General features: G+C 37.1%; 1 protein-coding gene across 5 annotated transcripts; it reads right to left on the reverse strand.

Moving 5' to 3' along the window:
• Nucleotides 1-37,375: 37,375 nt before the first annotated feature.
• Nucleotides 37,376-211,085, reverse strand: VRK1 (VRK serine/threonine kinase 1). 5 transcript variants are annotated; one of them, XM_078150422.1, is made up of 14 exons: nt 210,976-211,074; nt 199,539-199,626; nt 160,859-161,023; nt 157,470-157,525; nt 143,867-143,936; nt 143,320-143,407; nt 128,293-128,401; nt 128,100-128,192; nt 121,281-121,413; nt 120,542-120,662; nt 120,168-120,226; nt 116,129-116,307; nt 96,475-96,565; nt 37,376-37,725 (listed from the first exon to the last, which is right to left on the reverse strand). In XM_078150422.1, coding segments are annotated over exons 2-14 (1,239 nt in total). In that variant the 5' UTR covers nt 199,540-199,626; nt 210,976-211,074; the 3' UTR covers nt 37,376-37,651. The 5 variants fall into 5 exon arrangements, with proteins under 5 accessions (XP_078006548.1, XP_020863004.1, XP_020863003.1 ...); XM_021007345.2 differs by lacking the exon at nt 199,539-199,626 and having other exon boundaries at nt 210,976-211,085; XM_021007344.2 differs by lacking the exons at nt 199,539-199,626; nt 210,976-211,074 and adding an exon at nt 169,723-169,824.
• Nucleotides 211,086-288,358: the final 77,273 nt, after the last annotated feature.

Below are 288,358 nucleotides of genomic sequence, written 5' to 3' on the forward strand. Positions count from 1 at the left end.
GCCTTTGACATAATTAGATAAATTTGGAACAGGGGCATGTTTTAGAGAAAAGACAGATCCATTTTGGACATAACGAATTTAGGATGTCTCCAGGACACCCAGTTTCAAATGTCTAATAGGAAATTGATGTTTGACAGAGGCTCAGCAAAGGAAACTAAAAAGGAGGCATCAGAGAAGAGGACAAGTATGAAAACCCAGAGAGGAAAGAATATTCAAGAGAGGGTGCTCAATAGCATTAAATGCTGCACAGAGGTCAAGAAGTATGAGGACTGAGAAAACATATTAGGATTGGTCAATGTCCAGAGATCATGGTAACTTTGGAAAGAGCAGTTTCAGGAAGTGATGAGATCAGAAGCCAGATTACAAAATACCTACACTCCCTGTGAAACTCTGTGGCCTGGAGCAAGTCACTTCACCACTGTCTGACTCAGTTTCCTCAACTATAAAATCTCTATAAAATAGAGATATAGCACCTACCTCATAAAGTTGTTGTGAAGATCAAATGAGATACTTGTAAAGTGTTTAGCCCAGTGCTTGGCACAGGCATGGGGAATCTGCAGCCTCGAGGCCCCCGTGGCCTTCTAGGCCCTTGGGTGCGGCCGTTTGACTAACTCCATGTTTTACAAAAGAAATCCTTTTATTAAGGACATTTGCTCTGTGAAGTTTGGATTCTGTCAAAAGGCCACACTTGAGGACCTAGAAGGTCACATGTGGCGTCGAGGTCACAGGTTCCCCACCCCTGGCCTGGCACATAGTAAGTGCTTAATAAATGCTCTAGAGTCAATTGTTGAATTTTCAGTCTGAACATTTACACCTTGGAAATCATCAAATACTACAAATCAGGACTTACTCACTTGTTTTGTTGATCATCTAGACTTGAGAAAGTGATGAAGAAAATGTGCACATTAAATAATTAATAACGCAGATTTTACTTTAAAATGTGTTATGTATACTTTTTTTTCAGAAATCTAGTTGTTAAACATTTACTAGCACACTTCTGCGAGTGATCTACCCTCTGTCTTTCTTCTTGAGTACAAATAGTGTCAGGACTATCTGACTCAATTCCTAAGAGGAATAAATGGAGAGGATTGTTGTCCTTTCCCAGTGTCAAACTCTCAGCATATAGCAACAAAGGCATACCTGCTGGCTTTAGTTAATTTGATCCTGGGTCATGGGCCCCTTGCTGACTCTTCTGATTTATTTCTTTTCTGAATAATGGTGACTAAACAGCAATCCTCAGATAGCTATGTCCAACCTTGGAGAACACCTTCAGTTTGATGGGCCCAAGGTCCCACATCCTCAGTCAATGACAACTCAATTTCAGGAGGAGTGTCCTTATAGCTGCTACAGTGCTTCTTGAAGGAGATGACCAGTAACAAGCATATGGACACAACACCTGGACTTGAGTCACCAGAACATATGGTCCTGGTGGGAATTGTTCGGCCAGTGAAGAGCTTAAATGAAATGTAAAGTATCTATTGAGCAGTTCCACAAAATTTATCATGTCTTGATGTTTTAAGTGTTAACATCCTAGGAAAGTATAAAAAGAATTATGTTACTGCTGCTTATTTAAGTTTTTTTGATAATGTTAATCTAAGAATTTCTTTTATGTGAAGGAAATATATGTGTTCTAGAGGTATCTTGTAAAGGATGTCTGAAAAGTCTCACTGCAGTTTTCAGCTATTAAAGCTTATTAAAAGATTATTAAAGCTATTAAAGCTTAAAACTGCACTAAGACTTTGGGGACAAATTATAAATTCACACCTTTCTACTTCCTACCTCAAGAATAATAAATAATAATAATAATAATAATTAACATTTATGTGTTTGGCACTGTGCTAAGTGCTTTGCAATTATTTTCTCATTTGATCTTCATAGGAACCCTATGAGGTAGTGCTATTATTATCCCCATTTTATAGACGAGGAAACTGAGGCAAAAGAGGTTAAGTGACTTGCCCTGGACCACCAGGTAGTAAGTATCTTAGGCTGGATTTGAACTCAGGTCTTCCTGATTCCAGGTCCAGCACTCTGTCTACTGTACTACTTAGCTGTTCTCAGGGAGATTTTAGATATGAGTCAAAACTAACTTAAAGTAATTTTCCCCAAGGCTCTGGGGTAGCAGCATAGAGTCAAAAAGTGTAATAAAAAGAACTGGACCCTTCTTTTCAGTGTTCTGGCTTCCTTAGGACTAAACCCAGTACGCCATGCATGCAAAAGTCCAAAGACAAGAAGGGACTCTTAGTGGAGAGGATGAGGGCAATATCCCAGCCACACTGAGTTTAGAAACGGTTGTTTGTGTTGACAGAAATGGTGTGTGTGTGTGTGTGTGTGTGTGTGTGTGTGTGTGTGTGTGTGTATGAGAGACAGAGAAAGAGTATAGAGTTTATGTATACTTATTTTACTTGAGCACAAAAAAAAATCAATTTTGCCAGTATAAGATGGGGGAGACATGGATAGACAGCAGTTTCCTGAAAAGGATCTTGGGAGTTTTTAGTGGACTGAAAGTTTAATATGGATCAGCGGTGTGGAGTTAACAGCCAGAAAAACTAATGTGATCTTGGGCAATGTTATGAGGGGCATTGTTTCTCTGAACAAGGAAGAAATAGCCACACTGTCCTCTGCCCTCATCAGAACTCCTGTGGAATACTGGGCCATGTTCCATGTACCATGGCTGAAGAAGGACACTGGAGGATGTCCAGAGGAGGACCACCAGTATTGCAAAGGGTCTTGAAACCATGACATATGAGGAGGAACTGGGAATGTTCAACTTGGAAAAGAGAAGACTCCAGAGAGACCTGATTCAAACTCTGGAAGAGCCGTCCTGTGGCAAAAGAATTAGATGTGTTCTGTTTGGCCTCAAAAGGCATTACTAGCAGCTGTGTGTAGAAATTGCAGAGAGGCCTATTGGGGCTCAATTTCATAAAAAAAAAAAACTTCCTAACAATTAAATCTGTTCCAAAACAGAAGGGGCTGACTCAAGAGGAGGTAGGATTTCCTCTCAGAAACCTTCAGACAAAGGCTGGACTACAATTGTCAGGTATGTTATGGTGGGGATTCCTTTGGTGTATGAGTTGGACTAGGTCCTGAAACATACATGCATACACGCATACATATACACATACATACATACATACATACATACATACATACATACATACGTATAAGTATGTATGTCTAATACTGTGGAAATTTCCAGTTTTAGAAATTATTCTGATACTTTGGATGTTAGTATAAACTTCACTGGAAAAATCCATATTAGCCACAAGAACTCAAAAGAACCTTTAAGTGGTTATGGTAATATCAAATTCTGACCATACTAAAAGTTTAAAAGTAAGGAGCTACTACTAAAAGGAATATTTTTAAGATTATCTGGTTATATTATATACATAGTTAATGGATTTTTTTTTGTTTTGTTCTTTAATAAAGTCTCTTTTGCAAACAAGAAAATAAATTTAGCACAGTTATAATTTTGGATGTAAAAAATTTTTACAAGTGACTAGTAGTAGTTTGTTAAAAGGGGGAAAAAAAGTTAGAAAAAGCTACCTTTTGAAGTTTTGGGTTGCAGCATCTCCAGTGCAGAAGAGCCCTATGCATTTGAGATTATGAAATCTTGATGTCATGATAATCAAATCACTCTTTATAATTGTTCTGTTTTTGTGTGTGTGTGTGTGTGTGTGTGTGTGTGTGTGTGTGTGTGTGTATGTGTAAAAGAATGGATGTAAATACTGCATAGCATGCCAACAATACTAACCACATGAACATTTTCTGGAAAGATCAAACAAGCACAAATTACATTGGTCTCTGGTACAAATTATTGTATTTTCATTCCAGTTGAATATGTTTTATTAAGGTGAAGGGAAAAGACGGGAGAATAAAAATAAGCAAGAAAAAAACTATTATTTTCAGAAATTAAATAGGCCACAAAATAAAAGGTCAAGGGATGTCTATAAAATTTCTCCTCAATTTCCTCATTCTTTCTTTTTGTCTTCCATATGGTCTCTGTGGAATTGTTTGGCACCCAAGCAAGAAGTACTGATTTTCAACCCTAATTTGTTCCTTCTATATTTTGCGGCTTTGTCCCCCAAAGGATTCAATTAGACAGGATGGGCAATGTCACAATGGGACCATTTAATGAAATAGGAACGGCTAGAGAATGGGAAAGAATACAGCTGTCATTAATAATAGTTATTATTATAAATTGTAATTGTATTTTACAAATAATGAGAATGGGAGATAAAGCAACAACTTCAACGACGACGACGACGACGACGATGATGATGATGATGATGATGATGATGATGATGATGATGATGATAATAATAATAATAGTAATAATAATGATAATTCTGTCCTAGGGGATCCATGAGAAGCGTGGTAGCATAATAGGCCTGGTGTCAGAAAGACCTGAGTTCAAATCCGGGCTCAGACACTTACTAGCTATGTAACTCTGGGCAAATCGCTTAACCCTGTTTGCCTCAGTTTCCTCATCTGGAAAATGAGCTGGAGAAGGAAATGCAAATCATTCCAATATCTCTGCCAAGAAAACCCTAAATGGGGTCATGAAGAGTCAGACACAATTGAAACTACTGAACAGCAACAAAGGGGATCCATGACTTCACTGACGTAGATACTTTTTCAATAATGTAGACTGCTAGCCATATATGCCTTTTCTTCCTGTCAGTCAAGCAGCAACATTTGCTAAATGTCTATTCTTTTCCATGTCCTGCCTTAAACTCTCTATATGGTGTACTGGAAGTGGTGTATTATAAATACACGTAATATATTGGAGGCTTTCAAGATATTTTACAATTTTCAGGCTACCTGTCTCCTTTAGTCTTGCTACATGATAAGAAAAAGATTAGGGTTTCAGGACTTCATTTTCCAATCACACATGTACTGAATTTTATCTTTTATGCCATTTTTTACATGCAAGTCAAGCTACAGTCTACTTCTGCTCACTATATATTTTCCATTATCTATTCAAAAAGAATTTAGCCTAGTAGTCTACAGGGGAAAAACCAAATAGATAAAAACTACCTACCATCCAGACTATGATATGCAATTGGATGGACACATTGAGCTGTTATATACACATACACATATAAACACATATATGTATTGATACACATGTATATGTGTGCATATATGCACTACATATGTTGGGGGGGGAAAACAGATCCTGCTGATGGACAATAAGCAGGCTCCAGAACTTAATAGAAAAAAGAAATAGAAAGAAGAGAGCAAGCGGCTTGCTTCTGGCAAGTGCATCTCTTTGTGCATCACTTTGAATGATTCCAAGCTGCTCCCTCAAACAAAAACCTATCTTTTAACACAAAGAGTCTTCTGGTGTGGCTCTAATAGTTTCAAATCATGGTATGCCATTATCTGCAAATAATCAAAGGCCCAGAAAACAAGGTATTGTCAGGGAAAATTCTGTCTTAGGAAGATGACAGGGCGATAGTGGGGCATGAAGTAGGGTGGAATCAACACAGCCTCATTGTGCCATGATTATGTTCTATATATGGTTGTAGCTTCACAACAGGTTCAGATTTTCTCTAGCAACTCTGTGAGTATGACTGTAGAAGCTCTAGTTACTTGACTCTGGAGCCCCTCACCAATGACATTCCCCATCAGACCTCACATAGCACTTCATTTTGCAGCTCTCTGGTGAATTTATCACGTAATATTGCACATTATAGTTGTCTGTTTATGATTTATCCCCTTCCTAGACTGTAAACTCTATGAAAGCAGAGGCCACATCTTACCTAAACTTCATTTCTCCCTTAGAACCTAGCAAAAACTAAAATTCAGTAGTCTGAATGCTCTTAAAATTAAACAAACATTTATTAAATCTATATTGTGTTCCAAGTACTGTGTTGAGCACTGTATACAATTTAATAACAAATTCAACAATTCCACAAATTCCTTTTTTAAGTGCTAGGTGCTGCAGACACAAAGACAAAAAAAAATACTTCCTCTCCTCCAAGAATTTACAATCTGCTGTTTGTTCAGTAGTGACCAACTCTTTGTGACCCCGTAGGGGGTTTTCTTTGCAAAGATACTGGAGTGGTTTGCCATGCAAACAGAGGTTAAATGACCTGCCTTGGGTCACACAGCTAGGGAGTATCTGAGGCCAGATTAAACTTAGGCACTCTATCCCTGCCTCCTATAACATACTGAAGGAGGATACAAATGATGTAGAAAACACAGACTGTATGTGTTGTTGAGAGGCCTACAAGATATATCATATGAAATGGTGCATTATACAAAAATATGTACTTAACAAATCTTTAGAAAATGAATGAATGTATAGCAATGATCAGTGTATAGCAATAAATGCTACAGCAATTTAGACATTGGAAAGATGGAGTGGAAAAGTTAGGTCTTAAGTTGGATCTTCAGTCAATCAATAAGCATTTCTTAAGTGTTACTATGTGCCAGGTGTTGTGCTAAACACTGGGAATATAAACACAAGAGAAAGATAGTCCCTGCCCTAGAGGAGTTTACATTCCAATAAGGGAAGAAAATTTATAAAAGGAAACAGAATGGGAAGAGAGAGAGGATGATGAGATGGAAAGGGTGGAATAGAAAAAGTCCAGAATGAAATGAAGCCTAGAAAGGAATGAAGACCTCCTCCTAAAATGGAGGTGCAGGGAGGAACTATCCAATCAGAGGGAAAACCTGCAAGGACAGAGGTGGAGGCTACATTCAGTATGTGAATTTCAGAGCTAGAATGAGCTTCCAGAATAAAGAGGTCTCTGAGGCATGATGGAGGAATTTGGGAGGTCAGCCTGGAGAGGAATGGAGTATTTTAAGGAAAGTATAGGATTGGGATTATTGGCAATGCAAAAACATGAACATTTTGGGTGGGAGACTCAATGTGAAGATAAGCACACCAGAAGCCTGTTTATTTAGCTCAACTGCAAGTTTATGTCCTTAAGGAGGCATGTCCTGATTTCCCCCTCCCCTGTTGCTAATGCTTTTTTCATTCTGACCTCATGAGGCAGGTAGTGCAAACAGTACCATGCCCATTTTCAAAACAAGAAAATTGAGCCTCCCAGAGTCTTAATATTATCAATAAAACAATCAATCAATAAACATTTATTAAGCACCTACTATGTGCCAGGCACTGTGCTGAGTATGTGTCAAATGGAAAGAATCCTGGATTTGCAGTCAGTGGACCTAAATTTAAATCTTGCCTCTTCTACTTTCTAGCTAGCTATGTGACTTTTGACAAGCTTCTGCTCTCTGAACCTCAGTTTTTTCTTAGATAAGTGAAGACTTTAGACTAGAGCATCCCAAAGGTCCAAGTCCTGTGATGCTATGACTTCAAGTCCAGTAAGCTTTCTACCACAACATTGCACTTCTTTTTCATGAAAAAGTAATCAGCAGATAATTACTGACTTATACATAATTATTCTATACAAGGCCTTCTGAGGAATTCTGAGAGGTATATGACAGGCCCTGTCCTCAAAGGCTTACAGTCTAGTTGGGAAGACCAAGCTTATATACATGAACTTTCATACACTCCCTGTGAAGCTTTTTTCTAATAAGCAGAGAATTAGAGGACTGGGATCCCAATAAAATCACTAGAGTCATGTAATAAAGCCCAAATTCTTTAGTAAGAGGAACTTCAAAAAATCCTGGTGCTGGTAAAATTCCAGCTGAGAGAGGCTACCTAATTAATTTCTAGGACCTTGGGAAATCAGAGGAAATTTTCTGGGGACGTATCCCAAATCTCTAATTAAATGGACTCCCCCTCTCCTCTTCCAGCTCAATTATTTTTCCCTGATCCCCCCTTTTCATGTTCATCAATCCCATTCAGTGTTTCCCACCTTGCCAAGAGGGCAGTCTGTGTGGGTTCCACTTCTTGCCATCAGCCCATCCCTCACTGAATCCATTCCCTGCCAGGACCAACCCCTGGGCCTCCCAGCTCCCACTCAGGCACTAAAAAGTCATGGCTATTGGGCCTCCAAACAGCCCCCATGGCTAGAACTATAAACATTGGGCTCATTCTCTTCTCTCTATAACAAACGAGTTTTGTGAGTTCATAAATTTCAATTACTTGGTCGAGTTGATGCCTTTTGCATCCTATGTTGATTTTGCTATTTTGTGGAGCCATTGTCATTAGAACTGTGAATGGCCAATCCAAATACCTAGTGTGGCCTTTGCCAGAACAAGAGGTAATCACCAAACAGAGCCATTCACCATTTAATTTCAGCAATTCCACCAACAGAAGCCACCAAGTTATTTAGATTAGTGAATGAATAGCTAGCTGGTCATGTTGAAAAAGACAACTCCTTTTCCATGTCCAACCACACATGCGATAGGGAGACCTATTTTTACAGCTTGTCATTGGCCCCACCAAAATTAATAACACAATATAGATCATTTTCTCAGGGTTTCAGAACTTGGCCTATCTTTCATCTTTTTGTTTTGCTTATTGTTATTGTTAAATCTTTTTGATAACTCAGCCTCTTAGCTATCAGATACCCAGAGCCAGATTTTTAAGCTTAATCTTCATTCTTGCAAAAGTTATAATCACTTACACTGAAATAGACTGGCAAGTGGCCAGGCCTTGATTTTCCTGAAGAAGTGATAAAATGTAGTGGAAAGAGAACTCTAAGTTCGGGTGCCATATTTTTACTAGAATTCTAGTTTTGGTTCTGCCACCGATTTTCTGCATATTTGGGGCAAGTCATAAACCCTCTGGGCATCATCTAAACAATATCCTGCCCATTTAATACATGGTTGCTGATTTAAAGTGAATAGAAATAGAATACATGACCACCAATTAAGATCCTTTCCATATGTAAGGTCTTTCATACAGCCATCAGTATTACATTTGGAGTGGTAAGGTACTGTGGAAGAAACATAAATTTACAGTCAGAAGACCAAGGATGAACTCAAGGATCTAATACTTCCAACCTTTGTGACTTTGGGCAAGACTCAGTTTCCTCATCTGTTAAATGAGGATAGTGATTCCCCAGAAGCATTACACTGCAGGGGATAGAGAGTCAGCCTCAAAGTCAGGAAGATCTGGATTCTAGTCCTGCCTCTGATACATAATGACTGTATGACACTTGGGCAAGTCTCTTAACCTTTCAGTGAACTAGATAAGTTTTAGAGAAGGTGTTGGTAGAGGGAGTTTCCTTACCTGGGAGTTCCTTATACTAATGAAATCATAAAGATCTATGATTCTATACATCCTGGTCCCCCTGATGATACTTGTACTGCTTGTCTTCCAGAGTTATTGAGAAGAAAGTAGAATGATTTTTGTATCAATCAATAAACATTTGTTAACTCTGTATGGCACAGAGTAGGTGTCTAATAAATATTCAATTGACAGACTAGGTCCTTGGGTTACAGAGACAGTCCCCACCCGCCAAGAGCTTGCATTCTAAAGGGAGAGACAACAAACACATATATAGGTATAAATAAGACTCATACAAAATGGATACAAGGTACCTTGAGGGTGAAGCACTAGCAACTGGAGAACCAGGAAAATCCTGATGCAAAAGATGGTGCTTGAGTTGAGTCTTGAAGGAGACTATAGAGGTGAGGAGGGCATACATGTTCAGTTATGGGGAACAGTTTGTGAAAGTCTAGAGGTGAGATATGATAGAGTATGATGTGTGTGGAACAGCAAAATGACCAATTTGGCTGGACCATAGACTGTATGAAAGAGAATGACGTACTTTAAGACCAGAAACAGGATAGGGTCAGGTTGTGAAGAGCTTTAAATGCCAACTTCAGAAAATTATATGTGGTCCTAGGGAAGTATTGGAGCTAATTTAGTAGGGGAGTGACATGGTCAGACCTGTGCTGTAGAAAAATCACTTTGTCAGTTGTAAAGAGATTGGAAAGATTAGAGTGGTGAGAAAGTGGAGGAAGACTAATTAGTAGGTTATTACAGTAGCCTAGGAGAGAGGGAATGACAGCCTGAAATAGGCTGGTGACTGCAAGTGGATGAAAGGGGACTTGTGTGAGAGATGTGGAAATAGACACACAGGATTTGGCAACTGATTGGCTGTGTAGAGTAAGTAAAAGCAGAGTCATAAATGTCACCAAAGTTGTGAACCTTGGTGATTGGGAGGGTAGAGTTGCCCATAAGAGTACTGGGGAGTTTGGAAAAGAGTGTACATGGAACAAGTGATGAAAACACTTAGTGACTTTATCTGGAATTTGATTTGTTCAAATTTTCTGTATGCCAGGCATACAATATTTCCTTCAGGAACTTGTAGTCTGGTTGAGAAACATGAAATAACTAAAACATTGAATGTTTCGCCGATTCACATGGCTCACCTCTACATATGTCATGTTTGGTTACACAGTCTGGTCTTCTAGAAAGTTCATAGAACTGAGTCAGTCCCCTGGCAATTTCAGAATCCCCCATTCAGTTCTATGAGGCCTATTGCTTGGAGAACTGGAGAAGGTTCTAGTTGGGAATGGTGTGGGAAGGATACTGGAAGGTACTTGAGAGCTTGTGCAGGGAAGGAAGGAAAAAGGACTGGGAAGCGCTTTTTATTTGAGTCAGGGTAGGGCAAGGAACCCTGAAAAGAAGGCCTAAGTGCTGATAAATAACTTCTGAACTAGCCATTAAATGTTTCGATCAAATTTTGATCTTTCTTCACATAAAGATAAAATCTCAGGCAAACACAGCTATGAAAAGGCATCAGAATAGGCCTCATGAAGGGATTGTGAGGTTTTAGAACTATGGACAAAAAGTCAGGATGCCTGGGTTTTAGGCCTAAATTTTCTACTAATTTGCTTGGTGTCCTTATGTAACACTTCCTTTCTCTGGTACTAAGTTTCTTCACCTGAAAAATAAAGGTGTTGGATTATGATATCCAAGGTACTTTCCATGTCTAAAATTCAGTTATAGAACTAATGATAATGGAGATTAAGTCATCTCACAGACAAAGGACTTAAAACTGGAAAGAACATTAAAGATTGTTTAGTCTAACCCCTTCTTTTTTTACAGGTGAGGAAACTGAGGCTCAAGGCTATTAAATGACCCAAATATAAGTGCAGAGGAAAATTTGGGATTCAAAGTCCACTGATTCCAAATCTACTGCCATTTCCACTACATCACGCTATAAAACCAAGACACTGGGTAGTGTGTGTTTGGCAAGGGGGATTGCCCCCATACCAATAATGTAACATGATTTCTCCACCATTACAAGTCAAAACTTAAACTGATATCTCTCAGGAAGACTGTCCCCAAACCTCTCAACTTGGATAAAGAAAAAGAACTTCTCTTTAGGAGGGTAAACTGCCAGAGCTTTAATGTGTATGTCAGAATCGGAATTTTTTTGATAACAAGAGAAGATTTCTAACGTTCTTCTAATACAGAACATTTACCTTATTTGGCATGTGAAAAAGAAGGAAGAAAAGGAAGGAAGCATATAATGGGCCAGGCACTGTGCTAAGTGCTTTACAAATATTATGTCATTTGATCTTCACAGCAACCCTGGGAGGTGGGTGTTATTATACTCTCATTTTACGGTTGAGGAAATTGAAGCAGACAAGGGTTAAGTGATTTGCCCAGGGTCACATAGATAGTATCTGAAGCTGGATTTGAACTCCAAGAATTGCATTCCATCCACTGTACTACCTCGCTACATCTTACCATCATAATCATTATAATTAATTTGATTCCTAAAGGGGCATTTCATTTCTATTTCTCCAGTATTTATCTTAAGTTTGATGAACCCAGTGTCAGATTATTGATGTCTGCATTATCTGCACTATATGACCAATATGTTATCTTATTAGGTGGTCAGACCCCAATGAGGTGTCTGGTCAAGGGACCATGGAATATCAGAAATGGAAGAGAGTGCATAATCATAAAACACTATTATAGTTGGAAGAGAGTTTAGAATGTAAAAATATTATAACACAAAGGGACCTTAGAATATAGAATTCTATATGAAAGAAAATAAAACTCCAGAGTGAGAATCACCTTAGAATCACAGTGTATAGAGTTTCAGAACTAGCATAAACTCTCTAGATCAGGGATTCATAACCTTGCGTATCCTGAACCCCATCGACAATCTATGGACTCCTCAGTCTATGAACTTCTCAGAATAATTTTAAATGCATAAAATAAAATACGTAAGATTACAAAGAAAAGCAATTGCAATGATATATACTTACAAAAAAATTTAAAAGACAAATTCACGGACCCCAGTTCAAGAAGCTCCAATATACATAAACCTCCCTCATTTCAAAAATAAGAAAAGAGGCCCAGAAAGCTGAAGCAGCTTATCCAAGGTCTACAACAACCACAATAAATATTTATTGAGTGTCTAGAGTGTATGGGCATTTCATTTCTACTTCTCCAGCATTTATTCTCATCTTTATAAGCCCCATGTCAGATTATTGATGTCTGCATTATCTTCACTATATGGCCAATATGTTGTCTTATTAGGTGACCAAACCCCAATGAGATGACTCTTAAGAAGCACTGGAGCTTCAAGGTTTGTCTCTGCCATTTACTAGCTATGGCATCTTATATAAGTGACAACTTCTTTCAGTCTCTCCTCATTCGTAAAATAAAGGTTATAACAATGCTTGTACTACCTACTTTACAGGATTCTTTGGAGGAATAAGCTGTATAAGTCTTAAAGTGCTATGTAAAAATAAATTGTTGTCATTATTATATAAAAGATAAATAAGATATGGTCTCTGTCATTAAGGAAGTTTATAGGCCAGTAGGGAGGTTAGACAGTTCATGGAAGAGTCAGGACTAGAGCTCATGTGTCCCATCACAGTATTCTTTCCACTATACTATGCTCAAATCTTCAGTTACTCCTTCATTCTAACATGTATAGGGAAAATAAGAAATAATATAATCTTTATTCTTGTGCAGTCATTTCAGTTGTGTCTGACTCTCCGTGACCCCACTTGGGGTTTTCTTGGCAGAGATACTAGAGTGGTTTGCTATTTCTTTCTCCAGCTCATTTTACAGTTAAGGAATTGAGACAAACAGGGTTAAATGACTTGCCCAGGGTCACACAACTAGTAAGTGTTTGAGGCTGGATTTGCACTCATGAAGAACTTCCTGATTCCAAGCCCCATACTCAATCTATTGTTTCACCCAGCTGCTCAATATAATCCCAGATTTCATTAATAGAAACAATGAGTCTAGTGCTCCTCAGACCATATCTGGGATATAGATGGAGTTCTGGTGCCACATTTTAAGAGGAACATTCGTATTTAGAAGAAAGATAGTCCACATCCAGAGGAGAGTGTTCAGAATACTGAAGGAACTTTCTTCCCAGAATCGGTTAGATTTTTCAGCCTGGAGAAGAGATTTCACAGAAACTCTCAGGTCTGAACCTCAAAGGTCATAGAAGTTGAAGGATCATAGATTCAAAGCTGAAAAGGGAACTGAAAAAAAAATGCAATCTATCCCTCTTATTTTAAAGATGAAGAACTTGAAGATTTGCTAAGTTAAATGGCTTGCCCAAGGTCATACAGGAAGTAGCAGAGCTATGATTTAAACCCAGATCCTTTGAATCAGAATCCCCTTTACAACGTGATTAATAAGCCTTCACTCAGCCTCTGTTTGAAGACCTCCAGTGGAATGAAGACATTACTTCCCAAGACATCCCATCACTAGAAATCTTTTAGAGGAGGCAGGATGGCCATTTGTTAAGGTTTTTGTGGTTAGAATGCATAATTTGATTACCACCAGGCTAGATGATCTGCAAAACCTCTTCTAACCTAAGACTCTTTGATAGCAATTTTCAGCCTTAAGAAAAAATCATTCACCTTATACACTCAAGATGAATGTCCTTGTTCTAGTAAGTTGAGAAGACTGTAAATCTTATGCAGTATAACTTGCATTGGAAGAAAGTGGGCTAGTTGTTTTTTTTTTAATTGTACAGTCCAGTAAATGCTTTGTACTTATTTGCTAGTTTGGGCAACTGCATATTGCACAATGTAAAAACATTATAAATGACTAAGGTAATGTTTTCTCTTCACTTGAAATAAAAGAGAGACTGAACAGTAAAATAAAGACACTTCATGGAATTGATATTTGGAAGAGGTATGACAACAGGACAGGGGGGGAAAGGCTACCTAAGACTAAGAAAAGTGATGGAAGGATTCATGTGAAACCAGGGAGTTAAATTGAAAATATCAGGCCTTTGGAATAAGGTGATCAGTCAAACCTGAGCTTCTACAATTAAGGCATAGGAAAAAACAGGATAAGAAAGAGGTACAGTGATAACACTGGGCCAACTCACCTTTTCTTGAAGGTGTTTTATAAGGACTAGAACTTTGTCTTTCTCTATTCTGGCATCATGGCAACTATGCCCATATGGCTTCTGGGAAAGGGAACTTAACTAGATGATCTTGCATATGAGCCTTTGGCTGTTTTCTGCTTTCTGTCCCTTGGCTGTTTTCTGCTTTCTGTTCCCTTTTCTGACTATGTAGTAAAGATCAGTGTCAAGATAGACATGTCTAGGGGCAGCTATGTGTTGCGGTGGATAGAGCATTGGCCCAGGAGTCAGGAGGACCTGAGTTCAAATCCGGCCTCAGACACATAACACTAGCTGTGTGACCCTCAGCAAGTCACTTAACCCCATTGCCTACCAAAAAAAAAAAAGATAAACATGTCTGGTATTGGGGACTGAGTTTAAGAAGTCCATCAGGTCCATGCAGTGTAGTTAGCTAGTATCCAAAGGAGCTTCTTCATCAAAAAAGATGACCACTGGGATGATCATAACCAGGCATTGTTTGGACTGTTTCAAAATGAGGTAAAATGTGACTATGCCTATTCTGAGGTTTCACAAACTTCTTTAAGTTATGATGCATGAATAAATTGAAGAATGAATGAATTTTCTGCCCTACTGCCTGCTACCATGCCACCTGCCAGAGATTATTCCTGGGAGGAGTTAAGTGACTCATCTTAGCACACCTAGGTGCCACGTATCCTCCTAGGAATTCTCAACCACACCACCATTTGTGTGCTCTATCCACCCGATCCTTTTCTACTTCTTACTCTGAAAACTAGTGAAATCAACAATACAATTTTCAGCATGTCTCTTGGCTCTCCTATTTTCCCACTAAACATCTTTGTATTTCCCAGACCATAACTCCCTTCCCTGCTACCACTCCCCTATATTAGTTGTCTCCCCATTAAACTAGAAGCTTCTTGAGGGCAGAAACAGTCTTTCTTTTGTATTTGTGTCCCTGTCACTTAGCACAGTATTTGGCACATATTAAGTGCTTAAGAAATGTTTTTCATTCATTTATTTTACTCATGAAAACTGAAAATAACAATTTTTTCATGTTATGCAATTGCACTTTCATTTTGGAGCTATTTGGCTACAAATGCCAGTTCATAATAACTTAAGTGTGAAGGTGATTAAATCAAAAGACGTAGCTCCTCTGCTTACTGAATGGAGAGATTACCTTTATACCTGAAGTTTGTCTTGACCTAACACCTATCAAACAATGATAGTTTACCAACTATCCTTGGGTCAGTCCCACATAAGGTTTCAAAGGGATGACTAAATAATATCTAGTTTGGATAGATTATCATAAATAGCACTGAACGCATAAATATTGTTATCTGTTCTTACTTAAAGAACAATGAAAGTATTTATTCCATTTCCATCTATAACAGATGGGGAGATCGTGCCTTATTCCTCTCTCAACCATTCCATCTGGAAATTTTCCAGGCAGTACTATAAAGTGAGATGAGGCCAGTAGTAGTTCAAAACAAGTCAATCTACAGGGAGGATGAAGTCAATGAGACACTAGAGGCAGAGAATCTTAAGAGAATCATTTTAGAGGAAACTTACCCACTATCATCCTGAATGGTGAGAAATCAACTTAAATTTGTGAAACACTCAGATAATGGGCTTTAAACCCTTTCCTCCATCATGTTAAAATTGTCTGAGATAGAAGTCATAGAACCACAAACTTTTAGAATTTGAAGAGACTTTAAAATCATAGAACATAGAATGTTAGAACTGGGAAAAGCTTTAGAATCATTCATTATTGGAGCTAGAAATGAATCTAGAATCGTAGAATATTGAATGTAAGAGCTGGAAGGGACCTTGGAATCATAATACCATGGAATCCCAGAACTATATGAAGCCTTAGAACATCAAATGGTGGATCACAGTATCACAATTGGAGGGAACTTTGGAGAACACTGAGTCCCAACTCTCTCATTTTATAGATGAGAAACTAAGACTCAGAGAAGACTTGCTCAATGACATGCGACAAATTAATGGAAGAACCAACCCTAAACACAGGTTTTCTGACTCCCAGGGCAGTTCTTTTTCTAGTGGCTTTATTTAGAAGAAATAAAACTAAAAAAATCTGCATTTCATGGGATCAGTTTTAGCAAGACACATATGCACCTATAGCTGCAATGCTAAATGAAAGTTTTAAGGACAGTCAGCAGGCATAGAAAATCCTATGAAGGAATTTCCAGGCAATTTTTCAGGATGCCACAATGAAATTTTCTGAAGAAGAAATGTCATTGATATTTACTTCTTCACTTACAGAACTATCGATTGCAGCATAAGACAATGAACGTATGCACAAATGTACACCAAAGTTTTCTGGTGCTGTTATACTTTCTACCACACTGAACTATAGCTTAACATGCATTATAGTTTGTGTGTATGTCTTATTTCTGCATCATAAATTGTAAGTTTCTTGAGTGAATGAGTCCAAAAAAAAGTAGGATTTGCAATCTTAATGTCTGACAAAACAAAAACATTCAAAAAATAAAAGAGGATAAACAAGGAAACTATATTATGCTGAAAGGAACAGTAGATAATAATTAATATTAGTAATAAATTCATGTGCTCCAAATGCCTTAGCATCCAAATTCATAAAGTAAATATTAACCAAGCTACAAGAAGACATAAACAGTAATACAATGGTGACAAGAAACTTTAATATCCCCATCTCCATTTTGGATAAGTTTGACAGAAAGATAAATAAAAAGGAAAATATGGAACTGAAGAAATTGCTAGAAAAACTATAGTTCGAAGACCTGTGGTGTTTTCCAAAAGGGGTTTCAAAAGAATATACATTTTTCTCAACACTACTTGGAACTTTTACAAAAGTGATCATGCATTAGGGTACCGATGTTGCAAACAAATATTTTAAAAAGCAGAAATAGTTAATTCATCCTTTATAGACCATAACACAACAAAAGTAGTCATTGGTTCAGGGACTACAGACAAAAGACAGACTCAAATGAAGACATAATAACAAAATCCTAAATAACAAGTGAATCAAAGAGCAAACTATAGAAGCAGTTAATAGTTATGTAAAAGAAAATAATGATGATGAAACAACATGCCAAAATTTCTGGGATGGAGCTAAAGTAGTCCTCAGGAGGAAATCATATCCCTACAAATGCACATTAATAAAATAGAATATTCATTTTTTAAAAAGTAGAAAGCCAAGAAATAAACAAACTTAAAATAATCCCAAAAGAGGAGATACCAAAAATTAAAAGAGAAACAGAATAATCAGAAACAAAAACCCCATAAAATTTATAAGTAAAGCTAGCAGGTGACTCTTTGAAAAACTAAGAAAATTGAAAAACCTTTAGCTAACCTGATTAAAAAGAAAAAGGTAGAAAACAAAATCAATAAAAACAAGAGTGAGAAAAAATCATAACAAAACCAGAAGATGTAAAAAGAAAAATCAGAACATATTACATACAGTTGTGTGCTAAGAAAACCAGGAACGCAAAAGAAATAGAAGAATATTTCCAAAAGTATGAGACAACTAAACTATCAGAAGACCAGATAGAGAAATTAAATAACTCAATCTTGGAAAAGGAAATAGATCTTTAAAAGACCTACCAAACTAAAAACTCCTAATCCTGATGGATTCACAAGAGAATTCCATCAAACTGTTACAGAACAATTAGCTCCCATACTTCACAAATTATTCCCCAAAATTGAACGATAATGCATCCTACAAGAATCCTTTTATAAGACAAATATGGTCTTAATATCTTAACCAACAAAAGATAAAACACAGAAGGAAAACTATAGGTCAACATTATTAATGAATATTGACTCAAAATTTTCAACAAAATACTGTCAAACAGAGAGTGATTTATCCAAGAAATCATTCATTATGATCAAGTGGAATTTATATCGAGGATGCAAGGATGGTTCAACATTGGGGAAACAATCAACATAATTAATTACACTAAAAACTAAAACATTCAAAACCACATAATCATCTCGATAGACACAGAAAAAGCCTTTGACAGAGTACAGCACTCACATATGTTAAAAACCCTACAAAGTATAGATATAAAGAGACCTTTTTATATTATACAAAAGCATTTCTCTAAAATGAAAAGCAAACATCACATGCGATGGAGATAAATCGAACCATTTTCAGGAACATGGAAGTAAGCAAGCATGTCCACTCTCCCCACTATTATTTGATATAGTTCTGGAAATGTTAGCAATATCAATAAGATAAGAAAAAGAAATTAAATGCACAAAGATATGTAAAGAAAACATAAAACTATCCCTATTTACCACTGATATTATGGTATGCTTGGAAAATTGTAGAGAATCAGTAGAGATACTAAGACATTAGCTTCAGCAAAGTTGCAGGCTATAAAATGAACTCAAAAATGAGTAACATTTCTATATGATAAGAAAACCTAAGAAGCAAACATAGAATGGGAAATCCCATTCCAAATAACTTAACAAAATGCATTAAATATCTCATGGATCAACCTATCAAAGTACATAAAATACTTGTACAAATTCATTTACAAGGTGCTACTTAAAGAAATAAAGAACTTAAATAATTGGAGAAATACTCAGTGCCCATCGTAAGGCCATGCCAATATAATAAAAATGATAATACTACCAAAATTAATTTACAATTTCAATACCATACCAATCCCATTACCAAGAGGATACTTTATAAAACTTGATAAAATAATAACAAAATTTATTTGGAAAAAAAAAAAGATCTAGAATAGCGAGGGAGATGTTGAAAGGAAATAGCAATGAAGGGGGGAATAGCATTTCCAGACCTCAAACTGTATTATAAAGGAGGAGTTATCAAAATCAACTGGTACTGTTTTAAAAGTAGAGAGATAAATCAACAGAACAGACTAGACAAGAGAGAAGCAAAAACAACGGCACACAATAACCCAGTGTTTGATAAAATAGAAAATACAAATTACCTAGAAAAAATTCTCTTTTTGATAAAAAGTGCTAAAAAAAACTGGAAGGCATCTGGCAGTAATTAGGTTTAGATCAACACTTTTCACCATATTTCACAATGGTTGGTTGCTGTTCTTCATTCAAAGAGGACCAAGATGAAATCAGTATGTTAGAGTCAAGTTACAATGTGTCCAGCTGTGGCTGATCAGACCAATGAGAGCTCAGAATGCTCTCCCGCAGGTTGGGCACAAATAGTTCATGTGAACAGTTGGAGTGGGTTCTCTAGATTTGCACATCTCACATTTATTTTAAGCTATTTCAATTCTGCATTGCTCATAGAGCACAGCCCCTTCTCTGATGAGGGCATGCCATGCTGGGCAGTCCTGTGCCAGCATCTCCCATGTTACACAATAATTACAAAGTTCTTAAGAGAGACCTTGAGAGTGTCATATTGCTTCTTCTGCCCACCATATGAGTGCTTGCTTGCCCTGTGTGAGTTCTCCATTAAATAATCTTTTAGGCAAGTGTACATTTGGCATTCAAACAATGTGGCCGGCCCATCACAGTTGCACTCTCTGCAGTAGAGTTTGAATACTTGGCAGTTTAGTTGAAGAAAGGACCTCAGTGTCTGGTATCTTATCCTGCCAGATGATCTTCATAATATTCCTAAGACAAGTCAAATGGAAGTGATTCAGTTTCCTGGCATGGCGTTGGTACTGTCCATATTTCACAGGCTTACAACAACAAGGTCAGCACAAAAGCTCTGTAGACCTTCAGTTTGGTGGTCAGTCTAAAGCTGAGTTGCAACACAGTATCAAACATTTCTTTGTTGCTTGTGCTAATTTTGGCCTAACAATTAGCAGCAAGAAAACACAGGTACTCTATCAGCCAGCACCACACTACCCATATGTGAAATCATTGTTTCACTTACCTTGGCAGTATGTTTTCTAGGGATGTACGCATTGATAATGGTGTTTGGGAGTCTCTGAAGGAAAGTATGAGAGAGAAGAAGTGTTAGACTGACTACCAAACTGAAAGGTCTACAGAGCCATTTGGCTAATCTTGTATATTTCACAATACATTCTAAATGGATACATGTACTTAATATTAAAAATTATGCTAAAAAAATCAAGAGAGGAGCAGGTCATATACATTTCACACCTGTGCGTAGGAGATGTATTCTTAAACAAACAAGATATAGATGTAATTACAAAAGATAAAAAATAGATAGCTTTGATTACATGAAACTGAAAAGCTGCACAGACAAAATTAATGTACTTACTATAAGAGAAGTAGTCTAATGGGGAAAAAATCTTTGTATCAGATTTCTCTGATAAGGATTGGGTATACAGGATACTCTCTGTGTGTATGTGTGAGAGACAGAGACCATGACAAAGAGAGACAGAGAGACAGAGACAGAGAGAGACAGAGGCAGAGAGAAAGAGCAACAGAGATAGAGAGACAGAAAGAGAGACTAATAGCCACTCTACAATTGATAAGCAGTGAAAGGATATAAATAGTTCTCAAAAGAAAAATTACAAAGTATTTGCAGCTTCATTAAAGAATGCTCCAATCAACTAATAAGAGAAATGCAAATCAAAACAACCCTGAGTTTTTACCTCATACCCTGAAATTCACAAAGATGACCCCAAAAAATGGAAAATGATCTATGTTGGAGAGTTTGGGGAATGGTAGGCACACAAATACATTGTTGGTGGAGCTGTGAAGTGGTGCAACCATTTTGGAAAGTAATTTGAAATTATACAAATAAAATGACTGAAATGCCTATATTCTTTGAACCAGAGACTTCATTACTGGACTTATACTTTAAGGAAACCATTGATAAGAAGAAGGCCACATACTCACCACAATGTTTATAATAGCAATTTTTGTGACAGCAAAGAATTAGAAACAAAGTAGATGTCCATCAATTGGGAATGACTAAAGAAATTGTGGTACATGACTGTAATGAAACATTACTATGTTGTAATAAATTATATATGTGATGAATACAAGGAAGCGTGAAAAAATCTACATAAACTGATGCAGAGTTAAATTAGCAGAGCCAAGAAAATATATACAATAACTGCAAAAATGTAAATGGAAAGAACAATCACATATTAAAATACCGACAGTGATTTTAACAAAATTATGAAGATCAATCAGGACCAGAATGAAGAGACATAACACTCCTCAACCCACTCCTTTGCAGAGAAGGGAGATCCACAGATGTTACACATCATACCTGGTTTCAGACTTTTTCAATGTATCAATGAATTGTGCAGATTTTTCCCCTCTTTTTTTTTTTAGGCAACTGGGGTTAAGTGACTTGCCCAGGGTCACACAGCTAGTAAGTGTCAAGTGTTTGGTCTGAGGCCAGATTTTAACTCAGGTCCTCCTGATTTCAGGGCCGGTGCTCTATCCCCTGCTGGCGCCACATAGCTGCCCCTAAAATCCTACTTTTTTTTTTGAGGTAATTGGGGGTAAGTGACTTGCCCAGAGTTACACAGCTAGTAAGTGTCTGGTCTGAGATTGGATTTGAACTCAGGTCCTCCTGACTTCAGAGCCGGTGCTGTATCCATTGCGCCACATCGCTGCCCCTTTTTCCCCTCTTTAAAAATGCTATTTGTTACATGGAATGATTCTATGGGAGGGGACATAGAGAAATATTGAAGTTAACTATGATGGTGTAAAAAACAGAAGACATCAATGAAAACTTATTAAAAAATAAAAGGTATTTTAAAAGTAAAAGGAGATATTCCTTGAGACTTGGTTGGTTCAAGAGGACTAAGGACTGAGACTATTGATGTCCCTTCTCCACTGACAGAATTCAAAGCAGCCAGGAGGAGCTGGAAGCATTTTCAGATGCTTGGCTGATAGATCATCATAGGAGCTTCACTTGGGTAAATTGACTCAAGAGGTGCTCAATGTTTATCCTTGTTGACTATCCTCCTACAGTGGTCCATAGTCAGGAAGACCTAATCTCAAGCCCAGCCCTAGACATTTGCTAGTTGTATAATGCTGGGCAAGTCACTTATCTCTATTTGCTTCAGTTTCCTCAGCTGTAAAATGAGGATAATAATAGTACCTACCTTCTAGGGCTGCTGTGAGGTTGAAATGAGATAATATTTGTGAAGTGCTTAGCACAGTGCCTGGCCCATAGTAACCACTTAATAATGTTTGTTTCCTTCTTTCCTTAACTATGTGATGACTTGTAAGTGTCATCTTTTGTTTCAATAGCAAACCTAAACTACCAAGAGACAGGTCTGAGTTAAACCTAGCCCAGAACAGCTCGTCTATTTTAAAAAAAACACATTTAACCTGAGACCTGTTCTTCCCTTACCACAAGATGGCAAGACTGGGTCTTACACCCAATTTATTGAATAATTGATTTGATACTGAATTCCTTCAGCTTTTCTGTTCTTTTATGAGCAGATCTTGTCTATTTTCATATCTTGTATTTTTTTTCAAGGACCTCTAGATAATATGGGACTACTAAGGAAAGACGTATACCCAAATGATCAGCTTGTGTGCCCGCTAACTGATGCCACCATTACGAAAAGCAATTTGTAATTATGCTTTAAAAGAGTGAATACATGCCCATACTCTGATTCAGAGACCCCACTACTAGACATAGTCCACAGAAGGTCAGTGGTAAGTAGAAAATGCTCCATATATACCAAAATACTTATAGAGTACTTTTTTGGCAAAAGTAAAGAACTAAAAACAAAATTGATGCTTGTTGACTAGGGAATAGCTGAAACCAAATGTGGCACATGAATTTAGTAGGTTATCATGAACAAAACCATCAAAACCAAAAAAAACATTATCATGACCAAACTTGGTCCCAAGGAAGAAATACGCAAAGACATCATCCCAGTGTCTTTGTGGAGATGGGAAACTGTGGATATGGAATACCATATACATACATATATGTATACATATACACATATGTGTATATATGTGTATGTATATAAAATGCCAGACTTTTTTGATGGATGGTTAATTTTGATGAACTATTAATTTCTTTTATATTCTCTTATAATGAATGCCTCTCTGGAAACAAAAAGGGGGAGGTAAACATTGAGAAATATTTTACTAGAAACCTCCCCCAACTCCTCTTAATTCTAGTGCCTTTCCTCTGTTATTTCTTATGTATCCTGTATGTAGCTTGTTTTGCATGTTGTTTATGCCGTTAAATTGCAAATTCTTTGAGGGCAGAGACTGTCTTTTGCCTCTTTTTTTCCTAACACTTAGCACAGTGCCTGGCACATAATAGGTGCTTAATAAATGTCTAATGATTGATTGATTGAAATGTGGGTGCTTGTGCCTAGTACAGTGGCATATACCTATAGTCTATGTTGCTGGGAAGGATGAGTGTGCCAAATCACTTGAGTTCAGAAATTCTGAGCTGCAGTAGGACTAACCTCAATTTGAGTTCTGCAGTAAGTCCAACATTAACATAGTAAGCCCCCCCAAGTGGAAGACCACCAGGCTGCCTATGGAGGGGCAAAAGAGCCCAGATCAAAACAACAGAGCGAGTGAAAACTTTCATGCAAATCTTTACTGGCATTGGGCCTGTGAAGTAGTTACTGCACTTCTAGCTGGCAAAATAGGAAGACTCAATCTCAAAAAAAAAAGTTATTTCAAAACAAAAGATGTCAAAATTTATTTCAACATAAAAAAATATATATTCATGAGGAAATATAAAGCATTAGGATAAGAAGTAATAAAAAGAGAAGTAGAAGAGATATTGTGATATAAATACACTACAGACTGCCTAGTCTGAAGGAACTATAAATAATAATAATAGCTAGCTTTCATATAGCACCTGCTATGTGTCAGACACTGTGCTCAGCATTTTGCAAATATTATCTCATTTAATCTTAACAACAACCCTGAGAGGTAGGTACTATTATTATCTCCATTTTATAGATGAGGAAACTGAGGCAAACGGTGACTTGCCTATAGTCACACAGCTAGTAAGTGTCTGAGGCTGGATTTGAACTCAAATCCTGACTCTGGGCCCAGGGTTCATGGTTAATAAGTCCAGGACACAAGAAATCTGCCATAAAGGCAAAATATAGTAGTAATGATAGATTCTAATTATATGGACATCTATTCAAGCTTTGAATTAAGAGCAAAGATTTTGATCATTCCTGACTTGTCTTAATGATCATTTCATCTTTCAAAAGTTGGAGGAAGCAAAGTGAGTAACTGCTCTCCTGGCCCCAATTCTCACCATTAAGGAGAAACTAGATAAAAATGATCAGAACACTGAGTGGAAGTGGCTATTTCATGTTATACCTCATGATAGATAAGGAACGGAAAATTGAACATAGTCTGACATACACCCTCGGTTTTGGGAAAGGATATTCCAAAACTCTGCTCAAGTGCCACTTCTTATGAGATCTTTCCTGCTACCCTTAGTCGTTTGTACACTCCCTAACCAAAAAAAAAATGTTTTGCATTTATTTTGTTGATATTTTATAATTATTTATATATGCACATATTGTTTCTTCTAATAGAATATAAACTCCTTGAGGACAGAGACTTTTATTTTTTGTCTCTACCTCCCCCAGCAACTAACTCATTATAGACATTTCATAAATGTTCGTCGAATGAATAAATGAATTTCAATGAACAAGAGGTACCATGGCCTAGAATTCTGCTGGAGAAGTCAGTCCAGCAGGGATGATATGTGGCCAAAAATGAAATTCTGACAATGAAAAACAGAAATTATTCCAATGAAGAAGAAAAAAGGCAGTCATCTAAAGAAACCAAGATAAATGAAAGCTTAACTCATTAACCAAGCTATAATTTAAAAAGACATTTTAAAAGATAGAAGCAAGGGCAGTAACTGAATATAAAAACAATAGTGTGGCACAATCTTGCAAAAACTGTATAGCTCAGAAAAAAATTAGTTTCCAAGTTAATGAAAGGACATGATTACTGTACAATTGACAATGATCTTTTGAAAGAAAAAATTACAGCGAACTGAAGAAGCCCATGACTGGAGATGGCCAAATAGTGTCCTGATTTTTTTTTTTGGTGAGGCAATTGGGGTTAAGTGACTTGCCCAGGGTCACACAGCTAGTAAATGTTAAGTGTCTAAGGCTGGATTTGAACTCAGGTCCTCCTGACTCCAGTATCGGTGCTCTATCCACCGTGCCACCTAGCTGCCCCTATTGTCCTGATTTTTAAAAGATGAAAGAGAATTGAGTCGTCAAACTAAAGGTTACTGAGCATAATTTTAATTCCCAGACAATGTTGTTATTGTTTAGGAAATATTATTAAAGAATTGATAAGAAAATTCTCATTTATGTCAAAAGAGAAGAAGCAGAAGGAGAAAAACAGGAGGAAGAAATGGAGGGGGAGGAAAAAGAGGAAGAAAAAAGAAAAAAGAAAGAAAGAAAGAAAGAAAGAAAGAAAGAAAGAAAGAAAGAAAGAAAGAAAGAAAGAAAGAAAAAAGAAGAGAGAGAGAGATAAAGAAGGAAGGAAGGAAGGGAAGAAAGGAGGGAACGAAAGAGTAGAAGGAAGAAGAGGGACAAAAGGGGACAAAGAGGATGAAAAAGAAAAAAAAGACAGTATTTTTGTGGAAGCAAAAAACTGGAAACAAAGTAGATGCCCACCAACTTGGCAACGGCTAAACAATTTGTGGTATGTGGATGTAATAAAAATGAAAGAAATGAAAAATGTGGTGAATACAGAGAAGTATGCAAGTACTTGAACTAATGCAGAGGGAAGTAAGCAGAGCTAAGAAAACAATATACATAATGACTACAGTGTCAAGGGGAATAGCATACACACATACACACACATACACAATCATACAAAGTGTATGCTGTAAGATTAAAAGGAATAAGCATGGCCCCAAAGAAGTGATAAGAGAAGACTCCCACACTGCTTCTTTTCAGAGATGGGAGGTCTACATTTGTGGAACATTGTATATGTTTTTATACTTTTTTGATGTATTTAGTTTTTAAATTTCTTTTTTTCTTTAAAAAATTATTTGCTTTATAGGACATCTCTTAGGGAGGAGGTAGGAGAAGAATACTGGCAGAAACATTGGCGACATAAAAACAAAAGATATCAATAAAAATAGTTTTTTAAAGAAAATACTATTAAGAGATTGTACATGAGCATTTAACTAAAGAAACAGTAATCACTAAAAATTAGCTTGGCTTCAGATAATTAGAAATTATAGCCTCTTAGAAAAACATAATGAATAAAAAAACCTTAATGTCATATTTTAGAAAATCAAAAATATGCCTTACTATTGGCATGAAAGGTGAGAGTACAAATAAATAAAACCCACAGGTCAACACCAGAAAGGAATCTTGGACTTAACTTATTCAAAATCATTACTGCCAGACTCCAAAGCTTCCTTCTTTAAAAAAAAAAATACTCAATTGATCAATAGAAGACACATCACTTGCCAAGGAACTGCATTCAGTATTGTGGAAGACTACTCAGCACCAACCAGAAAGGAAAAGGAAGGAAAGAATATGATATGATATGATACGATACGATATGATACGATATGATATATTCATTTAATATAACATGATAATATGAAAGCTAAGAAAAAATACAGGAATAACATTATACAAATTTGAGCATAATTTTTCATGATGGGGGGTGAGCAGACAGGGGAGAATGAACTTTTAACAGAATTATTGACTTCTAGTCATTGTTTGGCAAGAAAACCAAAGATCAACACGGTAATTAAATATGAAAACATAATGGGCAATAGAAATTTAATTTTTTAATTATGAATTTGAATAGCTCAAAAAGGCATGATGATGATCTGATGCTTAAATTCTGAAAGTCAGAGAAAAAACTTTATTTCCTTAATAATTCCAACTGGCCTATGGGTTACTAAGACTAAAGAGAAATAAGATATGGGCTCTCAGACACCCTAGGAAAAGAAAGAAGGAAAGAACTTATCATTTCCTATAACTAGGATACTGCAGATAAAAGTAATTCAAATACTGAGGAAGAGAATAGAGTATAAAGAATAGAGTATAGAGGAACAGAGTCTCATTAAGAAACAAGGAAGCAAAAACCAATAAATAGCCTGAATGCTGCCTTGGTATATGTCTAACAACAAAAGATCAAGAGGAAGAACCTCAGTTTGTTGAGGAGTAGATACCCTGCCAAAGTTTGTAGGATATCAATAAGAATTACATGGGATAGGCAGCATGGATATATTATGATCTGCATCATTGGGCGGAATATTCACTTTGTAGGTCCCAAATCAAAATATTAATATATAGTTTATAAAGGATGTTTTTTTAATATTTTTATTCCTTAAAAATTTGTAAGTTCTTTATGCCCTTCATGTGACCAATTTTTGTGTGTTTTGATGCTGAAAAATAGATATACTCCTTAAGATTCTCATTTAATCATCACCAGAGTTCTATCATATGTAGTTTTTCTAACATTCTGTTCAGTTTCTTAATTTATTTCTTCTTTGTCTTTCTATTAGACTTATGTAAAAAAGCATTGTAAAAGTCACTAACAATTATTGTTTTATTATCCATTTCTTATATTTCAGTCAGATTTTCTTTTAAGTACTTTAATACTATGCCATTTGGTGGATATATGTTTAATAGTGATATTATTTCATTAGCTATGGTGCTTTAAAATATGCTATGGTTTCCTTCTTTATCTTGACCATGTATATTTTTACCATTTCTTTGTCTTAAATCATTGCCTTGAATCCTTTCTCAGATTCTGCTGAAGCATAATAAATTCTACTCTAGCCTCTCATTTTAACTTTACATGACTCTTAGTTTTAAGCACATTTCTTTTACATAGCAAATTGAGTGTGCATTCTAATCATTTTGCTACCCTCTTTTTTATTTTATGGATATATATCTTATTCACATTCATAACTATGATTGTTTGTTTTTCCTTCCATCAAATACCATGATACTATTGTTTTTCTTTTTAAATAATTTAAAGGAAATTTTACGAAAAAATCAACAATAGATATCTGCAATTTATGTTGCTTGGAATAATCCAAACCTAATCCCTTCCCTTTTCCCTTCTCACCTAGCCCAGACTCAAATCTCCCCAGTCCCAACCACTACCACCACCATTACCAATACCACCTTGAAAACAAAATCAGCTGTAGCACCCCAATTCCTGACCTTCCCTTTTGCTCAGGCCCTCTTCTTCCTCCTCCTCCTCTCCCTATCTCAGACCAGTACCTTGCTGCATTTATTCTACTTAGACTACTATGCCCTTCTATTAACCTTCCCTTGCCTTTCTGTGTCATTTTGCACATGTGACTTAAACTCTCTGAGCCTTACTTTGCTCATCTGTGAAAAAGGGCTAATAACATTTTGCTATCTACATCCCAGGTTTATCATTAAGAAAAAATTCTGTTTAAACCTTGAAGTGCTATAGAAATGTGGAGTGTAATTCTTGAAGAGGTCTAGAGGTTTGGGGTGCCCCTGGGAACCCCAAGATTACGATGCCAGGCCCTGCCTGAATGAATTCAACTCAAATCTTCTTCTAGCCAGAGGAAAAGTTTATAGTTACGCTTTTCAGCGGGCAAGGATTCTTAAGGATCCTGCGATCTTAAAGGGGTGCAGTTAAAGTTTATATAAGACAAAGTACAATAAAACATGTGCCAAATATGCTAACTAGGTGATTCAGGGTGGGATTACGGAGTGGTTAAGGAGTGGTCAATTCTTAAAAGAACCTGAACGTCTTATACCTACTTTGCAGACGTTTTACCTAGAGTTCACGAGGAAAGGCCCACAAGAGGGGCCACATGGAGGTGTGGTTTTAGGCCTGCTACATCACTAAGTTAACTAGAGTTCAGGGGTAACTGAGAGTTGTCCAGTCTGCCACCAATCAATGTTTTGTTTGACAAGATAGATGTAGGGAGTATACATATGTCTTTAGTCTAGAATACAGCTAATGAGGAGCCCAGGATGTAGATAATGAGGTAGGGCAGTAGTATAGATAGTCCAGTGGGTAAGAATGTCTTTATGACCCAGTACAAAACCAGTTTAAACTAATAATTCCTTCAGGTGCTATTTGTAACTGCACCAGGGAAAAAGGTAAGGATCTTGCTGAGGCCCACTTACGAGTAACTGCTAGGTACAGTGTCCTTGGGCTAGGGAGAAACTGTCAGGGATAGTGTTTCTGAGGCTAGGGAGAAATTGCGGTTCAAGCACAAGCACCCAAACACAAGCACCCAAGCACCCCATCAATTCTTATTTTTGCTCTTGGTGATAGCATGTTGTAGAAGAAAAGCATTGGATTTGTCTTAGCTTCGCCACTAATTCACTTAAAAGGCAGTGTGATCTCAGGGAAAGATACCTTAGAGTTAGAATCCTTGCATTGTTTCCCATGGTCCCAGCTTCATCACTACTTATCACCCAGAGTCAGATAGAGCAAAGTTTGGGCTTCTAACTCCCATCACATGGATAGAAGGTTTCCATAGATTGCAGGGATACTGTCAGATCCTGATGTTCCGGAACCTGGTGTTCATGGTTAACACCTTGTTTTTCCTGAGGGCACTTTTCTGACACCCAGATCGTTGGCCAGACTCTGGAAATAACTAAAACGGATGTTAGTCCACTTACAAAAAGCTTTTTTTGTTGTTGTTGGGTTGTTTCAGTTATGTCCAACTCTCCACGACCCCATTTTGAGGTTGTCGTAGCAGAGATTGGAGTGCTATTTCCTTCTCCAGCTTAGCTTACAGATAAGAAACTGAAGCAAACAGGCTAGGTGACTTGGACAGCTACTAAATGTCTCAGGGCAGATTTGAAATCAGGAAAATGAGTCTTCTTGACTCCAAGCCCAACACTCTATGCATTATGATGTCACTTAGCAGCCCAAATCAGTGTGCCAATCTATATCATAGAATCATTGGATTATTGATTTAAAGATGGAAAGGACCTTAGAGGACATCTAGCACAATCCCTTCATTTTATGGTTGAGGAAACTGATGCAAAGCCAGAAGCTGCTTTCTATTGTACCATGATGTTCTTATTATTATAAAAATAAAGTCTAGATAATAAACTGTTTGAGTTGGAAAGGGTCATAGAAAGATGGAAGTCAGAGCTAGCAGGGACCTGAAAGTTGTAAAATTGTAAAATGGATGTCAGAGCTGGAGAGAAACACAGAAATTATCTAATCCAATCCTTCATTTTACATGAGGAAACTGAAACCCAGAGATGTTTCTTGTCCTGTCCAATCTTACGAAGTTTTAATTTAAAATTCAGATCCTTACTGCCCATCTGTTGCTTCACAAAATTTCAGTTAGAAATGGAGATCAGCTAGTTCTACTTGTAACTTAAACATAATCACCTCCATACCACATTCCCAGCAAGGAAAATGGAAGACCACCAATGATGAGGAACCCACTGCATTCTTAGTCAGCATCTTCCCACTTTGGGACTGTTTTAATTGTGAAGATATGTTTGCTCACATTGACCTGAAATCTATCTCTCTGAAATTTCTGCCTAGTACTTCCAGTGCTACCCTTTGAGCCCCAGGAAAACAGAACTAATTCCCTCCCCTACCTCCCCCAATTCTATAAAGCACTCCAAATACTTGAAGATACATATTCAACCCCCTAATTCTTATCTTCTCCAGGCTAACCATCCTCATTTTCTTATTTTTTTTAATATAAATTTATTTATTTTTAGTTTTCAACATTCACTCCCACAAGTTTTTGAATTCCAAATTTTCACCCCATCTCCCCACTTTCCCCACCCCAAGATGGCATGCATTCTGAATATCCCTTCCTCTAGTCTGTCCTCTCTTCTATCTCTCTCCCCTTCTCTTACCCCCTTTCCCTTCTATTTTCCTATAGGACAGGATAGACTTCTGTACCCCATTTCCTGTATTTCTTATTTCCCAGTGGCATGTGAAAACATTTTTTTTAAACATATGTTTTTAAAACTTTAGGTTTCAAATTTTCTCTCTTCCTCCCTCCCCACCCACCCTCACTGAAAAGGCAAGCAACCCAATATAGGTTATACATGTGTAGCTATGCAAAACAAGTCCATAGTAGACATGTTGTGAAAAACTAACTCTATTTCCCTTTATCCTATCCTGCCCTCCCATTTATTCTATTCTTTCTTTTGACTCTGTCCGTCCTCAGAAGTATTTACTTCTGATTACCCCCTTTCCCAATCTGCCCTCCTCTCTATCACCCCCCTGCTCTCTTGTCCCCTTCTCCCCCTGTTTTCCTGTAGGGTAAGACAGATTTCCATACCCAACTGAATGTGTATGTTATTCCCTCCTTAAGCCAAATCCTATGAGAATAAGATTTACTCATTCCCTCTCACCTTCCCCCGTTTCCCTTCCACTGTAAGAGACTTTTCTTTTCTGGTTTTTTTTTTGTGAGATAATTTACCCCATTCTACCTCTCCCTTTCTTCTTCTCTGAGTATAATCCTCTCTCATCCCTTAATTTTATTCTCCAGATATGACCCCTTAATCTTCAACTCACCCTGTGCCCTCTATCTATCTATCTACATATACATACATATATTTTTTTCCTCCAACTACCGTAATACTGACAAAGGTCTCATGAATTACAAATATCATCTTTCCATGCAGGAATGTAAATAGTTCAATCTTAATAAGTCTCTTATGATTTCTCTTTCCTGTTTACCTCTTCATGTTCCACTTGAGTCCTGTATTTGAAAGTCAAATTTTCTCTTCAGCTCTGGTCTTTTCATCAAGAATGCTTGAAAGGCCTCTATTTCACTGAATGACCATTTTTTCCCCTGGAGGATTATACTCAGTTTTGCTGGGTAGGTGATTCTTGGTTGTAATCTATCTCCTTTGCCCTCCGGAATATTATATTCCATGCCCTGTGGTCCTTTAATGTAGAAGCTGCTAAATCTTGTGTTATCCTGATTGTGTTTCCACAGTACTTGAACTGTTTCCTTCTGGCAGCTTGTAATATTTTCTCCTTGACCTGGGAACTCTGGAATTTGGCTATAATATTCCTAGGAGTTTTCCTTTGGGGATCTCTTTCAGGAGGAGATCGGTGGATTCTTTCAATTTCTATTTTGCCCTCTGGTTCTAATATATCAGGGCAGTTTTCCTTGATAATTTCTTGAAAGATGATGTCTAGGCTCTTTTTTTGATCATGGCTTTCAGATAGTCCAATAATTTTTAAATTCTCTCTCTGGATCTATTTTCCAGGTCAGTTGTTTTTCCAATGAGATATTTCACATTGTTTTCTAATTTTTCATTCTTTTGGATTTGTTCTACTGTGTTGTGATTTCTCATAAAGTCACTATCTTCCAATTGCTCTATTCTAATTTTTAAGGAAGTATTTTCTTCAGTAATCTTTTGGACTTCCTTTGCCATTTGGCCAGTTTTGCTTTTTAGGGCATTCTTCTCCTCATTGGCTTTTTGGACCTCTTTTGCCATTTGGGTTAGGCTATTTTTTAAGGTGTTATTTTCTTCAGTATTTTTTTGGGTCTCCTTTAGCAAGCTGTTGACTTGTTTTTCATGATTTTCTTGCATCACTCTCATTTCTCTTCCCAGTTTTTCCTCTACTTCCCTTACTTGCTTCTCAAAATCCCTTTTGAGCTCTTCCAAGGCCTGGGACTGATTCATATTTTTCTTGGAGGCTTTGGATGTAGGAGCTTTGACTTTGTGTCTTCTTCTGGTTGTATATTTTGATCTTCTTTTTCACCAAAGTAAGATAATATAGTCTGACTCTTTTTGTGCTGCTTGCTCATGATCCTGGCCAATTACTTGAGTTTTAAACTCTTTGTTAAGGTAAGAGTCTGCTTCCAATGTGGAGAATGTACTGTCCCAAGCTTAGTGGGTTTGTACAGCTGTTTTCAGAGATACTTGTAGGGACCTGTAAATTTTCAGTTCTTCCAAGGTGGTATGATAAGGGGCAAGGTGTTTACTCCTTTCCTGGCCTGTGACCACAAGTATTCCTTTCTGTCCTGTAACTGTGAGGAAGGGTTCCTCTCCACAGCCACTCCAAGCTCCACCACACCAGCGTTCCTCCTCACCCCAGCACTGCCTAGAACTGTGACCCAGATCTACACACGGGCAAAGCAAGAGATTCCTGCTTCAGCACTGGCAAAGAGATTCCTGCAGTCCCTCTCTGATCAGCCACTGGATTCCCCCTCAGTCTGTGGGCTGGAAGATCGGGAAGCAGCTGCCCCCCCCCAGGGCCACGCTCTTGGGGAATGGAGCTGAGACCCCACCTTCCTTTCTCAGCACCGACAGAAACAGACTTTTCCCACTGACCTTCTAAGTTGTCTTTGGCATTAGTGGATTGAGGAGTCTGGAAACCTCCACAGGTGCCCACGATTCAGTCCTCTGAGGCCTGCTCCAGTTTCCCTGCGGCCTGCGCACCCACACAGTGCTGCACCGCACTCCCAGCCCAGTGTGATACACCTTTATAATCAATCTTTCAGGTTGTCTTGGGCTGGAAATTTGTTTCACTCTGTCATTTTGTGGGTTCTGCTGCTTCAGAATTTGTTTGGAGACATTTTTTATGAGCATTTGGAGGGATTTGGAGGAGAGCTCAAGCAAGTCACTGCTTTCATTCCACCATCTTGGCTTTGCCCCCCCCATCCTCATTTTCTTCAACCAGTCCTCGTATGACTTCGTAGCAGATATAGTGACAGCATTTATATATCACTTTAAGGTTTACAAAGCATTTTATATGCAAGTTCTCATTTGAGCCACAAAACAACCCTTCAAAGTATTATTCCTGTATTATATATTAGGGAACTGAGGCTCAAAGGGATTAAATGACTTATCCCAGGTCACATAGCTAAGTGTCAGAGGCTAAATCCAAATCCAGATCTTCCTGGTTACAAGGTTAGTGTTCCAGCCATCTGTCTCTAGATACACTCTGATTTGTCAATGCCCTTCCTAAAAAGTGACATCTAGCACCTAGAAACAGAACATGGAATGTCACTCTTGGAATCTTAGGACCCAACAATATTAGAAATGGAAAAATAAGGACAAATTCTAACAACTAAGATGGAATGAAATTCTGAATGAAGACCTCAGAGGCAAACAGGCTAGATTGAGGGGAACAAGAAACCTTGCCAACAGCAGCCACAGTTTCAGAGCCCAGAAGAGACTTCATGGGTGCTCAGCAAAGTAAGAGGCAGGACCCATACACCTTTCTTTTCAACCGGCCCAGAGAGAAGTAACCCAGTCCTCCATACCCCCTTCCAATGGTGCATTTTGGCAGCTTAAGATTCCCATTTGGCATGAAGAATGGGAAAACAGCTTGTCTCAATCCCCCTCTCCCTGTGCCCCTGGCTCTCCGTGCTGAGATCTAAGCCATTTGAGAGGATGAGTAAGCTAATGATGGAATTTGCAGTTGTTGCTCCACATCAAATGGCCCTTAAAGCTTGGAAGAGGTGGGAGGGGACTCATTTCTAGGGGCTTTTAAGAGCTCTCTCTCTCAGAGGTATTTGGGTACCTCTGCCCCCTTGTAGAATCCACTGGAGGGTAGTGTTTCTCAAATCCAGCTGGCCTCACTGGCAGCAAGCCCAATCCGGTCTTCTAAATACTGACTCAACCTGGCTGGGTCTCGAGAGTGGCAATTGGAAATCAGTAAATCTGGCTCCAACCTACCCCTCCTCCCGATTACCAAGTCAAAGACATGGGGAAAGTGGGCATTTCTCTACTGAACACTCAATCCAATGATTACTATTATTATATAATTGGTGACACAAGGAGCAGCAGATTGAAGTGTCACCACCGGGCTGAAAGTCTTCTGCTTTTTACATGGCACTCAGTTCAGCTGCTGTAAGATGTGAAAATAGAGCTAATTGCAACTAAGGAGTCTTCCTTGTAGCTTCCTCATTTTCTGCAGTTAGTGTCTTTTTATTCTATGGTGGCTTCCTTGCAGTCACTGACTTTCAAATACTACTTTCAAATGCTACATATTTTGCTTAAAAGGAATCTTTCTGGCAAGGATGAGGTAGATGATAGGCCTGGAACTGCATTTCATTAAGGAATTCAACTCCATGGAGTGGAGCACTTCAAATAATTTTCACAATAGCTAGCATTTATGTAGTGCTTTAAGCCTCGCAACAATCCTATGCATGGTTGCTGTTATTATCTTCAATTTACAGATAAGGAAACTAAGGCAAAGAGAGGCTAAGTGACTTGCCCAAGGTCACACACCTAGCTAGATATCTGAAGCAGGATTCAAACTTGGGTCCTCCAAACTACAAGTTTTATATCCATTGCCCCACCTAGCTGCCTATAAATTACACTCCCTGCAGATGCTGCATAACCATCACATGCTGATGACGCAATGGCATACAATAGTTAGCATTTAAATAGCATTTAAAATTTGCCAAGTGCGTTCTAAGTATTAGCTCATTTTCTCCTCATAACACCCCTGGGAAGCAGGTACTATTATTTTGCAGTTGGGGAAATTGAGGCATAATAAGATCTAGTAAGTGTCTATGGCTGGAGTTGAATTCAGGTCTTCCTGACTCCAGATCTAGTGGTCTATGCTCTATGCAACCTAGCTGCCATCTGTGACTTAAGTACGAATATGTGGGAATACAGGCATATCTAGTTTTATTGCACTTCACTTTAATGAACTTTCAAGATATTGCATCTTTTACTAACTGAAGGTTTGTGGCAATCCTACATTGAGAGAGCCTCTTGCCACCATTTTTCCAACAGGATGTGCTGACATCATGTCTCTGTCACGTTTTGGTAATTCTCATAGTATTTCAAACTTTTTCATTATTATCATATCTGTTATGGTGATCTGTGATCAGTGATCTTTGATGTTGCAAAGTATGCCCATATGACACAGTATTGTGTGAGTTGTGGTATATGAATGTAATGGAATACTCTTGTCCCATAAGAAATGGTGAGCAGGTGGACTTTAGAAAAACCTGGAAAGACTTGCACGAAGTGATGCTGAGTAAAGCGAGCAGAACTAGGAGAACATTGTACATAGTAATGGCAACATTGTGCAATGATCAACTATGATGGACTTAGCTCTTCTCAGCAATGCAATGATCCAAGACAATTCCAGACGACTCATGATGGAAAATGCTATCCACGTCCACAACATGTGGACTCCACATCCATGGAGTCTGAGTGTAGATCAAAGCATACAATTTTCTCTTTCATTTATTGGGGTTTTTTGTGTTTTCTTTCTCATGGTTTTTCCCTTTGGTTCTGATTTTTCTTTACGACATGACTAATGTGGAAATATGTTTAATATGATCATACATGTATGGCCTATATTAAATTGCATGCTGTCTTAGGGAGGGGAAAGTGGAGGAGGGTGGAAATTTAGAACTCAAAATCTTATAAAAGCAAATGTTGAAAACTAAAAATTAATTAAAAAAGAAAAAAATCATAAATCCAAGGCTTTCAAAATGTGAGTCACTATAAAAAAAATGTTGTATGTACTCTAACTGCTCCACTGACCCACATCCCTAGTCTCTCTCCTTCTCCTCCCTATATACAACAAAATTAAAATTAGGCCAATTAATAACCCTACAATGGCCTCTAAGCGTTCAAATAAAAAGAAGAGTCTAGGGACAGCTAGGTGGCACAGTGAATAGCGCACTGGCCCTGGATTCAGAAGGACCTGAGTTCAAATCTGGCCTCAGACACATAGCACTTACTAGCTGTGTGACCCTGGGCAAGTCACTTAACCCATTGCCCATCAAGAAAAAAGAAAGGAAGAGTCAACCAATGAGGCAACCTTTCCTGTCTTATTTTAAGAAATTGCCACAACCACCCCAGCCTTCAACACCACCACTCTGATCAGTCAGCAGCCATCAACATCAAGGCAAGACCCTCCACCAGCAAAAAGATTGTTGTTGGTCTTCCATTTTTTAAGAGTACCAATGACATCAAGGGATGATGATTTGACTTGAAGGTAAATTGGATTTAAGAGAGGAAGAGCTGCAAAGTAAAGTCATCAGCCTCACTCTCTTTTCCAGAGTCACTGAAGTCCAGTGGCAAACCAAAAGTCAGGATGACTGGAGATTGCCCAGGATATAGTGGATGACTTTGGTGTCTTGCCGAGACATAATATTATTGCACACTTAAATAGACTACAATATATATAAACATAACTTTTATATGGAATGGGAAACAAAAAAATTCACATTACTCTTCATTGAGATATTTGTTTTATTGTGGTGGTCTGAAATAGAACTCACAATATTTTCAAGGTATGTGTATATATGTGCGTGTGTTTAGGTTGTCTTGAGCAATACTGGAAATTGAGAGAAACATGAGAAAAATTGTATAGATTGATACAGACTGAAGTAAGCAGATCTAACAAAATAATATATACAATGCCCACAATAATAGAATCAAAACCAACGTGAAAACAATGCTGAGCATTTTGTCATTGTAATGACCAGAGAAAACATGAGGGAATACATCTCCTTTCTATCCTTGGAAAAACAGGAAGGTTGTTTTCACTATCAAACTCAGTCACAGTAAGGGTTGGTGTTGCTTAATTCTTTTGCTCCATGATGGGGTTAAGGGGGGGAAATCTCTGGAAATGGCTGTAAAGTAAAAACAAAAGGCATTGATTCAATTTAATCCCACAAGTATTTATTAAGCTCTTACTCAGCTAGGCACTGCTCCAGGTGCTGGGCGGGGTGGGGGTGGGGGGCGGGGTTGAAAGACAAAAACAATCCCCAGCCCTCAAGAGGCTTACTTTCCAGTGAATGGGTTGCTAGAGTAAAATATGTAAACAAATTGGGGTGGGGAAGGGGTGGATTGCCTGTGCAGATAAGATATTTCACATACCAAAATGACAAATGGGTAGTAGTACGCTTCCATATCAAACCCAAGTCCTCTGATTCTGAATAAGATATATACCTTGAATAATTATTCAAAGAGTTCAGAGCTCAAATAATAGTAGCAGTGGTAGTGGTAATAGCGGCAGCGGCAGCAGCGGCAGCACCAGCGGCAGCACCAGCGGCAGCAGCAGCAGCGGCAGCAAGCATGCATGCATGCGTTGTGCAAATAGTTAAGTGCCGGAGATCAGATCTGAATGCTAGTCTCTCTGATTTTATTTCCTGACTCTTGAGTAAGCTGGAAAGTGGGAGCACTCCAAGCACCCAGCACCGTGCCTGGAGGAGCACAGAAACAGCTAGGGGATGCACGAGGGCTACATACAGCTAGAGTTAGGAAGACCTGAGTTCAAATTTGATTTCAGCTTCTTATTAATTTAGCTGGGTGACCTTGCGCAACTCACTGTCTACCTCAGTTTCCTCATCTATAAAATGGAGATAATAACGGCATCTATCTCACATGGTTACTATGAGTATAAAATGAGATAGTATTCATAAAGTGTTTTGCAAAACTTAGCTGCTACATAAATGCTATTGTAAGTGCCTTATAAATTCATTGATCAGCAATGAACAATCAGGTAACTGAAGCAGAACTCTTTTGTCAGATTTAACACCTTTGTGGCTTACCTGGATTTAGTGGTGTGCTGGTGAATGTTTAAGAAGCAGTTCCCCCCCAAAAAATATTCACAGGACATATTTTTAAGCTCAATCTACATTATTAATTTTTTCTCCATCACTTCCTTCAGTCTATACAATCAACTAAACAATAAATCAAGCCCTGATTTGTAGCACTTGCCAGTTTCTGAAATGTAATAGTTTCACTGAAAATTTAGCAATCAGTTCTTGCAAGCCAGTCAGAGCTGGCTCTAGCATACTCCAGCCTGGATTCCTATTATTGTCATATCCAAACCTTGCCTATGCTCACTTCCTCAGACTTTGCTATATAATTCTTGTTTGGACCCTGTATATTCATTTCACAAACTTCTGGCCAGTTACTCATCTTGGCTTGAGCACAGTGATTCTGTGTAGTTAGGTATTTGAACTATCATGCTGTGACTGAACCTCCCAGGTAAAGCACTTTGCTTCCTCCCATCCTGCTTCCCTTGCACCCATGGCCCCCCAAACTAGGAAGACTGTAATTAGCATCCTGGAACCTGTCCAGTCCATGATAGAATCTAACCCCATCCCCTTGTATTTATTTTCTACATACTTACATATGTACATTCTGTCACCCTGAATGGAATGTAAGATCCCAGAGGGAAGAGACTATTTTCGTTTTTAACTTTGCAAACCCAGAGCCTAGCATACTGCCTGGTACAAGGTGCATTGTTAATAAATGCTTTTTGTTTAGTTGTTTCAGTTGTATCTGACTCTTTGTGACCCCATTTGGGATTTTATTAGCAAAGCTACTGGAGTGGTTTGCCATTTCTTTCCATAAATGCTTAATGATTGGCTTACACAGATAAAACTGTTCTCAAAAGTGAAGCATTTGGATCACGACTAGTTTCAATAAGGACATACTAGGCACATGTGAAGCACAAACATAACTGAGCTCAGTGGCTCTTAGTTTCATGACACTTCATCAGTCCCTCCCTACCTTCTTCATCCTTTTCTCCTATACCTAGCTCTGAATATTTCCCACATCGTTCTACATGCTTCAAATGGCTCTCACTCCACTTATTCAATTCAACAAGGATTTGTTAACCACATTAACCATATAGTAGGCACTGGGGATTTAAAAAAAAAAAAGGAAATGTAAAATAAATGACAGTACTAATGGAAGCTGGATGGTATAGCGGATTGAAAGCTAGGTCTGGAATCAGGACCTGAGTTCAATTCCAGTCCTAGGTACTTCTTAGCTGTGTGACCTGGGACAAGTCATTTAGCTTATATTTACCTTAATTTCGTCATCTATAAAATGGGGGTAATAATAGCATCTGAATCATAGGACTGTTGTGAGGATCAAATGAGACAACAATTGTAAAACACTTAGCACAGTGCCTCACATGCAGGAGTACTAAATAAATGCTTATTCTTTTTCCCTCCCCCTACTAATAAGGGATTACCTCCAGTCTCAGTGATAATCTATACCCCCTTTCTGGAAAAGGTAAGGAGGATGAACCTAGTAAAAAAAAAAACTACCGATATTAGGGTGTTGTGTGCCTCTTAGGAATTAAGCTCCAAAAAGCCACCAATTCCCTGACTTAGGGGATGGGTCTATAAGTGTTGTTCTCCTGTTCACGGCTAAGCAAGCAGTAGTGGCCTTATTTCACTACTTCAAAGGGACCCTCATGTTTTTTCAGTGCAATCACTCCCTCTACCAGTGTAGGCTGAAGTCACTCCATGCCTTTGTACACAATCTCATGAGCTGATTTGCCCTCCCCACTAAAAATAATCGCCAACCTTCTGGTGCCACGCTTCTCCCTTTGATGATCGTCTATTACTAGTCCTATACTCAAAAGCCTTCCTGGCCATGTAGGAGATAGAAAATGGACTCTCCCAGCATAGCCTTCAAGACCTCAGAGCCACCTCCACACCACAATAAGACACAGAGGAGAATTTCAATGTGGAATTGTGGTTTTCAAAAATAATAATTGATACTAATGATAATCAGGGTGGAGAGAAACTCCAGGATTTACAGAAGAGTTATTTCTTCTGGAGTCAAATCACTTTGACTCCACCGAGCATTTATCATATTATCTATTTTTATACCTTGCCATAAAGGGATGAGGTTCGTTGTTTTGAAATTAAAAACAGACCAGAACTGATGCAATTAAATGAGAGCTGAAGTGGTCCAAACTAGCTATTGGAAATGGGATGCAAACTTATGCCAACGACGCTGTCACTGTTCAAAGCACAACTGGACTCCTCTTGGGGAATGACCTTCACAATTGGTGTAGAAGCCATGTAAGAAAATAAGTTTATCACTTTATCATTAGTCATATCTTGACTCTGACCTCAAAGTTCAGTCTAACCACCCACACAGTTTTGCTACAGGTAGCTTGCAGAACAATCTCTCAAACGATAAACCTTTGCAGTGATTATTGAGGACAGTAGTGAGTTATCAAATCCTTTTGAGTCTCTCTCCACAATATTTCTCATTTTTGTCCCTTCTCCATTCTCACAGTCATTGCCCTAATATAGGCCTTCATTTATTAGTACTCCCTTAGAAAAGTGCAATAGCCTCCTAACAGGTCTTCTTGCCTCTTTCTCTACTACAATCTATCCTTTATGCTGCTGCCATAACACTTTTTAACACATAGCTATAAGAATATCATTTCTCAGATCAAAAATCTTTAGTGGCTCCCTATTGTACTCCCGAAAAGGCTAAAACTCCCTTACCTGGAATTGAAGGCTCTCTATAATCTTGTACCACCATATTCTAGCCTTATCTCATATTACTACCATCCATGTATTCAAAACTGTAGCCAAATTGGACTGCTCCGTCCCCCATGCCTCTGGCCATGTTCGTTAAGCCTGCAATGTTGTCTTTTCCCTGGTTCAGCTGTCAAATTTCTGCCTGTCTTTACAAATCCAATTCAAATGCTACCTCCTCCATGAATTCTTTAGCTCTGCCAGATTACTAAAGATCTTTCTTCTCAAACCTTTTACAATACTTTGTTTCACAATTCTCCAACCTAGTCACTATGTTATCTTGGATATTATGGTTATTTGGGGGGGGTGTATCTTATCCCCCTATTATACCACTAGCTCCTTGAAGTCAGGGGCTATTTTTCTCCTAATTTTTATATAGTGAGGGCTGGCCTGTAGCAGACCAGTGTCATTGCGTTACTTAAAGCAAGGCAGAATAGACATCTTCAGCCTCTAGCCTCTTCTTCACTCACCCTTCTCAAAGAGAGGCATCATTCCTATCAGGAGGGCAAGCAGAAAGTTGGGGCCCTAAGCTTGGCCACTCTGCTCTTCTCAGAGAGCACAGGTACTGGACTAGAATAATATCTATGTGCTCCCTTCAACACTATTAGTCTAGGGGATGTGGTTGTGGAATTCAGGCTAATTTCTGATTGCTTTCTCATTATTGGAGAAGGAAGACCCTAAGCTTTATATCCAAGGCTTAATTTCCTTCCCACCAAATACCAGTTCCACAAAAAGCACACATAATAATTAACCAAGGAACCCATTTATCCAAGTCCATAGCAAACAGAAATCAGAGAAGTTATATGCAAGAGAATATATACCAGACAATATAAAGCAAAGGAGTTCTCCCATTGGAAGTGAGGTAACTCAGATCAACCAAGAGAGAGACCCAAGGGGAAGCTCCCCAAAGTCTCTAGTGGAGCAAACTGGCAACAGGGACATGATACAGACTGTCCACTTCTCTTATGCTGGCTTCTTCCCCAGAGTCTTTTCCTTCAACAACCTGAAGTGGAGCTGTCCATCTTCTTTTTGAAAGCTGGAAGCCCAAAGTGCCTAAAGAGACTAAAGACCAAAGAGACTTGAAAAGAATCAAAACAGCTCCAAAGACTTGAAGAGATCAGCATTTCCTCTCTCTGGTACTCACCAATTGCACTCCACCCCTCTCCTGTACAGGTTTAGGGTATTGATCCCCACAATGAGGAGACAGTCTCATACCAATGGGTTTGGGGACTCAGGTTACATTCCTGTTGATTAATATCTAGCACAATATACTATGCTCTGTGGGGAGCTAGGTCATGGGGTGGATAGAGCCCTTGACTTGGAGTCAGGAAGAATTGTGTTTAAATCTAGCCACCAACACTCACTAGTTGCAGCACCCCAGGCAAGTCACTTGCCCTCTCTTTGCCTGAGCTTCCTCATCTGTAAAATAGGGATGATAATAATAGCACCTGCTTTCCAGGGTTGTTGTGAGGATAAAATGAGATTATATTTATAATGCTCTTAGCACATTGCCTTGTACCTGGTAGGTGCTTAATAAACGTTTGTTAAAATTTTTTAAATTTGAAGATTAAATAATTGTCTGTTGAATGAATGTATGGGGGAAAATCCCAAAAAATGTACTGCAAACTCATAAAGTAATTCACACACACACACACATACACACACAAGGATTCCCAAAATGTTTTGAGCAATGGCAGCCTTCTAAGTGGTAACTTCGAAGAGGACAATGCTCATGAGTTCATAAAGAGTTGTGGTATTTAATTAGAAATTATCATGAATTTATAGTAAAACCCTGGATATAATGGCTACCTGAGGAACTCAAAGTACCTTCCAGAAGTCTTATAATAAATGACCTACAGTGTCTTTTTAAACTAAGCAAGGATCATAGAACATTACAGCTACTACTAGATGGCCTGAGGCCATCTAGTTCAACCCCATCGTATTCCAGTTAAGGACACTGAGATACCAAAAGGTTAACTGACTTCCCTAGGCTCACATGACCAATAAAGTGTTCTATATCCAGCAGCCCCTCAATAAATGTTGATCAATTGACAGGTCAAATACTAGTTTCTAATCTATTCTCTATCAGAGAGTTCTCTTTCCATTTACTGGATTGTTGGCTCTCTGAAATGAGAGGTGGGAAAGGAAGTGGGGAGGGGGAGGAATTGCTTGTCAATGAACTGAAACTGTTTGTCAATGAATTCAAATAATCTCCCTAAGAAAGAAACCCTGGTGTTTCATGGTTGGTTTTGGCTCTCAGCAATAAAATGGGAAATCCTCTAGCATGCAGTAAATTATTAGAGATACATCCTTGAGATGTTACAGAGTAAATGAGAGGATTGGCATTTCTGGGTTGCAAATTACAAATTGAGGTGCCTTTCTCACTGGTAAGGGTGACCACTGTGACTTGCTTGCTTTTTGTTTGAGGCTGTTCAGAGTGTGACAATGTCACTCGCCCAGAAAAGTTCACTTCCCAAAATACCACTCTACAGGTAAATGGAAGAAAGGTCAGAATGATATAGGTATGCTTGTTATAAATCATTTTGTACATAAAACTGCCTAATTACCAGGAACATAGGATAGAAGATATTGCCTTAGCGGTGGATACTAAGGATGAGAAGGTGGCAGGGTGGGAATTGGAGAACATATGGCAGAAATACATTAAACCACTATATTCCAACCCTTATTTTTATATGTAAACAAAATGCTCAAACATACTTTGTAATTAATAAAGCAATTGAGAACTAGAAAGGACCATGAATAGCATCTACTCCAATTCTTTCATTTTATAGTATAAATTAGAAAATTAAGAGTTTTGCCCAGGTTCATACAAGTAATAAATAACCTACTGGATTCAAACTCAAATCTTCCATTCCATGTTCCTCCTATATCCTACATTTCTATAATATTTGAAGATTCATAAACCACTTTCCTCCTAGCAATATTTGGAGGGAAGTACTATAAAAATTACATTTAAAGTATCCCATTTCCCTACCTTAATAGTACTTAAAAAGCAATCCAAGACAGAATTCCAGAAAAAGAGGTCATCAGGAAAGAGCCTAGATCCTCAATTCATCCACATGATTAGATAAAAATTGTCCTCAAATAAATGCTTCAGTACTTTGAGAATCTATGATTTCATTGGCGTAAGTTCTCCCCTCTGCTAATGCAGATTGCAATGCTTCTACAACTTAGTAGATGGTTTTCAAGAGCTACTGTAGTGGAAAAAAAAAATCCAATGCAGCAAATCTGGTGATGAGTTTCTACAAACAGATGTGTTAATCTTGAGGTGACAGACATCCAATCCATCCCTGGGCTGGTACTCAAAGCTTCTCCAGCACCTTGACACTTCAACCAAGACACTGTACTCAGCAAGGAAACAGCTCAGTTAAGCAAAGGACTCATCTATTGTGATACAATGCCCCAAAGTCAACTTGGTAGAGATTCCGAGAAAATAGAAAAGGACTCCTAGGTTCCAAGGTGACCAGGTACCCACCAAACCCACATTTTCTTTACAAATTTTCCTAATTACTTTAATCTTGAACCTACTCTCCCCAGGGAACTTGTGTAGGTAAGGGGAGAGTGTACCCCCAGTTTGGGAGGATGTTTTTATAACTTCTGTCTCTGTTACGCCTTCTCAGGAAATATCTCCTTGTAAAAAGTTAATTGAGTCAACTGGTTGATCAATATTGGGGAGAGTGTTCCAGGAATAGAGGAACAGTTGGTAAAAATGCTTAGAGTCTGTAAATGGAGTATCATGAATAAGGGACAGCAAGGAGACCAGTGTCACTGAATTATACAGAATATGTGGAGATGAGTAAGGTGTAAGAAGACTGGAAAAGTAGGAAGGGGTGAGCTTATGAAGGACTTTAAAAGCCAAACAGATTTTATATTTGATCTTGCTTTTAATAGTCTTAATAAATGTAGGCTCTGGAAATCAAAGGACATGCTGGAGGCCATCTTCCCCCTGTATCTGTGGCTCCAGGGAGATCCCCAGTCCAGCATTTAAACATTTGCATGTGCTTTCCTTGACAACCTCTCTTGATCACCACACCAAGTTCCTTCAACAATCTGAAATAGCATTTCCTTCATGTATACCATCCTCAGCATCACAGACTCAGCAATATCTCAGCTAATCAAAAGTCACATCATCCTATCAGTATCATAAACAGTATCATAAGTCCATCCACTAGGGAGTCATCTTCCTTAAATGTATAGAAGTATTACAAAATCAACTCTGAGGTTCCACATCACCCCCAGGAAATTGGCAAAAATGAAAAAAGATGGAAATATTCAGTGTCAGGGGGATACTTTAGAAAGACAGGCACAACTCTTGCAGCTAAGAAGGGAACATGAAAAGCTGGATAGAAGTCCAGTTCTTCCATATTAATAATAGCAAATATCTAAAAAGAATTCCAGAAAGGCCAATAGGAAAAAAATTCAGTACGTAACTGCACAAAAAGACTGGCACAGAGAAGACAGAACTAAACAAGGCAAACCAAGCCCATCAAAGAGGGATAAAGGCAGGGAAAGGGGGAAGAAATGGGGGAGGGAAGCAAACTGGCCTGAGTATAAAATCCCAATCCAAGAAATGAGGTTGAAATCCTGAGTAAACAGCAGAAAACATTGAAAGTAATGAAGAAATGCTATTGGCTAAAAGAGGCCCAAGAAGAAACCCAGAATAAGAGACTAATCACCACAACAAATGCAAGCAGGGACTCAGAGGGGAAAAAAATAGCTTGGTCATAAGGACTTCAAAAGTGATGGGGTGAGGGGAGGTGGATAGGGGGAGGTGGGGAGAGAAACAAGCAAGAGAAAAAAAGTGAAATTATGAATGAAGTTCAGGAAAAAAAAATGAAAAAAAAGAGAATCACTAAAAACAAAACGTGGAAAACTTTACCCAAGTAACAGATTTCCTGAAGAATATAATCAATCAAACAGAATTCAATGACCTTAGGAGAAAACAAGAAATATTAAAATAAATTCAAAAGACTGAAAGAAAATAGAAGAAAATTTAAGGCATCTGTTATCAAGATAGTAGATGTCAAGACAGTAGATATCAAGTAGATATCAAGAAAACAGGAGAATTAATTTAAGAATCATCAGACTCCCTTAAAACTGCAATCAAACAAAAAACCTGGGCATCATATTTCAATAAATCCTAAAAGAAAATGCCCCAAATCTATTAGACCTAGAGAACAAAATGAAAATAGAATTCATTGAGCACTTCTTAAAAGAAAATTCTAAGTACAAAACACCCAGATATATACCTAAAGTATAGAGCTTCCAGATTAGAGAACAAATTCTCCAAGCATCCAGAAAGAAAAAATTCAAGAACCAAGAGACAACGATCAGCATCATATGACAATCAGTAGCAACTTATAAAGGAAAGGAAATTTTGGTAAGTGCAAAGGCAAAAGATAAATGACTATAACCAAGAATACATTACACTTTTAAACTGAATATAAACCTATAAGGGAAAAATAATGTTTAATAAAAAAGGGGGATTTTTAAGCATCTTTGGTTAAAGGCCAGAGGTGAGCAGAAACTTTGAAGTGTAAACCTATGAGTCAGAAGAAAACTAGAAAGATAAATCTATTTAAACAATTGAAAGAGTGCTAGTACCCTAAAGGGTGAGAAGAAAAGAGTTTCTCTTCAGCATCCTAATATCTTCAAATGTCTTAGAGGTAGTTATATTAGACAAACACAAGCCCCAGGTATGATTTTGTTCCATTTTGCAGGTTCTAAGAAAAGAAAGAAAAGGGAGTTTAAAAGGAATATACTAGAAAAGAAATAAGGAAAAAAGAGAAACAACTTACTATTTCCCATAAATGTTGTGAGAATTTACTTTATATAAATGGAGTTATTTAGAATAATACATAAAAATGAATAAGGTGAAAGAGAAGATCAAGCATCTAATGACGTCATTATTTTTCAAACTGGATAAAAGAAGGTTGAACACACATATACATACATACATACATACATACATGGTGTCTGGCACATGGTGTAATGGTAAATGTTTAGCAACTGACTCTTCAGAAAGGGGGTGGGGGTGGGAAATGTATTTTTAAGTTTAATCTGCATTTTTAACACTTTTTTCTATTACTTTGTCAAGGCTAGACAACTAAAAAAAACAATAAAACAAGCCTTGATCTGTAGTATTTGCTGATTTCTGAGGTATAAATGCTTGCTTTGAAATTTTAATAATTAGCTCTTGTGAGTCAGTATTATCTGGTTCCAGCACATCCCTTGGGGGAAGGGGGAAGAGACAAAGAGACAGAGAGACAGAGACAGAGAAAGAGAGACAAAGAGAGACAGAGAGAGAAACAGAGAGAGAGAGAGAGAGAGACTTTAGAAATATATTAAATTCAACAGGATAAGGCAGAGATAGGGAAAGGAAGGGAGTATAAAAGGGAAAGTAGAGTTAAAAGAGTGGATATTCACAAGCAAAAAAAATAAAACTTCAACTTCAGAAGGTTGATGATAAAGTGGGGATTAAAAAGAGGGAAACAAAATATAAGAACCAGACTTTGGGATCTGAGCTAAGTAAAGAAAAGAGGGAAAAAGGAGAAAGAACAAATACCTTCAAATGTGCATTACTATTATTGATCAGGTTTCTACTCTTTCTCTACTTTTTATTTTGTAAAGAAGAAGAGAGAAGGAAAGAAGGAAATGTACAATAAATTAGGATAGAGGAGAGAACAAATTTAACAATCGTAACAGTGAATATGAATGGGATGAATTCACTCAAAAAAAATTGAAGAGAAGAGCAAAATAGATTAGAAAGTAGAATCCAGTGTGTTGTTCACAAGAAACAAACCTGAAATTGTAAACAATCACAGTTAAATTTGAGGGATATAACAGATTTTATTTTGATTTTGGAGAATTTGTTAAAGCAGGAAAATTATGATCTCAGACAAAGCAACAGGAAAAATGGCACCAAATGGCATTGTACTTAGAAAATGTAATTGAATTATGAGGAGAAATAGACAGCAAAAATATAATCACTGGGGACTTTGTTGTGCCCTCTTAGACCCAGACAAATGTAACAAAAAGATAAATAAGAAAGAAGTTAAGGTCATGAGTAGAATTTTAGAAAAGTTAAATGTGCTCAATCTCTGATGATTCTGAATTGAAACAGAAAGGAATATACATATTTCTCAGTTGTGCCTGGAACATTTACAAAAATTGCCAATTATGCTAACACATAAAAAAACAGGAAAATTAAGCATATACCTTACCGACTATGTTGTAATAAAAATTATAATTAACAAAAAGACATTTAAAGAAAGGACAAAAACTTTAAAAAGGAGAATAATTTGATACTAAAGAATTAGTAGGTCAAAGAACAAATCATCAAGGCAATAGATAATTTCATCAAAGAAAATTACAACAATAAAACAACATACCCAAACACTGAGGTTACAGCCAAAACAATCCCAGCGAAAAAAATGATATCTCAAAACATTTTCATCTATAAAAGAAAAGAAAGAACTGATCCATGAATTGAACATGGAAGTTTAAAAACTTGGAGAAAAGAATAACAAGATATCCTAGTAAAACACCAAAATAGAAATTTTGAAAAACCAAAGAAATTTTTTATAACTGAAACAAAAAAAAATTATAAACAAAATCAGGAGCAGGGTTAAAAAATAATAAAATAGATAAATTGTAAGGTAGTTTGATTTTTAAAAAGAGAGAGACAGGAAAATTAAATTGCCAGTATAAAAAAAATCAATAAAGAGAATTCACAATAAATGAAGAGGAAATAAAGAAAACTATTGCAAGCAATTTTGCCCAATATTTTTCCAAGAAAAAATACCATAAATGAGATGGATGAATTTCTAAGGTGGAAATGTGTTAGAGCCTAGTAGAGTTATGATCACAAACAAATTAATAAAGCTTTTAAAAATGTACCAGAAATAATTATCAAGAAAACCAAAGAGGACTAGCTAAGATCCTCCAACCAGTTCAGAGTTACATAAAAAGACTGCAGAAACCTGAAGAGGATGTGTGCAGAGACAAGCCAGGATAGGCAGAAGGTGTACAAGCAGCCCAGAACCAGAGCAGGAGACAGGGCCAAATGTGCACTAAGCATAGAACCCAAGTAGCCCATTCCTGAACCACAGTAGGACATAGTGCCAGACCAGCACCAAGCAATACAGTGTCCAAGCAGCCCTGCCTGAGACACAATAGGAGATGGTGAGGGGAAGCCAAGCAGTCAGGCAGCCTGGCCCTGTTCTGCAGCAGGCGACAGGCCTGGAGCATCATACAGACATTCCACACCCCAGCAACAGCAGTAGACAAAGCCAGATTGGCAACCAAGCAGCATAGTACTCAGGCAGCCACTTTGAGGCACAATAGAAGACAGCAGGGACAGACCAGTACCAAAGAGCACAGTATCTAGTCAGTGCTGTCTGAGCCACAAAAGTAAAAGTGCAAGGCAATGTACAACTTGGGCAGCCCATGCCCTATCGGCAGGAGTAGGGCAGGCCAGACAAGTCCCTCGGTAGCACACCACCTAGACAGACCATGCCAAACCACAGCAGGAAAATGGGTCAGGATAGAACCTCAGAAGCAAAGTATCTGGGGTCTTACAAGAGGCCAGCTACAGCAGTGGTTCCCAAGGGTTTGACAATAGTGCTTAGACTAAAAATTCTTTAACAGTGCCTTAAGCAATGAGTAATTGCCCAGTTGTGTCACAAATCTATTTTTCCTCTGTGGCAATGAGCACATATGTGTTTGTAGGAGTATGTTTGTTTCTATAGCAATTTCAAGCCATCATGATTATACACACAGCAATTTGGTTGTTCACACAGCAATTATATCAAACTCCAACTACTTCAGACAAAGCACAATGGGTTTCTTGCAGTTTCTCAATCTGTCATCAAATTGTTTTCAAATCATCACAAGAGTCTGACATTCGAGCACAAACCGTGTCCTAACAGGGTGTCAGAGGCACGCATGCACACACTTCCATTTGCACTCTGGACACTCCACTAGAGTAGCTACCTCATTGTCCTACATCGCCCTGCATTTGTACCGCATCAGCTACATAACGACACAACTGAGATGTTGTGAACATTTCACAGCACACAAATGTCAGCTGTGTCCCTGGAAGACGTGTGTCCTAGTTCACTTCTCTCCTATCCTTTCTTATTCTGTCTCTGGCTCAGAGTCACCCGGGTCCCAAGGTCCCTCCCGCCTCACAGGGTAACACATAGCTTGGAGAAATGGCTCCAGTTCCCTTTAAATGGCATATCTCCCTTCTCTGGAGATAGTTTAAGTAACTTCTTCCCAGAAAGTGCTTGGGGAATCGTGGAGGTAGTACTGCTGTTAATGACATGAGGGAATTGAAATAGCATAACTACAGTGATTGTGTATTTACCTAGAAGAAAATGTCAGAGGGTAATAAACTCATAGCCACTTTACTAAAAATGGTCCTGTCCCATGATGACCCATTATGTCATCTCAGAAGTGGCATCATCTAGGCTGTGCCCCTGTGTTCTGAGTGCCATTCTTGCTCACTGATATGCCCGACAAGATACACTGTGGCCTTTCCCCAGCCATCACTTACTACATGACGGATCTGAGATGCCGGTCTTCATATTTATGCTTGGAACTGAACAGAAGGACCTACCCTGACGTTGGAAACTGCCTTCATCTCCTGTTTGGAGTAGATTTTTATCAGGTTGACTTGGAATCACTACATAGAATATATTCATAATATCTCAGACCTTGAAGGACCCAATTCCTCTTTCAACCAGCTGTGAGCAGTTAGAATACATTTCATGGTGACTATGCTAATGCTACCCTTTTCAAATACTGTACTTGATTCCTTAATTTCTGAATGAATTTTACATCAGTTCTCTGGAGCAGAAAATCCCAGTAGTGCTAAGAGGTTAATCTCAGCTCCCAGTATTATCACCATCATCTGTTGGGTTTTAGTGAAAGAACAAAGAAGCACTTAAGCAAGAGAAAACTTTGAAACCTAAAAATATCTTTCCTTATTTTGGATACTAATAGTGACACCCACAGGAAAGAGGCCCATCCAGTAACTAGCAGTTTTGAAAATAGTCTTCTATGATAATATCTAATTTAATTCTATTAAAAAAACACTTAATAAGTCCCTCCTGTGTACAAAGGCATTGTTAGGTGCTGGGGCTACAAAGGCAAAAATGAAAATCCCTACCCTTGAGGACTTTACATTTTACTGAGGGAAATAACATATACAATGATAAATAAATAAGAAAGGGAGAACATTAAAAGAGGGACAGAGAGGGTAAAAAGGAGAGGAATCAGAAAAGACCTCATGTAGAAGGTGGTCATTGATCTGAGCCTTAAAGGGGGCTAGAGATTCCAAAAGGGGGAATCAAGGAGAGAAATCATCCCAGGAATGAGGCACAGGCTTCCCAAAGGCAAGAGATTAAATTTGGCTGGAATACAGAGTGCATGAGGGAAAGTAAAATTTCACCATTCTGTGAAATTGGACTGGTAAGATAGATTGAAGCTAAATTATGAAAGACTTTAACGAACAAACTGAGGAGTTTGAATTTTATCCTATGATCTAATTGATCCTCATAAAACTTATCTGTGAGGATAATCATGGTAGATGAGATCTTTATTTTACCTATGAGGAAACTAAGGCCTAGAGAAATAGAAGCAGTTATGCACAGGGTTACATAAGAGACTCAAGCAGGACTAAAATCTAGATTTTCTACCTCCCAGTCAGATTTCTTTCAGCTCAGCTGGATTTGGAGAAATGTAGACAGTAGGGCTAAATAGAGATTAACCTGAGGGCATAAAACAATGGTGGTTTTTTTTTTAAGTGGTATGAAGTTGAGACTCACGGTATCATATAAAGTCTTTTTGTGCTCTGCTCTGTATATGGAAATTCTCTGGGATTTGGGGTACTAAGTTTAGAATTTTAAAAATAAAATTTAAAAACTTTTTTTAGGGCAACATATACCTTGAATTGGGCAGCTAGGTGGTGTAGTGGATAGAAGGCCGGGGCTGGAGTCAGGGAGGCCTAAATTCAAATCTGGCCTCAGACCCTGGGCAAGTCACCTAACTCTGTTTGCCTCAATTTCTTCATCTGTAAAATGAGCTGGAGAAGGAAATGGCAAACTACTCTATTATTCTTGCCAAAAAAAAAAGTGATGTCACAAAGAGTCAGACAAGACTGAAACAACAAAAAATACCTTGAATACATTCTCCCTAGATACCTTGTAGAAAAGAGATGTTTTATATAATTTGCTTGAAATTTTCAAATGAATGTTCCCATATGCCCATTTATATCCATACATAAAGGAAAGAGTTTCCTCTACCAATGCAGATAAAATCTTAGAGATTGCTTTGAAGTTCAGAGCATTTAAGTGATTGCCAAGGGTCACACATCTAGTGTCAGAGGCAGGATTTAAGTATAATTCTTGACTCCAAGTCTGGAATTCTCTCTACTATGTTATGCTGCTTTCTTTGCCCACTGTATTGTAGAAATGCTATATGTGTAGAAGCTGTGGAACTTAGTAAGTATTTAGAGACTGGTGTGTAATGGAGAAGGATTATGGAAGAGTCACAGAATTTCTTAATTGCAAGGGACTTCAGAAGTTATCTAGTCTGGCCTGTATCAGAATAAGAATTCCTCTCTACGACATTCTTGACAAGTGGTCATATAGACACTGCTGAAATAAGTAAAATGAAGCTCTTATCTCCAGTGTTTTTTTTAAATTCTATTAGGAAGTTTTTCTTAATGTGGAACTCAATTTATCATTTCTGCAATTTCTAGTTCTTACCCTTAGTTCACCTCTCTGGTATCAAGCGATGTCAAGTTTAATCCTTCAGTAGTCAATAACCATTTATGAAGTGCCTTCTATGTGCCATGTGCTATACACTTAGTGCTAGGGATAAAAATACAAAAGAAAAAAAGAAAGACAGTCCCTGCCCTCAAGGATCTTAAACGTGGGGGGAGGATTATGGCAGGCAGAAGAAGAGAAGGAACTAGATATAGGAGCATGGTGGAGAACTCTGAGAAGTCCCAAAGCAGCGCTGCCAAGTGAGAAATGAAGAAATGACTGAGCTGAACTCCCTCCTTAACATTTTGGAGTTCCTGACTCCATCCACCAATCAGAAGGGCACAGAATAGTAGTGAGGTGGAGATGGAATGATGGAATCTTTCAGGATGGTGAGATTTACACAGTAATGAGTTTCCTGGTACAGAGTTGAAAAGTCAGAGAAGTCTCTGAAGATCTAGAGGAGTGCAGCAAGGTGAGAAATGACAGCCCTCTTCCATATGAGAGCTTTTAAATACTTGAAGACACTTACCACGTTCCCATTCCCAATTCACCTTTCTTCTTCAGGGTAATCATCTCTAGTTTCTTCAATTGATCTTTGTATGGCACGATTTTTAGGGCTCTCACCATCCTGGTCACAAAAGTCAATGCCTATACAGCTATACTTTGGCAAACAGTTTAATGAGTTGTTATGGCAAAAAAAAAAAAAGTCCAGCAACTGCGGCCAAAATCTGGTAACGAGCTTCTCTAGACTGAGCAAGACTGGTCCCAGACAACAGACACACAGCCTACTGTCAGGCATGGTCTTTCTGACTTAGCAAGATCTGCTCAGTGTTGCGTTTGAATTTATATGACCTTTAAATCAATTATTTATTAAGGACTCATTATGCAACTGGCACTGTGCTAGGCACTGAGAATACAAATACCGCCCCCCCCCAAAAGAAACAATCTCTGCTCTCAAGAGGTTTATAGTTTACTGGGGGAGATAGCATAAGATCCTGCACATACACATATGTATGGATAGATAGATAGATAGATAGATAGATAGATGATGGATGGATGGATGGATGGATGGATGGATGGATAGATAGATAGATGGATAGATAGATAGATGGATAGATAGATAGATAGATGGATAGGTAGATAGATGGATAGGTAGATAGATGGATAGATAGATGGATAGATAGATAGATAGATAGATAGATAGATAGATAGATAGATGTACACATATGTATGTATATAAGTACTCTTATCTACTGGCTCCTTTTTTTCCTTCTAACGCCTCTGTCTCCTAGTTTTATTTGGTTTTATTTTGAACTTAGCGAAGACCAAATAAAATGAGCATTCCTATAAACCAAGTAGAACTGAAAAAGAGAACTATATGTGAAGCTACAAATCTCTATTACATAATTTGTTTTTCTTATAAAGTATACATCCAGCATGTTATTTTCAAAGCTGCCCTGCTTTTTTTTAATTGAATAAATCCAATATTTCTGGTACAAATCTAACCTGGTCATTGCATATAGTAATTCTGATGTGTTGTTGTAGCCAATTTTCTTATATTTTACTTCAAATTTTGTGTCAATATACACTAATATCAGTTTTCTTTATCTGCTTTGTCTTCCACTGGTTTAGTTACTAAAGCTATATGTGCATCATGTATCTTTTCCTATTTTTGCAAATAGGTTATTGTAAAAATTGTTGTTTGAATGCTTGATAAAATTCACTTGTAAGTTTATCTGCTACCATTATTTTCTTTTGTTTGATAGCTCTTTATGAGATTGAGTTATTCTCTGTTTCTTGTTCTGTTAACCTGGTTTTAAATTTTTGTAAATGTTCATGCATTTCAGTTAAGTTGTCAATTTTATTGGCATGCAATTAGGCAGAAGTTTCTCTTAATTACTTTATTTCTTCTTTATTTGTTTCATTTTTAAGCTGACAATTTAGTTTTCTTCTCTTTTTTAAAAATCAGAGCAACTAATGGTTCAATTATTTTATTGTTATTTTCAAAAAAAGGAGAACAGCTCCTAGTTTTATCAATTCAATATTTGGGAGTGGAGTTTGCTCAAAATGTTTAAAATTTCTCATTTGATTTTCATAATTTCGATTTGTATGTCTAGTTGGAGCTTATCAATTTGTTGCTTTTCTCATCTCTTTTTTTAATGCACGTCCAATGCATTTATCTGTTCTTTTTCTTTTTTGTTGATGAATGTGTTTAGATAGATAGATAGATAGATAGATAGATAGATAGATAGATAGATAGATAGATAGATAGATTTCCCAAAGTATTACTTTGGCTGCATTTGAAAAGTTTGTGTTGTCTTATGGCTATCATTTTCTTTGATAGAATTGTATATTATTTCTATAATTTTTTTACACAATTTCTTTAGGCTAAGTTATAAAGTCTCTGATTTGGAATTCTTTTTTCAAAGGTCATTTATGAAATATACTTTTATTACATGGTGGTCAATGAAGGATAATTTAATATTTCTGATCTTCTGCATTTGTTTGTGAGGTTTTTTTGTCCTATACCTTGTTAAATTTGTCAAGGTGTCACATATACTGTTAAGAAATATGCATGATCCTTTTAAATTCCATCTGTATGTGTCAGATATAACTTTTCTAAAATTATGTTAAAGTCCTTAATTTTTTTTTATCTTTTTTGTTAGATGTGTCTCTATCAGAAATATAATTTACTTTCTATTTTTCCTTGAAATTTGATTAACTTTTATGTTAGGTATTTATATGCTATGCCATTCAGTTCACAAATATTAAGTATTGTTATTGATTCATTACTTATGGTGTCTTTAAACATAGTTTACCTAGTTACTTAGCTAGCTAGGTGGCATGGTGGATACAGTCAGGAACCTGGAGTCAGGAAGACCTGAGTTCAAATCCAGCCTCAGACATTTCCCAACTATGGATCCCTGAACAAATTGCTTATTCTCTGTTTGTTTCAGATTTCTTAACCCAGACAATAATAATAAAGCACCCACTCTGCAAAGTTTTTATGAGTATCAAATGAAATAATATTTTTAAGTGTCTAGTATAATACCTAGTACATAGGAGGTACTATATAAATTCTTATTCCCTTCCTCTCCCTCTCTTATTTGTATTTTATGTATCTTTTTACTATAGCCTTGCCTAATGACTGGTATCCATGCTTTTAAAAAAAATTCACCTTAAGTATAATATATTTTGCTCCAGCCTCTTTTAACTCTGTGAGAATTTTTGCATTTCAAGTATTTCCTATAAACAACATGCAGAGTGTCCCAAAAATTTTAGTGCAGGTTCAAGCTTTTAACAACAGAAAACTTCACTAAGACTCTGGGGATACTCTGTTTTGTATGAGTGTATTTATCACATTAATCTTCAGTTATTATTATCAATTGTGTATTTCTCTCCATCCTATCCTCATACTATTCCTCTCTTTTGTGTCCATCCCTCTCACTTTACAAAGAAGAGAGTGGTGAGAGAGAAGTGTGCTCTGCACCAGTGACTTGTACTTGATACAATCTACTTCAGCTCCCACGATCCTCTTTTCTCCCCATACACATTGGGGTCTGGACCCCAATCATAAATTCCTACCCTTTCCTTTTAAACCCAACTTCAGCATCCAGCCTCTAAAGTCAGTCATTCAACAAGTATTTATTAAGCACCTATTATGTGTCAAGCATTGTTCCAATCACTGAAGATAAAAAGAAAGGCAAAAAACAGTCTTAGTCTCAAGGATCTCTCAGTCTAATGGTGTGGGGGTGGGGAACAACTTGTAAATGACTATGTAAAAGCAAGATATATTCAGGATGAATTGAAGACAAACAGAGGGAAGGTATTAGAATTAAGGAGGATTGGGAAAGCTTCTTGTAGAAGGTGGGATTTTAGCTACGACTTAAAAATCCAGGAAGGCCAGGAAATGGATAAGAGAAGAGATAGAATTCCAGTCAGTGAAGGAGGCCAGGATCACTGGATCACAGAGTACATGGTGTGGGAGGACAGAAAGTTATGAGAATAATGGAAAGATAAGAGAGGGGCAGATTATGAAAACTTTTGAACACCAGAGAATTATATATTTGATCCTGAAGGTCATTGAACCGACCAAGAGGCTATTACAATAGCACGCTCGAGGCTTATTTAGCAAGTCTATTTCCTCTTCTTTTAATCTAGACAGTTTATATTTTTGTAAATGTTAGTCCATTTCACTTAAATTGTTAAATTTATTGGGACATAATTGGGCAAAATAACTCATGATGATTTGATTTCATCTTCATTATGATATATTCACCCCTTTCATTTTTGATAGAAGTAATTTAGTTTTCTTGTCTCTTTTTTATATTAACCAATGGTTAATCTATTTTTGGTTGTTTTTTTTTTCATAAAAACAGCTTCTAGTTTTATTTGTTAATTCAATGCAATTTGATTAATCTCATCTTTGATTTTTAGGATCTCCAATTTGTTGTTTAATTAGGGGTTTTCAATTTGTTTTTTTTGTAGTTTCTTTCCTTCATATCCAATTCATTGGTCTGCCCTTTCTCTATTTTATTGATGTAAGCATTTAGAGATATAAATTTTCCTCTGATTAATGCTTTTACTGTACACCATTGATTTTGATATGTTATTTCATTACTTTCATTCCCTTTAATAAAATTATTTATTGTTTCTGTGACTAGTTCTTTAATCCACTTATTCTTTAAGGTTAGGGTTTTTAGTCTCCAATTAACTTTTACTCTATGTAATATAATTTTTCATGCTAATGCAATTAATAATAATAAATATTGCTAATGATCTGAAATGGATGCATTTAGTATTTCTGTTTTTCTGCATTTAACCATAAAATTTTATGCCCTAATATATGGTAAAGGTACCACGTGATACTGAGATATCTAGCTTATCTAAGATTCTATTCATCTCCTTGACCATTTTCTTATTCAGTTTTTGGTTAGATTTATCTAGTTCTGAGAGGAGATTATTGAAGTCTCCCACTATTAGTTTTGCTATCTATTTCCATCTGCAATTTATTTAGCTTTTCCTTTAAAAATTTGGGTGATAGGCGGAGCCAAGATGGCAGAGTGAAAGCAGTGACTTGCTTGAACTCTCCCCCAAACCCCTCCAAATACCTATAAAAAATGGCTCTAAACAAATTCTAAAGCAGCAGAACCCACAAAAAGACAGGGTGAAGCAAATTTCCAGCCCAAGACAATCTGGATGATTGATCAGAAAGGTATATCATGCAGGCAGGTAGAGGACTGCGGTGAGGCATGGGGGCGCAGGCCATAGTGAAGCTGGAGCAGGCCTCAGAGGACTGAATTTTGGGCAACTATGGTGGTTTCTAGACTTCTCAACCCACGAATGTCAAAGACAACTTAGAGGGTCAGTGGGAAAAGTCTGTTTCTGCAGTGAGAGAGGAGCTAGATCTCAGAGCCAGTTCCAGAGCACAGAGCATGGGCACCAGGGCGGTGGCTGCATCCTGAACTTCCGGCCCACAGACTGAGGGGGAGTCCAGTGGCTGATCAGAGGGGGATTGAAGGGATCTCTTTGCCAGTGCAGAGGCAGGAATCTCTTGCTTTGCCCGCGCTTGGATCTGGGTCACAGTTCAGGGCGGCAGTCTTGGGGCAAGGAAGAGTGCTGGCGTGGTGGGGTTTATAGTGGCTGCGAAGAGGAAACCTTCCTCACAGTTCCAGGACAGAAAGGAATGGTTGTGGTCACTAATAGACCAGAGCACAGTCCAGGAAAGGAGTAAACACCTTGCCCCTTATCATACCACCTTGCAAGAACTGAAAATTTACAAGTCCCTACAAGTATCTCTGAAAAGAGCTGTATAAACCCCTGAAGCCTGGGACAGTATGTTCTCCACATTGGAAGCAGATTCATACCTTAACAAACAGTTTAAAACTCAAGTAATTGGCCAGGATCATGAGCAAGCAGCGCACAAAGAGTCAGACTATATTATCTTACTTTGGTGATACAGAAGATCAAAACATACAACCAGAAGAAGACAACAAAGTCAAAGCTCCTACATCCAAAGCCTCCAAGAAAAATATGAATCGGTCTCAGGCCTTGGAAGAGCTCAAAAGGGATTTTGAGAAGCAAGTAAGAGAAGTAGAGGAAAACCTGGGAAGAGAAATGAGAGTGATGCAAGAAAATCACGAGAAAAGAGTCAACAGCTTGGTAAAGGAGACAAAAAAGAAATACTGAAAACAGGCTAACCCAAATGGCAAAAGAGGTCCAAAAAGCCAATAAGGAGAAGAATGCCCTAAAAAGCAAAATTGGCCAAATGGAAAAGCAAGTCTGAAAGATGACTGAAGAAAATACTTCCTTAAAAATTAGAATAGAGCAATTAGAAGATAGTGACTTTATGACAAATCAAGACACTGTAAAACAAATCCAAAAGAATGAAAAAATAGAAGACAATGTGAAATATCTCATTGGAAAAACAAGTGACCTGGAAAATACATCCATGAGAGAGAATTTAAAAATTATTGGACTATCTGAAAGCCTCAATATAAAAAAAAAGAGCCTAGACATCATCTTTCAAGAAATTATCAAGGAAAACTGTACTGAAATTTTAGAATCAGAGGGCAAAATAGAAGATGAAAGAATCCACTGATCTCCTCCTGAAAGAGATCCCTAAGGGAAAACTCCTAGGAATATTGTAGCCAAATTCCAGGGTTCTCAGGTCAAGGAGAAAATATAACAAGCTGCCAGAAAGAAACAATTCAAGTATTGTGGAAACATAATCAGGATAACACAAGATTTAGCAGTTTCTACATTAAAGGACCACAGGACATGGAATATAATATTCTGGAGGAAAAAGGAGATAGGATTACAACCAAGAATCACCTACCCAGCAAAACTGAATATAATCCTTCAGGGGAAAAAATGGTCATTCAGTGAAATAGAGGACTTTCAAGCATTCTTGATGAAAAGACCAGAGCTGAATAGAAAATTTGGCTTTCAGATACAAGACTCAAGTGGAACAAGAGGAGGTAAACAGGAAAGAGAAATCATAAGAGACTTATTAAGGTTGAACTGTTTACATTCCTGCATGGAAAGATGATATTTGTAACTCATGAGAACTTTGTCAGTATTAGGGTAGTTGGAGGGGGAAAAATTATACGTATGTATGTATGTATGTATGTATGTGTGTGTGTGTGTGTGTGTGTGTATGTACATATCTAGATAGATAGATAGATAGATAGATAGATAGATAGATAGATATAGATATAGATATATATGTAGATAAATAGATAGATAGAGGACACAGGGTGAGTTGAAGATTAAGGGGTCATATCTGGAGAATAAAATTAAGGGATGAGAGAGGATTATACTAGGAGAAAGAGAAAGGAGGTAGAATCGAGTAAGTTATCTCACAAAAAAAAAACAGAAAAGAAAAGGCTCTTACAGTGGAAGGGAAGTGGGGGAAGGTGAGAGGGGATGAGTGAATCTTATTCTCATAGGATTTGGCTTAAGGAGGGAATAACATTTACATTCAATTGGTTATGGAAATCTGTCTTACCCTACAGGAAAACAGGGGGAGAAGGGGACAAGAGAGCAGGGGGATGATAGAGAGGAGGGCAGATTGGGAAAGGGGGTAATCAGAAGCAAATACTTCTGAGGTCAAAAGAAAGAATAGAATAAATGGGGGTGGAGCAGGATAGGATTAAGGGAAATAGAGTTAGTTTTTCACAACATGTCTACTCTGGAAGTGTTTTGCATAACGGCACATATATAACCTATATTGAGTTGCTTGCCATTTCATTGAGGGTGTGGTGGGAGGGAGGAAGGGAGAAAATTTGGAACCCAAAGTTTTAAAAACTCATGTTTAAAAAAAAAGCTTTCACATGCAACTGGGAAATAAGAAATACAGGAAACGGGGTACAGAAATCTATCCTTCCCTATAGGAAAATAGGAGGGGAAGGGGATAAGAGAAGGGGGAGGGGGGAAGAGATAGAAGAGAGAGAAGACTAAGGGAAGGGGTATTCAGAATGCATGTCATCTTGGGGTGGGGGGAGGGGCAAGATGGGGTGAAAATTTGGAACTTAAAATCTTGTGGAAGTAAATGTTGAAAACTAAAAATAAATAAATTTATATTTAAAAAATTTGGGTGTTATAGTATTTGGTGCATATAGGTTTGGTACTGATATTACTTCATTATAGATAGTATCTTTTATCATAGTGCAATTTCCCATTTTGTCTCTTTAATTAAATCTATTTTAGTTTTAACTTTGCCTGAGATCAAGACTGTTACCTCTGCTTTTTTTGCATCAGCTGAAGCACAATAAATTCTACACCAGACCTTTATTTTTACTCTATGTGTATCTCTCATTTTAAAATGTGTTTCTTGTAAATGACATATTGTTGGATTCTGGTTTTTAATCAATTCTGCTATTCATTTGTTTTATGGATAGTTCATCCCATTCACATTAAAAGTTATAATTATTAATTGTGCATTTCCTTCCATAATATTTTTCATCACTGTTCATTCTCCTCTCCCTCTCTTTTTACCCTATCCCTTCTCAAATGTCTCATTGACTTCTAATAACTGACTCCCTAATCTACACTACTTTTAAAAATGTCTCCCTTATTCTCTCCCCTTACCATCCTATTCCTTAACTTACCCACCCTTTTAAGAGTCCCTCCCTTATCTTCTCCCCTTACCCTACTATTTCTTGATCTGCACATCTTCTAACAGTCCCTCATTTATCCCATCCCCTTGTTGTCTATTTCTCTGTAAATTAAGACTTTTATACTCTCCTAGATGGACATGTTGTTCCTTCTTTAACCCAGTTCTGATGAGAATAAGGTTCTAGCACTATCAGCCTTCCACCCCTCTTGCCTCCACTGTAATAGTTCTTCCATTCAGGCCTCATTTTTATGAGACAATTGCTCCATTTTACCTCTCCCTATCCAAATTAATTTTTAGGATCAGCCCCCCATACTCAACCTCAAGTCTTCTATCTATATATGCTCTTTCATACTATTCAAGTAACGATAACATTCTTTGTTGGTGTTGTTTTGTGAGGCACTTGGGGTTAAGTGACTTGCCCAGGGTCACACAGCCAGTAATTGTCAAATGTCTGAGGCTGAATTTGAACTCAGGTTCTCCTGACTTTAGGGCCAGTGCTCTATCCACTGAACCACCTAGCTGCCCTGATAACATTCTTAGGAGTTAGAAATAATGTTTTCCCACATAAGAAGTAAACATGTTGCCCTTATTAAGTCCTATGTAATTGGTCTTTTTTAAAAATTCTTTCTTTTCTAAAAATATTATTTTTAGTTTTCAACATTCACTTCCACAAGATTTTGAGTTCCAAATTTTCTACTCATCTCATCCCTCCCCCACCCCAAAATTGCATGTATTCTGAATACCCCTTCTCCTAATCTGCCCTCCCTTCTATCTCTTCCCCCCTTTTCTTTTCTCCTTCCCCTTCATTTTTCCTGTAGGGTAGGATAGATTTCTATACCCTATTTCCTGTATATCTTATTTCCCAGCTTCATGTGAAAGCATTTTTTTTAACTTTTGTTTTTAAAACTTTGGGTTCCAGATTTTCTCCCTTCCTCCCTCCCCACCCACCTTTATAATTGGTCTTTAATGTTTACTTTCTTATGTTTCTCCTGAATCTAATGGGTCAAATTTTCCATTTAGTTCTGGTCTTTTCTTCACAAAAATCCTTTAGTTCATCAAATACCCATTTTTTCCATTCACGATTACACACAGCTTTGCTGAGTAAGTTATTCTTGGTTGCAAAACTAGCTCCTTTGCTCTTTGGGATATAATGTTCCAAACCCTTCAGTCTTTAATTGAGAAGCTTCTAAATCTTGTGTTATTCTGACTGTAGCGACACAGTATATAAATTGTTTTTTTTTTCTAGTTGTTTGTAGTATGACCTTAGAGCTACAAAATTTAGACATAATGTTCCTATGAATTTTCATCTTGGGATCTCTTTCAGGTGGTGATCAGTGGATTTTTTCTACTCCTACTTTACCCTATCATTCTAAAACTTCAGGGCAATTTTTTTTAATAACATCTTGAAGTATAGTGCCTAGACCCTTTTTTTTTATCATAACTTTCAGGTAATTCAATAATTCTTATATTGTCTCTCCTTGATTTGTTCTCCATGTCAGTTATTTTTCTAATGAGATGTTTCACATTCTTCTATTTTTTCATTCTTTTGATTTTGTTTTATTATTTCTTGGTGTCTTATGAGCCATTAGCTTCTCCTTGCTCAATTTTAATTTTTAAGGAGTTATTTTCTTCCATAAGCATTTGCATCTACTTTTCCAATTAACTGATTTCTTTTCATAGTTTTCTTGCATTATTCTTATTTTTTTCCTAATTTTTCCTCAACATCTCTTATTTTATTTTTAAAGCCTTTTTAACCTCTTCTACAAACTCCTTTTGGGCTTCTGTCCATTTTACTTTCTTCTTTAAGAGCGAGGCAGCTGTTTTGATTTATCACCTTCTGAGTTTGAACCTAGATCTTCTCTATCACCATAGCAGCTATCTTTCTTTGGGTTCTTTCTCTTTCACTTATTCATTTCTAATTTAATTTATCTTAATTCTTAGTTGCTTATTTCTTGACTATTAACTTTGTGTTAAAGTCAGGCTCTAGTCGTAAAGTGTGGGGGACAATATCTCAAGCTTCAGGTTTTTTGTGCTGTTGTTTTCTGAGCTCTCTCTGGGGCCTGACTTCAGGTACTCTTCTCTACCCCAAGCCTCAACCAGGGCCACTGGGAACAATATCACCAAAAAAGCTCTTGTTCTCTGTGATTCTTCCCACAGCTACAAGCTTCAGCTCACCCTCTGCCCTGGAACCAAACAGGGACTCCACTTTCCTGCAAGTGTCCACAGCCAGCAGGGTCCCTGCCCTCTGTAAACACTTATCAGTGTGTGCTTGCTTTTCCTCACCCACAGCTCCAGCCGAAGACTACATCTTGTCAGTGCACCTGGGCCAGTGTCCAGAACCTGTGGAGGGCTCTGTAGTCCTCCTCAGAGCAGCTGTCTGACCTTCCACACTGTCTGTGAGGCAAAAATTCCTGAATCTGAGGCTGCTGCCAGACACAGATACCCCCAGGAGTTGTTATTTGTTGATTCAGAAGCATCTGCCTGAAGTATTTGCACTGTTATAGTTGTCTTTCTGTGCAATCCAATTATGTAATAGTAAATTTTACCCCTTTATTTCCATAGTGTATTCCATTCCCTCTCCTTTTTCTTTCTTCTCTTAAGATCATCGAGGTGTAAGAAAATCACTCTTAAATATTTATTTTTTTCTTGCAGGATTGTATTCAGTTTTGCTAGGTAAATTATTTGTGGTTGTAAACCTTTATCTTTTGCATTTTAGAACAATGGACAGCAAGCTATGGTCTGTGAGCCAAACACATCCTACTACCTGCTTATGTATGGTCCAGAAGCTAAAAATGATTTTTACATTTTTAAATAAACTTTTACATGTATAAACTATATCAAACTGCTTACCATTTTCAAAAGAGGGGAGAGGAGGAAAGGAGGGTGAAAAATTTGGAACGAATAATCTTGTAAAAATGAATGCTAAAAATATTCTTGACATGTAATGGGAATAAAATATTATTAGAATGTGACAAATAAAGTTTTATTATATTTTAAAATGTTAAAAAAAATTCTTAGTTCATGAACCTTAAAAAAGTTAGTGACAGGCTGGATTTGACCCTCAGGCCACAGTTTACTGATTTCTGTTTTAGAATATTGTATTCTAAAGCTTCCTTATCCTTTACAGTGGTGGTTATCAGGTCTTACAAGATCCTGACCAAGTACTCCTTTATTCTTGAACTCTTTCTGGTTACTAGCAATTTTTTTTTCTTTGACCTGGAAGTTCTGTACTCTGGCTATGACATTGCTAAAAGTTTTCATTTTAGGGTTCTTTTCAGTAGGTCAGTAAATTCTTTCAATTTTCACTTTATCCTCTGGATCTTTAAGGCACGGACAGTTTTCATTCATATTCTCTTACAATATGACTTTTTGTAGGGTTAAGTTTTTCAGGTGGTCCAAGTCTTAAATTATCTTTCCTTGACTTGTGTCTTCCACCTCAGTTGTTTTTTGTAGTAGATACCATACATTTTCTGATATTTTTTCAATTTTTATTCTAGTAAATCTCGTCTCATAGAGCTACTGACTTTTGTTTGATCAATTCTAATTTTCAAGTTTTTGCACCTCTTGTTTATTCTCCTTACAAATCTCTTCTCCAGAGTTTTCATTCATTTACAATATTATTTTAAAATTCTTGCTTTATTTCTTCTAGGAATTCTATTTAACTTTGTGGCCAAGATGTGCTCTTATTTGAAGCTTTGCTTGTAGATATTGTGGAGTTATTCTCTTTTTCTTCAAGGCTTCTTCTTGAACATCTATGAATCCATAATATTTCCTTATCATTGGTTTCTTTTTCTTTTTACTCATTTTTTCCAGCCTTACTTCCTGAATTGAGAATTTGTGTCAGGGTCAGAATCTATCCACTTCTAGAGGGAATAATGAGGCTTTGCTTGATCCAGTTCTGTATTATTTGGGGTTCTGCTACTGCTTTCTCCATGTATTTAGGTCTTTATTTTTCAAGGACTGCAAGTGTTGCTCTAGCCAGTAGACAAGCAAATTTTTAGCACCATAAGCAATCTTATTTGGGGCACAGTCTGATGTAAGCTCTGTATTAGCCTTAACTAACCTTTCTTTTTGATCAGCTAACATTCAATCAGTTACCAAATTTTGAAATTGTTTTCTTTAAAATAACTCTCACATATATCACCTTTTCTCCACTCACATAAGTACCACCCTAGGTGGCACTTATCACTAGACTATTTAAGTATTCTTCTAATTAGTCTCTCTATCTCAATTATCTCCCCATTCCAATATATTGTTCACACAGTCACCACAGCAACTTTTTTTTGGGGGGGGTATTAGGCTGGAACCTACTGTTGGCCAAAAATGAGAGCTACAGTGATTTGGGTTTAAGGCATAGTCCCTAAGAAAGAAATTGAGGCTAAAACCCCAAGATATCCTGTGAGGCTTCAGTGATGAAAACCCACATTCCCCCAGGCAGAGCACCCACAGACAAGGGCACTACACCCTACATGGACAGAGGGAAAGGAAGGAGAAGAGGTGAGAAGAGGAGAAGAGAGAAGAAAGGAGAGAAAAGTAGAAGAGAGAAGAGGAGAGGAGATGCAGTACTGGAAGTAGCTAGTCGAGTCCCCAGTGGGGCAGCTAGCCCCACTCACAGTCTGGAGGAGAAAGTGAGGCTGGTTACTGCCCAGCCCTCCCTCACTTAAATCCAATCCACTTGCAAGTCATGGCATCACCTTCCTGATGCTGTGGTCCTCTTTGAGAACAAAAGGCAAATAACAACCTGTGTGTAGGACAAGCTGCCCATCGGGGACCCTCAACTGGCAAGGCAGCTTCCCCTCTCTCCCCCTCCCCTTCCCATCCTTCTCCTTTCCCATTCTCTTTTCTTTTTCCCCTCCTCCTCTTCCTCCCCCTTCTTGGAGGTGCTCTGCTCAAAGGAATGCAAACTTTGATAGCTGAAACCTCACAAGACACCCCAGGATTCACGGGCTAGACTTTCCTGTTTCTCTTCTCTTTTTTTCCCCATAAAGTAACTTTCCTAAAGCACAGGACCATATCACATACACATACTCCCCTCCAACTCAATAAACTCTAATGGCTCCCTATTACCTCTAGGATCCAATATAAGCTCCTCTGTTTGGCCTTTAAAATTCTTCACAAGGGATCATACGACCAACAAGATGAAAGAATAGACATTTTTTTTTATGATCCGCATGACTTCTCAGACTTCTGCAAAATGGAAATGACATGCAGGACATAAAGCAATTTCAGTCATCCCCACTCTCTAGGACCACAAGAAACCAAAGAAAGTGAAAACTCAATAAACTAACAGCAAAGGTCAGGATTTCCTAACCCCTACCAAGTACCCAGTCATCAAACCCTCTTCCACTGCCCGCTGTGCTTATAGCAGCAGAACTCCATAAGCTGCCTGGATGCAAAGGCTTATAATAAAATTCTACTCCACACCTCAAAGTCCCTGTCTCCTCCCAGTGCTATGGAAATCCAAACTCCAAATGGAAGAAATTTGTTCAATAGTTGCATGGTAGTATTCTGTGCCACAATACAGCTCAGTAGGAGATCAGAGGAACAGAGGAGATGAGGCAGAATATATGTCTGGGCTTGTAATAAGGTTCAACTCTATACCCAGGCCCCAGTTCCTCCCAAAGCTCCTAGTGGAGATCCAAATTCCAAAGGGCAGAAATTTGCTCAAGCCGTGATAGGTCTGTGGCACCATTCTATGAAGCAGCAGAGTTTAGCCTGAGCAGAGGGAACAGGGCAGGACAAATGTCTGGGCTTGTAACAGAATTCAATTCTATACTCTGATCCCCCTCTTTTTTAGTACTGAGGGGATTCAGACTTAAAACAAACAGCAGAAATGTGCACAGGTTGCATTTGCAGCACAGCAGCTCTCTATAATAATGATCCAGAGAGCTGAGGAACAAAGGAGGGAGCCGAGGTAAGACCCATCTGTGTGGGGTTGTGTAGGATTCCACTAACCCTGAGGGAAGGAGCTAGCATCCAGCTGGGGTCAGATATGACTCTCTCACCTCCACCCCCATCCCAGCCCCAACTGCCACTGAAGTAACTTGGGGCAAAGACCTAGACTGGTGAACTGCAAATTATCCAGTGTGGGAAAAGGCTGAGATGCTTTGAGATCCAGTCCCTATGAAAACTGCCATCAGAAAAGAGGAAGTCAGAAAGTGAGACAGGGGAAAATTAGGGAGGAAAACTGCAATCATCAAAGATCTTAGAAGGAAGAAAACCCAAAGACTTTGAGCATTAGCAGATAAAACAACAGGGAAGACATTAACAGCAGAAAGAAAAATGGCTTCCAGATCTAGTAAAAGAATGCAGGTCTCTATAAATAAATACTGTAAAACAGGAAAATGATTCAACACCAGATGAGGCAGAGGGCCCTGTAGATTTTGAGGGGAGAATAGAACAATGCACAGTGTTCCTGAGTGGTTAAAAAAAAAATAAGAATTGTGAGTGCAGAATTTTTGGTCTGCACAGCAGAAATAATTGACAGAATAGAAAAACTTGAATCCATAGTAACAAATGTCTCCAAACGAACAAAGGAGAGGATAACTGATTGGGAATGCAAATATATGGAAGTGAAGGACAATCTGGAAGAAGAGAAGCAAAAGATATTGACAACAAAAGAAAGCATGCTCACCATACAAGCAAAACATAACAATCTCATAGACAGGATACAGAGAAAAATGTAAGAAGTATAGGCTTCCCAGAAGAACATGATGAGTCAAAAACCCTGAACATCACAATGCGAGAAATAATCCAAGAAAAGTGGCCAGAATTTCTGAACATAGAAAACAAAGTGTCCATAGATCACAACCAGGAAAAACCCCCAAGGCTGCAAATGTCATAACACATCGTCATTATATTTAACAATTCCATTGAGGAGCAGCAAATTCTGCAAGAGGCCAGGAGAAAGATTTTCAAATATAAATAAAATTCAAGTAACAGAAGACTATTCTGCACCCACCATAAAATGCAGTATGAAATGTTATAATGCAAAGGAGGTCAAGATGTAGCTGTAGGTGACTTACCCTGCAAATATGAGCATAGGGGCAGCTAAGTGGTGCAGTGGCTAGATCAGCCCTGGAATCAGGAGGACTTGAGTTCAAATCTGGCCTCAGACACATAACACTCAATAGCTCTGTGACTCTGGGCAAGTCACTTAACTCCAAATGCTTCACCCCAAAAAAAAAGTGAGTCCAGCCAGAAATGAAAAAGATGGATATTTAATAATAAAGACATTTGAAACATTCTTAGAAAGAAAACCAGACCTGAAGAAATCTCTTTTTACTTGCTCTTATTCACTTCTCAAACACCCCGAACTACAGAAGTACAAGAAGAGTAAACAAATACAGAAACCAAGGACAATAACAAGAGAAAGACCACTGAGAGACTTCTTTCTAAATGTACATGAGTAGACAAGAATGAATGCAGAAGTCAAACAGTTGTCAAACTGTTTGACATCAAACAAAGTGATGGTGAAGAAACAGACCTTAAATATCATGAACTCAACCCCACAACACCCTATCTACAGATGAATCAATGTTTTTTCTGGGACTAAATTACAAAATTTGAGGGCACTAAAAAGGAGACAGGGAGAAAGAACAGGAGGCAAAGGGAGGCACCGCAAAAGGATTAAAGAAAAAAGAAAACCTTGTTTCAGTGGTGAGAGTACCAATGATGAATGCTTTTACAGGTGAAGAGAGATATTCTATATAGAGAGATGAAGACCTTATAATGGATATGATCTGCATGAATTTAATGCTTAGAGAGACCACTCAGCCTGCCTCAGGAAAAGGGAATCAGATCTTACAAGTGACACCCTGAGATGGTGTCAATTGAGTGAGAGGGCATGAGCCCAGAAGAGAGATTTTGAGCCAAATTGGAGGAGAGGGGGAGTGGCCAAGGAAGGGAAAGAAAGGAGAGAACAAGCATTTATATAGCATCTACAATGTGCTAGCCATAGTGGCTAAGCATTAAAATACTACCTTATTTGATTCTTATAACAACTCTGCAAGCCAAGAGATAGAATGAGACTGAAAGTGAGGACAGGACTACTCCTAGGAGAAGAAGGCTCCCTGCCCTGAGGGAAAGAGCATTCTCCACTAAGGAACTGAGGCGGTTGCAAGGAAGAGTTCAGACAGAAACCAGATGAATCACTAGAGTAGTGGCTTCTGAAGGCATGGTCTAATGGAGTCAATGCTGAGAGGTTTTCTCACCCCAGCTGACTTTCATGAGCTCTTGCTAAGGATATACTTTTTCAGAATCAAGTAAATTAGAACTTCCAGACAGTATGTTTTTTGCCCTTTTTCTGGTGACTGAGATGGGGTGTTATTTATACCCTGCCCCCATAAAGACTACAGGAAATCTTTCTTGATCCCCCATTTTTAAAATTTTATATTTATTTTATTTTTAATTTATAAAATAAAATAAGCATTTCCATAACATAGTATAATTTTAAAAAGATGATTGCACATGAAATCGCAAATCTATTATGCACAACTTGCTATTCCTTTTAAATATATAATAAAGTTATCATGAGCATTTTTTGTTTCCTTTTTTCCCTCCCGCCACCTCGCCCTAGAAATGGCTACCATTAAACACAAACATGTATATATACATGTAAAATCATTCTATACATTTCTATTTATCAGTTCTTTCTCTGGATGCCAGTAGCATCTTCCTTCATATGTCCTCTGCAGTTCGTTTGGGTATTTATAATAGTTAAAATGACTTATTTATTCAAATTTGTTCTTAAAACAATATTGCTACTACTGTATATAACATTCTCTTGGTTCTGCTCATTTCACTCTATTTTTTCAGTTCAAGTCTACCCATGTTTTTCTAAGATCATCAAGTTCATCATTTCTTATAGCACAGTAGCATGCCCCATTTTTACTAGCATTCTCTTTGAAATAGTTCTTTAATGTACTTCATATTTACTTGCAAATATGTTGAATCACCCCTGCCCATCCTTAGGGTAGGAAGCAAGCTTCTTTAGGGCAAGCACATCTTCATTTTTGTCTTTGTCTCCCTGTCACCTAGCAGGGTTCCTTCTACCTAGTAAGGATTTAATAAATGTTTGTTGAATTGAATTGACAATTAGAGTTGGCAAGCCTTGTTTACATTTTCTTATTTACCAGTGGACTAGATGGTCTCTGAGGTCATTGATAGATCTGAGAGAGTATGATCCTAATCCCACATCTCCACTAGAAGACATGCGCTTAAAATGTCAGCTAAATGAAGCCCAACAACAGCCTAATCTCTTGCACTAGTTTGTATCACAAAGTTTAAAACTGTCATTATAATATACCTCTTAAGATTTAGAGAAACCATATTAAAGCTCCATAGGCAGGGGCAGGTAGAGGGATGAGAAGGAGCTAAGAAATCTAGGACCACGATATATACAAAATATCATGGGGTAGTAAGATAATCAGGAATGATTTTCTGAATTTAAAAATTAATAAAATAAGAACAATTAATAAGGGAATGAGTACTTTAAGCCTATATGCTGGCTTGCCTACAGGTTTTTTTTCTTTAAATATCTGGCAGGATGTTTTACAAACTAAATTCAGCAAGGCTACAGTTCTACCAGATGGTTTTGTTAATAATTCTGATCAGCTGAAATAGAGAAAAAAATGTAATTTCATTTATTTGCTTTTTGAAAACTGTCCATTTTAAGCTAGAACAATAATTGTCCCTTTTCAACCCTCTCCCTTCTATTGCCAACCAGGATTAAAAGAGAATGTCTGCATACCAATAAAGGCGGGAGGACTGGGAATGGAAGCCTGCAGAAAGGGGGGGAAAAAACTTTCCTATTTTGGTATACTTGGAATTCATGTCTAGAATGGTCTTTCGCCATGCTAAATTTGGTCAATCTTGTGTATAACTTCAACAGAAGAAAACATGAGTTTCTTCGGAGGACTCACTAAAGGCTGGCGCTGCTACTGCTGCAAACATGTAAGTGCTAACCACCATATATTGCCTTTTGTTTTAATAGCCTTTTAACCAACTTTGTTAATGGACTGAATGCAATTTAGATATGGAACTTGGCTAAAACGTAGCTTCAATTGGCTATTAAAATTTAAGAGCCAACTAAGATAGCTAATTACAAAAAAAAAAAGCTCCAGTGATAATGCTGAACAGAATTAGTAATAGCAAATGACAGTCTGTCTAGCCTTATTCCCATAGGGAAAGAAACTCTTAACTGAGAAGTCAACCAGACAATGTGCAGCAAACCTAATTGCATTACTGGTATTATGGCATCCAAATCTGGCAGCTCACTGGGACAAAACAGTGAGTAAAGTCTGTCAAACTTGTCAGTAAGCAACTGACCCTCTTTTACATACCAGTTTCTGGTACGTAATCTAGCAGATTCTGGGAAATTTTATTTTTATTCATAGTTTATGGGTAAGATATTCTTACTTGAGAAATATTCTAATAAAAAAACAGGGAGGGAAAAAAATAGACTCTCCAAAAAAGTATTATTTTAAAGAGGGAGAGGGATCTTTTATCTCCTAGAATTAGATTCTCTCTTTAGATATTTTGGATCTTAAAAAAGAAAAAAGAAAAAAAGATCAACATAAACATCTAACTGCTAAACAGTTGAGCTTGGGGAAAAAAAAATCTACTTCTTTGCTTCATTATAGATATCCTCATTATGCCATCAGTTGAAGTGCGGACTGGTTCTCCTGTGAAGATTTATCATGTATGGTGGCTACTTTGAATCGGGGGTAGTGGAGTCTTTAACATTCCCTAGTCAAGTGTCTCCCTGCTGTGCCTGTAAATGTCAGTCCAGTTTTTTCATGGCTGTGCGCACAGATTAGAAACAGCAGGAGAGCTTAGGAGTAGGACTACAATACCAGTAAGGACACTTGTCTTCGTAGTACTGCTCAAGTGATTCTTGGAATGCAGGACCCTGCTGTTTTCTAATATTTACACACAACTGGAGTCATCAAGAACAGCAAATGCCGTCTAAAGGCAGCTTGCTTCCTTTGTGTTGGAGACTCTACATTCAAATAGGGATATCAACAACAAAAAAACAACCTCCCAAAATGCTTCATATTTCCCCTCAATTTTGCTGATAAAAGACAAAACTACATAACTGCATTATCATGGCTGTTCACTTAGCTCTCCTCCCCCATCAACACCGCTTGAACACCAACTCCCCCCCTTCCCTTCTCAACATTTTCTTTGTGCATCATGCAGTTCATTGGGAACAGCGGGAGTTTTTCAATTCCTGACCTCAAACTATGTTTTTGCCAGCTGCAGTTTCAATGACCTCTACAAGAGTAGACAGGGCCTTAGAAACCATTTTGTTGTAATCTCAGGCACCTTTGCTTCCACAACAGTCTGCCTAGAATATCAAAGATTGATTTTGGAACGGTGACCTATGGAATTCAGCTTCTCCCTTAAGACCATGATGGAAAACTAAAAAAGTACAGTGGACTTTTCAAATGGTCATCCAGATCTTAAAAAAACTTCTTAAATAATTTAAAATATTCAAGATTTTAGGGTAAAATAAAGTTGAAATGCAATTCTTATTTTAAGCTTTAGTAGGAATGACTCAAATTCTGCTGGGGAGTTGTCCCTAGCAGAGTATAAACCCCTAAAGGGCAGAGACCATGGCGCGCATATACATATATATATATATATATATATGTATATATATATATGTATATATATATGTATATATATACATATACATATATATATATGTATATATATATGTATATATATATGTATATATATATGTATATATATATGTACACACACATATATATATGGTATGTATGTATATGTATATATACATGTGTATGTATATATATATATATATATGTATATATACACGTGTATGTATATATATATATATATATATTATATATATATATATATATATATATATATATAATATATATATATATTATATTAATATATATATATATATATATATATATATATGAAACCCTCTACATCATCTAGTAAGATGCTATTCATTACTCAATACTTACTCAAATTGAACTGACTCATGTATTTCCAAAATGTTCTATAACAAATGTTTACGGAAAAAAACAAAAAGAAACAAAGTCTAATCATCAAGTCCTAAAACATAAGCACCTAGAACAAAACACCTATAAAACTGGGGAGGAAGGGGGTTGAGAAAAACATTTGATAGCCAGAAATGTTGGAGAAGTAAATTATTAAAAAAACAAAACAAAACAAAATCTCTGAATTGGAAAGGATTTCAGAGGCCATGTAGTCCGACCCAGATTCTCCTTTACAGCATCTGCAGTAAGAGGCCATCTAGCCTTAACTTCAAGATTCCACTGAAGGGAAACACTCTACCTCCTAGAGCAGGCCCATTTTTCAATAACTATTACAAAGTTTTTGACTAACACCAAGCCTTAGCCTGCCTTCTTGCAATTCAAACCACTGTTCCTAGTTCTACTGTCCACGATCAGGAAGAGCAAATCGAAACCCTGCTGAAGATCTGCTGGAGACAATGGGATTTAACTGAATCTTCTCCCTTCCTCAACTCATTACTCATATGCCTTCTGCCATTACCTCATCCTTTACCCCTAGCATGAGGTGGCCCTTCTTGCTAAGGCAGACCTCTCTATGTGCATTCATGAACCCATTCCATTCTCACTTTCTCCAACAGATTGCCCTCTCTATCTTCACTTTCTCACATATCTTTAATGTTTTCCTGACTACTGTCTGTTTTTCTACTGCCTACAATCTTGCACGTTTCCTTATCCTCAAAAACCCCTCACTTCCTTGACTCTCTAAATTTGGGCTTATAACCTCATCATTCAACCAAAATTGCTCTCTCCAAAGTTACCAATGATCTCTCAAGTACATCGAATGACATTTTCTCAATCCTCTTCTTAATCTGTCTGCAGTCTTTTACATTGTTGCTCACTTCTTCATACTCTCTAGGTTTCTGTGACACAACTTTTTCCTGGTCCTCCTATTATCTGAATACTCTTCAGTCTCTTTTGTTGAGTCATATCCATTAACACCAGGGGTGTCCCAGAGTTCCGTCCTAGGCCCTTCTTCTCTTCTTCTTTACTAATCAGCTTCCACGGATTAAATTATCTTCTCTATGTGATTCTCAGATCTATTTATCCCTAAACTCTCCACTGAAGAATTGGAAAACTATTGCGCTATAAGAATAATGAGCCAACAGACTTCAGAAACGCCTGGAAAGACTTACGTGAACTGATGCCGAGTGAACTGAGCAGAACCAGAAAAACATTGTAACAGCCACAATGTGAGGACTAACTTTGATAGACTTATCTCTTCTTATCAAGACAACTCCAAAGGATTCATGATGGACAATGCTGTCCACGTCCAGAAAAAGAACTATGGAGTATGAATGCAGATCAAATCATATTTACTTTTTTTGTTTGTTTCTTCTTTCTCACGGTTTCTCCCAATGGTTCTATTTCTTCTTTACAACATGACTAATGTGAAAATAGGTTCAATATGAATGTGTATGTATTGTCATACATGCCATCTTGGGGTGAGGGGAGAGATGGGGAAAAAACTTGGAACTCAAAATCTTATGGAAGTGAATGCTGAAAACTTATACTAAATACTTTGTAAAAAATTCTAAAAAAGTAAACTCTCTGCTCACCTCCAGTCTTTCATCCCCAACTGCCTTTTGGACACCTTGAATTGGAGGTCCCAGACATCCCAAATTCAACATGTACCAAACTGGATTCATTATCTTGCTCCCCAAAACCATCCCATATTTGTAACTTTCCTACTACTGTTGAGAGGACCACCATCCCAGTCACATAACTTAGGTGTCATCCTAAACTAGTCACTTTCAATCTTCGTCCAATTTGTTAATTTTACCTTGGCCCCTTTCTCCTCTGACACTGCCACCACTCAGGTGTAGGCCCTCATCACTTCAAGCCTGGACTACTGCAACAGCCAACTGGTTGGTTTCCCTGCCACAGGTCTCTCCCCTCTCTAATCCATCTTTCACTTAGCTGTCAAAGTGATCTTCCTAAAGAGTAGGTCTGCACCCTGCTCAATAAACTCCAGTCTATTATGTACCACCTCCAGGATTAAATATAAAATCCTGTTTGGTATTCAAAGTCTTCATAACCTCCCCCAATCTTTCCAGTCTTCTTACACCTTACACTGTCGATCCCCTCCCCACACCCCATGCATCCTACCATTCAGTGACACTGACCTCTTAGCAGTTGATTGAACAAGACACTCCACCTCCTAACTCCAGGCATTTTCACTAGTTGACCCTTTGTCTGGAATGCTTTTTCTTCCTCATCTCTACCTCTTGACTTCCTACATGTCCCTTCTATAGGAAGCCTTTCCCAATTTCCCTTAATTTTAGTGCCTTCTCTCTTTTCATTATTTTCCATTTATCTTATACATGTCTTGTTCGTACGTAGTTCATATGCTGTCTCCATTAGCCTGTGAGGCCCTTGGGGGCAGGGATTATCTTTTGCCTATCTTTGTGTCCTCAGCTCTTAGCATAAATGGCTTATCTTCTCTTCTGATCATACATTGCATCAATATTCCTTACACATTTCTTGTGTGTCATTATTACCAACATATTGCAACCTACTTACATTCACCATGTCGCATTCCACTATCCTTTGGGTTACCCACAACTTTGGATCTTTTAAGATTGCTGTGAGAAGATTCATAACCATACAGTATCACTGGGAGAACATTCTGAGGTCAAATAGAACTGCTTCATGACAGTTCTTCATATACTAATGGTAATAACTATAGGGTGACCATTAAGTTTTCCCCAAAATTCCTGGAGAGTTTTGTTTTCATTTTTAACCTCTAGTATATATTGGGGGTAAAAGGTCTACATTGATGAATATTTTCTTCTAAGGCATTGTTTTCTGACATTTAGCACTGGGCTCACCCTCAAAGAGAAGGGGAATGAAAAGGATTCTGGAACCCCAAAGGCTCTGGAAGCCCAAAGTAGAGCCCCTTGTGTTCTTGATTATAATTACAGCTGGGTCTTCATTGCTTTTCGATGCTGACTTCTAACCTCATTCATCAAAGCTGCTGTTCCAACCATTTCATTTTTCCTCAAACTCCTAACCATACTCCCATGCCTACACATGAAGCAGATAACTTCACATCTGCTTATCTGAGAATAATGAATCCATCCAATGTCAATGTATCAGCACCATTCCTCAAAGATTCTCAGCAGCATCACCTATTCTCCTTTCCTTTCCGTCTCAAAGGAAATGGTAGTATCTCTACTTGCTGCTAAGGCTAATTTCCCCTATGTGCACCCTATTCCTTCCCTCCTTCAGCAGTTTGCTTTTACAATCATTTTTTTTTCATCTAGACCAAGCTTGATCAGCATTCAGTTATGTTTTTGTTGTTGTTCTTTCATTTACAAAGTTATTGCCATCGTACATGTTTTGCTTACTTCATTTTTGCATTAGTTCATACCTCCCCACGCTAAAAATTTTTCACGTTCATGCTTTCTTAAAGCACCATTACATATATGCACCATGCTTTGTTTAGCCATCCACCAAATGACAGACATCATTGTTTCTAGTTCTTTGCTATTGCAAAGAATGTTATTACAGATATTTTAGAATAGGTGGGGGACTTTTCTATCTTCGGCTTCCTTGGGGATAAAGGTTTAACAAGGAGATGTCTGGATCAAAAGGTATGGATATTTTAGTCTCTTTCTTAACATAGTTACAAATTGCTTTCCAGAATGCTTGCACCAGTTTACAGTTCCAAACAGTGCATTAGTATGCCTGCCTTTCCACAAGCCCTTTAACATTAATTATTCTCATATTTTGTTATTATTTCCAACTTGCTGGGTTGTGGAACTTGGATTATTTTTATTTGCATTTTTCCTTTCATTAACGATTTAGAACAATCTTTCATATGGTTGTGTACAATTCGTACTTTTTTTTTGAGGATTGTTTGTTCCTATCCTTTGACCACTTATTCATTAGTGAATGACTTATCTTAGTTCCCTGGAAAAATTAGCTATAATAATCTTATCATAGTTATTTATTATAAAGGCATTTTTTCCAATCAACAGCTTTCTTTCTTATCCTCATGCCATTGACTTTGATCATAAAAAGACTTTTAAGTTTCTTATAACTGAAATAATCTACTTTATCTTTTGTGATCACCTCTATCCCTTAAGGATTCTCTCCCTAACCATAGCCACAAAGAATACCTGATCTACTTACTTTCTAGTCTTTCTATAGCTTCATCTTTAATATTCAGGTTGTACATCCATTTTTAAATTTTTTTGTACTCTTTGGTATAATGTGTTGAGCTAATACCAAACTTCTGCTAAATGCCTTCCCACGTATTCTTGTCAAATAGGGAATTCTCCCCAAGTATTAAATTCTCAGGTTTAGGAAACATTAGGTTGTTCTCTCATATTTGTTTTTTTTTAATCTATCCCTCTCCGCTGGTTTCTTCATATCTGCTTATAAACACATTCACATCCCCTTAAAAAAGTACTAAAAAATAAAATTTTAAGAAGCCTTCTCTTTTGATCTCTTTATGCCAGCTAAGTACAGACTCATCTCTCTCCACTTATCTTCAGGCACAAGCTTCTAGAAAAAGTTGCCTATACCTACTATACTTTCTCATGACCCATTCTTCACTCTCTCACTCTCTTATGGCTTCTGTTCAGACTATTCTATTGAAACCACTCTCAATAATGTTACTAATTGGCACCTTTTGAAAATCTTATCTTTAAAAACAAACAAACTCTGAATCATCTGACAGAGATATCCACTCTTCTTTGTTGCCATTACTCCCTCCTCCCCTAACTTTAGATATACCACACTCTTTAGCTCTTCAACAATTCCACCTGTCTCTTTACCTCTTCCTAACCACTTATTGGGGACATTTTCCAAATTTGTTTTTGGTATACTTTTTTCTTCATTCCCTCTCCCTTAACAATCTGTTCATTTCCAGGATTGTACCATCAATCCTAACCTCTCGTCTGAGTTCCAGATCTGAGTTTAGGTTGCTTACAAGCCATCTCCACCAAATCATCACACAGTCACACAAAACACAACATGACCAAAACAGATCTAGACTGACCCATCCTTGAAACTTCACTATACTAACTCATTATACCTAGTTTCAAACCCTTTGTGCTACCTTTGGCTTTTCCCAGTCTCTCACCCTTCATATCAATGAGTTACCAAGATTTCATCACTGCAAAATTTTTCCTCTGTTTGTGTTACAAGGCAGCCAAGTGATACAATAGACAGAGTACCAGGCCTGGAACAAGGAAGAGCCGAGTTCATATCTGACCTCTGACACTTACTAGCTGTGTGACCCTGGGCAAGTTACCTAACCCTATTTGTCTCAGTTTCCTCATCTGTAAAATGACCTGTAGTGGCAAACCACTTCAGTACCTCTGCCAAGGAAACCCCAAATAGAGTTATGAAAAGTCAGACATGACTGAAAAGTGATAGAAAAATAACTGGATTAACTTAGTCTCTTAAAAGGTGCCCTGTGGGCAGCTACGTGGTGCAGTGGATAGAGCACCGGCCCTAGAGTCAGGAGGACCTGAGTTCAAACCTAACCTCAGACACTTGACACTTACTAGCTGTGTGACCCAGGGCAAGTCACTTAACCCCACTGCCTAGCAAAAAAAAAAAAGTACCCCTAAAATTCCATATCATCCTTCATCTCATTGGCATACTGATCTTCTTTAAGACTAGATCTGATCAAATCACTCCTCTGCTCAAAAATCTTCTGTGGTTCATTTCTGCCTAAGTAATATTCAAACAACTCTGGCATTTAAAGCCCTTCCCAACATGACCCACCTTTCCAACCTTATCTAATACCACCCTTGCTAGCTACTACACACTCCAAACTTTTCTCTTTCCTTATAATCAAGGAAAATCAACACTAAATGTCAAGGTTACAGATTTAGACCTGAAAGGAATCTCAGAAGCCACCTAGTCCAAATACCTCTTAAGGCAACCAAGTTCCAGAGAGTCTGAGTCTTGCCCAAAGTCACAGAGAGAGTAACAAATAAACATCTTGATTTATAGCCCAACCCTAAAATTCTTCAGACTCCAAATGTGACAGAACACTCAGCTGCTCAACTAGATTTTGTTATCAACAACCACATTAAGGGGAAAGGATAACACATTATTATGTACTGAGCCCTCATGATTAAAGCTTGATGGGCAAAATTTGGTGGTAAAAACATCTAAGGTTACTATCATAAGGGAGGAATCTCTGTGTTGCTGTCAGAAAAGACTCAATATGGCGATTCTTATGTTCTTAAAAAACACTGACTCAATTATTATCTCATACTATTCTTCTGGAGAAGACAGAAGGATGTAGGATGTAGACTAAATGATAATAAATGCGATTAGGTGGGGAAAAGTTTATTCAGAGAACTGCCTTGAGAAATTATTACAGGTCACTAGGAAGGAGGTGGAAGGAAACCATAGATGTGTTCAGTAAGGGAAATGATTAAGCCAGCACTCAAATGTTAAAAACATCAGAAAGTACTAATGGATTCAGAACAGTTTGGATGTCCCAGTTTGAAGAATGGTTATTAATAATGCAATATCAATGTGGCAGGAGGTCTCCAATGGAGTAACCCAAGGATCTGTACTTGCCCTTGGGCTATTTAACAGATTTCATCAATGACTTGGTTTTCCCCTCTGTGGAAGTCTTTAAACAGGGGCTGGACAACCACTTGTTTAATATATTTTTTGTGGAATGGGTTGATTTAAATGGTGACTAAGGACCACTCCAACTGTGAAATTCTGTGATTTCTGAATTCTAATAAGTGTCCTCCAAAACTATGTCCTGAGACTCCTCGCTCTATAGACTCTTCCACCGTGTGACTTCTTAGCTCCCATGTGTTCAATTATCATCTCTACATGACTTCTAAGTCATGAACTAATCTTTCTTCAGAACTCGTCCCACATCTCCAACTGACTGCTGCACATCTTCAACTTTTTGACCTTTTAATAATTCAAATGTAACTTATCTAAAAGAGAACCAATCAATTCTCTACCAAAGTCTTTTTCCTTTTCCAAACTCCCCTAAAACAGTATAAACTACATTCCTAGGCACTTATGTGAGCAACCTTTGGGTCATTCTTGACTCCTCTTTCTTTTGCCCTCCCTCTACTCAGTCAGTTGCCAGTCTTATTGATTCAATCTCTAAATTATCTTTTCAATCTCACTCTCTTCATTCACATGTCCATTATCCTAGTTCAGATCCTCATTACCCTTTTTTTATGTCTATATAGCCTATATCAGAATTTAAAATTTTTTTTTTATGTTTAATGGGAAACCAGCCTCTCTCTCTCTTTCCAGTTGTTAATACTCCTCCCTCCTCAAACGACCTTGTATTTCCTGATTTGTGAAGAGTATGTTCCAGTAAAATGTAATCTTCAAGGGAGAGAACTTTTTTGGTATCCAGTGCTTTGCATATCATAGGCAATTAATAAATGTTCACTGGTCTGCAATAAGAAAATTCTGTTAGTTGTTCATTAATTCCTACAGTCTTGTCAATATACCAACACTAGAGAAAGTGCCAGCACTTGTTAAAAACAATATGCAAAGTTGTTTTCTATTTTAACCAACAGGTTTTACTATGTTGATGTAATCTGAAAAATAGAAAGGGTAAGGCACATAGACAAAATACATACTGCACACTTTTTTTTCCCTATTTTAAGCCTCAATGTGTTTGAAACAGAATTTGAGAGTTGATTTAGGTGTTACAAATAAACTTGGGACAACACTTCCAATAACTAAAATCTGGCATTCTACAAAAATCAGTGATATTCTCCCCACAAATCATAATTCTCTATTTTGTAAATGCGGGTAGCTAGGTGGTGCAGTAGATAGAATGCCGGGTCTAAAGTCAGGAAGACCTTTTAAAACTAGACTGAGACACGTACTAGTTGTATGTCCCTGGGTATGTAATTTAGGCTTGTTTGTCTCAGTTTCTTCACCTGTAAAATGAGCTGGAAAAGGAAATAGCAAAACACTCTAGTATCTTTGCCAAAAAAAATCTCAAATGGGAAACACAACTGAAAAACAGCTAAACAACAACAAAAATTTTGTAAATGAGTGTAACATTAGATCTTTGGGAGGATTTTAAAATAAGAAAACACCAAAGACTCATTTCCTATAGTAGTGTGATGTAAAAGCAAAACACTATTGATAGAACTAAAATTACAATAAATACGAAAATCAGGGAATCATAATTTATATCCCAATTCTAAATTCTGTAACATTTAGGATGGATTTGTGGACTGTATGTTGTAATTATTTTAATATATTAAAAAACTGCAGCAAATTTTTTAAAATCTCATTAAACATACACAAACACATTCAATGTATATATATTCAATACTGTTTAATTCTGAATCATTAAAAATAAAGCTGTGTAGTTGTATATAATATGAGCACTAAAATAAGAAAGGCAAATAATCTCATACAGATGGCTTAGAAGGGTATATCTATTTACAAACTATCTCATCAAAGGAGAAATACATTTTAATAAAGCTTCAGATCACCCTACCCTCACAATGAGTTCGCTCCACTGAACTATTTCCATAGCATTTATGTCCTATACTACTCATTTAATAATTAATCATAAGTCTTTTATAACTTTTCTTATACTGTTATTTAACTTCCATTATGTATATTAGTAATAACAGCTAGTATTTAGACAGCATTTTACAAACATCTTTTTTGATCCCTCACAACTACTCTGGGAAGTAGGTGATGATATCACCTACTAAAAAGACACTAATAAAAGGCTAAGGCTCGATTTGAACTTAGGTCTTCCTGATTTCAGGTCCAGTTCTCTATCTACGGCACCACCTCGTTGCCTGCCTTATCTCCCTAAGTACACTATATGCTTCTCAAAGACAAGAACTCTTGCCATCAGAGCTTTCTTCTATCTTCCATAGTGCCATCACCTAGCATAGTGTTGTATGCATATTGAGTGCTTAACAAATGGCTTAACTGAACTGAATTGTATCAATGAACTGAAATGTATCAATGCTTACTGAATATTTACTGATATAACAATAAATTGATATATGAATCAAATAATGTTTAGAGTCACCTGTTTTTCCTCAAATGCAAGAAACCTTTTTTTATATTTATTTGTATCTTCTATTTTCTTGGTTGACTGACAGGCTGATATCTGAGGCAAGGTGGTATTGCTTGGAAGAAAAGAAATGCACTTTTAATTGTGAACTAAACTAGAATGGTAGGATTAAGGAGACAGGTTTCCTTTTGCCATTGGCCATAGACAACTCATTTAACACTGCAGTGTATCAGTTTCTCTTTTATGAAATCTGGAAGAGTAGCTGCCTCTACCTCCTTTCAACCAGGATATACTGTGATGATAAATGAACTAAATTGGGTACACTGTCTAATTCCTAGAGGCCTATGTATCATCATATAAGATAATATTAAAGGTAAAAACTATTAAAACAACAATCATAAGCTCTCAAAAAAATACCTATCCACTAATTACTAAATTTCAAAAGTACAAATTTACAATAAACTTCAAGGTTAAAAAAAAAATACATGTTTCAAAAGCCCAAGAATTCTTTACTTGGGAGAAAAACTCTTTTTTAAAATTCCACAGATAACTAATTCTAGCATGGGGTGGGGGTGGGGGTGGAGGAACCTATACTGGATCAAAATAAAGTTAAGTGCATATGAAATACATTACTTTCTCTCCAATATATCTAAGTATATTGAGAATTTTTCCTTGTATAACCTCCAAAGCATCAATTGCTTAGAAAGCTTTTTTTAAAGTAACACCTGCTAACATTTACTTCAGAAATTTAAACATTTTCAGGATGTCACAAAATGCATTAAATGATGAAAATATGATTTGAACATTTCATAAATTGGACTTTAAAGCATAACAAATATATGAAGTATTTATTTTAATAAAAATCTTTAAACACTCTTCAAAGACACAAGGATTTAAAAATATTTCCACCACCTTTCCTCACAAGATTCACATGAAAATTAAACACAACACAGGAAGGGAGAAAAGAATCATTACTGAAAAAAAGGAGAAATGAAGCAAATTCCACATATAGGCTTATTGTATTCATTTTACTTCAAGACTCTCCTTCTGGTTCTTGAACCTTTAAAATAAGACAAAAATACAAATTAGGAACCAAAATATAACCTACAATAATGTCTGAGAAAATTACATTCTTATACAAAATTCTTATACCTTTAATGCAAACTATATGGAAGAGTAGGAAGTATTTTTAAAGCTAACACTGCTGAAGCACTTTAAAGTTTTACAAAATTCTAAGAATATTATTATCTCATTTGATCCTCACAACAACCTTATGAGTCAAGTGTAACAGATATCACTACCTTTATTTTATAGATAAGGAGAGGCAGAGAAGTGGGGAAAAGAAAGATGGAAAGGGAAAGAGACAGAAAGCCAATTTTTTATTCATAGTTTCACTAGGAATTTGAACTACATAGAATATACCTGGCTTATACAGGTATTAAAAAATGGAATAATTATTTCAAATTAGAATTTATGACAAAATTTTAAAATTAATGCTACAAAATATAAACAGCAGCTCAGAATCAGGAAAGGGCTACTATTACTATTTTAGAAAGAGCTTGGGATTTTAATCTAAATATATTGTCTCAAACCCTGGCAGGATTTGGGGCGGTCCTGAGATGATGAAATCTCATTTAGAACAAAAAGCGACATTTGATACCAAGAGTATTTTTCAGGCAAGAAATCTCAAATGATAGTTCCTACTCAACTACCCTTACAATACGTTGGACAGTTCATCTGAGAAGACTGCTATATAAGACTTAGATGGCCAAATTTGTAAATAACTGCCTACCATTATGATCAACTATGTTAGCTAATAAAACAAATTTTTACCTCATTTTGCTAATATAACTATCAGAGTGAAAACAATTATGTAGTCCATAATCAAAAATTGTATCAAAGAGATTAGTCTTCTTTCTTGAAAGGTATAAGCTATTATTTATGTCGCAGGCAAAAATAATGTATTTTCTATAACATACATATCTAATAAGAATCAGCTATTAAGTGTTTCCAACATGACAGACTTAACTTGACCACTGAAAATATATTTTTATTTTAAAATTTATTGATATGCTTGGGTTTTACACTACTCATATTTCCCAACATACTCTTCTCTCTTTTACCCTGTGGAGAGCCATCCTTTATAACAAATTTTTAAAAAAGAAGAAAAAGTTTGGCAAAACTAACCAATAATCAGTCAAGGTATTATACAAACTATTCCAAATCTGTAGTCACTCTCACCTCTACAAAGAAGGAAGGTACATTCTCATATCTATAAATTGGGACCAATCTAGTTCATTATGATTTCACAACATTCTATTTATACTGTGTTGTTGTTCTCTTCATTTACATTGTTGTCACTATGTGAATATTTATTTCTGGTTCTGCTAAGTTTACTTTGTAACAGTTTAGATAAGTCTTTCAAAGCTTATTTGTATATTCATCATATCCAGTGTTTCTGCCATGGTAGTAACATATTATTACATATATTAATGTACTATTATTACATATATACCATAAGTTTGTCTTTCCACAAGCACACAAACACTATTTCATCCTTTGTCATTCTGCCAATTTGCTGAGTGTGAGGTGAAAACTCAGTTGTTTTTATTTGTATTTCTCATATTAATAGTATTTGGAACACTCTTTCATATGATTGTTAATAGCTTACAATTCTCTTTTTGATAACTGATTGTCCATATCCCTTGGCCTTCTATTCACAGGGGAATGGCTTTTGGTCTTATATATTTGTGTCAGTTCCCTATATATCTTAGATATAACAAGAGTGTTTTTGATGTAATGACCTTTCCCCAACTGGCTACTTCTTTTTTATCCTAGATATATGCATTTTATTCATGCAAACTTCAGAGCATCATATAATTGAAATTATCTATTTTATCTTTTATGATTGATTGCCTCTAACCCTCGTTTGATTAAAGATCTTTCCTTCTGTACTGAGGATATATATCTATTTTGATCTTTCTGTGTCATATGGTATAAGATGCGGACCTAAACCTGAAGTTCTTAACTTGGAATCTGTGAAACTTGTTTTAAAATTTTTTGATGCCACTGCAATCCTCAGTATTTTATGCATTTAAAGACATTATTAAGAGAACAAGTTCATAGGCTTCACCAGACTGCCAAAGGGGCCCATTAAAAAAAAAAAGCTTAAAAGTCCTGGATAAACCTAAGTTCCGCCAAACCATTTTCCAAATTTCCTAGCAAGTCTCTCCAAATAAGGTGTTCTGCACTTAAGTAATTTACATTCTTGGGTTGACTGAACTATGTAATTGAGTTCAACTGATTCTTCCTTAACTAGTATATTCATTGGATCTACTTTTTTTTTTTAACAAGTATCAAATAGTTTTAATGCCCTTTGACTCAGCAATAGTACTTCTAGGGCTGTATCCCAAAGAGATCACACAAATGGGGAAAGGACCCACATGTACAAAAATATTTATAGCAACTCTTTTTGTGGTGGCAAAGAATTTGAAATTGAAAGGATGCCCATCAATTGGCAAATGACTGAACAAGTTGTAATAGTAACGGAATACTATTGTGCTATAAGAAATGATGAGCAGGCAGATTTCAGAAAAACCTGGAAAGACTGAACATGAACTGATGCTGAGTGAAGTGAGCAGAACCAGGACAACATTGTACACAGTAACAGCCATGTTGTGGATGACTAACTTTGATAGACTTAGCCCTTCTCAGCAATGCAAGGATCTAAGACATCTCCAAAGGTCTCACGATGGAAAATGCTATCCTCATCCAAAGAAAGAATTAGGGAGTTTGAACATAGATTGAAAAACACTATTTGCTACTTTTTTCTTCTGTTGTGTTTTGTTTTCCCTTTCTGGTGGTTCCTCCTGTTGGTTCTAATTCTTCCTTACATCACTAATGTGAAAATATGTCTAACAGGAATGTATATGTATAGCCTATGTCAGACTGTGCGCCATCTTAGGGAGGGAGGGAGGCAGGGAAGAAGGGGGAGAAAAATTTTAAACTCAACAGCTTATAGAAGTGATTGTTGATAAATCAAAATAAATTAATAAAAAATTTTAATAGTTTTAATGATTATTGATTTATAGCATATTTTGAAATCTGGAAGTGCTATTTCTTTCATTCCTTCCCCTTATCTCCACATTATTTCCCTTTATATTCAAGATGCTTTTTCTTTCTCTCTATAAATTTTGTTATTTATTTTGTCAAGCTCTGTTAATTAACCATTTGGTAGTTTGGTATAGCACTATGAATTCATTCAGGCTGTACTGACATTTATATTATGTTAGCATGACCCAGCCAGAAGCACTGAATAATCCTAGTTAACTTAAGTCAGACGTTATTTCTTTAAGGAGCACTTTGTATTTACATCTTTATAAGTACTGAATAGTAGTGCCTTGGTAGACTGAATTAGACTTTTTGCCTATTTTGTGGTCATTTTGAATGGGACTTCCATTTCTATTATTTTCTCCTAGATTTATACAACAAGAATATTGCTGTATCAGAAATAATTTCCCTGGGTTTGTTTTGTATTCTACTTTACTTAAAGTATTGTCTCAATTAGTTTCTTTGCTAATTTTTGAGGACTTGCTATGTAATATCATGCTACTAGTAAATAAGAATAGTTTTGTCTCTTCCTTGACTATATTTTTTTCTTATTATTGTTAATATTTCAAAATTTCTGTCAAATAAGAGTGGGGAAAAGAGTGAGAAAAAGGGGGAAAAAAAGGCTTGCTTTATTCCTGTATTTATAGGAATGCTTCCAAAGCTTCCCCACCGTACATAGTGCTTGTTTTTGGTCATTGTTGTTGTTCATCCATTATGACATCACAAGCATGGTGTCTTGACTTAAATGTAAATTGGATTTGAGTGAGGCAGAGATGTACAAAATCGTCAGGTTTGCGTCCTCCTCCAGAGGCATTGGAGCCCAGTGGCAAGACAAAGGTCAAAACAACAGGCGGTCACCCAGGATGCAGTGGGTGATCTTGGCCTTTCTTGGGAAGAATATTAGGCATGGCTGCAAATGTAGGGTGATGCAAAGTTGTAGAGGGCCTTGATTAAACAGGAGAAAGAGAAGTGTGAACTTATTTAAATGGCATTAGGGAATCACAAAAATTGTTTGATCAGTAGAGTTACATGACCAAATTTATGGGAAGGAAGATTATTCTGGCAAAAAATAATAAGGATTGAATCATTCACTGATAAATTTCTAATGCATCATAAGCTTCTTAAGAGCAGTCCTATCACCTAGCAGAGTGCATGGTGCATGGTAGATGCTTAATAAAAATGTTTTAGTACTAAGTTATTCATTCATTCATTCAACAAATGTTGAGTGTCTATTCAATGAAAGGAACTTTTTCATATGAGTCCCAGTCTGGGAAATGCTCAGTCTCTAGAGCTTGGAATGTTCTCTAACATGAAGGCATTTGGAAGAATGTCCATTATTCACCTCACCAGATTGCTGGTGTAGAGTGGCAGACAGAAGACCAATCTTGGATGGGGCTCTGGGCAAATCACTTATCCTATGAGCGCCCAAGGCAACTCTCTAAGAATACTAAGATATCAAAGAGTGGCTATTTTTTATCAGTAGGGGTAATTTCTACCCAGAGAATTTCCCACATAGATGAAACATTGTCTGAATCAAATCAAAACAGAACATATGATACAAATTCCTACACTAAGGGCTGAAAGTAACCTGGTACTTATCATTTCACACTCTCAAAAACTGCTGATTTGTCTTTATTATCTCTACTTTTAATAATACAAAAAGAATGACATTTCAATACAGGGTCAAAGATTTAGAGCTAGAAAGAAATTTACAGGTCAGCTAGTTCAATTTTACTTTATTTAAAAAGGTTCTTCTATGGATGCTTATAGCTTTGCTTTTTCTTTTTGGCAAAAATGAATGTTGTACTTTGTCAAAGTTTTTTTTTTCCCTTTTCCTACAACTGTTAATATAATCAAGACTTGTTTTGAATGATTATGTTGTTTTCCTAATACTTAATCATCTTTGCTTGCCTGCTATCAATGTAACTTGATCATAATGAATACACACCTACTTTATATTTCCCTGGTTTCAGTATTAGGACTATATTTTTTGTTTCCTTCTTTATTTTTAAAAATAATTGGTGTCATATAGGAATTAACTGTTCTTTAAAAGTCTGACAGGATCCTCTTATATATTTAAGAGATTAGGGAGACCAGGATCTCCTCCCTATTTTGGTCATTCATTTACAACTACTTCAACTTCCTTTTCTAAAACTTGATTAAAATCTCCATTTGGTGTTAATTGTATATTTTGTATTTTTGTAGATAATCTTCTATTTCTTTTAAATATTTAGTGTTGCTGAGATACAACTATTGTAGGTTCTGATTACTTTTATGTTTTCTGTTATAATTTTTACATTCTTTTCAATTTTGTTTAATTTTTGATCCCTTTTTTAAAAATTGATCCCTCTTTCTAAGCAGATTAGATATGAGTATATATATTTTGTTAGTGTTTTCAAAGAACTAGCTTTTAAGTTTTCTCAAGTCTATTATATTTTTGTTTCCACTTAACCTCCCCTCTAATTTTCAAAGTATCCCCTTTTCTGTTTTCAGTTTATTTTCTAGTTTTTAAAAATTGAACATACAGTTCATTTTGTTGTTGTTGTTGTTAATTTATGTTCTCAGATATTTTTCCTGAGGATTGCTTTAGCTTTATTGTACAAATATTGTATGTTTTCATTGGGGTTTTTTTTTGTTGTTCTCTGACTCACTCATTATGCATTATTAAGGCTGCATTTAAATCTGGTATTTTGCTAGTGCTTCCTCTATTAAGTACTGTTTTGATTACACTACCATACGTAAAGGATACGCTCAGTATTTCTACTTTCTAACATTTATTTATTATTTCTCTGTGTCCCACATGTTCTATTTTTGTAAAGGTATTATGTGGTCCTGAGAAATATGTTTATTCTTCAATGTTCCTACTCAGATACCATAACTTTTTTAGTTCTAAATTCTCCCAACTATTTGTTCAATTCTATATTTTCTCTTTGCTTATCTTTCTTAGACATATCTAGATCTGGGAGAAGTACTTTAATGTTTCCTATTATTGTGGTTCCATCCATATCTTTTTGAAATTAGGTTAACGTTTAATTTATAAATTTAAAAAGTCATTTGGTAGATGTTTAGTATTAATATTGGTTCATTATCTATATCACCTAGAAGCATCATATAAGTTTCTTGTTTATAGCTATTAATGTTAGCAGGTTTTCTTGTTTCTTTTCATTTTTTTGCTTTCCCTCTGTGATTAGTTTTAGTAAAATAATAGCTAGCATTTATATAGCACCTACTCTGTGCCATATACTGTGCTAAGCACTTTGCAATTATCTCATTTGATCTTCACAAAAATCCTAATTTGATGCTAATCTGTGCCCACAGCTACTCTCCCAGTAACCTGCACATGTTCAACTAACTTTTCCCTAGTCATGGATTTCCTTTCATTTATGTATGTTTTCATCCTCTCTTGTCCCACATCTTTTCCCATTCAATTAAGTTGTGAGTTCAAAATCTTCCTGCCATTTATTTTCATTAATTTGATTTTACTTTCACCAATTTTATTTTCCTGAGATTTTCTTTGCTTTGTTTCCTTCATTATTTCTTTTCTTTTCCAATGTACTCTGAATTTTGTGATGTGTTATACCTTCATGGTTTCCTTCTTTATTCTGTCCCCCATGTGTTTAAAGCTCCTAGAGTGCCAGGTTTAAGGTCTCTCTTCCAACAAATGTGTATGTTATTGTGTTTATAGATCTTTCCTTATTCTCCTTATTTTACCCCTTGTTCTTCTCCTCACTCTTAGAAATATCAATTTGTTGATCCAACCATTTTGGAGAGCAATTTGGAATTATGCTCAAAGGTCTACAAAAATGTGCATACCCTTTGACCCAGCAATAGCACTTCTAGGGCTGTATCCCAAAGAGGTCACAAAATGAGAAAAGGACCCACATGTACAAAAATATTCATAGCAGCTCTTTTTGTGGTGGCAAAGAATTGGAAATTGAGGGGATGCCCATAAATTCTGGAATGACTGAACAAGTTGTGGCATATGAAGGTAATGGAATACTACTATGCTATAAGAAACGATGAGCAGGCAGATTTCAGAAAAAACCTGGAAACACTTAACACGAACTGAGTGAAGTAAGCAGAACATGGTACATAGTAAAAGCCACATTGTGCAATGACTAACATTAATAGACTTAGCCCTTCTCAGCAATGCAAGGATCTAAGACAGATCCAAAAGTCCATGATGGAAAATGCTATCCACATCCAAAGAAAGAACTATGGAGTTTGAATGCAGATCGAAGCATACTATTTGCTATTTTTTATTCTACTGTGCTTTGTTTTCTCTTTCTAGTGGTTCCTCCTACTGGTCCTAATTCTTCCTTACAACATCACTAATGTGAAAATATGTTTAATAGGAATGTATATGTAATAGCCTATATCAGATTGCACGCCATCTTGGGGAGCGAGGAAGAGAAAAATTTCAAACTCAAAAGCTTATGGAAGTGATTGTTGATAAATTAAAATAAATTAATAAAAAAAAAGAAATATCAATTTGTGAGGGTAGCAACATCAGAAATAGTGCTGTTGCAAAAACTGCTATGTGTCCCCAGTCTTATAGCCAAGTCCTACTCCATGCCCACTATGACCAAACTCCTTTTCAAAGGAAGTGTTTCTACCTTCACTTCTATGTTTCCCCTCTTATTCTGGGTAGTAGTTGTCCCAAGGTGTGACCTCCCAATGCACAAACTCCTTCAGATTACTGTCATTATGAGGTCCCCATCTTCCATTTCAAATACATATCTCCTCTCCCATGTGAGTACTTTTCTACAATATCATCACTGTCTCCCTCATTGGGATAAGACCCCTCCCTCTCTTCTAGACCCCTGTATCAATCCCTCCTGTCTTAGCCACAGCCCTACTTGCTTGGAGACTACTGGAATTACCTTTAGTTCACTATTCCTCTATGGATTTGGCATCACTTGTTACCCTCTGTCTCCCACCTCCCCTCTCTCCATTTATGCAACCCCCCAATTTGCAACTCTACTCTGCAAAAGATAAAAATTCACCTGTAGGAAGGTCAAGGGACTTAAAACATGGTGCTTCAGTTCACCTCTTCTACCAGATTCCTTGTGTTCCAATAAGTCTTTTCCTCATTTCCCTGTTTTATCCTTTAATGATTTCTTAGGTCAGTCTTTCAAATCTGTCATAATAATTCTATAATAATAATTTTGCCAGATTTTTCTCCACTTTGGTATTTTTGTGTTCCAAATCTGCTCATTTCTCTTTCACTTCTTTTGAGATTCTCCTTCATATATTCAAATTGTTTCTAATCCATCCATTAAAATAATTCTGCATTGACAGTTCTAATTTCTGAGTTATATTCATTCCTAATTCCTTCTGTATTTTACTTCTTTTTTGAATGATTCTGGAGTTTCCTGTTTCATGCCCTCTTGGGAATCCAAGCATCATTGGTTTACTTTCCTTTATATGATACTATTTGGAAGGAGAGCTATGAATTCTTTGAAGTTTACTCATTCTTCCTTCTGGTTTTAGGATCTCTTTTGCTGATTTATTTGCTTATCTGCTGGGTTTCTGAGGCACTTACTTTTGATAGTTTTAATATTTCAGCCATTTATAAAACATTCCCTTTCAGGCTTCATGCCTTTGCTGGTGAGTAGACTCCAAGGTTAAGGTATAAGTATGCCCTAGGTTCCTCTCATTGGGGGACTTAAAAGGTTTGGTGGCCTGGATCCCTTCCTTAAGCAACCTCTGGGGAAGCATGGTCAAGCCCCAGCTAGGTTTTAGGACCCTTTCTTTCAGGCCTGATCCAACCATTTATGCTGGCATCCCTTCTGCTTCCTGCTCCACTTAACTGTCACTTCTTGCAGAGTACAAGCAGAGTCATTTAGCAAAAGAGATCCTGTTCTAGAGCTGAGCTCTGAACAAGTTTGCTTGTGTTCCTGCTATGAACAGATAGAGAAGAAGTTGGTGAGTGAGAGGCGCCGAGTAAACACTCTATTAGTAAATTAGGAATTCATATAGGATTTTGCCCTATCAGGGATTCTTTCTTCTGTGGATATGTATTGTTGTAATTTCTACCACAAAATTCATTGAGGGGTGATGTGTGAAGATATTTGCCATAGCTGTGCTGGAGCCAGCTTGTAGTTCCTGGTGAGAGCCAACTGACAAAATTTTCAGCATGATTATTTATACTCCAGATATCAGTAAACACTACAAATCCGTTTTATTTATTGTTTTGTTGACTGTCTAGACTTAAGAAAGTAGTGGAGGGGGCAGCTAGGTGGCGCAGGGGATAGAGCACTGACCCTAAAGTCAGGAGGACCTGAGCTCAAATCCCAGCCTCAGACCAAATACTTGACACTTCCTAGCTGTGTGACTCTGGGCAAAGTCACTTAACCCCAGTTGCCTAAAAAAAGAAAGTAGTGGAGAAAATATTAATAATGTAAATTAAACATGAAATTGTGCCCTGTATTTTCAGAGAGCTAGTTGTTAAATGTTTACTATCATATCACTGATGTTTGGAGACCATGACTAATTTGTCATCTGCCTGGTCATGTAACCCAAAGGTGATATTTTGATCATTTTTAAAACTGTTTTTTTACTTCCTCTTTAAAATTTTGATTAAAAGCAATTTCCAAATCATCTATTTAGAGCAAGCAAGTGCCTTAAGTATAATTTTATTCTTAATGTGATCCGTAACCTACAGTATAATGAGCCTCAATTTGATTAATCACTGATACTTTATTTTTACATATCCCTCCCTTTATTTAATATATTATTTATTATTTAATATATTACTGGCCACATCTTGTCTCATCACCAACACTAGGTAGTAGGTAGTAAAAATATATACCTTGGAGACTGACTGTACCTATATTGAAATCTAACATTTTCCCAGTGTCAATTTTAATGGTTATGTGGGCAAAGTGGTCCAGAAAAGCATAATTCTATGAAGTTCTAAAGAAATTATTTTAATTTTTGTTCTTATATAAAATATAATAATTTCTAATATTCACTATTACTGATAAAATATACAAAAGTATTCTAAATGTTAAGAAAATGCATAAAACTCAGTGTTTGAAAAAGGTTAAAGACACTTCAACATGACTATGAAATACACATATTAATAGCTGAAATCTGTTGATATTTTGTTTTTACTTTTTGTTCTTGAAAATGTCTTTGTTCTATCAAAAATACAATGCAATTAATCTCTTTTATTTAATTCTGGTCCCAAGGTTAAAGATTTTTTTTAAAAATAATTTCCAAAATATCAGGGAGTAAAGCATACATACATATGTACATATGCACATACATGTATACACACACACACACACACATATATGTATATAATAGTGTTATTACCCAATTTTTACTACAATTCTGAAAAAAATAGCACTGACAGTGAATAGACTATACATGATTTTTAAAGTTTATTTTGTGTTGGGGGGAATGTATTTTTAGCCAAAAAAAATCTCAATTGGTAAAAATTATGTCTCACATAAAAATAAAAGTATTAGAGAACCGTGCTCTGGGAACAAACCCAATCACCCCCCTCTTTCTTTGGTGAAAACCTGAACAATACACATTTTGAAAGCTTTCAGAATATGTTCTTACACAATGGACCACCAACTATTCAAAATGAGTTTAGGTATATGAGTGAAATAATACATATTTTTAAATGGTCTAAATAGGTATTAAAAGAAAACTGCTCCCATTTTGCCTTGTATAGCATTCCAAAAGATCCCATGGTGAGCAAAATCTCCTACCATATTATAAACTACAAACTGTGATTGAAAAAAAAATTGTTAATGAAGAAACTGACGTTTCTAGAACTACTGATAGAGGTAACTATACTCTTGAAATACTTTTGTGACACTAAATGTGAAAGCCTCAAAATACAAACTGAATTTTATTATGTATACAGCAAAACAAAATGGAAGTGTGTTCTTTTTCTATCTAAAGTTTTCTTGACTTGGTGAATGATTGCCTTTCCTCAGACTATTCCTCTCAAGTAGCTGCTATCACTGTGCCATCTCCGTTGAAGTTTATTTGACTGATGAACACTTGGATAACAGATTATCTTAACTGGTCTACTATTTCAGAGAAAAGATAAGCTATCAAGGAAAAATGAACATCTAGATGTGACAAACCAAAGCGCTGATTTGAATAAGGAAGAATTTGTTTAAAACTACTCAACTCAGAGTTATTTCAAACAATTTCAGTTTCTAATATCAAATATCTGAATTGCTTCCCCACTTCAGAAGCATGTATTCCTATTCTTTCCCCCACACCCTTACTATTTCTTTAGTTAAGAAAAGATATATAAAATCCAGCTTAACAAGTGAAATTTCAATTAAATAAAAATGTTCCTAATTTACTTTGTATGTAAAACAGATGTATGTGTGTGTATATATATGCATATATATACACACACATATTATTCATATATGTATATATATATATATACACACACACACACATATACATATATATAAGCATAGTTAAGAACAACCACATGAGTTTCCTATATAGTTATGAAATAATTTCAAAACTTAAATATCAATTCTACTATAATACTCTTGGTCTAAGCCAAAACTGTCACTTATACCAAAATTTAAGGTATTTAAAAATGAATATTCATCTCTTTACTACTACTCCTAAATTCTTCTTCCACTCACTGTTGTAGCTGCTGCTGCTAGTCTGTGGCTGAGATATGCCTCAATGCAGTGATTCTTCGAACATATCACTTTCTAACAGCAAAATAAACAAGACAAGGAAGGAGAAGAACAGTGGGAAGATAGAAGACAGCAACAGGATGTAAAATGGAAATGTTAACTCTCCTTACCTTTACCCTCCATGGTGTTAACTAAATATACTTTCCATATGAGATATCTCAAATACAAATATGAGTGTTGTTTAAAAGTGCAAATGGATTAGGTAATAAATTAGAGATTGGTTGTAAATGAAAAGTTAGGGATAATGTTCAGGGTATAGGCAGGTTTTAGGAAGAGTAAACATCTACCATGTCTTCCCACAAAATATCTATGAATGGATAAATCATTAATTTGACCATAATAACACATATAGAGTCTTACACAAATTTTGTTTGAATTATAGCTGAGGACACTTTTTGAGATACCTTATAAGACTAATGTTTTTAAAGTAACAATTCAAAGTAATGACAAATATGCTGATAGAACTCATATGTTGTAAAGCAGAGGTAAGGAAGACTTAGTTTCAAGTGTAAAATGGAGAAAAGTACCTACCCTATCTAAACCAAATGGTTATTGTGAGGATTAGAATTAGATACTGCATGGGAAAGCATTTTGAAAATTACAAAATGCTATAAATATTTAGTGTTTTTATTAAGAAAACTACTTTCATGGCAAGCAATTTTAGCATAAAAAATTTAATACTCTCACATAAATAGATGCTTTCAACACTTGTCTATGATGAGAAAAACCAATTGTCAAGTATGGAAGAAGCAAAGGAAGTCTGTGTTAAACTTACGAGTTTGACGTCCCTCCAATATATTTTGGTACGAAATTTCCATATCTTCAGCACTCGATGCCACACTTTCTTCTATCTCTTTCTTTCGCTTCTAATATAAAAAGAAAGAGATATTGGTCTGACATAGGCGAATAAATGAATACACAAATTTACCACATCATAGTCATATAAATAGTATATGTAGCTTATTGAAAGCATATTATAATCACATTTCTAATCCCTTATCCACATTATCTCTCTAGTATAATAAAAGTCATCTTAACATTTATACATCAGAACTATTCATTCATTTAGCATTTTAAGTACTCACTATGAATAAAAGATTGTGCTACCACACAAAACAGAGTATAAACATGTTATATAATCTATAAAATATTTTTAAATTGATTTTACAGTTCTAGAAACTGAGGCTCAGAAAGAGAATGTGATTAGTCCCAGGTCATATAGGAAAACACATACAGTGCTTTTCTTTCAAAATAAGATACTTTTTTCTTTTTTTACTGCTAACTCTTTTTATTAACCTTATTTCACAACTGGAGGAGATCATTTTTTATACAAAAACATTATGCACTTACTTGTTTTATCTATCACAAAATATCATTGCTCTAACAAAATTAGTGGAGGAATTCTAGTCAACTAACAATCATTTATAAAGCATTTACTAGGTGTGTCAGCCACTGTGACAAGTGCTGGAGACAAAGGAAAGTAATCTCAGATGGAAGGCCATCTTAGAGGGATTAGAGGGAAGGCATTCGTAGTCAGGGAGACTTGGGATAGGCCTCCAAATGGTAACTTCTAGATTTTTGTTACAAAGGACTATGTCAGTAGAACTCTGCCAAACTTGAATAACAATCCTTAACATTTTCTTCACAGGATATTTGTTTGTTTAGACTCAAAGACAGAGGCCTGCTCCTAAATTCTCAAAATGGGTTTGATCTTTAAATCTTTTTCTATCTTCTCTTCTTTCTTCTAGTTGATGCGCAGTCAGAAGCTGATGTAGACATTCTGTTTTCATTCTATTCCTGCTCCTGCTACATTTGTATTACTTGGTTCATTTAGTGTCTTACATTTACTCCTTTTGAATTATGTAGGTATAAGAATCATAAAAGAAGTTTCAAAAACTTCTTAGTTTGGATTTTTTTCAACATGAATTTTAAAATTTAAATGTCTAAAATTCCAAATTTTACACTCATGCTATCCCTAATTTTCATAGTAACCTTGTCCATTTACATCATTTGGAAAATAATTCAATACACACAAAATCTCACTATCCCAGAGTATAACAAATGTCCTCATTTATATTTTCTAGCAATTAACATTAAGTTAAACTTTATCTGAATCTTTTTTTTTTTTGCTTCAGGCCATTTTTGTACAGCTATAAAAAAGTCTAACACCTGCTGACAGCACATTGTTATTTTTCCTAATGGCAACCATGGGTTCTATTCCGAAGAGAACTACATGGGAAAGCTGAACTCTATTCAAGCCACATTATCTTAAAACCTCCAAATGGACAGAACTGTTATTATGTGGTGTATAACAATTAATCCAACTGTTTCAAAAATATTCTTAAGGTAGCTATGGAAAGATTAAAATACTGACAGAAGTAAGTATGTATATATGCATGTATGTATGTATGTATGTATGTATGTATGTATGTATGTATGTATAATGTTCCAAAAAGATATAAATGACAAATGCAAAAATAACAACTTGACTAAGCCTTAAGAAACTTCAAGTGGCATTCATTTAACAGCTCAGTATACAGAGGTATTACTTTACTAAAATAGCTTTAAGAGTGGTTAGAACTTCACATAACTGATGAGAGAAGGGGAGAGTGCCTTACATCTTTCTTTTTCCAAAGTGTTGCTTCATGATTACCATCTAAACCCTGCTGGGCTGAACAGATTGGTTCGATAATTACATACAATAACTGCAGTGGGCAGGTAACCCTCAGCTGGCACAGGGCAGCTCCCCTGTGAGAACTTCCATATGCAAACTGCACTGATGGAGTGCATTAGGTACATCTTTCCTGCCGGTGCACAGGCCTGATTAACGCCAGCCAAGACTCCAAGGTTAGCATGTCAGCAGATTTGTGATGCATTAGGCAGGAATAAACACAGACACTTTTGTTCATTCTGATCAAAATTAAGGAGGAATATTTCAGCACTGTATTGCTCTCCACACAAGAGAGAATCCATTTCTTCAGATTGTAATAGGGCAGATTTTAAATACCCATCACCAAAAAATGTTATCCAATAAATTCTACACAAGTGCATAATATATCTACCTTGTTTTCAAGTTTACTTAATAAAAAATGTAACTTTATTCATCCTGATGCAGGTGAATAACATGGTAATGGAAATCAGACATCATTTATCCAACAAAGCAAACACATGTATTATAAGCTGCATATGTTAGGTAAAATATATTGAATTCCACTAATCCACATTTCAGGTATGAATCTTATTCCCAACTTTTCCAGGTGCAGGAAGTTTGGACTATTGATTTCTCTAGCTAAAGTCTAAAAAAACCTTGCAAATTTAATATCAGTATTATGCATCAGTATTACAATCAATAAGCAGTATCAAATACTGGCTTAACATGCAGCTGAGTACAAAACCAAATAAAAATTCTACGATTTATCATTTCTTCTAATGACCTAAAAGTGTTGTACTGCATTACTTCTTAATTGTCTCAGGTATCAGCTACTCAGTATTCTACTTGCCTTTGTACAGGAAAATAAACTGAGGTACTTTGAAGTTAAATGTCTTTTACAAGTTCAGGATTTAAGTCTGGTGTAGCTGGACTCAGTCTATTTGCTATACAATATTTAGCTATTTATTACAAAAGTATAGCTAAATATTATATTATATATACTAAAGAAAAAAATCTAAAATAAATGATGAAAAATCAAATTAACATCTATATTCTTAAAATCTGTTTTACCTCTACAAAAACTTCAAACAAAGATGATTTTGGAACTGTCTGTTTGGATGTATGCTATAGTGCTACATTTTTAGGAACTGTCAGATTGTGCTGAACTAAAATTTGGTTAAATAGTAGTTGCCCACTGTCAATGAGGAAGAAAGAAGGCAAATCAGTTAGTTAGTTGCATTTAGAACGATGGCTGACTAAAAGTATGAACAACTGACTGAAAGAGTTAAATACAGACAAAATTGTTTTTAACTGAAAAGAGAATAAAAATTCTTGTGGGTATAAAGGATAGGTAGGGTTCCCATTTATTTGTTTCTAAAAATCTAACATTATAGATCAACAGATCATTATTGAGTTGTCTCAGTGTTTACGGACTTCCAATCAGACCTGAGAAAGAAAGGAAATGGGAAGACATCTTATGTTGTATGAATCTGAGGAAAAAGATATTTTAACCAAGGAAAAACATGTAAGAAATGAATTAAGGTGGAGAGGGAGTAAGGGGAAGATAATACACTGAAAAGAGAAAAACATTCATCCTTCTAATTGAATCAAGTTGAAAAGGGCCTTTCTAAATTTTACAAAAGTGAAGATTAGAAATGAACTTTTAAAGTTATTTATTGAAAAGAATAATTGCTAACAAAATAAACAGTAATAACATCACCTCTTAGTTGTCTCCCAAACTAGGAAGTAATTCCTAATTTTTCCTCCTGTCTTTGACCTAACATCATGTCCCCAGAACTGCCAATGATTTTGTAAATGGAGGAAACACTGCTCTGAACATAACCCTCCCCTGTTTCTCCCCTCAAAAGAAAAAGCAAAGGAAAATAATATTTCAAAATTGGTAGAGGAGTCTCTTCCTCCCACCATCGATTTATTTCCTTCCTTATTTTTTAAACCTCAAGTTTTCAAATGTATTTCAGGTATTGAGACCTAATTATTAGCTCTGAATATGAACAGAAAAAATGCATACATTAGCTTTGGGTTTGGGGTTTGTTTTTTTTTTGCTTGTCTATATATATACATACATATATATATATACATATATATATATATACATATATATATATGTTAGAACCCCTTAAATTCACTGTACAAATTAATGCATTAATTTGCAAATTGATGTGCTCTTGAATTAAATGAAAATTATTACAGTCTGAATTCATACACACTCATCTTCCAAGGAAATAAAAAAGAGCTATTTTATTTCTCCTACAAAAAGACTGAAAGGAAAGTATATGAAAGTAGAATCCCATTTTACAGGCCAAGAAACCATGGTTTAATTCACTTGTAACAATTAGAAGAGGTATTGGAACTAGAACCCAGAGCTCTTTATTTTTAGTCCAGTTTTCCTTCTATTAGACTATGCTGCCTCCCTGTGTGGCTTTTTAGCATTTTTTAAAAACAAGTTTTGTAATTTTTTAAAATGATGCTGGTAAAGGAAATGGTTATAGTACTACACAATACTAGACATACTGTGGTTTCAAGAAACAGAATGCGCTTAGAAGATATAGCCCAAAGTCCCTCAAAACCCACATACTATTTAATTGGACATTATGTAATTGCAGACATATTTTAAGAAAAAGGTCATAAAGACATAATTAAGAGAAGAAATGAGAAGGGGGTAAAGGGGACAAGGAGATCGCTATGCAAACTGAAGAACAAATGAAGCAAGAGAATAAAGATATTTTAATTGAAAAGACTTATTCTTTTAAATGAATTTTGGTGGAAAGGCCCAAAATGAGAAAACAGAATTTTTTTTCTTCAATACTTCAATAACACATAACCCTTATCTGACATCACCAGAGAAATCTTTTTATATCAATTATATTTATGAATAGAAAAGTAGTATTATCTCAATGAAGAGTTCTATTTGTGGAGCCCAGAGGACCTGGTCCACAGCCTGGCTCATGTTATTTGTGAGGTCTCAGGCAAATCATACAAGCTCTCCCAACCTTTCCACTACAAAATGAAGGTGTTAAACCTGATGGCATCTGAGGCCCTTCCAGATCTGGATCCATGGCAATCTTGTTCTATAATACTAAAACACACACAAATGGAAGCCCTTCTTAGACAGCTTTCCTCAAGGTTTATATCACTGAATATCTCCAAAGTAAGATGCTTTAAAATAAGGTAATCTGAGTTCCTGAAAAAACAACATGTAGCTAAAATGTCATACCAGGAATAGATCTTAAGTATCATCTAATCCTGTCTATTTATTTTAGAGATGAGGAAATTGAGGGCCAAAAGGAGGTTACCTGAATAAGTTCATATCAAGTGTCCCAAAAATTTTAGTGTGGTTTTAAGCTTATATACTTTTGGCATACCCTATACAGATAGCAAATGGCAGAGCAAGGACTTGAACCCGGTCTCCTGACTCTAAGACCAGAGTTTTTTCTATTACATTATACATATTCATGAACTCAAATATGCCAACTCCAAATTCAGAAAATCAACATGTAGTTTTCTTTCTATGTTCTAAACTCATTCATTCAACAAAAATCTGAACATCATTTATTATATGTAGAAATGAACCTGAGTTCCACAGAGGCTTATTAAGACCAAGCAAAAATTTCCATAGCCCATATCACTGGATGATGCTCAAGCAGACCTACCCCATATGGAATTCCACTTTGGCATGAAGATCCAATTTCCATAAAATAGCATTAAGCGGTCAATTCTAGATTACTCAGGAGTCTTTTTTGTCAGCTTTTCACTTAAAGCTCTCTTTCCTACTCTCTGCCTTTTAGATAAGTTTACTGCTTTCTACCTCCACAAGAGATTAAGGAAGAAGAAGTAGTAAAATTCAAATTATTCAGTTTTGCTTCTTGTTAATAATTCTTACAAAAGTCTGATGGTAGAATATACAGAAGCAAAATTTAAACTGAAGGTTTTGCAGTATCTGAGAATTTCAATCATTTGTGCTACTTCCATTACCCTTTCTGGAAACAACACCAAAATAATTGTTTATTGCAATAAGGGTGAATTAAAAACATAGGTCTATAACTTGTAGGCTCTGCCAGAAGGTTATCATGGGAAAACTCTATTGGCTGGCAGCCAAGTAATGTTGTTCCATAGGCATGAAAATACTTTTGGGCAAATGTAAGCTACCCTGAATTCACAGCATAGCATAATTTGTCTAATGGTGTCGTTAAATAGTTTATTACTAAACAGTTATGTTACTTCAAGTTTCCTTTAATTCTGTACCCCACTGATGTGATGCTATTGACAGGAAACAGGGAAGTTTTGAAGGAGGTGGGGGGAATAATGAGTAGTCTTGGATCTGTTGAGTGTGAGATGATTATGAGACATGTGAGAAGGATCTAACAGGCAGCTGGTGAAGGAAAGAGGCTAAACCTGACTACGTACAATCTATGTGCACAGAGATGACATTGAACCCCAGGGAGCTGATGAGATCAATGAAAGCGTGGGAGCAGGAAGAAGAGATGAAGTATAGAGTAGTACACACAGCAGTAGAATTACATTCAGGAAGATTAGGGATCAAATCCTATCTCAGATACTGTTTTACCTTGAACAAATAATTTAACTACTCAGCCTCAGTTTTATCTCTAAAGTGAAAGAGGCCTCTAAGGCCCTTTCTCGGTCTCAATCTATGAGCCCCCCAGGAAAAGAGGACCCTGGACAGAGAATCAGAGTGACAATCAGGGCTCAATACATGACTGATGGTATAGCAAACGAGACTGAGAAGGGATGGCCAAAGAAATAGAAGGAGAATCATAGCAATGAGAGCAATGGCAAAAACTCAGAGGAGAGTGTCCAAGAGTAGTAAAAAGGACTAAGATTGAGGGGGTGAAAGTAATTAAGATATCACTGATAACTTTAGAGAGCTGTTACTGTCTTTCATTTATTTATTTTTTTTTTGGGGGGGTGAGGCAATCAGAGTTAAGTGACTTGCCCAGGGTCACACAGCTAGCGATTACCATGTGCTGAGGCTGGATTTAAACTCAGGTCCTCCTGACTCCAGGGCCAGTGCTCTATCCACTGTGCCACCTAGCTGCCCCTTGTCTTTCATTTTTAAAGTAATTTCAGTCAAGTGATGATGTCAGAAGCCAAATTGCAAGGTGTAGAGGAGTGAGTGAGGAAAAAAGTGAAAGCAATGAGTACAAATGGCTTTTTCTAGGACTTTGGAAAGGAAATCAGAAATATAGAATGACAGCCTAAGAGAAAACCTGAATATGTTTGTAGGTAGCAGGAAATGAACTAGTATATTGTGGAGAATTTTAAAGATTAGTGACCAATGTGACATGATTGTGTGGACACTGTCATAGAGGAGGTAGAAGGGGAAGGGTCTAAGAGTACAATGACTGGGTTATGCTTATGATTGCCATTAAACCTCTCTATTTACTTCCTCTTCCAGGAGATTTTAACTACAATGACCTCCTCAGAGAAAAGAAGCTATATAATTGCATAATAATAATTAACTGGTTGTGTGGCCCTATACAAGTCACTTAATCTCTCTTGAATTTTAGCTTCCTCATGTGTGAAATGATTTATCTCAAAGATGCTATAAAAAAGAAATAAATGTAAAGTACTTGGTAAAATATACAACACTACACAATTGCTCAAAAGGGTAAATGTCTTATTACCAAATCTATACCATCAAGTTCCTTAGGGAGCTCTATACAGATTTTAAAGAGAAGAAAAAACCACAAGGCTTTGAAAATTATAAAATTAGAAATTGAGACCCAATATTTCTAAACACAAACATGAAAACCAAGCTTTTTTTATAGAGTAGCTGGCATTTGTTTCAGGTAATGATGGCTAGCATTAATAAAGCACTTGAAAGTTTGTATAGTACTTTATTTGATCCTTACAACAACTCTGTGGTGATATGGATTCATCCTCATTTTACAGATGAGGGCAAACTGAGAGAGATTAAGTGACTTGCCCATGGACACACAGCTAGTCAAGTGTCTCAAACTCAGGTCGTTCTGACTCCAAGCATAGATTTTTTTTTTTAATTTTTTGGCAGTCGGGGTTAAGTGACTTGCCCAGAGTCACACAGCTAGTAAGCGTCAAGTGTTTGGTCTGAGGCCAGATTTGAACTCAGGTCCTCCTGACTCCAGGGCCAGTGCTCTGCACCACCTAGCTGCCCCCTATAGATATTTTATATCAGCTTCTAGACCATTAATAGGTCTTGGAACATTATGTTTCAAAGAGCAAAACAGCAAGGGTTCTGTCCAAGAATAACTTACCCAGAAAAATTGAATATAATCCTGAATGAAAAAAAAAAGACATTTGATGAAGTGAAAGACTTTCAGATATTTGTAACAAAAAGACCAGAATTCAATGGAAAATCCAATATAAAATATCTAGAAGAAATATGAGGAAAATATTAAAGACTAGTTATAAAGTCACTCATTAAGGTCAAACTATTTACTTGTCATATATATTAAAATGTTATAGGTATTCTTAAAATTACCATCATTACTAAGGTAGTTGGAAAGAAAGGTTGGAGCTGATGTTACGAAAATGCTTGTTCAGTTCCATGAATTGAAAACAAAATAAATGTGTAATTGAACAACAACAAAAACAACAACAACAACAAAAAACAGCCAACAGGAAGAGTAGGGGATACTTTGATGCTTAGATGGTGGATCAGGTAAGACAATTCCACTCAGCTGAATCACGTTGAGGGGTCCTAAATAACAATCCATATTGAAGAGCCTTCTGCTATGGCTAAGTAAATTTCTTTTCATAACTATTTCACTTTGTTCCAATATTGAACCTCAACTATCTGAGTCACTCTCAGCCCAGAATGCCACCAAAGATTTTAAAGGGCCTATGCTTCCAGGGACACAGATTGGGAGTCAAATGCTTGTTATTCTGGCTACATTTCATCAGTATGTCCCTAAGACTCAGTATCATCATTAAATGAGAAGAAAAGTTCATCAAATCATCACCTCTTCCTGAACTTGCAAGTCACTTTAACCCCAGGTACCTCACCAAAAAGCAAAAAGGTAAAAAATAAAAAAAATATCAAGGAAAATTGCCTTGATACTCCAGAACCAGAGGATAAAATAGAAATTGAAAGAATCCACTGATCACCTCCTGAAAGAGATCCCAAAAGGAAAACTCCCAGAAATAAAATAGACAAATTTCAGAGTTCCCAGGTCAAAGAGAAAATATTGCAAGCAGCCAGAAAGAAACAATTCAAGTACTGTGGAAACACAATCAGGATAACACAAGATTTAGCAGCTTCTACATTAAGGGACCTCAGAGGATGGAATACAATATTCCGGAGGTCAAAGGAGGTAGGATTCCAACCAAGAATCACCTACCCAGCGAAACTGAGTATAATCCATTAGGGGAAAAAATGGACATTAAGTGAAACAGAGGACTTTCAAGCATTCTTGATGAAAAGACCAGAGCTGAAGAGAAATTTTGACTTTCAAATACAAGACTCAAGTGAAACATGAAGAGGTAAACAGGAAAGAAAAATCATAAGGGACTTATTAAGGTTGAACTGTATACACTCCTACATGGACAGATGACATTTATAACTCATGAGACCTCTGTCAGTATTAGGGTAGTGGGAGGGAAAAAATTATAGATAGATAGATAGATAGATAGATAGATAGATAGATAGATAGATAGACAGACAGACAGATAGATAGAGGGCATAGGGTGAGTTGAAGACGAAGGGGTGATATCTGGAGAATAAAATTAAGGGGTGAGAGGATTATACTGGGAGGAGAAAGGGAGAGATAGAATGGGGTAAATTTATCTCACATAAAATAGACAAGAAAAGGCTTTTACAGTGGAAGGGAAGAGGGGGAAGGTGCAAGGGAATGAGTGAATCTTAATTCTCATCAGATTTGGCTTAAGGAGGCAATAACATACACACTCAATTGGGTATGGAAATCTATCTTACCCTACAGGAGAATAGGATGGGAAGGGGACAAGAGAGCAAGAGGATGATAGAGGAAAGGGCAGATTGGGAAAGGGCGTAATCAGAAACAAACACTTCTGAGGAGGGACAGGGTCAAAAGAAAGAACAGAATAAATGGGGGATGGGATAGGATTAAGGGAAACAGAGTTAGTTTTTCACAACATAACTACTATGGAAGTGTTCTGCATAACTATACATGTAGAACTTGTATTGAGTTGCTTGCCTTTTCAATGAGAGTGAGTGGAGAGGATAGAAGGCAGAAAATTTGGAACCCAAAGTTTTAAAAGCACATGTTAAAAAAAAATTGTTTTCACATGCAACTGGGAAATAAGAAATACAGGAAACAGGGTATAGAAATTTATCATGCCCTACAGGAAAATAGAAGGGGAAGGGGATAAGAGGTGTGGAGATAGAAGGGAAGGCAGATAAGGGGAAGGGGTAGTCAGAATGGATGCAACCTTGAGGTGGGGGAGGGGTACAATGGGGAGAAAATCTGGACCTCAAAATCTTGTGGAAGTGAATGTTGAAAACTAAAAATAAATAAATGAATTTTAAAAAATAAAAAAAAATTTTAAATCATTAAAAAAACCCCAACCCTTTGAGTTCCAAATTCTTTCACTTCCTCTCTCCCCACCTATCCTCACTGAGAAGGCAAGCAATTTGATATAAGTTGTTATATATGTGTAGTAATACAAAACATTTCCATATTAGTTATGTTGTGAAAGAAAACATAAATCAAAAAAAAGAAAAGAAAGTAATAAAAAAAAGTATGCTTCACTGTATTCAACACCACCGGTTCTTTCTCTAGGAAAGGACAGCATTTTTCATCATAAGTCCTTCAGACCTGTCTTAGATCATCGTATTTCACAACTGATCATCTTAAAACATATTGTTATTTTGTACACAGTACATTTCACTTTGTACCAGCTCATGTAAATCTTTCCAGGTTTTTCTCAGAGCATCCTGCCCATCATTTTTTATAACACAATAGTGTTCCAACATAATCACACAGGACAATTTGTTCAGCCATTCCCCAACTGATGGGCATCCCCTTCAATTTCCAATTCTTTGCCACCAGAGAAGAGCTGCTATAAATAATTTTGTACATATAGGTCCTTTCCCTTTTTAAAATCTCTTTTAGGATACAGACCTAGCAGTGGTATTGTTAGGTCAAAGGGTATGCATGGTTTTATAGCCCTTTGGGCATAGTTCCAAATTGCTCTAAGGAAAGGTTTTATCAATTCACAATTCCACCAACAGTGCATTAATGTCTCATTTTCCCCACAGACCCTCCAATATTTGTCATTTTCCTTTTCAGTTCTATTAGCCAATCTAACGGGTATGAGATAATACCTCAGAATTGTTTCATTTTGCATTTTTCCAATCAATCGTGAGTTAAAAGTATTTTTTCATAAGGCTATAGATAGCTTTGATTACTTCATCTGAAAACTTCATATCTTTCTATCATTTACCAATTGGGGAATGGCTCTATTTTTATAAATCTGACTTAGTTTTCCATATGCTTGAGAAATGAGGCCTTTATCAGAGAAATTTCTTTCAAAATTTTTTTCCAGTTACTATTGCTAACTGTATTTCCCTCCATCCTATTGCCCCTACTCTCATTTATTCTATTCTTTCTTTCCTTTTACCTTGTCCCTCCTCAAAAGTATTCTGTTTCTGACTACTCCCTCCCTCAATCCACTCGCCCTTCTATCGCCCCTCACCCTTTCTCTTATCTCTTTCCCCTCCTACTTTCCCATAGGGTAAGACAGATTTCTCTACCCAGTTGCCTGGGTATGTTATTCCCTCTTTTAACCAATTCTAATGAGAGTAAGGTTCACTCACTCCCCACCTCTTCAACTCCACTGTAAATACTCTTTCTTGCCTCTTCTACATGAGATAATTTATCCCATTCTACCTCTCCCTATCCCTATCTCCTAGTACATTCCTCTCTCATCCGTGAATTTTATATTTTCAGATATTGTTCCTTCATATTCAATTCATACCTGCGCCATCTGTCTAGATATACTTTTTCTAACTGCTCTAAGAATGAGAAAGTTCTTATGAGTTACAAGCATCATCTTCCCATGTAGGAACATAAACATTTTAACCTTATTGAATCCCTTATGATTTCCCTTTCCTATTAAGCTTTTCATGCTACTCTTGAGCCTTGTATTTAAAAATCAAAATTTCTACTCAGCTCTGACCTTTTCATCAAGAATTCTATTTCACTGAATGTCCATTTTTTTCCCCCATAAGGATTATACTCAGTTTTACTGGGTAGGTGATTCTTGGTTACAATCCTAGCTCGTTTGACCTCTGGAACATCATATTCCAAGCCCTCTGATCCTTTAATGTAGAAGCTGCTAAATCTTGTGTTATTCTAACTGTGGCTCCACAATACTTGAATTATTTCTTTCTGGCTGCTTGTAACATTTTCTCCTTGACCCAGGAACTCTGGAATTTGCCTACAATATTTCTGGGAGTTTTCCTTCCTCTTTCAGGAGGTGATCAGTGGATTCTTTCAGTTTCTATTTTACCCTCTGGTTCTAGAATATCAGGACATTTTTCCTTGATAATTTCTTGAAAGATGATGTCTAGGTTCTTTTTTTGCTCATATGACTTTGAGGTAGCCTAATAATTTTTAACTTGTTCCTCCTGGATCTATTTTCCAGGTTAGTTGTTTTCCCAACAAGATATTTCACATCTTCCATTTTTTCATTCTTTTGGTTTTGTTTTATTGTTTCCTGATTTCTCATAAAATATTAGTTTCCATTTGCTCAATTCTAATTTTGAAGGAATTATTTGCTTCAGTGAGCTTTTGGATCTCCTTATCCGTTTGGTCCATTATGCTTTTTATGGCATTTTTCTCCTCATTGGCTTTTACCACTTGGCCAATTTTGCTTTTTAAAGTGTTATTTTCGATAGAAATCTCTAGGGGTGGAGCCAAGATGGCAGAGCAAAAGCAGTGACTTGCTTGAGCTCTCCCCCGAACCCCTCCAAATACTTATAAAAATGGCTCTAAATAAATTCTAAAGCAGCAGAACTCACAAAAAAACAGAGTGAAACAAATTTCCTGCCCAAGATAACCTGGATGATCAGAAAGGTATATCCTGCTGGGCTGGGAGAGGAGCGCAGTTCAGCATAGGTGCACAGGCTGGAGCGAACCTGGAGCAAGTCTCAGAGGACTGACTCACAGGCAGCTGTGACAGTTTCCAGACTTCTCAACCCACAAACACCAAAGACAACTTAGAAAGTCAGTGGGAAAAGTCTACTTCTGCGATGAGAAAGACTCTAGGTTTCAGCCCCCCAGATCCCAAGCGCCGCCCGGGGCGGTGGCTGCTTCCTGAGCTTCTGGCCCACAGACTGAGAGGGAATTGAGTGGCTGATCAGAGGGGATCTCTTTGCTGGTGCTGAGGCAGGAATCTCTTGCTTTGCCTGTGCTTGGATCTGGGTCACAGTTCTGAGTGGCGGTTCTGAGGCAAAGAGGAGCACTGGTGTGGTGGAGCTTGTAGTGGCAGTGCAGAGAAAATCCTCATCATAGTTCCAAGACAGAAAAGAGGGCTTGTGGTCACTCACAGACCAGAGCACAGGCCAGGAAAGGAATAAACACCTCACCCTTGATCACAGCACCTTGGAAGAACTGAAAATTTACAGGTCCCTACAAGTATCTCTGAAAACAGCTGCACAAAACCCCTGACACTTGGGACAGTACAGGCAGACCTCTACCTTAATAAAGAGTTTATAACTCAAGTAATTGGTTGGGATCATGAGCAAACCTCGCAAGAAGTGTCAGATCATTTTGGTGACAAAGAAGATCAAAACATACAACCAGAAGAAGACAACAAAATCAAAGCTCCTACAGCCAAAGCCTCCAAGAAAAATATGAATTGGTCCCAGGCCATGGAAGAGCTCAAAAAGGATTCTGAGAAGCAAGTAAGAAGAGTAGAGGGAAAACCTGGGAAGAGAAATTAGAGTGATGCAAGAAAATCATGAAAAACAACTCAATAACTTGCTAAATGAGACCCAAAAAAATACTGAAGAAAATAACACCTTAAAAAATAGCCTAACCCAAATGGCAAAAGAGGTCCACAAAGCCAATGAGGAGAAGAATGTCCTAAAAAGCAAAATTGGCCAAATGGTAAATGAAGTCCAAAAGATTCCTGAAGAAAATACTTCCTTAAAACTCAGAATAGAGCAATTGGAAGCTAGTGACTTTATGACAAATCAAGACACTGTAAAACAAATCCAAAAGAATGAAAAAATAGAAGACAATGTGAAATATCTCATTGGAAAAACAAGTGACCTGGAAAATACATCCATGAGAGAGAATTTAAAAATTATAGGACTATCTGAAAGCCTCGAAAAAAAAAAGAGCCTAGACATCATCTTTCAAGAAATTATCAGGGAAAACTGCTCTGATATTTTAGAACCAGAGGGCAAAAATAGAAATTGAAAGAATCCACAGATCTCCTCCTGAAAGAGATCCCCAAGGGAAAACTCCTAGGAATATTGTAGCCAAATTCCAGAGTTCCCAGGTCAAGGAGAAAATATTACAAGCAGCCAGAAAGAAACAATTCAAGTATTGTGGAAACACAATCAGGATAACACAAGATTTAGCAGCTTCTACATTAAGGGACCTGAGTACATGGAATATAATATTCTGGAGGGCAAAGGAGATAGGATTACAACCAAGAATCACCTACCCAGCGAAACTGAGTATAACCTTCAGGGGAAAATGGTCATTCAGTGAAATAGAGGACTTTCAAGCATTCTTGATGAAAGACCAGAGCTGAATAGAAAATTGACTTTCAAATACAAGACTCAGTGGAACATGAAGAGTTAACGGGAAAGAGAAATAATAAGAGACTTATTAAGGTTGAACTGTATATACTCCTGCATGGACAGATGATATTTATAACTCATGAGACCTCTGTCAGTATTAGGGTAGCTGGAGGGAAAAATTATAGATAGATAGATAGATAGATAGATAGATAGATAGATAGATAGATAGATATAGATACAGATAGGGCAAGTTGAAGATGAAAGGGTCATATCTGGAGAATAAAACTGAGGGGTAAGGAGAAAGGGAGAGGTAGAACGGGGTAATTTATCTCACAAAAAAAAAACAGAAAGAAAAGTTCTTACAGTAGGAAAACAGGGAAGGTGAGAGGGAATGAGTGAATCTTATTCTCATAGGATTTGGCTTAAGGAGGGAATAACATACACATCAATTGGGTATGGAAATCTCTTACCCTACAGGAAAATAGGGGAGAAGGGGAAAGAGAGCAGGGGATGATAGAGAGGAGGGCAGATTGGGAAAGGGGTAATCAGAAGCAAACATTTCTGGGGAGGGACAGGGTCAAAAGAAAGAATAGAATAAGTGGGGCAGGTGTGATAGGATTAAGGGAAATGGAATTAGTTTTTCGGAACATGACTACCATGGAAGGGTTTTGCATAACTGCACATGTATAACCTATATTGAGTTGCTTGCTTTTTCAGTGAGGGTGGGTGGGGAGAGAGGAAGGGAGACAATTTGGAACCTAAAGTTTTAAATACATGTTTAAAAAAAAATGTTTTCACATGCAACTGGGAAATAAGAAATACAAGAAATGGGGCACAGAAATCTATCCTGCCCTACAGGAAAGTAGAAGGGGAAGGGGATAAGAGAAGGGGGTGGGAGAGAAATAGAAGGGAGGGCAGACTAGGGGAAGAGATATTCAGAATACATGCCATCTTGGGGTGGGGGGAGGGGCAAGATGGGGTGAAAATTTGGAACTCAAAATCTTGTGGAATTAAATGTTGAAAACTAAAAATAAATTTAAAAAAAATTTTTTTAAAAATAAATTGCTATTTTCTTCAGTATTATTTTTGTGTCTCCTTTACCAAACTGTTTTTTGATTTTATTTTGTATTTGTATTTTGTATTTGATTTTATTTAATGATTTGCTTGCATCACTCTCACTTCTCTTCCCAATTTTTCCTCTACTTCTCTCACTTGCTTTTCAAAATTCTTTTTGAGCTCTTCTATGGCCTGAGACCAATTCATAATTTTCTTTTTTTTTTTTTTTGGCTAGGCAATGGGGTTAAGTGACTTGCCCAGGGTCACACAGCTAGTAAACGTTATGTGTCTGAGGCCGGATTTGAACTCAGGTACTCCTGACTCCAGGGCCGATGCTCCATCTGCGCCACCTAGCTGCCCCCAAATTCATATTTTTCTTGAAGGCTTTGGTTATAGGAGCTTTGACTTTGCTATCTCTTTCAGAGTGTGTGTTTTGATCTTCCTTTTTTTCCCCCTGTTTTCTTTTTTTTTCTCTTAAAGACTAACCTTAAGCCCAAACCACTCTGGTACCACACCAAGCCCTACTTGGCCCAGATTGACTCAAATGAACATAAATAACAATTGTTTCTGTTTTTGCCAGAAACCCTGAGGGTCTTCCCCTCCCAGATCTATTTTTATTTTTTAAATTTTAAAAGAGACCATTCTTTGCCTCATTTTTATTAAGCCTTAAGCATTGAATGGGTGCTGCCTCAGTCAAACTGAGAGCTGCTAAAGACCTTAGCTTAAAAAGGCCAAGGTTCCCCATCGCATCCTGGGCCATCTCCTGTTGTTCTGATGTTTATCATGCCACTGGACCCAGGAGGAGAAAGTGAGGCTGGTGACTTTGTACAGCACTCCCTCACTTAAATCCAATTCACTTGCATGTCATCTCCCTGATGTCATGGTCCTCTTTGAGAACAAAGGACAAACAACAAAGCAAGCAGTAGCAATCTTCCTTGTCACCATAGTAACTTTTTATTGTCAGAATTTATTCTGTTGTTTGCTCATTTTCCCAGCCTATTTCTTGACTTTTAATAGGGCTCTGCTTCTAGCGTGGAGGGCATTTGTCCTAAGCTTCAGGGGGTTTGTGTAGCTGTTTTTCAGAGATACTTCAGGGATCTGTAAGTTTTCAGCTCTTCTAAGGTGGTATGATCTAAGGAGAGGTGTATTTACTTCTCTCCTGGCCTGTGCTCTGGTCTGTGAGTTACCACAAGCACTCTTTTCTGCCCTTGAACTATGATGAGGGTCCCTAGCTCCACTGTGGCTACAAGCTCTGGTGTGCTAGTGCTCTTCCTCACCCTGGGACTGCTACCCAGTACTGGACTCAGATCCCACTATGAGCAAAGTAACAGAGTCCTGCCTCAGTGCTAGCAAACAGACCTCAGTAATCTCCTTCTGACCAGTTGTTTAACTCCCTTACCATATGTGCAGCTGAGAGCATCAGAAGCAGCTGTTGCCACTGGTTTGCTGGGACCCAATCTGCACTGGCACAACCTGTGGGGGATTGTGCTCCACTCTCACTCAGGTGCGACAGACCTTTCCTGCTGACCTTACCAGTTGTCCCTGGCTGGAAAATTATTGCACTCCATCCTTTTGTGGGTTTTGCTACTCCAAGAATTGTTTTATGGCATTATTTATAGGTGTTTGGAGGGGTTTTGGGGAGAGCTCAGGTGAGTTGCTGCCTTTTCTCCACCTATTATATTCTTTATACCTACTACTCATTTGAGTGATATTATCTGAGTAGAAAGTAATTTACAAAATCCACAGTAGTTATAGTTAGATGGAAGTTTGTAAGAGCAGGAGCAAAAGAGATGCACCAATCGTGCAGCAAATGTGATGCACAGCTAAAGTCAATCTGTCAATAAATACTTATTAAAGGCTTACTTTGTGCCAGACACTGTGCTAAAACACTAAGGATACAAAGGACAAAAGACAGTTTCTGCCCTCAAAGAGTTCTCAGTAAAATGGTGAAAAAATGCAAACAACTATGTAAAAACAAGCTATATATAGGATAAATTAGAGATAATCAACAGAGGGAAGACACTAGAATTAAGGAAGATTGGGAAAGGCTTTATGTAAAAGGTGGGATTTTTAGTTGGGGTGTGAAGGAAGTCAGAAGGCAGAGATGAAGGAGAACATTCCAGACATGGGGTACAGCCAATGAGAATGCCCAGAATCCAGAGATGGAGTTGTCTGTTCAAGCAAGGAGGCTAATGTCACTGGATCACAGAGTATATGAAGGGGTATAAGACTGGAAATGTATGGAGGGGATGGGAAAAGGGAGATTATAAAAGGCTTTGAACATCAGAGGATTTTCTAATTGATCCTAGTGAATAGACAGCCACTGGAATTTATTAAACTGGGACATGACATGGTCAGACCTGCATTTTAAAAGAAAGATCAATTGGGTGGAGGATGGATTGAAGTAGGGAGAGACTGGTTTCCATGAAATATTGAAAAAAAAAACAGAGGAAGGCCTCTATGAATAGATAACATGTAAAGAAGAATCTATAGAGATAAGGACAATAATAAGTAGCACAGAATGAAAAATCATAGAGGGGTCGTGACCTGCACCAACAGAACATACAGTCACATAGGTGAGATCACATATTCACTTAAGTAAAAATATATGTGGTCCTTTTGCCAAAATATCTAAAATCTACAGTTCCTTAGCTAAATTACTAGCTTTTTTATCAAAAGTGGTATTTTAGCTTTCTGGCTCTCAGTATGATATTTTATATCTTTTAATTGCTTAGAGAAAAAAGTCATGTGTGTGTATATAATATATGCACATTTGTATATTACATTATACATAATATACATTACTACATGTTACAATAATATATTATACAAAGACACCTAATATATACATAAACATATTCCTTCCACAAAAGTCCTATTCCAATCACTGTATGGTGGTAATAACCATTTGTTTCCAAAGGCTGTGTCAGTAGGGCACAAGTTCTGGCAGGTACTAAACCAAGTGTGTGCCAAGTGTGTCTGTGTTTCAAGGAACAGCCTAGCCAGGTTCAGAAAGGCTCTTCACCAGGTGAGCCACAGAGAGATAAACTTTACTTAGATTACATTAGAAAGAAAGCTCCTTGCAAATAGGAATTAGTTCATTTTATTGTGCTTATATCCCTAACACAGTGTCTGACACATAGTAAGTACTTAATATTTAATTGATTCTGAAAAAGAAACTCAAAAAGACTGCATCCTTCTAAGGAAGGAGGACCTACACCAAAAAAATCACTGATCCCCAAACTACTGAAATAACTAAATGTATACAAACAATACAGATTCACTCTTAAAAAAAAAAGTAATAAGCAGATCCAGAGAAATATTTGTATTCTCCACAATCTTTCCAAAAAAAAGAGCTCAAAGTGCTCACTATTGACTCCATTTAGTCTACAAGTCTATTTCAAGAATTCCCTCTTTAAATATAAAATGTTATAGAGTGATTTGTCTTTGAGGAACACAAAATACTGAAAAAAAAATGATAAACATTCCTTAATCCCTACAAAAGTAAAAGAAAAAACAAGAACCAAGATAAGCAGGAAGGAATAGTTCAGAGGAACTACTACATATACAGGCAGTAATGAATTTCTAAGAAGCTCATCAAAGTCTCTATCTTTGCAAGGGTGCTGAATTCAACCTAAAATGTTAGGACCTTAAATTTTGATAAAGAGGTAAATAAGAATATAACATTTATGTAGTATCACACTTAGTAAGTAACTGTCTGTACAGAGTTATCTTTTAAACAAATGATTATGGACAGTTACACAGTAATATTAAGCTAATAAGTGCCTCCTCTTACAAATGATAAAAATTAAGATTTAACTACTCAATAGCATATTTATTAAAGAAAAAACATAATTAAATCTCTTTCATTCTCCCATAGTGCTTCTACAGTTACGAGAACTAATTTCAAAACCATCAATAACTATTTTTAAACACACGAAAATTTATTTATATCACAAGAGAACTTACCTTTGGTCCTATTTTTGTTGGCACATCTCCATTTTCCAAGATACGCAAGTCCAGTTTACCATCATCCTTACTTCCTGTAGCCTTTAGCCCTTGCAAAAGAATTTCTCGTAAATTCTGATAATGAGGTTTTTCTGTGTAGCCCAATACTTTCACTTCTTCCATATATTTAGCAATTTCATCTAAAATAAAAATAAATTATATTTTTCTTTTTTAGTTTATTCATTACCATAACCAATGTGAACGTTTGTCAATATAATTAAATTTATTATATTTTTCAACATGACTAAATTTATTACTTTTAGAGTTCTACAGTGCAAAGCTGTTCAAGGCATTAATATATTTGAAAAAAATTCTTTGAATTTTTAAAATCCACTTACTGAGAGAAAAGTGTAATTTGGATTCAGGAACTGTAGGGTCAATAAATTAAGAAAAAAATGTATTCTCCTATATGTTCTTAAAAAAACATGTTACAGTTGTGACACCAATACAAAGAAGATTATTAAAAACACTTTCATAAAAATAATAGGAAGTTTTCAAGAGTTGAAAGAACACTTTTTTTTAAACTACAGAAAGTACTAATTACAAAAATAAGGAAAGCTAATTCATGAAACAGATTAGGTAAACAAGCTCCAGAAGCAACTGAACATAATAGAGTAGTGTCTGTTAAACCCAAGGACACCAGTTACTGGGGTGACAATGCCTTATTCAACAAAAATCGATTGGAGAACTAGAAAGCAGTTTGGCAGAAATTAGGTCTAGATGAACATATTATACCATTTACCAAAATAATCAATTAAGAAACACACATTAAAAATGTACTTTGTGCCAGGCATTGTACTAGGTGCCAGTGATAAAAAGACAAAATTAAATGTCCTTGCCTTCACAGTTTATATTCCATCACGGAAACAACATCTACATACGTAAGTAAATACAAAATGGATACAAGGTGAAGAGGATACTGCGTAATAGAGCTTATTTTCTAGCAGGGGAAACAACTTATGCAACATATGAGTAAATTCAAGATGGATACAAGGTTAAAGCTTCATGTAGAAAGTGTCCTATGAACTGAGTGTTGATGTAAATTGGGGTCTCTAACCAGTAGACGTGAGGACAGAGTAAATTCCAGGAAAGAAGAACAGCCAGAAAAAAGGTACAGAGATCATAAACAGAGTGTTGTATATAAGGGATAGTAAAAAATCCATATACCATACTATGCTATGCTATGCTATGCTATGCTATGCTATACTATACTATACTATACTATACACTATATAGTGCATGAAAGCAACTAATATGAAATAAAATTGGAACGGTAAGTCAGGGCCCAGTCCTGAATGGCTGTAAAAGCTAAATAATGGTTAAGCTGACCCTGGCACAAAGTCCAAAATCAGGAACTAAAATGGAAGATGTGAGTTAACAGAATGCAAAGACATTATTATACATTCTGAAATGCCCATCCTAAAAAAATCTGTTGTAGATAAAAGCACAGGCAAGGAAAGTAAGATTACTACTATCAATGACAAAGGCCAGTTGAACAAAGAAGATATTGAGTGAATGGTCCAAGAATTTGAAAAATACAAGGCTAAAGATGAGAAGCAGAGAAACAAGGTAGCTTCCAGGAACTCAGAAGAATCTTGTGCTTTCAACACGAAGGTTACATTAGAGGATAAGAAACTCATAAGGCAAAAATGATGTTAAAGACAAATGGAAGTTGTCAGGACGCTTGGTGGGTTCCCAAGTGGTAGAACAGCTTCAGTCAAAAGGTGCCTCAACTGATCCCACCATTGAAGAGTTCCACTAAATGCACTAGGAAAGAAAGAATTCCACACAACTTTTCAAAAACAGAAGGACTCAAATCTGTAACCAAAAGCTAGGTACAGTGGAAATTTTAAAATAATATTTGAGCTACTGTGTAAATCTGAGCATTCTGAACACTTGAATATGTGCAAAGGGAAAGAAGTGAATAACATTACACTTGATCAGCACTGTAAACAAGTGGAAATGCAATTATTGTGCTGAAGAATAAACAATTATTTAAAATTAGCACAGTAAAAAAATTACTGGTGACCAGGAAGATTAAATATGATATTCATTCTCCTTCTTGAAAGAACTAGACCATATTCCATTTTTAGCTGCAAAACATGGTATAAAGACTTACAGTTTGTTTAACATTAGAAAACAACTGCTGTGCAGGAATTTTATTTGAAAAAGTTTTCATATCAAACAGACATAAGGAACTGATTCCAATTCATAAAACAAATTTATCTATTGCCCAATAGATAAACGGTCAGAAGACACGAACAGGATGCTTTCAAAGGAAGATATCTAGCAACCATTAACAACTATCAGAAACATCAATAATCACAGCAAAATGCCCTAAAAAACACTAACAATTAGATAAATTAAAATTAAAGCAATTTTGAGGCTCTACCTCATATTCTGACTGACAAAAAATGACAAAAGAAGAAAATGACAAAAACTGGAGATGTAGGAAAACAGGTGTATTGTTGGTGGAGCTAGGAATTTTGTCCAATCATTCTGGAAAGCAATTTGGAAATAAGCCCATAATGTCACTAAACTACATACATATGCTTTGACCAAACTATATTACAAGTAAGAGACCTATTGCTGTTGTTCAGTCATTCAGGCAAGTCTAACTCTTTGTGACCCTCTGGACCATACTGCTTATAGAGTTTTCTTGGCTAAGATAGTGGAGTGGTTTGCCATTTCCCTCTCCAGTGGATGAAGGCAAACAGAGGTAAAGTGACTTGCCCAGGTTTACAGAGCTAGTAAGTGTCTGAGGGTAGGTATGAATGCAGGTCTTCCCGACTCTAAGCCCAGCTCTTATCCACTGAGCCATCCAGCTGACTAGGTGATCTATATATCAAAGAAAAAGGAAAGGGTTCCATATGTATAAAAATATTTACAGCAGTAATTTTTGTGGGAGGGAAGGAGAAAACAAGCATGTATTAAGAACCTACAACAGTGCTAAACACCTCAAAAATACTATTTCATCCTTACAACTCTATGAGGTAAGTTCTATTACTCTATTTTACAACTTAGGAAACTGAGGCAGATTAATATTTCATTACTTGCCCAGCCAGGGTCAAAAAGTGATTAAGTATCTGAGGCTGAATTTGAATTCAAATCTTCCTGACTGCAGGTCCAGTGCTCTATCCACTGTGCAATACAGCTGCCCTGGCCCAAAATTGGAAACTAAGAGGTTACTTTAGAGTAGCTAAACAAACTGAGCTACATAATGTAATTGAATCTTATTGTGCTTAAGAATATGACAAAATGATGGGGCAGCTAGGTTGGCCCTGGAGTCAGGAGGACCCGAGTTCAAATCTGGAAGACACCTAACACTCACTAGCTGTGTGACCCTGGGTAAGTTACTTAACCCCATTGCCTAGCAAAAAAAACAAACGAACAAAAAGAATATGACAAAACGGAAAGTTTCAGAGGAAACTAAGAAGACCTCCATGAATTGACACAGAGTAAAGTGAGTAAAACCATAACAATCTATGTAATGATGATGTAAAGAAATAACTTTAAAAGACTTTGGAAATCTGATCAATACAATGATAAACAATGAATCTACAAGAACAAAAAATGGAACATGCTGCTGACCTTCTGCCACAGAATGATGATGAAAAAGACATAGATTTTCAGACATGGCCAATGGAAGAATTTGTTTTGCTTGTATTTGTTTGTATAAATTTTGAGGGTTTTATTTTTCAGAATTTTTAAAAACTTGATCAATTAGGGAGAAGGTAGGAAGCAGGAAGGGAAGGGAAAAAAACTATGCAAAAAATAAGCCAACCCAACACATTCATATCATTACTATAGTTGTTTTTGTAAGTTATAAATTATCTATGTGTTACACGATTTTAATTTTATGTTTAAGATTGTTGTATGTGTTACAATGATAAATTTGAAAAAATAAAATGATTGCTTTCCATAATTCTAAAGTATTCTTACAATATTTTAATGAAATTTACAACATTTTTTTTTCTTCCCAAAACAAAAACCTTCCTACCTGGTTTATTTTTCTCAGGAAAACATGTGTCCATCAAACTTGCAATATTTTCTCGGTAGCTAAGAAAGGTCAAAGAATGAACAACTGTTTAAAGTCTCACCCTTCGGTGGACTGTTAATAAGAGGAGGTGAAATGGCAAATTTAGAATGGACTTAACGTGATATCCTAGATATTTAGATTTTTTTTAAAAAATACATAAATAAGGGCACATGCTAAGTCTACCTAATTACTTATATCTACATTATTGTTAGTTAAACAACTAAACAGAGTTTAATCCAAATATACTTGGCTATTTTAATTTTTAAAAATATAAGTGTCAAAGACAATTCTACTACAAGTTATTGTGAGAGAAAAAAAAACACATTCTCCTCCACCTAATTTTGGAATCTCTGACGTAATTAGGATCTTTCAAATTGTCCTCCCAAGGGAGATGGCCACTGAGCCACTGGATCATGCAGTAACCTAGTATTTCCAAGTCACCCCGTCTTGATGGAGCTGAAATATAAAACAAGTAGAGGATTAGGCATACTGAATATTTTAAAGTAATTTCTTCAAATATATGTAAGACAAACTAGAAAAAAGAATATAATTGGTCTTTTATTATAAAAAATTCCATGCATTATTTAATGTAAAAATACAGATAATATAAAATATTACTTCTCTTCAAGTAACAGAGCCATCGAGCATCTCAAATCTGCAATAATTCAAGAACCAACATTGACACACAGACCCACAAAGAAATAAAATTAAAAAGATATTATTGATATACTGATTTCATTGTTACTCTTAGGAAACATAGATGCAATCAAAGAATCATCAAGCTCTTTAAGAAGAGGTAGATGCTAAATGACTTGCCCAGAGTAACAAGGCTAGTAAGTGTCTGAAACTGGATTTGAATTCAAGTCTTCCTGACGCAGGTCTAGGCAGTGGGCTGTCTAGCCATCACACAGTTAAAAAGCTCCTTTATTTGAAAAAATTTTTTTTTATAAAAAATGAAAGTGACCTAATGTCGACCTTATGTCATTCCATTTTTAAAAGTTCTAGACCAAAGAACTGGGGCTCAAAATACATTAGCAGTTTTAAAAATACTAACCTTAATTGTTATTTACTTACCCACACCCTTATGTGCATCAATACTTGTATACTCAATGGTCCCATCATGACACCTTTTAGGGTCTTCTTTATATTCTTTATGAACTCCTTCCGGACAATATCGGTAAGCCAGGCCATAATCTACTAAATATACCTAGAAATTCCCAAATATCACACTAAGATTAAATCCAATTAAAATCCAATCTGCCATACACACACACACACACACACACACACACACACACACACACACACATATACACACACACTCTCACACCTTCAAAACTCAGTAGACCCCTAAAAGATAGCTTGAGCCAAAACACAAACAATATTCACTCATTCAAAATAATTTATTAAATAATTACTACATGAAGAACTATCTGCTAGGGACTAAGGAAGGTATAAAGTTTAGACAAGATCCCAGTACTTATTCAGACCAGGTACAGTGCTAAGTGCTGCAGATACAAAGAGAGGTTAAAAATAGCCTGTTCAAAATGAACTCGGTCTATAGGAAAAGATAACATGTACAACTATGTACAAAAGAAGACACACAGAGAATAAACTGTGGATAGTCTCAGAAGGACATCAACAAGAAGGATTGGGTAAGGCTTCTTGTAGGGACAGGATTTTAGCTAAGACTTGAAGAAAGTCAGGAAAGCCTGAATGCACAGATCAGAAGAGAGACAGCTCTAGGCATGAAGGACAGCTAGTGAAATTGCTCATTCAGGAGATGTAATGGCATTTGAGAGGAACACTAAAGAGGCCTATGTCACTGAATCAAACAGTACATGGGAGGGGGGATAGGAGACGCATAAGGGGTTAAGACACTTAAAAAGGTAGGAATGGGCCAGGTTATAAAGAGCATTAAAAGTCAACATATTTTATATTTGATTCAGAAGGTGATAGGGAGCCATTGGAGTTTATTGACTAGAAGGGTGACATAGTCAAAACCAAACATTTTGACAGCTAAGCAGAAGAGGTATGGAAGTGGGAAGAGATCTGAGCTAGGGAGACTAAATAAAAGGCTAATGTAATAATTCAGGTATGAGGTGATGAGGGCTGCAACAAAGCAATGGCAGTGTCAGAGAAAAGATGGGGGAGGGGGAAAGGTTACAAAAATACAAACAACAGGACTTGACAAATGACTGGATGGGAAAGAGGAAATAAGAAAGAGTAAAGAGGCAAGGATGACACCTACGTTGCCAGCCAGGATGACTAGAAGGATGGCAGTCCCCTTACAAGTAATAGGGAAGTTAGGGAAAGGGGAGGATTGGGGGAGGGAGGAAGAAGGGCAGAACATACTGAGTTCAGTTTTGGATATTTTGACTTTTAGGAGTCTATGGGACAATAGGAAATGAGAGACCAGAGATCAGCAGAGAGGTTAGGGCTGGATAAGAAGATTTAAGAATCCTAAGAATAGAGATAAAAATCAAATCTACAGGAGTTGATACAGTCACTTCCTCAATAAAGAGAAGTACAGTAAAGAGATGATAAAAAGAAGAAAAGAGGGCCCAGGACAAAGCCATATACTCATAGTTAACGTGCACATGACCTAGATGAATATCCAGCAAAAGAAACTGAGTAGTCAAAAAGTTGGAGAAGCAGGGGAGATTAGTGTCTCTAACACCTAAAAAGAGTATCAAGGAGAAGAGGGTGATCAGCAGTATCAAAGGCAGCAGACAGATCAAGACGGATGATGGGAGATGAAAAGCATTAGATTTGGCAATTCAGAGAACATTAATTACCATGGAGACAGTAGTTTCAGTTAAATGCTGAGGTTGGAAGACAGACTATAAAGAGTTAAGAGAATAAGAAAAAAAGAAACAAGAGCACCTATTTAGATGGTCTTCTCAAAGAGTTGAACCCCAAAAGGAAGAAGAGATATGGAGTTGTAGGATGTGACATGAAGAAAAGAGGAGAAAAAGGAGTTCTTTGTGAACGGCTTTAGACTTTTCAGTGAAATATAAGGCAAGGTTCTCAGCTGAGAAGGTGAGGGAAGAGTGGAGAAACAATGGAAAGGTTTAGAAAATCTGCTGTGGTGAGGGGGGAGGGGAAGAGAGTAAATCAAATACAGAAGTGTAAAAAGATTGCCTTGCCACAGTGAAGGCCCAGCTGAAACAATGTAATATAAAATTGTAGTGTTCCCAGGCATTTTATTCTGTGATCCCCTTTATCCTTTGCTGAATAAGAATTCTTGCCCTATCCACAATGAATAAAGGTATTTCTTTCCATGGTCCAATTTGTTTGTGATTGATTCTTTATATCTAAATCATGGATCCATTTGAAGTCTTATTGGTGCATATTCAAATTCACATCTATAAACATTTACTAAAGACCTACTAGGTGCCAGGCATCGTGCTAAATGCTGGGGATACAAAAAGAAGAAAAACATTCCCTGGCCCCCAGGAGCTCACAATATAATGGATGAGACAACATGCAAACAAATATACACAAAGCAAGCTATATACAAAATGAATAGAAAATAATTAAAAGAGGGAAAGCACTGGGAATTAATAGGGGATAGAGAAGGCTTCCTGTACGTGGGATTTCAACTGGGACTAGGGATTAGAAATTTATGTTGAGGCAAATTTCCTCGGACACTTTTAGATGGTCCTTTCCTTCTACACTCTGGATGCTATGACCACTGTCAATATGGACGGATTGGTTGATATTGGTTCCCACTCTGCCTTAATCCTTAAATTTTTTTTCCTAGGGGTTCCAGGTAGGTTCCTGCCTCAGCTGGTCTCAGTCTCCTTTTGTATGATCACCAATGGTTCCATCCCCTGCTGTGCCCCTGACAGGCTACGTGGGATTTACGCTATCATACTGTTCTCAGGCCTCCTCCACAGCTATCCTAGATCTGGCACACAGGCAATGACTTGCCCTTCTGTCTTGCTTTGGCTGTTAGTATTCCAAGGAGTATATACACGGCCCAGACCTTTCTCCCTGTGCAGTAAACAATGGAAACTTCTGTTCTGCCAGACCAGAACCAGGTTTCACATTCACAATTACTAATTCATAATTAACTTGGAACCCACCGCCAAACCCCACAGAGCACTGGATGACTTCCGATCTGTTAGTTTGAGCTCACAATAGCTTTCCCCACGATACTCTTGTCACCATCTCTGCTAGCTTCCAGCCCTTTTACTGGAGTTCACACTGGCTTCCTTCCCTGGTGAAACTTCTCTCTACAACCAGTCAGCTTCTACATTTATCTGAGCTCACACTGGTCTCATTGCCGGCCTTTGATGACTTTGGGGCATCTATTTGTACAGTGCTGAAACAAATGAAGGAGTTTACTTCTGTTCCTTTCTTTATCATTAATCTTTCTGGGTCTTTTTCAGATATCTGATGAGGTTTATTTAGGAGAACTGAAATTCTCTATATCACTTCATGTTGCCTTTTGTTTTTCCTGAAAACTGAGTCTTCCTATCTCTCACAGACTAGAAATACAACGTCAATTCATAAGCCCAGTCTCAACATAGATCATCATAGAAACTTTTATCTGCTTCATTTTTCCCACTGGGGCAGTTTGCTTCTCCTTAGACAGTCTGGTGGCCCTCCACTTCTGAGCAGGAGTTAGGGGGCAGGGGAGACCCAACATACGAGTGCTGAACTTATATGGACAATAGAGACACTTTAGCTCTACTACAGCTCAGAGTTCCTGAACATAAGCAATTCACCTGCCTCAGAATTCTCATCTACAAGTATACAACATCAAGCCCAGCTCATGTTGCCTTCTTAAACCAGAAGTCCCTGGGTCCCTATTTTCCTAGTGTTACAATAATTTAATATTAAAAGGTCTTTGAATCTGTGGCTTTTCACTTGCAAAAATTTTAAACAGGCATTAAATGTCTAAAATAATTTCTACTGTATTACAATGTTTAGTATTTGATATATTGTTATGTACCATTCTCTAGCTATTTCATATCTATTAATAGTCTCAGCTCCCCTAATAGATTATAAGGTTCTCAAGGGTAGGCACCTTGTCTCACATTTTCATATTTTGTTCTTCTATTTCCTAAAGAACCAAGCACAAGGTTAAACACATAGGAGACACTTAGTAAGTACCGGTTGACTGATATCATTTGCTATTACTTGCTTCTTGCCACACCCCAAAAAGATTTTTAACTCTAATTCTGCTTGTGAGCCACTACTGAAGCCTATACCCAGTTTCTTAGTCTGATTTATAAGATGTATACAATATCTGTTCACTTCATAAAGTGATAAGCAGCATAGTAAACTGGAAAGAGTAGTAGATTTGGAACCACAAGACCTGGGTTTGAATTGGAGTTCTGCCACTTCTGTGTACCTTTGAAAAGCCACTTAGCATTTCTGTGCCTCAGTTTCCTCATCTATAAAACGTGAAGCTTAGACTAGACAATCTTTAAAGGATGCTTCTGCCCCATAAAATAAGATTGGCATGATATTTTATAGATTACAAAATTTAACTAAAGGATTTACAGATGATGTTCTCTGAATAAAAATGGTATAATATACTTCATAAAGTTACTTTTTATTATAGAGAGAAAAGAAGGAGAAAGGAGAAGAAGATGGAGAAGAGCTCAGAAGTAATGAGGTCATGATCTAGGCCTCATGTGGACCACTTAACTTTGATCTGTTCCAAAGCCCTAACCCCAGCCAGCCATTTCAAAGATGTATACAAAGAGCAAAGGAGGAAATTCAGTGGGAGTTAAAAAATGTAACAGGAACAAATTAATCAAGAATACTTTAAAAAAAAAAAAAGGTATATGACCTCACAGTGGTTTCATAAAATTACTTTCATGTAATAAATAACATCATGTTATATTTAACTAAAAATTATATCTTTTACAACTTAAAATGATAACTGCCATTTCTAATCTAATCATACTATCTTAATTAAGAGAATCCTTCAAAATCATCCATACTTTTACCTATTTTGTATCTGACCTAGAAATTGTATATGTAAAGCAAAATGGCTTGAAAGACCTAACATCAATTCTATGACAGCTACAAAAATTTCTCAACAGAAGCAAAGAGTACAGAATAATATGTAAGAAGTAATATAATGGTTTCCTTTCTTACCTTCAACCAGTGCCTAATTTGGACTGCTAAAAACAAACCTGAATATCCCTATTCAAGGTACTATTGATTCAAGATGCCCCTCTCCCCATTCTAACAGTAGTTTCTATCAAAATCATTATCAGTATATTTATTGGGATCCAGGCTAAGCAGTCTACTCATCCTAAAATAAACTCTACCTCCCAAAGACCATATACCTTCTTTAGGTTAATTTGGAAAACTACCCCATAAGTTTTCCCCCTTGACAAGATATCTACAACTAAAGCTGACTAAGGCCATTAAGGGTCTTGAGTATGTACTGAAGCTAAAAGTCAATCATAATTGTGGAAATTCCATCCAGGTGCTTAACTCTGGCCAATTAGCACAGGTTGAACCCTACCTCTGGAATGCTCTCCCCTCCACACCTCTGCCTCCTGAAATACCTGGTTGCCTTCAAGAATCAGTTCAAGTATAACCTTTTTTTCTCCAAAAAGCCTTCTGTGGTTCCTCCATCTCCTAGTGCCCTCCCATCCAAGTATACCTTGTATCTGCTTTCTATGTATTTTGTATTTACTAACATGTTGTCTCTCCCATTAAAATGAAAGTTCCATGAAGACAGCATCTGTTTTGCTTTTGTCTTTATTCCCCAGATCTTAGAACAGTAACACAATGTCAGTCTATAAATAATAAATGCTTTGTGACTGACTGTTGATTGATTGTGCGTCATCTGGAAATACAGGAAGAGGCTATGGGACAGCATTCATATCCCAGGAGTTGTTACGGTACTAGCTGTACTCCACTTCACAATAACTCATATGCTTCAATAACTTCTCCAGAATATGCTTGAGCTGTATGTTGGGTTTTGCTTTCAGCTTTTAGTGGCACAAAGGGTAATGTGTGTCACATGATTATTCATTTAGATAGCATTAGTTACTAAACGTTGGTGAATGAAGAATATAGGAGAACTTGGATGCCTTCTGACCCTTGGAATTAATGAAGAGATCACAAAATAAAATAAAGAACAATAACTGATACAGTCAAAATGCAAATGTTTTCTTAGATCAACTAAGCAACTAGAAAAATTGTTTATATATTAGGATACATTTCTACAGCTAAAAATTCTTCATTTCTCTATTGTAAGTCAGTCCAATGACACTTTTATCAAATATATAGGAACAAAGATATTATAAGTAAGAAATTTATCTAGACCTCACTACTACTCTGCCAACTATATTAAAAGTACAGTAATATTAGTTTTTATTCTTTCCTAACAAAGTTAAAAATTATGGAAGGCAAGGAACAAACAGTGGAAATACACATTTGAATTCTAGACACTAAAGAGTATAAAAAACTAGACAGCTGAGATATTTCTGTAAAACAACTGATTTGAATAATCAACATGTTAAAGACCAAATTTTCCAAGTAAGAGAAGACTTACATTTGATGGATTTCTTGAACAAAGGAAATGAAAAAGTGACAAAGCAGACAGGCAAACATAATTCATTGGTGCACTATATAATTTTAAGCTTCCACCCCCAAATAGCTATTTGAAATTCATTTTGTATTCGCAAGCACTCTTCCTGAACATTATTTAGGGCAAAATAGCCAACTTGATAAAGTGTCAGCAAATTGCATCAAAAATATAGAATGCTAACTAGATAAAAGTGTCAAGGAGAAATATTATTATTACTATATCCACTTCTAAAAAGTTAAACTTCTGCTGGGGTTCAAAAGTTCAAAGTAACTTGATTTGTTGAATAGGTCTTAAATAGAAAAAAATTAAAGTTATAAAACTACCTGGTCAGGATTCTTGTAGTTCAGAAGAAGATTTGAGGCTTTGATATCTCCATGTACATATTCATGTTCATGGATATATTCCAGAATATCCAGCTAAGAAATCAACAAATAGAAATTAATGTAATACTAATTTCAACCAGCAGAGGACATGTACTGAACTTAAAGTAGCTTATACAATATTACAAACACTTACTATTCTTAAGCTTAGCTGCAAGACAGTTTTCCGTGAAAATCTTTTAGCATTAGCTTCATATAACTTCTGAAGATCACTCCCAAAGCGATCCATTACCATAAACCTATAACTGAGAGTAAACAAAAAGTTAATGGAAGAAACACAACTTAGTGATCCACTTCACAATTAAGAGATTGTGCTTACCTCTTTAAAGAAAAGGTTCTTAATAAAATACTCTAAACACAAATGCTCCAAAAAAAATTTTCTAGTGGAAATTAACATACTATTTCAATGATCTTCACTTTAAATTTTTGCCTTAAACCTTCCTGACCAAGGGTTAATAGGATATTACCCACTTGAGAGAATCCCGTATATTCAATATCAATGGATTCACCTTGATCAAAAAAAAATCCACTAATCTTTTCCCATTTTTAGAGTCACTATTATTCTTATTATAGGATTATTTTCATGGAATCCTCCTTGAAAAAGACTTTTTTTTTTTACCCCAGAGTTGCTAGATTTTTTTAATTAAAACACATACTACATCAAAATATGTCAAATCATTAATATCTAGATTCAATGTGGTAGCTTCAACAAAGGGGAAAAATAGCCAACTTGATAAAATGTCAGCAAATTACATCAAAAATATAGAATACTAAGTAGATAAGTTTTCACTATACATTAAATAGTAAATGTGCTGTAAAATTTAATTAAGTTGTAAACACACATTTCTTATTTTTACTTTGACTATAATATTCACCTTCTATATTTTTCTGAATATTTAACATACAGGATACAGTAGAAAGACCACTAGATTTAGAGTCAGAGGACCTGTCTTCAAATATCTGGTCTGCTAGTTATTATGTGTGTGACCTTAGACAAGTCATTTCACTTTTCTGACCCTCTGTTTTTTATCTATAAAATAAAGAAACTGGAACAGATATCTCTAAGCATCCCTTTGACTGTACACTTAAAAGCAACAGCATCCTTAAAGTACAGAACATATACTCTACCTTATAATGGTGCTACTAATCAAATCTATATTCATGAATCAAAACAAGACGATATCTAAGTTATCACAACATATTTAAAGACTTGAATATAACAGACTTCTTTAACTACACCAAAAAAAGGCATTTTAGTTATTTAAATTCCAAATAGGATACATAAAACAATGGTTTTATATATTCCAATTTACCCTGCAGAACAGGTAACTAAATCTAACATATCAATGTAAAAGTTGTAAAAAGCAGATTATATATTTAACTCTATCACTTACATAATAAGAGAACTTCAGGACTAGAAAACCCATTGGGTATTATCTAGTTTATTTCATTTTATAGATGAGGAACTTGAGATTCAAAGAGATGGAGTAGATGTTTAAGGTCACATGTCTAGTAAAAAGCAAGAATGTAGGTCTCTTGATTCTCATTCCAGTGCTGTTTCCACTATGGGGCTGTCTAAAACACTTTCTTTCTATAAAACAGATCTATTCATTAGGCTATATCACAACTAGTGATGCAAAATGAAAAATGAGGGCTAGAGTATAGCAAGGCAGAAGATGAGTGCTTGCCTGACAGATTCATAGCTGAGTAAATGACCAGACCCCAAGAGTACTGACTAATAAATACAGCCAACCTGGAAAGACATCTCTAGTAATGTTCTTTAGTGCCCGATCTTATTCCACAACAACTTGGTTAATCTATTGAAAACATGATTACATTTTCCAAAGCTGAAGAAATATCCAATGTTATAACAAAATAAAGATTTCAAAAAGTCTCAAATCGGAATAATGAAATTGAATCCAACAAGAAAAGATTTAATAGAAATAAATATAAAGTCCTATATTGAGGATGGAAAAAAAAACCAACTGCACAATTAAAGAATGAATAACTCCTCACTTAACAGCTATTCAAGATGAAAAAGAGGCAGAGGTTTAAGTTTAATATAAGCTCAGTATAAGCCAAGAGCGTGACATGACTGACAAAAGCTAATGCAAGCTTAGGCTACAATAATAGTTCCATCCAAAGTAATGGAGGTAAAATAGCCTTCTTCTCAATACTCATCCTTCTTGACCTCTCTGCAGAATGACACTGTTGACTACCTTGACCTCTTGGATACTGTCTCTTCTCTGGGTGTTTGAGTATTCTGTTTGGTTTTTTTTGTGGGAGAAAGGCGGGCGGGCTCTGTTCTCATTTGGTTCTTGTCCCCCTTGTCTTTCTACCCCTTCTCAGTCTCCTTTGCTGGATCATCACTCATGTCATGCCTAAGGCTCTTATTTTATCCTAGACTTTCTTATTTTTTCTCTCTCTACATACTATTGCTTAGTGACCTGATCAATTCCCATGGATTCAATTATCATTTCTATGCAGATGACTTCCAAGATCTATATATTCAACCTTCATCTCTTTCCTAAGATCCTATCCCACTGCATCAACCGTCTATTGCAACTTGTCTCCAAATATGATGCTACATCCCTATTAGAAAGAAATCAGTGGAAACATACTCCCAATGTACATAATTATTTGAAAAGTATACACATAAACTTTTGTGCTCATAATTTTATACATTATTAAACCTATGCAAAAATTAAACATTAAAAAAGATGAGATAAGGACGGACAATATTTTATCCAAAAGTCAGGAAGGAGTCACTAGAGTTTACAGAGTAGAATGACATGGTCAGACCTGAGCTTTAAGAAAATCATTTTGGGAGAACTGTATTGTTATTATACCATGTTAAAGGGGTATACATAAAGGGGGTAGATATAAGTTGACTTTGATGTAATGATAAAAAAAAAATCTAATCAAGTGGGTTAAATGGATCCAAGTAAGTGGATTAATCTGAACTAAGAAAATATACTGAGAGAAAAGGAAAGGAAGAGGCAGACAAGGATAAATTACATTACAGGAAAAGGCACAAAAACCTATTACAGCAGAGGGAAATAAGGGAGGGAGATGAACATTATTTAAACCTCAGTCTCATCAGATTTGGCTCAAGAAGGGAATGCTATAATCAGTTAGGTATAGAAATCTAACTCACCCTATAGCCAGTAGGAGGGAAAAGGGGAAAGAAAAGGAAGGGGAGAGAGGAGGGAGGGAAGAAGTAGTAAGGGTAAATGGGAAGAAAAGGGAATGGGCTAATAGAAGGGATGTGGGACTGAGGGAGGTGGTGGTCAAAAGCAAAACACTAGTGAGGGAAAAGGAGAAAGGAGAAAGAAAATCGTAAATGGGGTGGGGGGGAGGAAGGATGGAGAGAAAGACACAGATAGTAATCATAACTGTGAATGTGAATGGAATGAACTCTCCCATAAAACAGAAGCAGATAGCAGAACGGATTAAAAACCATAATCCTATAACATGTTGTTTACATGAAACACATTTGAAAAAGAGCAACACACAGGGTAAAGGTAAAGGGCTGGAACAGAAAATATTACGCTTCAGCTGAAGTAAAAAAAGCAGGGATAGCAATAAAATGCTATCCACATACAAAGAAAAAACTATGGAGTTTGAATGCAGATTGAAACATACTATTTGCTATTTTTTTTCTTCTGCTGTGTTTTGTCTCCTCTTTCTGGTGGTTCCTTCTATTGGTTCTAATTCTTAAATGTGTTTAATAGGAATGTATATATATAACCTATATCAGATTGTGCACCACCTTGGGGAGGGAGGTGGAAAGGAAGGGGAGAAAAACTTAAAACTCAAAAGCTTATAGAAGTGATTGCTGATAATTCAAAATAAATTAAAAAAAAATCATTTTGGCAGGTATGTGGAAGATAGATTGAGAGGAAGAGAGGCTTGAAGCTGGAAGACCAACCAGACAGAGACTATAATCAATCTAGGTAAGAGAAGATGGGGACTTGAACAAAAGTGTAGGCTGTGTAAGTAGCAAAAAGAGAAAGCAAATAGAGTCTTTTATACACCTTTATGCATGTGTTGTCTCCCAGAATAGAATGTAAGAGCCTTGTGGTCAGGAATTATTTCGTTTTTGTCTTTGCATCCCCAGCAATTAGCACACTGCTAAGCTTTTCTTCTTGGTTTTAGTTTTTCATGTGTCCTATTTTTTTTTATTACTTCTTGAACCTATCCAATCTAATTTGCTTATTCAAATTTTCTTTAGGTTTGGGATTCAGAAAACCCAACTTATAACATTGTGTCTAAAGTGAGCATAGTCTTGTGTGGCTAAGGAGTTTTGCCTGTGAATAAAGTTTATGAAATTTATGAACTTCATTGCAAAGACTTTGTGAAAACTCAATTTTGGCTGCTCTTTTGACTTAAATTTAAGTCAAAGATTTACTAGACATCCCTTGCATCTCACTTGTGTACTTATTATGTGCTATTTTGCATTATAATTATTTGTATATCTGTCATATCTCAAAACTATGACCTTCATGAGGACAAGCAATATAATTTAATTGTGTATTTCCTGTAATGTTCCTTCCCAAACCCCACATACTGTGGGTACTTAACATTTATCAAATTTAATCGAGCATCAAGAATTTACAAAATGGTACTTAAGCTGTGTTATAATGGAACCAAGGAACTTTCAGAGGTAGAGATGAGGAAAGATTGAATTCCAGACATCGATGAAAAGTGAGGCAAATGCATGGAAACAGGAGATGGGACCGAGACAGGGAGACATGAGATTTCCTTAGTGAGGATAGCAAGGAAGCCAGTTAGGCTAGGCCACAGAGTCTATAAAAGGAGCTAATATATAAGGTAAGAAGGAGATTGAGGTCAGCTTGTGAAGGGCTTTAAATGCCAAAGAAGTTTATAATTTTATTCTAACATTAACAGAGGGCCACTGGTGCTCATTGAGTAAGAGAATAACATGGTCAGGTTTTAGGGAAACTACTTTGGCAGCAGAGTGGTGGACTGACTGGGTATGAGAAACTTAAGGCAAGGAAAGTAAAGGCTTTCTCAGTACAATTGAGAACTGATAAGAGCATGAACTAGTGTGGTGATAATGGGAGTAAAGAGAAAGGACAACATGGAGGATGTGGAGGGAAACCAACAAGATTTGCTGACTCATTACATTGTAGGGTAAGACAGTGACGTTAAAAATGACATCAAATTTATGAACTTGAGTAACTGGAAGGATATTGAAGCCTTGAACAAAAAAAGGGAAGTTTAGAAGGAAGATGGGATCTAGAGAAAGAAAGAGTTATGCTTTGGACATGTTGAGTTAGAGATGTCTAGAGGACATTCTTTCGAAATGTCCAATAGATAACTGATATTATAGAGCTAAGGAGAAAGACTAGGACTGGACACACAGCACTGAGAGTCCTCTGCATAGAGATGATAATTGATGTAAGAAATCACCAAGTAAGAAAGAATAGAGAGAGAAGGGGCCCCAGGACAGAGCCTTGAGGTACATTCAAAGTTATGGGAAAGGAGGAGAATGATGATTCAGCAGGGGAACTGAAAAAGAACATTTTGACAGGCAGAAGAATAGAAGGCAGTGTCATGAAAAACCAGAGAGGAGAATACTCAAAAATGAGAGGGTTGTCAACAATACCAAATGCTGCACAGAGGTCAGGAAGGATGGGAATTGAAGATACCATCAGATTTAGCAATTAAGAAGTAATTGATAACAAACAGAATAACTGAGCAATGAGATGGGAAGACAAATTGTAAAGAGCTGAAAACTGAATCTTCTGCTCAATTTGTAGTTCATCGCTGAGCTCCACCTAGCTGAAATTGACAGAATGAGGCCTCCAGACTAATAAATAATTATTACTCAAATGGATTTCAATAAGTTGAATGTTCCCTCCTATAACGCAGATGACAATTTATCCATGTCTATTCATTCTGTACAATTATTATCTATGTCCTCTCTAAAATTCACCACACCCTGCCTCACCTTTCTCCAGATATTGCAAGGATGCTGGTGGAACTCTCAGGCTGTCTATCTATGATCTCTCATTCATACCATATAACCAACCTACCTCCTACTGCTATCATACTTTCCCCAATGACATCTTTTACTCTTATTCTTTTTTAAAGTCTCATGGAACTTTTTTTCCTTTCCCTAAGTTCTTTCTTTTTTATTATGAATGTAACAAACATCAACAAATATAAAAGTGCCAATATACAAATAATGTAAAAAGAAGGCTGTACACGAAACTATGAATTATACTACATATAATTTGGTCTTTTTAAGTATGTAGTAGCTACAATATAATACTAACTGCCTGGCTTGTCTGTGTGCCCTTCTGAATATCCTTCTGCTTTCTTCTATTTTTCATGTTTCACTGATGCTTTTTTTTTTCTCCATCACTGTCCTTACCCACTCATTTCCACTCTACTCCTCACAACTTTTCCTACAGTCACAAAAATAAAGTCATACCTCAGCCATGTCTGAAAATGTATGGCTTATTCTACACCTCTAATCCATCCATTCTCTGCTAAGAGTAGGGAAGCATGTTTCATCAACAACTTGTGGAATCATATTTCAAAACTGTTTTCCCTTGCATTTTTATAGTCATTATATAAATAGTTTTCTTGGTTCTGCTCATTTCAATCTACATCAGATCATAGACATCTTAACAGGTTGTTCTACATCTGTGCCTTTCATCATTTCTTACAGCGCAGTAATATTCTATTAAATTCATACTCCTTATAGAGTAATTTCTTTGCCATCATCCAACTGATTAGCACATATGTTTGTTTCGGGTTTGGTTTTGTTTTGGGTTTTTTTTTGCTACAACAAAAAGTGTTGCTACAAATATTCTCTGTACACATAGGTCCTAGTCTTCCTTCTTCAGTCTCTTTGGAATATATGCGTACTAGAGATATGCACAGCCTAGGTACTTTTTGAGTATAGTCCCAAAACTGTATTTAGGAACAAAAGAAACAATTCAAAGCTCCATCAATTGTGCATTAATGTGCCATTTCTCCCACAACAAAACTAGCAATTCCAATTGTTGCCTCTGCCAGTCTGACAGGCTTGAGGTGGAACCTCAGAGCCGTTATAATTTGTAATGCTCTTACTTTTAGTGATCTTGTAGCATTTTTGTATAGAGTTGTTGAAAGCATGCATTTCTTCTTTTCAAAAATGGCTATCCATAGTCTTTGACCATTTAACTACTGGGGAATGGATCTTGTTCTATACCCTATATATCTTATTATAAATTCTGTGTTTCAGCATGCTCCAAATGAGCACTACTAATCAACAAGTATTTCTTAAGTATTTACGTGCTGAACACTGTGCTAGACACAAGAGGGGCACAAGCACAAAGCATAAAATGGTCTATACTTGTAAACACATTGTAATAGTGGAGATAAATACATATAAAAATATACACAGGAGAAATATAAAGTTAATACACACATACAAAGTAATTACATCCAAGATACTATATTAAGAAGGCATCGATAATTGGATTTAGATCAGGAAAGGCTTCATGAAGAAGATGATACTTGATTTGTATTTTATGGAAAAGTGTGGGAGGCAGAGACAAGATGGTGGAGTAAGGATAAGGACCACTCTGAGCTCTCTCTCCAAACCCACCAAATACCTTTAAAGATGACTCTAAACAAGTTATAGAGCAGCAGAACCCACAAAAAGACAGAGTGAAACAAATTTCCAGCTTAGGAAACTTGGAAGATCAGCAGGAAAGGTCCGTTGCACCAGGGTGAGAGGAGCACAGTCCAGCATAGGCCCCACGAGCATAGACTGGGCCCCAGCAAACCCAGAAGAAGCCTCAGGGCAACTGAATCACTGGCATTAGTGGCAGTTTCCAGGTCTCTCAGCCCACAAATGCCAAAGACAACTTAGGTCAGCAGAAAAAGTCTGTCACACCTGGGTGGGAGAGGAGCACAGTCCAGCTTAGGCTGCACTAGGCACAGACCCAACCAACCAGGAGCGGGCGTTGGAAATGACTGACACGGCAGCGGCAGCAGTAGCAGTGACTGCTTCCAAAGCTCTCAGCCCACAGATGGTAAGAGAGTCAAAAACTGGTCAGAAGGAGATTACAAGGGTCTTGTTGCTAGCACTAAAGCAGGACTCTGTTCCTTTGCCCATAGTTGGATCTGGGTCCAGTACTGGGTGGCAGTCCCAGGGCAAGGAGGAGCACTAGCACACCAGAGCTTGCAGCCCCAGTGAAGCAAGACCCACTTCACAGTTCAAGGGCAGAAAAGAGTGCTAGTGGTGGCTCACAGAACACAGCATAGGCCAGGAGACTAATAAACACCTCTCCTTAGATCATACCACCTTGAAAGAATTGAAAACTTACAGGTTCCTAGAAGAATCAGTGAAAATTGCTACACAAAACCCCTGAAGTTTTGAACACTGTGCTCTCCACCTAGGAAGCAGAGCATTACTTTAACAAAAAGTTAAAAGTCAAGTATTGCACTGGGAAAATGAGCAAACAATGGAAAAAAATCTCCAACTACTGAAAGTTACTACAGTGACAAAGAAGATCAAAACATACACTCAGAAGAAGACAACAAAGTCAAAGTTCCTACATCCAAAGCCTCCAAGATAAATATGAATTGATCTCGGCCATGGAAGAGCTCAAAAAGGATTTTGAAAAATTAAGTAAGAAGGGTAGAGGAAAAATTGTGAAAAGAAATGAGAGAGATGCAAGAAAATCATGAGAAAAGAGTCAACATGTTGGTAAAGGAGACAAAAAAAATACTGAAGAAAATAACACTTTAAAAAACAGACTAGGCCAAATGATAAAAGAGGTCCAAAAAGTCAATGAGGAGAAGAATGACATAAAAAGCAGAATGGAACAAATGGATAAGGAGGTCCAAAAGCTCACTGAAGAAAATAATTCCAAAATTAGAATTGAGCAAATTGAAGCTAATGATCTTATGAGAAATCAAGAAACAATAAAACAAAACCAAAAGAACGAAAAAAAAAGGAAGACAAAGTGAAATATCTCAATGAAAAAATAACTGATCTGGAAATTAGATACAGGAGATACCATTTAAAAATTATTGGACTACCAGAAAGCTATGATCAAAAAGACAGTCTAGACATAATCTTTCAAGAAATTATCAAGGGAAACTGCATATTCTAGATTCAATATTCTATATTGCATATTCTAGAACCAAAGAGTAAAAGAGAAAATGAAAGAATCCACCAATTTCCTCCTGCAAGAGATCCCAACATGAAAACTCCCAGGAATATTATCACCAAATTCCAGAGCTCCCAGGTCAAGGAGAAAATATTGCAAGCAGCCAGAAAAAAACAATTCAAGTATTGTGGAGACACAGTCAGAATAATACAAGATTTAGCAGCTTCTACACTAAAGTATCATAGGGCTTGGAACACGATATTCCAGGGGGCAAAGGAGCTAGGATTACAACCAAGAATCACCTACCCAGTAAAACTGAGTATAATCCTTTATGGGGAAAAAAATTGACATTCAATGAAATAGAGGACTTTCAAGCATTCCTGATGAAATGACCAGAGCTGAACAGAAATTTTGACTTTCAAATACAAGACTCAAGAGCAGTATAAAAATGTAAACAGGTAAGGGAAATCATAAGGGATTTAATAAGGTTAAACTGTTTAGATTCCTACATGAGAAGATGATATTTGTTACTCATAAGAGCTTTCTCATTATTAGGGTAGTTGAAAGGACTATATCTACACAGAGGGCACAGGGGTGAGTTGAATATGACGGGATGATATGTAAAAAATAAAATTAAGGAGTGAGAGAGAATTGTACTGGCAGAAAGGGAAGGGAAAAGTAGAATGGGGTAAATTATCTCACATAAAAAAGGCAAGAAAAAGGGGAAGAGGTGGGAAGTAAGGGGGAGTGAGGGAACCTTACACTCATCAGAATTGGCTCAAAGAGGGAATAATCCTACACAGGTAATTGGGTAGAGAAATCTATCTTACCCTACAGGAAAGGAGGAAGGGAAAAGAATAAGACAAAGGGGGATGACAGAAGGGAGGGCAGACTTGGGGAGAGAGTAGTCAGAAGCAAAATACTTTTGAGGAGGAACAGGGTGAAAGGAGAGAGAGAACAGAATAAATGGGAAGGGGGAATAGGATGCAGGGTTACAGTAAAGTAACTGAAAACATTTTAAGCAAGTTTCTCTCACAAAGGCCTCATTTCTCAAACACATAGAGAACTGAGTCAAATTTATAAAAAGAGCCATTCCCCAATTGATAAATGATCAAAAGATATGATCAGTTTTCAGATGAAGTAATCCAAGCCTTATGAAAAAATACTCAACTCACGACTGATTGGAAAAAATGCAAATTAAAACAATTCTGAAGTATCTATTTTATTGTTGTTGTTGTTGTTTTTTCATAAAACCAGCTCTTAGTTTTATTTATTAGTTCAATAGTTTTCTTAATTTCAATTTTATTAATCTCTTCTTTGGTTTTCAGAATTTCTAATTTGGTATTCAATTGGGGAGTTTCAATTTGTTCTCTTTCTAGTGTTTTTAGTTGCATGCCCAATTCATTGATCTCTTCTTTCTCTACTTTATTCATATAAGCATTTAGAGATATAAAACTTCCCCTAAGGGCTGCTTTCATTGCATCTTGTAAGTTTTGGTATGTTGTCTCATTATTGACATTCTCTTATTGATTGTTTCTATGATTTGTTGTTTGATCCATTCATTCTTCAGGATTAGATTATTTAATTTCCAATTATTTTTAAGTCTATCTTTCCATGGCCCTTTATTACATGTAATTTTTATTGCAGCATGATCTGAAAAGGATGCATTTAATATTTCTGCCTTTCTGCATTGGATTGTGAGGCTTTTATGCTCTAGTGCACAGTCAATTTTTGTGTAGATGTCATGTGCCATTGAGAAAAAGGTATATTCCTTTCTGTCCCCATTCAGTTTTCTCCAGGTCAACCATATTTAACTTTTCTAAGATTCTATTGATCTCTTTAACTTCTTTCTTGTTTATTTTGTGGTTAGATTTATCTAGTTCAGAGAGGGGGAGGTTGAGGTCCCCCACTAGCATAGTTTTGTTGTCTATTTCTTCCTGTATCTCCCTTAACTTCTCCTTTAAGAATTTGGCTGCTATACTACTTGGTGCATATATGTTTAGCAACGATATTACTTCATTACCTATAGTACTTTTTAGCAGGATGTAGTTTCCTTCCTTATCTCTTTTAATTAGATCTATTTTTGCTACCTCTGCTTTTTTTTAAATTCAGCTAAAGCATAATATATTCTGCTCCAGCCTTTTATTTTTACTCTGTGTGTATACTTCTGCACCAAATGTGTTTCCTGCAGACAATATATTGTAGGTTTACAATTCTTACTCCACTCTGCTATCTGTTTCATTGCATTCACATTCACAGCTATGATTACTATCTGTGTCTTCCTCTCCATCCTATTCCCCTTTCCCCTCACTTATGCTTTTTTCTCTCCTTTTTCCCTTTCCCTCCTCAGTAGAGTTTTGGTTTCAACCACCATCTCCCTCAGTCTGCCCTCCCTTTTATTAGCCCCCTCCATTTTCTTTTCCCTTTACCCTTTCTACCTCCTATAGAGAAAGTAAGATTTCTATACCTAACTGATTATGTTATTCCTTCTTTGAACCAAATGTGTTGAGTGATGACAGTAAGGTTCAAACAATGCTCAACTCCCTCCCTTCTTTCCCTCTACTGTATTTGGTTTTTGTGCCTTTTCAGGGGATATAATTTATCCTTGTCTGCCTCCTTTCTTCTTCTCCCAGTACAATACCTTTTCACCACTTAATTAGATTTTTTTACCATCACATCAAAGTCAATTAAACCCAAACCCTCTAAGTATATCCTCTTTTAAATGTCATAATGACATTACAATTCTTAAGAGTTACAAGTGTTATCTTACATCGTAGGGATGTAAACAGTTTGCCCTTATTGACAATATGATGTTGTTTTTTTTTTCCTGTTTACCTTTTTATACTTTTATTGAGTCTTGTTTTGGAAGATCAAATTTTTTGTTGAGCTCTGGTCTTTTCATCAGGAAGATTTGGAAGTCCCCTATTTCATTCAATGTCCATCTCCTCCCCTGAAAGATTATGTTCAGTTTAGCTGCATAGTTGATCCTTGGTTGCAATCCAAGCTCCTCTGCCTTATGGAATACTGTATTCCATGCCATCCAATCTGTAAGGTCCTGCATAATCCTGACTGTGTTTCCATGATATTTAAATTATTTCTTTCTGGCTGCATGCAGTACCTTCTCTTTGATCTGGTAGTTTTGGAATTTAGTTACTATGCTCTTTGGCGTTTTCAATTTGGGATCTCTTTCAGGAGGTGATCAGTGGATTCTTTCCATGACTTATATGACCTCTGACAGCGCAGTTTTCTTTAATGATTTCCAGTTGTCCAGGCTCTTTTTTCATCATGGTTTTCAGGTAGACCAATAATTTTTAAACTGTCTCTCCTAAATCTATTTTCCAGGTCAGTTGTTTTGCCAATGAGGTATTTTACGTTTTCTTGTATTTTTTCATTCATTTGCTTCTGTTTGACTGATTCTTGATCTCTCATAGAGTCATTAGCTTCCACTTGCCCCATTCTAATTTTTAAGGAGTTGTTTTCTTCTATTATATTTTGCACATCCTTTTCCATTTGGCCAATTCTACTTTTTAAGGAGTTGTTTTCTTCTATTATATTTTGCACATCCTTTTCCATTTGGCCAATTCTACTTTTTAAGGAGTTGTTTTCTACAGTTAATTTTTGTCCTTTCTTTTCCAAGCTATTGACTCTCTCTTGCACACCTCTCATTTCTTTTCCCAATTTTTCTTCCACCTCTCTTATTTGACTTTTAAAATCCTTCTTGAAGTCTTCTAAGAAGACTTTTTGGGCTTGAGACCAATTCATATTCCCCTTTGAGGGTTCAGATGTGAATAAACTGACAATGTTATCCTCTCCTGAATTTGTGTTTTAATCTTCCCTTTCCCCAAAATAAGAATTTATGGTCATTTTCCGTTTCTGCTTTTTGTTCATGATGTTTGCCTATTCTCTGACTTTTTACAAAAAAAAAACTGTTGAGTTCTCCTGCTGGAGTGAAGGGGGCACTTACCCAAGCTTCTTTTCCTGCTCACTGGGGCCTTTCACTGGAATGTTTGGCTCATGGTCACCTGGGCCTGGCACAGGGATATTTTGCTGCTGGTGGGTTTCTGTCAGCCTAGAGCTTTCTTTCTGGAGTTATGCTTCCCAAAATTGTGTTGAGGCACCAAGTGATTTCACTGCTGGAGATCGCCATTATACGTGGTCATTTTCCAAGCTGGTGTCTACCAATTCCCCTTCCTGTATTGAGGTTCTCAGGGGTCCTGGTGTTGGCACTTGCCTGTTCCACCAACCTGAGTCTCAGGATTTCCCCCTGGTATGCTGAGGTGGAGCTTGCTAGGACATCTCCAATCCTGTATTGCTCCTCCTCCCCTAGAGTGAGAAAGGCCTTTCCTGTTAATCCCCCAAGCTTCCTGGGATACAAGACTGCTGTGCCTTGTCTTTTTGCTAGTTCAGGATTTTCCTGGGTTGCTATTTTCTGAGCTTTCAGAAGTCAATGAGGGAGGGTCAGAGCAACTTACTTCTTACTCCCCTATCCTGGAAAAGACCTGACTTAGCTATTCAACAATACAATGATCCAAGAAACTCGGAAGGACTTATGATGAAAATTGCTATCCATCCTCAGAGAAAGAACTGATGGTGCCTGAATGCAGATTGAACCACACTTTTTTAACTTTCTTTAGTTTTTGTTGCTGTTTGTTTTCTTTTACAACTATTATGGATGTTTAGCATGACTACATCTGTAACCTATATCAAATTGCTTGGCTTCTCAATGGCAGGGAGGGGATGGGAAGTAAAGAAGGGAGAGAATTTGGAACTCAAAGTTTTAAAAATGAATGTTAAAAATTGTTTTTACATGTCACTGGGGAAAAATAAAATACTAAATTTAAAAAAGAAAAAAGAGTGGGTCTCTATAATGTAAGGATGGAGCACATTTCAGGCATGTAGATAGTCAGTGCTCAGACACAGAGACATGAAGTGTTAGCTAGATCAGAGAGTGCCAGAGGGGAATTAATGTCCAATGATGCTGGAAAAATAGGTTAGACCAGATTATAAAGGGCTTTAAAAGATAAACACAAGAGTAATGCTGTTCTAGAGGCAATAGAAAACCCTTGGCATTGACTAAGGACAGAAATTACATAGTCAAATTTGTACTTAAGGAAAATTACTCTAGCAGCAGTGTGAAGGACAAAGTAGAATGTCAAGACTTGAAGCAAGAAAACCAATTAGAACAGTACTGCAATAATCTTGGTGAGAGGTGATCAAAGTTTAAACTAAGGTGAGAGCTGTGTGAGTAGAGAGAAGGGATCAAATGTTAGAAATACTGTGGATATAGAAAGGTAAAATTTGGCAACTGACTAGACATGGAGGATAAAGGGGAGTAAGGAGTCAAAGATAATAACCTGGGAGAATTTTTCAGAGATTATTGCATTTTAAGTCTTAGAGCCATAAAATAAACCTATAAACTATTAGTATTCAAAAGACAGGTTTTTGTTTCTAACCCATGAAACAAATAATTATTATATGAATAAAATATCAGGGTAGCTAGATGGCACAGTGGATAGAGTGCTGGGCCTGGAGTCAGGAAGATTTATGTTCGTGAGCTCAAAATAAAGAAAATAAAACAAATGCTTTTTTTTGGGTATCCTTACCTTCCCAGCCTCAGTTCACTTTCAGCATTGGAACTCCTGCAGTGGATGGAGTGCCAGGTCTGAAGTCAAGAACTCATCTTCCTGAGTTTCAAATTTGGCCTCAGACACTTATTAGTGGTGTGACCCTGAGCATGTCACTTAACTCTGTTTGACTCAGTTTTGTCATCTACAAAATGAGCTGGAGAAGCAAATGGCAAACCACTGCAGGATCTTTGCCAAGAAAACCCCAAATGGGGGTCACAAAGAGTTGGACAAAATAAAATATCATAATCCTCTATGTGGAAAGTCGGATAGGTAAACAGATAGACAAGCTTAATGAACATCATACCAAGTACGCATTGTCATAGGAGGAATTTACTGTTTTAAAAAATTAATCATTAAAAAGTTACACCAAATACTATGTATGATGTTTATCTTTACCTGTTTCCATTTTTATCATGTAGTCCAGAACCCCAATACTTAGGAACACCCAGGTACTTCAGTTTATGGGAACGAATCCATTTTTGAACTACAAGTTAAAAAACCCAAAGTTTATTATATGTAAATACAAATAAAAGCCTCTCACCAAAAAATGTACAAATTCACTTTGTAAATAAAAAAACATCAAACTATTTGTTAATAAATCAATAACTAAGAATATAAAGATTGAGAGTTAACTTATTACCCTGAAGCAGTTTTGGAAAATTTTGTATGTGTATCCCTAGCAAAGGCAAATTTGACTAGATCACAAAATATGGAGGGGGGGTAATATAAAATGAAACTAGGAAGGAAGGCTGGGGTCAAGTTGTGTAAGTCATTAAGACCTAAACAAACAAATTCATATTTGATCCTAGAGGCAATAGAAAAAAATATGTAAAAATAAATAAAAGTTTTATAATAAAATAAGATGTAGTCTGGGTTCAGGTAATATAGAAAGAACTGACAAATGAAAAGAAAATTCACAAAAAATATATAATAAATATCTTACTTAGCTCTGGTTTAGCAGCTCTCTGGTAGAACTTTAATTCCGTAAAAAGTGGTCCATTGTCACTTGGTTCCTTAAAACATAAATTATTTTAAATTAGTTCTACCATTTCAAATTGAGATTTTCTCTATTAAAAATTAACAAGAAAATTATTATAACTTTAATTTGTCTGCAATACAGAAAACATCTATTGATAATTAAGCTTAACTCCATACTATGATTAAATCCAATACAGTAGAAAATTTAAAATGGGTTTGGAATATTCTGAGTCTCACTTTTCCCCTAACTCCTATAAAGGAATAAAATGGGTAAAAACCAGATAAGCAGGCTCAAACTTTATATGAAAAGTTTGTGGTACTTAAAAAAAATATTCATTTTTTGTTTTTATCTCACTTTTATTCTGCAATTTATCTCCTTACCTAACTACAAAGACACTCTTGTAACTAAGAATAAAGAAAAAGAATATAAAGCAGTTAAGAAAAACTAACCAACACGTATTGTCCCAGTGTGACAATGTGAAATATTCTACCAATTATCTAATACGTTTGAAAGGAGATTATTAAATCTTAATCATTAAAATCACATATCATTCAATTTCAGTTTTGCTGTCATGTAAAGTTTTCCTATCTTTGCTCACTTCATTCTGCACCAGTTCATATAGGTTTTGCCATGTTTCTCCAAAATTCTTTGGTTTCCTCTTTTGACAATGCAGCAACATTCCATTACACTTCCTAATTAACAGGCATTTGAGTCATACTTTATTTTAAACTGACCCTAACGGGGGCAGCTAGGTGGTGCACTGGATAGAGCACCAGCCATGGAGTCAGGAGAACCTGAGTTCCAATCTGGCCTCAGACCAAACACTTGACACTTACCAGCTGTGTGACCCTGGGTAAGTTACTTAACCCCACTGCCTGAAAATAAGAAAGAAAAAAAAACTGACCCTGACACTCAATAATTTTAGTCTGAAGAGAGGTCAACAACCTCTTTTAGGTATAAATGCCAACTGTGGAGCTGGCCTAGTATTTCAGACAAAATCTCATTCCTTAATTCATCATAAAGTAAGATAAATTAAGAATTGAATGGGAATTCAGGGCCATCTAGTCAAATTCATACCTGACCATAAATCCCCTCAAGTTGGATACCAAACAAGAGATCATTTAGCCATTCCTTGAAGTAAAGAGGAACCCAGAACCTTCAATGGCTGTCTATTGCTCGTCTGCACAGTTCTAGCTGTTAGGAGATTTTCCTTAACTAAAGACCCAGCTTATCTCTTTACAAATTCTACCTATTGCTCTGAGACTTACTGTCCACCAAAACTCCCATTTTTTTTTGGACAAACTACTACCTAACCACATCTTTTTCTGGAAAGTTGTATTGTTGTTTTTTGAAACCAAAGCATATTACTTTACATTTATCCCTAATAAATTTCATCTTTTTGGAGTAAGCCCAGTTAGTCTGTCACAATCTTTTTGGATCCCAACTCTATAATCCAATGAATGAGGTTTTCCTATGTCTTTTTCCAAGTAAGTGAATAAAACGTTAAAAAAAACATGGTGCCAAACAGAGATCTATGGCATAGTGCTCCACTGAAGACTTTTCTGAAGTTGTCATCAAACCACTAATTACTATTCTTTGGGTCTGGCCATGCAAACAGTAGGAATATACCTACCTATACTAGAATCTAGCCCAAATTTTCATCTTTTTAACTTCATATACATTTTTTGCATTTACCTATGACCATACATATTGTTTCCCTCAGTTGAATGTGAGCAACTTTGTATCCCTAGTATCTAGCACAGAGCCTTTCACATAGTAGGCATGTAATAAATACTTGTAGACTTCAGATACTTTAAAAAATGCTTTCGTAAAATGTAAAACCTAGGTAAACTATATCTACATTATTCTCCAGGTCTTTGGTCTAGTATTTCTTTTTTTTTCTTTTTTTAGGCAATTGGGGTTAAGTGACTTGCCCAGGGTCACACAGCTAGTAAGTGTCAATGTTAGGTCTGAGGCCGCATTTGAACTCAGGTCCTCCTGACTTCAGGGCCGGTACTCTATCCACACTGCGCCACCTAGCTGCCCCTGGTCTAGTAATTCTGTAAGGGAAATTCAATTCATTTTGCATGACTTTTTCTTGATAAAGCATTGTTGGCACTGTGTTAATACTGGGGGCAAAAATTTTTTTAAAGGCAAAAAGTTGCTGTCTTCCAGGAACGTGCATTTTAATGGAGAGATAATACATATGTAAATAGGTACATATAAGATAAATAGAGTAGATGGAAAGTAATTTTAGACCACGTCTGGTTCCAAAGAAGAGAGATAAGAATGCACCTCCTTCCCCTCTTTGCAGAAGTTGGGCACTGTGAGTGTGGAACACTGCATGTAATTTAGGAATCAGTTAATGTATTAGTGAGTTTTACTAAACTGTGTTTTATTCTCTTTCTTCTGTATTCTGTGCTTTAAAGATGAGTTCTCTGAGTGGAAGAAGATGAGGTAAATGTAGGTAACATAAAAAACAAAAAGGAGGGGTTTTCTTTTTTTTTTTAATTACACTCAAGAATTTTACCAGGAATTGAATTTAAGTTCAGTGACCAATAGTCTGCAGATTGGATTATCTTTTCTTTTTCGAAAACTGGAAAGATATTTATTCTTCCTCAGCTCCCTATTCTCCATCATCTTTAAAAAATTACTGACAGTGGGCTTGGCAATCACATCTGGCCATTCACTTAGTACCCTTGAATACAGTTAAATCTAGGACTAGTGACTAGAAATCATCAAGGACAGAAAGATGTCCTCTTATTATCTCCCTACTTCTCTTGGATATCAACAAGTACCCCTTTTCATTCTGTCTTCCCATCCCAAAGTTCATTCTCCTCAACAGAGTCAACAGATAAAAAGTAATAATTAATCTTGTCAAATATAACAGCCAATGATGTATTTGTCTATTACTCAAATTTAAAGGACACATCCCTCTTTTCCACTAATAACTGATAAATAGTTTTCAGAAAATCTGCTTTTTATTACTTTTTGTTCGGGTATTTGTTCAGAAGTATCTACTATGTCCAAATAAAATACATCCTAATTCTTTAAAAACCTGAGCAGCAATGCCTTCTCTTTATTATCCATTCTCATGGTCCTATCTACCCTGAACAGAAGTCCTAAACCACACTTATTTTCCCTTATTTATCAATAAAGCAAAAAAAAAAAAAAAGAAGAAAAAAAACTTTGTTTTCTTAGTTTTCCTCAATAATCTCACCTCAATCTAAATTTTGGTAAACCTGAAATCTTTAAGTAATTGGACCATGCTTTTGTATTCATTTTCTTACTTGACCATCCAGGAATATTCTACACATTTTAAATGTTCTTTTGCCTTTTCTTCTTTTAATTTTCTGTTTATTCTGAGACTAACCAATACCAAAAGAAAAAAATTAGCAAATCTACGTATAAAATAGAACAAAAAAAACCACAAATGAACTTAGTAACCTCTTGCTTAATAAACTCAAAGACCCCAGCCCTTGAATAAGGACTCACTATTCTATAAAAGCTGCTGGGAAAACTGGACAGTAGTATAGTGGAAATCAAGTTTAAACCAACATATCCCACCACATACCAAAATTCTAAATGGATGCATGACTTAGATATAAAAGGTCATATCATAAACAAATTGGAAGATAAAGGAAGAAATTTCCTTTCAGTTCTATGGACAGACATCTGGGGGCAGAGCCAACATGGCAGAGTAGAGGAAGCATTACAGTCAAGCTCTCCCAACATTCTCCTCCAAACAACTTTAAAATAATGCCTCAAATTGAATTCTGGAATGGCAAAGCCAAAAAAGGTCATTTTTTCAAATCCAAGACAATTTAGAAGGTCAGAAAGAGAGATCTGTGACACTGGGGCAACACCTGGTCCAGAGTCCACATAATGGCAACACCAGCCATGGAAGTGGCTGTGACAGCAGCAGCAGCAACAGTAGCTTCAGGAGCAACCAAACCAGCAAAAGTAAGGAGATGCAGCAATCAGTCAGAAAGAGACAACAGCACATACCTTTGCTAGCACTGGGTACAGGACTGGATGCTGTTTGGCAATTCCATTCCCTGCATCTACTTCTAGGTCACAGTGCAAGGGCAGAAAGGAACACATTTGGTCACGAGGAAGCAGGAACCCTCAGGAACAATATTTCTTGAGGTTGCAAGGGATCAGGAGCCTTTTCTGGATAAGGACTACAGCGAGCCTTTTCTGGATAAGGGCTAAAGCCCAGATCTGGAGAGCAGTGACCACACCTCTTCTCAGATAACATCATGTTGGAAGCACTGAAAACTTCCAAACCCCCAGAACAATGAAAGGAACATAGCCTATCTTTAACATAAAGTCCAAAATCAATAAGGCTGAAAAAATGTGCAAAAAAAAAAACCCTAACTATAAAAAGCTACTAAGGTGACAGAAAAGATAAAGACACAAAATCAGAAGACAATGACATCAAAATAGCCATGAGCAAATTCTCAAAGAAAAAAAGTGAATTGGACACAAGCCCAACAAGAATTGCTAGAAGAGCTAAAACATAATATCAATAATGCTTAAATAGAAGACAATTAACTGGGGGAAAAAATTCTGTAGCAAGTTCTAATAGAAAGTCTCATTTCCAGCTTAAATAAGGAACTGATTTAAATATATGGAAACAAACTATTCCCCAATTTATCAAAGGATATTAATTGGAAGTTTTCAAAAAAAAAAAGAAAGCCAAGCTCTTGATAGCCATAAAAAAAATTGCTCCAGAAAACTAATGAAGAAATGCAAATTAAAACCAACCTGAGGTTCCACTTTACTCCCCTCAAATTGGCAAAGACAACAAGGGAAAGGTGACAGTCGTTTGTGGGGCTAAGGGAAAACAAGCACACTAAGATAACTGTTGGTGGAGCCAAGAATTGATCCAGACATTCTGGAAAGCAATTCTGAACTATGCCCCAAAAGTGCATACCCTTTTACACAACGATACCACCACTAGACCTATAGTACCACCACCACCCCATACTCCTACACAAAGAGAACAGAAAACAAGGAAATGGAAAAACATGTGCAAAATAGTTATAGCAGCTCTTTTCCTAGTGGCACATAACCGGAAACTAAGAAGATGCCTAACAACTGGGGAAGTGTTAAACAAACTGTGGTATGTGAACATAACGGAATATTATTTCGCCATAAGAAATGATAAGAAACATGATGAACATAAATAATGAACATTTTTAGAGACTTGGCCAACCTAACACAGAGTGAACAAAACCAAGAAAACAATTTGTATAATAACAACAACATTGTAAAGTCAAACAACTTAAAAAGATTTAGGAACTCTGATTGATGCAATGACTGACCACAGTTTCTGAGCACCAATGTTGAAGCATGCTATCCACCTCCTAACAGAGATATGATGGACTACAGATCCAAAATAATAGATTTTTTTTTTGTCATGGCCAAAGAAAATTGGTCTTGTTTGACTCTGCATATTTGTTATAAAGTTTCTGTCTTTCTTTTTTTCCCAACTGGAGTCAGGGAGAAGTGGGAGGGAAAGAAAATAAATGCTTTTTAATTACAAAAGGAAAGTATAAAAAATTGCTTAGAGAAAATCACTCTGGTGGCTATGTGGAAAGTGGAGTGCAAAGTGACTTAAGGCAGTGTGATCACGATCTACCAGGGTTCCCTGGTTCCCAAGTAACATATATGGGGCTGGGCTTTCTTTCTTTCAAAGTAGACAAAGCTCTTCCCAGGAATTGCCTGGCCTGAAGCACTAGGACTCCAGATATTCCTCCCAGGTTGCTTCCTGGTAGCCTCTGGCTGTATTGGTGGTGGCTTCTTGGTCACTTATGGGCATTGAAAGCCCCACCCATCTGAAGTCTAAGAGTTCAGATGGCAGTGGTCCCAAGACTTATAGTCTTGGAGGTAAGAAGTATTAAGAGCCTGAATCAGGGTGACAGTCACAGTCAGTTGAGTAGAATAGGCAGGAAAAAAAAAAGATATTGGTAGACAGGAATATATAGCAATATTTGTATATATATGAAGGGGTGGGGGGAGGGGGGAAGAGCAGCTCACTATAACACGTAAAGGAGAAACAACATGCTAACAACTATGTACAAATAAGATACATACAGGATAAACTGCAGACAAATTGGGCACTAAGATTAAGGAGGACCCCTAACCTTCTTGCAGAAGGTAGGACTTTAGCTGAGACTTGAAGGAAGCCAAGAAGAAGAGAGAAGGGAGGGAGATACAGTCATGGAGTCAAGAGATGTAGTATCTTATGCAACAAACAGAAAGAAGGCTACTGTCTGGATCCTACATTACAGGGAGGGGAATAAGGTATAAGAAGACTGGAAAAGTAGGAAGTCCATTTATGAAGGGCTTTAAAAAAACTTTTATTTGATCTTGGAGGTAACAAGCAGCCTCTGGAGCAAAAACATCATTTGGTAAGAGATGCAGAAGAAAAACAAGTATTTGAAAATTACTCTGGTTCAGTTCTTTTCTCTAAGCTTCTCCACACTTTTCCAGTTGTTGCAATGGCTACTTAGGTTCCTAGTATTTGGCATACCTCCTTTAGTGACTAGTGCTAATTCACTATTCTCTTGTTTGGCTCAAGTATTCACCTGTGAGATTCATTCCTTTTTCAGTCAAGGGCTTTATAAGCATCTTTTACTTAGGTTTCCTGGGGTTTAGAAATGAAAAGAACCATGGAAACCACACCTCCAACTTAATTTTATAGATTGAGAAACTAAGATCTATAAAGAGTTGACCTAACTCAGAAAAGCAAGTAGCACAGATAGGATTTGAATCCAGGTCCTAGGACTCTCCATCTGTACTCTATTGCTCTTCCAATCTTATGTGTGGAAATAATGCTAATGGCCTATTGGCCCTGTGAATGTACCCAAAATGGCCTGGGGCCTGGCCTGAAATCAGGTTGTAACCCAAAACAATCTGCTCTGTACCTCCCTCGGTCTTAGTCTTAGTGAACCTGACCTAGACAAGCAGATGTGGAAACACTGATCACCAAGGACAGCAGAAATGAGGTTTTGCCAATAAATAACTGAAGGTCATAGTAATTATACTTTTTTATGGATGAAAGACATAACTATGGAGATGAGTGATTTGACTGGTTACACAATGGATTTATTTTGACAAGTGAAGTAAATAGGAAAAAAATTAAATCACTCAATGAAAATTTTTGCTAAATATGGATGACAGGGCTAGGGTCTAGAGTCTATGATTTCAACAGCATGAGAGAAGCTACACACCCCTCCATGAGGAAATTCATACACCAATGCAGATTGGCCCTAAGTTAGCTTAGAGAGCGGCCTAGAGTACTGAAAGAATAAATGACTTGCAAATCACTGAGGCACACATTAAGTAGGTGTCACTAGTAGTATCTATACTGAGATATTCCTGATGCAGAGACCAACTTTTTACCCACTACAATGTACTACCTTTCTAATCTGTATAATATCAAGTCCCAAAATTCCAACACCTTATTTTCTCCCAGTTACTAGCATATTTTTTGGCCAGAATCTAATTTTGAAAATTGACTTAACTCTATATTGCAGTTTACCCAAGTAGTCATGTTATCAATAACTTCATGGCAAAAGCAGAGATGGAACTCAGTTGGTTCACTGTATCATGGCGCCTCAGGTATAAACTAATATATATCTGTAATTGGTGGATGCATTGAAAAAAAGTTTTCAGACTCATGTTTGATTTTCCTCATGAGTGGTGATGTGAATTTTCAAATCACATTTCATAATTTTTAGTAGGGAAGATACATTTCATACAACTTTATTTCTAAATGGCAGCCAAATGCATTCAGATTGTGCCATTGAAATATATCACATTTTAATGATTTTTTTTCCCTGTTGTCATCTTCATTTTGACACCTAGAATTCTTAAAGATACTTTTGGTGATATTCTGGGTTAAAATGTCAGTCTTAATTTCTTCTTTAAACCCTGGATACTGTAGACTTGGCAAAGCAATTCAAATTTGAAATATGTTAATAAAATAGTCTTCAGTTAAAGTATTGTTCTTCTACAGAAATAGATAGGTTTTCCTACAATGAATGCCAAGGATGTGTCTCCTTTATTTTGTTATAATGGAATTTTCCATTGTGAAGGGGGGGAAAAAAGCATGAAATGAGTTCCATGATCCTTCCTTGTAGGGGGATTTTCATTATAATAGCTTGAGTTACACCGGTTGATTCTCATTATTCCAAGTTTCATAAATTAGTGCCTGAAGGAAAACTTGAAAATTAAAGTTGGTACATCAGTAAGGTCTAACTGAATAAATCAGAGCTTTATACTCATAGCAGTAGTTTGCTAGAATCTGTCCTAGAATAACTGCCCTTGAAAATATTATACATTTTGAATCAGGGACACCAAAAGTTAGACCCTAACAGCTAACTTTGTTTCACAGGATCTTTTTTTCGTGAATTCCCATTTACTTCTCTCCAATCCTGTTGTCCTATCCAAATGTTCTTGTCAAAAGCTGTCAATTTTTACAGAACTGTAAGTGTTTGACTGAAGGACCCTCTCACTCTTTTGTCCTTATACCAACACTTCTAGGAGTAGAATTGTCAATGGCTCCCCTATGCCTACTAAGGCCCCTTAGTCTGGCATATAAGACTTTCCACAATCTGGCTGCAATTTACCCTTCTAGTCATATCTTGTAGTACTTCCCCTTATGTATTCTGAACTCCAATGAAACTGGATTATTATTTGCCTCCTAAACATATCCCATTGTTTTCCTCTTTTTTTTAAACTTTGCTTATTATTCTATTCCCTAGATTTGAAATGCCTTTTCCCCAATTCTAACTATTGACAAGGGCAGGTAGGTGGTGCCAGGCCCAGAGTCAGGAGGATCTGAGTTCAAATCCAGCCTCAGACACTTATTAGCTATGTGATTCTGAACAAGTCCCTTAGCCCTGTTTGCCTCAGTTTTCTTATCTGTAAAACAAACTGGAGAAGGAAATGGCAACTCCAATATCTTTTGCCAAGAAAAACCCCAAAGTCACTAAAAGTTGGACATAAATGAATGACTGAACAGCAACTACTACTGATAACCTTCTATTTTTTAAAACTCAATTTAACTACTACCTCTTCTATAAAACCTTCTCTGATAATCCCCCAACCTAAAGTTAGCTCTCACATGACCTCATAACACATTACATTTGTCTTATGTAAGTTATAATTTGTATAAATTAGCTCTGCTATAATGGGTATTTTTCAAAACTTCATTTGTTCCAAAGCAAAATGTGAATGAGTTTGCTTCTGTGGTTACTTCTTCAATGAAAAACAGTGAGAAAACATAGAAAAATGCAACAATTCAACATAAGTCACAAGATGCAATACCTTCCGACATTCTATACCACAAGCAAACTTCAGCTCTTTATCAAGGCAAAGTGCCATATTTGTTGTATATCTTCTGGTACAGTAGGGGCTGTAATGGAGAAGAGTTGGTCCTCACCACTCCCTTCACCTTGGCCTCTGCCAAAGTGGTGTCCTGCTCTAGAGAAGGCCAAAAAAGCAGCCCAACCCCAGAGGCATCCACTGTTTAATTGCAGTAATTTATGTATTCCTTAACCATTTAACATGTATAAAATTATGCTACCATTTTATTAGGTTCCTATCTTTTTTTAACGTGTCACTGATAAAGTTTTTAAGTGTTGTGTCTCTAATCCTATTTTCCCAAAAGCTGTGTCTTTTATTGCATGACCATGTTAGTTCAATACTTTTTGGGAACACATATCAACTTATAGGAGAACTGACTGTCCCCTTAAAGTATAAGAACTTTTCCTTATTTACTCCGCATCTTCCATAATGCCCTAGTACAGTACATCATCATATTTCAATTCTTCAAGAATCTATGATTTTAAAATAGTGTGCCCTTTAACCATCACTACAAACCCCTATAATTTAGCAGATGGTTTTCAAGAGCTGTTATGCCCCCTCCAAAGTTATCATCCTACAGACAACTAAACATAGCTAGGCTGATCCTTGGAAAACAGATCTACTTTCACCAGGCCCACATCAAGATTTTCCAGCTTATAGGACCCATCAAAGTTCCTATTCTGCTGGCATAGCTTTTAAGATTCCATTATCATTTCTAAAACACAATGAGACATCAGAGTAGGACTTCAGTGCTTAATAAATTTTTGATGAATAAATGAATCACTACTGAAGAACTATGTGCTACCTTAGTGAATCAGAGGTTGGCACTTAAAAGTTTATGGCGGTAGATGGCATAGCAGAAATAATTTGGACTTGGAATTAAGCATTCAAGACGCAAGGTTCAAGTGCCAAATCTGCCACTTATCTGTGTGACCTGAGCAAGTAAGTTTCCCTCTCTGGTATTCAGTTTCTTCATTTGTAAAATAAGAGAGTTGGACTAGATGACTTCTAAGGTCAGTCCAAATCTAAAAATCAATTCTACTTATAAAGTTGTACTTTGCAAAACACACATGAAAGAGCATTGTTGTGTTTCATGAATAGGCTCAAAATCATACTTGTGGTGACAATTATGAAAACTTTTTCAAGACCTAACACAACCATTGCATACATCACAGACCATTTGCAGAGAAGAACAGAAACATACCTATTTGCAAACTGGCAAAGAAGCCCCTCTTTCTATACTAAATCTTGCCTATTTTGATGCTGGGAATAACATGAGCTGTTTGGTATTTCCATAAAGTAAAGAGTTCATCATAAACTACTACATAAAGCATTTATCATATAACATTGCATATCCTATCTGATAATCTAAGTTAGTATTTTGTCCCTCTATGAGATACCCCCTAAAGGTAGGGACCTAGTCTTATCTAAACTATGTACCTCACAGGCTGGATAAACATTTGTTGTAATGTGCCTATTTATATCCCCTTCATAAAACTTTCCCTGGTCTTATTTAAACTGAGAGACACACCCGTTAATCTCAATAGAATTTCAGTAAGAAATGGACATTTTATAAATAGCTCCAACTTATACTCATATTCCTCTGCTAAAGTCAAAGTTAACAAAGTCAGAAGTTTTATCTAATGTTAGGATAAAAAAAAAACTTGCTGCCTTTCCTCACAGTACTCACCTCCTCCTATTTACTCAGATTACCCAAGACAACTAACACCTACTCATATATTCTTGTTAAAATAAAATGATCTTCAAGGCATTTTATGGAATCTTGGGCTGACAAAGACCTTAGTCTTAGTCCAATCTTCCACACAAAGCAGGAAATCCTCTTGACAGAAGAACTAATCTCTGATTGAAAACACTTCATGGTTAGGGGAATATAACCATCTGAGTTCATCATTGATTACGACAATTCTTTAATACCCAATTCCTAATCAAACTACAAATAAAAATAGTATACAAAATACCATACCAATTTTATTAGATATTTGAAAATTTTTCAAGAAGTCTGCTAAAGCAAGAATTTTTTTCTCTCCAAAGCAATTCAACTTTCATAGGCAAAGCTACTGACATACCAGAAGAACCACTTCCTACTTATTTGGAAACAGACATGTGTACCTCCAGATATTTTATGCTTGTTTCAGAAAAACTGATCTGTTTATGTGTGAATAGACATTTTTTTTATGATGGCATATATTTATGAAGACCACTTGTATGAAGAGGCCATAAGATATTCAGTACTAGGATTACTTCTTGAAAAAGCAGCTTTCACAATCATTATCACAGGTACGTTTTTCAGCACATTCATGAAACAAAGCAGTATGCTAACACAGAACCAATTCTTTAAAGAATGGAATTCTGTAACTTCGTACATCTAAAGTGTAGTGAGCTTCATTTCCCTAATTCACATGGTCTTTCTATGTTCTGATAGTAAATAAGAAATGTATTTAGTACTATGTACAATGTAGGTCTGTACTAAGTACTAAGAAGAAACAGAGATGAAAGATATGGCACCTGCTTTCAAAGACACCAATCTACAAGTGATAACATGTGTTTTTAAATATATGGAATATTTGTATCCCAGCAAAATCAGCTGCAAAATAAAATCATTTTATTGATATGTTTTCATTGACTCCTATTTATAATGTAGGAGATAGATTCTAGGGCTTGTTAGGTTGAAAGGAGTCATATACGATAAGCAGAGTTGGGAGTAACAAAAACCGAGTTAAATGAACAGCAGGTATCAGAGTCTATTTTAGAATAAGGGTCAGTTTCATCAGTGAAATATTGTGAAGTAAATATTGTCTGTTTAAAACTTGGAAATTAACTGGTTTGTGATCATTTTTAAAATCACACCAAAAAGGAGTTTAGCTATAAAATTCAGCAACACCAATCTTTTTCCCCTGCAAAGTTAAACAGATATATGGTTATGAAAAGGATGTTAGCTTGCTAAAATAACTATCCTGTTTTAATTTGAATTGGTTCTTTTAAAAAATTTAGTTGACATGCATCTTAAATCATTCTCATTCTGCCACATTATAAAGACATAAACAAACTAGCGCACATACAGGAGGGTGGAGGACTACTGAACATGTCATACAAAGATTAAGGGAACAATGATAACTATTTTCAATTGATAAAAAAAATCTAACATATGGAAGAGATCACTTTTTTTACTCATCCCCAGGATGGAACTAGAAGCAGCGGGCGAAAGGGTCAAAGATGCAGCTTCTGGTTTGATCTAAGAAAAAACTTCCTAATTAGAGAAATTCAAAAGTGAAATAGGCACTTTGATATAGGTATTTCCCATCACTAAAGGTCTTCAAGTGAATGCTGAACAACTGTTTGTCAGAAGTGAAATGGGAGTCCTTTTCAAGTACAGTTTGGATTAGATAGCTTCTGAGTTCCTTTACAAATCTGAGAGTCAATGTTTCTATAAATCAGGCTATTCTTTACATAAATAGAAGGGTGAGAAACAGGGAAAGCTTTCACAACCATAGGCTTGCAAATGTTGAGAATTAAGTAAGTATCAAATAACAGTTAACAAAATTTAATTTAGATTTTAGTGGGTAAAATACATTACTGGCAGTTCAAAATGTTCTCTGAATGCATTCAAAACCTACTAAAAATGCTAATAGTTATCAAAAGCAAATTATTTCCACATAGTCATCCCAAAAACGATTTAATGAGGCCATAATAATTATAAATTAAATAAATCTACCAAATTTTTTAAAAGTCTTTGAGAGAGGCACTAAAAAGAAAAAGAATAAGGAAGATAATAAGCATATACAACATGAAATATGATAAAGTTCTAATCCAAATTTTTTCATTGTTTCCGCTTTGTTGAACTAAATTTAAAAGAGCTTCTCTTCTTTTGCAAAGGGCTAAAGGAAAAAGAACTAACAATTTCTAATATACTAACTACATTCCTTTCATCTTAGGCTTAAGACTTTTTAATGGCAGTAATCTAATTTAAGAGGTGGGAGAGACTTTTGAAATTTGTTACTTAAAACTATAAAGGTCTATTTTTTATCTCAGGAGACATTTATGATACATACTACTCAATATATAATTTTATAGTTAAATTAATTCCAATTTATTTAAAACTATTTCACAAAACATATCAATTACTAAATGACCAGAAAAGAATAAATCAATTAAAATATTTTCTTACCACTTTTATAACACAAGGGGCATCTCTGCCAACCGACTTTGAAGAATTAGTATCAGCTGTTAAAAAAAATTAAATATATCATATCAGAATAAAAGGTATAACCTTTAATAGAAGATGCTATTAACAGATACACATTAAGGTCTATATAACTTTATCCCTCTTTCAAAATCAAATACTTCAAGATGCTTATTCCAAATCTTAAATTCTCTTCTCCTGTCAACTACAGAAATTTTAGGAAAAGTCTCTGTCATTTTATTTCTTATAGAAATAGCCTTCGAAAGAGTAATAATAATAATAGTAAGACTACCCATATGACATATAAGCAAACACTTTCCATCATTTAAGAAGTAACAGTCCAAAGAAGACTGTATCATTCACTCTCCACACCAAAGAGGGAGCTTTTTAGTCCCAAAGATGGTTGAAATGGACAGATGGGAGAGGTCTGAGCTCCTTAAGGCATAGCCCCAGGAAACATGTCACTTAGATAGTGTTTAAGTGATGAAGAAAACATGGTCAGATTTTAAAAAACAAAACACACACACACACACACACACACACACACACAAAGGATTTAGTTTATAAAAGACAGACAATATGAAGTTGAAATACTTGCACAAAGTGATAATACAAACTTGGCTGAGGGAGAGGGGCATGAGAAAAAAGTACCCAAGAATGAATTTTGTAGAATCATATCTCCCCCTCCAGGCTCATTAACTAAGGTTGAAGAAATGTTTATCTAGAACTGACTCTAGATTTCTAAAATATTTCATAGTACGTCTAAACATTAAAATATTTTACATCCTTTCAGATGACAAATATTACAAAAGAGCTAGCATGAACAGAGGTCACCTGATGTGACAAAGGTAACAAACTAGGAAAAGTACAACCTCCTAACTTTCAGTTTACTGATTTGACTCTACTCAGGCCAATATTACCTAAATAAAATTGAAAGGGGCAATACTATCTTTAGAGTAGGGCTTTCTAACCTGGGGTCCAGGAGGGTTTTTTTTTTTCATATTTTGATAACTGTAGTTCAATATAATTGGTCTCCTTTGTAATTCAATGTACATTATGCATTTGAAAGCATTATTCTGAGAAGTCCACACACACTTCACCTTACTTACAATGGGGTCCATGACAAAAAACAGGAACCCCTGCTTCAGAGCAAATATCCTCTTGCAGGAGACATATCATTTATCCTAACCCTTGTGAAGACAATTAAAGCAAATCTACCTGGCTGATATGTCTTTGTCCTCATTAAACCTTCATATGGAATCAAGTTGTTGAAAATTCTTCTTGAATCATGTTCCTCTTTCAAAGAGCTAGATAGATCAACTGGGGGTATCTTTGCCCCCTTCAAAGCAGACACAAAATTGGTAACTACTAAGTTGATTAGGGGAAAATCAGACATTTCTTATATGAAGGTACTAATCAAGTTCTTAAAGTCTGTAGAAAATTCAGATTATGTTAAGAGGAAAATCAGGAAGAGAAATATCCTACCATGCCCATTAGGGACCTATATTCCTAATCCTTTTCTCAGCCAAACTCCTTGAAAAAGCCATCTGCACTTACTGCCTTCACTTCTCTCCTTTCAACTCTTTTCTTAACCCTCTGCAATCCAGCTTCTGAATCCATCACTCATCTGAAACTGCTCACTAGATTCAACCATTACCACTAGCTATACTTTTATACCTCTCCTCCATTTCTTCCCCGATTAAATAAAAGCTTTTTGAGGTTAGGGATTGTTTCAATTTTGTCTTCTTATCTTTAGAGTTTAGCAGAGTGCTTAGAATACAGTCTCTTTTTTTATATTAATTTATTGATAGTTTTCAACATTCACTTTCATAAGCTTTTGAGTTTTAAATTTTCTCCTCTTCCCTCCCCAAAATGGCGTGCAATCTGATATAGGCTCTACATATACATTCCTATTAAACATATTTTCACATTAGTCATGTCGTAAAGAAGAATTAGAACCAATAGGAGGAACCACAAGAAAGAAGAAACAAAACAAAACAGAAGAGAAGAGGGGAAAAAAGCATATAGTATGCTTCAATCTGCATTCCAACTCCATAGTTCTTTCTCTGGATATGGAAAGCATTTTCCATCATGAGACTTTTGGAGGCTTCCTAGATCCTTGCATTGCTGAGAAGAGCTAAGTCTATCAAAGTTAATAATCGCACAATGTGGCTGTCACTGTGAACAATGTTCTTCTGGTTCTGCTCACTTCACTCAGCATCAGTCCATGTAAGTCTTTCCAGGTTTTTCTGAAGTCCACCTGCTCATCATTTCTTATATTACAATAGTAGTTCATTACATTAATATACTACAACTTGTTCAATCACTCTCCAATTGATGGGCATCCCCTCAATTTCCAATTCTTTGCCACCACAGAAACAGCTGCTATAAATATTTTTGTATATGTGGGTCCTTTTCCCATTTGTATGATGTCTTTGGGATGCAGCCCTAGAAGTGCTTTATTCTGGGTCAAAGGGTATGCACATTTTTATAGCCCTTTGGGCACAGTTCCAAATTGCTCTCCAAAATGGTTGGATCAGTTCACAACTCCACCAACAATGCATTAACGTTCCAATTTTCCCACATCTTCTCCAACATTTATCATTTTCCTGTTTTGTCATGTAACCCAATCTGATAGGTGTGATGTAGTACCTCAGAGTTGTTTTGATTTGTATTTCTCCAAACAACAGTGATTTAGAGCATTTTTCCATATGACTATAGATAGCTTTAATTTCTTCATCTGAAAACTGCCCACCATTTACCATTTATCATTTATTTTGGGAATGACTTATATATAGTCTCTTAGTAAATGCTTGTTGACTGACTTGCACTACCTACCTCATTGGCTGTGAGGAAAGCATTTTGTGTACAAAAAGAAGTATTAATGTCATTATTACTACCAAATACCCTTGGTAAAGCAGACAATATTTGAAGCAATCGGATTAAGAACATTTTAAAAAAAGTTTTTAATCCGCAGAGTCCAAGGGTTCCACAAGAGGTCTCTTCAGGATCCTTAAAAAACATTAGACCATCTCCACACTTCACTGCTTTTAATTATATCACTTCTTTGTTTTCTTTATATGATACCAATCATACTGTAAGATTATGTTTACCCTGAAGTCACTGATCTCACAGACGACAAAATAGCACAGAAAAACTTTTATATCTCAATGAATTAAACAGTCTCCACTGTAGAGACACCTATTTCAATGTAAACTCACAGTTGTTTGCCATATTCTGTAACGGCTCCACTTTCTGGAATACCAATTGATAAGGAAAAAAATTATTTAGGATGTGTATGTATGTGTACCTATGTATGCATGCATATGTACAAACATACACACATATTTATATATTTGAGACCATAAACTTACCAAGATATATGCATCCAAAACCACCTTGGCCAATGGGTTGTCCTACTTTCCATTCCTTTTTGGTCAGGTCAATTAAAACTTCCCCTACTGAAAACTGTTCTGCTAGCCTTCTCCGTGCTGGACCTTTTTTTGCAGATTGTGATGTTTTCACACGAGGCATTTTCACTAAAAGACAAAACAAAGTCTGTTAAATTATCTTTTAATCGTCTAAATGGGCTCAAATTCATTCTCTTAGTAAATGTTTCCAGGCAACAAAATGTGTTGTTAAAGAAAGTTTCTACTATCCCTAAGATTTCAAAATGGAAGTTATTTAATACTGGATTACAATACTAGCTTGGAACCTAGATAGTTCAGTTTTAGGCCCTAGAAGAAAAACACAACTAAAACAATCGATCTATTCAGTTACTTTCAAGAAAATAGGTAATAATGATGTTTTTAATTCATTCATATTTATCTCTATTAATTCAATATTTTATGCACTGTAGTATGATAATCTTTTATTAGTTAAAATTGTTGCTTTTGGCAAAATAGTCTGTAAACAACTAACAGCAATACAATAAAGTTTTACAAAGGAAAAGATATCTGTGACTAAGTATATATCTTGATATATACTTAGAATATATACTTTGAATTTAAAAAAAAAAAGAATTACAAAAACAATTCTATGCTGTGAACTGATCACAATGGAGATGCATAAAAAAACTGTGGCAATTCATTTCTTTTCATGAATAAAAAAAATGGTCATGCCACACTTTCTTAATGTTTCCTGTCTTTTTTTTAAAGATAATTTCATTTTTTTAACACTGAAGTTCAGCTCAGAATCCAGTTAGTGTGGTTTTATGGTGTACTAGAAAGATATTAGATTAGTAAGTTGAGAAAGCAGCTCTAGTTCTGGGTCTACACTAATTAAGTATGGGACCTAGAAAAAACCCTGAAATTCACAAAAGACTGAAAATTATCAAGAAATCCCATAAGGAACTATAGTTAGTGACACCTCTCACCACAAAACTACAACCAGGCCAAAGTCCACAGACAATATGAAAAGGGGTCCTTGCAATCACATCAAGGAACAATATGACCAGAGGTAAGACATGTATAGCATAGAAGATTCTTTATCCTGAGACAACAAGAGTAGAGGAAGAAAATACCAGTTTCTGGGAATAACAGCAAGTAGCTTGGTGCCTTAGTATGATTGTAACAACTCAAGCCTCTTGATACCCCTAATATTCTATGCTGAGATGCCAGAGAGTCATAAAGATTCAGTACTATGAATAGCAAAGATCTAAAGATCTAGGCTGGAGGCTGGGGAGTCAAATTCTGAGAGGTCAAGGTCAGTACTAGCATCAAGGAGACTGAGTGAGACCAAGAAATGCTTAACAGGGGCAGCAAGGTGGCACAGTGGATAGAGCATGGACCCTGGAGTCAGAAGGACCTGAGTTCAAATTTGACCTCAGATACTTGACACTAGCTGTGTTACCCTGGGCAAGTCACTTAACCCCATTGCCTAGCCCAAAAGAAGAGAAAAGAAAAGAAAAGAAAGAGAAGAGAAGAGAAGAGAAGAGAAGAGAAGAGAAGAGAAGAGAAGAGAAGAGAAGAGAAGAGAAGAGAAGAGAAGAGAAGAGAAGAAAAGAAAAGAAAAGAAAAGAAAAGAAAAGAAAAGAAAAGAAAAGAAAAGAAAAGAAAAGGAAAGGAAAGGAAAGGAAAGGAAAGGAAAGAAAAGAAAAGAAAAGAAAAGAAAAGCCTACCAACCCACCCAAAAGTGCAATAGGGGTGGAACCTAGCTGTGACACAAAGCTTCAGTTCAGGAACTAAAGAGATGATTGAAACCAAAAATAAAAATGTCAGATATTTTTCTGTTTGATAGATTTTGCTAAATTGTTTTCTCAACCTTTTTTTCACTTTGTTTTTTAAATTCTTTTTTAAAAGAGATGGACTTCAAAAAAAATTTTTTAATTTAAAAAATTAATTAAAAAAAGAGATGGATTTCTGGAATGGAAAGCAGAAATATGCAGAATTGCAAAAGGAAATGCAATCATTGCAAAAAATAAAGGATATAAAAAGTTTTTTAAGATATCAGTAAAAAATATTTACGTATATGAAAGGTGTCATTTGAACCAAGATCTCCCTGGTTTTGAGGTCAGCACTCTACTATGTAACACTACCTCTCATGACAAACGTAACTCAAATTTTAAAAGAAAATTATTAGAGAGAAATTATAATAAGGTATTTTACCTCTATTTTGAAAAGTTCTATGCTATAAACTTTTGAATGTTAATAAAGGAAAATATTAATGCACTGCAGCTATAGCAATATTGCTGTTACAGAATAATTAAAAAGTAATATACATCCAATGGGACCAGCATGTTGTGTGTCTTCATGTGTTTTTATTTTTTATTTTTAGTGAAAGAGAAACATCTAAAATAAATGCAAATGATTATATTTCCCTTAAAAAATAGAACAGACATATTAGTGAAGTAACTTGAATTGCCTAATCTCTTAAAAATTTATTTTTCATCAAATAACCACTTTAGGTACCGTCTACAACATAATTTTGTTAAACTTCCTTTTAAAAATTTTTTTTGTACTGATTATCTTTAAAAATTTTTTGTATCCCTTCTTTTTCCCATTGCCTACATTTCGTTCTGCATCCCTCCATCTCCCCACTTCCCTATCCCAGAAGGTCATTTCTTTAAAAAAAAAAAAAGAATTTTAAAAATGAAGAAAAGATTAAAAAGATGAGAAAATTTAGCAAACCAATCAAAAAAAAAAAGAATGTAACATTATATGCAGTGTTCACCTCCGCAAAGAAGTTGGGGTTAGATGTCTTAGCCTCTTTTTGGGGGCCAAGCTTGTTTGCAATTTTGTAACAATTTTCAGTTGTTTACTGTTGTTCTTTCCATTTACATTGTTATAGTGATTGTACATAAAGTTTTTCTAGCTTTGCTTACTTTGCATCATTTCAGGTAAGTCTTTCCATGTTTCTCTTTATTCATAAAATCCATTTCTTCTAGTACACTATCATTTTCTATTCACATTCACTTGTACATATTGGTGGTATGACATTGGGTGAGTCACTCAACCATTCAGTACTACAAGCAATTCTCTAAGATTTTTAATGGCAGAGAAGGTGTTGGTCTGCACTGGTAGAAGAGTTTCCTTACCAATGAGTTCCTGTTATTCTAGTGAAATCATAGGTCCGGTCCCTATGCTGATCTTACATTTCCAAACAGGAATGGGAGGTTCAACACTCAGAAAATGTTAAATAGCTTTTAAACCAAATACTTCAAAACAATGTAATAGTTTACCTTAAAATAAAATACAGATTTCATATATCGAAGTTGATACATTTATGTCCTATGCTGCACTACCTCATCAAATTTTCAAGAATCACTCTCCTGACTGACTAATAGGAATTCATTGTAAGTTAAGGCATTTTCAAATTACTTTAAAATGTTTTTTGTCTTCTCTAGAACTCAGCAAAGTGATTAGAATATCTTTTGTATTTTTCTGGAATTTCCTGCCAAAGGAATGACAGGAATACTTGAGTTTTATATGAAACAATTCTAATTTTCTACTCAATTTCTGGTCTACAACATAAGCCCTATGTTTTTTAACTATAAATTTTTCTTCTCTAAATTAAGCTGTTTGTCTTTGTTTTCAGTTTTCGTCATGTAGCCAGATAATTGAAATTGATTGTTGTGATTAATGATGGTTTGGAACAACTTTATTTCTTTCCTAAAATAGTCCTAAAGAATGACTGTCGTCTCTTGTCACTCTGCTGAATATTTAAATCACTGGTGCTTTTAAAAGTAACAATCAGCATAATATAAAAACTAGGAAAGGGGTGTGTTTGTCAAAGAATATGTCCAGTAACAAAGTCACTGTCACCTTTGAAACGATTACTGAGAGTAGATAAGTTCCAGTTATCTTTTTTTATTACTGAATATGCTCAGTTCTGTGTTCAACACATAGTTGACCCTCATCCAACCCTGATTCATCTGTACCTATTCCATGGCCATGCCCTCAACTTTTTTTTTTCTTTTTTTTTTTCTTCTGAAAGTCCTCTATATCACTGAATGACCATTTTCCCCTGAAGGATTATACTCAAGTTTTGCTGGGTAGGTGACTCTTGGTTGTAATCCTATCTCCTTTGCCCTCTGGAATATTATATTCCATGCCCCAAGGTCCTTTAATGTAGAAGTTGCTAAATCTTGTGTTATACTGATTGTGTTTCCACAGTACTTGAACTGTTTCCTTCTGGCAGCTTGTAATATTTTCTCCTTGACCTGGGAACTCTGGAATTTGGCTATAATATTCCTAGGAGTTTTCCTTTGGGGATCTCTTTCAGGAGGAGATCTGTGGATTCTTTCAATTTCTATTTTGCCCTCTGGTTCTAATACCATCAGGGCAGTTTTCCTTGATAATTTCTTGAAAGATGATGTCTAGACTCTTTTTTTGATCATGGCTTTCAGATAGTCCAATAATTTTTAAATTCTCTCTCATGGATCTATTTTCCAGGTCAGTTGTTTTTCCAATGAGATATTTCACATTGTTTTCTGATTTTTCATTCTTTTGGATTTGTTTTACAGTGTCTTGACTTCTCATAAAGTCACTAGCTTCCAACTGCTCTATTCTAATTTTTAAGGAAGTATTTTTTCAGTAATCTTTTGGACTTCCTTTTCCATTTGGCCAATTTTTCTTTTTAGGGCATTTTTCCTCATTGGCTTTTTGGACCTCTTTTGCCATTTGGGTTAGGCTATTTTTTAAAGTGTTATTTTCTTCAGTATTTTTTTGGGTCTCCTTTAGCAAGCTGTTGACTTGTTTTTCATGATTTTCTTGCATCACTCTCATTTCTCTTCCCAGTTTTTCCTCTACTTCCCTTACTTGCTTCTCAAAATCCCTTTTGAGCTCTTCCAAGGCCTGGGACTGATTCATATTTTTCTTGGAGGCTTTGGATGTAGGAGCTTTGACTTTGTTGTCTTCTTCTGGTTGTATATTTTGATCTTCTTTTTCACCAAAGTAAGATAATATAGTCTGACTCTTTTTGTGCTGCTTGCTCATGATCCCAGCCAATTACTTGAGTTTTAAACTCTTTGTTAAGGTAAGAGTCTGCTTCCAATGTGGAGAATGTACTGTCCCAAGCTTCGGGGGTTTGTACAGCTGTTTTCAGAAATACTTGTAGGGACCTGTAAATTTTCAGTTCTTCCAAGGTGGTATGACAAGGGGCGAGGTGTTTACTCCTTTCCTGGCCTGTGACCACAAGTATTCCTTTCTGTCCTGTAACTGTGAGGAGGGGCTCCTCTCCATAGCCACTACAAGCTCCACCACTCCAGCATTCCTCGTCACCCCAGCACTGTCACCCAGAACTGTGACCCAGATCCACACACGGGCAAAGCAAGAGATTCCTGCCTCAGCACTGGCAAAGAGATCCCTGCAGTCCCTCTCTGATTAGCCACTGGATTCCCCCTCAGTCTGTGGGCCAGAAGCTCGGGAAGCAGCTGCCCCACCCAGGGCCACGCTCTTGGGGAATGGAGCTGAGACCCCACCTTCCTGTCTCAGCACCGTAGAAACAGACTTTTCCCACTGACCTTCTAAGTTGTCTTTGGCATTCGTGGATTGAGAAGTCTGGAAACCTCCACAGCTGCCCCCCAATTGAGTCCTCTGAGGCCTGCTAGAGGTTTGCTGCGGCGCCGTGCTGAGCTCCACTCCCAGCCCGGCACCATACACCTATCTGATCAATCATCCAGGTTGTCTTGGGCTGGAAATTTGTTTCACTCTGTCTTTTTGTAGGTTCTGCTGCTTCAGAATTTGTTTAGAGCCATTTGTTGTGAGTATTTGGAGGGGTATGGGGGAGAGCTCAAGCAAGTTACTGCTTTCACTCTGCCATCTTGGCTCTGCCTCTCCTCAACTTCTTAAGATCAGTTCCCAAAACTTCAGGATTAGAATTTCATTCATTCAGCCTTCAATCCTGCCATGCATATACATATGCACAAATGCACATACTCACATGCATACATGTATGCACGTGCACATGCACACACACACAAACACACACACACGCCACTTGAAAACAGCCCTGGGTGTAACACCACCAGCACCATCACAGCACTTCAAGGATCATCATATCAACATTTATCCCTCATGAAAATCAGCATCTGAATCTCTGAAACACCAGAAAGAGAAACACCCTATTTGTTAAAGGCTGCCAATCCCCAAGTGATTCAATAGGAAAAGCAATGGATTTAGAGTCAGAGGATTCTGGATGAAATATGGACACTATCATTCACATAATTCTTTAGACCTCAATTTCCTCATCTATAAAATGTCAGGGTTGGACCGTATAACCTCCCAGGTCACTTTGTAGCTGCAAATCTGTGATTCTGCAATCCTGTGACAATCTATGCAGATGTTTTTAACTCTTAAATTCCCTTTCTAGCTCTAAATCTATAGTCCTAAAACATCCTATGCATGTGCCCTACCCTCTCTCATGACCCTTGACCCCTTATTTTCATTGATATCCACTCTCAAAATAACTGCTAATTCTGCACTTTCTATGCCAATTCTGTCCCCAGATCATGATCACTAGATTTGGAGTCAAATGATCTGGAGTCAGATGCCAACTAGCTGTGTGATCTTGAGCAGGTCACCTAAGTTCTCTCGACCTCAGTTTCTTCATCTATAAATTGAAGAGTTTGTACTAGATGACTTCTAAATGTCCCTTCCATCTCTTAAATTCATAATTATCTTATTATTCTGGGTTCCTCCTCTGGACTCCTCTGACTCTGGGGGGGATTCTAGAACAGAATCTTCCAGTCTGCTGTCATAACTCTAAGCTCAGATCTATTTCCAGAATTCCCCCTCAGGAAATCTTCCGCTGGGTTAATGCAATTCTTAGCCCCTGAGGACTCCCTCCACACTCAAAACCAAAACAAAGGCAATTAGACTTAACTGTCAGAAACATAAAGTTGAAATGAGTCCTAAAGGACATCTAGTTCTATACATTCTTGAGAATTAATCCCCTTTACAATTTCCCTGAGAATTATTCAGCTTCTACTTAATGACCTCCAGGGATGGGGAAATCAGTATCCCCAAAGAGAAAATAAAGAGAGAAAAGGGTGCAGAAGGGGCAGGAAATATGTAGAGAGAGAATATGTGGAGTACTTCACACATATACACACAAACATGTGTGTGTACATGTATCATAAGATTCCTTGAAAGATGTAACAGATAATACTATTCAATCTTCTTAATATCAAATGAGGTAAAAAACATGCTTGCCAACAGTGACTGTATCAGTCATGGAGGATATATGGAATACTATGCAAATGGAAGAGGTATATAGATAGTAAGGTTTTCTAGGTTCTCCTGTCTGCAGATAACATAGGGCTGAGAGCTTCAAGCCCTGGAATATTGCAGTCTCCTAAATGAGTACCATAATCACTTAAAAGAATTTGGCCTAACCATCCAAACAGAAAAGTCAAGTGGATGAAGAATACCTATCATCCAGACTATGACATGAAGTTGGATCAATACATATATCTTACAGAAAAACTACCTACAGACAATGAGCTAAGTGAAAAACCAAACAGAAGAAGGAAGAGAATGGGCTGAATTATATTTGGGAAATTGAATGATGCTATTAATGACCTCAAACTTCTCCCTGAAGCAAAGGACTCATCTTTTAAATAACAATATTCTTCCAGTGGTGCTGTATAGTGGTGACAAGTCATATAATGCCACAGTTTCCAAAGAATTAAAGTTGCAGGCCACCTAATGAGCAATGGAGAGGCACATTTGGTCACAAACTAGCTCCAGCATATATACCCAACAAAAAAACTGCAATTAAATTATCAGCAAAGCGTAAAGCTGGGGAAATAAAAGTGAGCCAATAAGGTAGGGACAATACAGGATAACTAAGGTACAGCCAATATGTTCCCTAAGTACCCACATAACATCAAAAGATTTAGACGAAGGCCCCAGCACCACTGTTTGGAACTCCCTCCCTCCACAGAAGACTTATGGGATGATATGGACAAGAGCTTCATAGTATCATTAAATGGGTTACTACAAAGAGGTATACATGTGTATAAATGAGTTATATCAGCATCAGTAACATCACAGGTCTATCTCAAGTTGATACTGACATTCGAAATCAATAGTTCCTATCCCTCATATATACTTGTGATGTTATTACTTACAACAGGCAGAAAAAAAAAGATTTTCTTTCAATGAGCTTTTACTAAAAATATTCCTAGTAAAAATATCCAATAGGCAAAAGATCTATTATTATCTTCATCCCTATTTCTGTTGACAGCACCAATATATTTTCAGGCTCCCAGGTTTACAACCTCTGTGATACCTGATTATTCAGTCTCATTCATCCCACACATATCATAAGTTGCCAAATCTTGTCATTCCTACTTGTACATCCCTTCCAAATGTGACTTTTTCCCTCCACCCACAGTCACTCCAAGAGCTCAGGCCCTCATCACCCCTTGCAACAGCCTCGTCAAGGCAGCCCTGTCTTAAGTCTCTCCCCACTCCAAAGCTTCCTCCATATAGTTACCAGACTGATTTTCCTAAAGGACAATTCAGACCACGGAACTCCAGTCCCCCTTCTCAATAAACTTCAGTAGTCCATAATCTTTAGAATCAGATAGAATCCTCTGTTATTTAAAGTCCTTCTAAACTGGACATATAACACAATACTCTTCCTTTTCATGCCATTTTCTATTTTTCTGTTTTCATGACGTGGGGCCAATGGTGATGAGCCTCTTTGAATTCTGCTAAGCTAATCCTCAAAAGCAGATTCAGTCTGTTACCAGGACACATTCTGATCATTCTCAAATTTCTTCTTCTCTTACCTCTATCCTGAATGTCCATAACTTCAAACTTAAATTGCCTAAAAGCAAACTCTTCTTCTCTCCCTTGACCCCAAACAATCTCTTTCCTTCATACTTAGCTATTTCTGACAGTGATACTGCCATTCTGCCAATCCCACAGGTTCAAAATCCTGAGGTCATAATTGATTCTTCTTACTCTTCCCATACCTAATAATCTCTACATGCTACCAATTCTTCCTACATAACATTTCTCAAATCTGACTCACCTTTCTAGTCTCATTTCCATTACCCATGTTTGGTTGTTAATAAGTTCAACACAAACAAAAAATGTGACCTGCTAAAAAGTTAACAATCTCTTGTGGCACATTAATATAAGTGTACTGTAGATATGAAAGTAAACAATAATACCATTATACTCTGAAACAGATCAAACTAAAATACTGGATTCAATTCTGGGTAACAAAATTTAAGTAAGAAACTGCCAGACTCAAGTACATACAGAGAGGGGCAACTAAGATGGTAAGAGATTTCAAAATTATGTTACATAGAAAAGTTTAAAGAACTGGAAATGTTTAGCATAAAGAAGGCAGAGAAGTTTAATGAATGTCAGGGATCTTGAGGAAAGGAGTCTTAGGTTGGGTGACAAGAGTGCCTTAGGTGACACTGTGGTATAGTAGAAAATATAGGAATGTAAGAGTCAAAAAATATGGAGTCAAATCCCAACTCTGCCACTTACTACCTATGTGACCTTGGACTAACCATAACTTCTTTAAGCTTCAGTTTCCTCACCTATAAAATTAGAGAGTTACATAATATGGCCTCTGAGGTTCCTTCTAAACACAAATTTATAATCCTACAATCTCTTCCAACTCTTAATATTGAGTGATTCTAGTTCAGGTCTTCACCACCTCACACCTGCTAAAATACCTTCCCCACTACTATTTAACTATGTCCTACAATTCTTTCAAGACTTATCTGAAGCTGCTCCTCCTTCATTAAGCCCTGCTTTCTCAATGGCCTATACAGTCCCTTCTGTCTTTGCTGTTTCCCCTGAGTTCCTAAATTTATCATATGACTCATTTCATACTCAGTATATGCTATAATACACTTGTGCAAAAAGTGCAAAAGACTTGAAGGTGTAAGACCACAATCTAGCAACACTTTCTCATTCTGGATAAATTCATGTCCTCCCACAAATTCTCACTAAAAAAAATCTATCCAATGTGGTTGAAGCCTTCTGTAGGTCTTTTAATATTCCAAGGTAGCTAGGTGACAGTCAATAGAGCACTGGGCCTGAAGTGAGGAAGACCCAAGTTCAAATCCAGCCTCAAGTCACTTACTAGTTGTGTGATCACCGGTAAGTTACTTAACCTGTCTGCCTCACTGTTTTCAACTATGAAATGAGGATCATAATACTGCCTACTAAACAAGGTTGTGAGGATCAAATGAGAAAATATTTGGAAAGCACTTAGTACAATGCCTGGAACACAGAAGGTGCTTATTATTTATTCCCTTCCCACAGTAACAAATTCAACTCAAGTGTTCAGTCTTCACTCCTGTGATGATCCCAATACCATTCCTAATCATATAATGGAAAGAGTACTGCCTAGGGTGAAGGTCACCTGGATTCACATTCCATCTATGATGCTTACCTGTGTGACTTTGGGAAAGTCATTAAACCCATATGATCCTGTTTTCTCACCTATAAAATGAAGGGATTGGAACTAGAGGAACTGTGACATCCAGACAGCTCTAGTTCTATGACTTTATGTTATCTTTACTTCACAAAAGTTTTACCCTATTGCTTCACTAATATGTGAGGTGGCCCAGGGTCCTCAACTATGCCAGTGGAATTAGAAGTAATCTAATTCAATTCCCTCATTTTACTGTTGTGGAAACTGAAAACTGTACCTAACACCATAAAGATAGATCATAAGAGGGGTAACATTAGAAAGAAAATCTCCTGACTCCTGGTCCATAAACAGTATGGACCTGCAAACTTTGGAAAAGTTTAAAAAAAAAAAAGACATTGCTTTAAAATGTTTCAAATATATATATATATATATATATATATATATATGTCTTGAAAAAAATCAAATTTATTATCCCTGTAGTTATAAAATTCATGTTAAAGGATGTGCTGTTTTAAAATACAGTTATTAAACTGCATCTTTTGTGATTTGTTTTTGTTTAAATCAAATCTACTTATGTTAGTGATATAATTCAAGATTTCTAATATAAAACTAATTTATTTTACTATTTAAACTGACCACTTCTTTTCTTCCTCAGAGTATATAAACTGAGGAAATTCAAAGGCACATATCAACCTATACTGCTATTTGACACAAGCAACCACTCACTAGCATATTATACATTAGCATGTTCACCAAAATTTAACTATAAACAAAAAAATTATGATCCTAAAGTTATTAGTACACAAAGGAAGCTTGCAACTGAACATATTCAAACAGAATTTCAGTGGTAGATAAACTTTTACATCTAAAACAACACTCTAAAATTAACAAATCTGAATGTAAAATGGTCTCCAATTTCTAGATACTATTCCAAACATTTTGCTATAAATGTTAAAATTGTACTCTACTGTAATTTTTGTCACAAAGTTTTATTTCAATAGATGTATTTGTCACAATACAGTATTGTATTTAAACAAATGGCATTTGAGAAATCCTAAATGCAAATCTGAAAGAGAAATTGGGCAATTTTGGTCTTTCTTTTTCTATTGCTAAAAGTTGAAATGATCAAAACAAAACCATTCATACATCCTAAATATCAACAGATCGTTATGTCCAAATTGGGAAATTACGATGTATTTAAAAGGTGCCTTATTTCCCTATTTATTAGCTGACTAACCATAAAATTTATTAAGAATCACAGAATTGCAGAGTTGGAAAACATCAAAAGGGTCATCTAATACAATTCCTACCCCCCAAATAAATCATATCTCCATTACCTTCCAACAAGTGATCATTCTCTACATGAAGACCTCATAATCCTTCTCAGATAGAAAAGAAATCTGCTTCCTTGTTACTACTAAACCTTGGTCCTAAGTCTGCCTTCTAGGACTGATCAGGACACATTTAATCCCTCTTCCACATGAACGTATTTCAAAAATTTAAACACAGCTATCATGAATACAATGTCAGAGGGGCTGTGGGAAGACAGACACAGTAACCCCTTGCTGAAAGCTATGAAATAAATTAAATAAGAAGTTAGTAATTTGTTTTATTACCTTTCACCCAGACATTCCAATATGCATTTTATTATCCCAAGGAGGTAGAACCCATAGATACTCTAAGATTCTTAGACAGATACATAGATAGATAGACGATAGATAGACGATAGATGGACAGACGTCGGACAGACAAATAAAGCTTGGAACCAAATATGTTCAAACAGAATTTCAGTGGCAGAAAACTTTTATATCATAAACAATACTCCAAAATTAACAAATCTGAATGTAAAATGGCCCCCACTTTTGACATACTATTCTAAATATTTTGTTGTGACATTTAAAATTATACTACATTGTAATTTTGTCACAAAACTTTATTTTAATAAATAGATGTATGTTACAATATAGTATTGTAAGTACAGTATTTTAAATGGCACATATATACACACACACATATTTGCGATATATAATATATATTCAAAGCACTATTATTCACAAGGGGCAGATGTATCTAAGATTAAGAAATGCCTGAACAAACGGGTATATCCATGTAAATGAATATGACTGTGCTAGTGTGGCAAAACCAACAAAACTTCAACTCGTGCAATACTTTCCATATCATTTTCCCTCTATAATTTCATACCTCTTTCTTATATTAATGAATAAATTAACATATATCTTTATTATATTCATATACAAGCATAACTCATATATATGTATATTTATGCAAATATACATAGAGTTATCTATATATTAATAAGACCTTTATCCCCTTTTTACAGTCTTTGTGTATGAGAAGTTTATTTCTCTTCTCATACAGAATATGAATTATCATTTCACATGCAGAATCCCAGAGTGGAGGGAGGAAGGTACATAAGAACTTCTATAAAGCTGCTGATTCCTCATTTGAGAAAATAACCTAAGGTCATTCTCCTGGCACCTGCCAGATAACTGGCATGTATACTGCGTTAACTGTCCCTTGCATTTTGCTTTGACCTCCAAAATGAACCAAGAAGACCTCCTCCACTTTGCCCAATATAACACCATATAAAGTGTCCATCTAGACACAGATGGTTCAATAGCAACAGACATATTAGAAAATATATTCTATGCCTACATACACACACACACACACACACACACACAAACACACAAACACACAAACACATCTGGTTAGCTAACTTTGAGTAAATCAATAAACATTCTACTCCCATATTCTCATACCACTCAAGGAATTACTGTCTTCAAAGATCCCAAAGCGGAGATGATAAAGCAAAAATGGCAGATAATGCTTTGATACCCAACAATAATCAGGAAATAATGAAAATTAGGAACAATCTCTAATATATATCAGAGATGGAACTTTTCTGATATAAGCAAGAAAGTTGGGAAGTCATCATTGTAAATGCCACAACACAACAATCTGGGAAACTGCAGATTTGAAAGCCCAGCTCTAACTGGCTGTAAAAATTATATTTAATAAATCTCCACTGGAAACATAAGCCTTATGCACAGATCTCCTTATCCCACTTTAGTCTGGACACTTGGATTACCAATTCACTTGAAAGGGTAGAAATTGAAATCATCAGGAGAAATTGATAGTCTCCTGTTTATTTTTCAATTCTTTTTAACTCAAGGAGCCCTCAAATCCATTTGCTGAAGTAGGCCAAATTTAGATGCAAAAAAAAAAAAATTATAATTTCAGAGAAACATTGGAAGATTTTTATTAATGTAGTTAAGAAAACAGAACCAAAAGAAAAATACACATACTGAAAACAACAATATAAATTTTAAAAAACTAAAAAGTAATACAACTTAAGTTTAGTGTCAAAGCATAGAGTATATAAAGTATATAACTTTCCCTTTAGTAAACAATCAATAAACCACAGAAATGTATGAAAGTAACACTGTTTTCGGGGAACTTCCTGGGGGGTAGGGGGATATGTGTATGTTAGATTACATCTATTGTGAAAAAAGAAAAGGAGGTCTTTGGTTCCTAACACCTAGAAAGGTGGTAAAGAAATCTAGCTCTCCCATAAAAACACCAGAAAATATTTGAAAAGGACTCAGAAAAACCAATGATAAAGAAAACAAAGTAAACAGAAGTAAGCATTTCTATCTAGAACATTGCAAAAAAAAAGTCAGAAGCCAGTAGCAAGAGCAAGTACAGTCACTACAGAAATAGCGAGAAGTTAGCCAAAGAAATAAAAAGAACCAAACCAGGAAAGTCAATGTCAGATCCAACAAAAAGGACATAAAGACAACCAGCACTGTGAAGGGGGTATTGTAGCAGTGTCACAAATCAAGGTGAGCTCCAATAATCACAGACCTAAAGCCAAATCCTGGACTTAGCCAATGAGAACAGAAGCAGGGAACATAACCATCCCCTACAGTTCACTGCAAAGGGAGACAGAGCCAATCTGTGTACTCAGAGCACTAAGAACCCCACACAGTAGGAGACAGTGCCAGTTCAGCACATGGGCACTGGCACCAGAACTGTTCAAGAAGTCAAAGTGATCTCAAACACTGCACAGGGTCTCTCAGAACTACAGCAGGGGTAGAGCCAGCTGATTAGCGATCATAATAAAAGAAAGACTGGCTGTGGCCAGAATCCATAGAGACTGAGAGAGATCTCAGTGAATGAAGTAGAGGGTGGAGCTAATTATCAGTCAACACTACCCAAATTGACTGTGGCAAAAACATCCAGAATACAAAGATGATAAAATAAATAAGACCTATCCAACTCATAAAGAGCACAAAATTTCAATCCAAAAGCTAAAGATAAGTAAACAAAAGAAAATATCAAACATAATGAGGAAATACCATGGAGTAAGAGAAAACCAAAAGACAAGCTAAGAAAAGAGCAACCCCACAAAAATTCTAAGCAGAACTTCAGAGAAAAAACTGTTTGGCCACAAGGACAAAAGTGGCTAGAAGAAATGAAGCAGGACATAAAAACTGAAATTATAAATGGAATTAACATTCAAGGGAAAAAAATTGTAGAAAAAAATAAGAGAATAGGTTAATAATGTTACTCAACACCAAACAGTACTCAATAACTCCAAAAATATAACAAATATTAGAACAAAGTCAGAAAAACTGAAAAAAAAAAAGAAAAGAAAGAAAGAAAACCTAAGGTATTTTGTTGAAAACAACTAACCTGGAAAACATCAAGGAAAAAATTTTGAGATCATCAGACTCCCATAAAAGTATGAACAAACAAAAACCTGGGTATATTATTTCAGGAAATCATAAAAGGAAACTACCCAGGTCTAATAGAACCAAAGAGCAAAGGAAAAATAAGAATAATTCACCAATCACCTCCTGAACACTCCTAGGATCATTATAGTCAAAATCCAAAGCTTCCATACCAAAGAAAAAATACCAGAGGCATCCAGGAAGAGAGAGTTCAAGAAACAAGAACCAGTTGGAAGAGCACAAGAATTAGCTGCAACTACTACAAAGGGGAGAAAACTTTGGAATATGCTCTTCCAAAGTGCAAAAGATAACGAATGGTTTGAAAACAAGAAGACTTACCTTGCAAAACTAAGTATAATCCTATAAGAGGGGAAAAAGATCAAGCTTCAATATAACAGATGACTCTGAAACATTCCTAATAAGACCAAAATAAAAAAAGGACAGAGTTAAGGAGATACTCTGAAATGCAAACAAAGGAAGTCAAGTGAAACCTATAAAGGTAAAGTGCAGAAGAGTGGATTAAAAAGTAAAATACAATAACATGCTATTTACAAGAAACATGCGGTGTGGCAGCTAGGTGGCACAGTGGACACAGCACCGGTCCTGAAGTCAGGAGGACCTGAATTCAAATCCAGCCTCAGACCAAATACTTGACACTTCCTAGTTGTGTGACCCTGGGCAAGTCACTTAACCCCAACTGCCTTTAAAAAAAAAAGAATGAAAAAAAAACAAGAAACATACATGAAACTATGCCCTGAAGATCATAGCATCTAAGTATTTAACAGAGACATCATTTGAATTACTAGGAGAAATGGCAAAACTAACAGCTGGAGACCTCAAGGTGCCCCTCATATATTTAAATAAATCGAACAAAATAGATAAAGAAGTTAAGGACTTGAAAAGAATTTTACAAAACTTGCTTATGACAGATCTCTGGCAATTGCAGAATAGGAACAGAAAAGAATACACATACTTTCAGCCATAAAGGTGACATTTATATTTATTTTTATTTATTTTTATATTTTATATATTATTATTTTACATTTATTTATTTATATTTATTCTTGAATGTTAAGGCATATGAACCTCAAAAATAAATGCAGAGAAGCAGAAATGCTAAATGTATCCTTTACAGACCAGAATGCAATAAAAAAGACCTTTTAAAAAAGGATTCAAATTTAATGATAATAATAACTACCACTTATATAGTGTTTATTATGTGCCAGAAACAATGCTAAGTGGTTTGCAATTATTATGTCACTGGGTCCTCACAACAACCATGGGAATAGGTGCTTATCCCCATTTTACAGATGAGAAAACTGATGCAAACAGAGGTTAAGTGACTTGGCCAGGCTCACCTAGCTATTAAGTGTCTGAGGCTAGATTTGATCTTTGGTATACTTCACTCCAGGCCTGGAGTCACTGTACCACTTACCGCTTTGGAAACTAAATCATTTAATCCTAAAGAAATGGCAGGTCATGGGGCAGCTAGGTGGCACAGTGGATACAGCACTGGCCCTGAAGTCAGGAGGACCTGAGTTCAAATCTGCCTTCAGACCAATTACTTGACACTTACTAGCTGTGTGACCCTGGCCAAGTCACTTAACCCCAATTGTCTAAAAATAAAAATAAAATAAAATAAAAAAAGAAATGGCAGGTCAAAGAAAGGGGGGAAAAATCACAGAAGCAATGGAAAATTTCCATAAAGAAAACAAGACAAAAAATTTTGAGATAAGGTCAAAGCACTCTTTAGGGGAAAATATATATTTCTAAATACTTTCACCACCAAAAGACAGAAAGAAACTATCAATGAATTAAGCATGCAACTAAAGAAAATGCAAAAAGCAAGAAATTAAAAAATTGCAACCAGACACAAAAAAAGAATTTCTAAAAGTCTAAGAGAGAAATAAAATTGAAAATGCAAACTAAGAAGCAGAAAACCATAATTAGATTTTTTAAAAACTGATAAAATAGACAAGCTCTTAGCTAAACTAGTTAAAAGAAAGGAAAAGCAAATTGCCAATATCAAAAATGAAAAAGAAAACATACAACAAATAAATAAGAAATAAAGGAAATTCAAAAGTATTTTGCCCTCTTTATATATCAACAAAATTGATAACTAATAAATGATACATTATGAGAACAAGAAATAGAGAATTCAAATAACTCAATCTGAAAATAAATTAAAGAAGCTATAAAGGAGCTGCCAGCCAAGAGGAAGAGGAAACACCAGGGCCAAACAGATTTACAAATGAATTCTTGTATATTCAGATTCAAATAACAACAACATTGTAAAACCTATTTGCAACAATAGGGAAAGAAGAACCTTACCAAACTCCATAGAATAGACAAACATAATCCTGATACCTAAATCAGGGAGAGGTAAAGCACTGAAAACTGCATACTAATACCTCTAAGGAATTTTGATGCAAAAATACTAAAAATATTATCAAAGAAGCTACAACATATTGAAAAGATTATATACTGTGGCAAGTCTGAATTTATGCCAGAAACTCAAGGTTGGTTTAATATTAGGAAACCTATAAACACAACAGACTATATTAATAACAAAAAAAAAACAAAGTCACATGATTATATCAATACATGAAGAAAAGGGCTTTTCATGCCCCTTTATTCTTTCGGGGAAAAATGTTTAAAGCATAGGAATAAAATGGTTTTTTCTTTAATATGATATATACGACCTATAAAAAACCCAAGAGCTAACATTTGTAAAAGAGAAATGCTAGAGGCCTTTTCAATAAGATCAAGATACAGCAGACAGATCAATTGTTACCAGTTATTTGACATAGTTCTAGAAATCCAAGATGGGGTATGTGGAGTATTCAGAGAAGACTAGAACCTCTGGTATGAGGTCTTGCCAAGCCCTTTTTTAGGGCTGTTCATCCACCTTTGGTGTCTACCTTTCACCCAGTTCTCACCTGTGGCTCCAAGAAGCTGTAGCATGCACAGTGGCCACATCCTGGTAAAACTGTCAGCAGACAAGCTAAACCCGTGTTGAGGGCAACCAACAGGCCTCAAACCCATGAGTGAGTTAGGGGGATGTCTACCCTAAGTATGTGAACACTTCCCCCAGGGGAATGAGAGAATGAGAACATTTTGTTCCAACGGCCATAAAGGCAGCTGAAGCAGGAGCTGTGGAGCACTTAGAACTTGGTCAGATACCAAAAACGCCAAGGTCATCCACTGCATCCTGGGCCATCGCCAGTAGCCCTGACTTTTTGTCTAGCTACTGGACTTCAACTGCTCTGGAAGAAAGAATGAACCTGACGACTTTGCAACTGTGCCTACTTAAATTCAGTTCACACACAAGTCAAGGCATCACCTTGTGATGTCACTGGTTCTCTTTGAAATGAAGGACAAACAAGAAGAAGAAATTCAAGATATGTAGGTAATTGATACAAACATATGGCAAGAACTATCACCCAATAAGTGATCAAAGGATGAGATAACCAGTTCTCAAAAGAAAGATAAGCTCTCAAGTCATATTAAAAAAAAGAGCTACAAATTACAAATAATTACAGAAATTAAAGCGATTGAGGTTCCATCTTATAAAAATAAGGTTGGTCAAGATGATATAAAAGAAAAATGGCACTGTTGGATAGGCTATGAAAAGACAGGTACACTAAATATACTATTTCTAGAACTATGAAATGATTCAGCCATTCTAGAAAGCAACTTAAAAGTAAAAGGCAAAAGTCACTAGACTGTACATACTCTTTGATCCAGTGATATCACTACTAGGCGTACACAGAAGAGATAAAAGAACAAAGAAAAGGATCCAGATATACAAAAATATCTATACCAGCACTTTTTGTTGTAGTAAAGCATTGGAAATCAAGTGTGTCCCCATTAATTGGGGAATGGCTGAACAAATTGAAATATATGAATATAACGAATTGTTGCACTTTAAAAAATAGAACAAAGGAGATATACACCAAAAACATGGGGGGACTTGTACAAACCAAAACAGAGTAAAGTAAGCAGAACTAGAAGAACAACTTGTACAATGACAACAGGTAAAAATTTAAGAATGATAAGCACAATGACCAAATATATAATAACTCCTTAAGATTGATGATGAAGCATGCTTTTACCACCTCTTGGCAGACACATGATGGACTAAGGGTGCAGGATGAGACTCACTTTTCAGATATATCAGATAGGATCAATCTGTGAATCTTTTTTGCAAGATCATATTTGTTTGTTTCAAGGGAGGTAAAGAGATTGTGAAGGGGCCCTCTGAGGAAAAATTATATTGATATTAAAAAAAGGAAGAACTGATTGCCAATAAATCATTTTAAAAATAAACAAAAGGGAGAAGGAAGTTAAGAAGGAGATACAAACAATGAAGTCTTTTTTTTTAAAGGATACATAATGGATATTCAGTTTCATATACGATCCCCTTTTCTTTTCTTCTCTGTTTAGGGAAACGTTCATGTTGGTTGAGGTTTGTCAAGTCCACAATAATAAAAAGCAATTTTTTTAAAAGAGAAAAAAAGGTTATCATGAAAAAAAGTATCAATGTAAAGATTGCAATATTTTGAATCAGAAAACCTTGTTTCAAATCCCAGACATTAGACTCTTAAAATTTAATATTTCTAAGTGACAGTTTCCTCATCCATAAAATGAGGGAGTTGGGACTATAATCCTTAATGTTCCTTTCAATTCTCAATGTTACACTCCTACATCCAAATCTTAAGAATCTATAATTCTTCATTACTATTTTTCTTTGGGCCTTGTGAGAGAACAGGCAGGTGAATCTTCTAGTGTTAAATTTTTACTGTAGTATAAATGATCTGTTTGTAAGAATCTGTTACCTTATCACAATTCAATAGCAATTAGACATTTTTTACTCAATTCTTAGATTCAGTCATGGCACAAGTCTTTATGATCAGAATCACCGACAAAGTTGGAATTAATTAAAAAGAAACTAGTAAAGGCTCAGAATGTACAAAGCACTGCAATAAAGCACTGAGGATACAAACAGTCAGTCAATAAACATTTATTAAGCATCTACTATGTGCCAGGCACTGTTCTAAGCAGTGGGGGGAAAAAAGAAATAGAAACAGCGAAAAAGGTAGGAATGGCAGGCCCCCTTCACTTGGTGATGACTGCAAGGCTGGACTAGAAGGGACGTTAAAAAGAATTGCCCTTTTCAAATGAAATCATGCATCCCAACAATAAATTCAACAAGTCATCATCTAGTTTCTGCAAAGACCTCCAGTGATGAGAAATTCACTACTCCATGAAGTCAACCATCTCATTTTCAGACAGCTCTAATTGTTGGAAAAGTCTCCTTATTGTTCAATTGATACGTGGTTTCTCATACCTTGCACCAAATGATCCTAATTCTGCCGTTATGGACTATGTCTGGTAGAAGAGCAAAGACAAAAGTGGAGATGGAGATAGATCACAATACAGTAGTTCATTTTCTCAGTGACTGAGGTAGATATCACATTCTCACAAGGAATTAGGAATTCATTATGGCAGTCTTAATTCGAAAGGCATGGATACTAATCACGTAAATCTATAGGTTATGACATTAAATAAGAGTCATCGTTCAATTAGCCAGACTAATGCAGGGAAGCAATGTTATGGCCAATTTAAAATGATAAAGCTGCATTTTGGACTATCTCTATTATGCCCCAGAAATGTATCTATCCTGAAGCTCACTACAGCCCTGGAATTCACACACTGGAAGTTGCCCTGCAGCCTCTCCCTAATTAGATGGCTCCTCCCAGAACCTCCATTTAAGAAAGACTCTCAGGCTGACATATCTCAACCCTCTTCAGCCTGCACTCCAGACTTTATCATGTTGTCTTTTTGGGTGCCTTCTTATTCTTTTCCCTCCCCTCTCTCTTCAGTTTTCTATTATGAGTCATCTTTTTCCATTAGAATGTAAGCTCCTTGAAGGAGAGATTGTTTTTCTTTCTGCTTCTATTTATATTTGCAACACCTAGCACAGTGCCTTGCAAATAGTAAATGTTTAATAAATGCTTGTTGACTGACTGGAATTACTTTATATTAACATTTTCTTTTTCATATTAACTTTTCTATTTATTATGAGTTTTATTAACATTCAAATATGCAAATGTAAACAAGAAAGATTGTACATGAAACTGAATTGCTACATACAATATTATTTGAAAAGTATATATATTAAATTTAACATTTATGTTTTGATACAGGTTGTACGATGTTCTGGAAATTTGCAAAACTCAGTGAAAAAAATGAAGTCTCGGGACATTCAGGAGGGTCCAGAAAATGTATCTATTCTATCTAATGCTGGGATTATTTGTCCACTCCATAACAGACACAGAGAGCACCATCATTGTGACTGGGTCAAAACACAAACCAAAAAGCTGAACTGCATTCTTTCTACACTAGATATATTTATAATTCAAAAATACTTGTCAAATTAAAATAAATCCCCTGGGATGCAAAGGAAATTTAATGTTTTCCCTTAAACTTCCTTCTGCTAAGCTCCAAGAGGAAGCAAGATCAAACAAAAGATAGACAGGGAGGGAAATTATCATCTACTTTCTTTAATTACGTCAGTAAAAACTTGAAAGCAATACTAATGAAGACAATTCACCTGCAAATGACCCAACAAGGGATAATACATTTGGTCATTATAAATGCTGTTATTAACAGGACATTAATCTGAATAATAAAATACAGAATCTTAAGTTCAAAGACCCTTTTTCTCCTAATAACTCAAAGAATTCATATCTTTATCTCAACTTAATCTTGAAAATGTCATCTGCCATGCTTGTGCAAAATAAACATGCTGACAAACTAGTGATCAATCTAATCAACTGCATATCATAATCTGAACAAAATATAATTTTTATCCACTTTGTTTTTCTGCAGTGTCTAGCTAGACTGTTCTCTTTCAAAGAAACATCATTCCTATTGAAAAGCTCCTGTAGTTTTCCAGTAAGGGACAGAGAGCAAAAAGAACAAAAATTTATTGAGCCTTTTCCATATACCAGGCATTCTGCTAACCACTTTACAAATATATCATTTGATCCTAACACCTTCTCTGGGATGTAGGTGCTGTTAGTATCCCTATTTCACATCTGAGGAAACTGAGGCAGGTAGAGGTTAAGTGAGCTGCCAGGGACACCTAGCAAGTGTCTGAGATCATATCTGAACTCTGGTCTTCCTGAACTCCAGGCCCAGTACTCTATCCAAGAAGACAGTTAGCTGCCAGGATCCTACCTAATCAGCACAAAATCATCTATGGAAAGAGTATTTTAGAGCACTAATAAAATCACTACAACCAAGATAAAAAGGGAAGCTGTTGATCTGAAATTTGCATCAAATATGCCTGACAAAGGCTTAATATCCACAGTATATCAAGAACTAATGCAAATATATAAGACCAACAGCCATGAATAATTATCAAAAACACTGCAAAACACTAACAACCAAATGAGACTACTCCAAATCACCAATAATAAGAGAAATGCAAATCAAAATAACCCTGTTTTACCTTAGATGCAGCAAATTGGCAAAGATGATAAAAGATGAGAAGTCAAAGTTGGTGGGGTAGTGGAAAGACAAGCACCTTAATACATTCTTGGTAGAACTAAAATTGGTTTTACTATTCTGAAAAGCTATTGTTATGGCCAAAAAGTGACTAAAATATCCATACTCTTTGACCTAATGATCCCACTGCTAGGCAAAAGTTTCATATATATTAAAATATTCATAGCAACACTTTTGTAGTTGCAAATAACTAGAAACAAAGTTTACACTAATTGATTGGAGAATGGCTAAACAAATTGTTGTATGTAACTACACAAGAATATTAGTAAAGTACACTGTAAATATGAAGAATTTAAAGAAACATGGTAAAATTTGTCAACTGATTCTTAGTGAAATAAGAAGAACCAGAAAAATAATATACACAATAACTACATCTATCTACCTAAATTTATTCTGCATCCTCAGTCGTCTGTAATGTGGTGATCTCACTAAATTCTTGGAGGCAATCAGCAGTGAAACACAAGGTCTGGCAGCAAGACTAGACAAAATATAGAAAGAAAACATACATACTACAGGCAACACAGTTTAAAAGATACTGAGTGATAGATTATCAAGATATCTAACAACAAAGGACACCAAATTCTTGAGGGAAAAAAAATCTCATATCGTAGTAACAATTTTTAATGAGGAATTGGAAAATAATCAATAGCTACCTAACTTATATATCTACTTTCCTATCTCTACAAAATCTTTATGTGAATAACTAGCATCTGAACAAAGGACAAAGGTATGAGAATTGCCCCACAGAGATCAAAAAAGAAGGAAAAAGATCCACAAGTAAAGCAGCTTGTGTTGTAGTATTAAAGAACCGGAAACAAAGAAAGTGTCCATCAACTAAGTAACGGCTGAACAAATTATGATAAATGCATATAGTATGTAAGCATCCAAGTAGCTTCACAAACACCTACAACATAAGACTGGAAAACTTATCAATATTATTTTATATAAGTAGAACTAAGTCAGGAGGGAGGGGGAGAAAACTTAAAACTCAAAAGGTTATGGAAGTGAATGTTGAAAACTAAAAATTAATTTTAAAAACTTTAAAAATAAAAATAAAAAAAGGTAAATACTTTAAAAAAAAAGTAGAACTAAGTCACAGCAAGCTGAGGTTCTTTGTTCCAATAGTCATGGACCTAAAGACATATTCTGCTCTCATTATATCACAATGTTTCCTTAAGTAAAAAACTAATAATGGTGGATGAATATTTTTTTTAATCCTACTAACGTAAAGATGTCTTAGAAATCAAACTGATAAACACCTGACACAAGAGGTGACAGTAGCTAAAGGTCAACTTCCAAAGATTACATCAGAATTCTCCAATTTCTATTAAGGTTAATTATTCTGTAATGGACCCAACTAAAAATTTTAATGTAATCTTTATAGTTCTAAGTAGGTAACACATACATAACAAGCTAAGTAAAACCTTCCCCAACACTCCTAAATATACATTAATATCACCTGTTTTCATACATAAGCTGGAAGAGATTTGAAAAGAAGCCTTTAAAAAATTCAGAATAGAGGTGAGGTGGGGGAGGAGAAACAATAGAAAGAAAGTAATCTTTTCTTCAATTATTTTTTATTCAAAAAACAAAAAAAGGAAATTATTTGTTCTTAGCATATGAATAAAATGTTTACAATAAGATGTTCAACCTTACATCTCCAAATTCATTTCATACATTTATGCAACAAAATTTTTATGTGAAATCATTTCAAAAATTAAATCACTTAATTCCTGTACACGCAGGATAAGCAATATAGCTCCAAAAGGAACAGAAAAGATGTTCTTCATTTTCCAAGAGTACTGTGACATTCACAAAAGGAAAGGATTCATTAGGTTCTTTCTTATGGACTTCTACCGCTGACCTCTGAACAAGAAATTAGCAGCTATGTCCTTGTTCGCTTCACAAACCCACAAGGAAATGAAAGCAGAACAGATACTTTACAGTAATATAACTTTGTGTCACTTTGTCTCCTTCCCATTTCCTTCCATCACTGTCCAAATCTTACCTTTCTACCCTGAAATATCTTCCAGATTCAATGAACATTTTTCAGTATGCTTTTGTGACAACAGAAATTATATGAATCAAGCATTTATAAAGTACCTACATGATAGGCATTGTTCTAGACACTGGTAATACAAAGACAAAATGCTCAAGGAACTTACATTCTATTGAGGGAAACACAGAATAGTGGAAACTACTGGTTCTAGAGTCAGAGGGCTTGGTTCTAATTTTATTCTTCAAATATTCTTCAAATTCTAATTGCTACTTACCACATGAGTGACCCTGGACAAATCACTTAACTTCCCTGGGCCTCAATTTACTTATTTGTAAAATCAGAATTAGATACCCTGTAAGATTCTTACTTAGTCTACTAATAACATCATTGAGGTTATTTTCCACATGTCTATAGTTGCTTTTATCATCTTTGCTTCTTTCTTTCTCTCTTACTTTTTCTTCCTTCCTTCCTTCATTCCTTTTTTGCTAACATTTATACAGAAACTTAAGATTTAGAAAGCACTTTACAAATATTATCTCTTTTATCCTCTTTACAATCCTGAGAGGTAAATTTTATTTTTATCCAATTTTCACAGATGAGGAAATTGAGGCAAACAGAAGTTAAGTAACTTATCTGAGATCACACAGCTAGCAAGCATCTAAGATTAAATTTGAACTTTTGTCTTTCTGACTCCAGATCCAACATTCTGTCCACTGGGTCATTTAGCTGCCTTTCTTGAAGATATTGATACTATAGTTAAGATAATAATTATCAAATGTTTGTATAATGCATTAAGGTTTAACAAATGAAGATTAGGAGAAAAAAACTAACCAAACTCCTACAAGAATAAATACCATCTGGGAATGCTAGGGGGTTTCCTAGGAATATTCTGGAACACTACACAAAACAATACAAAGTAAAGAAGTAAAAAATGCAAAGACAAACAAAAACTGAAGACCAACCCACCAACTCTTCACTCCATGATCAGAAGCAAAGGAAAAATTAAATATAATACAATAGTATCATTTAATGTTGCAAAAAACCATTCCTACTCCTTCTGTGGGAGATCTGTGTAGCTTTCTCTAAAAGATTATCTCAACCTGCTGTCTTAGATAAAATGGACTTCTTTATCTACTGCAAAAATATCTAGTCGCCTCCACTTTGCTGCCCTTAAGGAATGTTTTCTGACCCCAATCACAAATGCTGCCAAAACTTCATGGCAAATTTTCCTCCAAAAATCCCTCCTTGGGGCAGCTAGGTGGTGCAGTAGATAGAACACTGGCCCTGGAGTCAGGAGGACCTGGGTTCAAATGTGACCTCAGACACATAACACTTACTAGCTGTGTGACTCTGGGCAAGTCACTTAAACCCAACTGCCTAGCCAAAAACAAAAACAAAAATCCCTCCCTTCTCCTCATTTAATCCCTCCCCACCTGTACCCCTTTTTCTTTTGAAAGATACTATGTACCTACCCTAAATTTCCACAGAATGCTCATAATCGGCTATGTACTCTAAGCAGACTAAAAAAAAATTAAATAAAAACCAGATAAGTAAATACTAAGAAGCTGAAGCTGCTACCAACAAGCAGTCTTAACAAGCTAATAAATCATTATCTTTCCCATTTGGCTACTCAAGCACTATATAAATCTTAGCTATCATTATTATTATCATTATCATTATTATTACTATTATACTTCATGAAACTATACAGTACCTTTTCTGTTCCCTTCCAACTATGGATCTATGATCCTATGATCTCATGATTGAAAGCCATAGTTTTTTCTACTGCGTAATGCTGGGACATAATAAGCAACACAAGCTGAAGATTCAATTATAGAGATCTAGTGAGAAGTCACACTGGAGGCACAGTGTTCAGGAATTGCTACACAGTACAATAATTATAAATAAGGTTGTACAATTTCATAGGAAAGAGTTGCTCATATGTAGTTTTTGTTTCCTATAAGCCATGATGTGATACAGTATAGACAGTTCTGGGTCTGGAATCAGAGGACCTCTAATCAAATTCCAGCTCTGCCTATATTACTGCCTGTGTAAGCACAGGCAAGTTATTTCGCCTCTGTGAGCCTCTGATTCCCCATCTATGAAATGAGGTGGAAACTAGATGACCACTGAGGTCTCTTATAATAATTAGAGTTCTCTTTGTCTTCATTTACCTGTAAATGAACTTGTTTCTTTTTTTAAAAATCATACAGAAAAAAATGTCCAAAAACATGAGAAGACTGTAAAATATACAAAGAAAATCTGCAATACACCAACAGAAATCCCAAGATTAAATCACCATAACACATCTTTGTCAAAATTCAGAACTGCAACTTAAAAGAATAAATGTTGTATACAACAAGGAAAAAGCCCTAATGAGACCCACTCAGAAAAGGGCAGAATGACTCTTAGTTACAAGAAATCAAAGGAAAAATACGAATGCAAGCTTTCAAAGAGCAAAGGCCATCCATCAGTCAATCACAAAATACCAACCATGCAATGCCGAACCTATAAAATAATGAAGAAAATTAGACATGTTTTAACATGAAAGAATCCAAGCCATTCCATCAAAAGAACCCAGAGGTAAGCAACTCACAGTGACCCAAAAGCCGAAAGTTTAAAACTTTCAGAAAATAGAAAATGGAGCTTTTCCTAAAATTATAGGTAATGTCTATCTAAAACCATCAGCAAGTATTATCTACAATGGGGATAAGCTAGAAGCCTTCCCGATGAGATCAGGGCTCATGAAGCAAGTTAGCTTCAGCAATAAAACAAGAAAAAGAAATTGAAGGAATAAAAATAGGCAATGTGAAAACAAAACTATTACTTTTTGCAAATGAGATGATGATACAAATAGGGAAACCTATAAAATTACCTAAAAAACTAACTGAACCAATTAACAACTTTAGCAAAGTTGTAAGACACAAAATAAACCTGCTTAAATCATCAGCATTTCTACATGTTATCAACAAAGTACAGTAGCAAGAGACAGAAAGAGAAATTCCAGTGAAAATAACTACAGACAATATAAAATATTTGGGAGTCTACCTGCCAAGATAAACCCAAGAACTATAAAAACAAAATTATAAAACACTTTTTACACAAATAAAGACAAACCTAAACAACTTGAGAAATATTAATTGCCAAAAAAAAAACCTCATGAACTACAAAACAACATTACAAAACACTTTTTATACAAATAAAGACAAATCTAAACAACTAGAGAAATATTAATTGCTTATGGGTAGGCCAAGCCAATATAATAAAAATGACAATTCTATTTAAATTAATTCACTTATTCAGTGCCATATCAATCAAACTACCAAAGAATTATTTCATAGAACTAGAAAAAATAATAACAAAATTCATCAGGAAGAAAAAAAATTCAAGAATATCAAAGGAATCTATGAAAAAAAATTGTAAAGGAAGGGCACCTAGTAGTAGCAGATTTCAAATTATATTACAAAGCAGCAATCATCAAAACAATAAGGTACTGGCTCAGAAATAGAGATAGATAAGTGGAATAGATTAGGTACACAATACGCAATAGTAAATAACCACAGTAATCTAGTATTTGATAAAACCCAAAGATTCAAGCTTTTGAGGCAAGAACTCATTATTTGATTTTTTTAAAAAACTGTGAAAAAACTTGAAAGCAGTTTGGCAGAAACTAGGTACAGACCAACATCTCACAATGTACACCAAAATAAGCTCAAACTGGGTACATGATTTAGACATAAAAGTCAAAAGCATAAGCAACTTAGGGGAGCATGGAAAACTTCACCTGTCAGATCTATGGATAAGGGAAAGATTTATGATTAAACAAGAAACAGAGAGGATCATGCAAAGTAGAATGATAACTTTGATTACATTAAATTAAAAAGGTTTTGCACAAACAAAACCAATACAGCCATGATTAGAAGGAAAGTAGGAAACAGGGCCAAAAATTTACTGCAAATGTCTCTAATAAAGACCTGATTTCTCAAATATATAGGGAACTGAGTAAAATTTATAAAAAACTAAGGGCCATTCCCCAATTGATAATTGGTCAAAGAATATGAACAGGCAATTTTCAGAAGAAAAAAATCAAAAATCATATGAAAAATGCTTTAAATCATACTATTGACTAGAGAAATGTACAATAAAATAGCTCTATGGTACCACTTCACACCTATCAGTAACTGCTATCATTATATACAATGCTCTCCTGGTTCTGCTCATTTCACTTTGCATCAGTCTTCCCAGGTTTGTCTGAAACCATTCCCCTCATTTTTTCTTATAGCACAATAGTATTCTATAACATTCACACATGATAACTTATTCAAGCATTCCCCACACAGCTGATCCAGGCCACAGGGTCATCTCTCAGTGAATTGAACTGGCAGTGGAATTCGGCAGCCCCCAGATGACTGAGAAGCCTTTTTTAAAGATCATACTGCTCTCACCGCCTGATATGAGGAAGGGGTTAGAAAAGATGCCCTAAAAACTGTCTTCTTCAACTAACTTAAACTTGGCCTGCTTTACCACGAAGGAGGGGATCCTATTCTGTGGTCAAAACACAAAAAATAGTACAAAAACTTTCATGACGATGATTCCTCTATTAGCACATGGAATGTGCACACACTTATGGACAACAAAAAATCCAACAGACCTGGAAGACAAACAACTCTTGTTGCAAGAGAACTCGGCAGCTATCACATCTGAATAGCAGCCCTGAGTGAAACGAGGCTGGCAAATGAAGGTCAGCTTACTGAAGTCAGAGCTGGATACATGTTTTTCTGGAGGGGCCACAGTGAAGGGGAGCACTGTGAAGCTGGCATAGGTTTCACAATCAAAACTATAATCAGTAAGCTTATATACCTCTCAAAAGAAGTAAACAATATACTCATGACAATGCAATTACAACTTCCAGGAAAGCACCATGCCAGCAGTTATGTGTATGCTCCCATTATGACAAACTCTGATGAGGTAAAAGAAAAATTTTATAAAAACCTAGAGATCCTCTTCATCAATGTGCCAATGAAGAACAAGCTTGTAATTCTAGGTACCTTTGATGCCAGAGTAGGCACAGACTATCAGACATGGCAGGGAGTCCTTGGGAGGAATGGAGTTGGAAACAGCAATAGCAAATGGTCACTTACTACTAAAGACTTGTGCATCTCATGACCTTCTTACTACTGAGGGCATGCGCATCTCATGACCTTCTCATCACCAACACTGTCTGCCCTTTACCTAAATACAATAAAACTTCATGGATACACCCTCACAGCAAACATTGGCATTTAATAGACCGTGTCATTGTAAGGAGAAGACACAGACAACATGTGAGAATGACAAAGGTAATGGGTGGCACAGACTGCTGGAATAATCACAGACTTCCTCTCCAAGCTAAACATTCACATTCAAAAGAAAAGAGGTGGCCCTACAGCAAGACAACTACCAGACGACTTAAAATCCACAAATTAGAGCACTTCTCCATGCCTGAACAGTTTGTTTCTAACTTGAAGGGAAGGCTCATCCAACACACAGTTGGCAACAGTAGAGTTGAAAAGGAGTGGGTAGCTTTCAGAGACTTGATGTACAGCACTGCATTTACTCTTCTGGGTCAGAACACTAGCAAACATCAAGATTGGTTTGATGAAAATGATGGGGAAATTCAGAAGCTGCTAAATGAAAACTAGAACTCCACAGGGTTTACCACCAAAATAGTTCATCCATCTCTAAAAAGGCAGTATTTAACTCCATCAAAGGTAAAGTGCAAGCAAAGCTTAGAAAGATGCAGGATTCTTGGCTCAGTAAGAAGACAGATGAAATTTAGTTTTATGCTGACTGCAACAATCCAAAGCACTTTTATGATGCCCTGAAAACGATTTATGAGCCAAGGAACTCTGTTGCCCCTCAACTACTCAGCACTGATGAAGCCATATTGATTACTGAAAAGGACAACATCCTGGAGAGATGAGTTGAACATCTACAGTGTTCTCAAGAGATCATCATGAAATAAGCTGAACCTCAGGTTGAAAACAATCCCTCTTTAGCCAAACTTACAACTGAAGAAGAGGTTTTGAATGCCACTAGATTCCTCTTGTGTGGCAAAGAGACTGGTGCCGATTCTATTCCAGATGAGATTAACAAGGCAGTGGGTCCACCTCTCTCTTAGCTATTGCTGGCAAGATTCTTACTAGAGTCCTCATTAATTAGCTGATCCTTCACCTGGAAGATAGTCATCTACCTGAGAGCCAGTGTGGCTTCAGAAAGGGACAGCAAACAATTGGAATGGTGTTTGCTACCTGACAATTCCAGGAGAAATGCAAGGAGCAGAACAGAGAATGATGTACACAACGTTCACCAATCTGAGCAAGGCCTTTAATAATGTCATTCATGAGGGCTTGTAGAAGATCATGACAAAATTGTATTGTCCAAAGAAGGTTATCATTATTGTATTTCAGTTTCATGATAGCCTGCTTGCATGGGTTCTCAAAATGGACAATGCTCTCAAGCTTTCCCAGTCACCAGTGGAGTAAAGCAAGGCTATGTGCTTGTTCTCATGCTTTTTAGCATGATGTTTTTGGAAGCCTTCAATGAGAACAAAAACAGCACCAAGATCAGCTACCACATAGACAGTAAATTATTTAAAGGCTATAAGCCAAGATTAACGTGGAGGAATAGTTGGTGTACAACATTTTGTTCGCAGATGATTGTATACTCAAAGCAACCTTTAGGCTGAGATGCAACAGAGTACAAGTCGATTCTCTGCTGCTTGTGCTAATTTTGGCCTGACAATTAACACCAAGAAAACAGAGGTTCTCCACCAATTAGCACCATCCATACATGGAACCACTGGGTACAACGAATGGAGAAATTTTGAATGCTGTGAATACATGATGATGTCCACATACAGGGATGTACACATACATGATCAGCTTTATGCACACACTGCCAAAGCTAGCTCAGCATTAGGGAGGCTGGAAAGAATTATATGGGAGAGAAGAGGTATCAGATTGCCTACCAAACTAAAGATCTACAGAGCCACTGTACTGACCTCAGTGCTGTATGCCTGTGAAACCTGAACAGCATACCATCCCAGGAAACTAAATCGTTTCCATTTGAATTGTCTTAGGAAGATTCTGAAGATTACCTGGCAAAACAAGGTACCAAACACAGAGGTCTCTTCTCAAGCTGAACTACCAAGGATTCAAATTCTACTGCAGAAAGCGCAATTCTGATGGGATAGTCACATTGTCTGAATGCCAAACATACACTTGCTTAAAAGTCTTTTTTATGGAGAACTCACACAAGGCAAGCATTCACACAGAGGTCAGAAGAAACGATACAAGGACACTCTCAAAAGTCTCTCTGAAGAACTTTGGAATTGACCGTGAGACATGGGAGACACTGACACAGGACTTCCCAGCATGGTGCCTGCATCAAAGAAGGTGCTATGCTCTATAAGCAAAGCAGAACTATAACAGCTTAAAAGAAATGTGAGATGCGCAAATTTAGAGACATCTCCCCTCCAAATGTTCACATGGACTACTTGTGTCTAACTTGCGCTAAAGCCTTCCAAGCTTATATTGATCTGATCAGCCACAGTCAGACACACTGTACCTTGACTCCAACATAGTGTTGTCATTTTGGTCCTCTTCAAGCACAAAAAACAACAACTAATCCTTTTTAAAAAAAAAATCTGAGAGACACTAAGAAGGCATTAGTGGGACTTCCCACCAAGAAACTTACCTGAAAGTGAAGCAGACAACCTCGCTCCCATACACTTACTTGAACAAAACCCTGAAATTTACACCAGTCCAAATAATGATGAAGACATCTAAGAAAGAAAATTGTGATCATGTACCAAACTCACTGAAGAAGGAAGTGTCATGAGGTCTATAGACAATAGCTACCAGTATTTTGATTGGGTGGAAGATATGGATTATATGGACTTCAAAGGAGGAAAAGTTATTGAATGATGGCAGTCAGGGAGAATCTTGAAGTGGCAATAGGGAGCAAGGGGTATCCCAATTACCCCTCCTTGACCAGTGAGCTGAGAGAAATGAGTGAAGGAACTGCCAATACTGGAAAGGGTGGCCAGGGAGGTTATGTCATCAGGGGAAACCAGGTCTCAGTGACTGCAAGAAGATGAAAGAAGTGGGTAGATGAAAAGATTTAAGATGAAGGCAAGTTTGTTGCCTATAAAATTGGCACTATAGAGGACACAGTGGAAGGAGGGGTTGGTTGGGACTTTGTGATGAAAGAGTTGAAGAAGGGAAAAAGAAATCTGGTGATAGGGGGAATGGGGAATGGCATTTGGCTGAACCCTGTACAGTGGTTTAGAATCACTAGTATGTTCTAGAAATGACTGGGTGCAAATATATTCATCATTAAATGGAATGTATCTCTCTTCCTCCCAGAGGAAAGTAGGGATCAGGCAGGAGATAAGCACAGCACAAGACAGAAAGTATATGATCAGATGAAAGATTCCCCATTTCTCATTTCTCCTTCCTTTTGAAGGATGGAAATCAAGCAAGAGATGGTGCAGTAGGAGATAGAAGTTGAAGCCACACAGCAGAAAATGGAAGGCTATGTTGGCCCCCTACCAACTTTTCTCTTCCACTTCCCTCAGTGGACCCACACAGAAGGAGATAGGAAGAAAAGGAGATGGAAAGTAGCTCTTCTATCCACCAGAGGTTGAAAATCAGGTGGGCTTGGCAGGATGTGGAAGTTGTGTTGTGCAGAGGAAGATGGAAGTTAAACTAGTACAAATAGAAGTCACAGCCCAGGCCACTTGCCTGCCTGATAAGTATCTGAAGCTAAATTTGAATTCTGATCTTCCTGACTCCAGGACCAACACTATTTACTGTACCCCTTAGCTAGCTGATCACATGAACCTTATTATTTTCTTTTTTTCCTATCTTTTGATTTTTCTTTTTTATTTCTTGCTGTTTTATGGAATCATTGCTTTCGGTATGGTCCCATTCTAATTTTCAAGGAGTTTAAACTATTAATTTTTTTTCCCATTCTTTCTTCATCATACCTTTAATAGGGCATTTTATATCTTATTTCATTGCTTACAGGTACTCTTGTCATTCACTCTGGTCTGGACATTTTCTCTGAGGCTTTACATAGACTTGCTATGAAGTCACTCTCATCTTCCAGGTTTACTTCTTCAGCTTCTTTCAGTTCATAGTATTTCTTTATCATACTTATATTTTCACTGATGCAAAAAATTAAATAAAATATTAGCAAGAGATTCCAATATATTAAAAAGACTACATATTGTGAATTGGTTGTATTTATACTAGGAATGCAGAGTTGGTGCTATACTAAAAAAACTAAGAACATAATAAACCATATTAATAACAAAAATAATAAAAGACACATGATTTTATGTATATATTTATATATGTATATAACACTGCTGAAAAGGCTTTTGAAAAAATCCAATACTTACTTCTGTAAACAAAAGTAACTCTAGAAAATACAGGAATAAATAGGACTTTCCTTAATATGGGCTACATATTACCCACCCAAAACCAAGTACCAACATTATATGCAATGGAGAAAGGCTAGAGGCCTTATTAAGCATCTGTCATGTGGCAGACACTGTGCTAAGTTCTAGAGATCCAAAAAGAGGCAAAAGACATTCCTTAGCCTCAAGGATCCTGGATGCAATAAGGAGTCACAGGTCACTGGAGTCTGGTAAGTAAAGGTGGCCAGAGGAGGAGAATGTGACATGGTCAGACCTGCACTTCAGGAAAATCACTTTAGTGGTTGAATGGAGGATGGATTGGAGTGGAGAAAACCTAGACACCACCAGATTCACTGGCAGGCTGTTGCAACAGTCTCAGTGTAAGAGATTAAAGGCCTGCTCTAGGGTGGTGGCAGTGTCAAAGGAGAAAAGGGAGAGTATTTAAAAGAAGTTGCAACAGTCAAATCAATAGTCCTTGCCAAGAGATTGCATATGGGGGAATGTGACAGAGGGGAGTGAGAGACAGAGGTAAATCCAAGATGAGCCCTAGCTTGTAAGCCTGAGGATGGTGTTGTCCTCTACAATAATAGGGAAGATAGGGGAAGGGGGACGATTTAGGGAGAAAGATAATAATTTCCATTTTGGATATGCTCCATTTGTCCATTGATCATCCAGTTCAAGATGTCTGAAAGGCTATTAGAAATGCAAGACAGAAGGTCAACAGAGAGGATGCTGCTGCATAGTTAGATTTGAAAATCAACATTTTTGTTGTCAATCAGTCGTTTCAGTCACATCCATTTCTTTGTGACCCCATTTCTGAGGTCTTGGTAAGGATACTGGAGTAGTTTGCCATTTCCTTCTCCAGCTCATTTTACAGATGAGGAAACTGAGACAAACAGGATTAAGTGATTTGCTCAAGGTCACACAGCTAGTAAGTGTCAGAGGCTGGATTTGAACTCAGGAAGATGAGTCTTCCTTACTCCAAACCCAGTACTCTGTGCACTGCACTACCTAGTTGCCCCATCAACATACAGGTGGCAATTAAATTCATTGGAAGTGATAAGATCACCAAGTGAAATAGTACAGAAGTGGAAGAGGGCCCAGAGCAGAGCCCTGAGAGACACCTACAGTTAGAGGGTATGATCTGGAGAAGGCTCCAACAAAGTCTGAGAAGAGATCCAATAGGTGGTAGAAGTGTCAGGAAAATGCTTCCAATAACCTAGAGAAAAGAGTATATCAAGGAGGAAAAGGTGATCAACAGTTGTCAAAAGTTATAGAAAGATCAAGGAGAAAGAAGAATGAGGGATGAGAAAAGGTCACTGGATATGGCAACTTAGAAATCACTGATAACTTTGGAGAGAACAATTTCATTAAAATAAGACTGGAAGCCAAATTGTAAAGGGTTAATAAGAGAGTGAGAGGAGACAAAATGGAGACACAACTATTGTTAAGAGACTTTTCTAAGAGTTTAGCCACAAACGGTGGATAGGACCAGAGTTAGTGAGGATGGAAGGATCAAGTGAAGGTTTTTTTTTCAGGATGGGGGAGGGATAGGCTTGTTTGTAGGCAGTAGGGAAGGTGCCAGTAGACAGAGAGAGATTGAAAATAAGTCACAAATTGAGGATGACAAAAGGCACAAAGGATGTCAAAGGAGACAGGATGGAATGAGATCACCAACAAAATCCAAAATAAAGAGGCAAAAAGAAAAATTCGATTTAAAATAATTATAGAATGCATAAAATATTTTAGCATCTACCTAATAAGACACACATAGAGATTATATGAATACAACTATAAAAGTCTTTATAGAATTTTTTTTAATTTCCACCTAATTAGAAAAATAATAATGGTACAAGGGTAAGTCATGACAATATTTTTTAAAATGACAATACTTTCTAATTTAGTTTACTTTTTCAATTCCCTACCAAGCAGGTGATCTTCAGAAAGAAACTCAAATGGAATATACTCATAAATTTCACAGTCAAAATCTTGAGCTTTCAGGTCAAAGAAAAAAATACTGCAAACAGTCAAGAAGAGACCAAGTATCAAGGAACCTCCTTTAAAGGGGTTCTAATTATAGATTCTTGAAGAAGGTTCTGATTATTGATTAAGAATCTATAATTAGAGAACTTTTATTTCTTTGCCTTTTCACCAGCCTATCAGGAATTCTATATTTCATTAGCCAATATTCAAAAGCAAAATTTTAAAAGGGTTACAAGTCAAATTTCTACATAGGACAATATAAAAATTCTAACACCAGAATCAGAGAAGAGATAAATAACCTTCTAAAAGAGAAAGGTATGGAAACGTTTTTATAGAATAGCAATGGTGTCAAACTCAAACAAAAAACATAAGTCCCTGCTACAGCATAGTGACTTAGAAAACCACAAGTTAACATTATTTACGTTGTATTGTATTTCTATTTAGTTTATTGAACATTTCCCAATTCTATTTTAATCTGGTTCAGGTGGGACTAGGAAGTCTTGAGGAGCACCTGGCTGAGTTTGTCACCTCTGATCCACAAAATAAAAGAGAAGTCCAAAATAACAAAAATACAAGTTGGATTAAATGAGAAACAGAAAGCTTGTGTCCCATTAACATAGTGAATAGCACAACAGTTATATCAAGGGAGTTGAAAAACTCTAATTTCTCTGCAAAACTGAAAATTGACAGGTCTGGATATCATCCATAATTATTGGCTCCGATGCTTTACAGTGCCTCATGAATAACTAATAAAGCCAGCTTCCACTCAGATTTGTCTGATCCCACCTTTCTTAACAGAAGGCATCACACAGCCTTTACCAAAAGATGACTATATCAGCAATCTCTCCAAATACAGACCAATTACATGTTTAGGTGCTTTATACCTAAGTATGAGGTACAAAGCATTCACAGCTTGAATCACAAAAAAAAAAAAATCTGAAACATTTGCAAGAAAACAGTATAGTGGTATAGGAATCAATAGGGTGTGCCAAAAAGTCTAAGGGGTACAGAACAATTACAATATTGTCCATTTGGTAATTATTGAACAAACCACCAAAAAGCACCATGACATTTAAATTTCCCATGCTGATTATCCCACAGCCTTGACTTAGTCCCACATCTATAGTTCAGTCAATGTACTACAAATATATAAGATAGAACCAACTATATTAAGAATACTGGAATATAGTATTCAATATCCAAATGGAAAACTGTTCTCTGTTTAAAAGAAGCCACCAACACAATAATGGCAAGATAAATTCATATAAAGATAAAATTGTCAGAGAGAAAATATAAAGCCACTTGTAGTTCTCTCTAGCCTTAAATCCATTAATACCACTCCTAAATAAAACTAAGCAGGTTTAAGTGCTTGCAACATAGTAAGTGCTTGTAAATGTTTTTGCTTTATCTATCTTTCAATTTAAAAACAGAGCCAAACCAAAACATACTATTGGTCACTTAAGGTATGTGAATGACATCACACTATATCATCCCACCAAAAAGCATATTAAACATTTCTTTCATCTCACAGAATTTTTCTCCATGCTATCAGAATGTCATTTAGACTAGAAAAGTGCAAAATTCTTAACAAATGCCAAGAAAAGTTAAACACTGAAGGTTTGTATTCAAGTCCAAAGGTCGTAACTGAAATAATGAATCAAAGTGACACCTACAAATGACTCGATTTCCCCTAGGTAAGATACACTAAGCATAAAGATATCAAAGAGAAAGTTGTATCTAAACATATTAAGAGACCAAGTAGCATCCTAAGAAAATCCAATGGAAGAATATGTTTAAAACAAACAAAAGCAATCATCTGTTTTTCTGTCTGCTACTTAGTTGCATCATCGATTTAAGGTAAATATTAAGATCTATATAACAGGCTTAACACTTTTAAAACTATGAAATGAACCATAAAAGATTTTCAAAGTATCATACCAAAAATCTTACGATAATAATGAAAAACAGGGTCGATCACACTAACGACAACGTAGAAATAACACTTCCTTGCCAAAAAAGGAAGAGGACTTGCCAAAAAAGGAAGAGAACTGATAGTCATTTTTAAAGCACATGATAAACATATAAAACCAATAACAGAAATATTTTTAGAACAACTAGACATTATTTCATCAAGCAACAAGAAAAGCCCATAACAGATACACACCACTGGATTTGGCAAACATAACCAAAAGTAACATATCTCTAAATGGAGTCTGTGAAGCAACAAAGATCCAAGAATGAAATCAAAAGGCCTTGAGTAGAAAACAACCACATGAACTCAATCAACAACATGCTGACAAAGAAACATTAAACAAATGGCTGAGTCATATGGATTTGTTGTTTCTGAAAACCAGAGAGGTTTATGACCAAATCATTGAGATTATAAATCATAGAAAGGGCATCCTTAAGGAGCCTAGACTTACTGATCAATGTAGACTGTAGAAGGAAATGGAAGAAATTGTGTAACACAGCACTGCAGGTTTTTTTTCTATTTTAGCACCAACTGAATATCTAGAAAGACATGATCTTGTGGTTAAAATTACATATCAGAAGCTTGCTATTTGTCATGGACTAACAGTTGACAAATCCCCATACTACAAATAGAGATCCCAACCAACATACTGTAGTAGAATCAGATCATCATCACAAGATTGAACTGTTGCCCACAATCTTCCAGACATAAAACTAATCCATGAACATTTAAGGACGTTTTCAATAGCTGCTTCCATGCCAAATAATCATAATCCCCAAGCTAAATGAAACAAAGAGTTTTCAAAATATAGAGACCCAGCAGAGATCAATATTATGTGGAAATATAATGTTCATATAATCTTTGTTGTTGTATAGAGAATGAGTTCGTATCATAATACCTTTATTCAACTGCAAAAAGCACTTATTTTATACATTTGTGCCAAAGCCCACAAAATATTAAGAACAATAGGATGACAACTTGTCTTAGGATTTTCATATGTGAGTGTACACAAATTTGAGCCTGAAAGCAACCCTGTGAGGTTGATACTTCAGATATTATTATCTGCATTTCACAGACAAAGAAAACTGAGGCTCAGAGAAGGTAAGTGATTTGTTCATGATCACATGCTAAGTAAGCAGCAGAGGAAGAATTTAAACCCAAGTTCTCCTAACTCCCCAGGGTAACACTCTAAGGTACCACTTTGTCTATCTAGTATCAGTAACACTTCTTGTAGGTGGGAGGAAAAAAAAGTACACAAAGTTGTTACCCATCATTAGAGAATAAACTGAAAAATCAATCTAATAGAATATTACTACTTTGCCATAAAACAATGCATATGAGAAATTCAGAACATGGAAATACTTGTGTAAATTGATACAGTTAAGAAGAAAGTGAAGTAATGTGGCATACTAGACAGAGAACTAATCTCAAAGTCAGGAAGACCTGGCTTCAAGCCCTGCTTTGGCACATACTAGGTAAGTGACCCTATAAAAGTCACTTAACCCCTCACTGTTCTAGGCAACTCTCTAAGACTATAAATTGCAGAATAGGTTAACAGTCTGTATTGCTAACGGGAGCTTCCTCATCCTCATATAAAAATGAATTCATAGATCCAAGCCCTATGTCCAAATAAAGAAGAACCAGGACAATAATACACAGAATGATTACAGTTAATGTAAATAAGAACAACACTAAAGGTCACCTGGTTGCAGATTTTTTCATTTATTTTTAATTAATTGTTTTCAATTAACAGGCATTTTTAATCTTTCAATTCTCCAACTAAAAAAAATAAAAACAAAATCCTTGTAACAAATAAGCATAGCCAAGGAAAATTAATTCCCCTATCAGCCATATCCAAAAATGTGTCTCATTCTGCATATTGAATGCAATACTTGTCAGGAGGTGAATAGCATTCTCCATCATCAATCCTTTGGAATCATGATCGGTCATTACATTAAGTTATTAAGTTTTTTGAAGTTGTCCTTTTTTTAATGTTATTATAATATAAACTATTCTACTGGTTTTGTTTACTCACTTTTGTTTCCATGAGTTCAAGTTTCTCAGGTATCTCAGAAACTATCCCTTTTGCAGTGTTTTACAAAACAATTGTATTCTATGACATTCATACGTCCAAATGATAGGTATTCCCTTCATTTCCAGTTTTTTGCCGCAACAAAAAGAGCTTTTATAAATATTTTAGTATTTGGTCCTTTTTTCTCTTTGAGATGAAGACCTGGTAGTAGGATCACTGAGTAAAAGGATATGTATGGCTTAGTAACTTTTTTAAGTTATATACCTTATATAGTTCAAAACGGCTTTCCAAAATGGCTATTACTACAGCTTCATCAACAGTTCAATAACATACCTATGTTCCCCAAAGCCCCAGATTAAATGCAATTACTAGTGGGAATGGAGTGAGCAGATGAAACACATTTCTTTCCTAAGTAGAAGTGGAGGTCTACAGGTGTAGAATTTTGAATATGCTGTCAGATGTAGCCGATGAGATGATCATTTTTGTTTAATTATTTATTAGAAAGAAAGTTTCTATGAAGTGGAGATAATCTGAAAAATGACTGCTTAAAGTGCAGCTTTTAAAAAGGCATTAAATAAAACTTATAAAATAAAGGATAAAATAAACTGATTCTTCCTGGCAAGTATCTTTATACAAGTATCTGTATTTTTATAACTCAAGAACTTCACTAAAAGTACTTTTAAATAATTAAAATACTATAGTCCAAAGGAAAAAAAAAATATGAGTCACAATTCTACAAATCTTTTGTGCTCTCTAGAGGACACATAAAGAAGCACACATTCCAGAGGTAAAAGGTCTATGCCTCAACAGGTTTATGCCCCCTGCAAACCAAGCTGGCAAAGGGAAGAAAGCCTCATTTGAAGTATTCCCATGATGTACAACAGAACAATTATCTTGATTGTCTCCAATTGTTCATTTTCATAAGAGCCAAAAAACTCTTATATACCCAATGGAATCACAGTCAGAAGCTGGATTAATGATGACATCCCTTTATCCATAGGCGTGAAAGCTCAGGATGGACAGACGTTTGAACATACACGACTGGGAATCCTGCCCTCAACAAATACAGTAGATGCAGAGACATGGTTTCTTGGCTTCCTGTTCTCATGCCCATCTGTCAGGATGGCACTGTGCCTGCTCACATGTTGGTCAAACTGTCACTAGGGCATAGGTGCCAAGCAATGATAGTTTTGAATGGGCAGCTTGCTAACACTGCAAGGACTTGCTCTTCTGCAGAAAAATCTTTCTAGGGAGCTATGGAAGGAAGGGTTGCAATCATAAACAGACTATTCTTGATCAATCCTATAAAAATTTCTGTGATAACAAAGCTGATAAGTAGATAAAAGAAAAGAAGATATTCAGCCAGAGGTGATTGACTTAAATAGGAAAGGCAATTTAATAACAATGATATAAGTTGTCAGACTAATGCCTTCCACATTACCATATACCATTAATTTAGGTAAACCAAAGCAAACATCTTATACAACATAATCCTATGCTCAAGCCATATTTGATAATAAAAAAACCACTACAATATATTCTTCCCTATTAGAAGAAAAAGTCAAAGGGAATTGTCTTTAATGACTCTTCACAGAGAGAATAAATTCTATTTGCTTGATGCTGGAGAGATATTTTGAAATTAACAGTCTAATTTTATATGACTGATGTTTGCTTCAAATGTGCAAAAGAAAACGAAAACCAAATTGAGACTTCTTCAGGTAAAAAGAATTTTATTAATAACTTGTTTGATGGAGAAATTAAAAAACAGAATGGGTACTGGGAAAATAAAATAGTATTTAGATAGCACCAATCAAAATCTGGGAGAATATAGGGATTCCTATTCTAGTACCAGTGAGGCTATCCTGAGACTCTGAGGGAAATAATCTCTTAGAAGCAATCAAGGGGCTAGCTAATATCTACCCCATGTCCCTACCTCCAAGGAAATAAAGGCAGGGATGCGACTTGTGGCTTCCCAGCTTAGGACACTCTCTGCAATTCAAAAATTTTAGAGAGTTGTCAAGAGCACTGAGAAGCAAAATTAGAATGTAGCAGAGGCAAAACTTATAGCAAGGTTTCCCTGGCTCTAAGGTCAGCTATTCATCCATTACAGCATATACCCTTTTATCAGGTAGCTTAAACTACATCTGAATATTGGTGTTTTTCTTTAAAAAAAAAAACTCTTTGGACAACTAAATTATACTTCCTGATACTAAGGAAATTTTACCCTAAGACAAATCCCTCCTCCTTAAATTTGAATCTTTTATTCCTGTTAAATCTTCAATGGAGATAGAAAAAAACTGGCAATCATTTTCTACCTAGTTCTTCATATGCATAAGGACATACTTATTTAATAACTCATCAACCTTTTCTCTACAATAAATAACATAAATTGCATTATTTTTTCTCTAAAAACTATTTGTCAACATTTTCACCATTATAGTTAGTCACCTCTGAACTATTTTCAGGTCCAATCTCTGAAATACACTAACCAAAATGTCATCTAGGTCAACGAAAGCCAACAGCACCTACTATGACTATAACCTTCCTATCACTGGCGCATTCAATGTAAGTTGTATACTTATAGCACATTTTTCAGTTCCCATCACTAAAAACAATGGCAAAGTCTGAAATCTGTACCACACCCTTCCAGAAAGCTGCTAAGGATATGTCATATAATCAAAAGGGAGCAAATTACTTTTGTCAGCTTGCCAGTGATTATACAGGCCAACACAAAATCACAAGCTTCAGTAAAGTGGCTAAACATTTTTGCATATGGTAATTTCTACCAATCAATTAGTTCCTACAGAGGATCCAGAATAATCTCTTTTTAAAACACTCTTAAATCAATCACACATCAAGAGGCAACATACACACATATATACATACATAATGTATAGTGTATAGAAACACATATATATCATATACATGATAGACATTATATGTGTACCTATTCTATTTGTGTGTACTTGTCCCAAATAGTACACTGGTACCATCTGAGCCACTACCAAAAGAAAAAGGGCAAAAAAAAAAAAACAAGCCAGCATCTGGCACATCGGGTAAATTTTCTACCATAAGATTCAAAGGGAAAAAAGACAAGAATTTCACAAGAAGGCAAAAAAAAGTCTGTGATCTACATCGGTAAGTAAGGGATCCATATATAAAACTACAGATCTAACAGATCAAGTCTATCATGTCACATCATTCTCCAAACACCAACAGTTTGCCTATTTATATATAAACTTAACCCCAGTTAACAATGAATACCTTCCACCAACCAGTCAGTGACACTCACCTCCAAAACCATAATTTCAAGACTCATGATTTCCCAACAAAGCATTGCAAGTCAGGATGGTCTCATTATTAAGAGTCAATGTTACAAAGTGGGTAAAGTATTGAACTTGAAGTCATGAAGAACTTGATTCAAATCCTTCCTCTGACACAACTACTAGTAGGGTCTTAAGACATTTTTCTCTAAGCTTCAATTTCCTCATCTATAAAACAGGGATAATATCTATAGTACCTGCTTCAAATTGCTGTTCTGAAGCTCAAATTATATTGTATGTAAAGCACCTTGTAAGCCTTAAATAGTTACAGAAATATCAGTTGTAATATATTACCCATTCCTAAACCTATGCTACTGGATTACAAAGCTCTAGAGCAGGGTTCATATATTAATTATCTTTTTTATCTCCCCCAGTGCCTAACAGAGGATTTTGCACATAATGCTGTCAGTTCTGCTATCACTATTTCAAAAATACAAATTTGTTCCAATCCAACTGATATATTACAGAATATTTTAAACTTGCTTCTTCAAGATTCTTTCTTGAGAAAAATTGAAAATGCAAAAAACTTCATCAATAACACAAGCTGCTACCCTTCCAACGACCACTTCCACAAGCAAACTTCAGGTCTTTGTCAAGGTAAAATGCTATATTTATTGTATATCTGCTGGTGAAGTTGCAGCTGTGAGCAGAGAAGGCAGCATCACTCTAATTCCCTTCCCATCCTGGTCTGCCTCCTCCTCAAGACTCCAAGATGCCATCTGCCCAACTTGTGCTGCTTTTACTTATTGTATTATTGATATATTTTTTAACTATTTAACATGTATAAAACTGTGCTACCATTTTTAATTAGGTTCCTATCTTTTTTTTGACATGTCACTGATGAAGTTTTTGAGTGCTGTGTCCTTAACCCAATTCTCCCCACAATCTATGGGTTTTATTGCATGATTTTCCAAAGTATAGTAGTGCTTCTTGAAAACATGTATGTCACATTATAGCAGAACTGCACGTATGTGCTTAATAAATGCTAATTAAACAAATGTTGCTTCCTTTTCTAGAAAGTTACCTTGAGCCCAACTACTATCTGATTTTTTTTTTCAAGTTTCAAAATGCATTGATTTTCCCTAGCTTACCAGTGTGGACAAAACAGGTATCTGATTCACCCTTTCATCCTCTCATTACCCTGTTCCCTAATTTAAAAAAAAAATCAATCTTATGTATCTGCATGGGTTTTGCTACAAAACACAACAGGGTAATGCAGATTGGGTGGGGGAGTTTGGAGGGGGTTGGTGGAGGGAAGGAAGACAGCTATACCAAAACGAAAAGGCTAACAATAATCCACAGTGAATAAAAGTTTATATAGTCCTGGTCTTCTAGAGTTATAGAAACTTCTTAATCCCTTATCTCCCACCTACCATTAGTGTTCTCATTTTGATCTTAATATTAATTCAAGTCTAGTACTATGGCTGGAGAAATGCCTGTCCAGGGCTACCATACACAGTCTTTCAGAATCTGACCTTAATCCAAATTATGGCATATATATAGGCCTGGGGTCTGAGGAAGGACTTGCCTTCTGCTACTCACTAGCTCATTCTCTTGGGCAACTTCACCCTCTTTGGAAAGCATACCCTCAAATTCTAGCCAAGATACCTACCCGAACTGGAGGCAGACTACACAGCTTCCACATTCCTACTTCAGGAAAACCTTGTGGTTCACACCAAACTGAATAGCAATCAGGAAATCCAATAAAAAATTACAGTAAATTGCTTCTTTCACCCCAGAACTGAACAAAAAATCAGTCAGATGCCTATAGGCAACAGGAAAAGGAACCAAGTAGTCAGCAAAGCAAATGCTAGAAAAAGGTAGCAGTATAGCATAGCCAGAAACTAGCCAGAGACTGGATAGACTTCATGTTTCTGTAACAAGAATCAGCAAGAGCAGATACTCAGAAGAAGCCCAAGGGTGGTAAGAAAGTCTCAGAGTAGGCATCTTGAAAGAACAACCCAACAACTAGCCCAGGGCTGCAGCTCTCAGAATGGGACATCTGGAGCCAAGGGTCCAGAAGAATCTAACAATGTCCTGAGATGCCAGAGAGGATCCTGAAAATTCAGCACTCTGGACCTCAAAGGTCCAGAGAGGCTTAACTCCAGGAGGTAGAGAATAGTGCAGGAACCCAAATAACCAAGGGTGAGATCAAGGTATGACAACCATACCCAAAACCACAGAGGGGGCAGAACATGGTCCTGGCATAAAGCCCCAGTTCAGGAACTAAATCTAGGATGAGTAAATAAAGAACCATACTATATCAAAAACTACTGTAAAGCAAAGATCTCCAAAAAGTAGCAAATAACACTGTAACAACTGCAAGTAGAGATTCAAGAGGAAAAAAATGGATTTTCCACAAAGATTACATAAATACCTAGAATAAATAAGGCAAGAGATAAAAAATTAAGTTAAAGCTCTGGAGGAAATAACTGGAAGAATAAATAGCTGGGAAGAGAGAAAATGGTAAACCTCATCCAAGAAACAGACTCCTTAAAAACTAGAATAAACAAAACAGAAATAAATGACTCCAAGAGAGAACAACAAATATTAGAACAGAACCAAAAAATGGGGAGTGGGGAGAGAGAAAATGTGGAAAACAGGTCAAGGATAAGATTAAACTCCTAAAAACCATGATTTTAAAAAAATTTTAAAGCCTGGCCATTTATAAGAAATTATAAATGAAAACTGTCCACATCTATTAGAATTAGAATGATGATATAGCTAAAATCCTGAATGACACTGCAAGAATAAATACTGCAAGAATCTAGACATAAGTACCTCAAGTACTAAGGAACTACTGTAAGGAACACACAAGATCGTCAATTTCTACTTTGAATGAAAGGAGATCAATGGGATATTGATATTGATATGTTTAAAAAAAAAGACATCAATAAAAACTTATTTTAACCTAACCTTAATAAGTAGAAGGGACAACTAGGTAGCTCGGTGGATACAGCACCAGGCCTGAAGTCAGGAAGACCTAAGTTCAAATCTGGCCTCAGACATTTACAAGCTGTGTGAGCCTGGGCAACTCAGTTAACCATGTTTGCCTCAGTTTCATTTATAAAATGAGCTGGAGAAGATACCACTCCAGTATCTTTGCCAAGATAACCAAAAAGGGTCACAAAGAGTCAGAGAGGACAGAAAACGACTAGACAATAGCTAATAAGTAGAAAAAAATAAAAGGAAATTCAGAGGAAGACAGACAATCTGGGCAGCTTTGGAACTAAAGTGCTGATTAAATTCATTTTAAAAAAATAAACAAAACATAATAAAAATTTGAAGTTTCATACACAAATCTTTTCCTATTCTTTTTATATGAAAATATTCATTTTTGTTGATGGTTGTCACATTCAGAATAACAAAATTAAAATTAAAATATTGAAAAGATTAAATCAAAAATAAGAATTTTGTGCAAAGTATGAAATAATCATTTTTGTATAGGGTAAGAAAAGTTAGTCATTGATAACTTTAAATCAATTTCTGAAAAATCATAGAGAAAAAATACTAGCCTATTTACCTTAAATTTAATTTTTGGTTTTCTAAGCACTCTTAAATACTGTTGGTGGTGGTGGTGGTGGTAGTGTTATGTCTAACTTTTCATGAACCCTTTTGGGTTTTTCTTGGCAAAAGATACTGGAGTGGTTTGTCATTTCCTTCTCCAGCTCATTTTACAGATAACAAAACAGAGGCAAACAGGATTAAATGATCTGCCCAGGGTCACAAAGCTAGTCGTCTCAGGCTGAATTTGAACTCAAGGGCTTTCTGACTCCAGGCCCAGCACTCTATCCACTGTGCCACAGCTGCCTAAATACAGTATGTGAAGAATTTTTTGTTGTTTTTAAAGCATGCACCTACAACATGGAGCCATCTCCAGTCATCCTGATCTATATCTTGCCACTGGACTCAGATGGCTCCATAGGAGAGACTGAAGATGGTGACTTTGTACAGCCCTACCTCACTTAAATCCAATTCATTAGCAAGTCATGACATTACCTTCCTGATGTCATGGTCCTCTTCAAGAATGAAGGACAAACAACAATCTGTGAGTGGTAGTAGCTGCCCCACTGGGGACCCAACTGGCTAGATCTAGTTGGGCAATGCGGTTAATTTCTTCCTTCCTTCTTTCTTTCCTTCCTTCCTCCCTCTCTTGCTTCCCTCCCTCATTCCTTCCTTCCCTCCCTCTTCTCCCTCTGTCCACATAGAGAATTTCACCCTTACCTGCAGGTCCTTTGCCCAAAGGAATATAAATTTTGATCACTGAAATCTCACAAGATATCTTGGATTTGCAGGCTACATTTCTTTCTTAAGGACCATGCCTTAAACCCAAATCACTCTGGCTCTCATGGATTGGCCAACAATAGGTCCCAGCCCAAGCCTCACTTGTTTGGGCCCTGACAACTCAGAGTGAGGGTAAATACCAATTGTTTCTGTTTTGGCCAGAAACACTGAGGATCTTTCCCTCCCAGACTGAATTTTTTTTTTGACTAGGTAAAAGACGCCATTCTTTGTCTCATTTCTTACCTAGCTTTAATCACTGAATAGGCATTGCCTCAGACAAACTGATACATGAAGGTAAGAACTAATATTCATTTTCTCTATATCTCTAGCTCCTAGCACACAAACTTATACAGAATAGGTGCTTAATAAATGTGTCTTGGATTTGATTACAAATGAATGACTAATATCTTCCTTTCATTCTTTCATAACTACCCTCCAAACCTGCCCCATGAAAGAATAGGGAAAATAAGGATAGAGCCATATTGTGCATCCTGGGGAAGAAATTTTTTAAAAATCATCTTGAATGGAATCCCATCAGGACGGAATACAGAACACTCATGTCCTTGTTCTTAACAGCTGTCCTCTTTAAGACAGCCCAAAATCACCTTAGTTTTTTGTTGCAGGCATTTTTTTTACTTTCATATAATGTTATTGATTTTTATTAAGTTTGTAGAATAATAAAACCCCAAAATCTTTTTTTTTAAGTGGCTACCTTACCATACTTCAACCAACTTGTACTTACACAGGTAAGTTTTTGAACCCAAATGTACCTGTATTAAATTTCATTTTAGTAGGTTTGACTGAAAAAAAAAATTAAGAAAGAAAAATCTTCTGGAGTGGATTGGTACTACCACTTCTGGAGGTAGGATTAAAAAGTTAATGTTGGAAGTATCTACCTATCTCCCAGATTCAGAGTAATCAAAATTAAACTAAATAAAATAAACCTAAAAGTTAATTAAAAATAATAATTTGCATTTACACAAGGTTTACAAAGTGCTTTCCTTACAGCCACTTTCCCTTTCAGGAACTCCATTTTCTCCTTTGCAGAATGAGGGTATTATTATCTAAAAGATAACAATCTCACTAATATTATCAATGAGGATAAAATGATTACTCTTATTCCTACTTAACAAATTAGCATGCATATACTTATCTGTTTATGTGTTTTATCCTCCCATTTGAATCTCACCCAGAGTAGGTGCTTAATGCTTGTTGGATTTGGTTAAAAGTGAATTACTAATATCTTCAGGACTTTTCATTCATTCTTTCATAACCACTCTACAAACTTGCCCTGTATTACAACTAAGCAGTATTTACTACTAAATGGTATTATTGTTCAGTCCCGTTAAGATTGTCACCCCTGTTTGGGCTTTTCTAGGCACAGACACTAGAGTGGTTTACCATTTCCTTCTCCAGCTCATTTTACAGACGAGGAACTGAGGCAAACAGGATTAAGTAATTTACCCAGGATCACACAGCTAATAACTGTCTGAGGCTGGATTTGAACTCAGGAAGATGAGTCTTCCACATTCCAGCCCTAGTACTCTATCTAGCTGCCTAAGTGTATTACTAAGTAGTATTACTACCTACACCAATAATAATAACTTACATTTCTAGGATGTTTTAAGGTGGACAAAGTGCTTTCCTCCCAACCACCTTTGTGAAGTAGGTATTGAAAATATGAGTCCCCCTTTTGTGTAAATGGGGTAAGCATCTCTGAACTTCTGGTGTGGGCAAACTCCCTCATCCACTCAAATCTGAAGCTGTTTATGACTAAGCAGCTCAATCCGAGGGAGTCGCCAGAGGGTCAGAGAGGTTAAGTGGCACGGCCAGGGTCACACAGAACCCAGGTCTTCCAGATGCCAGGCTCAGCTCTCTCTGCCTCTCTGCACTAGGCCACCCTGCCTCAACAAGGGACTCATCCTAAAGCCTGAGATCCGACCAGAGACCACGACCGAGCAAGGCCAGGAGGCAGCGGACAGAGACGAGGCAGCGGACAGAGCCAACGCCCTCCGCGCCTTTGGCTGCCTCTGGGAGTTAGGAGGCAAAGCTTCGCGGCCCGTCCGGACCTTCTGCGGGCACCAGAAAGACGCCAATAAACCAGGGCACGGGAGGCTCCGGCTGGCCTAGGGCAAACGCGGCGAGCGACTCTCCCTCCAGCTCCCCTCTCGGCAGGGCCGAGCCCGCCGGAGCGCCCTGCTCCTAGTCCTCTGGCTCCCCCGACCCCAAGGGCCCACGGCTTCCCCGACCTGAAACCGCGACGCGGAAGGCTCCTTCGCAGAACGAACTTCCCCGCCGCTTCTGCCGACACTGGATTCCCTGAGCATCTCCCGCCTCAGCCGCACTACGCAATATTCTCGTCTCCCATTGGCTACTGAGAAGGCGGACTTGACAGGACCGGCCCTTGCCCCACCTCTCTCCCTTGCCCTCCCCTCACCCCTTTGGGCATTCTGGGACCTGTAGTCCTCGGGCTTCGACAACCTGCTTTCCTAGCTCCACGACCAACTGCATGCCGGGACTTAGCCTCATGGGAAATGTAGTTTAGCATAGTCTGGAAGTGACTGGTCTGGATTGTTGCCACTAGTTCTTAACTGTTTAGGTACCCTGTGGGGGTATCCCTCACTTTATGCAACAAAGGTTTTCCTGAAAAGTTGAATGTAAATCTGTAGGATACAACGGAAAATTTTCGTTTGCTTTTTTTTTTTTACTGTTCTTCAAGTGACAACATACATACGCAATTCATAAATTTTGACTGAGAAACACAAATGAGCAGGGATTTTTGTTCGGATAATTAAGTCCTGAGATTCTAGGGGATTTCAGGACTTGGAGTCTGAGGACCTGGGTTCAATTTCTGTTTCTGACTCTGCTCTACTTATCTGTTGAGTGATCTTAAGCAAGCTATTTAATTTCCCTGGGCTTCGATTTCCTCTCCTGTAAAAGGAAGAGGTTGGGCTGGATGATGGTGAAGGGTCCTTCCAGCTCTGGGTCCTAATGATTTGATTACAGCTGGAAGATCTTAGTTCAACATATTCAGTTCAATTCATCACATACTTAGGGCCTTCTGTCTGCCTTGTGCCCGATGTTGGAGATAAACACGGGGAACTCACGTCACCTACGTTCCAGCCAAACTGGACTACATTCTGTCTCATTTTCTTCCTGTCTCCATCCATCTTGACGTCTTTGCCTACGGCATTCGAAGTTACTACAATGAGTTCCCCTCTGTCTTCCTTTCCCCTCCCCCCTTGTCTTCTCTCCTCCTTCTCTCCCTTCCCACCCCCCTTCTTCATCTATTTAAGTTCCTTCTTGCTTTCAAGGAATTTCCTACTTGCCAACTCAAAATACCACCTCTTCAATGAAACCTTCCCTGCTCCACCACGCAACACACCCAGATGAAAGTAATATATCCATCCTCATATTTCACATACCTCTTTTCTTGGATTTGGAGTCAGAGAACTTGGGCTCAAATTCTGAGCACTCGCCTGGCTCTCCCCTGTATCAGTTATATATAATCTATTGTTTCTGTCTTACGATATTTTTGTTGTTGTTGTTCAATCTTCTAACTCTTCGTGACCCCAGAGACTATAGCATGCCAGGCCCTTCTAACTTCCACTATCTCTTGAAGTCTGTCCAAGTTCACATTGATTGTTTCCATGACACTATCTATCCATCTCATCCTCTGCCATTCCCTTTTTCTTTTGCCTTCGATCTTTCCCAACATCAGGGTCTTTTCCAATGAGTCCTCACTTCTCATTATGTGGCCAAAATATTTAAACTTCAGCTTCAGCATTTGACCTTCCAGTGAATAGACTGAATTTATTTCTTAATTTGACCTCTTTGCTCCCCAAGGGACTCTCAAAAGTTTTCTCCAGCACCACAGTTTGAAAGCATCAATTCTGTTGTGCTCAGCTTTTCTTATAGTCCTCTCATGCCATACATTACTACTAGAAAATTCATTAATATTATCATATACTTACATTATAAGCTACCTAAGAACAGGGACCAGCTTGTCTATCTTTCTTTTTCCAGTATATAACATAGTGGTTTGCACATAATAGGTGGCTAATAAATGTTTGTTGAATGAATAAGTGGAACAACTTTGAAGAAAGTATATGTTCTACTTACATAGTAATAATAATTATGTTCCACATTAATAAAACATTTCATCATCTCTGCTTCCTGCCTTCCTTCAAGTCCCACCTTCTACACCTCTTTAATCTGGATGCCTTCCTTCTGAGATTATCAAAAATTTATGCTATAAATATCCTATTTGTACATGGTTGTTCGAATGCTGTCTCTCCCATTAGCTGATAAACTCCCTGAGAGCAAGATCTGCTTGGTTTTGTTTCTATTTTTTTGTCTTTCTTTGTATCCTCAGCTCTTACTACAGTGCCTGGCACATAGTAGGTGCTTAATAAATGACTGAATGACAATTGCAAAGTGCCTTATATACATGATCTTCCTGCTCTACACACACACACATACACACACACACACACACACACTCACTCACCTCCTAGCCCTTCAAAAACTAATTAATTAATTGCTTTGTTTGAGTCTTTAAGCTCTCCAGTTTCCTTGTCTACCAAATGGGTTGGGTACTGTGAGCACAGAGGTACTGAGACAAAGAGCTTTAGAGCTAGAATGATCAATTCAACTCATACACTTATTAAGTGTGTGTACCCTTTTTTAGGTCCTAGAAATACACACCTAACAGGACTGAGAGCAAAGTCCTAGAAGCAGGCGCATTTAAACAAAACAGTCCTTGTCCCCAAGGAGTTTACAGTCTAGTAGAAGATTTATGAGAAATCATTGGTAGAGAACTGCCTAGGTCCATTTCAGCACTAACATAGGTGATTGTTGTTTGTACTTTGTCTCAAAGAGGACCAATGACATCACAGGTAATGTCTTGACTTGTGCATGAATTGGATTTAAGTGAGGCAGAGTTGTACAAAGTGTCAGCCTCGCTATGTCCTCCAGAATTATCAAAGTCCGGTAGCAAGACAAAAGTCAGGATGACTGGCGGTGGCCCAGGATGCAGTGGATGACCTTGGCATCTTGGATGTCTGACCAAGCTCTAAACACTCCACAGAACCTGCTTCAGCTGCCTTCATGGCCATTGGAACAAATCATTCTCATTCACCCATTCCCTTGAGGAAGTCTTCACATGTTCGAGGTTGCTATCCCCCTGGTTCAAGATCCTTTGGTTACCCTCAACTTGGTTAAGCCTATCTGCAGAGAGAATTTTACCAGGGTGTGGCCAGTGCACAAGCTACATACAGCTTCTTAGAGCCACAGGTAAGAGTTGGATGAATCAGGCAGACACTGAAGGTGGATGAGCAGTTCTGAAAAGGGCTCGGCAAGCCCTCACACCAGAGATGCTAGCTCTCCTTGAACACTCCATACACCCCAACACAGGAGATGGAATAATGGAAAAAGCTTTGGAGTGTGGAAACAAGCAGTGTGACTTTAAGCAATCACTTACCCTCCTTTGCTTTCAGTTTCTTAATATATAAAATTATAAAATTGTATGATTCTAGGCTACAAATAGTTGTTAAAGGGACCAAGTGTGTTGGAGCCAACAAAACTTTGGCTTCTACAATGCTTTAATGTTTTTTTACCTTCTACATCTCCTCATTTCTCACCTGGCTGCACTACTCTGGGATTTCTCTGTTTTCACAACACCCAGGAGGCTTATTAGTGGGAAAACCTCATCATCCTGTGAGTTTCCATCACCATCCTCTGTACCTCTGACTGGAAGATGGAGCCATGAACTCCAAAACCTCCATTTGAAGAGGGAGCTAAGCTCAGAACATTTCATTTCTCACCTGGCTGCACTATTCTAGGACTTCTCTGACTTTTCCACTGTGCTTGTACCACTTGTTCCACTGGTCTTGTACCTTCCCTCCCCCCAACCCCCTTTTCATATCCTTTTTGTGTGTTGTTTTCCCCGATTAGATTGTAAATTCCTTGAAGTCTGTCTTTTTTGTATTTGTATACCCAATGCTCAGCAAGGTTCCTAGTACATAGTAAGTGCTTAATAAATATTTATTGATTGATTGTTTTCCGTAATACTTGGTCTCTAGAGTTTCTTTGATTTTTTAAAAATTAGATCTACAAAGATATGGTTTGCTTCTAACAATTTCTTAAACATACATTCCTCATTATGGTTCTGTTTCCTGGAATTTTTTAGTTATACATCCCTCATTATAAGTAATATAAATGAGTCAAAATTACTTGCTATAATGTATGTATTGTTAACAAATATTTACATATATATATGTATGTATGTATGTATGTATCACAAGTTCATGAGACATGCATTGCAACTGGATTTATTACAAGAGAAAGGCATGTGCACGTGGCAACTCCCTATACCAAGGAGCCCAGTGGTACAGGGAAAGCCTTGGTATTTAAGTTACAGGGAAAAGGGGACGTCTTAGGGGAGGGTAAAAAAACTAATCCTCTCTGGACAATGGAAAAAGCAGCATTCTTATCCTTTGGGAACTGCTAAACCATGAAGATAGGATGGTCTGCTTATCTACAAGGGTCCCAGATGCACAAACAGTTTCTCAGTCTGGTGCAGACTGACTGGTACCTGTCTTGACTCCCAAAGACACCCAGGGCAGCCAGCTTGGGGCGCAAACAACAAATTATGTTTGCTGGGGGGGGGGTCTTCATCCTCCACACGTTCAGGGCCTCCTGCATACTCTGAATCCAGTGTGTCTAGAAAATATGGCAACTCAAGAACACAAGTTCAGGGAGCCTTTCAACAGTGTGTATACATGTATATATATGTACATTTATACATCACCATATTAATAAGTAATATCTTCATACCTCTTGTTAGGATCTTATTATATTTGAAGTTTATTCCTCCCACCTTATAGAATTTAAGTTAGCATTCCATATACAAAACCCCAAGGGGAAAAAAGCAGTAAGCTTCTTTATGAGAGCTTTGACTTGTTGCTGGAGAGAACAACCCAAAGCCCTTTCCCTGGCACTTTCCAGATAATTGGCATAAGTGTTAAATGCTCCTTGCTTTTGCCTTTTACCCCAAACATTAGCTAAAAAAGATTTCTTCCTGTTTGCCCAACAATAAACTCATGAAGTAAGTGTCCATCTGGTTCCACAGATCCCCATAGCACCTGACGTCACAGATAAGACCCTTTACATCCCCCTTATTATCTAACCTTGGTTAAATTAGGGAAATCTCAGTCTCGTACTCCAGCATCCTTAACCAATTACTACACTCAAAAGTTTTTAAACACAAGTATTCCTCCACCAATAATCATCTTGGAAATGTCTCAAGAAGAGGAGTGTCTTAACATGAGTCAGAAGAGATGAAACTTTTCCTATGCAAAGAAGGAAAACGGGGAAACCATCTTTGGAGTTGCCACACTAACCACAATCTACCTAAGCGCCACCTCATTATCCTAATCTAGTTGTAGATTTGGAGGTTGGGAGATTCAAAGTATCCCAGTCCTGCCTCCAGCCAGCTATAAAGAATAAGCTTTTATAAATCATCTGGACTTCTGAATGGGTTTCCTTTTTTCTCCCCCCCCTCAAAAGTATAGGAGCATATGTAAAGGTGGGCTGTTGATTGAGTAAGTCAATCAATTAATAAGAAATGCTACACTCTGGTATTTCTTTTTCAATTTAATCAAATCAAAGCCATTCTAAGTATGTGTGAAAATGCCTTCAATGAACCATGGATGTATTTGAGTCATGTTACAAGGAAGAGTATTTAGATAGCCTAAGGAATCTATGAAGTATCAAGTTAGTTGATAACCAAATAGATTTAAGAAATTTGCATTCCATAAGAAGGAGGAACGCTCTTGCTAAACCTTCTGAGGAGTTGTCTGGGGGAAGGAGAGAATTTTAGCTGTGACCCTCATTTCCTCTCCCTTCCCCCCCAGTCTTGGCCAAATGAGGACCTTACTAAATTCTGGGGTTCAATAGGCCTTCCATGGGCATCCACCATCCTAGTGGCATTCTTTGGAACAGTAGTGTCTGCATAAGGAGACAAGAACAGCTCTACTAAAAGCCCAGCAAAAAAAAAACTGCATCATGTGTAGAGGAAACTTTTTGAGAACTCCACAAAGGGGAGAAAAAGACTTGCAGCTATGAGAAGCTATGAGTCATCATATGTGTCATCTTGAAGTCTGACCTGATTTCCCCCTGGACTCTGCTCATATGTGTCCTCTGGACTCAAGCACATATGCTTGTGAAATAGTGTGTCTTACACTTTGGGGGAAATATTTTTTTTACCAGATATTTCTATTGTATGCTTTTCTTGAGGATACTTGTCTGTCTGACTAAATAATTCTCAACAGATAGTCATGGCAAGAAGCATACTAGTGAGCACTCAAGTTACATAGCATCAGGTAAGATGCCTCTAACCCCTCATAAGTACCCCTAGTTCCCTGAGGGGACCTAATGGCTGAGCTCTGGGAACATGATTTGGTATGATTGTTGTCCTTTGCCCTCGAAGAGGATCAAAATGATATCACTATGTTAGGATCAAGATACAGTGTATGAGCCAGGTAGCAACTAAGTAGGCAGAACTTCAGAATGTTGTTGGAATGAAAATAAGCTGATGGCATAACATCACATTTCATAAGATCATTGCTTTAAAATAGGACAGGCACTTAGAGATCATCTCATCCAGCTGTCCCATGTATGGAGGAGAACACTGAGACACACAGATGTTAAAGACTTGTCCAAGGTCACACAAACAGCAAGTTGCCAAGACAAAATCTGAACTCTGGTTTTCTGACTTGAAATCCAGAATTCTTTACACTGTATCAGGATTCCAGTGTTTCAGTCATCTGTGTTTTCTCTCAAAAGGTGCAAATTAAAACCCTTTTATGACCTAATAGGTGTGTCTTCTTGAGTAGAAAACATCTCCTAATGGCCAAGATTCTAGGGATGAGCCTAACAGATAAATCTAGAGTGTGAAGCATGTAATAAAGTCTCTATAGCTGGGTAGAACATGCTAGAACTTGTACTTGGCAGGCATAGTGTCCTTGAACTAAAGTGAAGGACAGTACTGGAGGAGTACATTATTAAACATAGCAATTAAGTAGAAAAGCAACATCATCTAGAACATTAAGTACACAGGTTTGTAAAAGCAGTACTGGTTCTGCCCATGACTCGCTGTCACCTGCTGGCCTCAGTCTTTTGATCTGTAGGATGAGAATAATAATCCCTTCCTACCCACTTCAGCACCTCAAAGAGGATGCTGAGAAGATCAATGAGATAATGACTATGAAGTTTTTTGATTTCCTGGGAATTAAAAGCTTTAAGATGTCATTACTCTGTGCTGTGAGAGTAATTGCAACCTTTTCCTGTGGAAACTGACTTGCTGGACTGAAGCATTATGATGCTAAAAAGGAAAAACAGAATTTAACGAGCATCTTGCCTCCGACAGCTCTGTGACTGTGGGCAGGTCTCTTAAGCTTTCTAGGTATCAGTTTCCTCATCTGCAAAATTAGAGGGTTGGAAAAGAGGACCTGTGAGGTCTTTTCTGCATTCTGTGTTTATGATTCTGTGATCCTATGAATACGTGTAAAGCATTTTGCAAGCACCAACCCTATAGAAATGTCAACTATTATTATTATCTTCATCTTGTTCTGATCTTTTTCAACAAGGTTCAGAAAGAAATAGTTCTAGGACAAAGTACTATCCTATTATTTTCCATAGGTAACATTTTACAAACTATTACATAGATGTATAAAATAACTGATTTTTGTAGTTGAATGAAAGCATTATGCTGTGAGCTCATCATCCATGGCTCATTTAAAACATTCTCTATATAACTACAGGCCCAGACAAAACAACAAGGGTGATATATCCTATTCCCACATGATTTTGATCTCCTATGTTGGGTGTCTATATTTTGAAAGGGGTTTTTTGTTATTATTGTTGTTGTTGTTGTTCCATGTAGCTTGTATATTGAGTAATTTTTATTGTCAATAGCTACCTTAAAGTTATTCTTAAATTTTCATGGATCAGTTTTATGTCTGAAAGACTGTTGGAAACAATTCAGTCTGTCATAATGGTTTTACTTCAGTACCATTTATTAGTTGAGATCTGTATGTATAGAACTTGGGATTTGTCATCTGTCAGTCCATGAAAGACAGCAGCTTTTGACATACGATTCTAGCCAAGAGATCCAATTTTGCTAGGTACTCCTTGCTGATAAATGTTAAAAATATGCACATCTTCTAACATTTCCTTGTGCCATCCATCACCAAGTTCAGGTTCTTTGAGGATAACCCTTCTGTAATTTCTGATGGCAATGACCTCGTCCTAAATTGCTGTCATGAATCCCTTAATTTCTACAGACAAATTTGAATGACTCAGCAATTTGTTCAATTCTTCTTTGTCAATATGTTATTGCCTAAATTTATTCCATTCTTGGATTATCCTATTATCCAGTAACCACTTTTGGTTATATCTGGTAAATTCAATGGTGTCTACATTTTAGCATCTTTTACTATTGCCCAATGAAGTAATAATGTTTGTTCTAAAAATATATTTGTGACATAAATAAAGTCAGATCTAAATAATTGGAAAAACATCAGTTTCTTGTGGGTAGGCTGAGCTAATATAATAAAAATGATGATTCTACCTAAATCAATTTACTTATTTAGTGCCATACCAATCAAACTACCAAAAAATATTTTATAGAGCTGGAAAAAATAATAAGATTCATCTGGAAGAACAAAAGGTCCAGAAGGTGGCCTAGCCAAACCAGATCTTAAGTTGTATTATAAAACAGCAATCATCAGAACTACTTGGTACTGGCTAAGAAATAGAGTGGTGGATCAATGGAACAGGTTAGGTACGCAAGACACAGTAGTCAATGACTATAGTAATCTACTGTTTGATAAACCCAAAGACCGAAGCTTCTGGGATAAGAACTCACTATTTGACAAAAACTGCTGGGAAAACTGGAAAAGAGTATGACAGAAACTAGGCATAGACCAACAGCTTACACCATATACCAAAATAAAATCAAAATGAATACACAATTTAGACATAAAGGCTGATACTATAAGCAAACTGGGAGAGCAAGGAATAGTTTACCTCTCAGACTTATGGAGAACAGAAGAATTTATGACCAAACAAGAAGCAGAGCTCATTATGAAATGCAAAATGAATAATTTTGATTACATTAAATTGAAAAGTTTTTGCACAAACAAAGACAAAGCAACCAAGATTAGGAGGAAAGCAGAAAACTGGGAAAGAATGTTCACAACCAGTGTCTTTGATAAGGGCCCCATTTCTAAAATATATAGAGAACTTGGTCAAATTTATAAGAATACAAGTCATTCCCCAATTGATAAATGGTCAAAGGATATGAACAGGCAGTTCTCAGATGAAGAAATTAAAGCCATCTATAGTCGTATGAAAAAAATGCTTTAAATCTCTATTGATTAGAGAAATGCAAATCAAAATGACACTGAGGTACCACATCACATCTATCAGATTGGCTAACATGACAGAACAGGAAAATGATAAATGTTGGAGAAGAAATAGGAAAATTGGAATACTGATGCATTGTTGGTGGAGTTGTAAACTGACCCAACCATTTTGGAGAGCAATTTGAAACTATGCCCAAAGGGCTATAAAAATGTGCATATCCTTTGACCCAGAAAAAACACTTCTAAGGCTATATCCCAAAGAGATCATGCAAATGGGAAAAGGATACATATGTGCAAAATATTTGTAGCAGCTCTTTTTGTGGTGGCAAAGAATTGGAAATTGAGGGGATACCCATCAATTGGGGAATGGCTAAACAAGTTGTAGTATATGAATGTAATGGAGTACCATTGTGCTATAAGAAATGATGAGCAAGCAGACTTCAGAAAAACCTGGAAAGACTTGCATGGACTGGTGCTGAGTGAAATGAGCAGAACCAGGAAAATGTTGTACACAGTAACAGCCACATTGTATGATGACTAACTTTGGTAAACTTAGCTCTTCTCAGCAGTGCAAGGATCTAAGACATCTCCAAAAGTCTCATGATGGAAAATGCTATCCACATCCAGAGAAATAACTATGGAGTTTGAATGCAGATCAAAGTATATTATTTGCTCTTTTTTTTCCTTCTGTTTTGTTTTTGTTTCTTCTTTCTTGTGGTGCCTCCTATTGGTTCTAATTCTTCTTTAGAACATGACTAATGTGAAAATATGTTTAATAGGAATGTATATGTATACCCTATATCATATTGCACGCTGTCTTGGGAAGGAAGGAAGGGAGAGAGGGAAAGAAATTTTAAAACTCAGGAGCTCATGGAAGTGAATGTTGAAAACTAAAATTAATCAATTTTTTAAAAAAGAAAAAATAAAAATAAAAATATATTTGTGGGTTTGTCTTTTTTTACCTGCTTATCATGTGCTCTAAGTATATCTAGCAATTATTTTCCTCCTTTTTTGGCAATAAAGTGTTATCCTTTCTATAGTTTCCTTGAGGCTATGGGTTTTGTGTTTCATTAATATCGTAGGCGTTCTTTTAAGCCTACTTTCCAAATCTGTTATGAACCACTTTACAGTTTTGAAAGTGTGTATTAAGACTTGAATTGACTTCCCCTCAAGATGGCATCAAAGACAAAAAAGGAAGTGGTTGTCTTCTTCAAGACAGAGGCCAAGTCAAAGACCTTTAAAGCCAAGAAGACATTGTTGAAGGGTAGATATAGCCACAAAAAGGAGATGATCGAAACATCTCCCACCTGTCAGTGATCCAAGGTGCATAGGCTTCAAAGACAATCCAAATCCCCTCAAAAAAGAGCTCCTAAGAGAAAGAAGCTATATCATCATCAAGTTTCCCTTGACCACCTAGTCTTCCATGAAGAAGAGTGAAGGCAACATTATTCATTGTGGATGTCAAAACCAACAAACATCAGATCAAGCAGACTATTAAAAGGCCATATGATGTCAATATGGCCAAAGTCAACATACTGATCCAACCTGTGAAGAGAAGAAGGCTTAGGTCTAATTTGTCCCAAACTATGATGTTTTGGATGTTTAAAAATAAAAAATAAAAAAGAAGTGGAATCATCTAAACTACATCCAACTAGCCTATTCTACATACAATTAAAAATTGTTGCATAGGTGTTAATTGCTTTAAATATGTTATGCTTATTCATCTATAATTTCATGATTGCAGTAAGTCTTCCTGTTATTTTTACACACATTGTATCTTGGCCAGGCCTCCATCCATTGGTTCAATATGGCCATTAGATTCAGATTCGAACCTGAAACTTTTAATCTCTAATTCTCCTCACTGTTTTGTTAAAAATGTCCAAACGACATTATGATAACATTGGAGGAAGATTCCCCGAGATGGAAGAGCTGTTTAATATATTTTTCAGTGAGCCATATAGTTCAGCATAATCTATAAACATTAAATAAGTAATAAGGTGCATTGGTTCTACTTTCTCTTTTACTTGGAAGGCATATTTAGTTCTATTTAGGAGAGACAAGAATGGACTTAAGACTAAGCTTAAATTATCTTCTGAAAAATGATACATTTTAAATCACTTATTCTTGATATTATTCAGTTGATGATGCATTTCAAATAAAGAACAGTATATGTAAAATATGTCAGTGATCTCACGATACTTGGCTCTATTTTGTATTTACAGTAAATGAATGAGTCATTAATGCAAAAGTGAGTTGAAAGCTTTGTGACTGTCAATAAAACCAGTATAAATCTTATGACATTTTTGGGCAGGTTGTTCAATAATTACAAAAAAAACAATAAGTTGTTTTTTACATACTTGGGACTTTTTAGCGCACTATTTTTACACTTTAACCAAGATACAGTTTTCCTATAAGAATTTATAGATTTATGTGTGTGTATGTATAATACAAGCTGTGATTGGGCAGCTAGGTGGCACAGTGGATGGAGTGCTGGACTTGGAGTCAGGAAAACCTGAATTTAAATCCTACTTTAAACACTCTGGAGTTATGTGACCCTGGACAAGTCACTTAACCTTTCTCAGCCTCAGTTTCCTTATATGTAAAACATGGATAAAAAAGTAATTTACCTCACAGGATTGTTATTATGACAAATGAGATAGTATAAGGGCTTTGCAAACCTGAAAGAGTTATATAAATACTAGCTATTATTATTGTTATAAATAGTCTTTTACATGGAGCACATAAACATGTAATTGACCTGTATTTAAAAAGGATCACTGGTATTCTCATCTTTGGTAGTAAATATGTGATACCTTCCATTAAGAAAGGTGGGATTAAATTTATATCTGAGCAGAAGCTGGTAAAGTACTGATGAGACATTTTGAGCCAACAACTATGAATAGCATCCAGGCCTGCAACTTTGTTGTCAGAGAAGCTAGAGTATTAGCCACCTCCCTTGATATAACTGTTTTGTAGTTCATCAGATTTTTAGTGTACAAGCTATGTTTCTCATTTGATCCAGTGGTAAGAACCCCTGTTCTAAATCCTTGGGACTGATCTGGGAGCTGGTTTCTTATTGAGACCCTGAAAGCAGGTTCACTATAAAAGCAGATGCCTCAAACTGCAGCCTCATCTACAGTGGGAGCAGAAGATTAGTGACTGAGGATTGAAGCCCAAGGAGCAGGGGGCTGGTGTGATGGTCTTTAATTATTTTTTTTTATAAGAAATACCTTGTGGTTTAATGTTGGACCTGGCTATCCTGGTTAGTTTTCCTTCTTAAAAAATTCTTTGTTTCAAGGGATGGTTCTGATACTTAGGGGAGGGGAGTAGCATATGCTATAAGTGATAGAAAAACAAAAGATATCAGTGAAAACTAAAAATAAATTGGCAACAAGTTATTTTAAAAATTATTTTGTGGGAAATTATTTCAGTTTTCTCTTCTTCTTACTGCTAGTTTTGATCCATTTAGAGGTAGTAGAGGTGCACTTGTGCCCTAACCTACCTCTCACTTGACCATCTTCCCAGGATTTCACCTAGAGATATATTTTAAAGTACACATAAACACACAGACACAGAGACACACATGAACCTAAATATTTTATTGAATTTTTTTTCAATAACAGGTGTTTATTTTCTCTAGCTCTCATGACTCCCCTTAATTAAAAAAGAGAGAGAGAAAAAGAAAACCTTAGTAACAAATATTCAGAGTTAAGCAAAACAAATTCTCACATTGGCCATGTCCAAATAAATATATAATGCTACATCTTCAGTCCATTATTTCCCTGTCAGTGGGTGCACAGGATGCTTTATCATCAGTCTTCTGGAAGTATGATTGATCACTGCATTGATGAGAGTTCTTAATTCTTTCAAAATTGAAGAAAACTAAATTGAACAAAACATCCTCTTATAAGAATGAGAACAAACTAGAGCTAAATTCTTAATTTTATAGGTGAGAAGATTGAGGCTAAGAGACTTCACTTGATCAAAGTCACAGTTCAGGGGGTCTTAATCTTTTTTGCATGATATAGATCCTTTTGATAGTCTAGTAAAGCCTGTGGACACCTCAGAATAATAGCTTTAAATAAATAAAATAAAATGCATAGGATTATAAATGAAATTAATATTATTAAAAGTTATCAAAATTGTTTTTTGAAAAATAAGTTCATAAACACTGGTTAAGAACCCCACCTTAAGTGGGAAAGCCTGGGCTATGTCAGGTCTTTTTACTTCCGGCTTTCCGCTTATCCATCAAAGATTTTTTTCAAGTATTTGAAAGCATTTATTTCTTCTGAGTTTCATAACCAGAAAGGCTAAAGAAAGGTGTCTAAGCTCACTTCTGTAATGTGTCCTTCAAACTGATATCCAGTAATCTTTCTAAAGCATCCCTTTGGTTAAAATACTGCTTTATGCAAAAGCTCTAAATCGTTCACAGGCTTTACTGAATAGACTCCTTTTTTTTTTAGCCTGTATATCTTCTTTTCATTTTTTAGATTCCATTTTCTTTGTTGTTTGTTAATTTTTAGAAGCATTCATTTTTCAATTTTGAGTTCCAAATTCTCTCCTTTCTCTAGTCCCTTCCCAACTCATTGAGAAGACAAGCAATATGATAGCCATTATGCATGTGAAGTCATGTAAAACAATTCTATATGCCATGTTGCAAAAAAAAAGAAAAAGAAAAAAATATAAACTCTTGATCTTGATATTCAAGATCCTCCAAAATCTGACTCCAATCTCTCCATTGTTTATCTCATTCTACCCACTTTCACTAGACTATTGTCCATCCCCCATTCTAATCTTGTTCTCCCCTTCCCCAAGCCTGCAATGGAATCTTTCTCAAAACTGCTGAAATGCCTTTTCTTCAAGGTTCAGTTTAGGTGCCACCTCCTTCATGAAGACTTCTCTTACTGCCCTTCTCCCAACTCAAAATGATCTCTCCCTCCTCAAATTTCTCATAGCACATTTCTTGACCTCTTCCTTTGTACCTATCTTCCTCTGCACAGTTCTGCCCACAAAAGACCAATCTCTACCACAGATGACAGATATGGGTGGCTGTTTGAGTTGAGGGCAATAGAATTCATGTTTCAAGAGCACTGAGCTAGAGTCAGAGGACTTGGATTCAAATTCTGATTCTGCTATTTGCTACTTTTGTGACATTGGGCAAATCACTTCACTTAATCCCTCTGGCCTCAGTTTCTTTTTTATCTGTAAAAGAAGAGGGTTGGAGTAGGTAATCTCTAAAGTCCCTTGTAGCCTTAAAAATCTATTATTTTTTCAATTAATTTTTTTCTCTACACCAAATGACCCCATGTAACACTTATTCAATGCCAGTGTAGAATGTTGAACTAGGTGCTCAAGAAGGGAGAATTACCAAAAAAAAAAAAAGTCAAATGACCCAAAGGAGGGAAAGAAACCATTCTCAGGCTTCCAACGGTTTGAGGGCTGACACTGGGGAAAATTCTGAAGGAGGTATTCTACAAATGACTGGGGGCAGTTTAAAAAGTTAGTAACAGAAATATATGCTGCCCCACCTTACCTAGGTGCATTCTGATTTTTCCATCAAAGTGTTAAAGCAAATAAATAAAACTCTACTAGCAAAATTTCAGTCTTTGGTCAGATAATTGATGAAGAGCAAGTTTTAGAAGAGCAAGTGCTTCCCAGGTCCCAAAATTCATACCACGTAGGTTGGCTTCTGTGTCATGTATGCATGAGGTCAGTCCTGCATTTCTAGGAAATGTAATATTGGAAGAATCAGGTTAAAACCTTTCTCACTGCCATTCCTTTTGCCACTCAAAAAATGAATGCTAACATACTTGAAGAAACAGGATGGGTTCTCTCCTTCTCCCTGAATATCTACGTTATTAGGCCAAATGTAAGTGTTCCTCATATTGAACTGGTCATCTGAAGAAAAAAAAAAAACAAAATGTTAGCAAATGTTATCACATCTTGCAGCTGTGTAGTCAGAGACTCAGGTCAAATTCACACACATGTGCATTTTCTGCTGTCAAGTTGTGAACTGGGAATGAAAAGCCATTTCAAAGACAAAGGCAATAGACTTTGCTTTTATTTTTGCAGCCATACAACTCTCGTCATGTTTTGATGCTTGGAGATGTTGGGACAAAAGGCACTACATATAAGTATTATTATGAGAATCAAAAGGTTTTTGCAGAAAACAGGTTCCTTTTTTGTAGAAGTGAATTTGAGAGACTGGTTGCTGAATGTTGTCATGGTAGGGAAGATTTGTTTCCTTCTTTCTGACTACCATAGCCTCTTACTTCAGATGAGCACATAGCCCATCTGCACCATCTATAACCTCAGGCACTAAGGGCAACACTAGTTAGGTGTTCCAGCACGTAGAGCATGGACATGAAGTCAGAAAGACATGTTCAAATCCTGACTCATACTTTCTAGCTATGCTGGGAAGTTACTTTGTTTCTGCTTCCTTCAGTTTTTTTCATCTGTAAAATGGGAATGATAATGGCATCTACTTCCCAGGGTTGTTGTAAGGATAAAATAATATTTTAAAACTCTTTACAAACCTTAAAATGTCACATAAATGCAAGCTATTAAAATAGAATATCCTTGCTCCAAAGAGAGTATAATTATAATCTAGTTAGGAGGACAAGATTAATATACATACACTTATGTAAACACACATATGTGTAAGTATATATACTGACATATAAAAATTATCTAGCAATGCTAGGTTGTATATGAAAAGAGTCAAATATACAGATTTCTCACTATAAAGTGAGGGCACTGAAGTACATGATCTGTAACGTCCTTTTGAGATATAATAGTAAATGACTACCTTTAACCATTTAACATTTTAGAACCTTCTAGATGCAATGTTCTGTTGGTCTGTTCTTCTAAGGTCCTTTCCAGCTCTGGCATTCTATGTTTCTGCAATTTTAAGGTTCCTTCTGCTTCTGACATTCTGTAATTCTGGATTTAATAAAGAAGGTGAGCCTTGATTTTGGCTTTAAAAAAAGGGTAAAATTTAGACAAGTGAATGAATGGAAATATGATATGGTGGGGAAAACACTGAACCAAGTAATTCTGGATTCTAGTCTCAACTCTACTATAAGCTAGCTATGACATCACATAAGTCACTTCTCCCCCTCTAGACCTCAGTTTCCTCATTTTTTCAATAAGACACTGAACTTTGATATCCTTTCAGTTCTCACCTTCTATTAGAGTTAGAGTATTGGATAAGTTCAACTGATGGAGAAATTTCTATAGTTTCTAGAGGTCAGAAACTGCTAATATGACTAAGGGGCAGGATATAAAAAAACAAAGACTTTTCTTTTGTTTCTGTAAATGACCTTATAAAATCCATAATGATTATTATATATAACCAGATGCCAAATGTACAGTGTTGTTTTGTTATTGACCAGTCAAATCTTTGTACATGAGATATTGTTTAACCCTATACTCCAACCCCATTCAGTTATGATACCTGATAAGGCAATGTGATATCATAGATAGAGTTAGACTTGCAATCAGATAGAAATGGGTTAGAAGCCCATCTCTGATGTTTATTAACTATGGGATTATGGAAAAGTCACCTAACTTCTCTGAGCATTGAGCAACTATCAAAGATTATAAGTTGGAGATGGATTAGTAGAGGATTTCCCATGCTGAGGAAATCATAGGTCCTTGATATATTATAAATTCAATTAAGGTACTTAGTAGCTCCCTAGTAATTGCTCCTGTCTCCTTTCGACACATTATGTCAGAAGAATTGTGAGTCAGCAGAAAAAGCAGTGTAAAATATAGCATAGCACCTCTTCTGTGTTTTTTCCCCCAACCTGCATTCCTACTTGGAGGCTGGTTCTCCAGAAGATGGCAGCTATCTTGGATTCTAAGGGGTATCCTATGGGTCTACACTTCTAGCTTTATAGCATATATGCCCTACTAGTGTGCTTCCCATTTCAGTCAGTCAGTGAATATGATTAACTTTTAGCAAAGCAAAGCAAGTAAAATAAGGAAAATAATATACACAATTATAATAACTACTTATACTTAAGGTTTGCAAAATACTTTATATATTTTATCTCACTTTATCCAAAAACAATGTAAATGGAAAGAACAAAAATTAAATAATTAAAACTGAATGCTATAAAATTATAAATACTACTTTTGACCCCAAAGAAGAGGTATGAGAAGATACAAACCTCCCCCCACTTCTTTGAAGGGATGGGATATCATGGGTGTGGAACACTATATAACATCACAATTTTTTGTAATATTGATTAATCTTGTCGAACTTTTTGTCTCCTCCTTTTTTAATTCTTTTTTATAAGAATAGTCTCTGGGAGGGGTTAGAGGAAGAAAACGTCATGATATTTAGATGATTCAGAAGCAGAAGATATTGATTTTTTTTTTTTGGTGAGGCAATTGGGGTTAAGTGACTTGCCCAGAGTCACACAGTGAGTGTTATGTGTCTGAGGCCAGACTTGAACTCAGGTCTTGTTCAGGACCTGAACTCAGGGCCAGTGCTCTATCCACTGAGCCACCTAACTGCCCCAGAAGATAATGATTTAAAAAAAAAATTAAACCTCATCATCTGTGACTAAACCTTATTACCACATCATCTGAGTTTGGGGTGAGAAGTAGAGAATGATATTCTCAAACTTGGAGGCAGGACACCTTGGTTTCAACTCTACCACTAGTCATATAATTCTAGGCCTTCCATTTTAACCTACATAAGCCCTAATTTCCTCATCTGTAAAATAAGAAGAAAATCTCTGTAAACATCTCCACATCACAAAGCCATCATGAGATGAGCTGTGTAGCATTTCCTCTGGGCTCACACTTCCAACTTGCATTCACACTGGAAGTTTGGCTCCCCAGAAGGCAGTCACTGCTTAGGAGTAACCTGAAGGAATAGAGATGGTTTCTCTAATACTATTGCTCATATTCTCCCACCAGTGTACAGCCCATCAATTGCGGAATGGCTGAACAAGTTGTAGTATGTAAATGTAATGGAATACTATTGTTCCATAAGAAATAACGAGCAGGCAGACTTCAGAAAAACCTGGAAAGACTTATATGAACTGATGCTGAGTGAAGTGAACAGAACCAAGAGAACATTGTATACAGTAACAATGATATTATGCAATGACCAACTTTGATAGACTTAGCTTTTCTAAGCAATGCAAGGATCTAAGACAATTCCAAAAGATTCATGATGGCAAATGCTATGAAGATCGAAGCATACTTCTCTCTCTCTCTCTCTCTCTCTCTCTCTCTCTCTCTCTGTTTTTTCTTTCTCATGCTTTTTTCCCTTCGGTTCTAATTCTTCTTTGCAGCATGACTAATGTGGAAATATGTATAATATGATTGTACATGTATAGCCTATATCAGATTGCATGTCATTTTTGAGAGGGGGAGGAGAGGAAAGGGGAGAAAATTTACAACTCAAAATCTTACAGAAGCAAATATTGAAAACCAAAAATAAATAATTTTTTTAAAAAAGAACACATGTAATAGAAGAACTGATTATAGTCCTTTCTTTCTATGAGTGTATTATAAACTTGTAGGAGAAAGGTTCCCTATTTCCCTTTGCAAGAAGCACAAGGGAAAACATGAGAGCATTCTGAAGCAAAGTACCTAAAAGAGGGTGGAGTCTTTCTCCTCACTCCTCTTAGAGCCTATTTGGGGGGAGGTTCCTCGTGGCTCAATTGTTATTAATCTTCCCTGCAATCCCACTCAACATAACTCTAGGCCCAGGAGCCCAGTTCAAAGTTGCTTTGTTATGCATTTCCTTTAGCAAGGGAAAAGAGTACTGCCCCCAAGAGAGGGCTCTTGTCCTCATGGGAAGAGTTCTAGTCTACTTTCACTACAAATTAAAATGGGGGAAGATACACAAAGAACTATCGGATAGGGCAGAATAAACTAAGATCCCGAAACAGATCCAGAAAAAAAGTGATTTAACATTCGACAAAGAGATTCAGAAAAAAAAAAAGAGATTGAACAATGAGAAATTCATTTCTAACATTATGTAGGTTAAAATGGAAGGCCTAGAATTATATGACTAGTGGTAGAGTTGAAACCAAGGTGTCCTGCCTCCAAGTTTGAGAATATGATTCTCTGCTTCTCACTGCAAACTCAGGAGGTGGGGAGGATGAGAAGACTTCATGAGGGAGGTGCCTCCTGAGTTGGATCAGAGAAGAGGGAGGAAGTGGTGGTGACTAACTACACCAAATATACCTCCAAAGTGAGGCAATAATCTATTACAAATAACTCTACTAAAAGATGGAGATCCCAAATAATATCTCTGTGGCTGGCAAATTTGCAATTTCTGCTTTTCTAATCTCAGTAGTTCAGATGAGTTTTTGAGGGCAAAGCCTTTTTTCTTGCTACCACACTTCTCTCCCATCCAGCTCCATCCTACCATTCCCCATTCTAGTTTCTCCTCCACCCTCATTTTCATTGTGTCTTCCAGAATCTCCACTCGTTCACAAACTTCTTTTAATCATCTATTGCCTCTCCTTGCCCCCTTTTCCATCTTGAGCTCACAGAAAACTGACTCTCTGGAAGATAATGAATTATTAGCTTCATCAACTTCTTCAGAGTTGGCAACTCTTTCTCTCCCAACCCACAATATATTGGATCAAGGAGGAATTGACATATGCCTCACAGTGCTTTCTGCTCCCTCCATCACTCATCAGTCTCTCCTTTGAGATTCACGACAGCTATCCATTTCATGTGACCCAGATCCTTGTAGCTGTGCCCTACTCTTCCTCTTTTCCCAAAGAATCCAGTTCTTGGCTCATAGCCTCCACCCTAACTCCTGCCCTTAGAGTTGGGAGAAATGTACACATTTATATACCTCCAAACTCCCTGAATTCCCAGCTTATCAACTTCTTCAGTATCTATGACCTATAGCTTCACTCTACTTTAGTCATGTTTGGGGTATAATTGTAATTCAGATCTCACATAACCCATAACTCTGCCAACTCCATGGTTCTGAACTCAAAAATTCCCTTCTCTCATAAAATCTCTAGTCTTTGCATCTTTCCCCTGCCTCACTCTTCCTAAACCTATTCTTCATTTTTACCACAAGCTCCTGCCCTTCCCTGTTCTCCCAAAACATCACCTCTGCTCTAGATTCACTTTCTTCTCTTCACAGTCGATCCTACAGGTGGCCAGTTCAACAAAACTCCACCTCTGAATCTCTTTTCCCTTTGTCCTACCTCTGTTTGTGTCCTGCCCATCCTCAATCCTGGATTACCCTTACCACCTGCCTTCTCTGCTCCTAAGCTTCAGAAGACTACTGGAAGAAGCAATAACATTGTGTTGACTGGGGCCATTACAAAGTAATGTTACATAATCTCAAAAGGGATTTCACAGTAAAATACAGTGAAACATTTATTCTTCCTCAGTTGACTCTCCATCTCATTGTCTTCCATGGCTATACCTAACTTTCTCTTGTCTCTTCAAATTCCCATGCCTCCTCCAACTTTCTCTCTCCCAATTTACTGATCAAATAAAGACCATCTGCTATGAGTTCTGGAGTCTCTTCTACTCCACATATTAAAAACCCTCTGTGGGTTCTCCCCTTTTTGCCTACTTTACAGGATTCTGTATTTGAGGAAGAGAAGACCATCCCTTTGTCAAGGCCACCATCTTTATCTCTGCCATTCATCCCATATCCTCACATCTCCTTCAAGAGTTTGCCCCCATCAATAATTCCCTAATTCTCTTTACTTTTGAATTCTTCCACCTTCAAAAAAGAACCCTCATTAAATTCAGCCATATCATCAAGCCATCATTCTATAACTTTCCTCCCTTTCACTGCAAAACTCCCTACAGAGAAACATCTATACTTTCTGCCTCCATTTCCTCACCACTAAATTATTTCTCAGCACCTTGCAATCTGGCTTCTAACCCCATCACTCTAATGAAATTGATTTCTCCAAGATTACAATGATTTCTTAATTTCCATAGTCAATTACTTTATCTCAGTTCTTATCCTTCCAGACTTCTCTGAGGTCTTCAATAATATTAATTATTCCTTCTCCTGACTACTGTCACCTCCTTTGGTGGGAGGTAGGTAGCAAGGTGGATAGAGCACTGGGCCCGGAGTCAGAAAGAACTGAATTCAAATTCAACCTCAGATATTTAACTTGCTACATGACCCTAGGCAAGCCATGTAACCCTGTCTGCCTCAGTTTCCTCAACTGTCAAATGGGGATAAAAATAGCACTTACCTCCCAGGATGGTTGTGAAGTTTAAAGGAGATGATATTTCTAAAACACTTAGCACAGTTCCTGGCACATAGTAAGCACTTAATAAATAATTGTTCCCCTTTCCTCCTCTCCGCTTATCTTCCACGATTTTGATCTCTCCTGGATCTTCTCCTTCTTGCCTCACTGATTTTTTTCAGTCTCCTATGATTGGTCATCATCCCTCTCCATGGATGTTCTCCAAAGCTCTGTCCTGGTTCCTCTTCTTTTCTCCCTCTTCTCTGCTGTCTCTCTCTCTCTCTCTCCCCTCCCCGCCCCCCCCCATTGACTCCTATGGCTTCAACTATCATCTCTGCATAAATAAGTACCAAAGCTATGTATTCAAGCCCTCATTTCTCTCTAGGTTTCTAGTTACTTATTATCAACTGCTTTTTAAAAATATCTTCCAGGATACCCCAGAGTATTTCAAAGTCAATATGTCTAAAACAGAAGTCATTATTTTTTCTATGAAATATGCCCTTCCTCTAAAATCCTCTGTTCCTATTGTGAGGCATTACTTTCCTGCCAGTCACTCATGTTTGGGATTTAATAGTTGCCAAGTCTTATCAGTTCTACCTCCCCAGTATCTCTTCCCTCCACTCACACAGCTGCCATCCTAGTTCAGGCTCTCCTCATCTCTCAATTGGATTACCAGAATAACCTCTTAATTGGTCTCCTTATTATGAGTACTTTGTCTCTTGAATCCATTTTCCCCACAGCTACCAAAATAACCGTCCTAATCCACCGTTTACTCTTCTGCTTAAAAACTTTCAGTGGCTTTCTGTGGTCTATAGGATAAAATACAAACCCCTTAGCCTAGCATTTAAGACTAGTCATCATAATTATGATGATGATGATGATGATGACAGCATTTATATAGTGCTTTTAAGTTTGCAAAGTGTTTTATAAATATTATCCCATATTACTTCACAACCACCCTGAAGATAGGTAGTATGATCATCCCCATTTACAGATGAAGAAACTGAGACAAACAGAGGTTAAATGACTTGCCCAGGGACAAACAGCTAGAAAGTGCCTAAGGCTGAATTTGAACTCAGATATTCCTAATTCCAGACCCAATGCTCCATCTGCTGTACCACCTGGCTGTCTTCTGCTTATCCTTCCAGATTTATTTTATACTATTTCCCTACATGAATTCTACATTCTAGAATAGCCATTCCCAAAATCCAGTACTCTATCTCCCCTAGCAGTGCAGTGATAAGCACTGATAAATGGTATAAGCCATTCCCTATCTCTGTAATACACTCACTCCAAGCCTTTATCTCTTGGAATCTTTAGTTTCCTATAAGGCTTGGTTCAGAGGCTATCACATGTGAGAAACCTTTCCTGATCTCCCACCTTCCTCATTTGTTACTTTCCCTCTCTCTCTCTCTCTCTCTCTCTCTCTCTCTCTCTCTCTCTCTCTCTCTCTCTCTCTCTCTCTCTCTCTCCCCAACCCCCATAAGCTCTGTGTAGAAATTGTTTCATTTTCCCTCTGTATCCCAAGCACTTTACACAAAGTAGGCACTTGCTGAATGCTGGAGAAATTGAATTGAATTGTTGCTTTGCTTAGCTTATAGGTATAGCTAGATTAAACACCCTTTACAGACTGGACATTAATGAAATAATAAAATATTGTTGCATCTCACAAAGATGTCTGAATTTCCCAAGTTTTCTATTTCCCACAGGAGAGCAACTCAATCTAATGGCAGGACTAAAATTCACATTCTGGTTGGGAAATGAAAATATAAGGAGAAAGATAATAAATGAATTGTCTCATTGTTCTTCCATGATAGGCATTGGCATCAGCTTAATAGCTACATAAAGTTCATCTAAAGAAAAACATCTTTAAAGGGATGAAATGTTTTTGAAAATCAAAAATTTCACTATTCATGTTTTTATGCCTTATGCCATTAAGATATTAAAACCATATATATTTACAATGAATTTTTATCTATTTTATTACTAAAAAAATAAACAAACTCAGCATTAAAAACCTATTCTTGCCATCTGATTTCTTCCCCCTTGTGAGTCTTCATTAGTGGTATCTAGCAAATTAAACTAATTATCATTCTTGTTTGTAGCTGAATTTAATTTGTGTGTGCACATGATATCTATATTATAAACTATTATTAAGCATATTATGAGTTTCTAAGTAAAAGGTAATCTTTATACATGGACAACCCAGTTTCTATTTCTGGTAGAAGAAGGAGTGTCAGGTTAAGCCTGGGAAGGAGCAGAAGGCCTTGAAATAAAGCCTTTAAGGGCACAGACTTTCTTTCTACTTGTATTCATATTCTCAGCACTTAGTAGAGTACCTGGCATGTAATAAACTGTTATGTAATAAATGCTGGTTGAATGACTACCTGACCAAAGAAGTAGGAAAATATGTTGTGAAGGAACTTCAAAAACCTTTAGAATTGGAGAGAAAGCCAAAGACTCAATAGAGAGAAAGGTGCAATCTGGAAGAATCTGAGAGACTGAAGGAGGAGATAGAGAAAGGACTCAAACTGAAGGAAAAAGATTTGAGGAGAAAGGGGATTCAAACTGAAGGATTTAAAGAGAAAAAATAATGAGCAGAAGGCAAGACGAAGGAAGAGCAGAAGAACAAAGAGCCAAGTAGGAGAAAGACTCAAGGAAGAGAAAAAATTCAGTCTGATTCAACAAGGACATTGAGCCTCACTATTTGGACAGCAATTATTAGGTATTGGGGAGATAGAGATAAAAGGGAAAACAGACCTTTCCTTCCAGGAGCTCGTATTCTATAGGGCTTAGGGCTGGGGGTGGGTGTAGACATCATTGTGGAAATGGGGGAGAGAGCACCGACACCAAACTGGGGAATGGCTTCTTCTAGGAAGTGAAAACATGAGCCAAGCATTGAAAGAAGCGAGGGCTTCAAAGACAAAGAGGTGACCAGCAAGTACTTTCCAGGTATGGGAGAGAGTCTAAGCAAAGTAACAAAGATAAAGAACGGAATGTTGAGTTCAGGGAACAGCAGTTTGTCTGAAATGGGGTGTGAGAAGAAGAGTAAGGTAAAAATAGTCCTGGAAAGGTAAATTGGAGTCAAATTGTTACAAGTATTAAATATCAAACAAAGGAGTTTGTATTTTATACTGAAGGTGTTAGGGAGCCATTGAAAGTTCTTGAGGAAGGGAAGTGACATGGTCAAACTTGTGCTTTAGGAAGATTATTTTGGCAGCTACGAAGAGGATGGATTAAAGAATGGAGACTGGGAAACTGGGAGTCAAGGTAGGAGGCTGTTGCAAAGTCTATGTGCTTGGTGAGAGCTTGAATTAAGATGGTGAATGGAATGAAGGGAAGATGACAGATATAAAATATGTTGAAATGGAATCAATAAGAATTGGTAATTGATTACAAGGAATAAAAAGGAGGGAAGAGTTGAGGATGATTCTGAGGTTATGAAATAGGCGACTAGAAGGATGGTGGTACTCTCAATAGAAATAAAGAGGTTTGGGGACAGGTAGGTGGCACAGTGGATAGATCATGGGCCTTGAAGTCAGGAGGACCTGAGCTCAAAACTGGCCTCAGACCAAACACTTGACACTTACTAGCTGTGCAACCCTAGGCAAGTCACTTAACCCCAAGTGCCTAAAAAATAAAAAAATAAAGAGGTTTGGAAGAGATTGTATGGCTGTAAGATGTTAGTGGAAAGAAAAATAAAACCTCTGGAAATCCTTATAAGCAGTGAACAGGAGTTCTCAAGGAAACTGGAAAGAAAAAAAGACTGAGTGTCCCATGAAGGATGGAGAACATCAGATTTTGCATTGACTTACATAAGAGTCTGAGATGTTTGGATTCCTGTCATAGCCAGGTATTTGGGCTCAAAGTGTAGGCTGTTCTCCAGGACTACCTCATTACTCTCTAGGTTATTAGGGAAAATTAAATGGTTCTAAAAAAAATGGAAAGGGGGGGCAGCTAGATGTCTTGGTGGATAGGGCATTGACTCTGGAGTCAGGAGGACCTGAGTTCAAATCCATCCTCAAGCGCTTACTAACACTAATACTTACAGACCACTGGGCAAGTCATTTAACTCTGCCTCAGAAAAAAAAAATGGAAAAAGGATTCTAATGAAGACAAAGGTTATGACAAGGTGATGGAAAGAGACCCTGACCTGTCCTAGGAAGTTGAAGGGTAGAAGAATGTGACAAAGGAAAAAGAGAAGTATCACTCAACAATTGGAGCTGAGCAACAGATATTAAGCTTTTCCTGAAGGGGACCAACCTGAACCCTCTGAGGAAGAAGCTGCTGCTTGCTTTCCAAGAAAGGCTAATAAAGAGCCATAAGTTTTGTTTGAGAAATCACATCTCTAAATGGAGGAGGAAGAGAGTGGTGGTTGGTAACTTGCTGCTGCTGAAGCAGCTACTTGTTGACCTATCAAAAGCAACAGAAAGTCTACTGTCTTCCTGGGACATGGAATCAAGATTTAACAGAAAAATTCCCAAAATGTCAAACCTGATAACTACTACCCACTTCTGATGATTCATGAGGGCACAAATAATACTCTGAGAAGGAACATAAAAATAAATTAGTAAAATTTAAGGAGTCTTGGGTAAGAAATTGAACATCTTAGGGTCACAAGTGGTGTTTCATCATTGTTGCTGATCAGAGATGAAGGATTAAGAAGAGAATGGTAGATTTAAGAAGTTAACAACTATTTAAGATGATGTTTGAGGATGGGATTTGGTTTTCTGGCCCAAGACTTAAAATATAGGAGTGCCATACTCCTGACAAGAGAAAGAATATGACTAATAAAGGCTGATTAAGCATGTGATAGTAATATTTTAAATATCAAAAGGGATTTAAAATGAAAGGAATGAGGAGAGAAAATACCTATGCATTTCCAAACTAGATGTGATAGAAAATAGCTACAATGTAGCTAGAAGACTAGCAGAAAAGACATCCAGGAATTTATAGAAGACAAATTAAAAAAAAAAAGCCAGCAATAAAACCCATGGCCACAAATATCAATATACAAAGCACAAAATGTGGCTAATAAGCAAGTTGAATTAAAGACCCCAATAAAAAAGGCAAGCAGATTTTATCTCATAAATATCACTTACACTTAATGGGAAGAGACATATAATTGGATATACAAAAATATTTATAGTAGCTCTGATGGCAAAGAGTTGGAAACTGAGGAGTCGTCCATCAACTGGTGACTGGCTAAACAAGTAATACTACGAGAATGTGATGGAATACTATTGTGCAGTACAAAATGATAAAGGGGATGATCTCAAAGAAACCTAGGATGACTTGTATGAATGATACAGAATGAAGCGAGCAGAACCAGAATAGTTAATAGAATAACAACAAAAGGGGAAGCTAGGTGGCACAGTGGATAGAGCACCGGCCCTGAAGTCAAGAGGACCTGAGTTCAAATTCAGCCTCAGACCAAACACTTGACACTTACTACCTGTGTAACCCTAGGCAAGTCCATTAACCCCAATTGCCTAAAAAGAAGACAACAAAATAGTAAAGACAAACAATTTTGAAAGTTTTAGGAACTCTGTGATCAGTGTAATGATTTTGGAGAGCTCATGATATCTATCTCCTGATAGAGAGGTAGGTGATGGACTCAGAGTACAGAATATTACTTTATTTTTTTTAAGTGTGGAGATATGACCAGCGTGGAAATTTGTTTTGCTTCATGATACATATTTGTAATAAAAGTTTTTGCTGATTTAAAAAACAAAATTTAATTTAAAAATAAAACAAAAAAAATAGTGATTTGTGCCCTGATAATAGGTATCACAGCCCTTATTATCCCCATTCTTCACCCTCCAGGCATTTTTTAGATATCTTTCTCTATCTTCTCTATTCTCTCACTATGTTTGGAGTACAGAAGACCATAGTCATTTCTACTACGTGGGTAAGATGTAGAGAAGAGTGCAATTAAGAAACGACAACTTCAGTTACCCAATAAAAATTGTCTGAATAAATAACATGCAAATAGTTTTCAAAAAAAGAAAGAAAAGGAAGATAACCAAATCATAAACTAAGCTTATTTCAGTAACGGAGTCAAAAAACCAACTTCCAGAAAAGACCCTGGCTTCAGTGCACTGTATTTCAGCTCCTGCAAGATTGGATGCTAATGAGACAAAAGGAAAAGGAAACATAGGAGGAGAAAGGGAGGAAAGAGAAGGAGTAAGCATTTATATAGTGCCATTGTATTAACTACTTTTACAAATATAATTGATCTTCACAGACACCCTTACGGGTAGTGCTATTATTATCCCCATTTTATAGTTTTGGAAACTAAGGCAAATGGAGGTTAACTTGCCCAGTGCCACACTGCTAAGAAGTATCTGAAACTGGATTTGAACTCAGGTCTTCTTGACTCCCAGTCCAGTGCTCTGTTTACTGTTCCACTAGCTGGCTTTGGAGAAGAAGAAGTGGTGGAAGAAGTAATAGAAGATGGAAAGGGAAGAGGAAAAAAAAAGATGACGATCTTGAGGCCACCATCACTGGAAGTATTCAGAGTTTTGTCAGGGATGCTGTTGAGGGTATTCACAGAATTTCAGAATTCTGGACCTCAGTAGCCAGCTAGGTTCACCTATATCTGAAAAAGGATTCCCTCTACAATACCAGTTCTCAAACTCTTTGGTCTCAGGACCTCATTACATTTTTTAAATTTAGTGAGAACCTCTAAAGAGACACAGGGAGGAAATAAAGGCCAAATAGGATAAGTGACTTGTTCCCAGAGTGTGCTGGTAAATGTTTAACAATCTGCTATGGTGGGGGCGGGGTGCCAGGGGAAGGGGGGAGGAAGTGTATGCATGTTGAATCTGTATTATTAGGATTTTCTCCATCACTTTCTTGGTTCTAGACAAACACCAAAACAATAAATCAAACTTCAGTTTGCAGCATTTTCTGATTTTCAAGGTGTAAATGCCCAAACTGAAAAGTTTTAACAATCAGCTCTTGCAAGGTTGATTAAAGTTTGTTTCAAGCACATCCCTACAAAGTCAGGTAGTAAGTGGCTAAGCCAAGAGGAAAACTTAGGTCCTGTGACACTGAGTCCATCCTTCTTTCCATTATACCACACCTTCTTACCCTGCACTCTTCAGAAGACTCATTGGAAAAGTTCATGTTTCAGTCCAGAGCAATAGAGATACCATTGAATAAATGCCTGATGTCCCAGAAAGGGTAAAATAAACAGAATCAAATCTGTGAGTTTTACAGCCTACTTTGTTCTGCAGTCATATTTTCACAAGCATAAATAAAAAAGACATGAAAAGAGAAGAGCATCCCATTGGAGAGAGTCCATAGGATAAATACAAAGAATGAATGGGTTTAACCTGAGAAATTCTTGAATTTCAAGAATGCTATAGAAACACTGTACATTAGTATAAATTTCCCACGGCAAGATCATCTCTACTGTGTTATATTATGCCCTTGGGTCAGATGCAAGACCTCAATGCAAAGCCAGGGAAAGCTTCCTTCAAGTGAAGTATTTATAGGAACTTCGAGAGTCTTGTGGGAGTTCCAGACTAGCCATTCATCTGCTAAAGATGTTCAAAGTCTACCCAAAATAGCCAAAGGCAAAGTACAGGCTCTTCTCAGGAAATGGAAACCCCAAAGCAGAGAAGGGGCAAAGAAAGGTGAAGGGGCTAGAGTGAGGAGACGGCTTCTGAAGTAGCTCCTTCTAAATCTGACTTGCAGCACACAATTTGCTACTGAGAGACAAGGCAGGCTTTAGGGCTTAACCAAAGGGGAGGCAGGTTGCCCAAGTTGATTTGAGAAGTAGAGTATTGTGTTCTATTCTGGTTGGCACATTTTAGGAAGGACACCGACAAGCTGGAGTGCATCCAGAGGAATGTCACCAGGATGTTGAGAAGACTGGAAACCATGCTGCACATATTAGGATTGGTTGAGGAATTACGGGTATGTAACCTAGAGAAGTGGAGACAAAGGGATGGCCTGAGAGCTCTCCTCAAGCAGTTGGAGGGCTGTCATGTGGAAGAGAGATTGGATTTGTTCTCTTTAGTCCCAAAGAGATTAGATTTGGTCTCTTTGAGAGAAGAAGGGGAGAATTCTACAGCTAGGGGAGCATTGCAGAGAAGCAGGGTTCAACTTAATATAGGAAAAACTCAGTAACCATAAGTGCTATTTCAGTGTTTAATAGGCTGACTAAGGAAATAGTAAGTTTCCTATCAATGAACATCATCAGACAAAAGCTGAATGACCACGTGTTGTGGTGGCAAAAACAGGAAACTAGAAACTAAGGGGATGCCCATCAAAAGGCTGAACAAATTATAGCCTGTGAATATGGACTACTACTGTGCTAGAAGAAATGAGGAAATAGATGATTTCAGAGAGACCTGGGGAGACTTTCATGAATTGATGTAGAATGAAGCGAGCAGAGCCAGAAAATTTGATACTGTAGCAATACTATAAAAATGAATAATTTGGAGGACTTTCATAAGCTGATGAATGAAATTAGCAGAATCAGGAGAAAAATTTATATAATAATAACACTGAAAAAACAAACAACTTGGACAAATGTAAGAACTGTGATCAGTATGATGACCAGTCAAGGACCAGTGATGAAGCATGCTCTCTACCTCCTAACACAGTAGCGGTGGATTCAGAGTAAGACATACATCTAGATAGAGATGTATATGTACATAAATACATATAAAATATATTTACATATATGTTTAACATAGCAAATATGTTTGCTTGAATGTGCATATTTGTTACAATGAATTTGTTTTTCTTTTTTTGGGGGGGAGAAAATGTATTTCTGTTCATTAAAAAATACTCTAAATTTTTGAAAGAATAAATAAAGCATTTAGATGGATAATGCATTTATTGAATGCTTACTATGTGCCAGGAACTAATAAAAATACAAGCAAACATGACTGTGCTTACATTACAGAAGTTTAAGTTCTTATAGGGGAGACAACACATAAAGGAGAGCTTAAAAGGGGGAAGGAGGAAAAATAAATCCATGTTGTGGGGACAGATCAAGAAGGCTACGGGAAGTGGGAAGGAAGCCTGGTTCCTGGCAAGTTAAGGTAAAAGGCTCACTTCTCTGGAAGAGGAAAGTATAAGGGGAGAAAAGAAGAACCCAGGAGTGGAGTGGGTAGGGTGGAGATGGTTGGAGAACCATATTTGCTACAGTGAAGGTGACTTTCAGAGAGTGATGTGGAAGCCTGGTTCCCAAGATATGGCAAAAGGATGTTGAAATAATAATAAATAAAAATATAATAATGTTAAATTAATATTAAAATTAATTTAATATTAAAACTTAATAAAATATAATAACAAATAATAAATAAATATTGATATAACACCTACTATATGCCATTGCTAAGTGCTTTACAATCGTCTTATTTGATCCTCACAACAACCCTGAGTAGTAGGTGCTATTATGGTCCCCCTTTTATAGATGAGGAAACTGAGGGACACAGAGGTTAGGTGACTTGAGCAGGGTCACATAACTAGGAAGTGTCTATGGTTGGATTTGAACTCAGGTCTTCCTAATTCCAGGCCTATCTTCTGCATACCCTAATTGCCTAAATTCTGAGATACTGAGATCCCATGATTTTATTACTATGTGGAAGAGCACTGGCAAGAAATACAAGAGTCAGAAAAAACATAAAGGCTATTCTTCCCACAGATAAGCATACTAAGATCTAGAGCGGTTTTATGCCAGACTTGGGTGACAAAACTGGGATCCAAACCTAGGTCCAAATTCACTTTCTTTCCTCAACTTCCCCACTGATATCAGAAATTTCGCCATTAAATACTCATTCTCTTAGGATATGCCAGGGATCTTAAGGCTGCAAGGGTGAAGTTATCTAGAGTTTCAAAGGATATAGGAAATTATACTTAACAAGGGCAGTAAGTCAGCGATATTGATTTATCGCATCGGTTTCCTTGTGGGTTTGAACCATTCTTGAAAGCTTGACTCAGCATGAGCTACTTGCAATATCTCTAGCAGTCATTGAAGTGTACTCTTTCAGTGCTACAGCTTTTGCACATTTTCTTGGAGTAATAGCTATTCTATAAAACCCCAGAATTAAAACTGTAACTGTGGTTGATATACACAAACTGTACTGCTTTTATGCTGTTAGTAAGTGGGTGCTAGGTATTGTTGTTGGAAAAGAGCAATTGGACTGTTGGTGTCTACATACTTCTGAAGGCGGGGTTGTACTTGTGTTCCTGCCCAGTTAGAGCTGTTTTTCCCTCCTTTCCATTAGATTCCTGACCTCTTGCTTTCGTTTCCTTTCTCTTTCATGACCCCATCCCAGGCAGCTGTTCTAACAGCAGGTGAACTAGATTGGCTCCTTAGGAAGGTGGGAGTGTTTTCTGTTTCTATGGTACAAAGAGACTTAACCTAGGTCAGAAATGACTTAGATACAGGCCTCAAGGCCGCTTGTGGCCCTCTAGGTCCTCAAGTGCAGCCCTTTGATTGAATCCAAACTTGATAGAACAAATCCCCTTAATAAAAGGATTTGTTCTATGAAACTTGGATTCAGTCAAAAGGCTGCACCCAAGGACCTAGAAGGCCACATGTGGCCTCGAGAGGCCTGGTTTAGAAGTTTCACTTCAATGTTTGTCATGAGTCTGCAGAGTTACTTCAACAGGAGAAACTGAATAGTACCTTTTTAAAAATTGTGTATTATTTTAAAGTGTTTTCTTTTAATTCTTAAGTAGTAAGTGATTTTTAATTGAATTTTACAGCCCTCTAGTTCTCATTGCCTTTTAAACTTTGAATTTGCTGAGCTAAGCCCAGTTTAGGCTTGGCCCACAACAACAAAAGAAAGCAATGGAGTGAGTGAATGGCTTGAAATCTAGCACTCAATCGAAGGGGGAAACTAGATCAATCCAGTTTCATTTCATCAAGGTCAGATGTCCTATGTCAGTAGGAGCACACACTTGTGACCATTGCTGTTACAAAATGAAACCGTATCCAAAGGATTCCTTGTCCTAAGTAATTTGCATGCTCCTGTAGAATCTCTGTTGTTCTATCAGTCAATTGTGTCTGACACTTCATGATCCCATTTGGGGTTTTCCTGGAAAAGATTCTGGAGTGGTTTTCTGTTTCCTTCTCCAGATCATTTTACAGATGAGGAAACTGAGGCAAACAGGGTTAAGTAATTTGCCCAGCGTCACACAGCTGTAAGTTTCTAAGGCCAGATTTGAACTCAGGTTTTCCTGACTCCAGGCCCAGCACTCTAGCCACTGTGTCACCAAGCTGCCCCCTGTAGAATCTCTAGTTTCATTCAAAACTCAAAGCCACCTTCTTCCCTGGCTGCTAATGCCTTCCATTCTGTCTCCCCTCCCCAACTGTCAAATTAACTTGTATTTATTTTGTATATATTTATGTATGTATATGTGGTTTCCCTTAGTAGAATGTAAGCTCCTTGAGGGCAAGAACTATTTCATTTTTGTCTTTTTCTCCTCAACTCTGCGCACATAATAGGCCCTTAATATATGTTTATAACTAGACTGATTGCTGAGTGACCATGGGTAAGTCACTTTGGCTCTGAGCTTCAGTTTCCACATCTGTAAACAAGGATAATATTGCCTACAGTATCCACCTTTGAAAAATTGTTACAAGAACCAAACTAGATAATGTTTGAAAAATACTTTGTAAAGGTGAAAGTACTATATAAATTTCTGTTTAATGACCAGAAAACCCCAAATGGGATCATGAAGAATCAGACACAACTGAATGATAGAACAGCAGAGATTCTATAGGAGATGCAAATTACTTAGGACAAGGAATCATTTGGATATGATTTCATTCTGTAACAGCAGTGGTCACAAGTGTGTGCTTCTACAGACATAGAACATCTGACCTTGATGAAATGAAACTGGATTGGTCTAGTTTCTCCCCTTCAGCTGAGTGGTAGATTTCGAGCCATTCACTCAGTCCAGGAGATAACTGCTGACCAAACACCTGATCCTATTCATCGTTACCAAGCAAGTGTTACATATGGCACACTAACCCGAGCAGTTATGAACTCTACCAACACCAGGAGGATTCTCAGCGGAATCATGGCAACCACTCTATGACTCTCAGAGAGCTGGCTACGTCTATCCCCTATCTCTGTTCCTTTTGTGAGTGGCAATCACTATTTCGTTAATCTAAGAGGGTATGTTGTGTGTGTGTGTGTGTGTGTGTGTGTGTGTGTGTGTGTGTGTATGTATTCCTCCAGTTAGATTCTAAGGCTCATCTTGACCCCACTCACCTGAAAAACTCCAACCTCTTCCTTTCTGAGTTGTTGTGCAGTCATGCCTGACTCTTGATGACCTCGTGGACCAGACTGTCTATGGGGTTTTCTTGGCAAAAATACTGTACTTTGTTTTAATGGAGTCAGTCACACTAGCATAACATGAATTCAATCATGTAAGCCTGGCTTAACTTTATACAGTTTTTTTACTCAGAACCATAGAAAGAAAAAGTAAAAACAAACAAACAAAAAATAGGGAATGACCTCTACATGGCCTGAGGGCCCATTCTCCTGCCAGACCCAGGTTGCCCAAGACCTTTTAGTCTATAGACAATCCCAGAGAAAACCTGGGGCTTAAAGAGACGTAATTCTGTTTAGATTCAAACCTTTCAATTCCTCCAGGTGCAAGTAGGGGAAGAGATTAGCAGAATACGAACAGCTCAGTTCTAGAATTTTCAGCTGAACCTTAGCCCAGGCATCATCCCTTAATAATCACAACTCTAATGCTAGCAAATGCAGAGTGTTGAAGATTGTTTCTGTTCTACTCAATACCAACTATGGGGGATGATAATTTCCACAGGACACAAATAACACTGGTCTCTCAGTCACATTCAGTGGCTAAGGGAAAACATGGACACTATGGCACCTGTGTCCTTTTCTCTGTCCTTGCCTTTTCTAAAAATTTTGGGTGTCATTTCTGTTGTAGGTCATTTCCACAATCAGGTTCCTACTCTTTGGCTCCCTATCATCACAGCAGTTGAAATTCTCTGGGCACACCCCCATTTGTCTTTCTCTGAAGAGGAGGAGACATGGCACTGATGGACCATCAACTGGGTCATAGGTATACCTCCTGCTATAGCAGTAATAGTAGCAGTTATTACTGGCAGAAAGCTGCACTTCTGCAGTGAAATTTGACTGTGACTATGAATTTTTGCACTTGGCACATGTACTACAAGCTGTGCCTAGAGCAAACAGCAAGGAAAGCACCTTTAGTGAAGGGGGAAGCAGTGAGAATAGATACTAACCCATTGGGGGGCATCAGCAACCTCAGGACAGTAACCTCCATGACCCAGGACTCAGGGCACATCCCTCAGCTGGAAAGGCTGTCCAGCCCCCACTCCCTTTCTCCAAACCAATGCCTTCCCCAGAGAAAGTGAGACTTTTATAGCTTCCTATTTTAAATAATTATTCCTGAACATTAGGTGCTAAGGTCAGTTGTGTTTTTAACATTTGCTATCAAATAAACCTGATTGTGTGTGTGTTTTGGGAAAGAAAAAACTCTCCTCCCCTCCCACACTGACACTAAGCTTTTAAAATATCATGTTAGAAGGAAAAAAGGACTATAGGAATTATGTCAACCAACTCCATTTTACAAAGGAACAAACCAAGGCCCCAGAGAAGGGAAATAATTACTTAAAGTCAGAGAAGATACATTCAACTCTTAAAGAAACTGAGGCTAAGTTAAGGTAGAGTCAAAAGAAGCTCAGTTTTCATAGACTTAAAAATAATTAGAGCTGGAAGAGGCCAGAAAGCCAACTTTGTCCAACTGCTTCATTTGACAGATGCCCGGAAGTTAAAAGGCAGTTAGATGGCTCAGTGGATAGAGTGCTGGGCCTGGAGTCAGAAAGACCCGAGTTCATATCTGACTTCAGACACTAGCTGTGTGACCCTGGGCAAGTCACTTAACCCCAGTTGCCTCACCCCCCAAAAAAAAAAATTAGAATTAGTCAAGTGGAAGCTATTACATTTGATATCAAGGATACCTTAATCCACTGGAGAAAAAAAATGGCAAACCACTCCAGAATCTATGCCAAGAAAACCCCATGAACAGTATGGTCAGACTGAACAACACAAAGTCAGAGCAGACTATAGCCCAAGTCTCATGGCCTTGCAGTCTAGTGCTGTTGCAGGCAGGCCATTCAAATTTGGCTTCGTTTTGAAACACTGTCCTTCCTTCCAGACCATCAGCCACCTCAGGACAAGTAGCTGAGCCAAGAGACAGTGTCTTTCCACACTTCCAGATGCACTTTGGCCCCAACTCTCCCAACCTCTTCATCCCAGCAGCAGAAAAGTTTGAAGAGCTGGAAAAAGCAAAACTTGGAGGGAAGAAAAGTTTCAAGGGTGGAGGATGACAGAGGCATTCCCAGGAATATATGGGCCCTCCAGCCTGGGCTGAGCTCCCATCTCCTTTTCCCAGCCTTGTCCTGCCTGAAGTTCTCCCGTCCTACAGGAGCAGACTGGTCTTAGAGGAGGCTGGAAATTCCTAGGCCTAGGAGAGATTTCTCCTCTATGGGGCAGGCTAGCCCTGATCCTACACTGGGCCAAGAAGCCCTGAAGACTCCAGCCCTTGGCTTATAGTATGGCTCATCACACTCACACTCATCTACTTGCCCAAACCTGACCTTCCTCTGCCCTTAGGCTCATTAAAAGTAGGGATTTTTTTTTCAATTTTTGTATTTGTATCCTCATTGCTTAACACAGCTTCTGACACAGAGTAGACATTTAATAAAGGCTTATTGAACAATTGATTAATCTGACATGAATTTGTTAATTTCATCCCCTATGCCCTTTACCCCACTAGGAAATACAAATTGCTCCTCCTCTAAGGAAGTAAGGAGAAACTATGCCCATTGCCAGGTGCCTTGATGAGTTATTTTACAGAGAAACATGAGGAAAACATGAATATCTTGGCAAACTTTAAAGAAAATGCATTTAATTACCATTGATATTCTCTCTTTCATTACACAAGAAAGCTCAGAGTTTAATCACATGCATTATTGTAATGAACCTGTCAATCACATTTTTAAATTGTTCATTTTTTGACATAATTACAGTAGAATACCCACAGCCCATCTATAATATAGATCTGGCACGACTGATATTGTTCTTCCAAATGTGATACGTCAAAATGATCTATGCTATTGTAAGGGAAGGAGGGAAGGAAGGAAGGAAGGAAGGAAGGAAGGAAGGAAGGAAGGAAGGAAGGAAGGAAGAAGGGATGGAGGAAAGGGATGGAGGGAGGAAGAGAGGGAGAGTGAGAGGGAGGAAGGGAAGAAAGAAGAAAAGAGGAACTAGATGGAATGAAAGAACCTATTTTCTGGCTATGACTTGGTTTATAAGGAATCTAGAATGTCACTCGTAATAGAGGGAAAGGCAGAATACTTCATGCATTTCATAATCTGGAATCCATAATAAGTCAGAGGATCATAGATTTAGAGTTAGAGGGATCTTAGAGGCAACCATTCCAAACTCCTCATCTTACAGATTGGGAAACTGAGGCCCTGAAAGACTGTTACTTGTCCAAGGTCACATAGAAAATAAATACGGGTGTTAGTATATAAACCCAAGCCCTCTGATTCCAATTTCAGCATTTCCCCTACTGTGTCATTCAGTAATATGCTATGTATTATTGAGTGAAAAGTTTCCAATTAATGGCATAACTGAGGATTTTTGCATTTGACATCGTAGCAGCTCACATTACTATAGTGTTATAAAGTGCATTATATGTACAATCTTATTTGATCCACATAACAACCCCTCTCACTCTATCTGTCCCTTTACCTGAAGTCCAGAGTGGTGGGGCTTTGACTCAGTAGTGGAGGGAGGGATGAAGATTGCACCAAGAAATGACAAAAGAGTGCAGCAGAAGACAGATGTCCTGAAATAAACGCCAGGGGATTGCCAGGACGGCATGGTGGCAGCAGGCTTCTCCTTGTTGAGGCTAGCCACTGAATGAACCTGCTTACCTTGCTTTCATGAACAGTGAACTAGCTGTGGCAAGAAGGAGCAATTATTTTTCCTTGTATTTTTATAGCACTTTATTTAAACCTCTTTTCCACTTTTATCATGCCTTACTGTGTATCATAAGTTTCTGTGTACGTATCTTATAGCCCCTGATTAGAAGAGGTTGCTACCAGTCACAGGACAGTCAACAGAAAAGTATCAGCTTTAAAAGCTTCAATTCATTTTGTACCCCAAGTCCCTGCCCCATTTTGAAGAATAAAGTCCTGGGTCCAGTGTTCTTGAATCTTCATTTGATAACCAACCCTATTAGATTATGAATAGAATACAACTTGTAAATTATGTCTCATCAGCACACCTTTGCCCATTTACAAGGGGAAGAACTATGGAGGTTAAGTAAACTTAACTATTCATTTCTTAGAATGCTTGAGTTGGGAGTGGACAAGGCACAATGTGGGAATTACCTAGGTGTAGGAGAAGCTGTGGGCACACGGCTGTGCAAGAGGGGTTTTATTATTGCTTTTCTCAATTCTATTTCAAGAGTAAAACACTATACATAGCATGCAAGTCAGTCTGCCCATTTTGTGGGAGAATCAACCCCCTTATGCCAAGGTCGCTTGTCCAGGGCTCAGTGAAATATAGTATGGCCAGTTCAGGATGGAGGTGTGGTTTGCTAGAGGAAGGAGCTCAAGACCTGATTGGGTAAATCCGTAGTAATTCACAACTTCTTTATAGTGGACCAGGGCAACCCCTTAGAGAAAGACAGAGCTGGGGAACAGAAGGTCATGATCTTTCCAAGACATAAAGATCTCAGCACTTCTCTAGCACTTTTGCTTAGCAGGATGGAACACCATAACTTCCAGGATGAATGTGGTAATGGCCCATTGGCTGATACGTCTCGCTAAATAGGACAAGGATGGTGAAGATCAATGCCACCTGATAATTAAAAGTAGGTAGGCGAATATGATTATCCCCATTTTACCAAAGAGGAAACTAAGGCACAGAGATATGAAATGACTTCTCCAGCATCATACATGTGAAAAGGATTGGTTTACAAATCTCTTAAATATAAGTCCACTATTTTTTCTACTGCAATATGGACTCATACAAATTATTACTTTTGCTTATTTACATATATATGTGGGTGTACCTGTTTACATATTTACACATTTTTATAACGTATAATGACAATAATACTATCCTACAGTCAAAAGTAATAAAATTTCTTCTATTTTTAAAATAATCTGAAATCTGGATTTCTAGCTAACTTCTGTATTACCACCACCCCCCGCCCCCACCTTGGCCCACTCTTCCAACCTCAGTTTTTACAGTCTTCATTTCATTCAGTCCCCAGATAGCTGCTGACTACTTCTCTCCTTAGGATTCTAGGAGTAACACTGAAGGGTTTTGGTTTCTAATACTATTGGTCATGAGATCCCAATTGGTGTGTTTTCCCCAATACCAGTTGATGTGGATTAACTTTTACAAAGAGATATATACTAAGAAGGACTAGTAAGACCAGGAGTTTAAAAAAAATCTGCCCCAGCATCCTTTCCCTCTGCACACACTCAGTCTCTCAGGAAAATAGGCTAAAACATTAAGCTCAATGGTACCAAGGCACACGTGTAGGAAAGACATGTGGCCGATGGGTCCACTTCTGGATGTGACAGGGCTGGTGGACGAGCAGCACCTTGCAGGACAAAGTGTCTTAGCTGCTGGGTCCATCCTGCTGGCCTAGGCCAAGCAAATGGCTCTTCAGGGCTAGCTCCTTGTTGGAATTAGCTGCTGCTGTTACCACCGGCTCTGTTTGATGAAGGGACCTTTAATGGTTCTTATGACCTTTCAAAGCTTAGGAAGTTCAAACCTTGTCAATTCTGCCTCTGGATATTCACTCACCTAATATCAGAAAAGAAGAAACACAAGGGAAATGAGCATCTTGTGCTCATGGAGACATTTGGATGCAGAGATAAAGCAGCCCTAGGCCCTGCCCCTCGTAATCTAGAGGTTCAAAGGAAGGGATATATAGATCCTTTTGTATGCAAACTCGACCCTGGCTCCATCATCAGTCCTTCCATCTCTGAAGCCAACCAGAAAACTCATTGTCACCAGATGGCTCCAGCCCTTCCATCGCTCATGTCCCAAAAAAGGCTCCCCACAGTTGTATATACTGGATTGAAACCAGGCAAGTTACTATTGCACATGCTCTAAGGACTGGGCCTTCACTAGCCAGTTCCCATTAGTCCTGGATAGAATTGTTAGGTTGGGGGGCAGCTAGGTGGCACAGTGGATAGAGCACTGGCCCTAGATTCAGGAGGACCTGAGTTCAAATCTGGCCTCAGACACATAACACTTGCTAGCTGTGTGACCCTGGACAAGTCACTTAACCCCATTGCCTAGCCAAAAAAAATAAAATAAAAATAGAATTGTCATGTTGTCTTTCTATTTTGGAACCTCAACTCTGCTCCATCCTCCAAACCTCCCCTCATTTGGATTACAGATTTTTCTCTGCACTCAGTTATAAATCTCAGTAATGTCGCACCTCTCTTTTAACACTGGGAATTCTGTTTTTTCAAAAGTACTCTCTTTTTGTACTTGGCAAATCAACTAAAGTTTGTAGAAAGAAGTAGGAGGCTAAGATCCTGAGGATAGGAGTAGCCTAGGTAGCACAGTGGATAGAACATCAGTGCTGGAATCAGGGGGACCTGAGTTCAAATCTAGCCTTATACACTTATTAGCTGTGTCACCATAGGCAAGTCACTTAACCCCAACTGCCTCCAAAATAAAAAAAAGATTCTGAGGACAGAATGCCCTGTCTAGTCACTTTAACTAACTGTGCCAGGATATGTTCTGCGGGCAAAGGATTTCAAAGTGTCCAACTGTCGATCCAAACCCATTCATTGACAATGTAGGAAATTAATCATTTAAAAGAGACATACTTATTTGGAGCTAATTGGAGACGGGTGTCATTTAAAAGAGTTTTAAATAATTGGGTTATGGAGTATTAAGAGGCAGCATGACATCTTGAGTAGAGAGCAGGAAAATCAAAAAGCCTTGAATTCAATTTGTAACTCTGAAAAATTCTGCCCATGGGACCCTAAACAAGTCACTTAACCTCTCAGTGACCTAAGCAACTCCCTAAGACTATCATGTTAGAGAGTTGCTGATCTAACTTTGGCAGAGGGAGTTTTTGCATTAGTAATTCTCTTCAGTGATAAAATCACATGTCCATATCTCTCTCCCTCAAATTTTAAAAAAAAAAAGGAGAATTAAGTCTGACATCTAAGGCAGTGCAACATAGCATGGTTATGTAGTGGATAGAGAGCTGGCCTTGAAGATGGAAGATCTGAGGATCAAGTCCAGCTTCTGAGATACTGGCTCTCAGACCCCAACAAATGAAACTCTCAGGCTACTCTCTAAGATGACAACCTGCAGAGAAGAGGGGATTCCCTCACTTAGGAGTTTCCTATACCAATGAACTCCTAAGTGCAGTCCTTATCCTTAGATAAGGCAGGATAGTGTGGTAGACAGAGCACAGCTCTGGGAATTAGGGGACCTGGATTCAACCCCTCATTCTGTCCTAGACTGAAGGTCCTCTGGTGGCTTCTCAGAACTTCAGCTTTCTCCTCCAGCAAATGAGGGGATTAGGCCAAGCTCCCTTTCACCTCCTGCAATCTATGATTTACAAATGCTTTACAACCTGACTGAGCAATCTGTCTTACCTTCTTTTTAAAGTTTCAGAAGCAAATAAAAGTTTCCCTTCAGAACCATTACCACCAACAGAAATACTTTCAGGTCTTTGGACCCCAAGAAGCAAATGCATTAGGAGTCATGTTATAATCCATGAACAAACTCATTCTTGTTAGACATTTCTGCCGTACTTCATGTTTGCAAAATGCTCGGCTATAATTATCACCACATTATTTATCACAACAAAAGAAGCAGAGAATGTACTGTAGCTGAATTAATTATCCTTACGCCACCCTCCTGACAACTCCATAGATTCCCAAGCTGCTAGATGTAGAAGGGACCTTAGAGATCATCTCATTCAATTCTTTCATTTTACAAACGAGAAAATTGAGACCCTGGGAGGGGCACTAAACTCACTCAAGGTCACAAAGGTAGGAAGTAGCAATGCATCCATTCTCGCAGGGATTGAACTGTGTAATCAAAAGGAACACATAATTACAAATTTACAAAAGTGCATTAAGGGGAAAGGATGGGCTGGAGATTGTGTTGGTGGTTTGGGGAACAGGCTGTGCTAATCTGGGAAGGCTTTCTGGAGGCAAAGAGTTTCAGGGAAATTCTTTTCCCCTCTTCATTCTTTTTTTCCCCTCCTTCTCAGATTCAGTTCCAATCTGCCAACTATATTACTCAGCTAAAATTACACTGTAATTAAACTTAGGTCAGCAAGCAATTATTAAGGGCCTATCGTGTGCATGGTACTGTAATAGGCGATGTGAGAGGATTGTGATAACTATAATGAAAAAAAATGATAAAATCACAAGAGGGTTAAGCCAAGTGCTATACAAAGTCATTAGAGAAAAAGATGAATTCTGAGGGAGAATCAGAGAAAACTTCATGGAGGAGGCAGCGTGAGCCCCCATGTACATCCTTGAATTGAAACAATTGATACACTCGCCCATTCTTTAAGGCTAGGGCCTGTTTCATCCTCTCTAAACCTTAGAGCATTTATTTTTCGATGCCATTTTAGTGGTCTTTATTATTATTTTCCCAAAGAACACAAGAAGGGGAGTAAGGAGTAGAGTTCCAGTCCCCGATTCATCACTAATTTCTTCATGACATTAGGCAAATCACTCCTAACCTGGATCTCAGGTTCCTCGTCTGGAAAATGGTGGGTGAGACTACATGGTAACCTCTGAGCCCTTTCGTTTCTGACGTTGTCTGAGTCTACAACCTTTTAAAAGAGATGAAGCATTTCCAGTAAATGGCTAAAGACAAAGTCTAATAGGTGAAATTTGTTGATGTTAATATTGATAGCAACAATTATATCAACTCGCATTTATAGTGTTTTAAGGTTTTATAAAGTACATTATTTGACAAAATGATTACTTTCATTTGGAATTTTGATGTCTACAAAGAACTTTCAAATAAATTATCTCATTTTGTACTTAGAATAGCCTTATATAATAAGCAGGGCAGGTATGGTTACTTCCATTTTTGAGATGAGGAAACTGAGACTGGAGAGATTGTAACTTGTCCAATGTAATACAACTTGTAAGTGGTAAAGCCAGAATAAGAACTCAGGTCTTCACTCCTATCACAGTGCTTTCTCCACGATACAACATTACTATTAAAATGAACCAAGATAAAACTACAGGATTTTTTTTCCTGGAGTTTGCTTTTATGACACAAAAGAAAACATTTTTTCAAAAATAGGACACATTTATTTGTCTACTGATAGCTTTTCAATTGGGGTAGGTTTTAGGGATTCAGAATTCAATCTCATGTCAATGCTTGTGCCCGCTGATAATCAAATTGAAAATACCTTTTTATGGGGCAGCTATGTGGTGAAGTAGCTAGAGCAACCAGCCCAAAACTTGAGAGGACCTGAGTTTAAATCCGGCCTTGCACACTTAACTACTAGCTGTGTGACCCTGGTCAAGTCATTTAACCCCAATTGCCTCCAAAAAAAAGAAAGAAAGAAAGAAAATCTTTTCATTTGACTTCAAAAGGAAAAAGAATATTTAGAACAATTTTCCATTCCTTGAATGCATGGTAAACTTAAAATATTCAAAGTCTTTTACCAAAACTGTGCAGTTTAAACTACACTATGACTTTTGGGCCACCCTGTGTGATAAATTATTTTGGAGTGTTTTGATGTTTTGCAGTACAACCATATTTTAACAAGATTCTTGGAAAAGTAGCTTTTTAAAATATAGGATATGGTAGGAGTTTTGAGAATACCAGAATACAAGATAAGGACAAGAACTCGATCTATGGTTTTATTCACATGGCAAGCAGGCAACAAATACTTTATTAACTGCTTAATATGTGCCAGGAAATATACTAAGTGCTGGGAAACTAACTAAAATCCCACCTGCCATCTGAAGCCTTTTCCACCCCCTAATTCTAGTGTCTTCCCTCTATTATTTCCTATTTACCCTATATATCAGGTGCTTGTACAGATTTTTTTTGCATATTGTCTCCTCATTAGCTTATAAGCTCTTTGAGGGCAGTGACTATCTTTTGCTTCTTTTTGTATCCCCAGAATTTAGCATGCTGCCCAACCCAATTAATAAATATTTATTGACTGAGGATGCAAGCAGAAAGACATAATCCCTATCTCCAATAAGCTTACATTCTCTGGGAAGACAGAACATAAAAGGGGAGCTAAAAAGTGGTGGGCAGGGTAGTACTCAAAGGGGCATAGTAGTGAAGTCTGGAGTCAGAAACACAGTCTGGGGCAGAAGGAAGCACAGTGGAGTTGGTCCTGTTCTTATCTCCAAAATGGAGGTTCCAGAAGGAACTCGCCGATGGGAGAAGGCTTACAGGATAGTGAAGGGATGTTCCAGGGTAAGAAGATCCTAGGTGCTAAGGAAAGTCCCACGGACAGAAAAAGCTTCTCTCCATTCCCACCTTAACTCCTCCTCCTCCTCCTCTTCCATCTTCTAGAAGAAGGAAAAGCTAGGTTGCTGCACAGGATTTCTCTAGATCTTCTCATAGGCTACCAAGGCTGCCTGCTTCCACGGTTCCTTTTCCATCCCTTCTTCTTTCTTGCCCAGCTCCCCACTTAGGTCGGCACCTTTTCTATGACTTAGTGTCAGAGAGCTACCTAGAGCACTGAGAGTTTAAATGACTTGCCCAAGGTCACACAGCCAGTATGGGTCAAAGATAGGCCTTAAATTCAAGTCTTTCTGTCTTCAAGAGCAACTCTCTACCTGCTAGGCAACACTGCCTCTCTAGAATCCAAGGAAACCATAAAAATTCTCTACACATTATGCTCTGGTTAAACTGGATGATCAGCTTTCCCTTATTCTCATCCTATTCTCCCAGGCTTGTGCTGGAACCAGTTCAAACAGCTGGAGAAAGCTGATCGTAAAATTTTTTGAATGAGCTTTCTTACCTCTGAAATAGGAAAAAGCTACAAAACAAGGCTTGATTTATTGTTGACTGTCTAGGCTTAAGAAAGTGATGGAAAAATGTTAATAATGCAGATGAAAAGTGTCTTGTATGCTTTTTTTTTCCTCCTGACAATGCCAGGTTGTTAACATTTATCATTATGTCACTGCATCCTCCCCTACTCCATCTAGTCCTACAACACACACACACACACACACACACACACACACACACACACACACACACATACACACAGAGACAGAGACAGAGATGAGGGACAGAGAGAGACCACTTCTAGAATGCACTCTTTCTACTTCACCACCTTTTCTTCCTTCAAGGTCTGGTTCAGGTGCTTCTTCCATAAAACCTTTGATCCCTTGACTCTCTAACCCTACTTTCCCCTTGACCTCCAGCTCCAGCTAAACATTTGATCCAGAATCACAAAGTGTGCAATATGTCACATCTCATAATTAGAAAGAGCCTTTGTGATGGTCTAGCCTATTCCTCTCGTTTTTCAGATAGGAAAACTAAGACCCAGAGACATATAGAGATTTTTGCAAGGGTACAGCTAGTAAATGGTAGAGGCAGATTCAAGACTAAGTCTACTGACTTTCAAGGGTGATGTGTTTCATTTCTTCTTTCTTGTCTATCTTGTAGTTTCTTTGCCTGAACTCCTCCTTTATCTTTACCACATGCCACTGTGTATCCCAACTATTTGTATACCAGTCTTATCTTATCCCAACTAAAATTTCACCTTCTACAAGAAGCCCTTTCCAGTTCCTCTTAATCCCAGTGCCTTCCTTCTTTTAGTTATTTCCTGTTTATCCTGTGTATAGCTCGCTTTGTTTATATTTGTTTGCATGTTGTTTCTCCATTAACTGTGAGCTCCTGAAGGGCAGGAACTGTCTTTTGCCTCTTTTTGTATCCCCAGTGCTTTCAGCTGTCCTGACCTGTATCTGGCCACTGGACCCAGATGACTCCTGAGGTGAAAGTGAGGCTGGTGAATTTGCACAGCCCCCCCCCATTTAAACCCAATTCACTTGCATGTCATGGCATCACCTTCCCATATCATGGTCCTCTTCTAGAAGGAAAAGACAAACAACAACAACATTAGTACAGTGCCTGGCACCTAGTAGACACTCAATGTTTATTGAATGGAATTGAATCCCCTTTATCAAATTGTAAGTTCACTGAGGGAAAGCCAGAAACAGATTGTGCTATTTTTCCGTCTTTGTTATCTCCAGCTCTGAGCAGGATGTCTTACACATTAATAGTTGTTGTTATTGTTGTTCAGTCATGTCCAACTCTACATGACCCCATTTGGGGTTTTCTTGACAAAGATACTGGAGTAGTTTTCCATTTCCTTCTCTAGCTCATTTTACAGATGAATACACCGAGGCAAAATGACTTGCCCCCCCCCCCAGGGTCACACAGCTAGTCAGTGTCTGAGAGCAGATTTGAACTCGGGAAGGTGAGTCTCCCTGACTTCAGGCCCAGCACTCTATCCACTATGTCTCCTAGCTGCCCCTACATTAACAGTAGCTCCTTAATAAAGGTGTTTTTTAAACTCAATATATCAAGTTTTCTGATGAAAATGAGAACAGCATTTTTCACCATTTCTCTAAAAGAACAAGTTTCAGGGATTAGAAAAAAGAGGCCTGAATTTTCAAGCAGTGGAAAAAATGTCAATTCTTCCACCTCATTCTCTATCATAAGTTGGAAGGGACTTTACAACCAGGAACATTGAAAGAAATGGAAGGAAAAAGGAATAGGCATTTATATAGTAGGCTCCATGCTAAGTGCTTTTACAAATATTAACTCATTTGATCTTCACAATAACACTGTGAGGCAGCTACTATTATAATCCCCATTTTATAACTGAGGAAAATTAGGCAGACAGAGGTTAAATGATTTGCCCAGAATCATATAGCTAGTAAGTGTCTGAAGCTGGATTTGAACTCAAGTCCAGGTCCAGCATTCTATCCAGTGAACCATTTAGTTGCCTCTGTGAGATTTCTTTTTTGGCAACTTTGCCAATCTGATGAGTGTGAAGTGGAACCTCAGAGTTGCTTAGAGGAAGACCTCATGACTCAACAAGAGATGGAGAGTACTGCAGAAGGAACATAGACCATGAAAGCTGGCAGGGACCTATGTTCTATTTTCTAAGGTCTTTTCCAGCTCTGATATTCCACATTCTATGTTGTAAGATCTCTTCCAACTCTGGTAGTCTAAATGCTTGATTCTGATTTTTATTCTATCTCTTTTCATTTAATCCCTAAAACTTGATTTTGAGAGAAATGGTGAAGAATATTCCCCTCATTTTAGTTAGGAAATTCAATTTATTCTTTCAACTCTTCTTTGATTCTCTAAGTGCTCAGTAAAAAAAAAAATGACACTAGAATGCTGCCCATGTCCCAAAGAAAGAAGTGTTTGGAACTCTGAGTAACAAAGATGAAGAATGAGATTGAATTCTGAATGAGGAAACTAAGGTTCATAGAGGTAGTGACTTGCTGAAGGTCAGGTAGAAGCAGGATCAAAACCTAAGCTTCCTGACTCTGAGGTGTACTCTTTCCCGCACACCACAGCTTTTCTGGGTCTGATTCATTTTTTGCCACTGCCTAGGGGCTGTATGGCAGATCTGCTTGACCAGTATAAACTGCTTTTCTTCAGGTACTCTCAAGGCCTTTTGAGAATGATCACTAGTGAAGGGGTAATACTTTCTAATGTATAATTTATCACTCAATCCCCAAATTATTGTCTCCTGTGAACTGTTTGTGATAATCTCAGAAGGCTCTGGAGAAAGTCCTTGCATTCCTAGGAAGATCAAATCACCACCATTGGGGCTGCTTTTCCTTTCTTTTAGAAAGTCACTTTTCAGTTATTTGAAGTGGAAAAATGTGTTTCAGGGCTTGCTTAGATCTGACTAATCTAAGTTAAGTATGCAATTCTGTGTGACCTCAGGAAATATACAGGATGAAATCTTCCTGCCAGGCAGATCTTCTGGGGAACACTCCCTGTTGCATAACAATAGAGCTGGTTCAGTTTTGAATCATTTTATGCATAATGCTCCAACTGCAAGTAATAGATTTAGCTTCGGAAAAGTTACAGGCTCATGCCCACCATCTTGGGTACTGTTGTGCTAGTGCAGGGCTAGCCATATTCACATATAAGGAGAATGAATCCAGGGGCACCTAGAATCATGTTCTAGTCCCTGGCACAATGCCTTGCACACATAATAGGCACTTCCTAAATGTTTCTTGAATTAAACTGAATCAAACCTTAGAATCTCAAAGTTGGAAGGGACCTAAAGGATTAACCAATAAGCATTTTATTCAGTGCCTATTAATTGCAAGGCTTGTGCTATGTGCTGGGAATATAAAATATTATAAAATATAAAATTAAAACAGACTCTACCTTTAAGGTGCTTTACTTTACAAAGGGAAAACAACATATACACATATGTGTACAATGGATGTGTATTAGAATTTGGGCCAGGCCTAACCCACGTACATTCAGTGTAGATATAAATATAGATATAGATATGGATATGGTTAAATATGGATATACCTACAGATATAGATATAGATATGAATATATATACAGATATGGATATGGATGTGGATAGATATGGATATAGCTATAGTTATAGATATAGATATGGATATGGGTAGATATGGATATAGCTACAGATATAGATACAAGATATGGATATGAATACGGATATAGATATGGATATAGATAGATGTGGCAAAGCTCCTTTCATTCTTGGGTCCCTGATCTGTTCCCAAAGGAGCCAGGAGTAGAGTGAGCTGGTAAGAGAAATGATGACTTCCTCCTGGGCCTAAGCTTGTCTCTGCCCACACATTTACACAGGCCAGTGAGAAGCATTTACAGTTTAAATGGTCTGAGCCCCCAGAACTGTTTAGCAGTTATTAGGCAAATTACCACATAATCTAGCCTTCAGAGAGAAAAATAATTATCAAGTACATAAATACTCACCATTATCTAGGGTGAGGTCTCTGACCAGGGCAACCAAGTCCTTTACCAGGAAGAGGGTTGAGTAGTTGCTATCTGGCAGTATCCTGCTCTTTGTTTTGAAGAGCTTGGCACCTGGAGATGAAAAATCTCTTCCCAGGGAGAGGGGAGAGCTCTCAGGCAATACAGAAGAGACTTTTTGCTGATTCTAGGCTTTTTCTGCCTTTTTAAAGAGTTCTTGACAATAGCTTAGCTAAAGATTTCACCTGAGACAGAAGCTAAAACCAGTGGAAACAACAGTCACGCAGCATCTGCAAAGACTATGTGTCTAGCAGAAAACATCTAGGGAATATGCAGAAAAGAGATATAAATAGGAAGACCTCACTGCAGGAGTAATACAGTGACATCTGTAAAAGATGGAGCATTGGAGGCATGAGCTGCTCCTCCAACATGGGTGGCTTGGCTACATGTGCTCCTTTTGTACATGACTCTGCATGTAAGTTCTCTATTTGTCCAGTCTTCCCTCTGATGCTGCGTGTACTTAGGGAGAGTGTACTGCAAATTTTTTGGGTGAAATGTTTGGTTTCTATGAAATGTCTTCTTACTATCTTTCATTAATTTTTTTCTTTTAACTAATTTTGTCCTCTTGCTTAGTGTTAATATTAAACATTGGTAGAGTTTCATGGGCTATAATTTTAGAGGTATGGACCCACAGAATACTTTGAACCTCAGGTAGCTATTCCCTGAGAGACTTCCCTTGTGAGCTGGGGGTGCCCCCAAGGCATTATACACAGAAAATAAATACAACATAACTGGAGGGGACTCAGGGAAAGTCTGAACTGAGCTATGAAGGAAAGCAGACATTCTAAGAGGCAGAGTTGAGGAGGGAGTGCATTCCAGGCATGGAATACACCTACTATTGGGCCAGGAACTGCACTAAATTTGGGGGATACAAAAAGAGGCAAAAGACAGTCTCTGCCATCAAGGAGCTTATAACCTTCACACTTACAGTTGACCTCTAGACTCTTTTCTTTTTTTTGCTTTTTGGTGAGGCAATTGGGGTTAAGTGACTTGCCCAGGGTCACACAGCTAGTAAGTGTCAAGTGTTTGAGGACAGATTTGAACTCAGGTCCTCCTGACTCCAAAGCTGGAGCTCTATCCACTGCACCACCTAGCTTCCCCTAAACTCTCTTTCAACTTTAAGTCACGATTCTGTAAAAAGGAGAAGGATCAGAGACTGTTAAAATCAGTTTCATTGTTTTACTAAATACTTACCTTACCTGATACTTGCAAGCTAGTTTATTCAATAATTCATTCATTCCAAAATCATTTATTAAGGACCTATTAAAAAAAAAAGTTGTGCTAGGTTTGGTACTGGCTCAAGGAGCTCACAGTCTTGTAATCTATATTTCCCATTCTGTGTTGCTTAGGGAGATAATACATATTATTTTTGTCCCTTTCCTACTTCTCCAGCTTCCCCAAGTCAGATCTGCCATAGGCAGGAATGTGTGGCAAAGGACAAAAAATAATGCAAGATTTAATCTGTCTTCTAGAAGTTGTCTAATAGTATACCACTTCATATTTATCAAAAGGCTTTCCCATCCATTGTCTCCATTGATTCTCACAACAACTTTGTATGACAGGACCAATCTTTTTAAACTCCTCCCCCTTTTTGTTGGAGCCTGATTCTTCCTATCTTAACCAGGCTAAGAAGGGCATTGGCCACCCACAATCTGATTCACACTGCTGATTGACCTGGAATCTTGGACCTGCCTATTTTCCTTCTGGGGCCGATTCACCCCTCTTTAGGCAGCCTGGTGGCTCCCTGATCCCAGCATTGAACTTAGCAAGAACTTGATCATCTTTTTGACTTGTTGACTTGAAGGCACACATATGAAAGAAAGTTGGCTCTTCAACCTGTCCCAGATATCTAGCTTGTTTCCCTAGAGATGTCAAGGAAATTCCTGTTGGATGAGACTGCAGCCTCCCTCTCTTCGCTGAGCAGAGATATCTAGCTAACATTTGCAGCTATTGCCTTATCTTCTTCCCTAAAGAACCATGGAATGTTAAAACTGGAAGGATCCTTAGAAATTATCTAACTCCTTACAGATATAACATGAGCTCCAAATAGGATGTCTCGTGTACTGCTGCTCACACATGATTCTATGTAAGGCCTCCCCTTACACAGCTTGAAAGATTTGGCTTGAAAGCTTTGGAGAGGAGAGACATCCTTAATTCTTTCATTAAAAGTGGATGTGTGCAGATACAAAATCTCTTTGGTATCAACTCTGAGGAAGAAGAGAAAACATTTCCCTTAATGCTAGTGCCTTCTTTCTGTTGATCAACTAATTTATCCAGTATATTTCTTATTTGTCATATTGTCTCCCTCTAGACTATGAACTCCTTGAGAACAAGGAATGTCTTTTATCTTTCTTTGTAGCCCTGGTACTTAGCACAGTGGCAGGCACAATGTAGGTAAATGCTTGTTGACTTGAAAGTAAACATGTAATGTACAACCTATATTAAATTGCTTGCCTTTTCAATGAGGGTGGGTGGGGAGGGAGGAAGAGAGAAAATTTGAAGCCTAAAGTTTTAAAAACATATTTTAAAAAAATGTTTTCACATGCTATTGGGAAATAAGAAATACAGGAAATGGGTTACAGAAATCTATCCTGCCCTACAGGAAAATAGAAGGGGAAGGGGATAAGAGAAGTGGGGAGAGATAGAAGACAGGACAGACCAGGGGAAGGGATATTCAGAATGCATGCCATCTTGGGGTGGGGGAGGGGGTGAGATGGAGTGAAAATTTGGAATTCAAAAACTTGTGGAAGTGAATGTTGAAAACTAAAAATAAATAAATTTATATTAAAAAAAAAAAGAAAGTAAACATGTAAGAGAAAGCTGGCTCCTCAACACATCTCCAATTTCTAGTTTGCTTCCCTGGAGAGTTCAGGTAATTTCCTTAGATGAGACTGGGGCCTCCCTCACTGTTGAACTGAGATATCTAGCTCTGAATACAAGAATTCATTTACTCCTGTGTATTTTCAGATCGATTCTAATTGTAGAATTCCAATTTCTGTTTGCTATGTTCTTCAATAAATGAGTTCACTCGATATTCATTATTTGTAGGGTTTTTTGGTAACATTTGGGGTGTGGGGTCAAGCCTGTATATGGGTATAAGCTTGGGGTTACCTCTTTTTCTTTAAGGGGCAACAAGCAGGAAACCAACAATTTGAATCTAAAAGAATCATTTTCCTAGACCAGCAATATTTGGGGAGGCAGATAGGTATTATTCTAGTCTGGTGATCTCTCTTGCAGAGGAAAACAGAGTATCCTGCATCATAAATCCTTTCTCCTGCTCCTCTTAAGGCAGGTATCAAAGTCTTCCTTGGAGAAAGGTGGGCAAGATTAGGTGTTCCCATGGCTAAGAGTGCTGGAGCTTAAGGGTCAGGAAGACCTGACTCAGATACTTGCTCACTATGTGATTCTGGGCAAGTCCATTAATCTCTGTTTGCTTCAGTCTCCTCATCTGTAAAACAGGGGTAATCGTAGCACCTCCTGCTTCAGGTTGTTATAAGGATCAAATGAGATAATATTTATGAAACACCTGGCACATGGTAGGCACTATATAAATGCTTATTCTTCCCCTTCCCTTACTGTACTGGCTATGTGACCTGGGGCAAGTCACTTAAACTTCTCTCATCCTCAGTTTACTCATCTGTAAATTGGGGATAGTAATAGCACCTACCTCCTAGGGCTGTTCTGAGGATCAAATGAAATAATCTCTCTACAATTTTTACAAACCTTAAAGTGCTATATAAATGCTAGCTATAATTCCTCCCTATGAATAACGTTTAGATGACCCTTGTGGTCATACATAATCTACATGGGCCACACACCTTACTCAGAGAAATAAACTGAGGACCAACCAGAGAGTGAGGAGTGATCTGTCCAAGGTGGTACGGCCAGTAAGTGGTAGCTCTGAGAAACCAGGTTTCCTAACACTCAGTCTAGAGTTCTTTCCATTCTAGCCCACCGTAGTAGAAGCAGTGAAGGTTAACAAAGACATAGCCTCTATCCTGAAGGAACCCAAATTTATTTGGGCAGACTAAATTTTTAAGGAATAATTCAAGAGGAATAGAACTGCAAAATGATATACAGAATATAAACGGAATGAATTTAGAGGAGTGAGAGCTAGCTGGGTAGCAGAGCAGCTGGGGAGAGTTTCATGGAAGAGGGACCTTGAGCTGTGCCTAGAGACAGTTAGTGGTGCAGTGGATAGAGCACTGTGCCTGGAGTCAGGAACACTTAAATTCAAATCTGGCCTCAGCAGCTTACTAGCTGTGTGACAGCTAGGCAAGTCACTTCTGTCTGCCTCAGTTTCCTCAACTGTAAAATGGGGGCAATAGTAGCCCTACATACCTCTCAAGGTTGTTGTGAAGATAAAATTAGGTAATATTTGTAAAGTTTTTACCCCTGTGCCTGGCATATAAATGCTTCTTTCCTTCCTCCCTTCCTTCCTTGGAAGGTGAGTAGGATTTGGTATAGGTAAAGATGAGAAGAGGAAAGAGCTCAGGAAGCTAGGAACACCATGAGCCAAGGCAAACAAGTGGGTTTTAAGGTACAGTAAATAGACTGGTTAAATTCCTAATGGGTTGATAATAGCATGGCATATGGAAAGTACATTGAAAAGAATCCAGGGTTTGGAGTCAGGAGACCTAGGGTCAAATTCTAGTTGTGAAATGCACTAGGTGGGGACAAAGGCAACTCATTCGACCTCCTGTAGCTTTAGTTTCTTCGTCTGAAAGAAAGTATTAATATTAATAGATTGTCTTCCTTGGTTGATTGTTTTGAGAATCATAGCTTCCTAAATCTAAAGATGAAAAGGACGTCACGGGTCACCTGGTCCAACCTCATTTTACTGGTGTGATAGGACCAATATCGGTTTCACCCTCCCTTCACAATGTAAGTTAAGCTAATTTTTCCATAAAAGGCAAATTAATCTGTCCCAGGGATTTGATTGGCCCAGGATTCCAAGACTTAACACATTTCTCTGGTAGTCTCTGACTAAACTGACGTGGCTGCCTAGTCATCTAAGGGTATAAAAAAAAAGCCCACCCATGTGGAGTTGAAGCTCTTCAGACTTGGCAGTTGTCCTAAGGCCACATGAGTTACCACACCCTACTCTGCTGACCAGATGTGTTTCCATAAGGAGACAAGGGGAAGCCACATCTGCACAAGCTGATTCTATAGCCTTGTTGAGTAGCCTTCATATGTTAGGGCTAGTAAATCTCCTTTGTTAACTATTAAATGACTTACAATTTCCTCAGTTCTTACCAACATCAAATCTGAACGAATATGGGCCAAACTTAGACAGACCGTCATTAATAACAATATTCTTGTGTGCTCTAGACTCAAATGGTGGTTCTTTCAACAATGCATATTGAACCAGGAATGTGCTTAAGTCAGCTCATACTGGGTTGCAAGAACAATTGTTGAGCATTTTCTCCTCAGAGATTGGGCAAATGCTAAAAATCAGATCTTGATTTATTGTTTCAGATTGTTTCATGTCTAGATTCAAGAATGTGAGAAAAATGTTAATAATATATTAAACTTTTTAAGTGTATAATGGGTACCTTTTTCCTGGAGAGCTGATAATTAGACATTTATCCACACACCTCTGTTGGAACTCCTCCATGCCTGCCATCTTGTGATATGCCTGTCTATGTCCTCTGATAAGTTTGCTGCAGGGGAATCTGCCTTTCTTCACTTTTCTTTGACATTGAGAGGATGTCATTGTAGCATGTGCGCTGTCATTTTTCCTTTGTGCTTGCAATATAACCAGCTGATCTTTTTCAACCACACATTTCTTTGATGACGTCTTTTACTCCAGTTCTTCTTCATAGTTCTTTATTTGTTATGAGTTCCAGTCTGCTCACACCCACCATTCACCTGTCCCCTTCCCCTGAGTGATAATCGATTTTAGTTCATCAGGGATTGTAGTGTTTCATGATTTGTAACCTTATAACAACACCAAAAGAATTTCAGTATTTTAAAAAGATGGGCTTTTGCCTTTGGGGTCATTAAAGGAGCTCTGCAGTTTCTCAAAAGCAATCTACTCCACACTCCCTAGGTTGAATTCTGTGTCTTACGTGTCTGTCACAGTCTCTGTCTATATCTATATATAATCTATACCTATATCTATATATCAAGAGAGAGAAAAAGAGAGAGATCTATGAATGGTCCATCTAATTGAAGGTCATGATCTGGAAAACAGACATTCTTTATGCAAGTGGTTTTTCATAAGCAAATGGTTAGGCCAAACTATTTTGAGTGGTTCTTGAGACTCAACATTTCAAGAGACTGAAATTTTGCAAGACTGAAATTTAATATGATCCACAAGTAGAAGTATCTAAAATACCTCCCTATCTACAGGGAATCACTCTTCAACTGTGGTGGATCTCCTCCATGATGGTAATGAATATCTTTGGTAAGATATATTTTAGGCAACATTTCAAAATTGGGCCTTCTAACCTTTCACCTCCATGCCCCCAACAAGTCAGAACACAAGTTTGCTTCTTTAAATACACCAATATAATAGACACGAACACATGACATGTAGCTCTGTCCTAAATGCTGAGGGAGATACAGATAAGTTCTCTTTATCACAAATCCTACCAGAAAGTATCTTACAATCTAATTAGGGAATATGACACAAACAAGATAAAAAGTGTACGCAATTTGAATGAATGAGGGGGAAAAGTATTTATTAAATTTTTACAGTTCCTGCTCTCAAAGAACTTATATTTCAATGTAGGAAAACAACATACATATCAACCAATCAATCAATAAACATTTATTTATCTTCAGCTATGTATTAGGCACTGTGCTAAGCATTGGGAGCAGGAGTTGAAAAGGAGGGGATGGGTGGGCAGGGCAAGTAGTCATGAATAATACTTGTGTAGCTACAGAGCTTGGGAAGTGATGTAGTAGGTTCCAGTAAGATAAGATGAAAGCTTGCAAATCAGAACCCAGAATCCTAGGATGGGAGCCACGTAACCTGATAAATGAATTCAATAAAAATAGAAAAAGCATTTATTAAGCACTTCTTATGTCAGGTACTATGCTAAACTCTGAGAATACAAATACTAGCAAAGAAAGGCAGCCCTTATCCTCAGAGTGGTTATATTCTAATAGGGGAAGACAACACATAAAAGGGACCTGGAAAGTGAGAGGAGGAAGGAGGGAGTAATAGTGGGGCACCTGTCAGGGAACACAGTGGGAATGTGCCAAAGTCAGGAGAGAAGTGAGTGTGGGTGGCTAGCCTCTGCTTAAAACAATAGTGCCAAGCAAGAAATCATTGATCAGAGGAGGGGCTACAAGGGTGAAGGTATCTTCAGGATTAGAAGACTGTTAGTGTGAAGGTAGAAAAGTCCTCTGAGTCAGAAGAGCCAAAGAGAATTGAAAAGGGACCAAATGAAATACTACGGTTCCCATAAAAAAATCAACCAGTAGACAATTAGATTTTTGTAAAGGTATTTACTATAACGTTATAATAAGGTCAGTTGGTATAATATATTCCTCCTAAAAGCTTAGTGTACATTCTCACAAATACAAATTGCATCCCAGACAAGTCTTGAAATTTAAAATATATTGGTAGTGGTGCCCACTTGTAGCATACACATGTGTCAAAGAGTGACTTACAACTCCTGGTGCTTCTTTAAATACACCAATATAATAGACACAAACACATGACATGTAGCTCTGTCCTAAATGCTGAGGGAGATACAGATAAGTTCTCTTTATCACAAATCCTACCAGAAAGTATCTTACAATCTAATTAGGGAATATGACACAAACAAGATAAAAAGTGTTCTGACTTGTTGGGGGCATGGAGGTGAAAGGTTAGAAGGCCCAATTTTGAAATGTTGCCTAAAATATATCTTACCAAAGATATTCATTACCATCATGGAGGAGATCCACCACAGTTGAAGAGTGATTCCCTATAGATAGGGAGGTATTTTAGATACTTCTACTTGTGGGTCATATTAAATTTCAGTCTTTCTCTCTTCACAGGGTCCTCATGCAGCTCCCATTTGTTCCAACTCTCTTCTGTTTAGGCTGCTCATCTGGGTTTCCAAGATCTATCTGCTTCCTTCCTTCCCTCCTTCCTTCTTCTTTCTTTCTTTTTTTCTCTTTATCTCTTTCTTTTATCTTCTAATTCTGCCCACTTTGCTCTACATTAGTTCATCTGGTTCTTTGCAGTTTCCTCTGAAATGGTCCATTTCATCATTTCTTATGGCGCAACACTATTCTGTCATATTAAATACCATCATTTGCTTAGCTGTTTCCAATAAGAAGATGATGCCATAGCTTCCAATTTGAGCTACCATGAAAAGAAATGCTAAAAATCTTTTTTATACATGTAAGACCCTTTTCCTTTTTTTCTGATCCCTTTGGAGTATAAGCCTAGTAGTACTATATCTGGATCTAAGGGTATGTGTGTACAATTCAGTAGCTTTTGAGGAAAATTCCAGAAATTGCTTTCCAGAATCACTGGACCAATTCACTGTTCCACCAACAATGCACTAGTATGCTTGGGTTTTTTCTTTTTTTCTTTTTTTCTTTTCTTCTTCTTCTTCTTTTTTTTTTTTGGCTAGGCAATGGGGTTAAGTGACTTGCCTAGGGTCACACAGCTAGTAAGTGTTATGTGTCTGAGGGCGGATTTGAACTCAGGTCTTCCTGAATCCAGTAATGGTGCTCTATCCACTGCGCCACCTAGCTGCCCCTAGTATGCTTGTTTTCCCACAGTTCCTCCAACATGCGTCCTATTTTTTTCTTGAATTCATAGCTGACATTCTTCTCTTGTGCAAGGGAAGGTCACATTCCTTGAAACTGCTTCCTCTTTCAAGTGATCGTTTCTCTGAATACGAGCCTGGGACAAAATAATGCACTGTTGTGTCTCTCTGTTACTAACTGAACAAATTATCACCTACTGGTATACTCACTTCAGTGACGTGGCTGATGTAGGGGTAAAGGAGAGAAAGTCTCCTCCCCACCTCCCAACTGTTTTGTGATATAGGCAAAAGGGTCTTCTTCCACAAAATGCTCTCTAAATTGGACTGTCAACTGCTAAATTGTTATTTTTTAATAACAAAGTCAAGGGATCAAGGACCATTTGAATAAGACATCTCATTATTGGAGACTGATGACTCCATGATCTTTGCCTGCATGAAGAACAGAGTTGTTGAGAGCTAGGGCAGGGGGATAGATTTTGGTTTGAAGAGAAGACACAAGGTTCCAGATTCTCTTCAAGGAGAGGCCCCTGGAGGGAAAGTAGTAGACATGTAGAGAAACCAACACCTTTTTATATCCCTAACCTTAGCTTAGCTTAGATTTGGTGGAATTTCTCCTTGAGTGAGAGCCGGGATTTTTTTTTTAAATTTATCTATTTATTTATTTTTGTCACACTGGGAGAGCTCACTTACTCCCTGTATTATCTGGTATACTCTTATCTGCATAACATCTCTGATTTCTGTTTGCTGTAGATTTGGATAAGGGTGTTTATTTTCTATTGGTTATATTTGGTCTTTGCGCAGCTAGCATTTGATGGGAAGGAACTCGAGCCTTCGACACGTAACTTGGGACACTCCTTCACCATTAAGGGGTAGCAACCAGGAGTGTAACTTAAACCTAAAATTATTTTCTTTGGACCAGTGCTGTTAAACTCAAGTAGAAATAGGGGCCACTAAACCATACATAAGGAGCCATATGAAATGCATGCTGACTATTTATTAATAGCATCTATGTTCTATTGTATTTTTTAATCTATTTTGTTAAATATTTCCCAATTACATTTTAAACTGTTTCAGGCCACACTGGGAATGCTGTAGCTCTCAGGTCACATATTTGACATCTCTGCTCTAGAAGAACAATATTTAGAGGGCAGGTAGTTGTAATTCTAGACTGGCAGCCTTTTTTGGTACCATTTTTCCATTAGTGCCATTCTCCTGCTTCCCCTCCTGGCAGGAATCAAAGTCTCCTTCGGAGAAAAGTGGGAGGAGAAGACTCTAGAGATAGTTATTCATGTCTCCCTATGAGCCACATCTAGACAGTCCCATGTAGACCCATAAAACTTACATGGGCCATCCTACATGTGGGGCATGGAATGTTGAATGATTAATCTCTACCAATGAGAAGAGTCTTATGAAATTTGACTTTGAACTCCTGGTTAAATTCACATACGCTCACAGGAAGTAATTGATTCCCTCAGTCAATCACAAGATTGCTTTCTGTATGGTACCAGCTGCTTTCATCCACTGTCCAACGCCTCACAATCTTCTCAAATAAACTAAGAACTTATTCACGTATTGTAATAGGGTTGTAGGAAAATTCCTTACCACCTGTGTTATACTTTGCGATTACATTAATCTGAGGTGGGGAGGGAAACTCCCTTCCTTATACAATAGAGGACTCTCTTAATAACAACAATAACAATTATGTTAATCCAGCTGTACCATAGTCTGAAGTTTATGTTATTTTAAAATTTTCTTTCTTTCTTTCTTTTTTCAGAGAGGCAGTTGAGGTTAAGTGACTTTCCCAGAGTCACACAGCTAGTATCAAGTGATCAAATGTCTGAGGCTGGATTGAAACTCAGGTCTTCCTGACTCCAGAGCTAGTGCTCTATATACTGCACCACCTAGCTGCCCCCTACAGTTTTCAAAGCACTGCATTTAAATTACCTCATTTGATTCCCGCAGCAAACCTATGTAGTAAAAACTCTTGTTTTTCCTGTTTTACAGAGTAGGAAACTGAGGATTAGCAAAGTTAAGGGACTTGCTTAGTATTACACAGCTAGTAATTGTTCATATTTATGTAACATATTAAGGTTTGCAAAGTACTTTGCATATATTATCTCACAACAATACTATGAAATGAGTGCAACTATTACCCTCATTTGGTAGATTAGGAAGGTGATGGTGGGAAAAGTTAAGTGACTTACCCAGAGTCACACACCTAGGAAGTATTAGAGGCAAGATTTGAATTCAGATCTTCCTGATTCTAAGTCACGGGCCTTCTCTGACACTCAGTAGCTTATTTCAACTTAGAGGTATAGTAACAGCAACACAAAAAATAGTTACTTACATAAATGTAAAACTGCAAATTTAATAGTGATTAAATATACTTAATTCATTTCAAAATAATTACATGGCCTGGAAAGTGGAATTTTAAATGTTAAAATATTTGCATTCATTAAAAAAAAATTAGAAATGATTCTGCACTATGTCCTTTTTTGTGTTGTACTCTAATAGTCATCTACTTTGAGGTGGAGAGGGGTAAGAAAAAGGCATATATTTTAAATTATACTTAATAATAAAATTATTTTGAAATTTCTCTCTGATGATGGCTAAGCAACAGCCAGAATGATAATCTTCCTTGACACATTAGACGTCATATATCATTTTACTTTGCATTTGATTAATGTATTAAACATGTAATATTGTGTAGTATTTTTCAGAGATATCAAACACTGTCTCAAAACACTCTCAAGTACTGCCAAACTAGATTAAAATGTAATTGGGAAATATTTAACAAAATAAATAAAAATATAATAGAACATACATAATGTTGATGTGTGGTTTTCTAAGTCAATAGTGATCCTTATGTACAGTTTAGTAGAGCCCGTTTCTATTTGAATTTGACACCACTAGTCCATTTAACCGTTTCCTTCATTAAAGTTCTTGTCACATCACGAAAGTGATTCTTGATTCTCCAAAGCCAAGCCAGCAGACAATGGCTGGCTCCAACAGGCCCTTCAACTTGAAAGGGCTTTGAGTATAGCTAGGTTCTGATTAGTGGGAATAATGGATCTCCCATGTGATCATGTGTTCAAATTCACACTATTCTAAATCATAATTATGTAAAATATGGTAATTGAATCCATCCTAATGGTAATATGCTAGTGCAAAATTTAAATAACTCAACCACTTCACCTAGGATTCCTTACTTGAACTAATCATGACCTAGCAATGTATGGGCCTAACAACAGGCTGAATGTCTGTTACTTAAGGACCAGCCTAGCTAAATGCTGACAGGCTCATCACCAGGAAATGGCTGGAAGGTGATCAAGTTTCTTGACCAGAAAAACTCATGAAACCCCAATCAAAGTAGTAAGGAATGAAAAGTTGCACTGATGAAAGAGTACTCACCATGATATTATCACAAATCTTTTTAAGTTTTGAGGTACTAGACTGCAGATTCCATGAGGTCTAAAGCTATCTTATTTCTACTATATTTTCCCCAGTCCCCAGCCCAGTTCTGTACGAAAGGTACTTAATACAAGATTGTTGAAAAAACTTAGGGAACATCAAATAGACCAATTTAACTGGATCATAATGTGTGGGGGTATAGCAAAGTAAAATCACTCCCTTACTCAATACTCCAGTGCATCCCTGTTAACTTTAGGATTAAAGAGAAACTCCTATTTAGCATTTAAAGCCCTTCAAACCTGGATCAGACCTACCTCTCCAGGCTTATTGTACATTCCCCCCCCCCTTCGTGTATTCCTTGTTGCTGTTTCTCACACATTAGACTTTATCTCCTATCTCCCGGCAATTGCACAAGCTGACCACCATTCCTGAAATCAATTCCCACCTGATCTGTGCCTGTTAGACCCCCTAGTTTCCTTCAAGGCTAAATTCAAGGGCCACCTTCTGTATGAGGTTTTTTCTGATTCCCCCAGCTGCTAGTGCCTCCCTCAACACCATCCTATTATCTTGAATTTATATTCCCCTCCTTGAAAGGACCATTTCCTTTTTGTCTCTGTATCTTCAGAGTGTAGTATAGTGACTGGCACATAGATGGTACTTAATAAATGCTCATTGATTGAAAAATTGAAGAAAAATAGATTGGAGCCAAATTGGATAAGGTTTGAAATGCCAAATAGAAGAGTTTGTTTTATCACAGAGACAACATGTAGCCACTTGAAGTCTCTTGAGCATAGCAGTGTTGTGGTTAGATCTGTGCTTTAGGTATTGTGAGTTGTTGAAAACCAGTTCCACTGTTAGGGCCCCAGCCCCAGGAATACATGTATGCTGAGGTTCAAAAGACTAGCCACATGTTTTCTGTGGCCCAGAATTAAATTTTCTACATTTCTGCCCCTCATTCCTCATGATTCAATTTAGAAAATATCCTCATCTCAGTGGTCCAGATTAGTGGTATCAAACTCAAATTGAAATAGTTTCCTACTGGTCCATATTGGCTTAGAAAACCACATATTAACATTATCTGTATTGTATTTTTATTTATTTTGTTAAACATTTCCCAGTTACATTTTAATGCGGTTCTGACTGCCTTTAGGAGTTTCATAGGCTGCCTGGGGCCAGACGGTTTACCACCCTTCTTCTTTGTCCCAAAGGCATGGGCCAGTCTCCTATTAGTGCTATGTCAGCTCTTTGTGGAAAATTCTATATCAATTTGATTTCTAAATGTCTTGGAGACACAGAATGTTGTGTGTCAGAGGAACTGACCTGCCCATGTTACTGAGAACAGTGGGGGCACCCCTTGTACATTTCATTCATGTTATGCTATTTACCCTCCCCTGGCTACCATCCCTATGTGGCAGTGTTGTTCTTCCAGAATAGTTCCCTCCTCTTGCCCTGGAAGTATACAATTTGGCCCTTGTTCAGAGTATGGTTTGAGAGAGGAGAACCTAGAGACAGGGAGACCAAGTAGAAGTCAATTGAAATTGTCAAGGAGAAAGAGGATGAAGGCCAGAATTAGGATGGTGCCCTTATGAATGGAGATAAGGGAATAGATGTGAAAGATATTATGGAGGTAAAGTAAATGATGGTATATGGGGGCTGAGGGAGAGGAAAGAGTCAAGAATGATACTGAGGCTGAGAATTGAAACCACTAGAAGGATGGTGGTGCCCACAAAAGAAAAAGGAAAGTTTGGAAGAAGAGTAGGTTTTCAAGGAAAGATAAACAGGTCTTCTAGGGGCATACTGAGTTTGAAATGTCTACAGGACATCCAGGTGAAGATGTCTAGTAGGCAATTGGTAATATGGGAAAGATTGAAAGCAGTCCTCTGATTCTGATTATGGTGCTCACTTGAATAGCACATTTTAACCCTTAATTGTCTTTTCTCTAGATGAGTTACTGTAGAAAAGTCATTTAACTTCTCTGGGTCTCAGTCTACTCATCTAGAATTCAGAGAATGTTAGTGCTGGAATCGAATCAGCCATCTCATTTTACAGGAGAAAATTAAGAACGGAAAATGAAAGTTACTTGCCCAAGTTCCTAAAACCTGTAAGCTAGATTTCAACTTCGATTGTTTGATTCTCAATTCTGTGCTCTTTGCACATTTGATATAATTATCTTGCTGCCTTTCCTGGAGATAATGACACTCTACTACCTCCCTAACAGAGATGATGGATCAAATGAGATAGTCAATGGAAAGCAAAGTTTTGTAAATAGTAAGGCAGTGTGCTATAGCAGAAAGTGCATTGGATTTGGAATCAGATACCTCTACTACCTGAGGGACCTTGAGCAAGTTGTATAACCTCTCTTGACTTCAGTTTTCTCTTCTGTAAAATAAGTGGTTTAAACTAGATGATCCACCTCAAAAAAAAAAAGCTTAAAGGCTATACAAATATCAGCTATATAGGCTTATTTGTTCATACAGATATATGGTAATGGTATTTTCTGAATTTTTCCCTTTTATTTTGTGATTAATTTTTTGATAAAATCACACTTAAAATATAAAAGTTGCAAAATCCCTTGCACATAATTAGGTGTCAAGTGTCTGTGGAAGTTGAATGAAGGTAGCCATGTGAAACTTATCAATAATCTACTCTGTACTCCCTTCACAGCTCTTTGGCTGAATATTCATTCACATGTATATGAAGTCAGTTTGTTGTAATAGAAGAGGCTCTGGGCTTGGATATAGAACTTTTGGGTTCAAGTTTCCGTTCTGACACCAGGCGAGTCACTTCATCTATGCTGAGTTTTCCATCTGTGAAATGGGAGTCTAAGCAAAGGCTGGATAACTTCTTGTCAGGGATATTGTCAAGGGATTCTTATTCAGGTAGAGGCCTCTGAGGTCTCTTTCAGCTATGATTCTGTGATATTGGGTCATAATCCTTAGGCTACTTATTACATGGGTCCTTGAGAAGAAAAACTATTTTTAAAATCTCAAAATACCATAGAACTGTGTGAGCCATTTTTATTACACAGTTGTAGTAAAAGTGCAGATTGTATTCCCATTTCTGCTTTGCATTATTTTGTATAGGTCTCTCCATATTTCTGAACATTCTTCATATTTGTCTCAACATCCTTTTAAAAGTGTGGTGAAGGAAACTGGGCACAATATTCTAATAAAAACATAGAGACTCTGCCAGAGTCCCAAATGGAGTGAGAGTTTCTTTTGGAAAAGTTAAACTTTGAGAAATCTCCAAAGATCCACTCGAGGCCAACTGGCTCTTAGGAACTGTTACCCCTCCCAAATTTCTAACCATTTCGTAACCACAATCCTCCCCCCTCTTTGCATCCCCCCCCCATTCCACAACCCGCCCAATTGGACAGCAAATTCAAGAGGTATTTATCTCCCTCTAGCGACAGCCAGATTCAGCGAGTGTTGAAAAAAAAACCCAAAAACCCAGAGTGACCTGAAAGCTAAACGGAACTAATCATTGTAAGTTTGATCCAAGATTAATTCAAATGCAAGTGGATACCGGGGTGGAGGGTTTGGGGGAAAACGCCCCTGCTCTCTCATTTGAATGCTTGGCTTGGAAAAGTCTGCAAGTATTTAAGTCGTGACCATTTATCTGTGACATTTACCGAGGGAATGGTGGGAAGGAGAGAGAAGAGGGAGTGAGAGGGAAAGGGAGAAGGTGAAGGTGGAGAAGGGGGAGGCGAATTTTAGGGAAGGGGCAGAGACCGACAGAAAGAATCAGAGACAGAGACAGGGAGAGGCAAAAAGACCTAGAGACCATAGCAAGGTCTGGATTCGCCGAGCTTGGCAGCACTGGGCTCCCAGAGATGCACTTAGCATATGGTCGCGCTAAGTTGTAGAGCAATCTGAGAGAGATGGAGGAAAAATACACCCCACACACCTCCCGCCTGGTTTCTCTCTCTCTCTTCAACCGGGCCTGGGAGAAGAGATCAGAGGGAGGTGCTAAAGGTGTATCAAGAATCAGATGAGTTAAACTTCTTTGCGAACCTTAAAGAGTTTGCATGCTAATGTTAATAATAATAGTAGTAATTTAAATTAAAGTGATAGTGGTGGAAATAGTAGAGGTCATGGTAGTTAATATCACTTCTAGGCCTTCTGGCTAAGATCAAGTGGCTTGCCACCCGTAGGATCTAGGGACGCTGCTGCTGCTGCTGCGTTTGCTGCAGCTGCGTGCCTTCAGTCCACTCATCTCTGAGTGACTTGCAGCACCTGACAATAAGTAATCACAGACGTGTGCGTGTTTTGCGCGCGTAAGTGCATGTGGCATGTGTGGGTTGGGGTATCCGAGCTTCTCGCCCAGTCCCTATCCCCACAGTCTGATGCTGCAGACACCCAGTACCCTCGATTGGGGGTGGGGGCTGGCGAAGAAGGAGGGTAGTTTGCAGGAGCAGCTGAACCAGTCCTTTTGTAAACTTCCGACCAGCTTTGGTCAAGTGCGCCAGCCTCTGAGCTGGCCAGGGAGATGGTGGAAAGGGAACATCCAAATGAGAACAGGGCCACTTCCCCCACTCACCCCTAGCCCCAAATCTCGCGCCCTAGGCCAGGCTTCAGTCCCTCCGGAATCTGGTCCCCACTGTCAACTCAAGAGTGGGGTGGGCGATTAGATTTGGACGGCTAGAGCTGGACGATCCCGGTCTCTGACGCTAGAGAGCGACGTTTAGCTTCTTCACGAGGCCCTAGCAGTATAATTGAGAACTAGGATACTATCGTGGAACAAGGTGGAGGGAGCGGGAGGGGGACGTGGGATATGTGTGTGTGTGTGTGTGTGTGTGTGTGTGTGTGTGTGTGTGTGTGTGTGTGTGTGTGTGTGTGTGTAGGAGGCACTGGGCTGCTACATTGGGGAGTGATGGGATGGAGTGAGATGGGACTGGACGGGACTGGACGGGATAGGATGAGATGGAGGGAGAGGGCGCTGAGGACAATTTATGCAATGCATTATCAAACATCTTCAAGAAGGATGGTTTTTTTGTGCAGTGGATAGACTGAGGATTCGCTGCTTGTTTTGGAGGCTGGGGGACTTGGGAGTTGGGGTAGGTTAGAGGAGGCAAAGGGATGAAGAATGGCAACTTTGAGTCTTTAAATTGCAAGCGGTCATCCCAGCCAGGTGAATGAGGAAGGGAAGGAAGAGGGATATGGAGAGGAAGAGGGAGAGGTTTTCATTCGACCCAGGTTCCCGAAACCCTGACATCTCTGTTTAGAATTTCCATCTCGGTTTGTTTACTAAAGATACATTCTCTCGGAGGTTTATGTACACACCAGTACCACCAGCATCACCCACCATCACTGCCACCAACACCACTACCACGTAGACACACTGAAATTTGAATTAGAAACCAGCTTGTCTTTTTGGGGTCTGCGATGTATCTTTAAAATATTTTAAAGCCACGGGAATAAAAGTGATACTTGAAATGATTTTTGCTTTGCAATTTGCCATGCTTTTACAGAGGAGCTGATGAAAATAAATGTAGTGCACTTTCTTTCTCTTTTCCTTCCTTTCTCTCTTTCTCGTCCTTCAAAAAAAAAAAAACAAAACACCATTATATTCTCACTTGCTTTTCCATACCTAATTGAGGCAATGATTCTCAAATTATTTGTTAGCCTTGTAGTATCACAAACACATTAAAAGAGAGAAAGGAGAGAAAAGGCCATTTGAATTTTGAAAAATATTTTGGCAGATTAGAAAAAAAAGGCGAGTGGCTATCTTGGATTTTTATTTAGGTTAAATGACAAATCTTATAATGAAATATGCTTATGGGGAGAAACACTTAAGTTTGCTTCTGCATCCCAGGAGGAAAAAAACATAAAGAATAAACACACATAAAGTCTAAATAGTCCATGAAAAGTGATCATTACCAGGTCCATATTTTGCAGACTGAAATAGATTTGTCCTATAGGAGGACAAAGCATGAATTGCACATGCTAGACCAACCCGCTTTTAAGGAAACTCCAAATAGCCTAGTGTCCTCTGTTTGTTTGGTGGTACATGTTTATCTACATAGTAAGTACAGTAGCTCTGTTTTAAAATTCCTTCCTGCCAAGCAGAATCCACTAGTCCCTAAAACACATCAGAGAAAGGCATGTAAAATTCATGCTTTATCCTGTAATGGGGTGGGTCTTGCTCCCTGTTTTCAGTTAAAATTAAATTGACTCATTTACTTTTAAGTTTATGATGATTCTCCTTTACTTTGGAAAGAGATGAAATGATTGGGGAGCTGACAGAACAATGGGAAACCCCAAATAAGAATATAAGTTTGAGAAGACAAAAAAAAATTCCATGGTATACTTAATGTGGGACATAAAGTCTCCTTGTACTCCCAAATCATTTTCAATTCATAGGTCTATACAAGGGGAACAATGCATCACCATGCTACTGTCAGTCAAGAAGACAGCAGACTCTTCCTGCTCTTGTGAAATAAAGTGATTTTTTTTTAATATTTAACAAGGCCTTTTGGGTAGATAGCAATGGGTACCATTTATTGCCTCAATGGGGTTAGAGAGTCCTTAAAAATTCTCCACAACTGTCATTCCTCACTCTTCCAGTTCTGAAACCCAGGGAATAAAGCCAGGCTCTTAAAAAAAATGTCCCTTGAAACTAGCCTCTGCAATACCACTGGTCCATAAAGATTTTCCAAAGACTGGCAAATGCTGCTTTAACAAACAACTCTAACACCCAACTCCAGCCAGAAAGTCTGACCTTAATCAGAAACAGAAAAAGAAAAGAAAAGAAAGAAAAAGAAATTTGCCAGCATACAACACTGACCAAAATAAAGTCAAACTTGACTGGCAATAGAAGGTAGTGAGGCTAACTGGATTAAGCATTGAATTGACTAGAACAGGATGGGGAGAACACTTGTGAATGAAATTTAGCAAGCTATCAATGGAGCTGGGGAAGCAGGTGCTATTTAAATAACCAAAATAAGGTTGCAAGCAACAGATCTGATGTTTTCTGTGTTTTTCTTGTACACTGCATGACATTAGAAAGGGAATGTGTAAAAATACAAGCTCACATCTGCGGAAAGAGCAAGCTGATTATGAAAAGATGGAGAGCATGGACACAAAATACAGTAATATATGCAAAGGATTTGTTTTTAAATGCTTAAGAAGAAGAGAAAGTGGGAAATATGTAGAGAGAATAAATGAAACACTAAATGTAAATATGTGTGATGATCAGTCTAGAGTGTCTTATTTACATTCCTGGCTATTTGTTGTTTATTATCTTATGCATTGGTTTCTAATGGAGCTCTAAACACTGAGCATCTGAATGGCCTTGCACATTTGTTTTAGATGTTCTTGTAGCTCTGTGCATAGACACATCTCTTCACACATACATACGTCTACACACGGAGAGTGTTTCACACATTATCTATATAAATCCATGCCCATATCTATATGCATCAATGTGTGGAATCTGTGTATTTATTTCTCTCTTGAAATAGAACATGAAACACAAGTCAACATTCTTAAATGTCATCTTTTAATACCTCATATAAAAGGCAAACTTTTCCCTAACAGTATTTTCTCCTAGTCTTCGTTAATGAACTTCCTCCAAAAAGCTGTATGTACTAAGTTTCAGCTGTATATCTAAAGCACAATATGATTTTTTTGTATTAAAAAATGAAAGGGAAAAGCAGGGGAAATATTTTGAAAGTCAATTAAGATTTTGTGTACGTTTTCATTTTTTAATGATAAATTAAGTTACTAATTTTGTCCGTGCTCTTTGTAGACACTGCAGGTTTAATTGCTAATTGTTAACTGCGAATGAATACATTTGCATATTAATTAGCTCCCAATTTACATTTTTAATTTGCTTCCTTCAAAAGGTGCAAGATAAAAGGTCGTGTTATTTTAAATAATTTATGCTTTATTGCATGAAATACGCTAATATGAAATGTGCCTACTAATTTTAACCCCTTTTCTAAGAACGAAAATGAATAACATTAAAAGGGAAAGGCAAAACTGGTGGTGTTTTGAAAAACAACATTATGCCATGTTCTTCAGCCTCAGAACTCGCTTTTTCCTGAAGCCTGATTGGGATGAAAATTAATGTATTCTTTCCTTCACCATCAGTTTAAAAAGTGATAGTATATTTGAAGAACAAAAGAGTTGCTGAGGGGGAATGGTTGTTGTTTCCTGCGGAGGATTAACAAAAAGGGGTCTCTTTTTCCAATAAATATTCCAAGTGAATGGAAGCCATACACAGTGAGTGGAAGGAAACGCGCCCCACACCAAGTGTTCGTTGTGTGCAGAAAACATTCCTCTCCACTTACAATTCCGGGTTTTGACTTCTCATTATTGACAAGGGGAGCCCAGCCGACAGGAAAACCGTGCCCCATAGATCAGGATGACACGGATGAGACAGACTTAACGAAGGAAAGTCGTTTCTTTGAAATATTTGACCATTGAGATTCTCAAAGTGGATTTCTGGCTCCCCACTTCTCACAACTCCTTGTCATTATTAAATGTCTCATGGAGAAGGGTGATGTGGCTAGCTCACAGTTTTGGCCAAGAATATAACGCCAACTAAAGAACAGAGTGCATAGCCTGGGTATGTGTTGCCAATTATTATAGAAAATATCTCCCGTTATTTTTATAGCTCTTTGTTTCTTTCAGTATGCCCCCTGGAATGGTGCTGGGTGTGATAAAGCCTTTGGAAAAACATTTGGAAAGAAAAAAAGTTTCTTTTTTCAAGCGACTATAGATTTTGTAAATATATATATTTTAAAATTCTTATTATAAAAACTAATGTTAGTACCTTGGAGAAAAATAAAATATGCCATGTTACTATACAGGGCTCAACATGTAAATTTCTTGCAACTAATCCTAAACTGCCAAGTCCAATAGCCTGAATCCAGATATTCAAGAAAACATAACATGGCATGCAGCAGTGTCCTATGGATGCATATCTACAAATATACGACCATGCACAAAGAAAGCAACTGTGGGTGTGGTATGTGCAAAGAGAATACAGAGATGTGACAACTGCCTAAAAATGGGTAATTGAACCACTCTCAGAAATTGATACCAACTAACATAATCTGCCTCTTTTGAGGGACATGACCAAAATTCTTCTTGTTCCTATCATACAGCACCATGGCTTTGATTTAATTTCTTCTAGAATATGTCAGCCATATTCAAAGTTTTAAGAAATAAAACTGCAGCCAGTTGTTTGATCGTGATCTGTCTTTCCAGGCAAAGATAGCTGCAGTGACAGGAAAGCTCACAAGTTCATAGTGGAAGAAATCATGGCAGTTATGTATCGTACTCCCCACATCTCTCCTATTTATTAGGACAATTTTCAAACTTGAAGATTTCCTTCTATTTACATCACCTCAGTCCAATTAAAACAAGCCAAGTTGGGAGTCTGAGTTTGTCCATCTATGGGTAAAAAGAGATGCAGTTTAATTATGTGTAGTTTCAATTTCACCCAGACAGGGGTCTGAAGAGATAGGGAGCCAGCAAATACCATCATAAAATAATTAGTGTACTGCAGGCACAGCCTAAAACCAAAGGTGTTAAATAAAGGACTTCTGGAGCACCAGTTTCTCTTTGTGAAACACTCATGGTAAATGTATAAACATTCACAGGTTTCACTGGCACTGAAAATCTTAGCGTTTTTTTTTTTTAATACTGTATATGGAGAGTGCAGTAAATTTAGATATATAGATGTTATGATTGAAGACAGTCTTTCTATGCATCATCCCACATATGTGTCTAGTTGAGTTTATGTCTCTGTTACAGAGGTTTCTGTGTATTTCACTCACAGAAGCGCTCCTGTAAATCAGGGGTTAATTGCGATTCTTTCAGAATATGAAGCTGAGATTTTTGAAGTGTCACTAGAATTGGGGGCAGGCGAAAGCAAAGGGGAGGAATTCTGTAAAAAAAAAACTGTTTTTACTCAGCAGTTTATGCCAAAAAAAATACATTTTTGTGCAAACATTAGAGTGTCCTGGTGCACTTTAATTAGTGAAGCCACTTATGATGAGTATAAATCACACACAGGTAGATCTGAGCATGCACAGACTCTCTATGACATCCATCCTAGTTTGTTTAGTGTAATAGTCAAAACATTTTTTCTTCTCTCAGGTCATGTTGATCTGTAGTATAATTTGAATTCTCAAGCTGTTATCCATACATCATTCCCAATAGCATCCAAAAGATAGAAAACAATTTCAAATTCTATAATTAAATAATACTGTGCAACAGGCAGTAGGCATTATTGTATGCAGTGGGATGTGGCTTGCCCGAGCTTTTGTAGCCAGACAGCCCATTGCTTCAAGCATGTTTGCATTTGGGCCCATGGTTTGGACAACATAGGATTATATCTATAATCATCTCTAAGTAAGAAGTAATACCTCCCCTATACTCAGAAGAAAAATTACCCTTCTTTAACTCTCCTTTAAAATAAAATCTTTCTTCCTAGAGGATTGCAAAATGTTGCATGGTTTTATTTCCAAGGGAACATTCCATCCCCATGTACACAGAAGCTATGTCTAGAGTCCAACAAAACAGTCCTTCTACATCTCACACAGTAGATGGTAGTATAGATTTCTTTCTTTTCTTTTTTCTTTCTTTCTTTCTTTCTTTCCTTTTTTTTTTAAAGCAGGAGAGGGTTTGAAGAATTGCTTCTCCCATGGATACCAGAGAAGGGAATTTTAAGTAGGCAGAATGTAATCACCCAAATTGGAATTCAGCCAGGACACTGCCAGGGTAATTACTCCTCCTCTTGTGCTAAATACCAAGGGAGCTTAAATGACCAAAGTGGCAGAGACCTCAGGTTTTGTACCCTATTCAAATGCTGCAGATTTCAGAGGCAGGGAGCCCATGAAGCATCAAGCATCCCCTAAGCACTCACTCTTGCAAGTAAGTTCCTGCCTTCAGTCACTGGCCTACTCCTTTTCTGAAATCCAGAGACTGTCCAGAGGTCTGACTACTTCATACAGATATAGATAGATAGATAGATAGATAGATAGATAGATAGATAGATAGATAGATAGATAGATAGATGTGTGTGTGTGTATGTATGTATGTATATATGTATATATAAAGAGAGAGAGAGAGAAATGTAATCTAGACATTCCTAAATCATGCCTAGAAATATGTAGTTGAACCACCTTTGAATGTGAAGACAAGAGTTATTTTAGACTTTATTCCTCACATCAAGTTTCTGATCCCTATTTCCTCCTTCTGCTTTTGTAACTGTCATTTATTTTTGCTCTCCTCCTCATTGGGTCGACTTCCCCATTGAGTCACCAAGCTTCTCTTACCAGTTACCCTTGGTCAATCACTAGGATATTTGTGCTAAGACTGTGTAATAATGTACTTCCTGGGGAGGGATATGAGTGGGTTGGGGAGACAGCTTCATTGTCTACACCATTTTGGGAACAGTACCCATGGTTTTGGGGAGGATCATAGGATCAGAGGGCTCAGTGCTAGAAGGCACCTTAGAGATCGTCTAGTCCCACCCCACACCACAGATGTAGCATTCATTTGGCATCAAATCACCTTGTGCTGTTAGGTATACAGCCTGTCTTCACAAATGGATTATAAGCTCCTCAAAGGTGGGCAGTTATATCTCATACTTTTGTTCAATTCCGTGCCCAGCAAAGGAACTCAATGAGCGAGAACTACCACTGATGGTGATTAAAATATCACCGCATTATGCAAGCAAAGATAAGTTCAGTCCATTTCAGAATTTTCCTAAGCATCCCTTACTGTCTGCTTCTCTATCAATGTGGACAATGAGCTCCCAACATCTACTTGCTCATTTTGATTTCAGACCCACTTCAAGCTTCCTAACTCTTGTCCTCTCAAAAGAGCAGAGAGGAGGAAGAGAAAGCATCAACTTGGACCCAACAAACAATGCTGATTATATTTTAATAGGAGTACTTATCTCAAAAAACCCAAATGGAAGAGATGGTGTTTTCCCTTTACAAAATCTACCCAGGGATGTGAAGTTGATTTCCCATGAAATTTTCTTATTGAATTGACCACAACCAGAATTACTGGTTAAGATAGGATGAGTTTCTATCCTTCCTTTACTTAAAGCAGGCATTCTCAATCTGAAGTCCATAACTTGTTTTTTTTTCTTTACTTTTGATAACTTTTTCAGTATAATTGGTTTCCTTTATAATCCTATGTATTCTATATTTATACATTTAAAAGCATTATTCTAAGGTGTCCATAGGTCTCACTAGATTGCCTTACTAGAGATCCTTACCTTTTTTTCTTGCATTTCCAACAAGTTCTCAACTTATTATACATATAAGATAATCTAACTGATTTGGTTTTTTTTTTTGCTTGTTGGTGAAGCAATTGGGGTTAAGTGATTTGCCCAGGGTCACACAGCTAGTAATTGTCAAGTGTCTGAGACTGTATTTGAACTCAGGTCCTCCAGGCTCCAAGGCTGGAGCTCAATCTACTGCACCATCTAGCTGCCTCTTAATGAATTTATTTTTAACAATAGAACTCATACATCCAAGTGAATGTTGCTCCCTTCAAAGTGGTCACATATACATTTCAATGAGGTGGCCATTGCTACAGCACTTTTGGAACTACTGTCAGAACCAGTGGGCAAGTCAAAAAAATTTATTTCTTGGGCTCAGAAACAAATGCTTTTGGTTACCTCCAAAAGACAAGATATGCAACCATCAAAGGTATTCCAAAGGACGTGGTGCAGGCTGTGACATCTGAATGATATCACATCCCTTTATAGTAACACCTTGTATGTATTGATCTAGCAAAAATTCTTAATAACCTCCTTCTGACCCTGCCACTCCACCCCCACCTCAAGAAGAAAGTAAGCTCCTTGAGGGTAGGTACTCTTTGGGGTTTTTTGTTTGTTTTGGATTTTTGTTTTGTTTTTGTATACCAAGCACCTAGTGTGGGGTCTTATAACCATAATAATAGTTAGCATTTATATAACTCTTTAAGGTTTGTAGAGTTCTTTACAAATATCTTTATTTTAATTTTTTTGGGGGGAGACTAGGCAATGGGGTTAAGTGACTTGCCCAGAGTCACACAGCTAGTGAATGTTATGTGTCTGAGGCTGGATTTGAACTCAGGTCCTCCGGTGCTCTATACACTGAGCCACCTACCTGCCCCCATTTTATTCTTATTTATATCTTTAGAAACATTCTTATTTTAACCTTTACTCTGGGAAGTAGGTATTGTTATTATCCCCATTTTACAGAAGAGGAAACAGAAGCAGACAGAGATGACATGACTTGCTCAGGGTCACACTGCTGGCAAGAGAGAGGTGAGATTTAAATTGCACTCTGGGTTTGGTGCTCTAACCACTGTACCATCTAGCTGCTTCACAGTAGGTAGGTGTTTAACACTTGATTATTAAATATCTCTTCCTGTGTTATTTCCATAGGTCGTTTATTCAACTTCTAAAGGCCATATGCCTGGTCTGTTTGTCCTACTTCACCTAGCATCTACCACAGTGCCAAGTACAGAGAGGTATTTGGTACATGGCATGGATGATGAAAATAAGGAACATCAGATATGTGAAAGTTATTGATAATAGCTTCATTTGGTGTTTTACCATCTGCTTTCAAGACAGTCCTGGGCACTCCTGCTCAGTACCCCTAGGTATAGAGTTCAGTGTGCTCTCTGGCAAAGAGCTCTGAATTGAGGGTGAGGGGGCATGGCCTTAAGTTACATGTCTGCTGTTTGGTAGCTATAGGACCTTAGGCAAGCCACTTTTCCTTACCCTGGGTCTCAGTTTCCTCACGCATAAAATGAACAAACTGGACTAGGTAGTCTCTAAGGTTTATAGTAGCTCTAAATCCTATGTTTCAGAGCTAGACTAGAATCCTAGAAATATTTGTCCTGGAGATTTTGATTGGAAGAAATGGCTGTTTTCCCCTTTATAAAGCCCGTACTGGGAGGCTATATTTGCTATCCAAGAAATCTTGTACCCAATGGTTAAATCTACATTTAAGATCATATTTAGAGCAGAAAAGAACCTTAGAAAACATCTAGTCCAGGGGTACTTAACCTTTTTTTGTGTCATGGAAACTTTTGGCAATCTGGTAAAACCTGCAGACCCCTTCTCAGAATAGTGCTTTTAAATGCATGAAATAAAATGCATACTTACAAAATAAAGCAGTTATTTTGAAATAAAGATATATATTTTTTTCCTATTCAAGTTCACAGACTCCCTGAAATCCATCCATGGACTCTCTGGGGATCTATAGACCTCGGGTTAAAAACCCCTAACTTAATCCAACCTTCTTATTTTATAGCTGAGGAAACTGAGGTCCATCCTAGATATAATAAATAACAGAACTGGATCCAAACCTGGAGCTTTTGAGTGTAAATCCTGAATTCTTTCCATCTCATTGTAATTGAAATGTAAGTAGAGGCTTATAATAAACATTTGTCCAAAGGTCCAAATACAGGCTTCAAGAAAAACCATTCCTCAGCATTTAGAGCTTGATCCCTACTGTAGCTGTCTAAAAGGCAGCTTGGGACCGGGCTGGGAGTAACAGGTTTGGGAGACCAAACCAGGAGTAGACTGAGACGGAGAAAAAGTATTTGTTTTCCCCCTGCATTGCAAGTAGATTGGGAGGGACTACTCCAGAAGGTCATTCATTGTCTGAATTGGCCTGTGAGGCCTAGGAGGTCTGTGAGGCAACGTGCACTTGTTTTCATCCTGGGGGGATGGGAAGGAGGGAGACAGTGGGAGGAGCATGAAGAGCAGGAGGAAGGAATAGCAATAGCCTGTCACCCTGGAAACTTGGCCTAGTGGGATGGAATCATGAGATTTGCTGGATTGACTGTGAGTATAATCACAGCCAGGATTCAGGGTAGGCAACGCAAGCAGTATCCCAGACACAGTATGCCAGGGCCCCCAGTGAAAGATACTTGTGAATATAACTTTTTATAAATGTGTATTAGGTAGCCTGCTTACTGGAAGGAGAACTGATCTAGGAATCTGAAGGCCTGGGTTCAAGTCCTTACTCTTACCAAAGCCTGTGTGAATAATTGTACTTGGAATACAAGTCTAAATAGGTATCTAGTACCTGCCTCACAGAGGTCACCATAATCTTTGTAAAATTTGCTTGTCCTTGCAAGTCCTTGCTACAGAAATGGGAGTTATTAGTAACAGAAAATTCTGTTTTCCTTGGCATATACGTGTTTATTTTGAGCTAAGTCAAGTCACATACGTTATAGTGAAGGCTGAACGCATTAGGTTGGACAGTAACACACAGGGGACAGATTTTCAAATGCAGGCAGCACAATTTTCAAGTCTTGCCTAGAGCACACAAATGCCTTGTCCAAGCCCTGGGTGCAATCTGGTGCCTCTCAGGCAGAGACACCCAGTGAGATGCACGTTATAGTGCCAGATTCTCATAATCTGAGAAATGACAGCAAGTGCTAAGGATCTTGAAGGATATATGAGAAACAAAGGAAAAGGGTGGTAATAAAAACTGGAATGGAAAAGAACCCCCTTTTGTTCATTCCTTCATCAAACGTTTACTAAGTGGAGACTGAAGGGAACTGCACAAGACCTGGGGGTAGAAACAAAAAATGCTCTTCCTCATGGAGATCATAGCTGAATAGAAGGATAGGATAGAGATAGTTAGACTACACTTACTAGCTGTATGACCTTGGGCAAGCCACTGTACCTCTCTAACACTCAACCCTCTTTTCTGTCTTTAATGGGCATATTATTTGCACAATGCTATCAGTGGGAAAGCAATTTGTAAACCTTACAGGATTCTATCAGTGTGTTCTGGTATGTGCACATACAGATGTATGAGCACATGCAGATGTATGAGTGCACACACACATATACACATATATGTACATATATATATATATGTACACATACATACACAGATACACACCAATGATTTTCAAATGTTTTGGCCTTAGGACCCATTTATATTATTAAAAATTGTTGAAAAGAGCTTTTGTTTATGTGCGTTATGGCTACAAATATTTACCACACTAGAAATGAAAATTATATATTGGAAAATATTTAATTCATTTAAAATAACAGTAATAAACCCATTATATGTTAACATAGTTTACAAAAAATAATTATATTTCCCAAATTAAAAAAAAAGTTTAGTGATAAGAGTAGCATTGTTTTACAAATTTTTGCAAATCTTTTTAATGTCTGGCTTGATAGAAGACAACTGGAATTTCATATCTGCTTCTGCATTCAGTCTATTACAATATGTTGTTCTGGTTGAAGTATATGAAGAAAAACCAGCCTCACAAAGGTAGCTGGAAAAGGGAGGAGTATTTTAATAAGCAAAGAACATCTTGATATTTTTTATGAAATCATTTTGACCTCACAGACACCCTGACCCCAGGATCTTTAGACCATACTTTGAAAAGATATATGCACATGTATGCATATACATGTTTGTATACATGTATGTGTTTATATATTTGTATATATACATGCATGTATATATTTATATACATATACTTACATATACAAATACCCACATATTTGTATATTTGCATATATAAATATATGCATTGTATATATAAAGACAGATAGATAGATAGATAAAGTATGCATTTTATTTGTTTTTCTATGAGTTCCGTGGCTTCTTTGGGGTGGAGTTTCCCTATGAGGAAACTTCCTCTACTCGACTCTGCAATTTACATTGAGAAGTTAAGTGACTTGCCTAGAATCACACAGCCTACATGTGTCAGAAGTAGCCCTTGAACCCAGGTTTTCCTGATTCAGACAGAGTCTTAGTTCT

The sequence above is a fragment of the Phascolarctos cinereus genome, unplaced genomic scaffold, assembly GCF_003287225.1.
Source record: "Phascolarctos cinereus isolate Bilbo 61053 unplaced genomic scaffold, phaCin_HiC Scaffold_2;HRSCAF=192, whole genome shotgun sequence".
NCBI lineage: Eukaryota > Metazoa > Chordata > Mammalia > Diprotodontia > Phascolarctidae > Phascolarctos > Phascolarctos cinereus.

What these genes read in the sequence shown, in the direction of transcription:
- VRK1 (XM_021007344.2), bottom strand. An exon ending in TGATGCACATAAGGGTGTGG is followed by an intron (nt 120,663 to 121,280) that starts GTAAGTAAATAA and finishes TTTATATTTCAG; the next exon opens with CTCCATCAAGACGGGGTGAC. An exon ending in TCCTGAGAAAAATAAACCAG is followed by an intron (nt 116,308 to 120,167) that starts GTAGGAAGGTTT and finishes TTTTTATTTTAG; the next exon opens with ATGAAATTGCTAAATATATG.